We start from the raw sequence: 208,216 nt of genomic DNA on the forward strand, positions 1-208,216 counted from the left end.
CAGGATGATAATCAATCCTAATCTGGACCATATCGAGTCCTAAAGTGGGATTTAAACTCAAAGAATCTGACCCTGAGGCAAAGATACTACCACTGCATCATATGGCATCTTTTTGTCAGAGCTGATAGGTTTTAAATAAGTACAAAGGTTGGGAAAGAACAAAAGGGAAGGTCTGTGATCAAATGGAGAGCAGAAACGATTAAACACAGAAGTATGACAGCAGAATGGACTTATACTTTTGGGAGCCCCTTGCTCTGCTTTCCCGCTGGGGTCTCTTATGATGTCAGGCCCCACCAACCAGTGATGTCAAGTCTTGCTCCAAATCTTACCAAATGACTGAATTACTCAATTTGTTGAGGATATGTAAACGAGCTTTCCTGTAGTATCCAATGAGGTCAGTCAAGATGCCTTAGGCTGTGTGGTGCCTTCCTATGTAACTGCCTTCCTGACAGTACCCGCCTAGTTGCCCTGTCCTCTTCACTCTCAGCCTTGGCTTTGTCATCCCTCTGCTCTCTGAAAACCACACCAGTGCCTGCCAGACTCTCACACCTCCTGACTGCTCACCTCTCACTCAGGTGGACGGACCTCGAGCCTTGACAACCGTGTGTGCTCTTGGCTGCCACTGTTGGCATTATCTGGCCTGCCCTGGCCTCTGCTCTCCCCATTGCTGCTCTGGTTGCAGCCCAGCCTTCTCAAACTTAGCCCTAGCCTCTGGTCGAGTCACCCCGCTGTTCCTTGAACACCATGACAGCATCTGCCAAGCCCTTCCAACTGCTCACCTCTCGCTGGGGCAGCCGGACCTCGATGGCTTTGTGTGCTCCTGGTTGCTTTAAGTGGCTTTAACGGACTGCCCTGCCCTGGCCTCCATTCTTCTTTGGTTTATTGATTGCCCATCCGCCCTCCTCAGTCCTCCATGAAGATCGAGAGTCATCCCATTACTCCACTCGACAGCTGTTGGCCAGCATCTCCTCCTCGGTCCTCACTGAAGGCATCACAAGCTCAAATCCTGATGTATGGCTGGCTGCCTCACTATTGCCTCAGGCTGCTGGACTTGAATGGTGGTAACCTACCTGCCGCTTTTCTAACGGAAAGTTCAGAAACTTCAGACCAGACAATCAGGAGATCTGTCCAAACTGCTCTCCACCACCTCTCAACATCTGGGTCAGTATTTTTCTGCTCTAAGGGGATACCACCAATCAGAGCCGGATGTTGTTCTGATTGAACTTATCAGCAAATTCAGAGTTACCAGGTGCTGACTGGTGCTCCCACAGGCACCTCTCAATTTACCCTCCTCACCCCAATTGGCTGTGGCCCCACACTGCATTGTTGCATGTTCCATTGTAAGTTCTGGATGATAGTCACATCCATTCAGTCCGAAGCAGAAAATTTTCTGCTGTGACTTCTATTTCTACTCCCTTGCTTCTGGAGACCCCTCCAGATAGCTGGCCCACCAAATATGGATCCCTAATACCACAAGCCCATTGGTGACAGCAGGTGGCAAAAACTTGACTTCATATGGAACCCCTTAAAAGACTTTCAGTAGGCAGGGAGAATGCTTGCCACATAATCCCCGCTCCGCTGCGACCCCTGAACTGAGGACCCCCGGCCCAGCACAAGCTCCTGCACCCTAAGCCAATGGAGGAAGTGAATTTGGACTATTTCCAAATAACGGATTTCAGAATAATGAGAATGAGGGATAAAAATTGGTCATTTGGAATCTTTATCGGCAGTGTTACCATGGCATCTGGCGTATGACTCTTCTGACACAATTCAACACCACTTCAAAGACAGAGAAGAGCAAGTCAAAGAGGAAGAAGAGGAGTGTGGTTGTAATTGGGGATAGTGTAGTTAGGGGCATAGACACTGTCCTTTATGACAATGATAAAGAATACCAAAGAGTGTGCTGCCTTCCTGGTGCTCGGGTCCAGGATGCCTCATCTGGGCTGCAGAAGAACCTGGAGTTCTTCTGCAGGAAGGGTGAGAATCTGGTCATTGTGGTTCGTGTGGGTGCCAATGACATAGGCAAAATAGGAACTAAGGACCTGCAGAGGGAGTATGCAAAGCTGCCAAAGTATGCAAAGGGAGTATACAAAATTAAAAAGCAGAACCGACAAGGTGGTTATCTCTGGATTACTACCTGAACCGCGTGCAAATTGGCGCAGGGTAAATGTGATTAAGGAGATGAATGGGTGGCTCAGGGATTGGTGTGGGAGGAATAGGTTTGAATTTATGGGGCACTGGCACCAGTATTGGGGCAGATGGGGCCTGTTCAGATGGGATGGTCTTAGTCTGAATCGTGCCGGGACCAGAGTCCTGGCGAATCGTATAACTAGGACTATAAATAGGGCTTTAAACTAATTGGCGGGGGGGGGGGGGTGGAATTACAAAATATAATGTAAAGGAGAGGGTAAGTGTGCAGGTAAATGTTGAGGATGTCCCAATAATAAAAGGAGTAGGGGGCATGAGACAGGTTAGTAGCGTTTCTACAGATAAGGTCCAGAAAAAGGCTGGTATAAAGACACTTTACCTGAATGCACAAAGCATTTGGAACAAAGTGAATGAGCTGATGGCGCAAATCAGCACAAATGGATATGATCTAGTGGCCATTACAGAAATGTGGTTGCAGGGTGACAGGGACTGGGAGCTGAATGTCAAGGGGTATCAGGTGTTTAGGAAGGATAGACAGGAGGAAAAAGGGGGTGGGGTAGCTCTGTTAATTAAGGATAATATCAGGGCACTAGTAAGGAATGATATAGGCTCCAAAGAGCAAAACGTGGAATCGTTGTGGGTGGAGATAAGGAATAGTAAGGAGAGGAAGACACTGGTGGATGTGGTCTGTAGGCCCCCAAATAATAACTTTGAGGTGGAGCGGGCTATAAACAAGCAAATAATTGATGCGTGCAGAAGCAGAACAGCGATAATTATGGGGGACTTTAATCTGCATATTGATTGGATGACCCAAGTCGGACGCAGTGGGCTTGAGGAAGAGTTCTTGGAATGCTGTCGGGATAGTTTCCTTGAACAGTACATGACGGAATCTACGAGGGAGCGAGCTATCTTAGATCTGGTGTTGTGTAACGAGGCAGATAGAATTAGGGATCTTCTTATGAGGGATCCTCTTGGGATGAGAGTTCATAGTATGGTTGAATTTCTGATGCAGATGGAGGATGAGCAAAAGTAGGGTCCCGAACCTGTGTCCTCTGTTTGAACAGAGGGGAGTATGATAGGATGAGAGCGGAATTGGCAAATGTAGATTGGGGGCGCAGATTGGTTGGTAGGACGGCTGAGGAACAGTGGAGGATCTTTAAGGAGATCTTTTTTGGTACGCAGCAGAAATATATTCCGATGGTGAAGAAGGACTGTAGGAGAAGAGATAACCAGTCGTGGTTATCTAAGGAAATAAAGGAGAGTATTAAATTAAAAGCTGATGCTTTCAGAATGGCTAAAAATAGTGGGCGATTAGAAGATTGGGAAAGTTTTAAAAATCAACAAAGGGGTCGGTGCTGGGGCCTCAGCTATTTACCATTTATATAGATGATCTGGAGGAGGGAACTGAGTGCAGGGTGTCGAAATTTGCTGATGACACCAAGATTGGGGGAAAGGCAAATTGTGCGGAGGGTGTGGAGAGTCTGCAGAAGGATCTAGATAGGCTGGGCGAATGGGCCAGGAAATGGCAAATGGAATTTAATGTTGGCGAGTGTGAGGTGGTCCACTTTGGTAGGAAGAATGGTAGGAAGGACTATTACTTACGTGGCAAGAAACTGCAGCAGGCGACGGTGCAGAGGGACCTCGGGGTCCTTGTGCATGAGTCGCAAAAACCCAGCTTGCAGGTGCAGCAGGTGGTCAGGAAGGCGAATGGGATGCTGGCCTTCATAGCAAGGGGGATTGAATATAAAAGTAGGGAGGTCTTGCTGCAGCTGTATAGGGCATTGGTGAGGCCGCAGCTGGAGTACTGTGTGCAGTTTTGGGCGCCGCACCTGCGCAAGGATATTTTGGCCTTGGAGGGAGTGCAGAGGAGGTTTACTAGGCTGATACCGGAGTTGAGGGGGTTGAGCTATGAGGAGAGGCTGAATAAACTAGGCTTGTACTCGTTAGAGTTTAGAAGAATGAGGGGAGATCTCATTGAGACGTATAAGATGATGAATGGGATGGATAGGATAGAGGTGGAGAGACTCTTCCCGCTCAAAAAAGACAGTAGGACTAGGGGGCACAGCCTCAAGATAAGGGGGAGGCGGTTTAGAACGGAGTTGAGGAGGAACTTCTTCACTCAAAGGGTGGTGAATCTCTGGAATTCTCTGCCCGTTGAAGTGGTGGAGGCTGCCTCGCTAAATGTTTTTAAGAAGCGGGTTGATGGGTTCTTGATAAGAGAGGGGATTAAGGGTTATGGGGAGAGGGCGGGAAAGTGGAACTGAGCCACGACTGATCAGCCATGATCTTATTGAATGACGGGGCAGGCTCGAAGGGCTAGATGGCCTACTCCTGCTCCTATTTCTTATGTTCTTATGTTCTTAATGACTAAGAAGGTGATAAAGAAAGGAAAGATAGAGTATGAAGCTAAACTAGCACGGAATATAAAAAATGACAGTAAAAGTTTTTACGAATATATAAAGAAGAGGCTGGCTACAGTGAATGTTGGACCCTTGGAGGATGAGAGGGGGGATTTAGCAGTGGGCGATGAGGAAATGGCTGAGGCTTTAAATAAGTTTTTTGCCTCGGTCTTCACGGAGGAGGACACGAATAGTTTGCTGGATATTAAAGATAGAAGGATGGTAGGAGTTGAGGGCCTGAATACGATTACTGTCACTAGAGAGGTAGTGCTTGATAGACTAATGGGACTGAAGGTGGACAAGTCCCCAGGACCGGATGGAATGCATCCCGGGGTTCTGAAAAAAATGGCAGAGGTGATAGTGGATGCCTTAGTAATTATTTGTCAAAATTCGCTGGACTCCGGGGAAGTGACGGAAGATTGGAAAACGGCTAATGTTACACCGCTGTTTAAAAAAGGTAGCAGACAAAAGACAGGGAATTATAGGCCGGTTAGTTTAACGTCTGTAGTTGGAAAAATGCTAGAATCCATCATCAAAGAAGAAATAGCGAGGCACCTTGAAAAGAATGGTTTGATCAAACAGATGCAGCATGGATTCGTTAAGGGGAAGTCGTGTTTGACAAATTTATTGGATTTCTATGAGGATGTGTCTAGTGCTGTAGACAGAGGGGAACCGGTGGATGTGGTGTTTTTAGATTTCCAAAAGACGTTTGATAAGGTGCCTCACAAAAGGTTGCTACAGAAGGTTAAGGTGTACGGAGTTGGGGGTAAGGTGTTAGCGTGGATAGAGAATTGGCTGTCTAATAGGAGGCAGAGACTTGGTATCAATGAGTGCTATTCTGGTTGGCGGTTGGTGACTAGTGGAGTGCTGCAGGGATCGGTGCTGGGGCCTCAACAGTTTACTTCTTATATAGATGATCTGGAGGAGGGAGCTGAGTGTAGGGTGACAAAATTTGCTGATGACACAAAGATGAGTGGAAAAGCAAATTGCGTGGAGGGTGTGGAAAGTCTGCAGAAAGATCTAGATAGGCTCAATGAGTGGGTGAGGACCTGGCAGTATAAAGTTAGCAAGTGCGAGGTTACCCACTTTGGCAGATATAATAGTAGGAGGGATTATTATTTAAAAGGCGAAAAGCTGCAGCATGCTACGGTGCAGAGGGACCTGGGGGTCTTTGTGCACGAGTCGCAAAAGCCCAGTCTGCAGGTGCAGCAGATGATCAAGAAGGCAAATGGAATGTTGGCCTTTATAGCGAGGGGGATAGAATATAAAAGTAGGGAGGTCTTGCTGCAACTGTACAGTGTACTGGTGAGGCCGCAGCTGGAGTACTGTGTGCAGTTTTGGTTGCCACACTTGCGGAAGGATATATTGGCCTTGGAGGGAGTGCACAAGATGTTCACTACGCTGATACTGGAGATGAAGGGGTTGGCCTATGAAGAGAGACTAAATAGACTGGGTCTGTACTCATTGGAGTTTAAAAGGATGAGGGGGGATCTTATAGAGATGCACAAGATAATGAAGGGGATGGATAGGGTAGAGGTAGGGAGATTCTTCCTGCTTAGAAAGGATAGCAGGACTAGAGGACACAGCCTCAAGATAAGGGGGGGGGGTGCAGTTTAGATCAGAGTTGAGGAGGAACTTCTTCACTCAAAGGGTGGTGAATCTCTGGAATTCTCCGCCTGTTGAAGTGGTGGAGGCTACCTCGCTAAATATGTTTAAGTCAAGGGTAGATAGGTTTCTGATAGACAGGGGAATTAAGGGTTATGGGGAAAAAGCGGGAAAGTGGAACTGATCCACTTCACATCAGCCATGATCTTATTAAATGGCGGGGCAGGCTCAAAGGGCTAGATGGCCTACTCCTGCTCCTATTTCTTATGTTCTTAAGGCATCCCCTGTGCTGGCAATGCTCAAGAAATTCAAGGAACTTAAGAGATAATGAAGTTCCTTCTTGTCTTCATTTTTTTTGTTGAGTATATCCAAATCTTGTTTAATAAATTCTACTTGGTTCATAAATACTGGTTATTCATACCTTTTTAAATCAGGTGCAACTTAGGAACCTAGTGTCAGAAATGAAGAATTTGGAACATAGAAAGTTTAATTCGAAAGGTTTTACATCTTGAAACCCTAAACTCTCACAGCATCTTAGCTGCATCACATCAATGACTTGAAGGTCATGAGGAGTATCAACAGTACCATTTAAAATGACGGAAAGGAGAAGGGTTGAAATTGTCTCATACATGTCCCTCAAATTGGTCAATAGAACCGTGGGATTTTTTTTTTGAGAAATTAAAGACTGTTTTGAAAAGTCTTCAGATTTCTGTCTACATTCTTCAGCTCTTCTCAGTCAATGGTGGAGGACCTGCAGGGCACAAATGGCCACATGGAATTAAGAAAAAGCTGGTAGTAATGGAGATCTGGCTTTAAGAAGAGGAGGGTTGAGAATTTAATGTTCCTGGTTACAAGGCACTGAGGAAAGATAGGTAAGGAAGAATGAAAAGGAGGTAGGATGCCCGAATGTTCAAAGATATTTTTACAACTCTGGAAAAGGGATGATGTAATCAAAGGTTCCAATACAGAGTCTTTTTGGTTTAAATTAAGGAACAATAGATAAAATATTACACCGCAGAGTATATACTAAGGCCCAACAAATAGTGGGAAGAAGTTAGAGGTATTCAAACATGATAGGGGAAAAGGATGCATATTCTCTTTTTAGATGAGTCATGCCAAAATTAGTCAATGCTGGGAGGTTCAATATTATTGTCTTCTTCAGCAAAGAAATTAATTCACAACTTAAACAGGTTTAATAGGTGCATGTATGCATGCACTCCTCATTATAATATACTATCTTTGGAACACAAAATGTCCTCTGTTTCTATTCTCTGTTCCTGACTAAGTTTGAATCTGCTTCTGTTCATGTGATTGACTTTCCTCTGTCACAGTACAGAGAAAGTAGAGAAAAAGTAAAACTAAGAGAGGTGAAGGGAGTGTCCAAGAATGGATTAGCAGGTAACAAAAAGGCAACCAAAAAGTCTTTCATAAATATTCAATAGTAAAAAAGGAGACAAAGCAAAGGTGGGGCCGATTAGGGACCAAAAAGGAGATCTTCTTGCAGAGGCAACTGACGATATAACTGAATGAGTACTTTGTAACTGCTTTCACTATAGGTGCTGCTAGAGACACAAGAAAGAAAAGGTTAGTAGTGAAACTGGACAGGATTAAATAAAGATGTTGTATTTGAAAGATTTGCAGTAGAAAGTACCCTCAATCTAGATAAGGATGTATGTGAGATGGCGGAGGGAAATAAAGATAGAAAATGTGAAGGGTCTTGCATCAGAGATTGGAAGATTGTACAAACTACACACTCATTCAAAAACAAAAGGAGGATGAACATAAGAAACAGGAGCAGGAGTAGGCCATCTAGCCCTTCGAGCCTGCCCCGCCATTCAATAAGATCATGGCTGATCTATCGTGGCTCAGTTCCACCTTCCTGCCCTCTCCCCATAACCCTTAATCCCCTTGCCTATCAAAAACCTATCAACCCGTGTCTTAAAAATATTTAGCGAGGCAGCCTCCACCACTTCTATGGGCAGAGAATTCCAGAGATTCACCACCCTTTGAGTGAAGAAGTTCCTCCTCAACTCCATTCTAAACTGCCCCCCCTTTATCTTGAGGCTGTGCCCTCTAGTCCTACTGCCCTTTCTGAGCGGGAAGAGCCTCTCCACCTCTATCCTATCCATCCCATTCATCATCTTATATGTCTCAATGAGATCTCCCCTCATTCTTCTAAACTCTAACGAGTACAAGCCTAGTTTAGAACATAAGAACATAAGAACATAAGAAATAGGAGCAGGAGTAGGCCATCTAGCCCTTCGAGCCTGCCCCGCCATTCAATAAGATCATGGCTGATCTGTCGTGGCTCAGTTCCACTTTCCCGCCCTCTCCCCATAACCCTTAATCCCTTCTCTTATCAAAAACCCATCAACCCGCTTCTTAAAAATATTTAGCGAGGCAGCCTCCACCACTTCAACGGGCAGAGAATTCCAGAGATTCACCACCCTTTGAGTGAAGAAGTTCCTCCTCAACTCCGTTCTAAACCGCCTCCCCTTTATCTTGAGGCTGTGCCCCCTAGTCCTACTGTCTTTTTTGAGCGGGAAGAGTCTCTCCACCTCTATCCTATCCATCCCATTCATCATCTTATAAGTCTCAATGAGATCTCCCCTCATTCTTCTAAACTCTAACGAGTACAAGCCTAGTTTATTCAGCCTCTCCTCATAGCTCAATCCCCTCAACTCCGGTATCAGCCTAGTAAACCTCCTCTGCACTCCCTCCAAGGCCAAAATATCCTTGCGTAAGTGCAGCGACCAAAACTGCACACAGTACTCCAGCTGCGGCCTCACCAGTGCCCTGTACAGTTGCAGCAAGACCTCCCTACTTTTATATTCAATCCCCCTCGCTATGAAGGCCAGCATCCCATTCGCCTACCTGACCACCTGCTGCACCTGCAGGCTGGGTTTTTGCGACTCATGCACAAGGACCCCAAGGTCCCTCTGCACCGTCGCAAGCTGCAGTTTTTCGCCACGTAAGTAATAGTCCTTCCCACCATTATGAGAATAACAGTAATGGAGGACAACTAATCTTGGGTTCACAGAACTACAAAATAAATCATACTCTTGATATAAATTCTGGAGCTTACGTTGTGTATAATTTCTCACCTCACTTCATACATGACAGGAAAATACAATGTGTTTTTGGTATACCGACTGTGATGCATGTAGTATTGTGGATATACGTGCATAGGAAACACTCTCATTCCAAATTCATGATAGGACATAGAAACTCGAAGCAGGAGTAGGCCATTTGGCCCTTCAAACCTGCTCCGCCATATATTTTGATCATGGCTGATCATTGAATTCAATATCCTGATTCCCCCTCTTCCTCGATCCCTTTAACCCCAAGAGCTATATCTAATTTCTCCTTGAACAAACTTCAGACAATATTTTGGCCTCAGCTACATTCTATGGTAGTGAATACACACATTCACCACCTTTTGGGTGAAGAAATTTCTTCTCACCTCAGTTCTAAAAGGTTTACCCCTTATCGTCAAACTATAATTCCTAGTTCTGGACACCCCCACCATTGGGAACATTCTTTCTGAATCTACCCCATCTAACCCTGTTAGAATTTTATAAGTTTCAATCAGATCTCCTCTCACTCTTCTAGACTCCAGTGAATATAACCCTGACAGTCTCCCCTCATACGACAGATCTGTCATCCCAGGAATCAGCCTGGTAAACCTTCACTGTACTCCCTCTATAGCAAGGACATTCTTCCTCAGATAACTCCTTAGGGTGGCACGGTAGCACAGTGGTTAACGCTGCTGCTTCACAGCTCCAGGGACCTGAGTTTGATTCCTGGTTCGGGCCACTGTCTACGTGGAGTTTGCGCATTCTCCTCGTGTCTGCGTGGGATTCCTCCAGATGTTCCAGTTTTCTCCCACAGTCCAAAGATGTGTGGGTTAGGTTGATTGGCCATGCTAAAATTGCCCCTTAGTGTCCTGGAATGCATAGGTTAGAGGGATTAGCAGGTAAATGTGTAGGGATATGGGGGTAGGGCCTGGGTGGGATTATGGTCAGTGCAGACTCGATGGGCCGAAGGGCCTCTTTCTGCACTGTAGGGTTCTATGATTCTAAATAATGACACCAAAACTGCACACAATATTCCAGATGTGGCCTCACCAATGACCCATATAATGGCAGGAAACACCCGTATCCCCATATTCAAATCCTCTTGCTATGAAGGCCAACATACCATTCATCTTCTATGTGCTTACTTTCAGCAGCTGATGCACGAAGAATCCAAGATCTCATTGAGTATCCACCTCTCTCAATTTATACCCATTTAAGTAATAATCTGTCTTCCTCTTATTGCTACCAAAATGGATAACTTCACGTTTATTCACATTATACTGCATCTGCCATGCAGATGCCCACACACTCAGCCTGTCCAAATCATGCAGAAGCATCTCTGCATCTTCCTCACAGATCACTCTCCCACCCAACTTTGTATCATCTGCCAATTTGGAGATAATGCATACAGTTCCCTCCTCCAAATCATTAATATATGATGTTGGGGTCCTAGCACAGATCCTTGCCAAACCCCACGAGTCACTGACTGCCTATCAGAAAAAGATTCATTTTTGCCAATTCTTTGTTTCCTAACTGATAATCAGTTTTCTATCCATCTCAAGACATTACCTGCAATTCTATGTGCTTTAACTTTACATAGCAGTCTGTTATGTGAGACCTTGGCGAAAGCATTCTGAAAGTCTAAATAAACCATATCCACTGGTTCTCCTTGGTCAACTCTACTAGTTACATCCTCAAAAAAATTCTAATAGATTCATCAGGCATGATTTCCCTCTTGTAAATCTATGCTGACTTTGTCTGATTATACCATTGCCTTTCAAATGTCGAGTTAAGAAATCCTTGATTATAGACTCTAGCAACTTCCCCAGTACTGACATTAGGCTCACTGGTCTATAGTTCTCTGTTTTCTCCCTCCCTTTTTGAATAGCGGGCTTATATTAGCTACCTGTCAATCTGTAGGAACTATTCCAGAGTCCAAAGAATTTTCTAAAATAGCCACCAATGAATCTACGATTTCCAGGGCCACTTCCTTAATCGGTTCCATTCTTGGACACGTGCAACTCCATCAAGAACAGTCACCTCAGCACTCTACCACAAGCCTATGAATAACCTCACAATGCTCCACTTCTCTAGCTTCCACCTGAAATATGTTAAAGAAGCCATTCGCTATGACAAGCCCTCCATATACACAGGATCTATTCAGATGAGGAGGGATAGAACCTACAGATGCTGAAAGACAGCATCATAAGAATAGGATATGACGCTTGATGCATCGATTAACAGTTCCAACGCACCACAGCAAAAACCGCACTGACCTCCTCAAAATATAAACATGGGACATGATCAGAGTACCCTTTGTTGTCCAGTATTTCCCTGGAGTAGAGAAACTACAACATCTTTTTCGGAGCTTTCAACATGTCACTGATGAAGACGAGCAGCTTGCCAAGGCTATCTCCACACCCCGACTACTTGCCTTCAAACAACCGTGCAACCTCAAACAAACCACTGCTCACAGCAAATCTCCCTTCTTCAGGAGAATAGTGACCACGACACCACACAATCCTGCCACAGAAACCTCTGCAAAACGTGCCGGATCATCAACACAGATACCACCATCACACTTGAGAACACCTCTCCACCAGGTACATGGTACATATTCATAAGATTCAGCCAATGTTGTCTACCTCATATGCTGCAGGTGAGACCCGAGTGAGACCTTTCGACGACAATGGATGAACGGACACTGTGCAACAATCACCAGGCAGGGGTGTCCCCTTCCTGTCGGGGAACATTTCAGCAGTTAAATGCATTCCGCCTCCGATCTTCAGGTAAGCGTTCTCCAAGGCAGCCCTCAAGACACATGACAACGCAGAATCGCTGAGCAGAAACTGATAGCCAAGTTCATGAAGATGGTTTCAACCGGGATCTTGGGTTCATGTCACATTATGAGTAACCCCCACCATTTGGCCTGGACTTGCAAAATCCTGGCTTCAGACAATTTAAACTTCTTTAACCTGTGATCATCCCTCTCTCCATTCATTGTCTGCGCCTGTAAAGACTTGATTATCTGGAAAGACTCAGATTCCAAATTATCTTGCAATTGTATCTGTCTATATATGCCCAACTCTCCACTCACCTGAGGAAGATGCAGTGACCATGATTCCAAATAAGCCTGTTATACTTTAACCTGGTGTCATGAGAAAATACTGTGCCCACCCCAGTCCAAAGCTGGCATTTCCACATCATCACTTCCTTAAGTACTCTGGGGTGAAGATAATCAGGGCCTAGAGATTTAACCACCTTCAATCCCATCAATTTCCCCAAAACTACTTCTCTGCTGATGCTGATTTCCTTCAGATCCTCACTGAAACAGGTTTCTCTCAGCATTTCTGATACATTATTCATGTCTTACTTTGTGAAGACTGAAGCAAAGTACAAATTTAATCCCTCACCCATTTCTTTATTCCCCGTTATGAATTCTCCTCTTTCTGACTATAAGGGGCCTAAATTTGTTTTTGTCAATTTTTTTCTCTTTACATATCTAAAGAAACAGCCAGTTTTTATGTTCCCCACTAACTTACTTTCATACTCTATTTTTCTCTTCTTAATCAATCCTTTGGTCCTCCTTTGCTGAATTTTATACTGCTCGCAATCCTCATGCCTATTGCTTTTTCTTGCCAATTTGTATGCTTCTTTCTTGAATCTGATACTACCTCTCATTTCCCTCCTAAGCCATGGTTTGGCCCCAATTCCCTTACCATTCCTGTGCCAATCAGGAATGAACAACTTCTGGAGTTCATCTATTCATTCTTTAAATGCCTGCCATTGCCTGTCCTTCCTTTCAGTAATGTTTCCCAATCCCATCATGGCTAATTCGTCATCCATCATAGTTATCTTTATTGAGATTCAGGACCGTCATCTCATAAGAACATAAGAAATAGGAGCAGGAGTAGGCCATCTAGCCCTTCGAGCCTGCCCCGCCATTCAGTAAGATCATGGCTGGTCTATCGTGGCTCAGTTCCACCTTCCCGCCCTCTCCCCATAACCCTTAATCCCCTCGCTTATCAAAAACCCATCAACGCGCGTCTTTAAAATATTTAGCGAGGCAGCCTCCACCACTTCAACGGGCAGAGAATTCCAGAGATTCACCACCCTTTGAGTGAAGAAGTTCCTCCTCAACTCCGTTCTAAACCGCCCCCCCTTTATCTTGAGGCTGTGCCCCCTAGTCCTACTGTCCTTTCTGAGCGGGAAGAATCTCTCCACCTCTATCCTATCCATCCCATTCATCATCTTATGAGATCTCCCCTCATTCTTCTAAACTCTAACGAGTACAAGCCTAGTTTATTCAGCCTCTCCTCATAGCTCAACCCCCTCAACTCCAGAATCAACTACATCATTACACACCTTGACAAAGAATTTTATCATATTATAGTCATTTGTCCCCAAGGGTTCTCTTACAACTAGATTGCCAACTAATCCTTTCTCATTGCACAACATTCAGTCCAAGATGGCCTACTCCCTTATTGGTTCCTCAGTGTATTGCTCCAGAAAACCATCCTGTATGCACTCCAGAAATTCCTCCTCTATTGTACTGTGACTAATTTGACTTTCCCAATCTATATGCAGATTAAATTCGCTCATAATCACAGACGTTCCATTAACACATGCATCTCTGATTTCCCAACATTACCACTATAGTTTGGTGGTCTGTATATGACCCCGCCAATGTTTTTTGTCCCTTGTTGTTTCTTAACTCGATCCATTCAGATTGCACATCATCTATGCTAATATTTTTCCTCAATATCATATCAATATCTTATTTAATCAACAATGCACCTTTTCCTTTCTGTCTGTCCTTCCTAAACACTGAATGACCCTCAATGTTTAGTTCCCATTCTTGCTTACCTTGGAGCCACGTCTCCATAATGCCAACTATATCATACTCCTTTACATCTATCTGTGCAACTAATTAATCCATTTTGTTTCAAGTGCCCCAAGCATTCAGGTACAAAACATTAAGGTAGGCATTTTTAACATTTCTTTTCCCTTTTGTACTTTTTACTCAGTCCTTAACTGACCTTGCCCTTGATTTCTCTGCCTATCACTTTCTTTAGTCTCCTTACTGTCTTTTCCTCCCGGTCTTAACTCCACCACTCTGATTCAAAGAACAAAGAACAAAGAACAACCCAGCATGGGAAACAGGCCCTTCGGCCCAACGAGCCCGTGCCGCCGCATCACCCTACACCTATTCTACCCTGCATGTCTACGAATGGAACCACTAACTTAGCCAGATTCAGGGGAGATTCCTTGCAAAGGTTCCCATCCTCCTGCCATATGAGTTTAAACCCTCCCCAACCACTCTAGCAAGTCCCACTCCTCTCTACCAAGGACATCAGTCCCAATTCTGCCCATGTGTAAACCATCCAGTTTGTACAGGTCCCACCTCCCCCAGAGCTAGTCTCTATGTCTTAGGAATCTGAAACCCTCCCCCTCACACCATCTTTTCAGCCACACATTCATCCTATGTATCCTGCTGTTTTTACTCTGACTAGCACATGGAACAGGTAGTAATCCTGCCATCACTACCTTTGAGATCCTACTTTTCAGCTTGCTTGCTAGCTCTTTATATCCGCTTTTAGGATCTCATCCTTTTTTCCCCCTTTTTCCCAACATCCTGCCTTCTTTCAGAAAAAAAATTTTTCTCTATCAGTGCAACTTTTCTAATCATTAACATTTTACCTTCTCATGTTATTATTTCTATTAAAATTCTGGATCAGTTTATTGTTTGATTTGATTTATTATGATCACATGTATTAACATACAGTGAAAAACATTGTTTCTTGCATGCTACACAGACAAAATATACCGTTCGTAAAGCAGGAAACAAGAGAATGCAGAAAGTGGCGTTACAGTCATAGCTACAGTATAGAGAAAGATCTTAATACAAGGTAAGTCCATTCAAAAGTCTGATTGCATCAGGGAAGAAGCTGTCCTTGAGTTGGTCGGTACATGATCTCAGACTTTTGTATCTTTTTTCCGAAGGAAGAAGGTGGAAGAAAGAATGTCCAGGTGCGTGGGGTCCTTGATTATGCTGGCTGCTTTGCTGAGGCAGCGGGAAGTGTAGACAGAGTCAATGGATGGTAGGCTGGTTTGTGTGATGGATTGGGCTACGTTCACAACCTTTTGTAGTTCTTTGCGATTTTGGGCAAAGCAGGAGCCATACCAAGTTGCAATACAACCAGAAAGAATGTTTTCTATGGTGCATCTGGAAAAGTTTGTGAGAGTCGTAGCTGACATGCGAAATTTCCTTACTCTTCTGAGGAAGTAGAGGAGTTGGTGGGCTTTCCTAACTATAACGTTGGCATGAGAGGACCAGGACAGGTTGTTGGTGATCTGGACACCTAAAAACTTGAAGCTCTAGTCATCTTGGCAATATTAAATTGACTTTCAGTTCTCAGCTCAGTCTTCAACTGAATTCAGATTTTTTTAATAGTTTGGAGTTAGTTTAAGTTTTTGAATATAAAACTTCTGTTTGATTTTTTAAAAAATCACAAAAACTAACACTAATGCATTACCAGAGCAAAGGACAGTAATCCTTTAGTTTAGGAAACATAAAATTATTCTGTCTGTGATGATGGTTTTTATCTTTATTCTGTTCCTGGCCATCTTGGTGACATGTCACTTTGCTCCCAAATTTCAGGATTTAGATTTGCATTTCACTTCCATCTTCATTGGGATTCAATTTGGTATTTCCGTTTGTTTTCCAATTTCATATCCAATAAGACATTTTGATTCTTTCTGGGTCATGGTTTGCTGCACAGCAGTGCTCGTTGTGGTGCACATCGTTGCTTGCTCTGTTTCATTTCTGTTATAATTTGTAAGCTTTCTTTCTATATGTTAAGAAAACATACAATCAAACTTTTATAACTAATTAGATAAGCAACTTTATAGATTACATTTCTGCATTAAAGTTGCAGGTAAACTCTTGCAATAAACTCATAATTCTGAACACTGTAGAGCATTTTTGTGCCTTTCTTTTAAAAACATTCTTCACAATTTCACTTAGATGGTGAGATATTGCATCTCCATTTCATGGATTTGGTGCAGCCACCCCTGTTTGAGATGAGTTGGCATGCTTTATTTGTGATGTTCTAATATGGCAGCAGAGTGGCACAGTGATTAGCACTGCGGCCTCACAGTGCCAGGGACCTGTCCGTGCTCAGTTTGCACATTCTCCCCATGTTGGCATAGGTTTCCTCTGGGCACTCCACTTTCCTTCCACAGTCCAAAAGACGTGCTAGTTAGGTGCATTGGCCATGCTAAATTCTCCCTCAGTGTACCCAAACAGGCACTGGAGTGTGGCAACTAGAGGATTTTCACAATAACTTCATTGCAGTGTTAATGTAAGCCTACTTGTGACACTAATAAATAAACTTTAACTAGTTGTGCTTGATGCCCCGAGATTGTGTTGCTTGTTGTTGAAGTTGATTTTCCACAGTTTGTTGATCCTGCTGTTGACATTGTCTCACTTGCCAGTGATGTTGCTGATGACCTTTTCTTCCTTACCAGTTCTCATGTAAGCTAGATATGGACTCTGCTTGTTCTCATCTGCTTACCATTTTGTGTCTCAATTTTGTAATCCACAGCTTTACCATAACTTTCGCTTTGGTCCAGGTTTTTGGGATTGGATCTGGTATATGCACAGTTTGGCCTCTCAATGACTCACGCAAGGATTTGGCAAGTTCGTTGAAAAATTTGTTCTATCTGTGCATTAATGAGCTATTGTCTTCCTCCCAGTCATTTGGAGGATTTATCATGCTTGGCAACATTGTCTTGAACATTCTACAGTTCAGTAACACTATAGGCGATTTCTTGTCAGCCTTGAGAAATGTAGTTTTGAAATTGTCCAATCTACATCACCGTCAATCCAAAGCCAAAATCACTTCCATCTCGAGCTTCAGTACGCAAATGACAGTGTGTGGACACAGAAACTGAGTTCTAGGTCACACAACTCCTACTCTGAAGCATATAAAGAAGATGGGCCTTTCATGAAACATTCAGAAAACCATGGTCCTCTTCCAATCAGCTCCCACAGTACAGCCGCACAACCTCCACCCCACTCTCCAACCCAGATGAAGTCATTAGTGAGATCCTGGACCATTTCCCACTTCTGCAAGCCTCCACTAAACAAAGACAGATATATATGATGAAATTCATCATTGCCTCTGATGGCTTTTGATTGACTGAGGACCTAGGATCTCAAACCCAAGACTAACATCATGGTTTACTAAACAGCAGTGATCCCCACACTTTCCTATCCTTTGTAGACTTGGACAACTTAAAGCAGGCACCTTCAAAGTGTACCAACCACTCATCTACAGCTTCTTCCCTGCTGCCATCAAACTTTTAAATGGACCTATTTCGCATTAAGTTGATCTTTCTCTGCACCCTAGTGATGACTGCAACACTACATTCTGCTCTCTCTTTCTCTATGTACAATATGCTTTGTCTCTACTATGTGTAAGAAACAATACTTTTCATTGTATATAATGACAATAATAAATTAAATCCTCATGTTTCATTTGCTGGTATTATGTTGTGACTCACTCAAACCAGCTCTGCCAGGAGGAACATGCTGTTTGTATACCTGACACCTGACTCCCAAATTGGCCGTTTTGCTGGGAACTCGGTTGCAACAAGAAGTGTCTAGGAAGACTGTGGAAATGCTTTAGGGATGCCCTCAAAGTTTCCTGAAGGGGTCAAACATATTCTCTGACTCATGACTTGTGTCTGACCAAAATCAAAAAGGTTTATTCAGGAAGTTACTGAACAAATTTAGAGACCTCAACAGAACTTGTAGAGGCAAAGCCAAAGCCAAATGGCCTCTTTCCGCACTGTAGAACATCTACCTATGTATCTATGTTGGTGAAATGGTTTGCACATTGGACTTATCAACTACCTCAGAACTCACTGAATCCAAGGGGAATTGAGTCACTCTTAAACCCGATGGACTGCTTAAGAGGAGGAGGCTTGGAGTGACAATAGGCAAGGTTTGAGTTTTCCTCTGACTCTTGGAATTTGATGAGGGTCCTCTTATCTATCTGGGTGTGTCTTTCAATGAAATCATGTTCCCTTGGGTAATGTTCAGCAGACTCCTTAAATACTCTGGAGGTAAACTGGATTGCATTATTACTTATTACTCTATCAGTAATCCCACGCTCGGCAAACATGACACAAACTGTTGCGGCAATTATTGTAGCTCTCAAATCTTTCACCCTTCTGATGAATGGGAACTTTTGTGTAATGGTCTGTGACTACAAGATGCCATTCTTGGTTTTGAGTGAATAAATCGGCTGTCACACGATCTGGATGGTACTTCAGAACTACCACCTCCGCTTTTTGCTCTATATTTCAAAATGTCAGTAATACATTGCATGTAGACACCATTCTTTCAATGTCTTTGCTGATGCCTACCCAGTATACAGCTAATATGACTTTAACTCCTCCATTCCCATGTGGCCTCCATGTATCTTCTGGAGACGTTCTGCCCTACACTAAAAGCAATCCTGAAAGATATAAGTGCTTGTTGTTGGAACTGGGCTTTGATCCTACAGGAGGATGCTGTTTGGGAAGGATTAGCTCTGAAGTTAGAAAAATAAAGGGGTGTTTGAACTGGGTTATTTAGGGATACTCTGTTTCCACATCATGGAATCAATATGATCCACATCATACTCTGTTTTGCCATTGAGTTCACTTTAGCGTATTCCTACTCAGTGCAGAAGCAGACCATTTGGCCCATCAAGCTTGCACCAACAACAATCCCACCCAGTCCCTATCCCTATAAGCCCACATATTTACCCTGCTAATCCTCCTGACACTAAGGGGCAATTTAGCATGGCCAATCAATCTGACCTGTGCGTCTTTGGAATGTGGAAGGAAACTGGAGCACCCGGAGGAAAGCCAGGCAGACATGGGGAGAATATGCAAACTCCACGTAGTCAATGACCCAAGGTGGGAATATGAACCTGGGTCCCTGGCATTGTAAGGCAGCAATGCTAACCACTGTGCCATTGTGCCACCAGTTACTTTTGATTTAGGCTGTTTCCAGTCACCAAATCTTAGTCTTGTCTCCATAAGGATGCAGCTTTTTTCCTCATCTGTACTGCCTTTCAGAAAACTGTTGAATGCCACTTTTGCTTGAACTTCCTGAATGTCCCAATCATACTTTCAGAACATAAGAACATAAGAAATAGGAGCAGGAGTAGGCCATCTACCTCTTCGAGCCTGCCCCGCCATTCAATAAGATCATGGCTGATCTGAAGTGGATCAGTTCCACTTTCCTGCTTTCTCCCCATAACCCTTAATTCCCTTGCCTACCAAAAACCTATCTACCCGCGTCTTAAATATATTTAGCGAGGTAGCCTCCACCACTTCAACGGGCAGAGAATTCCAGAGATCCACCACCCTTTGAGTGAAGAAGTTCCTCCTCAACTCTGTTCTAAACTGCCCCCCCTCCTTATCTTGAGGCTATGCCCTCTAGTCCTGCTGTCCTTTCTGAGCGGGAAGAACCTCTCCACCGCTTCCCATTTCAGCCTCCCATTTCAGCCCAGGCTGTAACTATAATGTTCATTTTTGCAGCGGCACCCATCTTGTTTCACACAATTCACATGGTTTGGACATTAATTTGAATTTATTTTCATAATCAAGTTCAATATTTTGTTAAGAACACAGCTGATGGTAAATGGCAAGGTGTCCCAAATTCCAGAAGGGAAACTTAAATCACGTGCCCTCAACTGTATTTTTGCATTTTGGTACAATGTGAGGAACGATGTGAAAACCAGAGAAGGACGTCTCAAGTGTCTTGGTGGTGATTTAAAAAAAAACATTTATTATTACACAAAAAGAAAGTTGAGTAGGAATACGCTAAAGTGAACTCAATGGCAAAACAGAGTATGATGTGGGTCACATTGATTCCATGATGTGGAAACAGAGTATCCCTAAATAACCCAGTTCAAACACCCCTTTATTTTTCTAACTTCAGAGCTAATCCTCCCCAAACAGCATCCTGTAGGATCAAAGCCCAGTTCCAACAACAAGCACTTATATCTTTCAGGATTGCTTTTAATGTAGGGCAGAATAACTAGTTGTTCAAATAGGCTTTTCCAGACTCATCTTGCTGGGAGTTTGTTTTATTTTTCTGTTGAACATAGCTGTCACTGGCTGGCCAATATTTATTGCCCATCCCTAGTTTCCCAAGGGCCCTTTTACTTTTCTTATTTTTCTCCGTCTCTAGCCAGCTCCATTGTCTTCGTACCAAACATCCCAACTTCTTCTCAATGCCTTTTGCCAAGGTAACAGCTCCCCGTGCCTACTGTTCTTTTTCTCCACTAACTCCCCTTCTCCACTTGCCACCATCGAACACTGGCAGCCACAATCACTCCACTCCTCTGCACACCCCACATGCACCAGGTTCTGCCCAGCAAATCAACCCACCAACCGATCAAAGAAACGTGGACAGACAAAAACTGATGATCAACTATTATTCAAAAACAAAATCTGATATATGCTGGCAATTGGACATAAATTATGAGAATGCTGGGACCACCCAACAGGTCTGTGGAAAGAGGAACAAATTAGCATTTTGGGTTCATCAGCTTTTAGTCAGAATTTGAAAAAGTTCAGTTCACAACTGTGAGGTCCATTTTTCCATCATTCTTAACACTCCCCCTGTCTTTTCATGCTAACACAAGAGATTCAACACTTGCCTTTGTCCTTTCTCCATTCCAACAATCCAGCATGCTCCTTCCAAGTGAACAGAGACAGGGGAAGGGAGGAAACAATAAAAGGGAAGGTCTGTGATAGGTTGGAAGACAGGGAAGATTAAATAATGAAGGCACAAGGGGATGGTAATGGGATAGGTAAAGAAACAAAAAGAAAAATACTGTAGATGTTGGAAATCTGACCTAAAGGCAGAATATTCTGGAATTACGCAACAGTTCTGGCAATATCATTGGAGTCATACAGTGCAGAAAAGACCCTTTGGCTCGTTGGAGAAGGAAACTCTCGTCAGATTTTTACAAGTATAAGGACAGAGAGGTCAGGGTAGGTATGGGCTGAAGAATATATCATAGAATTCCTTCAGTGCAGGAGGCCATTTGGAAATTAAAATCCCTGGCAACCAGGAGCTTAGGGTCATGTCTGTGCAGTGAGTGGAACTCCACATCCACAAAACAATCATCCAATGGTTTCCCCATCATAAAGGTGAATGCATTATGTATAAATGTAAGCAAATATGGTATAATAAATTGAAACACACAACCCACTGTTTCACCTGGAAGGAGCATTTTGGGTGCTGAATGGTGGGAATGGAAGAAGGTTAAAGGCAGGTGTTCTCTTGTGCTTGCATGGGAAAGGGGATGGGGTGTTGAGAATGATGGAAAAATGGACCTTGCAGTCATGAATGGAACAGCTGCTTCAGAATGCTGAAAGACCAAGGGAGAAGAAGATTTGTTTTGCCGTGGCATCACTGAAGATTGAAGATGGTCCATTGGATATGGAGGCTGGTGGGGTGAAATACAAGAGAGACCTTGTTGTGATTCTGTAAGAGAGGGGAAGGAATGAGAGCAGAAGAGTGAAAATGTTATAAGAATACAATTCAAGGCCCTGTCAAAGCAGTTGAATGTGCAGTTGAGATAAATGAAAGCCATATTGGAAGCTCTGGTGTGGAATATGTTCAGAACAGAAATGAATTGAATATTGACGCTTGGCAGATTATCATTACTGCTTATGTGCAACTGGCATGTTTCCTACATTAGAACAGTGGCCATGTTTGAAAAGTACTTTTGAGATCATAAAAGACAAATTAATTTTTTTTTAATTTTCATTTTTCCTTTGATAATATATACAATTGATCGTCATTTTCATTTCAAACTGATATCTTTCAATTAGACTTTGTTTTTGTGGTTTAAAGAAGAAGATATCAACCAACGTGCAGTCTCCCGTTTGCTGTCGATCCTTGCCAGAATGTGGCTGGCCACCGAATTAAGCTCGACTCCTGATGCCCCCTTCTGGTCAATGACATGTCAATACCGAATGTCAAATATTCACACAAAAATAATGCAAATATCACATATTATAGCAGTTGATCAGCACCCATGTCCCACCAGGGACATATACTTGCAGAGGAGCCAGAAGGGGAAAATAAGTTTCAAATTATGTTCCAGTAATGAAGTCAGAAATTCAAATCTGACCATATTTACATTTGGAGGTGAATTTACTGTTTGTGTAGAGAATGTGAGGAATTGATTTTGGTTTGTGATCATTGGATTCAATTGAAAGCAGTATTCTCACTTAAATAAGCTGGTTAAAACATGTTTCTCTATGGTCAGCGTAGAATCAGGCCACTGTAGACAAAAACATATAGCTTAACAACTGTCCTGACCTGACACTGGAACTTTCAGTACTTACAGAATAATAGATATAGCAACACAGAAACTGGAAGCAGGAGTAGGCCATTCGGCTCTTTGAGCCTGCTCCATCATGGCTGATCATCGAATTCAATATCCTGATCAAGCTTAAACTAAACCATACATTATATAAGAATGTAGAAGTTTACACTGAACAGATGATCAAAGTAACCAAAGCAAGTTAATTTTAGCATCTGTAGTTTGAAATTGGTATTCATGACTCAAGTGACATTCAATCTCTATTTATTTATAATCTATTATTCTACTTTTTAAAAGAGTCTTAACAATTTTGTGAGTCAGCTTAGTTCACTTTGTTGCATTCTCACCTCTGAATCAGACAGTTGAGAGTTCAATCCCAATCTTGAACACATAACAAAAAGCAAAATACTACAAATGCCAAAAATCTGAAATAGAATCTTGCTTGCATAATCGATGCTTTATATATTGCAGCATTGTTAGTGGTCCTTTAACATAGATGGTAAAGAGTCCTACTCCAGAACATAGGAATAGGAGCAGGCTATTCAGCCCCTCAAACTTGTTAAATAATTTAGTGAAATCATGGCACATCTGTATATTTACAATGTTTATCCACTCTGGTTCTACAACCTTAAATATCCTTGCCTAACAAAATTCTATTAATCTCAGTTTTGACATTTTTGGTTTGCCTAGCCTCACCAGCATTTTTCAGAGAGGGTTTCAGTATCCTTAATAAAATTCCAGGTTCATCCAGTGTCTTGGCCATCATTACAGAGATGGCAGTGTAGTGGTTGGGAGGGTGGGTGAGCAGTTAGCTAGATGGCTATGGTTCAGATCAGGTTATTGCCAATGGCACAGAGTTTGATCCCCATTCAGACTCTGCCTCTTTGTTCTACCTGAAGTAAAAATAATGACATTTTGCTGTTGATTGTCAAATAATTGCCAAGGACCTGTCTTTGGGCAAAGAACTCAAGAGGTTTAGTGGTTATATTATTGAACTAATTAAAAAAGCCTGGATCAAATAATCCAAGAGGCCAAATCCCAAGGGAGGACTTGAATACAATTTTTAAAAATCTGAAATAAATAAGCTGGTTAAAGTAACCATGAAGCTGCTAGATTGTAATACATATTCAATTAGCTCACTAATGTCCTTTGGGGAATTAAACGTGTGTGACCTTTCATGCCTCACCAATGTGTGCAAAACTGGAAACTATTATATATGTTAAAACAGAGAGCAAGCCTAGGGCCATAGATTGTCATTGTTCCCAACAGATCTGTATGTAAATCTCAGATTAAGTCGGATTCATTTTCTGAATCTCAATTCGAACATTTCAAGACCTCTCAAATAAGCCTGTGTTTTGTGACTGAGACCTCATGACTTGGAAATGTAAATCCTGCACTTCTGAACAGAAAACAGACAAAGTTTTGTGAAGCTACGCCACTTTTGGATCAGTCCTATTTTCATAACTTCAGCTATTTTTGCATACAGGATGGACAATAGGGTTGGTGATTTTCCCAAAATAATTCTAAGTGTCCATTTTTTCAGCAAGTTGAGCCTCAGTTATTTATGGAACACTGGGCAATGCAGAGGCCGTCAGGATATTCACTCCAGTGGAAGTGAGAGAGCTTAATCCGCCATAGAGTCTGGCAGCAGAGTGCTCAGGGGCCATTGTGCATGCATCAAATCTCCCAGTAGACTGAAAGATTGGTTTACAATTCCACCCCCACCTCCCCCCACGGAAAAAGGCTGCCCCCTCTGGGGGCAACTGATCTGGCTCTGAGCTTTCATTTTTCCATTTCAATGTGGCCTTCCTGTAGCTTCTGAGGAGTTTGTTCTGCACGATTTTGGGTATGATGTTTCTGGATCCAGCCAGCAGAACACTATCTTCAATAGACCAATGCTGCTACACTGCTGGCTGTATTTGCTGCATTTGTTTGAGCCATTCTTGGTTCATTTGCTGAGAGAACATCTGTAACTCTTCATCTTTACTGGTCTCATCTCTAATTTGACTCAGTTTTAGTGGTATCACATTCACTGATGATGGATCTTTATACCTAACTTTCTTATGTTGTGTTTTTCATGTGGCAACAAATGAGATAGGACATCTGCTAGCACCATATCTCTTCCTGGTTTGCATTTCAGAGTGAAATTATAATTCAGAAACCTCAAGAGTAACCACTACAGGCTTGCTGATGCTCCACACAGATATTTCTTTTAGATCTGCTCCAGCAGAAAGGATGATCACTTTTCATTAAGAATTTTTTCTCATGGAAGTATTTTTGGAATTGTTTGCATCCATACACCACTGCCAGAAGCTCTCTTTCTATGTTGACAAAACTGGTCACAGCAGATGTTAGAACTTTGGATGTGAACACCATCAGCCTTCCCTCTTGTACCAGGATTGTTCCCAGACTTCTACAGAAGGATCTACTTGCAGACTCACCTATTGGAGACCAGTAACAAACTTGAAGAAATGTTGGGGTGTTTAAAAGAGGAAGTACAAAATGCAAGACGAGCAGACTGACAATATCAGGAAGTTGAAAAACAGATGGCAGACAGACTGAAAAAGAAACATAAGCTATAGAATTGTAACACAGAACTTGAGATGGATAGCCAGACCAATGACTGACTGCATTTTTGCTGCTTTATTTCATTTGATTTATTGTCACGTGTATTAATATACAGTGAAAAGTGTTATTTCTTGCACGCTATACAGATAAAACATGCTCTCCATACAGTAGGAAACGAGAAAGTGCAGAAATGTACTATTACAGTCATAGCTAGTGTGTAAAGAAAGATCAACTTAATGCAAGGTAAATCCATTTAAAAGTCTGACGGCAGCAGATAAGAAGCTGTTCTTGAGTTGGCTGGTACGAGACCTTAGACTTTTGTACCTTTTTCCTGAAGAAGGTGGAAGAGAGAATGTCCAGAGTGCATGTGGTCTTTAATTACGCTGGTTGCTTTGCCGAGGCAGTGGGAAGTGTAGACAGTGTCAATGGACGGGAGGCTGGTTTGCATGATGGGTTGGGCTACATTCACAACCTTTTGTAGTTCCTTGTGGTATTGGGCAGAGCAGCAGCCATACCAATCTGTGATACAACCAGAAAGAATGCTTTCTATGGTGCATCTGTAAAAGTTGGTGAGAGTCATAGCTGATATGTCAAATTTCCTAAGTCTTCTGACACAGTTGGCGGGCTTTCTTAACTATAGTGTCAGCATGAGGGACAGATTGTTGGTGATCTGGGCATCTAAAAACTTGAAGCTCTCAACCCTTTCTACTTCGTCCCCATTGATGTAGACAGGGGCATGTTCTCCTTTACGCTTTCTGAAGTTGATGACAATTTCCTTTGTTTTGTTGACATTGAGGGAGAGATTATTGTTGCAGCACCAGATTCTCTAGCTCATTCCCGTATTCTGCCTCATAATCGTTTGAGATCCGACCACTTTGGTGTCATCAGCAAACCTGAATTCAGCCACACAGTCATAGGTGTATAAGGAGTATAGTAGGGGGCTGAGAGCACACCCTGTGGGCACTGGTGTTGAGGATGATTGTGGAGGAGGTGTTGTTGTTTATCCTTAGTGATTGTGGGCTGTGAGTTAGGAAGTTCAGGATCCAGTCACAGAGGCTCCAAACTCCCAGGCCACGGAGTTTGGCGATGAGTTTTGTGGGAATAATAGTGTTGAAGGCTGAGCTGTAGCCAATAAATAGGAATCTGACATTGGTGTTCTTGTTATCTAGGTGTTCCAGAGTGGAGTGCAGGGCCAGGGAAATGGCATCTGCTGTGGACCTATTGCAGCAGTAGGCAAACTGTAGTAGATCCAGGTAGTCCAGGAGGCTGGAATTGATTCATGCCATGACTAACCTCTCGAAGCACTTCATAATGATGGATGTCAGAGCCACTGGCCAATAGTCATTAAGGCATGCTGCTTGGTTTTTCACAGATACCAGGATGATAGTCGTTTTCTTGAAGCAGAATGGGGACCTCATATTGTTGTAAAGAAAGATTGAAGATGTCTGTGAATACCACGCAGGATCTCAGGGCACGTCCTGGTCCCCCATCTGGGCCAGTTGCTTTCCGTGGACTGGCCTTCAAGAAAGCTGCTCTGACATCTGCAATGGTGACCCCAGATACAGATTCATCCAGGACTACCAGGGTGGAAGGCATGCTCTTGCTCAAAATGGGCATAGAATGCATTGAACTCATCAGATAGGGGGCGTTGGAGCCAGTGATTTTACATGCCTTCATCTTGTAAAATCCTTGAAGAAGTAGCATACCAGTTTCACCTTCTTTCTGATCTGAACAGTTGTAGGACTGAGCAACAATTGTGGCAAAAGCCCATCTGGCTCATTAATGCCATCCTTACCTATTCTGGCCTACATATACCTCCAGGCCCTCAACAATGTGGTTGACTCCGAACTATCCTCTGAAATGGTCCAGCAAGCCAATCAGTTCAAGAGCAATTAGAAATGGGTAATAAATGCAGATCTTGCCAGCGACACTCCATGAAGTAATTTTTAAAAATGTTTTCTGGATTTTCTCTTTGAAATCCTAGTGCATCTTATAGCCCAGCAAATACTGTAAAGCAAAATAAAAATTGCAGGTGCAAGAAATTGAAAACAAATAGAAACTGCTGGAAGGGGAGTCTGTCAGCAACTGGAAGAGAAACATTTCATAGAATCTCTACAGTGCAGGAGGCCATTCAACCCATCAAAAAAGCATTTTAGCCAGGCCTTATCACTGGAATCCCATGTATTTCATCTTTCATTCCCTCATGCTGCAATATAAATACCTCCCACTTTCTTCACCTTTTTGCTTTGGCAGAGGGTCATTTGGACTTGAAACGTCAGGTCTTCTCTCTCCTTACAGATGCTGCAAAATCTGCTGAGTTATTCCAGCATTTTCTCTTTTGGTCACTGTTTTTGTTCTTTGTTCTAAAACAGATACTATCATAGAATCCCTCCAATGCAGTGGGAGGCCATTCGGGCCATGGAGCCTGCACCAACCACAATCCTAACCAGGTCCTATTCCCCTAACCCCACATGGTTACCCTGCTAATCCCCCTGACCCTAAGGGAGAATTAAGCACGGCCAACACACCTAACCCTGCACATCTTTGGATTGTGGGAGGAAACCGGAGCACCTGGAAGAAACCCACGCAGACATGGGGAGAATGTGCAAACTCAACACTGGCAGTGACCCGACGCCGCGAATTGAACCCAGGTCCCTGGCGCCCGTGAGGCAGCAGTGCTAACCATCGTGCGCTGCCCCATCAGGTTGATGATCTTTCACTTTGAAAAATCGTCACTAAAACGTTACGAAAAAAATCATTCTTTTTCACGCGAAACGAAAACTACCATGGCATAAACTTCCTCAAAAAAATCTCACCCTGAGACCAGGAGCAGCGAGGGCAGACTTGGGATTCGCACCTCCCTCCCTCACTCACTCACTCCCTCCCTCCCTCAAATTCCAGCACGTGATCAACCTCCAACTCCCAACGGCCGGGCGTTCAAAAACAAGGAAAGAGACGTCGCGCGCACGCGCAGTTGGGCCAGTGCGAGCGCAAGGCAGCGAACAGCACGGGCAGAGCTGTTGTCGTTTCTTCTCGTTCTTCACTTCCCCCCCGCCGGCCCCGCCCCCCCTCCCCAAGCTTCCGGCAGGTAAAGCGCGTGACGTCACCGGCCGGCAGGTGAGTCCGCGCGCGCATCCCCGAGCTGGGGGAGGGGCGGCTGAGGTGAGACTGGCTGGGAATGATGGCTCTAGGTGGGCGTCCAGCACCAAGAGGGGCAAAGCAGGCCGTGCTTTTCTCCGCCCTCTACTTCTCCACCTTCTTCCTTACCCGCGTCGTCCAAGCGGTACCCGAGCCTGGCTTGTGGAGACAGACGGTGACGCCGGTGAGTGAATTATTATTTAAGTTTGCTAGTATTTTTCGCTGATGGCGGTAGCCGGCATCGAGTGCCGCCTGCTGAGTTGCTTTCGCCCCTCATCCTGGCCGGGATCCGACTTCCGACGTAACATCAGATGTGTAGAGTAACCCTTGTACCCGTTAAGCATGGTGTGGCGACTTAGCCCGGGGTCGCCTGCTGCTGTGCCGGCCAAGGAGTGGTAGCACCCACAGTAACCAAAACACATCTCGCCAATGCTATTCTGTTCGTGCGTTTCAAATGGAAGTTTAATTATTCGTGTCACGTTAACGGTGTGATGAAGTTACTGTGGAAACCCCCCAGTTGCCACGCATTGGCACCTGTTTGGCTACACTCTTCCTCAGTGCACCCAATGCACCTGACCAGCACGTCTTTCAGGCTGTGGGAGGAAACCCACTGTGTAAATGTCTGTGCATCTGTGTGTGTGTGTGTGTGTGTGTTAAAAATTGACCTCAGTAAGTGGAAAAACTACTGCCCAGATACAACATGGGGAAAATCCATCCATAATATTATCAGACATGTGAAACGTCAACTGAAAAGTCTAGATCTACCAAGCTGCTTTGTGTGCACTCATGGTTCAGTCTGTCATTCTCATTTCAAACAAGAATGCAGAATCATAAAATTGTTATGGTACACAAGGAAGCCATTCAGCCCATCATGTCTGCACAGACTCTCTGAATGATAGTTAGGACTTATTGCCATTATTCTGCACTTCACCCTGCACATTGTTTCTATTTAAATAATCACCTAATGCCCTTTTGAATGCCTCGATTGAACCTGCCTTTGCTGCATGTCCAGGCAGCGCATTCCTGACCTGAACTGTTATTGTGTGAAAAAGTTTGTTTCTCATATCACATTTTTTTGAAAATTGTTTTCAATCTGTGTCCTCTGGTTCTTGATCCTTATATCTCAAACAGTAGCGTTTGTTTGCTGCTGGATAATTTCTTGGACTGTTATTTGATTTTGAATAATTTTGAGAAATAATCATTGATTGGCTAGGCCTTTCTAGTATTCATTGAAATAGTGGTGGCTGAGGAGAGACTTTAAAATTATTTGGGCTGATGTAGAGCAAAAAGAAGGATCCCTTGGCAGCGAGATCAACGCAAAGGAACAGGGCAGAGTAGAATTTTAAAGTAATTGGTTGAAACCTGAGGGCATTAAGAATTTATTTTTACTTTGAGCATGGTACGATACAGCTGCAATGGAGTGTCTGGAACTCGCAACAAGAAAAAGTTGGAGAGGGAGAAATTTTAATCAAATTTAACCCATATTTTGGTATGCATTTGTAAGGCCAGAACCTCCAGGACAAGAGCTGGAAAATTGGATTCAGCTTGATAGGATCTTTTGGAAAAACACACATGATGAGTGAAATGACTTCCTGCACAGTAAATCTATACAGCAGTGTGGTTCACTAGCAATAGTCGAAATGCATTAATTCATGCATTTAATTACTATAATGTGTGTGATTTGTACCGAGCGATTGACCAACAAAGATGAAAATCATGTAGATTTCCTCTTTCACAGAATTATACATTGCAAACAGGGTTGTCTTGGTTTAAATAATTAGATTGGTAAGTTCATATAGAGGGGAATCTCATCATACTACACAGAAGAAGGTTATTTGTCCCTTCAAGATATTGTTGTACAGGTTTTGTCTTTGTGGTCATAAGCACATACTACAGAATCTAGTGAAACAAAATGAAGCGTGGTATAATTTTCTTTTTGATTTTAACACAATTCAATTTTTGGCAAACAAAGATCTTAGTGTCTTGATTTAGTTTTTATGCATTACGTAGACAGCTGTCTATAAGTACTCCCTTTTCAAGCTGTATTCATATATGTTCATACAGAACAACTAAACTCCTGTAAATAGGACTGAATGTCTGTACTTTTGAGGGTCAGATTGCCAGGTCTAGCAGGCTGCACATTTGATACTCCTGATGCAGGAAGAAGGAAATCAAATTTCAGCAAACTTAATCATTAATGATGTTACATATAATCTGAAAAGTTCACAAATGCTGTAGGTGACAAATTGGCTTATAAAGTTTGAAAATTTCAGCCATTCCCAATGACAAAGATTTTCATGCTTCAACACTCATCACTCTGAGTAATACAATCTAAATTCTCTTCATGAACCTCCCAAGCAATGGGTGTAGATTTTTCCTCTTTGCACCAAAAATATTCATTAATTTTAAAACCTCTGCTAAATCCTCAAACATTTTTATGCCACTCAACAGTCATCATATCTTGAGGCTGTTTTGATAACAGTTTGCCATTCTAGTAAATCTATGCACTCTCTGACCTTGATATCCTTTCTATTTTCAATTTTTTTACACTATTCATCACTACCCTGTTTAGCCCATTTGGAGCTTTGTGGAAAAGAGATCCACATTTCTGCTATCATTTGTGAGGGGGAAAGAAAATCCTGGATGGTATAGTTCCAGTTTTACGATGCATGTCCCCTTTTTTTCTTGACTTGTGCACCAGAGGGAATTATGTGGACACAGAAAAACTTTCAAATCCTTTTAACATTTGAAGCAGCTCAATCAATTGACCCTTCAATCTCCTATACGCAGGTGAATACAAGTGTAGTTTGTGCAACCTGCCCTCATAATTTACACTTGTAATCAAAGTTCCAGTATCAGTTCTGCTGTGTGCTGCACTGTCTTAAAAGCCAATCAATCTTCTCTGAGATGTGATCCCCAAAACTCCTGAAGGCTTCTGACCAAGTTTCATTATGAAGTATGACTTCCACCCCTTTCAATCGAACCACCTTGTAATAGCCAATGTTCTATCATACTTCTTTTTGTACCTATCTACTGAATTCTGTTTTGTGTATTTGAGCTCCAAAATCTCTCTGCTCTACTACAATTCCTAGTTTTTTAATTCTCCAAAGCATAAAAGACTCTAAATCATTTAAAACCGATGCCCATGTCACATCCTTCTCACTGCTCACTCCTGTTCTCACTGAACTCCAGTGGCTCGCATCACACAACACCTCCAATTTAAAATTCTCACCCTCATGTTTGTGTTTAATGGCCTTGTCCTTTCCTAATTCAAAGCTTCTCTAGTTCTACAACCCTGCCAAAATCTTTGTCTGTCTTGGGTCTCATGCACTTCTTTGCTCCACCACTGATAGCTGTATCTTAACTATATGCTTTCCATGCCCTGGAATGTCTCTGTCAATACTGTCTCCACTTTCCTTTTAAGATTATTTTTATACCATTGTTTTAACTAAGCTTCTTGTCTCATCTCCTGATGTTTATTTCCCTGACCAGGGATTCTGTTTTCATTGATTATGTCTCTAAGAAGCACTTTGGTATATTTTTCTGTTTAAAGATATTTTGTTGCTGCAAGTTGTTCTTGCAACTCTGCTGCCATTTCTGATCACTGTCTCAAGCTAATTAAACTATTTGTAACCTCTCCATCCTACTTATCCCTGAACTGAGTTTCAGATGTAAGCTGTTCTATTGCAATATTTAAAACAAGCAGTCTCCTGGATAATATTTATCTCTCAACCATCATTGCATTTACCTCTCAACTATCATTGCATAAACAGATTATCCGATCATTGTCACATAGCTGTTTTTGGGAGGTCATTGTATGCCTGTTGGCTGCGAAGTTTCCTACATTACAGCAGTGATTATGCTTCAAAAGTGTAAAGTACTTTGGGATGTCTGATGGTCATGGAAAGTATTATATAAATCCAAGTCTTTTTTTCATATACAAAGTTGGTCTAGGAATGAGACTTCACTTACATGACTTGCATGGATAGATTGGAAGAACTGTGATGGTTATCCTTGGAGAAGAGAAGTTGAGATAAGATTTGATAGAAGTGCTGAAAATCATGATGGGCCTGGACAGAATAGTTAGAGAGGAACTGTTCCCATTGGTGAAAGGCCTGAGAACCAGTTTAAAGTTTGTTTGTTTATTTGTGTCACAAGTAGAGTTACATTAACGATGCAATGAAGTTACTGTGAAAATCCCCTTGTCACCAAACTTTGGCACCTGTTTGGGTACGCTGAAGGCGAACTTAGCATGGCAATGCACCTAACCAGCACGTCTTTGAGTGTGGGAGGAAACCTGAGCACTCAGAGGAAACTGACACAGACAAGGGGGGAACATGAAGACTCCGCCCAGGCAGTGAACCAATCTGGGAATTGAACCTGGGTGCCTGGAGCTGTGAGACAGTAGTGCTAACCACTATGATGCCCAAAGAGCATTCATATATTAAAGTGAATAGCAAAAAAACAATGACAATGTAATGAAAGAACCTTTTTGCAGTGAGTGGTTAAAGGTCTGGAGTTCACAACTTGAGAATAAGGTGGAACTGGATTCAATTGTGGCTTTCAAAAGGGAATTGGCTAAACTGCTAGACAGAAAAAATTTATAGAGTTATGGGGAAAGTTAAGGAGTGGGACTAACTGATTTGCTCTTGCATAAAGCTGGCAATGACAGCAGGCCAAATGGCTGCCTCTTGTGTTGTAAGTAAAGTGTTAAGTGCATGATAAATAAAAAGTACTTCTTAAAGAAACTGGTGTGCATCTAATATAAAGGCAGATTGATCAAGTTTGGTTGATTGCATTTAAAAGGTAACTTGTATTCATCTTCCAAGGTCAGAGTTAAAAGTATAAAAATTTTATAATGAATTAGCCATCTATGGATTTCTTGGTAGAGCAGGTTGTCTATCATTATCTCAACAACAGCCTGAAGAGGATCGAAAATGGCTGCTCAGCATTCCTGAATATAGAGTTTTCAGGCAGTGTAGTGTTGCGAAGTTAGATAGAATCACTTCTGATGAAACGTTGGCTCTACTCTCTACAGATGCTGTCAGACCTGCTGAGATTTTCCTGCATTTTTCTGTTTTCATGTCGAGTAATTGTAGAGTGGGAGGTAGGAAGTTTGAATTTGGTGTTTGTAAAATTGTAAAGTGCTAGGGGTGAAAGCTTTGCGTGATCTCATGAAAAGGTGGTGCTTTTTCTGTGCTTAAAGTATTAAAATGCAGTACATAGAGAGCCCAAACTGAAACATTATCGCAAGGCCGAGCAGTAGTTTTACTAAGGCAATAAGCTTTTGAATTTAGCCAATCAATTTGTATCAGGCACTTAGATCTGCAACTGGATCCTGAACTTCTTAACCCACAAACCACAATCATTAGGATAGGTAACAACACCACCTCCATGATCATCCTCAACACTGGTGCCCCACAAGGCTGTATTCTCAGCCCCGACTTATATTCTTTATGCACCTATGATTGTATGGCCAAATTTTCCTGCAACTCGCTTTTCAAGTTTGCTGACAACACCATCGTAGTGAGTCAGATCTCAAACAACAATAAGACAGAGTACAGGAATGAGACAGAGAATCTGAACTGGTGTGACAACAGTCTCTCTCAACGTCAACAAAATGAAGGAGAACGTCATAAACTTCAGGAAGCATAGTGGAGAACATGCCCTGTCTATATCAATGGTGACAAAGTGGAAATGGTTGAGAGCTTCAAGTTTCTAGGTAACCAGATCACCAATAACCTGTCCTAGTCCCTCCATGTTGACGCTATTGTTAAGAAAGCTTACCAATGCCTCTACTTTCTCAGAAGGCTAAGGAAATCTGCCCTATCCCTCTCACCAAAATTTACAGGCGTGCCATAGAAAATATTCTTCCTGGTTGTATTACAGCTTAGTATGACACCTGCTCTGTCCAGGACTGCAAGAAACTGCAAAGGGTCATGAACGAAGCCCAGTCCATCACGCAAAACAGCCTCCTTTCCATCTTCTCTGTGTGCACCTCCCACTACCTTGGAAAAGCAGCCAGCATAATCAATGCCCCATGCACCCCGGACATACTCTCTTCCACTTTCTTCCATCAGGGAAAAAGGTACAAAGGCTGAGATTGCTTGCCAACCGATTAGAACAGCTTCTTCCCTGCTGCTATCAGACTTGTGAATGGACCTACCTCGTATTAAGTTAATCTTTCTCTACACCCTAGCTATGACTGTAACACTACATTGTGCACTCTTGCCTTTCTTTCTCTATGGTATGCTTTTTCTGTATAGCATGCAAAAAACAATACTTTTCACCATATACGAAGACACGTAACAAGAAATCAAATCAAAAAGTATGTCATGCTGTCATGGAGTTGGGCTGTCACAGTTCGAAAGTTCCTTTATTTGATTTATCTGGTTGTTTTTCACAGATGGTTGCAGATTTGGCCTTGTCAGTTGCAGCCTGCTGAGAGCTTGAGGGGAAAAATAGACTGGAAGATTTGCCTATCTCAGAGGAAGAAATCAATAGTGATGCTCAAAGTGAAAATAAACATTTTGTTGAGAGAATGCAGCAAAGCATAAGTCTGAGCTGAGATGTCCACGGTTTACAGATTTTAAAGAAAATTTGAAGGTTGCTTAGCCAAAACCAACTGAAAGAACCCCCATGAAATTTCATACCTCTGAGTAGCTGGAATGCTGGGGAGAAATCCATACAACCTATCGCATAATCTAGCGTTGCTACCAGGAAAAGTGAATGAACCTTCAATGTCTTATAAAATTAGGAGGCTCATCGAATAGTCAGATGCTTGTCGAGTCAGAGGTTTACAGCATGGAACAGACTTTCAGCCCAACTTGTCCATGCCACCCTTTTGTTAAAACCCCAAAAGTAATCCCAATTGCCCGCATTTGGTCCATATCTCTCTATACCCATCGTATCCATGTAACTATCTAAAACTTTTTAAAAGACAAAATTGTACCTGCCTCTACTACTACCTCTGGCAGCTTGTTTCACATATTCTCCACCCTCTGTGTGAAAAAATTGTTCCTTTTGTGTCTCTCCCCTCTCACCTTAAACCTGTACCCTCTAGTTTTAGACTCCCATACCTTTGGGAAAAGATATTGACTAACAAGCTGATCTGTGCCCCTCATTATTTTATAGACCTCGATAAGCTCACCTGTCAGCCTCCTACGCTCCAGAGAAAAAAGTCCCAGTAGTCAAGTCCCGGTAGCATCCAAGTAAATCTTTTCTGCACTCTTTTTAGTTTAATAATATCCTTTCTATAATAGGGTGACCAGAATTGCACACAGTATTCCAAGTGTGGCCTTACCAATGTCTTGTACAACTTCAACAAAACATTCCAACTCCTGATTTCAGTGTTCTGATGGATGAAACCAAGAATGCCAAATGCTGCCTTTTTCACTCTGTTCACCTGTGACTCCAATTTGAAGGAGCTATGAACATGTAACCCGAAATCTCATTGTTCTGTAACTCCCCCCCAGCACCCTACCATTAACTGAGTAAGTCCTGTCCTGGTTCAATCTGCCAAAATGCATCACCTTACATTTGTTTAAATTAAACTTCATCTATCATTCGTCAGCTCACTGGCCCAATTGATCAAGATCCGGTTGCAGTTGGAGATAACTTTCTGCACTGTCCACTATGCCACCAATCTTGGTGTCATCTGCAAACTTACTAACCAAGCCTCCTATATTGTCATCCAAATTATTAATATAAATGACAAGTAACAGTGGGCCCAGCACTGATCCCTGAGGCACACTGCTGATCACAGGCCTCCAGTTTGAAAAACAACCCTCTACAACCACCCTCTGGCTTCTGTCAAGAAACCAATTTTGTATCCATTTAGATACCTCACCATGGATCCCACGAGATTTAACCTTGTGCAAAGTCATTAGTCTGTGTTAGTTTCGTTACCGGCCGTTTCCGCCAGATACCCGCTAGCGTGGCAGCCACCAGACAACTCTTGGTTTCGTTGACACCGTTAGGTTTCCACCAGTCGAGTTCGGAGCGCCAGGGGCAAATTCCCCAGCCGGTAGCCCTCCCGATATATTCCCCTTTTCTCCCGATCCCGATTGTAGACTTAGACGACCACGGGCTGTCTCGTTCGATCACAGTTTATTATACAATACAATCTTGCAAGATCGGGTGGGCTGGTGCGCACACCTTACATAGATTTACAGCACATTTTATACTGTTTTTTTTTTACACATTGTGATGGCTCGTATTGTGTTATTCCCCCTTATTTGGCTGTTAACCTTGTTAACTTTAATCACTGTAGTGGCTTGCATTGTGTTATTCCCCCTTATTTGGCTGTTAACCTTGTTAACTTTAAACACTGTAATGGCTTGTATTGTGTTATTCCCCCTTATCTGGCTTTAAACACTGTAAATGGCTTGTACTGTGTCATTCCTTCAATTAACACTCTCTCAATCTCCCATTCTGCGCTTAATCTCATCACTGTCCCGTACAACTCAGTCAACTGTCTGTCATGTGCCTCCCCCTTTCTGTATGTTGCTGAACTTGTTACTGTTAGCTCTTGCAGCCTTAAAAATTACATTACTTCTCACAATCCCCCCTTTTCTTTTTACTGTCTGTAATTTTTTATTTATATTTTTTTTTAACTAGCATCCCTTTTTCCAGATCTAGTTCAGATATGCACGAGTAGGTTGTTCCAGTTTGGCTAACATACTATCCACTTGCTCGTCCCAATCTTCATCATCGGGAGACCTATCTAGGAGGGTCTCTCTTTCCTCCCTTTCCAAGTGGATTCCCACCACCCTTCCATCAGTGACATCCCGTTTCATAAGAGCCGTTTCTATCAGTCTCTGCGTTAATCCCCGAATGCAGGGAATAACGCAGCATCCTAAGGCCGCCAGGATCCCTGATACCACCACGAAGGATACTAACATTGATACTACCACCCCTTTCCATCTCCCGAACCATTCGTCCAGCCACCCGGTCCAGTCGGTGTTTGCCCCCGAATGCTCTGCCAACTCGTCGGCTAGAGTTGACAAGCCCCTCAGAGCCCGGGTGATTGATCCGTCGGGAGCGGTATTGTTGGGGATGAAAGTACAGCATTGAGTCCCGATCATAACACAGACTCCCCCTTTCTCGGCCAGAATCATATCCAGAGCTAGTCGGTTCTCCCAGGCCATTCGGGACGTAGCGTCTAACTGTTCCGTTATCCCTTTTATAGCATCCCGGGTATAGTTTATGAACCTCTGTTGGTTATAATATATGTAGTTTATCCAATCTACATTTTTGTTGATAGTGACCCACCAGAACAGAGATTCGAACCCTGCCGCTATTTGATTCCTGGCTTTATATTCATCCGGGACCCCTCTGGGTACCCCGATGGAATCCAGGTAAATCCTGTCATCAAACGAAGTGGGGATATTGCGGCGCTTCCGGGTTGTCCGGGGAGTAACCTTTGTTCCCTTTCGTTCAAAGGCTAGGGTGAATGGTATGGCTAGTTGTACTATGGCACACGTCCCAGTCCATTTCCGGGGTAAGGTGGCTCGTAGTTCTGCACCCCCGCAGTACCACCAAAGGTCGGCCCGGGGGACCTGTATCTGGGAATAATTTCCACCATCCTTAGTAGTGTCTACTTGGATGACCTGCTGACACAGAGTCAGGGTCCCAACGTTCTGATCCCACTCTTTCCCCGTCCTCTGTATGCAGGTTTGATGGACACCCGATGCCCCGGAAAAGGAGGGCGCCTGGGAATATCGGTTGTGCTGGACCGGTGGGAACGTTAAGCCCAGAGACTGACATGCGGGATCTTCCCAGGCGGTTCAGTGTTGGTACAGTTTCACCAAACACTCAATTCCACCTTCTTTTAGTTTAGGGAGTGGAACCACCTGCGGACTCGGTCTACTACCCGCACACGCATAACAGTTGTCTTTTCCAAGACTCTGGACAGTATACCGAACCCACTCCAACCATGCGTTAATTTCCCTGAACCCTGTCTCTATCTCTACGGTCTCCCTTAAATCTTTTATCTGTATCACTTTAACCTTTTCGGAGTTTCCAGGAGTCAGGGCAGTTACACGGAGTATGGACGAGTTTGTGGCTATTGCCTCCTGGAGGGTAATTCTTACACAGCACAGCCGCTCCTCCTGAACCCGTACTCCAAGTACCTGACCCTCTAGCCCAGTGTGCAGATTTTTCTTGACCACCCAGTTGGTTTGTTTTATGGTCAGATAAAGGGGGTTGCACTGATCTATTCCACAGTCTCTCGGGTAGATCGCTTTCGGCACCAATGTTATTCTTTCCCGTACCCCAAGAGCTTGATCCTCTCCCAATCCCGTCCCCAGAAATAGTAGCTCCATCGATTTTCCCTGATATTTCTTTTGTCTCGCCAGGCTGTTTTTAGGGTCATTTAGTTCCCCCGCTGTCCCACATGGTACCATCCAGCATAAATCTATCTCTAATACCTGTGTCTGGGTTGCTTTTTGTACAGTAAGACTGTATTGCTGACCAGTATTTTTCCCTTCCTCAGCGTACCACCTATCTACCGCGTCCCCTTTCCATCCCCCTCCCACCAAAGTTACAGTGTACACCAGCAAGAGTACAAGCCACATTTTTGAGTTCTCGTGCCCTGACCAAAGTGTCCGTTCAGTTGTCTTCTGCTGGATTGCTTCTGTCCGGGGTTGAGAGGATGTTCTCGTCCGGTGCCGGTACGGGCCCCTTTGCTCGGGTGTAGTGAGTCCAGCCTCGTTCTGCTGTTCGGACAGCTGTTTCAGTTGTTAGTAACACCAGGAAAGGGCCGTCCCAGACCGGGTCTAGGGTCTTCGGTTTCCAGGTCTTGATGAGAACCCAGTGTCCGGGCTTGATCGAGTGAACCGCGAAAGCCAAGGGCGGTGTCTGGGCTATGAGTCCCTGTTGGCGCAAATGAGAAAGAGCAGATACCAATGCTTCAACATATTTTTTTACAAAGACATCCCTGGTTTCAAAAATAGGCAGCTCACCTCGAGGTCCCACAAAGGGAAGACCGAACATCATCTCATATGGGGAAATCCCTAAATCTCTACGTGGTTGCGTTCGTATTCGGAGTAGGGCAAGGGGCAAGCATTTTGTCCAGGGTAAGCCGGTTTCCACTGTCAATTTTGTGAGTTGTGTTTTGAGGGTCTGGTTCATTCTCTCTACTTTCCCTGAGGAAGGGGGATGCCAAGGAGTGTGGAAGTCCCAGTCTATCCCCACCGCACGCATTACACCCTGCAGCACTGTCGAAGTAAAGTGGCTTCCCTGGTCGGAATCTACCGCTCGGGGGACCCCAAACCTCAGAACAATCTGTTCTAGTAGGATCTTGGAAACCTGACTCGCGACCGCAGTGGCGGTGGGGAAGGCTTCTACCCATCCCGTTAAGTGATCCACCATTACCAGGAGATATTTCAGTCGTCCGATCGGGGGAAGTTCAGTATAGTCAATCTGGATATACTCGAAGGGCCGGTATGCAGGGGCCCGGCCCCCTCCCCTAGTCTGTCGTAACCCCCTTTTGTTCACCTTCCGGCATATCAGGCAGTCCTGTGTGACCTGTTGGGCCACCGTATGGACCCCTGGGTGGGCATATTGCCGCAGGAAGGCATCGCACAACGCCTGGGTTCCCCAATGACTCCCCTGGTGTAGCTGGGTCAGAACTTCCCTGGTTAGGGATCGGTTCAATAACTGACGTCCATCTGGTAGCAGCCACCTCCCTTCCTCTCCCTTTTCCCCTCCGATCATCCTGAGCTCTTCCTCCTCTTTTTCTGTGAACACTGGCACTTCTTGTATCTCCGATACCTGTGGTATCCACGCCAAACAGTCGACCAGGTCCCCCTCCATCCCTGCTATTCTAGCCTGTTCATCTGCTAAGCGATTCCCCGTGGCTTCTGGGCCAACCCCTTTTTGATGCCCTCTAATGTGGACTACTGCTATCTCCCGTGGTTTTAACAGATCTTCCAAAATCTTAACAACTAGTTCCTCATGTACCAACTCCTTGCCGCGGCTGTTAATCATGCCTCGCTCTTTCCAGATCTTTCCAAAGGTATGTACCACCCCATAAGCGTATTTTGAATCTGTGTATATAGTCCCTACTGATCCTTCCAGGCTGGTCAGGGCGCGGTGGAGGGCATACAACTCGCAAGTCTGTGCCGACCACGAAGGGGGCAACCGCCCCCGTTCCTCTACCTTCCATCCCTCTTCGTTAACTATGGCATACCCGTTATGCCTCTTGCCCTCCACCATCCTAGAGGACCCATCAATGTACCACCTCTGTCCCGTGTGCAAGGGTTGATCTCGTAGATCCTCCCGCACCTTACTTTGTAATTCTACTATGTCCACACACAGATGTTCAAGGGTCCCCTCCGCCTCCCCTCCCAGGAATTCCGCTGGATTCTGACACATACTAAGTTCTAGTTTCAGGTCATCTCGATCTAGTAATATCGCTTCATATTTCAAGATCCTCGAGTCTGTTAACCAGCGGCCTGCTTTTTGGTTTAAAATTGTCCTCACCTGGTGTGGGGTAACTACCGTGAGTGGCGCCCCAAAGGTCAGCTTTCTACTCTCCTCTACCAATTTTGCCGTGGCTGCTACCGCCTGGACACATTCGGGCCACCCTCGGGATACGGGATCCAGAATCTTTGACAGGAAGGCCACCGGTTTCCTGTGTCCTCCCCATTCCTGGGTCAGTACCCCGAAGGCTGTGCCCTGTCTTGCATTTGTGAACAATAAAAAGGTCTTATCATAATCCGGTAAACTCAGGACTGGGGCAGTCACTAGTTTTTGTTTCAGGCTGGTGATCAAATCTTCCCCCTCCCTATCCCACCAGATTTTATCCGGGGCCCCTTCAACCAGGCGTAAATACAGATCCTTCGTCAGGGGGGCATAATTATCTATCCAGAGTCTGCAATATCCGAGTAGACCCAGAAATTTCCTGAGTTCTCGTTTCGTTCTAGGGAGTCCTAATCCTACAATTCCCCTGATTCTTTCAGGACTTATTTTACGCTGGCCACAGCTAATTAGATGTCCCAGATATCGAACTTCCCGTTCTGCATACTGTAACTTTTTCTGACTCACTCTTAGCCCCTGTTCCGCGAGAAAGTTAAGCAGGGCATTGGTCCCAGTTTGAACTTGCCGGTCGGAGGGTCCCGAAAGTAAAAGATCATCTACATACTGTATCAATTTTAAGTCTGGGGGTAAAACTAGGCTCTCTAAGACCTGTTCCAAAATCTGCCCGAATAGGTTCGGAGATTCCGTAAAGCCTTGTGGAAGAACCGTCCACCGGTATTGTTGTTTTCTTCCCGTGTCCGGGTCTTCCCATTCAAAGGCGAACAGGTCTCGGCTATCTGGGTCAAGGGGACATGCCCAGAAGGCGTCCTTTAAGTCCACCACACTGAACCAGCTGTGGTCTGGCGGAATCCGCCCTAGGATGGTGTAGGGGTTAGGGACTACCGGGTGACGGATTTGTACAATTTTATTTATTTCTCTTAAGTCCTGGACCATCCTGTAGTTACCATCAGGTTTCCGGACAGGCAGAATGGGGGAATTATACTGGGACATACAGGGCTCTATCAACCCATCTGAAATTAACTCCCGTACCACCCCGCTGAGTCCCCGGCGCCCCTCCCAGGAGATCGGGTACTGTCGGACTCGTACCTCCGGGCTTCCTGCCTTTAGGGTAACTTTTATGGGGGTCACCGATAGTTTTCCACGATTACCCTTGGCCGTCCACACTTTGGGGTTTATTTGTTCCATTTGCTGTTCATCTAGGTAAGCCATAGAGATCAGCAATTCTTCATTCTCTCCCACACTAATTTGAATCCCAAATTTTACTATTAAGTCTCGGCCCATCAGTCCGTAAGATAGATGGGGCAGGTGAAGGAGTTCTGCCGTGACCCTCTCGCCCTCCCATTCAATTTCTAAAGGAGTGAAAAGCCGGGCCCGGAAAACCCCCCCTTTTACCCCTGAAATGTTAAGCGAACGAGTTTGGTAATTACTCCCTTCGGGATGAATGGGAATTGCAGACCTCCCGGCGCCTGTATCTACTAAAAACGTTACCTCCTCCCTTTTCTGGCCCACCCTCAAGTTTACCAGGGGTTCTTGGTAGGCCCTTATTTCGAGTGCCCCCCGGTCTCCCTAGTCTACCGAGTACTCCATCTCATAGATCCCCTCTCGCTCCTCCCTTAAGTCTGGGCATTCCCTTTTAAAATGTCCCAATCGGCCGCAATGGTAACACCCGGCCGGTCGCAGTCGTCCGTTTCCATAGGGTCGTCCACGGCCCCGGCCGCGGTTTTCCCTCCCTCCGTTATGCCAACCCCCTCTAGACCGTCCTCTACCTTCCGTTCGTCCTTCTTCTACCATCCCTGTGGATTTGCAAACTTCCCTTACAGCGGCTACCATCATCTTGGCTTTTTGTTTCTCCCTTACCACGTCCCTCTGAACAAACACTCTCTGCGCTTCATGCAACAGATCCCCAATATCTTTCCCACTCCAGTCCTCAATTTTCTGCAGTTTCTTTTGTATGTCTGGCCAGGATTTGGTGACAAAGTGGACTTTCAACATTCCTCGTCCTATTTCCCCATCTGGATCGAGGCTGGAGTATTTCCGGACTGATTCCCTAAGTCTATCCAGGAACGCACTGGGTGACTCATCTTTACCTTGGGAAACCTCGAAAGCTTTACTTAGATTCTGTTGTTTGGGGACACAGGTCTGTATTCCCCTAATTATCAAATTCCGGAGATCGGACATATGAGTTCTCCCAATCTGGGTATTATGGTCCCAATCTGGGTCTTGGAGGGGATATTTCTCCTCGCCCTGGACCCCCTGTTGGTGTTCGCGGTCCCAAATTTCCATAGCCTTCTTCCTGATCATACTCCTCTCATCATAATTAAATAATACTCTCATCATAATTAAATAATACTCTCATCATGGCCTCCAACTCCTGCCACGAATACAAGTTAGGACCCAGGAATTGGTCAAGTTGAGCTGCCACCGCCTCGGGGTCCTCTAATAAAGGTGGCAGCTCTTTCCTGAATTGCCTGATATCCCCGGTATTTAAAGGGACTATCACATATCCCGTATCTCCCCCCCCAAAGGGGACCTCTCGAAGGGGTTTCATTTTAACCACTTCTTGGGGTTTTTTGTTCTCAACCTGCTGCCTGGCCTCTTTTTGTTCCCTAGTTTTACTTCTAGTACTCGGTCCCGAGGGCTCTGACTCCGACAGTGAGGAAGTCTTAGATGCTGATGGCCCGGGGTCTTCCCTGGAAGGGCCGGGGGTGTCTCTTTGTCCATCTGTGGTGTCTCCCTTGGGTTTGTCGCGGGACCCGTCGTAGGGTGGGGGCGAGTGGGGTCTAGGGGCCGGCGGGGGTGGCAAAACGTCCAATACTTCCCACGGACGGGACTGACCACAACGGGACTGACTACCCTGATGGGGGGACATGGCAAACACGTTTAACGGCGGAGAGGTATTCAGGGGACCGGATCCCTCCCAACAAGCTGCATATTTTATCTCTTCAGGGTTTGGCTTTGACCTTCCATTTACACACAAGTTTAACAGTTGACATACCCAATCTTCGTCCGAACCGTATTTTGGCCAGAACACGGTCGGTGGTCGGATTGGTTCCTTAGTCCAAATAAAACAACAATACTTAATCATTACTTTCCGATTGAGGCCCCGGGTTTTCTCAGAATCTTCCCAATTACTTAATTTTATTCCCAACGGACTATCCGGCGGTATGCCGTTTGACCCCTTTGCCTTACTTCTCCTTCCGTCTCTCGTCTTAGACGGTTTTCCTCCCATAATAGGTCACCTCGTCCTCTTGGGTTGCTTCCAAACCCTCAAACAGAACTGTCCTATTATGTGGTCAAACAAGGAAGAAACCACTCTCAACTTCTAACCGTAATTTTGTCCTTGGAGTGTAATTCTCTTACCTTGCCCCGTGCACGGAGTTGTCTGACCTTTATTCCTGTACGTCCCTTCGTCCGTTAAACCTAAACACAATTTGAGCTGAAAAACCCGGGGCACTGAATCAGACCCCGAGAGCAGCCAGTGGTTCTTACTTTATTTTTAGTTTAAGCCCAATTAGAAGTTTTTTTTTGTCTCGCTCGTGGTCGGGTTCTGAACTCAGTAATTCTGTGTAAATATACACGGTGACGCGTCTGGTTATTACTGAGATCAATTCCCTAGTCCAAGCGAGAGGGCCGGGTATATAAGCTATCCCGGACGAGCCCCCAAATTGTTAGTTTCGTTACCGGCCGTTTCCGCCAGATACCCGCTAGCGTGGCAGCCACCAGACAACTCTTGGTTTCGTTGACACCGTTAGGTTTCCACCAGTCGAGTTCGGAGCGCCAGGGGCAAATTCCCCAGCCGGTAGCCCTCCCGATATATTCCCCTTTTCTCCCGATCCCGATTGTAGACTTAGACGACCACGGGCTGTCTCGTTCGATCACAGTTTATTATACAATACAATCTTGCAAGATCGGGTGGGCTGGTGCGCACACCTTACATAGATTTACAGCACATTTTATACTGTTTTTTTTACACATTGTGATGGCTCGTATTGTGTTATTCCCCCTTATTTGGCTGTTAACCTTGTTAACTTTAATCACTGTAGTGGCTTGCATTGTGTTATTCCCCCTTATTTGGCTGTTAACCTTGTTAACTTTAAACACTGTAATGGCTTGTATTGTGTTATTCCCCCTTATCTGGCTTTAAACACTGTAAATGGCTTGTACTGTGTCATTCCTTCAATTAACACTCTCTCAATCTCCCATTCTGCGCTTAATCTCATCACTGTCCCGTACAACTCAGTCAACTGTCTGTCATGTGCCTCCCCCTTTCTGTATGTTGCTGAACTTGTTACTGTTAGCTCTTGCAGCCTTAAAAATTACATTACTTCTCACATCTGTTAGTCAGAGGCTTTTACCCAGAGTGGAAGAGTCAATTACTAGGGGGCACAGGTTTAAGGTGCGAGGGGCAAGATTTAAAGGAGATGTACGAGGCAAGTTTTTTATAGATGTTGCCAGGGAAGGTAATGGAAGCAGATACAATAGTGACCTTTAAGGGGCATCTGGAAGCCCCTAAATAGGATGGGAATGGAGGGATATCATCCCTGGACGGTAGGGAGTTTTGTTCAGTCGGGCAGAACGGTCGGTGGAGGCTTGGAGGTCCGAAGGGCCTGTTCCTGTGCTGTAATTTTCTTTGTTATTTGTTCTTGGGGGTGGGGGAAAGTAAAAACAGATTTGATAAGCCATAAAGTTAAGTTAGTGCTTGCTTTTTTACATTAGACTTGTATATAGAATAAATTTGTTTACAAACATGAAATTCAGTGATCTTTGGCCTTTTGGTTAATTTACTAGATATTTGGATTTCACTTTAATAGTTAATGGTTTCCACAGAGGTTAGAACAGAATGATTGTTTTGGAGCCTTAGTGCCTTTCTGGAACTAAGTGGAATAAACTCTCTGGTGCTAGTGAACATCACTTTAATTTTTAAATATAGCTGAAATAATTTTATTGTGACCATTTTTTTCTTGCTTTGCGATTTTTGACTAATGTTTGGTTTTTTTCCAGAACCAAAAGCCACTGCTGTTTACAAAAACAATGTTTAACAAAACAGATATAATACTTCAAGGTAAGTTAAGTTTATTTTATGTTTGCAGAAATGGTCAGTTTTAAAATCTATTTTGTAGTTTGTTTGTAATTTTCCAATGAAGACCTAAATTTCTCTTTGGTCATGAATAACCTAACTTGTGCGAAATAATTTAAGATTTGTGCTTTCCCTTTTTAACTGTTGTGGCTTTGTCAGCAGGAGATCAATGTAATTTGAAATAAATTGTTGCCAAGTAGTTTTGAAACTGCATTTTCCATTATGTGAGAACTTGAATTAGGATGTTGCCTGGTATGGAGGGGAGGTCCTATGAGGAGAGACTGAGGGATTTGAGGTTGTTTTCATTAGAAAGAAGGCAGCTAAGAGGGGACCTTGTTGAAACATATAAGATGATTAGGGGTTTAGATCCATTTTTGAAACATAATGCAGATTTTGTTTAGAAAATGTCAGTGACAGAGAATAAAGTGCTTGAATCCATCTGGTTTTGAATTTTTGTCTCATAAATCCTCTTCCTTCTATCTCTCCTAAATTCTGATTATTTTCATGAATTTTTTGCTCAACATGAAAGATGTCTGCACTGAGAAATGGAATGTTTCCTTATTTTTGTACCTGGTACCATGTCATGAAATTCCAATGTTTTAAAAAAGGGCCTCATAAATTTTGTCTAGTTATCAAAGAATGACTTCTAGGCTGCACCTTCCAAACTTATGGCCAATACCATCTAAAAGGACAAGGGCAGCCATTACATGGAACAGCCCTACCTGAAAGCTCCCCTCCAAGATGCTCAACATCCTGACTTGGAAATATTCCTTCATTTTCAAGGGGTCATAATTCTGGAACTGTAACCTAATGGTGCGGTGGGTATACCTACACACGTGGTCTGCAGTGGATCAAGATGGCAGCTTGCCACTTCTGTGTTAAAGACAATTGGGAATGGCAGTGAATGCTGGTCTAGCCAATGAAGTCCACATCCCAACAAGGCTTTGAGACCATTGGTAGATAGTGAGGAAGGGTGACATAGCTTACAGGGAGACTTGGACAAGTTGCAGAGCTGGGCTGAGAGGTGGCGGATGGAGTTTAATGCGGAAAAGTGTGAGGTAATTCACTTTGGCAGGAATAACAGATGTGTAGAGTATAGGGCTAACGGTAGGACTCTGAATAGTGTGGATGAACAGAGGGATCTAGGTGTATGTGTACATAGATCCCTGAAAGTTGGGAATCAAGTAGATAGGGTTGTTAGGAAGGCATATGGTGTCTTGGCGTTTATTGGTAGGGGGATTGAATTTAGGAGCCGCAGCGTCATGTTGCAACTGTACAAAACTCTGGTGCGGCCGCACTTGGAGTATTGTGTGCAGTTCTGGTCCCCACATTATAGGAAGGATGTGGAGGCTTTGGAGAGGGTGCAGAGGAGGTTTACCAGGATGTTGCCTGGTATGGAGGGGAGGTCCTATGAGGAGAGACTGAGGGATTTGAGGTTGTTTTCATTAGAAAGAAGGCAGCTAAGAGGGGACCTTATTGAAACATATAAGATGATTAGGGGTTTAGATAGGGTGGACAGTGATAGCCTCTTTCCTTGGATGGAGAAAGCTAGCACGAGGGGGCATAGCTTTAAATTAAGGGGTGGTAGTTATAGGACGGATGTCAGGGGTAGGTTCTTTACCCAGAGGGTGGTGAGGGATTGGAATGCCCTGCCTGCTGCAGTTGTAAATGCGCCTAGTTTGGGGGCATTTAAGAGATCCGTGGATAGGTAGGTTTATGGATGGAAAGGGATTGGTTTAGGTTAGGGTCATTGCTTTTTAACTGGTCGGCGCAACATCATGGGCCGAAGGGCCTGTTCTGCGCTTTAATGTTTTATGTTCTATTCCTGGAATACTGTATGCAGATTTGGACTCTGAATTGGAAATAGCATGGTGACAGTATGCCGAATTGTCCTCTGGGATGTTTGTGTTATCCCATTATAGACCCAATACACTCAGCCTATATTCTCCTGAGTTAAAAAGAATGAGCTATGATCTCATTGAAACTATTGTTGATTGTGTTTAAGGTTTTGATACTCATCATTGGCTTTACGTGGCACTAAGGGATATGGGAAGCAAGCAGCAAAATGGATTTGAAGCAGAAAGTCAGCTTTTGTATTGAATGACAGAGCAACCTTGAGGCTATATGGTGTACACCTGATCCTATTTCCCATGTTATGTTTTAGAGATAACAACAGGTTGAAATCTTCTACACCTCTATAAAGTTTCCCCACAATCTATTTTACTTCAAGGAAAACAGCCACAGCTTCTCCAATCTAAACTTGAAAGGCAAATCTCTAATTCTTGGAGCTGTTTAGTAAATCTCTGCACACTTTCAAGTAATACTTCCTCACGTAACACTTCCTAAAATACAGACTTGAACTGGATGCAGTACTGTAGTTGGGATCTGACCAGACATTTTTTTTAATAGAAGTTAAGCATCTGAATTCAATAAAAAAAATCTGGAATTAAGAATCTACTGTTCATGAAATCATTGTCGACTGTTGGAAAAACCCATCTGGTTCACTAATGTCCTTCAGGGAAAGAAATCTGCCATCCATAACTTGTCTGGCCTACATGTGACTCCAGAGCCACAACAATGTGGTTGACTCTTAAGTGCCTACCAAGGGCAACTAGGGATGGGCAATAAATGGCCCAGCCAGCAACACCCAAGTCACATGAATGAATAACTGCATAACTTTCCATGCTATTGTACTTCGTATCTCTGGAGCTCAAGATTCCATATGCTTTGCCATAACTCTGCAAATATGTCTTGCCACTTTCAAAAATTAGTGCACATGATTCACTAGGTTTCCCTGTCCTTGCACATTCTTTAGAATTGTGCTATTAGATTTATATTGCCTCTCCTTGGCCTCTCTGCCAAAATGCTTCTCTTCACGCTTCTCTACATTAAATTCCATTCACTGTTTGTGTGCCCATTGTGCTAGCCGTTCAGTGTCCTGTCACATTCGATGGGCGTCAACTTCACTCTGTCACATCTCTAAGTTTGGTATCAGCATCTTCATATCATCTTAATATATGATCTGCAACTTCCATGTATAGGGTAATTCCAAATGTTTGCTGCTGATATCCAACTTTACTTCTAGCCCATCTATCTTGACTCTTGTCAGTTCTGTGTTGTCTGACATCAGTTTTGAATAAGATTGACTTGCATCCAACTAAACATTATAACGTGGAAATCATTGCTGCCTGCCTGAAACTCTGTACCTATGCCACGGACTCCATCTCTGCTTTCTATTCAACTCTAAATTGAACTTCCAATCTCATATTGCAAGGACTGGATACTTCTATCTCAGTAGTCCAATGTTCAGTACCATTCGCAACTACTCATACTGAAGCAGTCCATGTTTAAATGCAACAAAATCTGAACAATATCCAGACTTGGGCTAACAAGCGACAAGTAACATTCGTGCCACATAAATGACAGGCAAAGACCATCATCATTAAGGAACGCCCTAACCACCACCCATTGACATTCAATGGTTTTGCCATCACTGAGACCCCACTGTCAACATCTTTGGGGTTACTATTGACCAGGAACTTAACTGGACTCGCCACAAACAGAGTGGCTACAAGAGCAGGTCAGAGGCTAGGAATACTGCAGTGAATGGCTTGCCTCCTGACTTCTCAAGGCCGGTCCACCATCTATAAGGCACAAGTCAAGAATGTAATGGAATACTTCTCACTTGCCTGGATGGGTGCAGCTTAAACAACACTAAAGAAGCTTGACATCATCCAGGACAAAGCAGCCCACTTAATTGGCACCACATCCACAAATGTCCACCACTGATGCTCAGTGGCTATCTACAAGATACATTGCAGCAATTCACCAAAGACCCTTAGACAGCACCTTCCAAACCCACGACCATTTCCATCTAGAAGGACAAGGGCAGCAGATACATGGGAATGTCACCAGTTGCAAGTTAGCCTCCAAACCACTTGCCATTCTGCCTTGGAAATAATATCACTTTTCCTTTGCAGTCGCTGGGTCAAAGTTCTGGAATTTCCCCCCCTCAGCAGCATTGTGGGTCAACCCACAGCACATGGACAGCAGCGATTCAAGAAGGCAACTCACCACCACTTTCTCAAGGGCAGCTAGGGATGGGCAATAAATGCCAGCCAGCCAGCAACACCCATGGATGAATTTTTAAAAAAGCATCACCTACATCTGCCACCTTTTTAGCTTGATTACTTCAGTGCTATTGAGATGGACCTCCCTTCTCTTTTTTTGGGGTTGCAGGGTGGCACAGTGTTAGCACTGCACCCTCACAGCACCGGGAATCTGGGTTCAATTCTGGCCTTAGGTGACTGTGTGGAGTTTGCACATTCTCCCCATGTCTGCTTGGTTTCCTCCAGGTGCTCCAGTTTTCTCCCACAGTCCAAAGATGTGCAACTTAAGTGGATTGATTGTGCTGAATTGCCCCTTAATGTCAAGGCGATTAGCAGGATAAATACAAGGGGTTATGGGGTTCGGCTTGGACGCGATTGTTGTTGGTCCAGGCTCAATGGCCGAATGGCCTCGTTCAATAAGAAGGATTGTATGATATCTGTTTTCGAACAGAACAACGCAGGAACAGGCCCTTCGGTCCACCAAGCCTGCAGCAGCACATGACACTTTTCTAAACTAAAGATCTTGTGCCTCCACACAGTCCATATCCCTCTATCCCCTGTCTATTTGTTGATTGTCAAGATGCCTTGTAAGCATTATATCTTTTTCATGCATGTCCAAACTCCTTGGGATGTTTTACCACGTTAAACATATTATTTGAATTCAATCTGGTTTTGTAATCCAGTTTGCTATACTCTAAACTAGATAAATAACAAAAAAAAACTGGATTGTATTTACCTATGTCTCTAATCTTCTAACGATGTTGGAGTAATTCTGTATTTTGAATGGAAATTGAAGGTCAGTTGTGTTCTAGTCATTTAATATAGCTGTATAATTTTACAATTGAGTTGGGTGGATATTGAAGTTATTCAAACAATCATTCAGGCAATACCAATTATCTACAAAGGCACACCTATATTCAGTTTCTGAACTAATTTGGGCACTTAATGTACGCAATTCAGCAGAAAACTAATCTTGTTCCAAGTTAAGTGGTGTTTTGATCTTGTCAGTTGACACAATTGAAAATTGTTATTTCATGAGCACTGAACTTCCTGAATCCCTTTTGTTACACTTTGTGCATGTATGTGGCGGTTTTAACAATTCGTGGTCTTGTAAAAGTTTCCTTTTATATTTTTTCTTTTGCTCCCTGTCTAGTTGATTCATTCAGATGTCCCGAAGAAGTATTGTTTACAGTTGAATGGTACCTCAGATATTACCCTTGCCACAATGAATTTAATAATATTAAAGTAAGTATCCTTAGAAAATATTTTGTGTGCAAAACTTAGAATGTAAGAAATGTTTATGCCTTTATAGACAATTTCCTGTTTACAGTGGCAATGTAAACAGTCAGTGGCATGTTGGCACAGTGGCTAACACTGCTGCCTCAGGGACCCAAATTCAATTCCCAGCTTGGGTTACTGTCTGTGAGGAGTCTGCGCATTCTCCCCAAGTCGGCATGGGTTTCCCTGGGTGCCCTGGTTTCCTCCCACAGTCCAAAAGATATGCTGGTTAGGTGCATTGGCCATGCTAAGTTCTCCCTCAGTGTACTTGAACAGGCGCTGGAGTGTGTGACTAGGGGATTTTCACAGTAACTTCATTGCAATGTTAATGTAAGCCTACTTGTGACACTAATAAATAAGCTTTCAAAAAAAACTTTCATCTTTGGTAAATATCCAAAGAACAAAATTGTACTTTTATTTCGGACATTAAACTTGAGGAATATCTGACTTTTCTGAATTGTCAACTATTGTCATTTGGATCAGGATTATAATGTAAATAAAAGCAAAATATTGCAGATACTGGAAATCTGAAAGAAAATCTGGAAATACTGGAAAAGCTCAACAGGTGTTGCACCACCTGTGGAGAGAGAAACAGAATAATGGACTGTTTCACTAGGCCCTTTCTCTGCTTGTGGGGATCCTGATGGCCCACTGAATAGGGCGGTGGGGCTAAAATGGGATTGCCACTACCTGCCTCCCCAGTGGGAATAGCATCACATGGGCTTTGGTGCTGGTCATGATCAGCGTGGAACTGGTACTTTGGACCCTGAGAGGAGTTAAGGAGGTAAGTGCAATGACCATGTGTCCTTCTGCTGCAGCCAGGTTTCAGAGGGAGGGACAGCCAAGGTTATGGGGTTCAGTGGGCTCAGGCTGGATGCAAGGAGTTGATCTTACTCATCCAGAATGGGTGTCTTATGACGGGACTGCCCCACCCCTTCCAACCCTAGGAAACCTGAAGATCACTCCTGGCATGGTGATTTCAGACATCTCACTGATCAAAATCTTCATTCCTGTCTGTCGATTGTGAAAACTTTGAGATAAAATAGCTGGTCACTTTAATCTCCGTGCCCCTGAACACGTAGCAGGCTTCCATATAATCCTTACAGTGCAGAAGGAGGCCATTCAGCCCATCAACTCTGCACTGACTCTCCGACTGAGCATCTTACCCAGGCCCTATCCTTGTCACCCTGTATATTTACCGTACTAATCCCCTACACATCCTGGGACACCAAGAGACAATTCAGCATGGCTGATCAACTTAACCAAACCTTTGGACTATGGGAGGGAACCGGAGCACTGGCAGGACCATTCAGGTACTGGAGGTACGTGCAAACGCCACACAGACTGTCGCCCAAGGCTTGAATTGAACACTGGTCCCTGATGCTATGAGGCAGCAGTGCTAACCACTGTGCCAGCAAATCTGAGCAGCACTCCATTTAATGGAAGGGATTCCTCTTTCTCTCTGAAGCTCAGGTGCGAGAAGACCATCTGTTTTAAGTCTTCTGCCTGACAGAAGCCTTTTACTTTCACTAGGGGGAAGATTCCCTTTACCATAGATGTCCACTCAGTGCCATTCTTTTAACACAGCATTTATTTCAAGATTTTGAGTCATCATAAAAAAAACTCAAAGCCTTTGAAATCCTTTCAAACTCCTTCAAACCCTTTGAAAACTTTTGTTTCCATTCAATTTCGGTCCAGTCCTGTTAATTCTCCTTCAACAACTTTGTTGACCTTTCACCTTCACTCGAATACAATATGGGATGGCACTGCTGTCTCAGCGCCAGGGACCCAGATTCAGTTCCCGGCTTGGGTTATTGTCTGCGGAGTTTGCGTGTTCTCCCCGTGTCTGCATATGTTTCCTCCAGTGCTCTGGTTTCCTCCCACAGTCCAAAAGATGTGCTGGTTAGTGCTAAATTTTCCCTCAGTGTACTTGAACAGGTGCCCAAGTGTGACAACAAGGGAATTTTCACAGTAACTTTTATTGCAGTGTTAACATAAGCCTACTTATAACACTAATAAACTTAAAACTTCTCACCAGCCTCATTCAACACCCCACCCCACCCCTGTTCCTAACTGCAATGTTTATACAAAGGAGGACCTGAGAGCACTTTGCTATAGGCAACTGCAAAACAGCTAAGTGCTTTCAATTCCTAATCTGAGTGAGTGGGCTGGCTGGTGTGCCTACCACTATGCATATTTTTACATGCTAATGATAGTGCTCCCAGATGGGATTAATCCATCAGTGGGGAAATCATCCCTTTTTCCTGCTGGCAGGAGCACTTAGAGTGCAATTGGGTGAATTGCATGGTGGCACAGTGGTTAGCATTGCTACCCCTCAGTGCCACAGACCTGGGTTTAATTCTGAACTTTGTTGACTGTCTGTGTGGGGTTTGCACTTTCTCCTCTTGTCAGCGTGGGTTTTCTCCGGGTGCTGCAGTTCCCTCCCTCAGTCCAAAGTATCAATTAGATTGATTGGCCATGCTAAATTGACCCTTAATGTCAGGGGGATTAGCAGGATAAACATGTAGGGTTACGGGAATAAGGCCTGGGTGGAATTGTTGGTGCAGGCTCAGTGGGACAAATAGCCTGTTTCTGCACTGTAGGACTGTAGTATTCAAAAGTCTGCATGACTCTTCAGCTTAACTCTGTTTCTCTCTCCACAGATGCTGCCAGAGTTGCTCAGTTTTTCCAACATTCTCTTATTATGTTAAATGTTCACTTACTGCTCTGCTTGCTACATTTTTGAAAAGTACATCTTAAGGCGTAAGATAGGTTGAAAGGATAGAGCCTTTCGTAGCTACAAGGCTAGAATCACTGAATGGATTCATTCCTTCCCACAAATCTCCATAAGATCGACACTGATTTGTTAAAGGGGTAAAGCTATTTAAGGCTTATTAATTGAGTGCATGTGCAAATGGAAAACCATTTATTCATTCAAATTGTGACCAGTTTGCAAGTCCTTTAGCCCTGTACTGAAAATGCATCGTAGAAGTGAATTTGAGTTCAGCTGCAAACACTAAATGTCAAACTCAGAGCCTGGTCTGAATCACAGGGTGGATCTAGTGAACTTCTAAGTAGAAGCTGCAAATGGCAAATAATCATAAAATCTCCCATAACTTCATTCCTGTTCCTTAAAGGAGAAGAATCTTTTAGCAAACTGTTAACAGAAATGCACCCATTTTCAGCATTTATTTGAAGATCTTTGCATTTTGCTGCTTCTGATCTCCAAACTCTTTTTGGAGCACATCAACAGTCAGAAATTTGATACCTTATTGCAAAGAGCTCAATTTATGACCAATCTAGTTGGCTTACATGTTCTTTCTTTCTTTCTTTCTTTGTTAGGATCTATATGACAGAAGATTTTCCAGCAGTGATGTTAGTAATAGTCTTGAACCTCACCCATTAAGTCAAGGACAATATATAGCACACAAGACCGAAAATATTGTTTGCAATGAAGAAATCCAGGTTTTCCCAAAATTTAATGTGAGTATGTGGAAGAGGTGTTAAATTACTATAACTAGTCAAATGAAGACATGTCCTTCAGCTTAACATTATATGTATATACCTTTTTATTTCAGATGAGCCATGATCTACCCAGATCTGTGGTGGTACAGACACCAAACACAAATGTGGTAATGAATTGATAGTATTTTTATATTAGCTGTAACTGTATTCCAATTCGGTGATGTCAAAATATGTTCAGCCTTAACATACCTAAAGGTTATAATGGCCCCTGAATTTGGTGCAGTAATAGTCATGATATGGCTATCAGCAATTAAATGCAGAAATTGAAAGATTGCTGTCAGAGATGTACTGCCCCTCTACTGTGAACGCTGCTGTGGTCTTTGCTGATAGAATGATATCAGTGCTAAATCTAATGGTTTGAACTTGGGATTCTTCTCCAATAGTACAGCTGAAAAAGTTAGGGCTCATACATTCAGAAATAAATGAGTATTTAGCAGCATATTGGCACAGAGTCAAACAGATTAGAAAATTAAATGAAAGCGAAATACTGCAGATGCTAGAACCTGAATTAGAAACAGAAAATGCTGGAAAACCTCATCAGGTCTAACAGCATCTGTGGGGAGAAGATAGAGCCAATGTTTTGGCCTCAATTACTTTCTGTGGTAGTGAATTTCACACGTTCACCACTCTGGATGAAGAATGCACCAAAGCTCATTGCCATCATACAAGTGCATGAAGAATGCACCAAAGCAATGTTTCGCCCACCATGCCAAGCCAAGTGAACAGTCAGCAAAATTGCTCCATCAGAGTTGTACATAATGGCTTTAGGTTGTTTTGCTTTTGCTCTTTTCCTCTCACCTCAATATTGCATCTTTCAGAGAGCAGGTAACGAAAGCTCAGATAAAGTTATTAGTGTTTGACCTTGCTAGGAATTTGTACAAGAAAATGTAATTTAAGAATTTTTATAAATGAACCAGATGCAGTTCTGTTTGCACTGTCACTCTCTTAAAATACCATTATGGAGAACTCTCTTGCTCCAACTATATTTTGTAGTGTCTATTCATTTTCCTAAGTGTTGAATGTCAAACATTTGTTAGTTCTTATTTGATTCTCAAACAGCAGAATTGATATCTTAATTGTGCTGTGATACTATATCTTGTGCTGCTTCTTCCTCCAATCAAGGTACAGGAAAAATTTTGGAAATATGTGCGTTTTAAGTTCAAGTATTTTGGGATGAAGATTTTAAGTCTGTATTCCTTATAGACTTCTAAGGTCTTCTCAGCATGTTCTTCATCCTCATCATTGAGGGAAAAATGAATGCAATTTTGACTTTTTTTTTGATTTTGATGTTGCTGCAGTCTTGAAAAGTAAATGTAGGTACAGGCTTCAGTCACAGTCAGTGTGGAGTTTGTACATTCTCCCATGCCTGCGTGTGTTTCCTCCCACAGTCCAGTGATGTGCAAGTTAGATGCATTGGCCATGCTAAATTGACCCTTATTGTCTGGGATGTGTAGGTTAGAGGGATTAGCAGGGTAAATATGTGGGGTCATGGGGATAGGGCCTGGGTAGGATTTTTGTTGATGCAGACTTGATGGCTCAAATGACCTCCTGCACTGTAAGGTTTCTATGATTCTATGATATATGGTAGATAATGTCTTCTGTTCAAGAACTGTAATCTGAGTAAACCCGAGCATAACGTTTGTATGTTTTTTCAAGAATGTAGAGGCAAAAAACAACTCAAATGTCAAGACCAGTGTCCAAGTGTCTGAAAGTGATAAGGTATTGCATCTGTTTTTTAACGGTGTTTTAAATTGTCACATCATGAGACTCTTCCTCTTGATTTTAATGCAATTTATTTTTCAGTTTCATTTATGATTCTATATAAATTATGTTCATTGAATATACTCAATCTGCAAGGTATTTGTTAAATGTGACCCTTATAAATATGATTGTGACTTATTAAACATTGCCAATTAGACAGCTAAAATAAATATTTTTTTCAGAACCTTCATTCATTACGGAAAAGAGACATCATAACTAAAAAGGTACAAAGTTACTTTTGGATATTGTCATTTTAAATTCAATTTTATACAAGTTTGATTCTATTAATGCTATATTTCATGAACAAATTTTACAAACTCCTTTTGAGAGTTGTGTCAAAGAAAATGAACAGGATTTTTGTTTTATCTTACCAATTTCCTTCCTTCAACTCCTAAAAATGTTAATTCCTTCTTCTTGGGGCCCTGGCGACCCTTCAGTAACCTTTCCAAATGGTGAATGTACATATTTGAAAACTTGTCAGTGAGCTTCAACTTGTTTATATGGAGATTTCCATTGAGCCTGATCTGTTATCATTCAACATATACTCATAACATTTCCACCAAAGACTATTGGAAAGCATTATGAAGCAGGGCCTGTGAATTTTTCCCACAAGTCGCCAAGGCTCACAAACCTGGCCAAAATCATTAAACTTTACAGATCAGGATTGGTCTGAACCTTCCATGCTGAGCTCCATAGGTGCTGGACATATGCAGATCGTGCATGGAAACGTTAGCAAATTAACTGAATTTTTTTTTCCCCAGTATGATGTTGTAGCACAGACCTGGAGAGATGGTCCATATCTATTTATTGTCTCAATCAAACCTCTCAGCGAAAGAAAAGAAAGCAACTGGAGTTTAACAGGTAAATTTCAATCTATACAACTTTTTTTAAAAAAATGAATGAAGTAGCTTTCATTTAAAAATGTATCTTATATTTATACGCACGTGACCATACCTATGCTAATACATTATAGGAACCAAATAGTACAATACGGAATACTCAGCTAAGCTTTAGTGCATTTTCAGCCATTGTGTCTGAATTGATTTTTGAGGAAGCTGTGTCGTTCACCCTATTCTACTGTTTTCCATTCCTGCTTAAAATTTTTCTTTCTAAAGAATGCAGGAACTTGCCAGCCAAAATTAATGTAAAGATTTGCATTTTATGGATGTGTTAGTTTTTTGTGTAGAATTAAATCTACTGGTTATTTGAATATTTCAGGTACATCAAGCCACAATTAAATATGTAACTGTAGATGTGTACAATGTAGGCCATTTTTATGATCCAAGTTATTGGATCATAATGGGTGGCACAGTGGTTAGCACCGCTGCCTCACAGTGCCAGGGAACTGGGTTTGATTTCCAGCTTGGGTCAGTGTCTCTATGGAGTTTGCATGTTCTCCCTGTGTCCGTGTGGGTTTGCTCTGAGTGCTCTGGTTTCCTCCCACAGTCCTGGTGGGATTGATTGGCTATGCTAAATTGCCCCTTAGTGTCAGGGGAATTAGTAGGTTAAATACATGTGATTACAGGGATAGGGCCTAGGTAGAATTGTTGTCGATACAGGCTCATTGGTTGAACAACTTTCTCCTTTTCTGTTGGGATTCTATGGGATCGTAAAAGGTGCTATATAAATGCAATTTTTTGTAAACTAACAAGAATTGATTTCTTGGCTGCGTTGACAAAAATTGGTAAATGATTCAATAAAAACGTTAACAGTTGAAACTAGTGCTTTAGCTTTTCAGCTCTTATTCCAAAATCAGATATTTATATACCCCATTGGCTACAAAAATCAAACCATTGGTGATATATAATTATAGGATGTGTCATCTTTTAGTCAAGGCAATAGTTACAGGCCAGGTCTGTTCTTTTTCAGGTGGGTTTATAAGAATCCAGGGCAATGTTTTTAAAATAAAAGATTATCTGGTCATTATTGCACTGCACTTTGTGGGGGCTTGCTGAAGGCAAGTCTGCTGTAGAGTATCCTACAACAGTGATTACCATTCGTAATGAGCCCTAGGATGTGCGCTGTATAAATTCAAGACTTTTCCTGTATGCAAAGCTAGCTGATGATGAAATTATTTCAATAATTTACAGCGAAGTTAAATGAACTTTCATATATGGGCAGACAGTGAAGTCAAAGTCTGCTGTAAGCTTGCAAAGAAAATTACAGCACTGGAATGGGCCCTTCAGCTCTCCAAGCCTTCACTGACCATGCTGCCTGGCTTGCTGAACTGAATGGCCTCCTGTGCTGCAGTTTCTTTAATCTAATCCAGAAATGTGATGTTTTATTTAGAAAATGATTTTAACTTAAATTTAGATGCTGATTATTTTCAAATAATCTTACTTATTTGGAATTTCATAATTAATTGAAGTATCTTTGCAGTGCTGGTGTTAATGCAAGGTTCCCATGGATTCATTTCAGCTACTGAATTTCCACTGATGGTTGTAAGTATGGAGTATCTATCCTCAGTTTATAATAATATGACAGATTTTTTGTCAGTGTGTACTTATTGGCCATGCTCAATTGGTAAATGGTAAAGAATGTTGCCATCCCTTGCTAATCCAACTGCGTTATTGATCTGCTTAGCTGTGTGATCTCAAGAATGCAAGATAGGAGCAGGAGTCGACCATAAGGCTCATTGAGTCTGCTTTGCCATTCAATACGATCATGGCTGATTAGGCTTCAACTTTTTGACCTCTTCCCTATATTCATTTTTTCCATAAGAGATCAAAAACCTTTTCATCTCGATCTTATTTAGATACTTAATGACGGAGCATTCACAACTCTCTAGGATAGAGAATTTAAAAGATTCACAGTCCTTTGAGTGAAGAAATTTTTCTCTATCTCAGGCCTAAATGATCATCTTCTCATCTTGAAATTGTGCCCATGTGTTTTAAAGTTTAAAGTTTACTTATTAGTGTCACAAGTAGGCTTACATTAACACTGCAATGAAGTTACTGAATTGTCCCTTAAGTTCTCCAGTCAGCAGAAATAGCCTCTGTACACCCTGCCAAGCTCCTTTAAGATTCTTTAATAGTTCAATGAGATTCAAATCTTATAAACTCTACAGAATATAAACCAGTTTGCTCAACTTCTCATCAGAGGACAACTGTGACATCCCAGGAACAACCTTCTGCCAATAGTGCAAGTATGTTCTTCCTTAAATGTGGAGACCAAAACTGCACATGGTATTGCTGTATTCCAGGTGTGATCTTACCAAAGCCCTGTACAATTGCAGCATACCCAAGTCTTTTTGAACTTCAACATTTGCAAACTTAACGCCTTTTAAAAATTATTTTGCTTTTCTATTCTGGTGAACAGAGTTCCTTAATTCTCTTCTTGAGTGTTGTTGGAGCTGCACTTATCCAGGCAAATAGAGATTATTCTATCACACTCCTGACTTGTGCCTTGTAGATGATGGGTTGACTTTGGGGATTCAGGAGGTGAGTTACTCCTGCTGAATTCCCCATTATCAACATCTGGGGGTTACAATTGATCTAAAATTGAACTAGACCAGCTGTGAGTAGGTAGGCTGGTTACAAGCTGAGAATTCTAGGACCCATCAGAGCTCATCAATTTTGGTTGGGGCTGTTGCTAAATTTTTCCCCTTGTTAATGCTGTATTATTTCAAATCTAATTTTTTGTACATTGGTCATTTCTCCTGATATGTTCTTCTTTTGCAGTTTTACATGGTTATGTGCATCCTATATATACTTTATGGCATCTTGTGGCTGATCTGGTCTGCATGTTACTGGAAAGATTTATTGAGGATACAGTTCTGGATAGCTGGAGTTATTTTTCTTGGGATGCTGGAGAAAGCGGTATTCTATGCAGAATATCAGAACACGAACTCTCGTGGAATATCTGGTAAATTCAGTTCCTCCTTTGATTGACGTATTAAATATCACCAAAAAATAAGCTTGTGCATTGAACACATTTTATAGTGATCAGTTGATTTGGGAATATATCACCTATTTTAGATTCTAATTTTTCATTCCAGTGTATTCCAATCTTGAGTACATCTTTTGCACCTTTGCCAGTGATCAGTTTTAAAAATATCATAAGCCTTGATGCTGTTTTGCTGTCTACCATTTGACTAAAGCGGGGGTATAGTGGCACAATGGTTATCAATGCAGCCTCACAGCGCCAGGAACCCAGGTTCAATGCCAGTGACTGTCTGTGTGGAGTTTGCACGTTTTCCCCATGTCTGCGTGGGTTTCCTCCAGGTGCTCCTGGTTTCTTCCCACACTCCAAAGATGTGTGGTTAGGTTGATTGGCCATGTTCAATTGTCCTTTAGTGTCAGGGGGAGTAGGAGGGTAATTATGTGGAGTTACAGGGATAGGATCTGGGTGGGGTGGGATTATTGTTACTGCAGGCTTAATGGGACAGATGGCCTCCTTCTGCACTGTAGATTTTATGATAACCATAGTACCTGGCTGGGGAGGGATTTGAGTAACACAATACACCGAGCTTCTTAGAGTACTTCTGGTGATGTAGATTTTAACCTTTGTTGCGATAATGTTTTTCCTCCTATTGGAACAATAAATTGTTTGTGGAGCTCTTTGTGTCTCAGTTCCAGTAGCTGTATTCCATTTCACCAGTGATGAATATGTGAGTGCAAAGTGATGAGACAGGAATAAATATGTAGCTGAGAGATCTTAATTTTACAAGGAAAAATGTGAATGTGGTTTAAATGTCTAAATTGAAATAAATGAAAGGCCCATTTCTTTGGAAACGTAAGGGAAGCTTTAAAGAATTAAATATACCAGTTCAAATCCTGTTGAAGGTTCATTAAAATATAGAAGTAAGAATGTTGGAACACTCTTAAACCATGAGCAGGATCACATATTGGAATGACTTAATCAGATTGTCACTATTCTTCATTTTCTTCCTATTTAAATTGAATGTCTCTAAATTTTGAATTCATAACATTTGAAATTAAGAAACATTTTTAAAGTTCCTGATTGAGCCAAAAATGTTGTTGATTTGCTTAATTTAAAACAGAATGGGAATTGGAAATCAAAGTCCAACCGGTGCTATAATTTGTGCATAATTATGCTGATGAAGGAAGAATCAGTTTCCTGTGGCGTATTTCTTTTGATTTGTGCGACAGTGGCTCTGTCAATTTCTTTTGTTGTCCTTGTCCTTGACTGCAAGGGTGAAAGAAGCTGGCCTCCAGTTACTGACTCGCTAATTCATCACTTTGAGCACAATAAACAATATTTTAAATGCTGACATTGAAATTGTACATGGCAAGTTCAAGAGGCACCTAATGAGTTTCTTTTCTTATCCTGTAGTGCAAGGTCTCCTAGTCTTTGCAGAGCTTATTTCTGCTGTGAAAAGAACATTGGCTCGGCTTCTTGTGATTATTGTAAGCTTGGGATATGGAATAGTTAAGTAAGTATTTACTCAAATATAAATTTCATTGAAAATGTAAATGAATTTTCAAAATATAGGAACAGGAGTAGGGCGTTCGTTAAATCATGGCTGACTTACCTTTTCTGTGTATGTGTTGCTATTCCAGCCTAACAATACAAAGTGTTTTCTCGCCCATAAGTTTCAATTGGCTAGGGGGTCACAGTCTTTTGGGGCAGGAGATTTCAGATTGCCAACCTTACCAAAAGATGGCAGGGTGTTGATTCTGGTGAGATAGAGAAACACTCCGGTTTTCTCTCCAGATCTTGCCACGCGCTCTAAACAAAAAAAAGTGAGCATGTTCTACACCGTGGTGGGGGGGCAGAGGTGCCTCAATACATTGGCAAAACCTGTCTGCATTGAGATGAGGGTGCCATGTTGAAAATATTCACTCCCTCCACCACCAAGACACAGAATGGACCAGCTCATCAAGACACCGTTGATAGCACCTTCCAAACACAAGACCTCTACCACATAGGAGGATAAAGGCAGATGCATGTAAGCACCATCTGCAAGTTCCCCCAGAGCCTCTCACCATCCTGACTTGGAACAAAAGCACCATTCCTTCATTGCCATTGGGTCAAAATCCTGGCACTTCCTTCCTAAAAGCACTAAGTGTACCTACTCCACATGGACTGCAGAGGTTCAAGCTCAGCATCACCTTCTCGAGGGCAATTAGGATTGGCCTCATCAGCAACGCCATCATCCTGTAAGCGAGTAATGCCCTAAACTGCACATTAATTTGTTGTCAAAGAACAATACAGCCCGGGAAACAGGCCCTTCGCCCCAACGAGCCCGCGCCGCCATTTTAACATTGATTCCCCTCTCCACCCATGACCCGTGTCGATGCTTATGGCATTCCACATTGAGGGAAGACTAAGTTAGGGACAATTTGTTACACCAGTCAGCCTATTAGCACATCTTTGGGGTGTGGGAGGAAACCGGAGCACCCGGAGAAAACCCACACAAGCACGGGGAGAATGTGCAATCTCCCGCAGACACTGGCCCAAATCCATGTATCTGCGCAGCAAACAGTAATAATCACTGAACTGTCGTGTTGCCCAGCATCTGGTCCAGTTTAAGTGTACACTAACGATGTGAAGTACCAGGCTATTCTCGAAACAAGCGAGAGCAGCCCTCGTACGACCCATCGCGTGTATGCCCCTTGTTGGACAGCAAGGCGGACTGAAGCACTTGTGGATTAAAAGAGAAAAACATCAGTATCGTCCACATCCTTATACACACATTCAAGGGAATCCCCAAATGAAACAAGTGAGCCAAAAAATATGTTAGAAGATCCATAGGAATCAATTGATTCCCAGGGACGTCCCAAGGCTCCTGAACCTTATTTAAAACAGTTTCATATATCCCTCCATCTCCATCCCACTCGTGTGCCTATCTAAGTAACTCTTAAACAACTCCAGTGTGCCTGCCTCCACCACCTTGCTCGGCAGAGCATTCCATACCCCGCATTGAACATAAGAAATATGAGCAGGAGTAGGCCATCTAGCCCTTCGAGCCTGCCCCGCCATTCAATAAGATCATGGCTGATCTGAAGTGGCTCAGTTCCACTTTCCCGCTTTCTCCCCAAAACCCTTAATTCCCTTGTCTGTCAAAAACCTATCTACCCGTGTCTTAAATATATTTAGCGAGGTAGCCTCCACCACTTCAATGGGCAGAGATTCACCACCCTCTGAGTGAAGAAGTTCCTCCTCAACTCCGTTCTAAACTGCAGCCCCCCCCCCCCCCCCCCCCCCCCCCGCCCCTGCCAAATCTTGAGGCTGTGCCCTCTAGTCCTGCTGTCCTTTCTGAGTGGGAAGAATCTCTCTACCTCTACCCTATCCATCCCTTTCATTATCTTATACGTCTCTATAAGATTCCCCCCTCATCCTTCTAAACTCCAACGAGTACACACCCAGTCTATTTCGTCTCTCTTCATAGCCTAACCCCCTCATCTCCGGTATCAGCCTCGTGAACCTCCTCTGCACTCCCTCCAAGGCCAAATTATCCTTGTGCAAGGGCAGCGACGAAAACTGCACACAGTACTCCAGCTGCAGCCTCACCAGTGCCCTGTACAGTTGCAGCAAGACCTCCCTGCTTTTATATTCTATCCCTCTCGCTATAAAGGCCAGCATTCCATTCGCCTTCTTGATCACCTGCTGCCCCTGCAGACTGGGTTTTTGTGACTCATGCACAAGGACCCCCAGCTCCCTCTGCACTGTAGCATGCTGCAGCTTTTCGCCTTTTAAATAGTAATCCCTCCTACTATTATTTCTGCCAAAGTGGATAACCTCACACTTGCTAACATTGTACTCCATCTGCCAGGTCCTCGCCCACTCACTCAGCCTATCCAGATCCCTCTGCAGACTTTCCACACTCTCCGCACAATTTGCTTTTCCACTCATCTTTGTGTCATCAGCAAATTTCGTCACCCTACACTCAGCCCCCTCCTCCAGATCATCTGTATAAATGGTAAATAGCTGAGGCCCCAACACCGATCCCTGCGGCACTCCACTAGTCACCAACCGCCAATCAGAATAGCACCCATTAATACCAACTCTCTGCCTCCTATTAGACAACCAATCCTCTATCCACACTAACACCTTACCCCCAACTCCATGCCCCCTAACCTTCTGAAGCAACCTTTTGTGCGGCACCTTATCAAACGCCTTTTGAAAATCAAGAAACACCACATCCATCGGTTCCCCTCTGTCTACCGCACTAGTCACATCCTCATAGAAATCCAATAAATTTGTCAAACACGACTTTCCCTTAACGAATCCGTGCTGCGTCTGCTCTATCAAACCGTTCTTTTCTAGGTGCCTCGCTATTTCTTCTTTGACGGATTCAAGCATTTTTCCAACAACAGACGTTAAACTAACCGGCCTATAATTCCCTGCCTTTTGCCTGCTACCTTTTTTAAACAGCGGTGTGACATTAGCCGTTTTCCAATTTTCCGGCACTTCCCCGGAATCCAGCGAAGTTTGGTAAATAATCACTAAGGTTTATTGGTTCTTTTTGTTTTAAGGTCTATTGGTTCTTTATGTCCCAACAAATTTATTTGAAGCTGCATATTTTGCCTCATTCTGTTCAATTTTACAAACGTTCTCTTGCTGTATGTTTTATTTCCATCCTTCTCATTTTGAATTTCTGGGGTTGCACTGCCCCCTCAACTGCTGGCTCTGAAGTTAATCTTTCAGCATACTTCTGACCTCGAGTGCCTTTGGAAAAACCACCTTGCCTTGCTACGACTTTTCCTGACCTCAAAATTCCCCCTTAAAATTTCAGTTTGATTTCTTTTTTATGCTTGTTCCTCCACACAGGTATTGTTTAATGTCCCATCCATCAAGTGCTCAAAGAAGCTTCCATCATCTGCATCCTTCCATCTATATATGATGGACAAGAAATTTAACAGTGGTATATAAATGTATTGTTTGAGACTGTGATTTAACAAATTGTCCAAGTATTCAAGAACAACTGCTACAAAATGTAATTAAACAAACTAGTCTTGTATTCCCAGGAATTTAGAAGGTTAAGGAATGATTTGATCAAAATTTTGGGAACAAGTAAGGTAGGTAGGTAAAATTTATTTCACTAGTTGCAGAGTTTACAACTGGAAGCATAACTAAAGTATTACAGCCAGACCTAGAACATAGAACATTACAGCGCAGAACAGGCCCTTTGGCCCACGATGTTGCGCCGACCAATTGAAAAAGCAATGACCCTCTAACCTAAACCAATCCCTTTCCATCCATAAACCTATCCACGGATCTCTTGAACGCCCCCAAACTAGGAGCATCTACAACTGCAAAAGTAAATGGTGTTAGAAGTTTGGAACTCCTTTCATAAATGGTAATTGATGCTCGATCAGTTGTTAATAACTTTTAGCTAACAAAAATCTATCAATCTTTGTTTGAAAATTGAGGGATGAGGGAAAAGGTGGGTATTTAGAGTTGCAGACTGGCCAGGGTCGAATTGAGTGGTGGCTGAACATGCTCAAAAAACTAAATTGCCTACTCCTGTTCCTGAATGACCAAAAGGTTAATTGTTAGAAATGAATATATTTGACACTTTTCTCATAACCGTTGTGCTATTTTTATGCAGACCTCGACTAGGCACAGTAATGCACAGAGTGATTGGCTTGGGAGCGCTCTACCTGGTTTTTGCAGCTGTCGAAGGAGTCTTGAGAATTACAGGGGTAAAGTGAACCAATTATTGCAAATTTAAAATGCAGAATGCACCTTTTTTCACTGCCTCTCACTCCTAAATCGAGAACTGTTTATGTAAATTGTGATTCAGTCTCGCATTCTTTCAAATGCCTTTTTTCTCACTTTCAATAACCCAAACCATAAAGAGTGCTTTAAAATGACATGGTACCAATCGATCATAGAGCCTACTGGACTGTACTCTTAATGGGTTACTTATTTTTATTTTAAGTGGCTCTTCTTGGTTTAATTAATGTGAGGAATTTTTCAGTCCATTTTATCCTGTTCAAAACTGCTTGATTTTTCTTAAAAATTTATACTAAACATATTCAGTGACTGCAGAGCCACAATCAAAAGGAAAAATGCAATGCTGAACTATATAACTGAATCAGTAGAGTACACACCAGAGGAAGCAAGCTGTTTAGTTATCTGGTCAGATTGCATGTTTCATACTGAATCCAGTTCTGGTCACTAAGACACAAAAAAGGCATTCAAAACCTAGATGGGATTGGGAAGGGCCAACAAGACTGATCTGACCCTGAGAGGATCAGATTGGGTGGAAAAATTGGTAGAATTTAGCTTTTAATTTTGAATGTAAGTAAAAATCGTGTAAAATTGGATAGAAAAGGTGTGAAAGTGATTGAATTATTTAAGCTCTTGGAAGCTGTCATGGGGTGAGTACGCTTTTTGAGTGGATGAGTCTGATGACCTTCTTTGTCTTGTGATATTTTCGCTTCCCCTTCCCCTCATGAAGTGATGAAAAATTTGCTATATTAGGATGACCCAAACTGTATTGCATTGCTCCATGGTGCAGCACCTGAATGTCACAATACGTTGTAGCGGAAGGGAAAGGAAAACATTTATGTTGAAGTTACTATATCTGTATAGGGTCTGCATTGTTGATGTGCTTAACTATGATTAGAATTTAATTTTTGTCTTTATTAACAGGAAATAATATCCTTTCTATTATCATCAGTTTTTGAAGTTTTGATTTTCTTTTCTATTTAGACTTGTTTTATCAAATTGAATCCGATTCTAAGAAAATCTAATCTTTACTTTCTTTAACACTGCAGGATCGAAGAAGTGTGCCAGTCTTGGTGGCTGATATAGTTTTAGCATTAATTGATTCCTGTTTTGTGTGGTTCATATCCTTCTCGAGTTTCCTGTGATCTCTGAATATTGGTCTTGAAATGAATTATTTTGATATTATGAGCAGAACTTTCAGCTTCCCTAAAGTGCATATGGAGGATGTCAGATCAATACTACTTCAACTAAATACTCAATACTTCTTCAACTAAAAGGGGATGGCTGTAATGGTCAGCTGATCCAATATTGCCAGTTGAGAGTACCTCTGCTGAAGTTGAAAGTTTTGGGCCTAAGTGTAATATTCATTTTAGAAGATGTAATTTAGTACAGCAATAGGATTATCCCCTACCTTTGTCAATTTCTGCTATGAATTTTAGGCACCCAGTAGCACTTTCACTTGATTCCTGTTGCTGTACTGGAGTCCATTGGTTGCTGTAGCAGAGTTATTCTGTTACTGGATTAGCATGCCAGAGGCCTGGACTGATCAATTGATTGGGTATGTGAAGTTCAATCTCAAAATGGCAGTTTATGAATTTGAATTCAATTAATTAAGTAAATCTTCAATTAAAAAGTTAGCATCAGAAATGATCATAAAACTATCATATTGTTGTAAAAGTGATGGATCATTAACATCATTTAAGGAAGTCCTGGCTTATCTGTGACCGCATTTCTCCCCCACCCGACCCACAGGATTCCTGACTGTCCTACTGTGGTTGGCGTGGTGGCACAGTGGTTAGCACTGCTGCCTAATAGTGCCAGGGATCCAAGTTCGATTCCCAGTTTGGATCACCGTCTGTACAGAGTTTGCATGTTCTCCCCATGCCTGTGTGGGTTTCTTCCGGGTGCTCAGGTTTCCTACCACAGTCCAGAAGACGTGCTGGTTATGTGCATTGGCCATGCTAAATTCTCCCTCAGTTACCACACTCTGATGCCCGAACAGGTATCGGAGTGAGGTAACTAGGGGACTTTCATGGTAACTTTGTTGCAATGTAATATAAGCCAATTTGTGACACTAATTAAAAACTTTCAAACCATTCCAAATATTTATCCCACAAGAATGTGACTCATTACCTTAAAGGCAATTAGGGATGGCCTCTCAGGTTATTTTTCAATTGTTAAGCTTGTCTTAATGCTGCATGCCTCTGAACCTCATTCCAGTCAAAGCCCCATTATTAACTGCAACCAAACCCTGTCAATATATGCAGTGATAGTTCATGTCAAATTTTTAAACTAACCATTTAAACACTAAATTTATGATGTATAAATGCGTTTCTCAAAACGTATTACCTTGGTGTATGAGCCAGATAGCTTGCACTTCATGACTGGAATTAAATGAAAGCAGTTCTGTCTGCTGGTATAATGAGAGTTTTTGTCCATGAGAACAATAGACTATTGTTTTCACTACCTAACTACATTATGTATCTTTGATTGTGTGCAGCTTCTCACACAGTAACTACCAGTCTGGAATATTAGTTTGAAGAAAGTCTGGGCGTTGCTGACCATCAAATTCTTTGCTCTCACAGATGGCCTTAAAGCAGTTCAGCCATGGAAGCAGTTCTATTTGTTAACTCATATTTGCAAAGAATTCCAACTAATATGAGATTTATTTTGCAACTTTTAAAACTAATTTTCTTTGAATAGAATTTTGACTGAAATGCTGAGTTTGAATATTAGAAATGTGAATTATTGTAAGATGCAATTGTAAACTGAGATAAATGCAGTATCAGCATATGTAACTTGAATAATTTCTTTTCAAGCAATTTATTGGGAGTGGTGCAGGACTTGCATATAGCAAGCGAAGCAAAGTCCATCTACAGAGTCTTTTTAAAAGAAAAATCTGTAGGAAGTGCAGCAAAGGGAACTTGTGCGTGAAAGAAACTGCAGCAACTTGTTTTAAAGTTTATTTAATTGTGTCACAAATAGGTCCACATCAACACGGCAATGAAGTTACTGTGAAAATTCCCTAGTCACTTGTTCAGGTGCACTGAGGAAGAATATAGCATGGCCAATGCAACTAACCAGCATGCCTTTCAAACTGTGGGAGGAAACCGAAATACCCAGAGTAAACCTATGCAGACACGGAGAGAACGTGCAAACTCTGCACAGACAGTGACTCAAGCCAGGAAGTGAACCAGGGTTTCTAGTGCTGTGAAGCAGCAGGGCTAACCACTGTACCACCATGTCGCCCACTTGTGGTGGTAAACAAGGCAGTGAATAAAGGATAGTTACATCTTAGATCCAGCAAAATGTGGTTATATAATGCAAAGTGTGTGTAAAGTCAGATAGTAGTGTGGTTTCCTGGCACAATTTGCCCAATCATCTCCATGCTAGCCAGAAAATGGTGTCACAATATATGGCCATGAGCTACCATCCTCTGACAAAGCAAAATCATCTATGTAACTACCTCCAGAATATTTTGTGATTTCTTTCTCTTTGTAGAAATTAGTGGAGAATTTCAAATTTTGTTCCATCTATTGTATTTGGAAATTTAGTGACCTAGTTCCTGTATGGTAGGTAGAATTTGTTTATCAGGTTTTGCTAACTTCAGTAGATTGGGAATTTGATAGTTTGCAGGAATCTGCAATATCATCTGAAGTAAGGTCAATCAGACATCACAAGAGCAACAAAATAAGTTGGGGCCAGCCTTGCAAAGTATGCACTGCTTGTTCATGGCAAACTATATTTATGCTATCTAATTCAAAATAACTTTACTTTGAGGAAAAGATTAATCCTGGACCATGTGGGTTGTACTTACAAAACCAATTGATGCAGTATTGTGCAAAATCAGTGATTTTGAGCTTGGGCAACCCTGGATAGGACCTGCTGTTTGCTCAATACATAGTGGAACTAAGTCTTAGGTGACTGCATTTACTGCAGTTTGCTTACTCTGCTGTTGCGCAATGGATTTTCTCTCCAGCGAACAAGTCTGACTAGAGTGAATCCTTTCTATCGATCTGTCTTTTTATTGGGGTGGCTTGTTATTGATTGTGGATTTCTGCTTTTGTCTTTAAACTGTTTGCTTTCTTTCTTTCTCTAACTGGAATTGTTCAACATTTTAACTTTCTAGGGAAAGAAATCTGATTTTGAGCTTTTGGCCATTATCCCATTGGCTTTGCTTGATTCTGGCTTGTGCTGGTGGATATCCTTTAATAATAATCACTGCTTCCAGTCTAATGTGTTAACCTCACATGTTTTTCACTCTAAGAATCTAAAATTCACACTCGCGTCAGACTTTCTAACTTAATTGTTATACAAAAGTCACGTTACCCTGGTCTGTATAAATTGTATCTTTTTCTCAAGGCGGGGACTAGCCTCTGTCTGATAGCCACCCAATGTTCTGAATTGAGTCCTAAAATTCTTTACTTTTTATTCATGCAATTTTTTTTGGACACTTGTGTCAATTTTGCTAAATTGGTAATGCCACTGATTAAAAGGCTAACATCTCTCTCCTTGAGTGCATGACCTGGGATAACTGTGCAGTGCTGAGAGAATGGCTTTGTGGGATGAGACATCCTTACATTAATTTGCATGTTGCTGAAACAGAGACATGCTGTTGAAGCTTTTTGTCTTGTACTCATCAGGACAGAATTGGAAGGATACCAGTTAGTGTCAGTAAAGGCATTGCTGTGGAGAATGCACTAGGGAACAGTTATCTGCCAAGCTTGTGTTTAAGTTCAAACAAGGCAGGTCAGAATCAGGAAATGGCTGATTCAATGTTTGTCTAGTTGAAAAAGGTGCAATGCACGGTCCTGCTCCTTCTGTCTGCAAAGGGCAGACTGTATGTAAGAATATATGTAGCTTCTAGCATGCCACACTGTGTGCCATGCAGTGAGCCTGACTGATAATCTTAAATTGGTTGTTGGTGTAATTCTTGGCAATCAAAATTGCTTAGTGAGTGCATTCCAACCATGGAATCACATCACATAATATTGGACACTTTAATTTTTGAAAGCAGGGACTGGTTGGATATGGTCAGTCTTTCACCTTTGTGAACAGCTGAAGGGACATTTGTTTGATGTGACCTACTAGTCATTGGGGCGTGCAGCCTACAGCCCTGGCATCACACTGGCACTGAAATCCATCTACCACCTTACCTGTTTGTGTATTAGGCAGAACATCCTCCTGGCTTGCTAGCAGCATCCTGTTAGTGAAGAATGTCATTTATGTTGTCACTACATAATAGCAGTGTGAAACAGTTAGCTGTTTCACACTACTTTTGTTACAATCCCAGCTGATGTTACTTGAAATGTCACATCCCAGAGTGAAACCTGGCTTGATAGATCCAAACATTTTTTTAGAAACTGAAGGAAAGCCATTGAACTAACTTGGAGTCTGCAGATGAATTTTCAGCACAAAGGATAAAATATTTATTGAAAATGAACTATATTGCACCAAAAAAATGTTGGAAAGATCTCAGTACAAACACAAGAAGATGTTTAAAGTTCTCACTATTCCTTTGTCCCAATAGTATATTTACAGACACGCAAACCAGTGAAGAGTTACCACTAGCTTGACATGCAAAGGTGTCTCGTTTGGGATTGACACAATTGCAAATTATTTTTCTTTTGTGAATTCCTGAGCATTTACTGTGTTTTTCACCCAACTGATATCTCTCTTCTGACATCCAAAAATTGTGCTCTAAACTCAGTCTTCCAGTCATACCTCTGGTAAAACGGTCACTTTACTGTGCTCTATAACTGACTATTGAATGAACTCCTGTCCCAATAGTCTTGAAATATTTTCTTAAAGAGCTGAAAATCCCTGTCTTCACATTCTAACAAACACTGAACTCTCTTCCCTGTATCGTCTGTGTAATTTGACTGCTACCTGTATGCAACAGTAACTTTTTTTTTCTACATTGTATTTGCTTTGCCACAATCACTAAATTTTTAATACATCTCTTTACCTTGGGGTAATAAAACATCATTAAATATACAAATATGCACAAAGTAACCCAAAAGAAGTGACATCTGGAGTCCATGGAGATTTTAGAACATAGAACATTACAGCGCGGAACAGGCCCTTCGGCCCACAATGTTGCGCCGACCAGTCTTATTTTTTAAAAAAAAACATTGACCCACTAATCTAAACCAATCCCTTTTCGTCCATAAACCTATCCACCAATCTCTTAAACGCCCCCAAACTAGGCGCATTTACAACTGCAGCAGGCAGGGCATTTCAGTCCCTCACCACCCTCTGGGTAAAGAACCTGCCCCTGACATCCGTCCTATAACTACCCCCCCTTAATTTAAAGCCATGCCCCCTCGTGCTAGCTTTCTCCATCCGAGGAAACAGGCTATCACCATCCACCCTATCTAAACCTCTAATCATCTTATATGTTTCTATAAGATCCCCTCTTAGCCGCCTTCTTTCCAGTGAAAACAACCCCAAATCCCTCAGTCTCTCCTCATAGGACCTCCCCTGCATACCAGGCAACATCCTGGTAAACCTCCTCTGCACCCTCTCCAAAGCCTCCACATCCTTCCTGTAATGTGGGGACCAGAACTGCACACAGTACTCCAAGTGCGGCCGCACCAGAGTTGTGTACAGTTGCAACATGACGCTGCGACTCCTAAATTCAATCCCCCTACCAATAAACGCCAAGACACCGTACACCTTCTTAACAACCTTATCTACTTGATTCCCAACTTTCAGGGATCTATGTACACATACACCTAGATCCCTCTGCTCCTCCACTCTATTCAAAGTCCTCCCATTAGCCCTATACTCAACACATCTGTTATTCCTACCGAAATGGATTACCTCACACTTCTCTGCATTAAACTCCATCCGCCACCTCGCGGCCCAGCTCTGCAACCTGTCCAAGTCACCCTGCAAACTTCGACACCCTTCCTCACAATCTACCACACCTCCGACTTTGGTGTCATCAGCAAACTTACTAATCCACCCAACTATACCCTCATCCAGATCATTAATAAAGATTACAAACAGCAGTGGCCCCAAAACAGATCCCTGAGGCACACCACTCGTAACCGAACTCCATGATGAATAATTACCATCAACCACCACCCTCTGTCTCCTATCCGCTAACCAATTCCTGATCCAAGTACCTAAATTACCACCAATCCCATACATCTGCATTTTCTGCAGAAGCATACCATGGTGAACCTTATCAAACGCCTTACTAAAATCCATATATACCACGTCTACTGCCTTACCCCTATCCACCTCTTTGGTCACCTTCTCAAAGAACTCAATAAGGTTAGTAAGGCACGACCTTCCCGCTACAAAACCATGCTGACTATCTCTAATCAATTCATTACTCTCCAAATAACTATAAATCCTATCCCTAATAATTCTTTCTAAAACCTTGCCCACTACAGAAGTAAGACTCACTGGTCTATAATTCCCAGGGAAGTCTCTGTTCCCCTTCTTAAACAATGGGACAACATTCGCTGTCCTCCAATCTTCCGGTACTATACCAGAGACCAACGACGACCTGAAGATCAGAGCCAGTGGCTCTGCAATCACCTCTCTTGCCTCCCATAGAATCCTAGGGTAAATCCTGTCTGGACCAGGGGACTTATCTATTTTCAACCCTTCTAGAATATCCAACACATCCTCTGTATCAACTGCAATACTTTCTATTTTACACCCCTTCACCCCAGTGACCTCCTCAGCTACATTCATATCGCCCTGCGTGGACACCGAAGAGAAATAATGGTTCAATGCCTCTCCAATCTCTTCTGGTTCCACACACAACTTCCCCCTACTGTCTGTAACTGGCCCTAATCTTGCCCTAACCAACCTTCTGTTCTTGACATACCTATAGAACGCCTTAGGATTCTCCTTAATCCTATCAGCCAAAGTCATCTCATGCCCTCTTCTAGCCCTTCTTAACTCCCTCTTCAACTCCCTCCTAGCCAATCTAAAGCTTTCTACTGCACTACCCGAGCCCTCAAGCCTCATCCGAACATAAGCCTCCTTCTTCTTCCTAACCAACAAATCAACTTTTTTTGTGCACCACGGTTCCCTAGCCCTACCAATTCCTCCTTGCCTGACAGGGACATACCTATCACAGACCCGCAGTAGCTGCTCCTTGAAAAAACTCCACATTTCAGACGTTCCTAGTCCCTGTAATCTCCTAGTCCAACCAATGCTTCCTAATTCTCTCCTAATGGCCTCATAATTACCCTTCCCCCAGCTAAAACTACTGACCCGAGGTTCTGGCACTAAGGTCCATAAACAAAACCGAAATTAAACTGAAGTCCTTTTTCACTCACTCAATGTACAAATATATGTTCACCTTTGAAAAAAAAATTATACATTGTTCCTAACATTATACAGTAACACAAGTGATATTCTCCACTAACAGAATGCTTCCACCCAGCCAAAAAGACATTCTGCATTTAAACAAATGAATATTGTGGTACATGAATTTCATTACTCATGTGATGCACAACACTTTGGCTTTTCACAACAAGCAAAGCAGTGACTATACTCAATCAGCTGGTGCTTGCATAACTGAAAATGTTTGCTGAAATCTTGCTGCCGGAATTTTACATTCCCACTCATGACGCATCCCTGCCTTGGGTTTTCAAGGAGCGAAGCATGTGTTCCCAGGAGTCCCTGTTGACAATGGCGAGACCATAAGATCTTACCATCAATGAACGACATGCTGCCTTCTGCTGCTGCAAAACACATGGAGAGGGAGAGAAATCCCATGCACAATGTCCAACGTTGGATGTGATCCTGTGATTGAACAGTGACACTAATTTAAGATTCAGTCAGGTACTCAGTGTAGCACACAATGTAGTTTCTAGCATGCCACATGTATTCACACACGTGGTCCAGTCCTTTGCAGATAGGAGAAGCATGCTCACGCATTATGCCTTTTTCACCTAAAGCTTGGAGGACAGCCATTTCCTGGTTATTCGCCATGGCAAAGCCTTGAGAAAACACAATCGCCCTGCTTGGTTTGAATTTTAAAGTTTGGCTGTTAACTTTTCCCTGGTGCTTTTTCCATGGCAATGCCTCTATCAATTTCAATTGACTTGCCAACTAATCAACACCCTCTTTCTCATGCAGTATAAATTGTTGTTTTCTTTACAATTAATATTCTTACAAATCTGCCTTGCTGTGATAGTGTTTCATCTTGTATTCATCATGTCCTTTCCTTTCGACAACACTTAGGTTTTGTGCCAGACGACAGTTTGTTACGTGTACCCGTTCAGGAGGCCCGCCAGTTTGCAGAGTAGTACTGGCCACGTTTTTTCCTAACCAACACAAGAAAGCAGATTAGCAGGCTAATTAATCTTATTAGCTGTCCATGAGACCCTGGGTATGCAAACTGACTGTTGTGTTTACCCAGATGGGAAGTCACAGCACCTTTAAAAGAAAATCATTGGGTGTGAAATGATTAAGGATATATTAATGCAGATTTATTTTTTAGTTCTAGTGGTTCGAGAAATTGAGAAATATATTGTGTAACTTCGTGGAATGCAGAATTGTTCTTGGGTAGAGCCACTGGATGGTGCAGAATAATGCTTTTGCTGTGTTACTAACCCAAAGCTGGCTCTGATTCCTTACACCAGTGATACTCAGTTCTTTTGAATGGAGATTCAGTTACTGAATTGTTAGTAGTTTGGGCCAAGTACTGCCTTGCATTATCCATTCATGACCACTGTGCATGAAGAACAAAGAGACTAAAAATTACATGAGTGGATTTCAACAATAACGTTGCCACATGATGGAATTGCTTGCCAGTTAATTAACTGATCTCTTTCATATAATGAAACCAGTTAGAAGTTGTAAAGTCATTTGTTGCATGCCTGCTGCTGAATAGTATAAGTGATTCCCGAAACTGGACACAAACAGTATCTAGCCAATTTCTAGTATTTCATGGCAGGTAGGATAGTTTCAAAAGCACTGCAGCATTAAGGATAAGTTCAATTTGTAAATTGATTCCGTACCTCAATTCCTGTATGTTGGCGTCAGCCACAAAGCCCTTTTTGTTTCCTTAGTGTCAGCACCTTCCATAACCTGCTATTCATCCGTTTTGTATTTATGGAAAAAAATCCTTGCTTTAATTTGTTGCAAGTGGTTTCATTCATTTAAAAAAAAAACGCATATTCAATCTGCACACTCGTGAAGTTAATCATTGAGCTACTTAGAGTCTCTCTGAATTTGAGCTTGGGTGGGTATCTGTGTGGTGGGTGGGTGTAGGTGTAAATTGATTGGAAAAGTCAGTTTTCTTCACCTAGTTCAGATTTGAAGACTCACTTATGAGTAGTGTTCTGCCAGTTGAATAGCCTGTGGCTATGATATGAATTCTTGATAGCTGTGTTGTCAGATTGTAAGCAAAACTGAAGTGCTTTGCTGAGTGGAGGTGTCAGCAATCCAAAGGGCTTTGGTGCTCTTCCTTGCAATTGACTGGAGCATTACTGATTCCAGAAGAAATCATTTACACAGGTGAGCAATAGTAAGAATTGCAGAAAAGTAGGCATACCAATTTATTTGGCATCCTTGTTAATTTAGTCATTGCTTCCTCTACTGAATCCTTCCTAGTTACAATGCACGGTACTTAGCCTGGGGATGCTCAAGGCTCATTTACCTGTAAATTTGGTAGAGATAATCTTATTCTATTTATTAGTCTTAGAACAAGTGCCATCAAATAATATGTTTGCTAAATAAAAGGTATGAAAAGGACAAAACAAGAAAGAATGGTGAAAGATAAAATTAAATCAAACCAGAATTTGGTGCTCAAAGGAACTAGCAAAAGAACTAGTATGGTGAGAGAAGGGAGTTCAGAACATAAATCATGTGAACCATTTTAACTAATCACATCTTAATTTGATCCCTGATCTGTCCCGAGTTAGCCAATCTTAACCTTGATGACAGAAGAGGTGCTTCAGTTGAACCACGTTAACTCCAAGCTGATAAAAGAAGCTGATGTCAGATTGTGTGTGGATAACTGATGAGGATAAGATTAGGCTTGGTTATGTTGTCTACCATTATTTAGTAGCTCAAGTGTTCTCTGTTTCTTTGTGAAGCACAGGAGGGCTGCCAGTGCCTGAGGAATTACACTTCAGTCCTTCCAGAGTGGAAGGGAAAATTGGAATGGCAGAGAAAGGTGTGATGACCTTTGATTCAGAAGCAGGACAGTAAGAAATTCTTTGTAATTTCTTTAAAAAGGTCTCTGGAATCTGTAATTCTTTTTAAGAAAGTATGGAAAGGAGTTGCATAGGGTGGCACAGTGGTTAGCACTGCTGTCTCACAGCGCCAGGGAGCCAGGTTTGATTCCTGGCGGGAGTCACTGTCAGTGCGGAGTTTGCACATTCTCCCTGTGTCTGTACAGGTTTTCTTCAGGTGCTCAGGTTTTCTCCCATAGCCCAAAGATGTATGGGCTAGGTGGATTGGCCATGCTAAATTGCCCATAAATGTCAGGGGACTAGCCAAGGTAAATTTATGGGGAATAGGACCTGGGTGCGATTGTGGTCAAAGAACGAACAAGAAAATTACGGCACATAACAGGCTCTTTGGCCCTCCAAGCCTGCACCGAGCATGCTGTCAGACTGTGCAGACTTGATGGGCTGATTGGCCTTCTGCACTGTACGGATTCTATGATAAAGGGATCAGTTGTAATTTTAGTCAAGTGGTCTAAAAATTATTCACCTGAAAGCAGTACTACCAGAAAGGATATCAAGAAAGAGGCCTTGTGGCTGGCTGACAGGTATAAGCAGAGGAGCTGGTGGATGATGGTAATCAGCACACAGGCAGAGACAGAAAGGAAAGCATAGAGAATTCTTGTGAGGGGCAGAAGCAGCCCACTGATGAGGTCAGTTTATTTTCATAAGTTGAAAAGAAATCTGGAAAGCTAAGCATCAGGAAGAGAGAGTTCATAGCAATGTGTCTCGCTGGTGATATTCATTCCCATGAAACCGGAAGGTGAAAGCTGCTGTTGGATAGGACTCGTGACCTGTCCTATGTAAAAGTACAGCATCTTGTAGAACTGTGTAGCTACTTAATGTCAGACGTTTGTCTGTGGAGTGATGTGGGTTCTTGTGATTGCAGAAGACGCATCTTTGTTATGTCAATTATTTAGGTGACATTTTACCTTTTTATTTCTATCATTTGTCTGTTAATTCATGTTTAATTTGCATTGGCTCTGATTCATGTTAAAGTAAAAGCTACAAAGAGTGGCATCTTGTCAGTAGTACCTTCATTTGCGGGGCGGTGGGGTGGTGGGGGAGAAGGGGGGGGTCATTCCTTGAATTTGATTATTCTGGTTTCTGGGCGGGGATTGTAACAGGGTGTTGGGAATGATGTTTGTGCTTCGGATTTGAATATTTTCATGAATAAGCATTTTCGTGATGCATGTGGTGATATTCTTTACAGCATTTTTTCAATTGTTGAATGCATTTTCCTTAGCATTTGTTACATATTTGTCAGCTTAGCTCAAACAATTAAAACTCTGAAATTAAGGAAAAATGCAGTGAAACTGTCACTATACAGACATTTTACCAATACATTAATTTTGGCAATAATAGGTAAGTGCTTATTTTTCAGTGCATTCTGGTTCCTCAAGTGAATTAATCTGTTGTGGCTTCCTTTGTGTGTTAATGCAACTTCCTTAATTTTCCAGCATCTGTTGGGTTTATGGTATGGACAACCAAAAAGTTCAGATTGGCACTATGTCAGTCAGTAAGTTACCAAAGCATTTCAATTTATTTAAATTATTATTTTGCTGTTTACTCTTAGACCATTCCAAAATGCTGCATGTTAGAGGGAATGTTGCAAAGCCCAATTAACACTCAATGTCATCAAAATGAATCTTAACGCTTTGCAATTGAAGATGTTAAATGTATGATCTCACTTGGGTGTTAATGATCTGGAATAGTGCTTTCTGTGTCCCCTCCACTCTGCATTAACTGTCTGTATCATAGAACATAGAACACTACAGCACAAATAGGCCCTTCGGCCCACAAGTTGCGCCGATCATATCCATACCTACCAGGCTATTGAACTATCTGTAACTCCCAATCCCATTAAATCCCATGTACTCATCCAGAAGTCTTTTAAAAGACCCCAGTGAGTTCGCCTCTATCACCACCGATGGCAGCGATTCCACTCGCTTACCACCCTCTGACTGAAAAACTTACTCCTAACATCTCCTCTGTACTTGCTCCCCAGCACCTTAAACCTGTGTCCTCTCGTAGCGACCATTTCAGCCCTGGGAAATAGCCTCCGAGAATCCACCCTATCTATACCTCTCAACATTTTATAAACCTCTATCAGGTCACCTCTCAACCTTTGTCTCTCCAGGGAGAAGAGACCTAGTTCACTCAACCTATCTTCATAAGGCATGCCTCCCAATCCAGGCAACATCCTTGCAAATCTCCTCTGCACCCTCTCAATAGCTTCCACATCCTTCCTGTAGTGAAGCGACCAGAACTGTGCACAGTACTCCAAGTGGAGTCTGACAAGGGTCTTATAAAGTTGCAGCATTACCTCCCGACTCTTAAACTCAATCCCTCGATTAACGAAGGCCAGTACACCATACGCCGCCTTGACCACATCCTCCACCCGGTTTAAGAGTCCTATGGACCTGGACCCCAAGGTCCTTCTGCTCCTCAACACTGCTAAGGCTCCTACCCTTGATATTGTACTCCTTTATCCCATTGAACCTGCCGAAATGGACCACTACACATTTATCCACGTATCGATATTTGAGATGAATTCTTTATTGCCGAGGGCTAGCTCAATAAGGCTGAGATAGATTTTTGTTTTCATCGGTAAGGGAATCCAGAGTTATGGGGATAAAGTGGGAAAGTGGACTTGAGGATTATCATATCAGATCTGTCATGATCTCATTGAATGAAGGATCAGAATCGATGGGCCAAATGGCCTACCTTGATTCCTTTATCTTACCTTATTAACTGTTTAACCTTAAAAATCAAACTCTGCTATGTCCTGCTGCCCCCTTTCTGCAAGAACATAAGAACATAACATAAGAACATAAGAAATAGGAGCAGGAGTAGGCCATCTAGCCCCTCGAGCCTGCCCCGCCATTCAGTAAGATCATGGCTGATCTGTCGTGGCTCAGTTCCACATTTCCGCCCTCTCCCCATAACCCTTAATCCCCTCTCTTATCAAAAACCCATCAACCCGCGTCTTAAAAATATTTAGCGAGGCAGCCTCCACCACTTCAATGGGCAGAGAATTCCAGAGATTCACCACCCTTTGAGTGAAGAAGTTCCTCCTCAACTCCGTTCTAAACCGCCCCCCTTTATCTTGAGGCTGTGCCCCCTAGTCCTATTATCCTTTCTGAGCGGGAAGAGTCTCTCCACCTCTATCCTATCCATCCCATTCATCATCTCATACGTCTCAATGAGATCTCCCCTCATTCTTCTAAACTCTAACGAGTACAAGCCTAGTTTATTCAGCCTCTCCTCATAGCTCAACCCCCTCAACTCTGGCATCAGCCTAGTAAACCTCCTCTGCACTCCCTCCAAGGCCAAAATATCCTTGCGTAAGTACGGCGCCCAAAACTGCACACAGTACTCCAGCTGCGGCCTCACCAATGCCAAGAAAGCAGGTGAGCAACACTCTTGAGGGCTGGCAGAAGGAAGAACAATGGGTATAACTGTATTTTGAATTCTGAGGTTGCTATGGAATATGTCCCATATTGTTAATTGAATTCATTGTAAAGACTCATGAAAATCAGACTTACTGTGGCATTTGTATAAGAATCTCCATTAAGGTAGTTTTACTACATTTGCTAACAATAATCCACAGTTGAGTTAACTTGAATGTGTTTCTGAATAAAATTTCAAATTTCTCTAAATTGATATTAAACTTGAATCACTTTTATCTGGCTTTCATAAATTATCAGGATTGGATGGAGCTATGGGTTGATGATGCTTTCTGGAGACTCCTGTTTTCTGTCATTCTCTTAGTCATAATGTTCCTCTGGAGACCATCAACAAATAATCAGAGGTACATGTTTATAATTTATGTATATTTTTTTAAAAATTCATGAGTTTCTCTCTTTTCCCCCTTAGCTTCCTTAGTTCTTTTGCCATTTTGGACCAGCACTTTTTTCTTAATCTCTTCATGTTACTGTGATAGCTGGGCATCCTGGGTGATTCTTCACGTTGGCAAGTGGTAACAAGTGCCACAGTATTTTGAGATCTACAACGACAGGACAGCACGGTGGCACACTTAGCACTGCTGCCTCACAGCATCAGGGACCCAGGTTCGATTTCTGGCTTGGGTCATTGACTGTGTGGAGTCTGCATGTTCTCCCCGTGTCTGCGTGTGTTTCCTCTGGGTTTTCTGGTTTCCTCCCATAGTCCAAAGATGTATGGGTTAGGTGGATTGGCCATGCTAAATTCTCTCTTAGAACATAGAACATAGAACATTACAGCGCAGAACAGGCCCTTCGGCCCACGATGTTGCGCCGACCAGTTACAAAAACTATGACCCACTAGCCTATACCAATCCCTTTTCGTCCATAAACCTATCCAGAGATCTCTTAAACGCCCCCAAACTAGATGCATTTACAACTTCAGCAGGCAGGGCATTCCAATCCCTCACCACCCGCTGGGTAAAGAACCTACCCCTGACATCCGTCCTGTAGCTAACCCCCCTTAATTTAAAGCCATGCCCCCTCGTGCTAGCTTTCTCCATCCGAGGAAAAAGGCTATCACTATCCACCCTACCTAAACCTCTAATCATCTTATATGTTTCAATAAGATCCCCTCTTAGCCGCCTTCTTTCCAACGAAAACAACCCTAAATCCCTCAGTCTCTCCTCATAGGACCTCCCCACCATACCAGGCAACATCCTAGTAAACCTCCTCTGCACCCTCTCCAACGCCTCCACATCCTTCTTGTAATGCGGGGACCAGAACTGCACACAGTACTCCAAGTGCGGCCGCACTAGAGTAGTGTACAGTTGCAACATTACACTGCGACTCCTAAATTCAATCCCCCTACCAATAAACGCCAAGACACCGTACGCCTTCTTAACAACCTTATCTACTTGATTCCCAACTTTCAGGGATCTATGTACACACACACCTAGATCCCTCTGTTCATCCACACTATTCAAAGTCCTCCCGTTAGCCCTATACTCGACACATCTGTTGCTCCTACCAAAGTGAATTACCTCACACTTCTCCGCATTAAATTCCATCCGCCACCTCTCGGCCCAGCTCTGCAACCTATCTAAGTCTCCCTGCAGACTATGACACCCTTCCTCACAATCTACCACACCTCCAACTTTGGTGTCATCAGCAAATTTACTAATCCACCCAACTATACCCTCATCCAGATCATTAATAAAAATTACAAACAACAGTGGCCCCAAAACAGATCCCTGAGGCACACCACTCGTAACTGTACTCCATGATGAATATTTACCATCCACCACCACCCTCTGTCTCCTATCTGATAGCCAATTCCTGATCCAACTTCCTAGATTACCCACAATCCCATACATCTGCATTTTCTGCAGAAGCCTACCATGGTGAACCTTATCGAACGCCTTACTAAAATCCATGTATACCACGTCAACTGCCTTGCCCCCATCCACCTCTTTGGTCACCTTCTCAAAAAACTCAATAAGGTTAGTAAGGCACGACCTACCCGCTACAAAACCATGCTGACTATTTCTAATCAATTCATTACACTCCAAATAACTATAAATCCTATCCCTAATAATTTTTTCTAAAACCTTGCCCACAACAGAAGTAAGACTCACCGGTCTATAATTCCCGGCAAAGTCTCTGTTCCCCTTCTTAAACAATGGGACAACATTCACTATCCTCCAATCCTCCGGGACTACACCAGAGACCAATGACGACCTGAAGATCTGAGCCAGAGGCTCTGCAATCACCTCTCTAGCCTCCCAGAGAATCCTAGGGTAGATCCCATCCGGACCAGGGGACTTATCTATTTTCAGCCCCTCAAGAATTTCCAGCACATCCCCTTTATCAACCGTAATACTGTCTATTTTACACCCCTGCAACCCAATGTCCTCCTCAGCTATATTCATGTCCCCCTGCGTGAACACCGAAGAGAAATATTGGTTCAATACTTCTCCAATCTCCTCCGGTTCCACACACAACTTCCCCACTTTCCCAACTTTCCCACACAACTCTTGGTGTACCTGAACATGTGCTGGAGTGTGGTGACTAGGGGATTTTCACAGTAACTTAATTGCAGTGTTAATGTAAGCTTACTTGCGACACTAATAAAAAAAACTTTAAACAATAATTTGGATGAAGGGACCAATTGTGTGGTAGCTAAATTTGCCAACGATTTCAAGGTAGGTAGGAAAATAAGTTGTCAATAGGGGTTAGAGTGTCAGCAAAAGGATATAGATGGACAAACATTCAGCAAGTGGACTACAAAATGGGAAAATGTGAACTTGTCCACTTTGGCAGGAAGAACAGAAAAGCAACATACTAATAAATGGAGACAGATTGCAGAAATCAGTGGTACAGAAGGATCTGGGTGTCTTGGTACATGAATCAAAAAAATTTATAATGCAGGTACAACAAATGATTAGGCATATTGCCATGTTGGCGTTAACTGTAAGGGGAATGGAATTTAAAAGTAGGTAAGTTTTATTGCAACTATACAGTGTTTTGGTGAGTTTATATCTGGTGTACTGAATAGGGTTTTGGTCTCCTTTTTTGAAAAAAAGATGGAACTGCTTTTAACATAATTATGAGAAGGTTTACTCAGCTCATTCCTAGGATGAATGGCTCGTCTTATGACAAAATATTGAACTGATTGGGCCTATACTCATTGGAGTTTAGAAGAAACATGATAGAGTAGGGAACTTGATAGAGTAGATACCAAGAGGATGTTTCCACTTGTGGTGGAGGCTAGAACCAGAGGGGACAGTTTACTAATAAGAGCTCTCCCATTTTAGATGAGGTGAGGAGAAATCTTTCATCTTGGAGGATCATTGCTCTGTGAAATTCTGTTCTTCAGATAGTCATGGAGGCTAGGTCATTGAATTTATGCAAGGCAGAGTTACAGAATTTTGATGCATCAGTCAGTCAAGGTTTATATGGAACCAGAAGATAAAGTGGAGTTCTGACCACAGCCAGATCAGCCATGATCTTATTGAATAACAGAGCAGGATCAGAGGGCTGCATGTCCTACTCCTAAATCTTATGTTCCTGTGATTTAGCTACCCTTTTTCTGATTCATTGGTGTCAGGATAAAGATGCAGAAGAAAAACATGCAAAGGCACACTTCCCAAGCTTCTAACATTCACAAAAAAGACTTTGACTACATTTTTTTGTCTGTTTTAATAGGAATGCGAGTTGATTGAACTTCCCTAGTGACTTGTTTTAATAGTGTAGTAAGGCTTCAGCACTAATTTAAGTGGGCATTCCAATAATTGAGTCTTTCAAAGAATGTCTTAGCATTTCCGTACTAAAATTCATCTGAACTATTGGTGTCATGAACTTCCAATGCACAATTCTTTGGAATTTACATTTAGTTCATGTTTCCTTCTTGGTCACCTGTTATCAAGAAATGTTTGGCAGCATCTCAGATTTCTAAGTTTCAAATTTTAAAGAATTGTTAATGTGGCTTGCCAGTTGCATGGTTAAACCAATCCTGCTGCAAGAGTGCAGTGCTTCGGTCTCTCAAATAATCTGGATGATAAAAATGTTGCTGATGCTTAGAGGAGTGGGAGGGGGTGTAGCTGACATGATTCCTGGCCTGTTGAAATAGTGCCTTTAAACCAAAATGGTACTCGTGCTGCATTTTACCTTGATTAGATAAGGTTGAATTATAATGCCATACCATGAAACGTATCTAAGCTCACACTTGGAAGTGTTACTTGGGAGATGTGTTGAAGTTGCTGGCAGCCTGAATCATCTCCTTTCATAAGAGGGAGGGGGTGGGTGGAGAGATGTGAAGTGATATTTTACTTTCTAAAAAAAAATCAGTATACGTTTTCTAATTTAGTCTTTCCCTTGGATTTTTTTTAATTAACTTCAGATATGCATTTACTCCTCTTATTGATGACCCAGATGATGAAATGAATGAACTGGTTGGAGCAAACTTTGGTACGTACATACACTTGCATCTCTAAAGTTTCAGCTTCATTTCCGTTAAATTTGCAGTGACTGTTGAATTGCAGGCACAGCAAGATCCTGCAAGTAGTGCAGTAAAAATTAGCCATTGTTCCTTAGAAGGTTGTTTAGTAGTCAGATTGACTGTGTAGAGAAACTCTTCAATTTGTGCTGATGAAGCATAAATTCTTTGAACTTGACAAATGAGTTGACCTTTTCCAGTGAGCCAACACATTGTCTTTTTTTTTCATGTGTACTGCCACAGTCCACATCACTCATTCAAACCATTTTTGTTGTTACTCTAAAGCTGATGGAATAAAGGCAAGAACATCCAAAGTTGGGATTAATGGCGCAGCAAAACCAGGCCCCAATTTGGTGAGAAGTATTTTTGTATGTTATTCATGTCCTGGAATCAATAGGTGTAAATGTTCCAATGTAAAATATTGATCTTGGATAGGTTTGAAATGGTATCAGAATGTAAAAACACTTTTTTTTTCAAATGTCAAGATGTATGTGCATTTTAGTCAGCAGTGAAGCAATGGACTCACCAGTGACTTGAAGAGGGCTCCCCACAAAGAAAGCATACAAGCTACAAGTGCTGGAACACCAGGGACCCAGTTTTGATTCCTGGCTTGGGTCGCTGTCTGTGTGGAGTTTGCATCTTCTCCCAGTGTCTCCATGGGTTTCCACCGGGTGCGGTTTTCCTCCCACAGTTAGGTGCATTGGCCATGCTAAATTCTCCAGTGTACCCGAACAAGTGTCGGAGTGTGGCAACTGGGGGATTTTCACAGTAACTTCATTACAGTGTAAGGTACGCCTGTTTGTGACACTAATAAATAAACTTTAATTAAAAAAACAGTTAGAGGGATGTCTTGTTGTACAAGAGCAAAGTTATTAGCAAGCAGCTGACCAGAGTGAAGAATTCACAAACAGCACACGAGGTTGTTGAAAGTACTTGATAACTTTCACTTTTTTCAGAGAATGAAATAAATTCTGAATGGATTGAGAGAAACTAAAAGATAAATACGATATTTTTTAAATCACCATTAAGGAAATATTTGACATCCATAATTATAAAAGTTGATTCATTGATCTGGTGAGGTTATTTATGAATTTAGGACACTGTTTTATACCTTTTGAATTGAGATGTAACTGGGTGTTTACTTTTTCAAGGGATTTTTTTGCAATGAAACTAACAGCATAGTGGAAATTTTTAATCCAGATTATTTTCTATTGCTTGCAAATCTTGTGGCAGGGAAGGTTGCCTAAACACCATGCCCTCTGGAGAATCACAGACAGCAGCTTCTAAGCTTCTGTGTTATTCTGCACATATGTGGACTCCAGGACTTGTCAGTTTCAGTGCAGTAATAATGATGAATGCCAATGATTTTTTATCATTAACACTGTGAAATCTGGGCTACTGTATTCAAATTCCTTCAAGGCCCCTCATCCCACCTAACCTCTCACTTCCTGTAGTCCTGCAACACTCAGAACTATATTTTCATTGAACTATGGCCCATTGTGCATTCCCAATTCCTTCAATGGTCCATCAGTAGCAGTTATACATTCAGCCATCCTGGCCCTCGGGTCTGGAATTCTCTCTGTAAACTTCTCCACCTCTTTTGCCCTCCTAAAATGTTTTTTTTATTCAGTTGTGGGACATGGACCTCACTAGCTGACCAGCATTTATTTGCCCATCCTTACCTGCCCTTGTTCAGAGGGCAATTGAGAGTCAAACACATTGCTGTGGGTCTGGAATCACATGCACGTCAGACCAGATGAGGATGACAGATTTCCTTCCCCAAAGAACATTAGTGAACCAGATGGGTTTTGCCAACAATTAACAATGACTTCATGGTCTTCAGCAGATCCTTAATTCTAGATTTTTCTTTTCATTGAATTCAAATTCCGCCATCTACCATGGCTGGATTTGAACCCAAGTCCCCAGAATATTAGCTGAGTTTCTGGCTTAATAATCTAGGGATAATACCACTAGGCTATCACCTCCCCATACTTTTTAAAAACCCACCTTTTTGTTCAAACATTTTATCACCAGATATGTACCCAGTGTTCTAAATAGCTCTTCATTTTCTCATACGCTCTTGTGACACCGCTTGGGACATGTTACTATGTTAATAAAACCAAATAAAGTCACACGTCACGCTGAGTTGCCGTGGTGCTAGTTCTAAAATGTGGAACTCCCTTCCTAAGCGCACTGTGGGCATGTCTGCCTACCAGATGGATTGCAGTTGTTCAAGAAGGTGACTCACCACCACCACCTCAAAGGGATGGGCAGCTGATGCTGGCCTTGCCCATGACGTCCTCATCTGACAAAAGGATGTTAACGTCATCTGAATCATGGAGTCTTGCAGCACAAGAGATCATTTGTCTTGAACTAGCTCTTGAAGACTGCCACTCCCCCACTCTTTCTCCATATTCCTACAATTGTTTTCTTCTCAAGTATATCAAGCCCTTCTTTCAAATGCAGTAGGAGACCAGATGATTTGGAAGTGAAATCTAAGATAAAGCAGTCACACATGAACTCTGGATGAGTGGGCTTAATGGACTATTCTTGATCAGGATTTTTCACACCTGGTTTTTTCCTGTATTTGTGATGCATGATTAAAATTGCCACAAGACGATTGTTCCAATCCATCTTGTATTCAGACAAATCATTCACTTTGCAAAACGCTTGTATTTTTATATTTTATGCGAATTGATATACTTTTTCAGGGCTTGGTTTGATGTATTTTTTTTTAATAGGATGAAGATTTAAAGTGGGTTGAAGAGAACATCCCTTCTATTACAGATGTGTAATTATAATTTTACTAAATCTCTACAACTATTCATTCTGTCTAATCCTTACTTTGAATATTTTAGTTTTGTTATACTTGGTCCTGCCCTGCTCTTTGTGCCTTGCTGTCCCTTCATGTCCTGTCCCATTTCCTCATCTCAGAACACAGCCTACTCTTCATTAACAAAAATCAAGCTGATTGGCCAAGTTCAAACCAAGACAGAGTTTTTCTTTACTGAGAGAGTTTATTGACTTTGTTCAGTCACAGAGCTCTCCTCACACACTGTTTCAGCTATCCCCTATATATGCTGATGGTATTAAATTAATCTTCTGTATTTTGAGAATTTTTTTAAGTTCATTTTTATGGGATGAGAGTGTCTATGGTAGGGTGTTCTGAGGACATTTCAGAATCAACCTCACTGGTGTGGATCTGGAGTCACATATAGGCCAGACCAGGTAAGGACAGCAGATTTCCTTCCCTAAACAGCATCAGTGAACCAGATAGCTTTTTCCAACAATGGTTTTATGGTCAGCATCAGATTTTTATGGAATTCAAATTTCACCATCAGCTGTGGTAGAATTTGAACCTGGGTCCCCAGCACATAGTTCTGGGTTGCAAGCCCAGTGATAATTCCACTGTGCACTGCCTCCCCTATTAACAGTCCCTTATGTTAACCACTGCTGTTCTTCAACTTTAACAAAAACAAATGTGTAGTGGTGACTAAGGTGATATGTTTGATCTATTTGTGACCACTTTTCCTGTATTTCAATTTTAAATATCCTTTATAATACCTTCCTGCGTTCATTTTTTTTTTTGTTTCTTGTGATGGAAGTTGTTTAAATGATCAAACATCTCTCCTTCTCACCTTCAGTCTGACAACTGCCTAATTTAATAATCTAACAACAGTTATGTACCTGAACAGGAGTTATTTGCATCTTTTCCTGTATTCCTGTTATACTTGGCTCCCAACCAATCTTGAACAAATGTTGGAATCTCTCAATAGTGCTTGCCAGTGAGTTGAAGTTACTGCAGAGTTCCCTTTGCACACCAGTGGTGAAGATACTATGCAGGTCCTTTACATGCTGACCCATTTAATGTGCCATGTATATATGGCTATCCAAAAAAATGAAAGGTACCGCATGCTGAGGACAAAGAATTTACAGGGATCACTATTATGCTGTTGCAATATATTCCATTTCTATTCACCTGGTATGACCATTCTCATTAGCTAATGTAATTTTCACTTGTATTTCAGTGCAATCCCTATGTTGCTGGATTCAGATGAAGTAAGTAGACAATCCTTAGACTTATTTTAATTAAAACTGGTTCACAAACCAGTTTGCTGATTTTAGAACATGCTTGTTGTTCTCTCTCTCTCTCCTTTCTCCCCATTTTACAAATAATATTGTTTAATTGCCAGTTGGTTTGTTGTTTATCTGGCTTGTACAGCTGAAATCTCAGCTGCCAGGAGATCAGTAATTATGTCAGTGCTGGGGCCTTGTGTTGCTGCAGAGGGAGGCCAGACTGTATAAAACTATGCAGTGTTTTCAAGCTGCACTTGCTTAGCAACAACTTGCTCAGTTTGGGTTCCACCAGGATCGTTTGGCTCCCTACCGCATTTCAGGTTGGTTCAAACATAAACAAAGGAGCTGAATCAAGGCAGTGTTTGACCAAGTGTGGCATCAAGGAGACCGAGCAAAATTGGAGCCAATAGGAATCAGGGAAAAACCATCCATTTAGTTGGAAGCATACTTAGCACAAAGAAAGATAGTTGTGGTTGTTGGAAGCTTATTACCTCTTTTCCAGGACATTACTGTCGAGTTCCTCAGGGTAGTGCCTTAGACCCAACCAACTTCAGTTGCTTCATCAATGGCTCTCCTATCATAAGGTCAGAAGTGAGGATGCTCACCAATAATTAGCGTTTAGCACCATTCCCATCTCCTCAGATACTGAAGCAGTATGTATCCAAATGCAGCAAGACCTGAACAATATCCAGGTTTGGACGACAATGACAAGTAGAATTATAGAATCATAGGATCCCTACAGTGCAGAAGGAGGCCATTTGGCCTATCACATCTGCAGTGGCCACAATCCCACCCAGGCCCTATCCCCATAATCCCATGCATTTACCTTAGCTAGTGCCTCTGACACTAAGGGGCAATTTTGCATGGCCAGTCCATCTAACCTGCACGTCTTTGGATTGTGGGAAGAAACGGGAGACCTGGAGGAAACTCACACAGACACGTGGAGAATGTGCAGATTCCACACAGTGATCGAAGCTGGGTCCCTGGCATTGTGAAGCATCAAAGCTAATCACTCTGCCACTGTGCCATCTGGAGGTAACCATTGATGAGAAACTCAATTGGGCGAGCATATTAATACTGTGATTATTAGAATTCAGAAGCTTGGGGATTCCGCAAGAGACAGTCACCACCTGACTTCTCAAAGTCTGTCCATCATCTACAAGGCACAAGTCAACAATGTAATAGAATATTTCTCACTTCCATGGATGACTGCAGTTCCAACAAAACTCAAAAAGCTTGGCAACATCCAGTACAAAGCAATCCATATGATTGAACAGAGAAAAGTACAGCACAGGAATAGCCCCTTCGCCCTCCAAGCCTTTCCATGCTGCCTGTCTGAACTAAAACTCCTTGCCCTTCCGGGATCATGTCCCTCTATTCCCACTCTATTCATGTATTTGTCAGGATGCCCCTTAAAAGTTACTATCATATCTGCTTCCACTACCTCCCCCAGCAGCAAGTGCCAGGCGCCCACCACCCTCTGTTGTAAAACGAAAAAGCTTGCCTCGTACATCTCCTTTAAATCTTGTTCCTCACGCCTTAAAATATGTCTCTTAGTAATTGACTCTTCCACCTAGGAGGAAATAGCTTCTGGCTATCCCATCCACAAATATTTACTCCCTCCACCACCAATGCAGTTCTACAAGATGCACTGCAGGAACTCCTCAGACAGCACCTTCCAAACACGTGAGCACTGCCATCTAGAAGGACAAGAATGCTGGACACCTGGGAACACCACCACTGGTAGTTTTCTTCCAAGCCCCCAACCACTCTAACTTAGAAGTATATTGCCATTCCGTCACTGTCACTGGGTCAAAATCCTGGAACTCCCTCCCAAACAACATTGTGGGTGTACCTACATGATATGGACTGCAGTGGTTCATGATAGCAGCTTACCACCACCACTTAGAGGACAGTTGAGGATGGGCTTCAAATTGTGGCCCAGCCAGTGATACCAGCATCCCAAGAATAAATAATAAAATACAAAGTTTGTCGTCTGTACAGAGTTGTGGGCAGGTTCCACATTTCTGAGATCCTGTTGCTATCTTGACCATACACAGAAGATCTTGTCAATAACCTAGCTGAATCCCTTGCCTAATGTTTTCATGTGGGTGAAACAGTGCTATCTGATGTGTGTTTTGCAATATGTTGTGGGGTGGCAGTATTTGCGGAGGTGGCATGCGCTAGAATAATCTGCCAGTTGCATTCAAAGAGAGCATAACAAAAATTACTAAAATAACTTCTATTTATATAGTGCCTTTTAATGTTTGGAAATGTTCCACAGTGCTTCACTGAAACATTATAAAACAAAATATGACACTGAGCAACAGGAGATACTTGATTAGGTGGGTGGCACGGTAGCACAGTGGTTAGCACTGCTGCTTCACAGCTCCAGGGTCCTGGGTTCGATTCCCGGCTCAGGTCACTGTCTGTGTGGAGTTTGCACATTCTCCTCGTGTCTGCGTGGGTTTCCTTTGGGTACTCTGGTTTCCTCCCACAGACCAAAGATGTGCAGGTTAAGTTGATTGGCCATGCTAAGAAATTGCCCCTTAATGTCTAGGGATGCGTAGGTTAGAGGGATTAGTGGGTATAATATATGGGAGTAGGGCCTGGGTGGGATTGTGTTCGGTGCCGACTCGATGGGCCGAAGGGCCTCTTTCTGCACTGTAGGGTTCTATGATTCTATGACCAAAAGCATTCAGTTTTAAGTGCCTTAAAGAAGGAAAGTGAGGCAGAGCAGTTTGAGGGAGGGGTTTCCAGAGCTTGAGGTTTATTATCTACGAAAGTGGAAATGACATTTGTTTGAAGTAAATTTAATCAAAGCGGCATTCTTTTTAATTTTGCTCTCTTCCTTTCCAAATTAGGAAATAATGACAACCAAATATGAAATGTCAAAGATGGAGTGAAGCTCTTATGCAATGCGAGCGTGTATTTTACAGTGAAATTCACTTTCCACATCCTGTGGTCCAAGGACAGTGAAGGAAGAAGTGCCGCAGTTGGCTTGTTGTTCAATGGGCTGCCGGCGATAACACTGTTCGTTTACTTCATGTACAGTTCTCACGCTCTAATTTATTTTTAAATTTACTTTTGAAGTGAAGAAAGTAGGATGTCTACGTAGCAGAAAACCAAGAAATTGCACTGCAACCAGACTTTGAGATGAATCTCCTTTAAATTATTCAATTTAATTTCTCCTTTTCCCACTCCTCTTGGAATGAAATACTCCTCTGTGGGCTGATTGCTGAGTTGGAATGTTGTCCTTGTGACAGTACCCATTAAATATTCTGTGGCACCCATCTGTAAAGCTGATTCCTTGTTTCAAGCAGTATTTACCTACATCATACTATATGAATCATTTATAAATACAGTTGTCTTTTGCTTTGAATTGTAAAATGATATGGATATAGTTGCTGCATATTACTGTTGGGACACTAGTATATATTTTCTGTAAATTAAACAAAAAACATTTTTATCGTGACTGACAGAGGAGAAATTGTGCTTAAGATCTGGATGATAAGCACTTGAAAAGTCAGGATTTACATTATTTCTTGTACTGTTTGCTTTCAAAGAAAATCATGGAAATAATCATGTTGTGAATGTTCAGGTTAATGAAATAAATCTAATGGAGTCGACAAGTAAAAAAGTACATTCAGATTGCACACACCAGTAAGGTGATACTGAATTCATCGGCCTTTTGTTAGCAGCAAAAACCTGAACAAATGGCCAGCTGATCTCTTGAGGCCTTTACTCTTTGCTCTTGCTGGAGTAACAGCAATGGCTCTTGACACAGTTTGCTGCTTTTTTTGTGGTCTAAACAAAATTTTAAATACAGTTCTAGTTTTTTTTCTCCCATGCCATAAAGTATTGCTGTGGGTGGATAAACGCAGTGCTGCTAATGTCCTTGATCCAGGTGGTGTCTTGATCAATGAGGAGGTGTAAGAAGTGATGGTGATCTTTTTATTTTCCTTTTATTCTGCTTCATTCCTTCCCCTCTCCTTAACAGGGACAGCAGCTGAGATCAAATCTTTGTCACGTGGGCAATTGCAAACCTGTCCTACCACTCTGGTTTAGCAAAGTGTAGTTCTGTCACGGTATGTTGCTGTTGATAACCTTGATAATGGATTTTATTTATTATTAATGCCCTGTGTACTGCCCCATGATTAATGCAGTCCTTGTTTTAAAATTAAAAGAATTACCAGTGTTGGGCTTTAAGGCACAATTCTGTTCCTGTATCAAACAAATTGTGGCAACAGGGGTACCATTTTAATATAATTTAGAGGCTGTATGGAAGGTATTTAAAATGGTGAATTATTGTAGATAATTCTGCAATAGATTTTTTTGTTTATATGTCAAACCATTGAATATGCAAATAACTGAATATAATCATTACAAATATTGTAAAAAGGAAAATATTGCAGATGGTAGAATTGAGATAAGAGCATCAAGTGCTTGATAATACTCAGGCGATCTGTCAGCAACTGTGGAGAGAGGAAAAAAGGGTTAACTATCAAAATTCTGATAGGTCATGACTTGAAATGTTGATTCCAACCAGCGCACCCCCCATCCCCACTCCACAACAGCAGACAGACCTGAGAGTTTTCACTATTTTCTGTTTTTATTATAAATATTGTATTTTTCAAACTAAATTTTTAAATGATTGCATTTTGGTAGTAACAAAGCTTCCACAAGACTTTTTTTGTTAAAGAAAATATGCACTTTTATTGCTTTCTCTAAAACAATGTTAACTTGTTTAAGATCGTATTGTACTTACAAATTGTCTGTTTCTATTGACTGCGGTCTAAAAGGGTTAATCGCAATTCCACAGGAATAATAAATAACCTGTAAAATCATGGTGCGTTTCTTTGTCACTCTTAAATATTAGTATAACTCTGAAGAGATTTCAAAAATGTAGAAACCTCTTTTTACTCCATTAAATATAATACAAAAGCACAATTGAGCTACTGTTTCTCTAATTGGCAAAGATGTTCAACTTGTTTTGATGTAGAGATGCCGGTGTTGAGTGGGGTAAACACAGTAAGAAGTCTCACAACACTAGGTTAAAGTCCAATCAATTTATTTGATAGTAATCCCACAAGCTTTCGGAAACAGTGTTCCTTCGTCAGGTGTGTAGAAGGTTCTGATCAGAGAAGGGCATATAAAGTCACACACAGTTTACAGAACGCTGATTAGAATACAAGTCTTTACAGCTAACCTGCTATTCAAGTCTTAAAGATGCAGACATGTGTTGCACTATCTGTAACCTCCATGACTTGCCTGGGCTTGTAAAGTTTTACTGTCCTGTCTGGAGACAATAAACATCTCTTTAACCTATGCTAATGCTATCTCCACTCACATTGTCAGCATCTTTAAGACTTGAATAGCAGGTTAGCTGTAAAGACTTGTATTCTAATCAGTATTCTGTAAACTGTGTGCGACTTTATATGCTCTTCTCTGATCAGAACCTTCCACACACACCTGACGGACGAACACCATTTCCAAAAGCTTGTGGGATTACTATCAAATAAACTGGTTGGACTTTAACCTGGTGTTGTGAGACTTCCAACTTGTTTTGGCCTTGGATGCCGTGATTTGCACCACAAGATGGCACTTGTTGCTTAATTGTATAAATTGAGAAGATTTGATTTGATTTAATATTGTCAAATGTATTGGTGTTTCTTGAGTGCTATACAGACAAAGCATACTGTTCATAGAGAAGGAAAGCAGAAAGTTCCAAATGTACTGTTACAGTCATAGCTAGGGTGTAGAGAAAGATCAACTTAATGTGAGGTAGGTCAATTCAAAAGTCTGATGGCAGCAGGGAAGAAACTGTTCTTGAGTCAGTTGGTATGTGATGTCAACCCTCTGTAGGTTCTTGTGGTCTTGGGCAGAGCAGGAGCCATGCCAAGCTGCGATGCAACCAAAAAGAATGCTTTCTATGGTGCATCTGTAAAAGTTGGTGAGAGACGTTGACATGACAAAAGACTTGTGATGAGGAATTGATGTAATCTAATAAAGGTGTATATGAATGAACGATAGAAGCACTTGCTACAGCATGGTAAGGGGGGAACCTGATTGACATGTACAAAATTGAGGGATGTAAATAGTCGAGGGAAGCACAGATTTAAGATGAAATGGGAGATTTAGAAGGGATTTGACGCAAACCTTTTACACCCAGGGGCTGGTGGGAACTTGGAATCGCTGCCTGAAACGATACTAGAGGCACGAACCCTCTCAACATTTAAAAAGCATTTAGATGAACACTTAAAATGCCATAGCATATAAGGCTATGACTGTGTGCTGGAAAATGAGATTAGAATGAATAGGTGAGGCATGGTGGTATAGTGGTTAACATTGCAACCTCACAGCACCAGGGATCCAATTTCGATTCCTGAATTGGGCCACTGTGTTCTCCCCATGTCTGTGGGTTTCCTCCCACAGTCTGAAAAACGTGCTAATTTAGGTGCATTGGCCATGCTAAATTCTCCCTCAGTGCACCCAAACAGGCACTGGAGTGTGGCGACTAGGGGATTTTACATAAGAACATAAGAAATAGGAGCAGGAGTAGGCCATCTGGCCCTTCGAGCCTGCCCCGCCATTCAATAAGATCATGGCTGATCTGTCGTGGCTCAGTTCCACTTTCCCGCCCTCTCCCCATAACCCTTAATCCCCTCTCTTATCAAAACCCCATCAACCCGCTTCTTAAAAATATTTAGCGAGGCAGCCTCCACCACTTCAACGGGCAGAGAATTCCAGAGATTCACCACCCTTTGAGTGAAGAAGTTCCTCCTCAACTCCGTTCTAAACCGCCCCCCATTACACTTTTAATGTAAGCCTACTTGTGACACTGATATCTTTTTAAAAAGATGTTTGATGGCTGGTGCAGACATGATGGACTAAAGGGCCTCTTTCTGTGTTGTAAAATATTCATGATTTTGGGATGACTGAATGCCAGGCTATTGTGCAAATGGGAGCCATAATGAAACAGATCAGAAGCATGTTTAGTACACAGTGAGCACAATATGCATGCTAAAGCTGTTTTAGGCCTTGATTAGACCACACTGTGTGCAGTACTGGTCACCATATAAAAATGATATGGACCAGAAATGTCTAGATGTGCATATCAGGAAAGGATTGACAGTAAGTCTCTTGGAGCGAAAGATTGAAGGGTGACTTGATAGAGGGGTTGTATTAATTGTTTCCTTTTGCTTTGGATTATTCTGTGCAACCTGCTTTGTTCTACATCTAACTTGCAAGTTACCCTTTTGTACATCTCAAGCAGATTAAATTCTTGCATTGGCAGGTCTCTTGTGGATGGTCTACCCCCACACCGAAAACATGCGTCAGCCCCTGGTGCTGAATGACACTTCTCTGGCTCTGCTGTGCACTCAGTCGGGCTGTTCCTTGCAGCAGCTGGTTCCCACCACAACTGGTTCATCTCATTCTGCACACCTTGCAGTTTGTACTTGCTTTGCTCAGTGCACTGTTACTCAGACCATCTCTAACTGCTTTCTCCAATGAAATCTTGGGTTCGGCCAGCAGTTCCTTTTGGGTGTTAGGGCTGTTGATCCCACAAACCAAACTGTCCCTCAACATGTATCCCAACGCAGGTCTGAACTTGCAGAGCTCAGCCAGCCATCAAAATCTTGCCACAAAGCTGGAGAACATCTCTTCTGGCTCTCTAACTGCAGTATGAAATTTGATCTTTTAATGCAATTACAGAAGGTCAGGGGTTATAGTGATCCTTAACTAAATTGACTAACCAGTGAAAATTTTCTGTATCTGGAGTTTCAGGTGACCTCAGACATCTCACCAGATTGTAACAGTGGGCTACAGACTGCAAGCACTATCAGCATCTTTTCTCAGCCTGTCAATGTAGTTCCACAACTCAATCTCGTGCTATCTTCCCAAATAATGATATCTTCAAACAGAATCTTTACCTTTTTGCACTTTGAGTGAGCGCTCCCCACTACCCACCCCCAATTCTGCACTGACTGGGTTTTCCTCGTCGCCACTGTAATAACTTAAAGCAACTCAATGTGGCAAACAACTGAAGGGTTTATTGATTGAGAGGAGGTATATACAACAAAGGATTTAACAGCACAACACACCTTAGCACTAAAAATATAATTTCTGAAGCAGCTGGTTCCTGAATGAGTTAGACGTTCTTCAGTCTTGTAGCGAGGAGATGAGGGATGTCCTTCTGTTTCTGCTCTGACTTCAACTGAAGCCTTCCAGTCCTGGGGATACTCGCCCTCCTGATTGGCCCAGATTTACACACTTGCATTTCGCTGACTTTGGCCTAGTCACATGGCCCACAAAGGATGGCCTTTAGAGAAGCCACACTATCAAAAAATGCATAGCATTGCCCCACTCCTCTGTTAAAGAAACTTTCAACATTTTGAAAGACCCTGCTTATTCCCATAAGTTTGGATATGCAGAAAAGAAAGTGTAGGATCTCACTGTAGAACAATTCTGAATGTCAACTTTCTGTTTAAGCCGAGCTCTGCTGCCATTTCTCCCTCGACCAGCAGAGGATGCTCACTAGCTGTGTTTCTGATGTTGATTATTTATTGTGAAGACTTTCCAGATAATAGCCAGTGGTGGGCACTGCTATCTGTCACATTTAGTCTTTTTTGAGTCCAATTAACCCTGAATCATAGAATCCCTGCAGTGCAGGAGGAGGCCATTCAGCTCATCAAGCCTGCATCAACAACAATCCCTCCCAGGTCCTATCCCTGTCTTTACCCTGCTACTCTCCCTAACACTAAGGGTAATTTAGCAAAGTCAATCAACCTAACCTCCACATCTTTGGACTGTGGGAGGAAACCGGAGACTGGAGGAAACCCAATCAGACATAGGGAGAATGTGCAAACTTCACACACTTATTGGCCCTAGGCCACCTGGGTCCCTGGTACTAATCACTGTACCACCTTATGTCATTATCACATTTATTATTTAACCATTCTCTTTCCTCCCTATTTTCCCGGTTTCTCTACTGGCTTAAACCATCTTTAACTGAGTCATCCAACTTCTTTCAGTTGAAATGTGAGCATTATAGACCTGCCTGGATAGTCAGTTCATAGAACAGAATAGTAAGGGCCCTTCAGCTCTGTTGTGCTGAGCTATGTCCAAACCCAAGATCAAGCTATCCCACTCCCTATCATTCTGGTGTGCTCCATGTGCCTATCCAATAACCGCTTGAAAATTCCTAAAGCGTCCAACTCCACTGTCACAGCAGACAGTGCATTCCACACCCCAACCACTCCGAGTAAAGAATCTACCTCAGACATCCCTCCTATATCTCTCACCGTGAACCTTATACTTATGCCCCCTACTAACAGCTACATCCATCCAAGGAAATAGTCTCTGCACGTCCACTCTATCTAATCCCCTCATCGTCTTATAAACCTCTATTAAATCACCTCTCCTCCTCCTTCCCCGCTCTAAAGAGAAAAGCCCCAGCTCCCTCACCCCTTCCTCATAAGACCTACCCTCCAAACCAGGCAGCACCCTGGTAAATCTCCTGCACTCTTTCCAATGCTTCCACATCCTTATAGTGAGGTGACCAGAACTGAACGCAATATTCCAAATGTGGCCTCACCAACGTCCGGTATAGTTGCAGCATAACCCTACGGCTCTTAAACTCAAACCCTCTGTTAATAAATGCTAACACACTATACGCTTCTTCATGGCTCTGTCCATTTGAGTGGCAGCCTTCAGAGATCTGTAGGTATGAACCCCATGATCTCTCTGTTCCTCCACATTCCTCAGAACCCTGCTGTTGACCCTGTAATCCGCATTCAGGTTTGTCCTACCAAAATGAATCACCTCACACTTATCAGGGTTAAACTCCATCTGCCACTTTTTTGCCCAGCTCTGCATCCTATCAATGTCTCTGCAACCTACAAGACCCCTCCACCTCACCCACTACTCCACCAATCTTGGTGTCATTAGCAAATTTACTAACCCACCCTTCAGCTCCCTCTTCCAAGTCATTGATAAAAATTACAAATAGCAGAGGACCCAGCACTGATCCCTGTGGTACACTACTGGTAACTGACCTCCGGTCTGTCAAATGTCCCATCGATTTGAGGATGACATCCACTCAGTCCCGAGTTTCAGTGATGGGTCTTTGACAGAACTAGCCATTTCTAGCCGTATGGATCTTGGGCCATATGAAACCCGATTTCTCACAAGGTAGTGGGATCTGAAGAGAAAAAATTGCTTCCTTTCCTTCTGTGCCACGTCTCTGCTTCATTAAGATATGATTTGATTTGATTTATTATTGTCACATGTATTGGGATACAGTGAAAAGTGTTGTTTCTTCTGTGCTATGCAGACAAATTATACTGTTCATAGAGTACGTAGGGGAGAAGGAAAGGCGAGGGTGCAGAATGTTGTGTTACAGTCATAGCTAGGGTATAGAAAAAGATCAACTTAATGCAACAGCGGTCCATTCAAAAGTCTGAAGCTGTTCTCGAGTCAGTTGGTAAGTGACCCCAGACTTTTGTATCTTTTTCCTGATGGAAGAAGGTGGAAGAGAGAATGTCTAGGATGCGTGGGATCCTTAATTATGCTGGTTGTTTTTGCGACGCAGCGGGAAGTGTACAAAGAACAGTGCAGCACAGGAATAAGCTCTTCAACCCTCCAAGCCTGCACTAATCATGATGCCTGCCTGAACTAAAACCATATGCACTTATGGAGTTCCGTACCCTTCCGTTCCCATGTATTCATCGAGTTGCCCCTTAAATACCACTATCATACCTGCTCCCAGCACCTCTCTGGGCAGCACATTCTAGACATTCACCACCCTAAAATGGAGTCAACGAATGGGAGGCTGGTTTGTGTGACAGACTGGGCTATGTTCACAATCCTTTGTGGTTTCTTGGGCAGAGCAGGAGCCATACCAAGTTGTGATGCATGGTGACTCAAAATGTGATGCAGTTTGATGAACAAATTGCTGTTTTGACTGGTTGCAAGTTCTTCCCAGTCATTCACCTCAATGTCAGCATGCCTTAACAATAATTTCAGTAAATCTTTGACACAGTTTCTTTTGTCCTTGTGTAGTGCATTGATCATTTATTTGATTTATTATTGTCACATGAATTAATATACAGTGAAATGTATTGTTTCTTGCGTGCTATACAGACAAAGCACACTGTTCATAAAGAAGGAAAGGAGAGAGTGCAGAATGTGGTGTTTCAGTCATAGCTAGGACGCAGAGAAAGATTAAGGTAAGGTAAGTCCATTCAAAAGTCTGACAGCAGCCAGGAAAAAGCTTAAGCTTTTAAGGTTTAAGGTTTAAGGAAGCTTTAAGGGTTGGGAAACCAGGAGCTGATGGGGAAGAAACTTTTCAGCCATCTAGATGCAGCGTCCAGTCCACCGGAATTTATTCTGCAGGGGTTTTGCCTGAATAGTTGGTTTTAGTCGAACAATATGCGTCACTCACAGGATGATTTTTTTTCTCTGTTCTGACAATGCCACCTGTAAAGCTGGAAAGAACATTGTCGATAACTCCTCTACTGTGAATCCACAGTCGCAGTGACACTGTCAGGCTATCCCTCTTTCCCCCCCATCCAAAAGTGAACTGCCATCAATGACAGAGCTGCCACAAGCAATCAAAACAGGTGAAAAATGAGCAGCACTGTGGTCCTGAAAATATTCCACCTGAGGTCTTCAAAGGTGATGGGCTTATGCTCACAACAAGACTCTCAACCCTCATCCTACATTTTTGGGAGGATAAATAAATTGTCCCCTCCACACCTCCTGCTAAGGAATGAGACTTTATAACTAACAGTCCTGTGGAAGCTATCAAGTTGAAATGAAAATCCTGACACATTTTGTCCTTACTTGCCCACTTCCTGTGGCTGAAGAACTCCTCCCAGAATGGATGAATGATTAAGGTCTGAAAATGTGGAGTCAGGGGACAAGTGGCAGAATGGATTTCTCCCTGGCTTTCAACTTAAAGGAGAGTGTGGGAGCAGCCTGGCCTACGAGTGACTTCAGAGTCACAGCAATGCCGTTGACTTTTAACTACCTTCGGGCAATTGGGGATGGACAATAAATGCTGGCCAGCCAGTGATGTCTATGTCCCATGAATTAATTTTTAAAAACCTTGGCTTGACCACAGCTGCATTGCTGGTTGCCAAATTAGACAATAATCTCTCCCTCAATGTCAACAAAATGAAGGAGGTTGTCATCGACTTCAAGAAGTGCAGTGGAGAACATGTCCCTAACTACATCAACAGGGGTGAAGTAGAAATGGTCAAAAGCTTCAAGTTTTTAGCTATCCAGATTACCAATAACCTGTCCTGGTACCTCCATGCAGACGCTATAGTTAAGGAAGCAAACCAATGCCTCTACTTTCTCAGAAAAACGAATGAAATTTGGCATGTCAGCTATGACTCTCACCAACTTTTACAGATGCACCACAGAAAGCATTCTTTCTGCTTGTATCACAGCTTGGTATGGCTCCTGCTCTGCCCAAGACCACAGGGAACTACAAAAGGTCATGAATGAGGCCCAATCCAAGAGTCAAACCAGCCTCCCATCCATTGATACTGTCTACACTTTCCACTGCCTCGGCAAAGCAGCCAGCATAATTAAGGACCCCATGCACCCCAGAGATTCTCTCTTCCACCTTCTTCTGTCGGGAGAAAGATACAAAAGTCTGAGCACACGTACCAACTGACTCAAGAACAGCTTCTTCCCTGCTGCCATTTAGACTTTTGAATGGACCTACCTCACACTAAGTTGCTCTTTCTCTACACCCTAGCTATGACTGTAACACTACATTCTGCACTCTCTCCTCTCCTTCTCTGTGAACGATATGCTTTGTCTGTACAGCGCGCAAGAAGCAATACTTTTCACATGTGACAATAATAAATCAAATCAAATCAAATCAAATATGAAAAGGATGCAGAGGCACCAAAGAGAGTGTAGAGAAGATTTATAATGATGATACCAGAAAGGCGTGGGCGTATGCTGGGATGGAATTGATAGACTGGATCTCTTAGCTCTCGCTATAAGGAGTGGGTGAAAAGTTTGATGGAGTGGATATGGAGAGAACAATTCTTATGAGGCAATGCATAACCAGAGCCTAGCAATATAAAATCATTGCCAAGAAATCCATAGGGAATTCATAACAAAATAAAATGGCTACAAAGATAGATTTGATGAGGAAAGATGGGAGGAGTTTCAAGATGAGCATTAATACCAGCATAGACTGTCTGGGCTGAATGGCCTATTTCTATACATCTGTCCTATGTAATTAATCTGGGACTTAAGTAAATTATGCTGTCTGTAGATCATCATCCCTACCACTCCCACCTTCTCAATGAATACCGCGCTAAGGTTATCAGTTCCATAAAGAATTGTGGAAGTTGAAATTCCATCGCTCTGCTTTGCTGCTGTTGTGAATGCAAATCTATTTGTGAACCTAACATCCTGGTCTTCAAATAAGACATTAAACCTGATGCCCAATCTGCTTTTTGAATGATTATTAAAAGCTCCTATACTGGAAGAGATGCAAGCCTTTCCTGTATGGAGGAACAGTATTGATTCTTCAACCAACATTTCCACAATTTGATTTTCGCATTATTCAATTCACTGATGCTTTTGGGATCTTCCTGTACTCAAAATAGATTCACTGTCCACCAGAGTAATTCACCATCCTCCGGAGTAATTCATTGTCCACCACTGTAATTCACTGTCCACTAGAGAAATTCACAGTCCATCAGAGTAATTTATTGTCCGCCAGAGTAATCCATTGACCGGCAGAATAATTCACTGTCCACCAGAGTAATTTATTGTCCGCCAGAGTGATCCACTGCCCGCCAGAGTAATTCACCTGGAGTATTGAATGTAGTTTTGGTGTCCTTGCCTGAGGAAGGATGTCCTTCCTTTAGAGGGAGTGCAGCAAAGATTTACCAGGCTGATTCCTAGAATGGCAGGTCTATCATATGAGGCGAGACTAAGTCAGGTTAGGATTATATTCATTGATATTTAGAAGAGTGAAGGGGTTCTCATAGAAACTTATAAAATTCTAACAGGATTAGTCAGGGTAGATTCAGAAAGAATGTTCCCAAAGGTGAGGGTGTCCAGAACTAGGAGTCATAGTTTGAGGATAAGGAGTAAACCTTTTAGAGCTGAGGTGAGGACAATGTATGGAATTCACTACCACAGAAAGTACTTAGAACATAGATAGAACATAGAACAGTGCAGCACAATACAAGCCCTTCGGTCCTCGATGTTGTGCTGAGCTATGTCTGAACCCAAGATCAAGCTATCTCACTCCCTATCATTCTGGTGTGCTCCATGTGCCTATCCAATAACATCTTGAAAGTTTCTAAAGTGTCCAACTCCACTATCACAGCAGGCAGTCCATTCCACACCCCAACCAGTCTCTGAGTAAAGAACCTACCTTGGATATCCCTCCTATATCTCCCACCATGAACTTTAAAGTTATGCCCCCTAGTAACAGTCACATCCACCCAACGAAATAGTCTGTACACGTCCACTCTATCTAACCCCCTCATCATCTTATAAACCTCTATTAAGTCACCTCTCATCCTCCTCAGCTCCCTCAATCTCTCCTCATAAGACCTACCCTCCAAGCCAGGCAGCATCCTGGTAAATCTCTGCACTCTCTCCAACGCTTCCACATCTTTCTTATAGTGAGGTGATCAGAACTGTACACAATATTCCAAATGTGGTCTCACCAAGGTCCTGTATAGTTGCAGCATAACCCCATGGCTCTTAAACTCAAACCCCCTGTTAATAAACACCAACACACTATAAACCTTCTTCACGCCTCTATCCATTTCAGTGGCAACCTTCAAAGATCTGTGGATATGAACCCCAATATCTCTCTGTTCCTCCACATTCCTCAGAACCCCACCATTGACCCTATAATTTACATTCAAGTTTGTCTTACCAAAATGAATCACTTTGCACTTATCAGGGTTAAACTCCATCTGCCACTTTTCTGCCCAGCTCTGTATCCTATCAATGTCTCTTTGCAGCCTACAAGAGCCCTCCACCTCATCCACTAGTCCACCAATCTTGGTGTCATCAGCAAATTTACTAACCCACCGTTCAGCCCCCTCTTCTAAGTCATTGATAAAAATCACAAATAGCAGAGGACCCAGCACTGATCCCTGTGGTACACTGCTGGTAACTGGCCTCCAGTCCAAAAATTTTCCCTCCATCACCACATTCCGCCTTCTATGAGACAGTTACTTATCCAATCAGCCAAATTTCCTTCTATCCCACAAAACATGTGGCCAAAACATTGGGTAATTTCAGGAAAGAATTAGATATAGCTCTTGGGGCAAGGGGATCAAGGGATATCGGAAGGGGGAAGGGGGGATCACGATATTGATGATCAGCCATGATCCTATTGAATGGCAGAGAAGGCTCAAAGGGCTGAATGGCCTACTTCTGCTATGTTTCTAGAACATTGTTTCAACATAAGGGGTCTTCCATTGAAGAGAGAGGTGAGGAGGATTTTCTTCTGAGGTTCATTAGTCATTGTAATTCTCTACGCAGGCAGCAATGGAGGCTGGGTCTTGAACAGAATCTAGGCTGAGTTAGACAGATGTTTGGCCTACAAAGAAATCCAGAGAATGGGGAATGGGCAGGAAAATGGAATTAAGGCAACAATCAGATTAACCATGTCATAGAGCTTAATGTTGTCTGCACACTTGGAGATATCGCATTCAATTCCTTCATCCAAATCATTAATGTATATTATGAATAGCTGGGGTCCCAGCACTGAACCCTGCAGATCTCCACTGGCTACTCTCTGCCATCCTGAACAGGACCCATTTATTCCCAATCTCTGCTTGCTGTCTGGCAACTAGTTCTCTATCCACATCAATACGTTACCCCAAATACCATGAGCTTTAATTTTGCTCACTAATCCCTTATGTGGGACCTTGTCAAAAGCCTTTTGAAAGCCCAGAAACACAACATCCACTGGTTCACCCTTGTCCACTCTACTGGTCCCATCCTCAAAACATTCAATCCACGCCGACTTGGATCAATCCTGTCACCACTTTCCAAATGTTCACATCTCTCAGAAACATCTTGAATACCTGAGGCACGGTGGCACAATGGTTAACATTGTGCCAGGGCCTCAGGTTCAATTCCAGCCCTGGGTCACTATCTGTATTGAGTCTGCATGTTCTCCCCGTGCCTGAGTGGGTTTCCTCCCACAGTCCAAAGATGAGTGGGTTTTATGGATTGGACCTTCTAAATTGCTTCTTAATGTCTAAGGATGTGTAGGTTAGGCGGACTAGCCATGGTAAATGTATGGGGTTACAGGGATAGGATGGGAGAGCTGACCTGGGTAGGATATTCAGCCAGAGAATCGGCGCAGACTCAATTGGCCAAATGACCTCCTTTTGCACTGTAGGGATTCTATAATTCAAAAACAATTTATTGGAGGCTTAGCGGCTTCATCGTGCCTAGTGACACAGGAGATAATAAAGTCATGCTTATGTTTGTTCTTATGGCTAGCTTTTCCTGGAATAGGTTACTAGCCTGTTGCCAGTTACTATACTCTGCATCAAGTTTGTCTGCCCAGAAGATTCTCCCACTTTTACTGCCTGAAGTAAGTGTGTTGGAAGGTTTTATAGGCTGATAATCAACCCTTTTGGCCACATGATGACTACACCTTCTGTGGCCATCAAACACTGGAGTAGGACAGCCATGCAGAGTTCCCTCTCAAGGGTAGAGACACTAACCAGTGGGCCACAATATCTTTCCAAACAATGTGTTACTTTGGAAAATAGATTACTCTGGTGGGCAGTGAATTACTCTGATAGGCAGTGAATTACTCTGGCGGCCACTGAATTACTCTGGCGGGCACTGAATTACTCTGGTGGACAGTGAATTACTCTGGTGGGCACTGAATTACTCTGGTGGGCAGTGAATTACTCTGGTAGACAGTGAATTACTCTGGTGGGCACTGAATTACTCAGACGGGCACTGAATTACTCTGGTGGAAAGTAAATTACTCTGGCGGACAGTGAATTACTCTGGTGGGCACTGTGACCTCACCAACACCTGTTATAATTGCAGCAAAACATCCCTATCTCTATACTCAAATCCTCTCACTGTGAAGACCAACATACCATTTGCATTTTTGACTGTTGTACCTGTGTGCTTACTTTCAGCGACTGATGCACAAGGACACCAATGTTCTCTAGTTCTAGATTCACCCATGAGGGGAAACATCATGTCAGTTGGTCAAGCTCCCTCAGAATCTTATGTGCTTCAATAAGGTCACCTCTCATTCTAAACTACAATGAATATAGGCCTAACCTGTTCAATCTTTCCTCATAAGACAACATTTCTACCCCAAGAACCAACATCTTGAATCTTTTCTGAACTGCTTTCAATGAAAGTATATATCTCCTTAAATAAGGAGATCAAAACCATACATAGTACTCTGAAGTGTGGTTTTATCAATGTCCAGTACAATTGTAACAAGACTTCCCTACATTTATATTCAATAAAGGTCAACATTCCGTTTTCCCTCCTAATTACTTGCTAAGACTGCAAGCTAACATTTTGTTTTTCACATAGAAGGAAACTAGAATCCTCTAGCCTGCAGTATTGAGCTGTCTTCTCCCATTTAAATAGTATTCTGCTTTACAGCTTTGAGTTATTATCATAGAATCCTACAGTGCAGAAGGAGGCTATTTGGCCCATCGAGTCTGCACCAATCACAATTCCACCCAGGCCCTATCCCCACAACCCCATGCATTTACCCTAGCCAGTCCCCCTGATACTCAGGGGCAATTTAGCATGGCCAATCCACCTAACCCACACACCTTTGGATAGAGAAGAATTTTCTTATGGCAGAGAAGGAGGCCATTCAGCCCATTTTCTCCACGCAGGCTGTTGGCCAAGCACTCTAGTAAATGCATAAAAACAGACACTATGCCGGAATTCTACTAACTCACCCATCACGGGGTCGGAGCAGGTGAGGGGCGGACAATGAAAATGTCTGCTGACCTCAGGCGGGAATTCCCGGTCTCGCTTGAGCGAGGCTGGAAAATCCCTCCCAATGTTTTCAGTCTTTGTAATAGGTAACAGAGAAAACCACCCCACCTCCTCTGACCTCAAGTTGAAAAGGGTTGGTAATGTTTTAACTTTTCCCTTTGACCAAAAAAAATTCTCTAAGTTTAATTTAATCTCACTGACGGATTGTGGAACCTTACTGTGTAAATATTTAGGAAGTGAATTCTATTCTTCATCAAGTACTTTGCATGTGTTAAGGTATGTTGTGTATTTTGTGACATTATTATTTTTCATAATTGCATATTAAGTTAAATCATAGAATCACTACAGTGCAGAAGGAGGCCAATCGGCCCGTCGAGTCTGCACCGACCACAATCCCTCCCAGGCCCTATTCCCTTAACCCCACATATTAACCTTGCCAGTCCCCCCTGACGCTAAGGGGCAATTTAGCATAGCCAATCAACCTAACCTGCACTGTGGGAGGAAATCGGAGCACCCTGAGGAAACCCACGCAGACACGGCGAGAAGGTACGAACTCCACACAGACAGTCAGCCGAGGTTGGAATCGAGCCTGGGTCCCTGGCTTTGTGAGACAGCAGTGCTGACCGCTGTGCCACTGTGCTACCCTATATAAAATAATATAAAAGATAGGTTGCACTTTGATAGCGTTTCACATCTAAAGTTGAAAAATAGTCTTTCTAACCTCAGTTGACTTAGAGAACCTGGTATCACTTAATAATGTTTTAATGCCTACAAATTGCGCAACTTTTATTGATTAACAGTATGCGGGGCTCAATTCTGACATTTTAGAGCAACATAACTTGGTCCGTTGTACTAATCCACAAGACCTTCCCAATGTGCTGCAATCGCACGAAGCATTGCCTTATGCAGCACATATGCAAACCACTTGTAAATCAGTCTCTACTTGAAGATTGCTTGTGTTGAGCGCGCTGAAATGTAACCCTTGTCACTGCAGGAATGCAACTTTGAAACCGCAATTTGCTGCCTTAGTTAGGGCAAACTTTTTATGTCTAAAATCCCACCATCTCCTTCAAGGGGCGGGACAATATCATCCTGGCAGGAACCTGAGAGCACAGCAGCCCTTCACCCAGATCAGACAGCCCAAGAGGGAGCAACCCAGCCTCTCACACCCAACAACGAGTTTGTGGATCCGGAGGGAGTGTGGAGAAAGGAGCCGGTGCCCCTCCATTCGACCGGAGGAGTGAGACATCCAGATGTGAATGCACCTGCCGGTGAGAGTCAGGGCTTTTCGCCTGGTGTCAGGACTGGACTGATCCCTGCAGCAATTCCCCGGGAGTGAGGGAGCAGAGGCGATTATGGTTCCTGGGATTCAGCACAGTCTTTTTCTGTACCTGCTTCTCTCCTGCATCCACCCATCCCAGGCTGCGCAGGCAAGTTGTATCTTCAGTCTCACTCGTGTACAGGGCTAGAATGAGGGGAGAGTTTGTCTTTTAAAAAGCGCGAGTAAATTGTAAAGTTAATCATTGCAAGGATTGGATTGCCCCCCTGGATTGCCACACACTTGTTCAAAGGAAAATGACATTGATGTGATAATACACAAATTTCAGGTGAGAGAATCTAAACAGTTCTACTCAATGGAGAGGGAGCTGTAAGCACTGCTCGGCTAATGTGTGCTCGATGGTTTTATATGACAGGCAGGTATTCAGCATTCCTTCCAGCTGTTAATATGTGGTGGCCACAGAGGTGCTGGTCAAAGCTAGCGGATTTAAACGCGGCTTGGATTGATATCTGTGCGACAAACCGCTTCACCGTGATATTTGCGACTTTCAGAAAGGAGCTGGCTGATGTAATCAAAACATGCTAAACGAAAAGGCAAGTGTGGTTAGTTCTTTAAGTTGGACTACAAACAAAAGATGCAGAAGAGTGAACAGCTGCAGAACAGCGCAGTTCCTATAACACGGCACACAGCTACAGAACAGCACACTGTTATAATACAGCACACTGCTATAGTATAGCATATTGCTATAGTACAACGCACTGCTATAGTATAGGACCCTGCTACAGTACAGTCCACTGCTATAGTACAGCACACTGCTATAAAGCAGCACACTGCTATAGTACAGCACACTGCCATTGTACAGCACACAGCTAAACTACAGCACACAATTAAACTACAGCACACTGCCATTGTACAGCACACTGTCATTGTACAGCACACTGCCATTATACAGCACACAGCTAAACTACAACACACAACTAAAGTAAAGCACAATGTTATTGTACAGCACAATACAATAGTACTGCACACTGCTACAGTACAGCACACTTCTATAGTACAGCACACTGCTGTAGCACAGCACACTGCCACAGTACAGCACACTGCGATAGCACAGCACAACTGCTACAGTACAGTACATTGCTATAGAACAACACACTGCTATAGTACAGCACACTGCTATAGTACAGCCTATAGCTATAGCACAGCACACAGCTATTGTACAGTACACTTCAATAGTAGAGTACATTGATATATCATAGTCATAGAGATTTTTACGGGATGGAAACAGGTCCTTCGGTCCAACTTGTCCCTGCTGCCCTTTTTTGTAAATCTCCAAGCTAGTCCCAATTGCCTGCCTTTGGCCCATATCCCTCTATACCCATCTTACCCATGTAACTGTCTAAATGCTTTTTAAAAGACAAAACTGTATCCACCTCTACTACTACCTCTGGCAGCTTGTTCTAGACACTCACCACCCTCTGTGTGAAAAAATTGCCCCTCTGGACCCTTTTGTATCTCTCCCCTCTCACTTTAAACCTATGCCCTTTAGTTTTAGAATCCCCTACCTTTGGGAAAAGATATTGACTATCTAGCTGATCTATGCCCCTTATTATTTTATAGACGTCTATAAGATCACTCCTCGGTCTTCTACACTCCAGAGAAAATAGTCCTGGTCTATGCAGCCTCTTCTTATAACTCAAACCATCAAGTCCCGGCAGCATCCTAATAAATCTCTTCTGCACTCTTTCTAGTTTAATAATATCCTTTCTGTAATAGGGTGACCAGAACTGTACATAGTATTCCAAGTGTGGCCTTACCAATGTCTAGTACAAGTTCAACAAGATGTCCCAACTCCTGTATTCAATGTTCTGACCAATGAAACTAAGCATGCTGAATGTCTCCTTCATCACTCTGTCCACCTGTGACTCCACTTTCAAGGAGCTATGAACATGTACCCCTAGATCTCTTTATTCTGTAACTCTCCCCAGTGCCCTACCATTAACTGAGTAAGCCCTACCCTGGTTCAATCTACCAATCACGTCACATTTCTTTAAATTAAACTCTATTTGCCATTCATCAGCCCACTGGCCCAATTGATCAAGATCCGTTGCAATCCTTGATAAACTTCTTCACTGTCCACTATGTCACCAATCTTGGTGTCATCTGCAAATTTACTAAGCAGTTTGGCAGGGAGGTGGGACCCTAAGCAGAAGGGGGGAGACAGAAGAAAAGGTTGAGGACAGCACAGAGGTTAAAGAGAGCACATTAAGTGGCAAAGGCAGTGTCAGTAATCCTAGTACCAGACGGGTCAGGCAAAAGCAGAGCAGGGAGCAAGGGAAGTCAGATTAAACTGCCTTTATTTCAGTGCAAGAGACCTGACGGGCAAAGCAGATCAACTCAGGGTATGATAGGTATGCAAGACTGGGACATTAAAGCAATTACTGAAATATGGCTAAGGGAGGTACGGGACTGGCAGCTCAAGGGGTTCCAGGGTACAGATGCTTTTGAAAGATAGAACAGGAGGCAAGAGAAGAGGGGGGTTGCACTTTTGATTAGGGAAAACATCACGGCAGTACTGAGAAGGGATATATCCAAAGGTTTGGCCACTGAGTCTATGTGGGTAGAACTGAGAAACAAGAAGGGGGTAATCACTTTGATAGGATTGTACTAAAGGCCCCCAAAAAGTCAAGAAATTGAGGAGCGAATATGTAAGGAGATTACAGATAGTTCCAAGAAAAATAGGGCGGTAATAGTAGGGGATTTTAACTTTCTCAACATTGACTGGGACAGCCATTGTATTAGAGGGTTGGATGGAGAGAAATTTGCTGAGTGTATTCGAGAGGAATTTCTCATTCAGTATGTGGATGGCCCAACTAGAGAGGGAGCAAAACTTGACCTTCTCTTGGGAAATAAGGAAGGGCAGGTGACAGAAGTGTTAGGGAGGGATCACTTTGGGACCAGTGATCATAATTCTATTGGTTTTAAGATAGCTATGGAGAATGATAGGTCTGTCCCAAAAGTTAAAATTCTAAATTGGGGCAAAGCCAATTTTGATGTATCAGGCAGGAACTTTCAAAAGTTAATTGGGGGAGTCTGTGGGAAGGCAAAGGGATGTCTGGTAATTGGGAGGCTTTCAAAAGTGTGTTAACCAGGATTCAGGGTAAACACATTCCTCTTAGAGTGAAGGACAAGGCTAGTAGAAGTAGGGAACCCTGGATGACTCAGGATATTGAGGCCCTGGTCAAGACGAAGAAGGAGGCGCATGACATGAATAGGCAACTGGGGTCCCTTGAAGAATATATGGGTGTAGGTCCCTTGAAGAGTATAGGGGTGTAAGAGCAGAATTAAGAGAGAAATCAGGAGGGCAAAAAGGGGACATGAGATTGTTTTGGCAGACAAGGCAAAGGAGAATCCAAAAATCTATAAATACATAAAGGTCAAAAGAGAAACTAGGGAGAGACTAGCGTCTCTTAACGATCAACAAGGTCTCTATGTGCGGATCCACAAGAGATGGGTGCGATCCTAAATGAATATTTCTCATCAGTATTTACTGTTGAGAAAAGCGTGAATGTTAGGGAGCTTGGGGAAATATATAGTGGTGTCTTGAGGAGTGTACATATTACAGAGAAGGAGGTGCTGGAAGTCTTAAAGCGCATCGAGGTAAATAAATCCCTGGGACCTGATGAAATGTATCCCAGGACATTGTGTGAGGCTAGGGAGGAAATTGTGGGTCCCCTAGCAGAGACATTTGAATCATCGACAGTCACAGGTGAGGTGCCTGAAGATTGGAGGGTGGCAAATGTTGTGCCTTTGTTTAAAAAGGCTGCAGGGAAAATCCTGGGAACTACAGGCCAGTGAGCCTCACATCTGTGGTGGGTAAGTTGTTGGAAGGTATTTTGAGAGACAGAATCTACAGGCATTTAGAGACACAAGGACTGATTAGGGACAATCAGCATGGCTTTGTGAGTGGAAAATCATGTCTTACAAATTTGACTGAGTTTTTTGAAAGGGTAACCAAGAAAGTAGATGAGGGCAGTGCAGTTAATGTTGTACATGGGCTTTAACAAGGCCTTTGATGAGGCACTGCATGGTAGGTTGTTGCATAAGGTTAAATCTCACAGGATCCAGGGTGAGGTAGCTAAATGGATACAAAATTGGCTTGATGACAGAACCAAGAGAATGGTTGTAGAGTGTTGTTTTTCAAACTGGAGACCTGTGTCCTCAGGGATTGGTGCCATAGCACAGCACACTGCTATAGCATAGCACACAGCTATAGCACAGCACACAGCTATAGCTCAGCACACAGCTATAGCACAGCACACAGCTATAGCACAGCACACAGCTATAGCTCAGCACACAGCTATAGCACAGCACACAGCTATAGCTCAGCACACAGCTATAGCACAGCACACAGCTATAGCACAGCACACAGCTATAGCACAGCACACAGCTATAGCACAGCACACAGCTATAGCACAGCACACTGCTATAGCACAGCACACTGCTATAGTACAACACACTGCTATTGTACTGCACACTGCTATGTAACAGCATCCTGGTATAGTACTGCACACTGCTATAGTACATCACATTACTATAGTACAGCACACTGCTATAGTTCAACGTACATACCAGACAGCTATGGTCCAGCCGATAGCTACAGTACTGTTTTAAAGTTTATTTATTAGTGTCACAAGTAGGCTTACATGAACACCGCAATGAAGTTACTGTGAAAATATCCCAGTCAACACACTCCAGCATCTGTTTGGGTACACTGAGGGAGAATTTAACATGGCCAGTGCACCTAACCAGCATGTCTTTCAGACTGTGGGAGGAAACCAGAGCACTCAGAGGAAACCCACACAGTCACAGGGAGAACATGCAAAGTCCACACAGACAGTGACCCAAGCATATAGCTATAATACAGTACACAGATATTGCACAGTACACTACACTGCAAGAGTACAATACAGAGGTGTGATAAGCACACAACAATAGTGCAATACACAGCTCTAGTATAGTACAGTAAACAGCTAAATACAGAGTACTGTTACAGTACAGCTCACGGTTGTAATGCTGGACTGTTTCCCCCCACAGACACTGGGAGAATGTGCAGACTCCACACAGACCATGATCCAAGCCAGGAATTGAACCCCGGTCTCTGACGCTGTGAGGAGCGGTGCTAACCATTGTGCCACTGTAGCTGTGTACTGTACTATGGCCATGTGCTATATTATAACTGAGCACTTCATAATAACTGTGCTCTGTACAACAGCTGCGCTCAGTATTACAGCTGTGTGCTGTACAGTAGCAGTATCCAGTATCAGAGCTGTGTGCTCTATTATAACTATTTGCTCAACTATAGCTGTATATTGCACTATTGCTGTGTGCTATATCACAACTTTGTACTGTGTTACAGCTATGAGCTGCACTCCCGCAGTGTAGTGCACTGTGTGATATCTGCGTACTGTACCACAGCTATGTGCTGTCATACAGATTTGCCCTATATTACAGCTTTGTGCATTCATGGGTGGCATGGTGCACAGTGGTTAGCACTGCTGCCTCACAGCACCAGGGACCCGGGTTCAATTCCTGGCTTGGGTCACTGTCTGTGTGGAGTGTGCATGTTTTCTCCATGTCTGCATGACGTTCTTCTGGGTGCTCCGATTTCCTTCCACAATCTGAAAGACATGCATTGGCCATGCTAAATTCTCCCTCCGTGTACCCAAACGGGTGCCAGAGTGTGGCGATTAGGGGATTTTCACAATAACTTCATTGCAGTGTTAAAGTAAGCTTACTTGTGACACTAATAAATAAACTTTAAACTTAATTCAGCGCACAGCCCTACTTATCTCACAATGCAAATTTTAGATCCAACCTATTGACTTGTAATTCAAGCTCACCCTAACTCCTCAGTACAAATGCACAAACCTAATGCCTTTAACCTTTTTTTTCTTAGATGCTACACAGACATCCTGGGTGGAATTTTCCCGCCCTGCCCACCAGGGGAATCATAGTGGGTGGGACATGGACAATGCAAAGTCTGTTGATCTTCGGTAGGATTTTCCAACCTTGGAGTGAGCACTGCTGGAAAATCCCACCCCCTGTGTCTAGTAACCTTAACACACTTTAATTTACTCAGGTCACATACACAATTTTATTAAGTTACAAGGAACACAAGCATAAAACTAACGAAAAATACATCTCTCATCATACCTCTCTCAAATCAAAATTAAACTTCGAGGGCAGGATTTTACAGCCTTGCTCAAGTGAGACTGGAAATCCTCACCCGAGATCAGTAGACATTTCCATTGTCCATCCCTCACCCACTCCAATTCCATGGTGGACAGGGTGGTAGAATTCTAGCACAAAGTTTTCGTTTTCTTAACCTACTTCTTATTACTTATTGTATTTATCAATGCAAAATGCTATCACAATATAGCACACATGCATCAACCCTGAAAATATACATTAGCCTTTTGGTAAGAAAGGTTCATTCCAGTCCACTTTTTTTGTGACATCCAACTCCTTCTGAATTTCAGCTCTAGATAACGCATCCATAATGACATTCTCCCTTCAAACAACATGTGTAATTTGCAAATTTAATAGCTTTAGTAATAAAGTTCACCGGAATAGTCTGGAATTTTTGTCCCAAAATTTGGCCTCAAAGGTCAAAGGATCTCTGAAGAAATTCTGAGCCAGAACCAAACTTAAAAGCTGGAATCTTACCACCGTTCACCCCAATGGGATTTTCCCAGGCCACTGCAGTGAACAGAGATTTGACCAGCCACCAAATACTCCAACTTCACTGCAGTGGGAGCGTGGTATGAATGGCAGGTAAGATTGTGCCCAAAGTCTCTTTCTTTCTACAGTTGAATATTTCTTTTGATGCACATTCACCTTCTGTGAAAAATATCCTACTGCTTCCTCAAGTCCCATTTCATCTTCCTGCAACAGAAAAGTACCAACGCCTATATCATTGGTGTCAACAGCCATTTTATATAACCAGGTGCTGCGAGAATGGGTGCATTAATCAGTACACCACTATATTCAGTGTGTTTACGTACATATAATTTAACCATGCCCTGAGGACAGCACCGTGGTTAACACTGCTACCTCACCAGGGACCTGGAGTCATATTCCAACCTTGGCTCACTGTCTGTGTGGAGTTTGCATGTTCTCCCCGTGTCTGCGTGGGTTTCCTCCAGGTCTCTAGTTTGCTCCTACACTCCAAAGATGTGCCGCTTAGGTGATTGGCCATGCTCAATTGCCCCTTAGTGTCCAAGGATGCATGGGCTAGGGGGATTAGCAGGGTAAATATATGAGGTTTTAGGGATAGGACCTGAGTGGAATGCTCCGTCAGAGAGTTGGTGCAGATCCACTGAGCTGAATGGCCTCCTTATGCACTGTAATGATTGTATGATTATCTCTTTCTTGCCCTTCGGGAGGTGACCATTTATTTGTTCACTGCCAACACTCGAGCCCTCCCTCACTTCCTTTTCCTTGTTCCTCACCTCTCATTTGCCGTCATTGATAATTCTAAAATTAGGCCCAATAGTTAACATACATTTAAATCCACCCTCACCACACCATTTACTCTCTCAGCCAGGGGATTGGTTCCATTTTGGCCCAGATGGAGCCCGTCTCTCCTCAACAGCTTTCCCCTTTGCCAAAAGTGGTCTCAATGCCCCAAAAATCTGAACCCCTCCCTTCTACGCCATCCTGTAAGCCACACATTTATCTCCTGATCTGCCTTTGCCTAAATGCTGAAGCCAGTGGCACAGGTAGAAGTTCTGAGATTACTGCCCTGGAGGTCCTACTCCCTAACTCCTGAAATAAGTCCTCCAAGCTTTCCCTCCCTATGTGGTTGGTTCCTGCATAAACTACATCCTCTGGTTGTTCTCCTTCCTTTTCCAGAATTTTGTCCAGTCCCATTATAGAAACTCAAAGCAGGAGTAGGCCATTCATCTCCACCATTCATTATGGTTATGGTTGACCATCAAATTCAATATCCTGCCTTCCTCCCATGTCCCTTGATCCCTTTAGCCCTAACAGCTGTATCTAATTTCTACTTGAAATGATTCAGTGTCTTGGCCTCAGCTACCTACTGTGGTAGGGAATTCCACACATTCACCACTCTCTGGGTGAAGAAATTTCTCCTCACCTCAGTCCTCAAAGTATGACCCCCGAGTTCTGAATCAAGCCTTTGCACCTGGGAGGCAACAGAACATCCAGGACTGTTGTAGATGTTCTTCCCAGGTCTGACCGAATACTAATCAGTATGGAGTGCACAATTGCTCAGTCCTTCAAGCACTTTGTTCGCTTCCGAAATATTGCTGGCTCAGTTTTCTTACCAAAAGGCATTACCTTACATTGATACAGACATCCAGAGTGATAAAAACTGATAGCTCTTTTGCCTTTTCCAATGATGGTACTTGGCATCATCCCTGAAGTAAGTGAATTTTCGTAATAAATACTGACTGTACAAATTTTTCGATAAAATCAGTGGTGGCCTGGTGGCACAGTGGTTGGCTCAGCTGCCTCACAGCTCCCAGGTTCAATTCTCAGCTTGGATCTGTGTGGGTTCCCTCTGGTTGCTCCAATTTCCTCCCACAGTCCAAAGATGTGTGTTAGGTTGATTGGCCACGCTAAATTGCCCCTTAGTATCAGAGGGACTAGCTAGAATAAATGGGGATGGGAGCAAAATAATAACAAGTTACTGCATTGCTGGAATCTGAAACCAAAAGAGGAAATGCTGGAAAATCTCAGCAGGCCTGGCAACATCTGTAAGGAAAAGATTTGACGTTTTGAGTCCCGATGACCCTTTGTCAAACCCTTTGTTGAGCTTTGACAAAGGGTTATCTGGACTTGAAACATCAGCTCTTTTCTCTCTTTACAGATGCTGCCAGACCTGCTGAGATTTTCCAGCATTTTCTCTTTTGGTAAATGGGGATCGGGCCTGGGTGGGATTGTGGTCAGTGCAGACTCAATGGACCGAATGGCCTCCTTCTGCATTGTAGGATTCTATGATTCTATTAATGTGGAGCAGGATATTGTGATCTGTCCAGTTTTTGGTGCCATGACTGGGCTCTATTATGTCATTTTGAATCTTAAATTCAATTAGTCTCTACTCTTGAGTGAATTTTACTGGACTAATCTATATGGGTGCGGCCCAATTGAAACTGAAACCCCCCACATTAACTTCATGCATTGCCAAAACTGTCCTTCCCAGCCTATCCCAAATTGCTTTGTGTGGCTGCAGCAGCTTTTGTAAGCGACTTCAACAGTGTTCTGGAAGGTAACTCAATATTACACTTAAATTCTTAAGTACTTCCTTATTTTCCCATTTAATCAGACGGAGGTCAATCTCACAATCTTTCTCTTCCGTCTCTCTTTATCTGCAATTACGAGCACCTCCTTCTGTTTATCTTCACTGCCAGAGTACCATTTGAGCAGATTCACATAACACATTCACTTCCTCTTTCTCCTATCTCCCATATCTACTCCATCCAGTTTAGTTCTGATTTGTTAAGGTTCACTAAACCTTGCCTTCAATTCCTCACCTGAAACTGAGAATAATATCACTGCTTTGCGCCCCCATTCCAAAACCTCTTTACTCTTTTATCTGCATTTTCCATCATTACTTGCTGAGATATCTTTAAATGTTCCCCGGGTAACACACATGCCCTACTTAACCTTTCCCTGAATTTTGTTGTGTAATCCAGGAGATTAGTTTCAGAACTAAGGATGGCACGTTGGCACAGTGGTTAGCACTGCTGCCTCGCAGTGCCTGGGACCCGGGTTCGATTCCCAACTTTGGCACTGTCTGTGCGAAGTCTGCGCATTCTGCCCGTGTCGGTGGGATGGGGAAGGGGCACTTTCTCAGAAGTCCCCTTAAAACTGGTGCTGCCCTGCCCAAAAGGACCAGGAATCTCCAGTCTTCCATTCCTCCCCGCCTCTGGTCTACCTTCCAAAGCCAAAAGTGCACCCCCCACACCGCCCCCCAACACCACCCCCCACCCCCACCCCCCACCCCCCCCCCCACCCCCCAAACACATCTAACCCCACCAGGTCATCCTCAAAACTCCCCTCCATGTGACTCCTGGTACTTACCAGAAGTGTGGTCTCAGGACTTAATCTAAGGCATCCTGGACTGCAAGAAAGAAGCTCACCACCACCTTCTCAAGGGCAACTAGGGATGGGCAATAGGTGCTGACCAGCCAGCAACGCCCACGTCCTGCAATTCAATAAATGAAAAGGTACTACAGTGTGCCGTCTGGCCACAATCAGATTAGCCAACAGTGGAGATTCTGTCTAAGATGTGGATGGAAGTCTTGCCCGCTGCCAATCGGAGCTCAATTCAGTGTGAAATGACAGTAAGCCTGGTGGAGTCGCTGTCTTCTCGCAAAATGACAGGCGCTGAGCGCTTAACATCCTGAAAATTCAGGCTCAGCCTCTCACCTGCTCTTGCAGCCACAGTATTTAAATGGCTAGTCCAGTTCACTTTCTGATCAAGGTTAAACCTTTAAAGTTTTACCTCTTAGATCTGACAATCACAGTGTCACAGTGCCTCACAGTGCCAGGGATCCCAGTTTCATTCCCGATTTCGGTCACTGTCTGCATGTTTTCCCTGTGTTTTCCCAAAACTGGTGGAAAGGCAAATTGTGCGGAGGGTGGGGAGAGTCTACAGAAGGATCTAGATAGGCTGGGCGAATGGGCCAGGAAATGGCAAATGGAATTTAATGTTGGCAAGTGCGAGGTGGTCCACTTTGGTAGGAATAATGGTAGGAAGGATTATCACTTACGTGGCGAAAAACTGCAGCAGGCGACGGTGCAGAGGGACCTCGGGGTCCTTGTGCATGAGTCGCAAAAACCCAGCCTGCAGGTGCAGCAGGTGGTCAGGAAGGCGAATGGGATGCTGGCCTTCATCGCGAGGGGGATTGAATATAAAAGTAGGGAGGTCTTGCTGCAGCTGTATAGGGCATTGGTGAGGCCGCAGCTGGAGTACTGTGTGCAGTTTTGGGCGCTGCACCTGCGCAAGGATATTTTAGCCTTGGAGGGAGTGCAGAGGAGGTTTACTAGGCTGATGCCGGAGTTGAGGGGGTTGAACTATGAGGAGAGGCTGAATAGATTAGGCTTGTACTCGTTAGAGTTTAGAAGAATGAGGGGAGATCTCATTGAGACGTATAAGATGATGAATGGGATGGATAGGATAGAGGTGGAGAGACTCTTCCCGCTCAGAAAGGATAGTAGGACTAGGGGGCATAGCCTCAAGATAAAGGGGGGGCGGTTTAGAACAGAGTTGAGGAGGAACTTCTTCACTCAAAGGGTGGTGAATCTCTGGAATTTTCTGCCCGTTGAAGTGGTGGAGGCTGCCTCGCTAAATATTTTTAAGACGCGGGTTGATGGTTTTTGATAAGCAAGGGGATTAAGGGTTATGGGGAGAGGGCGGGAATGTGGAACTGAGCCACGACAGATCAGCCATGATCTTATTGAATGGCGGGGCAGGCTCGAAGGGCTGGTTGGCCTACTCCTGCTCCTATTTCTTATGTTCTTATGTGTCTGTGTGGGTTTCCTCCAGGTGCTCCGGTTTCCTCTCACACTCCAAAGGCGTACTGGTTAGGTGCATTGGCCACGCTAAATTCTCCCTCAGTGTACCCAAACAGGCCCCGGAGTGTGGCGGCTAGGGGATTTCCACAGTAACTTCATTGCAGTAAGCTTACGTGTGACATTAATAAATCAACTCAACTGAACCTAAAAGCACACATACATGCACAGTTTTCTTTACCTAAGTATAAAAATATACACAACTGCTCTGATATAGCACACTATGATAGTACAGCACACTGTTGTAGAACCATACACTGCTGTAACACAGCACACTGCTGTTGTACCGTACACTGCTGTAACACAGCACACTGCTGTAACACAGCACACTGCTGTAGTACCGTACACTGCTGTAGTACAGCACACTGCTCTAATTGCCAAAACAACCCTTATTAAAGTCGCAAATGTCATCAATGCAAATCAGCCAGAAACGATGCCAGGAGTGTGTGTGTACATTAGGAACTGACCCATAATGACCAACTCTTCATGCTACCCATATAGCTTTGATTGCTTTGCTTGTGGCTCAGCCCAAACAACACGCTGGAATGACTAAATTTGTAGCGTGCTCTGTTTATTTGAGCACGTGTGGTACAAAATATTCCAGGCTCTCAGCTTTTTGCCTCTTGATAATAGTCAAATGAATTTGGCCAAACTTCTGAAAAGCTGATATCAGAATTAATCTCCAATTTACTCCCATTTTCATCGTCTAGGGTTGCCTGAACAGACAGAAAGTTCTCATTGCTATTCGACAAATGCAACAGTTCCTGAAAGGACAAGAAAATCGTTTTGCTGATGGAATCCGTACCATGAAAGCCAAGTTATCGGCCTTACAGGCATCTGTTACCAAACTGACAGCAGACCAACCCTCAGGTATGTTACCCTCAGTCTCAAGCGACAAGAGACACCCATTTCTTCAGACACTGCACTGTAAAGATGTACAATGTCGCTGACAATATGGTCTATTAATGAATGGAGCCCTTGTGTAAATTTAGGTAGATGTCTTGGGGTGCCGCCCAAAGGAAGGAGAGAAAAACAGACCCTGCAGAAGTTGAGTTGTGTGACTTTTGAGAAACCCTGCTCAAAATGCTCCTCAGTAAAGCAAAGGAATTAGGAGTTACATGGATCTGTGCAGTCAGCACAATGCCACAATGGTTAGCAATGCTGCCTCACAGCACCAGGGACCCATGTTCGATTCTGGCCTTGGGTGACTGTCTGTGTCGAGTCTGCACGTTCTCCTTGTGCCTGCGTGGGTTTGCTTCGGTTTCCTCTCCGAAGATGTGCCGGTTAGGTGGATTGGCCACGCTCAATTGCTCCTTAGTGTTCCAAGGTGTGCAGATTAGGTGGGGGTTCAGTGCCAGTGGCGGAACCCAGTGGGAACTTTATGAGGAAGTGGGGATGAGCGAAAGCGGATGTGGGAGCTGGGAATGCCAGCAATGGCCATTTGCAGAGGGTGTGTTGGTGATGATTGTGTGGTTGGGGGCTTGCGGGAAGGGGGCCCAGTGCCCGGGGGACGTTGCAGGGGTGCTGGCGCCGCCTGTTGGGAGAGGTCTGAGGTTCGGGAGGAAGGGAGGGGGAGTTGCCAACACTGACTGTTGGGAGGGGGAAAGGCATCCAGTGTTCATGGGGGAAGAAGAGAGCGTATGGAGGGGGTGAAGGAAATGTTGGCTCCAATCGGGGATCTGAGAGGCGGGGAATGGGGTGGGAGGTGAATGTTGGCTCAATTGCCAGGGTGAACGCCAGCTCTGATCATGGGGGGGCGCTGGGCAGGGCTGGGCAGGGGGGGTGGGATTAGCAGGGTAAAAATGTGGGGTTACAGAAATAGAAGCTGGGACTGCTGTCGGTGCAGGTTCGATGGGCCAAATGGCCTCCTCTGCACGGTAGGGAGTCTCTGATTCTATGAAAGATCTGAGTGTCCTTGTAATAAATCACAAAATGTTAGCATGAAGGTACAGCAAGTGATTCGGAAACAAATAAATGTCAGTCTTCCTTGCAAGGGGAATAGAATATACAGATAGGGAACTTTTGCTACAAATGTAAGGGCATTGGTGAGACCACAGCTAGGGGAAAATTTTGGGAAGGCAATAGAGGTCTCCACCACTGGCTGGCGAGCCTCCTGTCATCTCTTTACACAAAAAAAGGTGCTCCGCAATATTTGCCCGTCAGACACTTAGCAGGCTAATGGCAGCCTTCACCCAGGATCACAGACTCCCAGGGCTGAAGTCCTATCAGCCCAGAGCTGCTGGCTAATCCAAGACTGGCACCCCCTCTGTGCTTGGCAGCGCCACTGGGATGGCGGGGGCTGCTGCCGGTATGACACCGAGCCAAGGCCTCAGATCAAGGAGGGATGCAGGCTCAGGTGAGTGGTGGTGACAAGTGGGATGGGGGACGCACAAAAGGGGGACCAGCAGCATGGGCAAGAGGGGGGCATTTGGTGTGATTGCCCTACCCAGCCCACAGCATCACTACCATCCCCGTACCTGATGCTGGCTCCCTCAGTCAAGCTCTGAATGCTTTTCAATGAGGATACCCCCTTGAGCCTGAAAGCACACACACCAGGGTTTGCTTGGGTGCTCCCTGCATGGGTGAGTTTCCTCAGCCATTGCTTGGTTAACAGCGTGCTGACTGGAAGAGACCTTAAATCGGCATTATTTGCCTACTTCAGTGGGATTTAATTGGGTTGAAGGCAGGGAGATGGTGGGATCCCAACCTGCTTGCCTTATTAAATGCCCTCTTCACCACCCATCATGCCACGGGGCAGGGCACATGAATACTATGAACAGTTTTGGTTTCCTTACTTAAGAAGGGATGTACTTTTATTGGAGGCTGTCTAGAGAAGGTTCCTGGCATGAAGGGTTGTGTTATGAGGGAAGGTTGCACAGGTTGGGCCTTTACACATTGGAGTTTAGTAGAATGAGAGGCAATCTAATTGTAACAAGTAAGGTTGTAAGGGGCCTTGGCAGGGTTGAGAGGATGTTTCCCTACATGGGGGAATCTAGAACTAGGAGACACTGATTTAAAATAATCACTCATATTCTCAAGATTGAACAGTAGCCAGCTCCAGGTCTTTCATTAAGATCACCCACAGAAGCTGCCTCTGTATCTCCTCTTATTGAAACGATAATGTTGGTGTTTTGACAAGGCTAGAAAGGGCCAAGGGACAGTCCACAATGTACTCATACTGCAAGACCAAAAGGTGCAGATTGTCAATGAAAGAAGATGGTGAATCATCATCCAAATTCCTGTAGAGGTTCTTGCAGATTGGAAAGTAGAAATTGTCACCCCAGAATGTCAGGAGAGAGAAAATGCGTGCCTTGTGTTAATAGTCAGGAAAATGCTAGAATCTGTTATAAAGGATGTGATAAGTGGACACTTGGATAATATTATCTGATTGGGCATAGTCAACATGGCGTTATGAAGTGAAAATGATGTTTGATGAATCTGTTGGAGTTTTTGAGGATGTTAATAACAGAATTGATAAAGAGGAGGTGTGGACATAGTTTACTTAGATATTTCTGAGAAGGCTTTTGGTAAAGTCCCCTACAGGATAGACCCTTAAGAAAATCCAAGCAGAGTGTCTTACCGACTATTGGCTGGTAGCTCTGAAATCCCATCATTATGAAGTGCTTTAAAAGGTTAGTCATGGAACAAATCAATTCTGGCCTCCCGAATTACCTGGATCCACTACAGTTTGCCTATTGCCATAACAGGTCCACAGCACACGCCATTTCCCTGGCCCTGCACTCAACCCTAGAACACCTAGATAACCTAGATAATAGGAGGTCTATGTCAGAGTCTTATTTATTGGCTACAGCTCAGCCTTCAATATTATTCCCACGAAACTCATCTCCAAACTCGGTGGCCTGGGGCTCGGCACCTCCCCCAGCAACTGGATTCTGAACTTCCTAATTCACAGACCACAATCAGTAAGGATAGGGAACAATATCTCCTCCACGATCATCCTCAACACTGGTGTCCCACAGGGTGTGTTCTCAGTCCCTTACTATACTCCTTATACACCTATGACTGTGCAGCCAAATTCCCCCCCCCACTTCAATTTTCAACTACCGTAATGAGTTGGATCTCAAACAATGACAAGACAGTGTACAGGAATGAGATGGAAAATCTGGTGAACTGGTGCAGCAATAATAATCTCTCCCTCGATGTCAACAAAACGAAGGAGATTGTCATCAACTTCAGGAAGCGTAAAGGAGAAGATATGCCTGTCTACATCAATGGGGATGAAGTAGAAAGGGTCGAGAGCTTCAAGTTTTTAGGTGTCCAGATCACCAACAACCTGTCCTGGTCCCCCCATGCTGACACTATAGTTAAGAAAGCCCTCCAATGCCTCTACTTTCTCAGAAGATAAGGAAATTTGGCATGACTCTCACCAACTTTTACAGATGCACCATAGAAAGCATTCTTCCTGGTTGTATCACAGCATGGTATGGCTCCTGCTCTGCCCAACACTGTAAGGAACTAACTACAAAAGGTCACGAATGTAGCCCAACCCAATACGTAAACCACCTTCCCATCCATTGACTCTGTCTACACTTCCCGCTGCCTCGGCAAAGCAGCCAGCATAATTAAGTACCCTATAACCCCAGACATTCTCTCTTCCACCTTCTACCTTCGGGAAAAACATACAAAAGTCTGAGGTCATGTACCAACCAACTCAAGAACAGCTTCTTCCCTGCTGCTGTCAGACTTTTGAATGGACCTACCTTGCATTAAGTTGATCTGGCTATGACTGTAATGCTACCTTCTGCATTCTCTCGTTTCCTTCTCTATGAATGGTATGTTTTGTCTGTACAGCGCGCAAGAAACAATATTTTTCACTGTATGTTAATATATGTGACAATAAGTCAAATCAAATCAAAATCAAGTCATAGGAGATTGGCTAGCGAAATTCGAGCATATGGAATAGGAAGTAATATACTTTATTGTTTGTTTCATTCATCCATGGACATGGTCGTTGCTGGCTGGCCAGCATTTATTGCCCATCCCTAGTTGCCCGTGAGAAGGTGGTGATGACCTTCTTGAATCGCTGCAGTCCATGTGCTGTGGGTTGACCCATAATGCCGTTAGGAAGGGAATTCCAGGATGTTGACCCAGCGATTGAGAAGGAATGGCGATATATTTCCAGGACAGTGAGTGGCTTGGGGGAAGCTTGCAGGTGATGATGCTCCCATGCCTCTGCTGCCCTTGTCTTTCTACATGGAAGTGGTCATGGGTTTGCAAGGTGCTGTCTAAGGATTGAGGATTGGCTAACAAATGGGAAACGGAAAGTAGGGATAAACATGTCAGTCTCGCGTTGGCAGGTTGTGGCTAGTGGGGTACCACAAAGATAAGTGCTTGGGCCCCAGCGTTCACAATATATCAATGATTTGGATATGGGGATCAAATGTAATATTTCTAAATTTGCAGATGACACAAAGCTAGGTGGGAATGTGTGTGGTGAGGAAAATGCAAAACAGTTTCAAAGAGATTTGGACAGACTTAGTGAGTGGCCACGATCAAGACAGGTGGAATATAAAGTGGAAAAATATGAGGTTATCCATTCTAATAAGAGGAACGGATGTGCAGATTATTTCTTAAATGGTGAGACATTAAAAAGTGTAGATGTACAAAGGGACCTACCTGGGAGTCCTCGTTCATAAGTCACTGAAAGCTAACATACAGGTACAGCAAGTTGTTTGGAAGGCTAGTAGTATGTTAGCATTTATCATCAGAAGATTTGAGTTCAGGAGTACTGAGATCTTGCTTCAATTGTATACCACCCTGGTTAAATGTCACCTGGAGTACTGTGTGCAGTTTTGGTCCCCGTACCTTGGAGAGTGCAATAAGGTTCACCAGATTGGTTCTGGGGAAGGTGGGACTGTCTTATGAAGAGAGACATTGGGAAAACTGGGCCTGAATTCTCTAGAATTTTGAAGAATGAGAGATGATTTCATCGAAATATACAAAACACCTGAAGAACTAGATTAAAGTGTAATGTTTCCCCTGGTTGGGGCATTTAGAACCAGGGGACATCATTTCATAATAAGGAGGCAAGCAATTAGGATTGAAATAGGAGAGCGTTTTTATTAATCTTTGGATTCTCTGCCCCAGAGGCCTGTGGAAGCTCAGTCACTCAGTTTGTTTAGAGACTGCCAGGTTTTTTTTATCCCAGTGACATAAAGGGAGATGGGAATTGTGTGGGAAACAAGTATTGAAGTGAATATTTTTCTACTGATTCTATCAATTCAAGGACAGATCATGAAGTGCACTTTGTCTGTCAGCCTGGCTTTCAGCTGATTGGCTCCAGCACCAGAGTATGCCAGCCCAGTGGACGTTGGCTAGGCCAGCATTCATTGCCCTTTCCTAATTGTTCTTGCAAAGGTGGTGATGGTCCGTATTCTTGAACTGCTGTGGCACGGTGGCATAGTGGATAGCACTGCTGCCTCACAGTGCCAGGGAACCGGGTTCGATTTCGGCCTTGAGTGACTACGTTGAGTTTGCATGTCCTCCCCATGGGTTTCCTCCGGATGCTCCGGTTTCCTCCAACTGCCCAAAGATGTGCAGGTTAGGTGGATTGGCCATGCTAAATTTCCCCTTCCCAAGATGTGTAGGTTAGGGGGATTAACCATGGTAAATGTGTGGGGTTACAGGGATAGGGCGAAGAGGGATAGGCCTGGATAAGTTGCTCTTTCAGAGAGGCTGTGCAGAGTCAATGGACCAAATGGCCTCCTTCTGCACTGTAGGGATTGTATGGTTCAATGGTCCATGTGGTGTTGGTACATCCATGGTTCTGTTAGAGAGGGAGTTCCGGGATTTTGATCCAGCGACAGTGAAGGAACAGCGATATAATTCCAATTCAGGATGGTGAGTAGCTTAGAGGGGAATTCCCATTGTCCTTCTAGGTGATCATAGGTTTGTAAGGTGCTGTATAAGAAAACTCAGTGAGTTCATGCAGTGTATCAGCCACAATCATTTTGAGTGGCAGTGCAGGCTCAATGGATTGAATGGCCTAATCCGCTGATATGTTCCTATGTTCTTATTAACGGAGCTATGTAAATGCAAGTTGTTGTTAAATAGCTGTCCCAAATTCATGCTCTAGGCTCATGTGTGTATCAGACTCGGAAAGGTATTGGACCTGATCCCAAGGGAATCACACACCGCAGTGCCCGAGTCCCTTCTGACTGAATGGCAATGGGTAATCATAGCATCTCTATGGTGCAAAAGGAGGTCATTTGGCCCATCCGGTAAGGGGGCATGGGCTAAGTACAGAAACAAGGATACAGAAATAAACAGCCATTTGAATATTTTGGGCAGTAAGGTGGCATGGTGGTTAGCATTGCTGCCTCACAGCGCCAGGAACCCGGATTCAATTCCTGGCTTGGGTCACTGTCTATGTGGAGTTTGTATGTTCTCCCCATGTCTGCGTGGGTTTCTTCCAGATGCTCCGGTTTCCTCCCACAGTCTAAAGATGTGCAGGCTAGGTGGATTGGCCATGATAAATTGCCACTTAGTGTCAGGGGGACTAGCTAGGGTAAATGTGTAGGGTTATGGGGATAGGGTGTGGGTGAGATTGTGGTCAGTGCAGACTTAAAGAGCCGAATATCCTCCTTCTGCACTGTAGGATTCTATGATTTGCACATTTACCACATGTTAATGATTGTTGGTTCTGATACCTATAGAACTCTCCCTGAAAAAAGTAGTGAATTAAGCCAATCCCTTAATTTAAGCATGTATTCCTGATGTGACATACACATCCTCAGTTGAGAAATTCTTTTCTCTTTTTCTGTCTCTCTCTCACTCTGCTTCATTTTAGTGACATTGTGCCCTGTGCTGGAGGCTCCTAAGCATGGCAAGAAATTCGGATCCAGGTACAGGACGGATCATGAAGTGCACTTTGTCTGTCAGCCTGGCTATCAGCTGACTGGCTCCAGTACCAGAGTATGTCAGCCCAGTGGACGTTGGAGCGGCGAGGATGCTAATTGTACAGGTACTCTGGGTTAAAGTTGCACAGTTTCACTTTTTGTTTGTTGGGGGAACGGTTGCGTGGGGGAATGGTGGCATAGTGGCAATATCACTTGACTAATAAACCAGAGACCCAGCCTAAAACTCTGATAAAGTTAAAGTTTATTTATTAGTCACAATTAGGCTTACATGAACACTGCAATGAAGTTACTGTGAAATTCCCCTAGTGGGAACATGTGTTCAAATACCACCAGGGCAGCTGGTGGAATTTAAACTAGAATAGAATTATAGAATCCCGACAATGCAGAAGGAGGCCATTCAGCCCATTGACAACAATCCTACCCAGGCCCTATCCAGTAACCCCACTTATTGACCCCACTAATCCCCCTGACACTAAAGGGCAATGTAGCATGGCCAATCAACCAAACTCACACACCTTTGGACTGTGAGAGGAAACTGGAACACACGGACAAAACCCACTCAGAGAAGAATGTGCAAATTCCAATTACTGGAATTGAACCCATGTCTCTGGCACTGTGAGGCAGCAGTGCTAACCAGTGTGTCACTGTGCCTCCCAGATTAAATCTGGAATTATAAACTTGACTCAGTGATGGTGACTCTGACAAACTATCATTGATTGTCACAAAAACCCATGTCCTTTAGGGAAGGAAATCTGCCATTTTTACCTGGTCAGGCCTACATGTGACTCCAGACTCACAGTGATGTGGTTGACTTCTAACTACCCTTAGTTCAAGGCCCAATCAAAGATGGGCAGCAAATGTGAGCCTTGCCAGCGATGCTCACATCATATGAAAGAATGAAGAGGAAAAAAGAGGTTGACGAAAGAGACTTTACTCATTCACTTTATTAGATGATATAACATATGGAGGAGTCCGCACTCTGAGTGAGATACTATCACCAGATATCAGGTGGAACCAAACCACAACACTAACTAATTCCATTAGTATTTTACACTTTGCCCAAAATAATTTAAGGCCAAGATTGCTGCCAATGTTGTGCAAACACAGTTGTATGCTGATAGTAGGCCCCGGTTAATGGCTGCCATCTTTATCAGCAGCAATGTGTGGCAGGACACATGCACAGCCGCCATCTTAATAGGGGACAATTTGCGACATGTACCCAGTTTAATTTTCAAGAACTATGCACTATGCCTCTAAATAAAATGGCTATTAGTGTTTTGGAAAACCATAGAGTCATAGAAGTTTACAACATGGAAACGGGCCCGAAGGTCCAACTTGTCCATGCCGCCCAGTTTTTAAACACCAAGCTAATCCTAATTGCCTACATTTGGCCCATATCCCTCTATACCCATCTTTTCCATGTAACCCTCTAATTGCTTTTTTAATGGACAAAATTGTACCCACCTCTATTACTACCCCAGCAGCTCTTTTCAGACACTCACCACCCTCTGAGTGAAACAATTTCTCCTCTGGACACTTCTGTATCTCTCCTCTCTCACCTTAAACCTATGCCCTGTAGTTTTAGACTCTCCTACCTTTGGGAAAGGATGTTGACTATCTACCTTATCAATGCCCCTTATTATTTTATGGACCTCCATAAGATCACCCCTAAGCCTCCTACATGCCAGGGAAAAAAGTCCTAGTCCATCCACTCTCTCCTTATAACTCAAACCGTCAAGTCCTGGTAATATCCTAGTAAATCTTTCCTGCACTCTTTCCAGTTTAATAATATCCTTTCTATAATAGGGTGACCAGAACTGTACACAGTATGCCAAGTGTGGCCTTACCGATGTCTTGTAGAACTTACTTTAACAAGACGTCCCAACTCCTGTATTCAATGTTTTGACCGATGAAACCAAGCATGCTGAATGCCTTCTTCACCCCTCTGTCCACCTGTGACTCCACTTTCAAGGAGCTATGAACATGTACCCCTAGATCTCTTTGTTCTGTAACTCTCCCCAAAGCCTCACACTCATATTTGGTTGGGCAGTATTATTAATTCTCTTTATTTTTCCAATGGTCCCTCTCTATTTATCTCTCTCTCCATCTCACTTTGCAGCCGGAATTTTACCACACTGCCCGCCACGAGAATCGGAGCAGGTGAGGGGCGGAACATAGAAAGATCAATTGATCTCGGACGGGATTTTACAGTTTGGGAATGAGCGAGGCTGTGAAATCTTGACACCTTTCTGTCCTTGCACATCTCTCTCCCTCTGTTTGGCTCATTCATTATATTCACATCACTCTCTCCCATTCTCGCTGTTTATGCATCTGTCTGTCCTTCTCAGATGCCAGTGTCAGCGCCCAGAGGCTGGCTCTCTGCCAGCTGTGGAATATTCCTTTCCCATGATAACTCTGCTGTGTAATCATACCAACCTGGATCATGATGCCGAGGGAGATGGTAGAGGGCAAGGGTCATTGGTTAGTACCAGGACCAGCTCTCTGCCATGCTGGGAACAGTAGTATTGATGCCCACAAACCGCCAAGTTTGGCCTAACTAAAATCAATCGAAACGAGTGCTTGATTTCCATGTATGCGCGAACCAATGTGCAGATGGATATCAGTGGCCATCTTGCACGGCTATATCGTGTTGGCAAAAGGCCGGAACGTTACGGCCCTTCACGCTGGCGGGATTTTCCCATCTCGCTGCAGAGATTTAGCTGGGTGCCAAATTCTCTGATCTCAGTGCAGCAAGAGTGTGACATGGACGGCCAGTAAGATCGCCCCCACAGTGTTGATTTAAACTGAAAGCGTTAACACTTCTATTACAACAGCAACATTGCACACATGCATTAAACACTTACATGTAGGTATTGCAAGCTGTAATTCAGAGAATCATAGAATCCCCACAGTGCAAAAGGAGGTCATTTGGCCCATCGAGCCTGCACCGACCACAATCCTTCCCAGGCCCGATCCCCTAACCCCACTTATTTACCCTGCTAATCCCTGTGACACTAGGCTCAATTTAACATGGCCAATTAACCTAACCTGCACATCTTTGAAGGGCACATACTATTAGAGTGAATTGGGTTCAGGAAATGATTATTAACTGTTGATAATTTTACTTTGTGTGATCACAATTGTGGATCTTCTGATGGCCGACACGATGGCACAGTGGTTAGCACTGCTGCCTCACAGCACCAGGGACCTGGGTTCGATTCCCAGGTTGGGCCATTGTACGTGCGGAGTCTGCACGTTCTCCCTGTTTCTGCGTAGGTTTCCTCACACAGTCCAAAGACGTACTGATTAGGTGAATTGGCCATGCTAAATTCTCCCTCAGTGTACCCGAACAGGTGCCGGCGTGTGGCAATTAGAGGATTTTCATAGTAACTTCCTTGCAGTGTTAATGTAAGCCACTTGCAACAAGTAAATTAACTTTAACTTTGGTGTACTCACAGCAACCTTCACACAAAGACAGTTGCCAAGCAGACCTGCCAATGCCTGGATTTCGGGGGGGAGCGAATAATGATGTCTTTTATGGCATTTCATGTCACACAAAACCACTTTGATCAAAGTCAGCTGAACGCTCTCATTCCTAAACCTGAGAAAAAAACATTTCATTCCCCATGTGGGAACACCTGCCCAGGCGAATGATATTTGGTCTCAGATTCCAGCCGGAACGCCCTATCTGCCCCTCCAGGCAGCCTCTGCCAGGGTGACGCGACCTGTGCTCACTTGCCCCGCTAACCCAGCCATGCTGCAGCTGCCAGGCCTGATGGATTTCAGAGGTCGCGGAACGCATTTAGTTAATAGTCTCAGGCATCTCATTAAATCATTTCATGGTCTAACGGCCCAGAGATATTCCAGGCATGCTATTGATAGGCAACAGTACCTAGTTCAGAGTAAGTCTCTGTGATACTGCGCTGGCTGGTTGCTGTCACAGAGCTCTGTGATTCAGGCCACAACTCTTTTGTCTGCCTGAATGGAGGAAAATGTGAAGCTAAGGCTATTGTGATGAAAACACCCTTAAGACGGGTTAAAGGCTGTGTAACAAGATAATGCGTGGATTAAGGACGGTGGTTAGCACTACTGCCTCCCAGCTCCAGGGACCCCAGGTTTGATTCCACGTGGGGTCACTGTCTGTGTGGAGTTTGCACATTCTCCCCATGTCTGTGTGGATTTCCTCCGGGTTCTCCAGTTTCTTCCCACAGTCCAAAGATGTGCAGGTTAGGTGGACTGGCCATGCTAAATTGCCCCTTAGTGTCCAAAGATATATAGGTTAGGGGAAGTTAATGGGTAAATATGTGGGGCTACGGGGATAGGGCAGGGGAGAGGGCCTGGGTACGATACTCTGTCAGCGAGTCGGTGTAGACTCGATGGGCCGAATGAAGAATCACTGCGAGCTTGGGATGGGTGAGAATCTGGAGGAAATCTCACCATTGCAGTTTCACATTTCCTGCCCACCTTAGAACCCACTGAGGTGGAGAGTGGCCAAACTGGTACAATATTATGACATAATATTGGTGTCTGAGGTGCTATGCCATCCAGTGATTGGCCATTCTACAAAGCAGCAACATGGCTGCAAGGCCAATGTCAATCTCTGGAGAGATACCAGGTTATTTCCAAAGAGAGTCAGAGAGGGCAAGTCACAACCAGGCCCCTCGTCCACACATCTAACGGTCAATCACTCGGGTGAGGAATGGGTAACACGGGAATGCTCAAAGTAGGATATGACATTTGAACAGGTCAGAAACAGCAACCTTTACCAGAATATTAGCGACAGATTCCCTGGCCACCCGTTGCCGTTTTTCTCAGCGGCGCGAGGCAGCATGCCATTCATTGGCAGTGGGATTCTCTGGTCTCCCCATTGTCAATGGGAACCCCCATTGAAGTTACCCAATGCCTCGGGGAAACCCACATTGGGGGGCGGGGGGAACCGCTGGCAGGATCCACTGGCATGAATGGCCCGAGAATTATGGCCCTCATTTATACAACTCTTTGAACTCAGTAAACCATCCCAAGACAAGAGAAGAGTTATCCAACAAAATCTGATAGAGAGGCACGTAACTGAAGCTTGATCAAAGAAATAGGTTTCATGAAGCATCTTAAAAGAGAAAATATGTCCATGATAACCCAAAGGACCAGACAACTCTTTAACACCCAACTCTGACTGTAACACTACATTCTGCACTCTCTTCTTTCCTTCTCCCCTATGTACTCTGTGAACAGTATGTTTTGTCTGAATGGCGTGCAAGAAACAATACTTTTCACTGTATCCCAATAGATGTGACAATAATAAATCAAATCAAATCAAAGCTCTATTTTTTCCAGATAGAATTAAGACTTGGAAGGCTGTATTTCATTTTTGGTCCCAAGTTCAAAAGGGGATTGGGTAAATACTTGAAGAGGAAGAAAATGTAGAGCTATGGAGAAAGGACAGAACTGGGATGAATTGGACTGTTTGCTTTAACAGCCTGTCAGGCACAATGGGCCAAATAGCCTCCTTCTGTCCTGTATCATTCTACGGTTCGAAGGTTCACAAAAGTCACTGGAACACTCTTCCCCAGGAAGCAGTTTAACAAAAAGACTCTGTGGCTGAATCTGTATCTGTGGACCATGGTGTTTGGCTCACCCATTTCAAGCCGGTTTGATTTCTCTTACAGAAATTGACGAGTGCGCCAGCACCCCCTGCCAAAATGGAGGGATCTGCACGGATGCCATGAACCACTACACGTGCTCTTGCCCAAACAGCTGGACAGGGCGCCACTGCCAGTATCCAGTGCAGACAGGTTTGCAACATCTGGGAAAGGGTCAATGACTGTCTGGATTTGGGAATAGTGAGAACAGTATCTTGTTCCAGTGCAAGTTAGGAAACAAACAGTCCAGATTCCCTCAAGGGCATTAACATGGGATTGTGCTGCAAAGAATTTTGCAAAGGCAAACTTTTTTTAAAAATTTTTTGATCTGTTAACCTAAAAATGATTTGGAAAGTGTTTTCCGCTCTGTGTTCTGAAACTATTTTGCACATGTTGTGGTTTTACTTCTCAAAACCATGTGGAATCTGTTTCAGAAGCTTCTCTTTGAAGTACCATTATTATTGTGTAGATGCACGCACATTCCACAGAGGGAATGTGATCGTGTTTGGTGAATAATATTTTAACTTCCTTTATTAAGATACAGAAACAAAATACTGGGGAGCAGAATGGGAAGGTTGAATAGTCTTCTCAGCATCGCTTTGAGATTATCATTACACAAATTTACCATTTCTTTGGGTGGCTATGTCCAGGTGAGAATTAAAATACAATTTTAATTCTCCCCAGTGCAACAGAACTTCGACTAAGACATTCAGAGCAGAGTACAGAGTGCAGAGTTCAGAAATACACAAGCAATTATAGTTTCAAATTTGATTACAAGTAATAAGCATATATCAAATAAAAGTATAGGAGTTACCTCTATCCACTCACAGTTATTGATTAGGGTTACATCATGCATACATAAAGATATAGTGTCCAATTAACTTGTGCATGCTATACCATCAAGAAATGATAGCTATATCTCTGACCAGTGTTATTTCAATCTTCCTTTCCATTGTTCCTTGTCCTAATGGGCAATCATGAGTTGCAACTGCACAGCATTCAATTAAATGGTTCCTGACGTTTATCTGGGTTTACTTTAATCAAGACCAATGGTTTTCACATAGCTTTACCTACGTGACTGAGATTGTTAAACTTCTGTAATTATTAACCCTTTGAAGAGGGCATGGTGGGAGCTAGGAAGCAGAGTTGGCATGGAGGTGGATAAGAGTTGAGGAGCTGTGAGGATGTCGGTGTTAGAGGGCCTAATGACTTCTGAAACAACTTGGACAAATTACCAGAGGCACCATGGGAGCCTTCTAACCAGCCCACTGTAGTTGATTCCAATCTGGAATCAACTTGAGCCGGCTATCACCTCCCTGGAGTGAAAATTGGATCTAAAGGTGACCCTTTAAACTGAGGTGGTTGTGCTGAGTTGGGAATTTTTTTTACATTAGCTACCTCCCCCAGCATCGATTATCATCACCTCTCCCACGTTTTCCCCATTTGGCTTGGTGTTGATCTTTGGCTCACAATATTCCTGTGACCAACCTTACAGAATATACTACAAGGGTGAGCACTGCTGCCTCACAGCGCCAGGGACCTGGGCGCAATTCTGCCCTTGGGTCACTGTTTGTGTGGAGTTTGCACATTCTCCCCATGTCTGTATGGGTTTCCTTTGGGTGCTCCGGTTTCCTCCCACACTCCAAAGCATGTACAGATTAGGTGCATTCACCATACTAAATTGACCCTAGTGTCAGAAGGATTAAGAGACTGAATATGAGGGGTTACAGGGATAGGGCCTGGGTAGGAAACTCTGGTAGGAGCAGACTCGATGAGTCAAATGGCCTCCCGCTGCACTGTAGGGATTCTAAGATACATTAAAGGTGCTTAGGAATTTCAAGTTGTGCTTGAAATTCCAAAGTGCACAAAGATTTGATTTTAAATGTATTTCAATTATTTGCGCATCTCTCTCCCTTTGATTTGCCTGGAGGCCAGATCTCTGGGCTGGTAGCGTGTTCTCAACGCTGCCAAAAGTTGTGGGCAGAATTCCTGTTTTTCCCGTCCTCGAAACAAAATAATTAAAGTCGGAGACTAAATCAGATGGGGAAATTCTAGACCCATGTTCTCCACTGAGTGCCACCGTCCAAACAAAACAAATATCAAACCAAAATCCAGAATAAATAGGAAGCGTGGGGTGGAGGAATCATTAAGTTTAGTTTAAAGCTTTGTACTTGCATTAACTTTTTTTTTGCTGAGAATTTTTCAGCAGGGGGTGTTTACTTGCTGTTGCAGCCTTATTGTAATCATTATGATGTTAGAATCAGGGAGCCACAGGAATAACTTTTCTGATATGTCACTTCCTCTCTCCACCAAAGCTCCTACTGCTGTAGAATGGAATACATTAAATAACCAATCCTTTAGTCGGAAGCCCCGATGTGCAAAGGTGGAAAGGACCCAACACTGCAGCTGTGATGCCGGCTTCCATATGAGTGGGAGCAGTGAGAACAGTGTATGCCAAGGTATGTGTGTGATTCTGTAATGACTTCAATCAGGCCATTGACGTTGGACTATTGGAATTTGAACTCCCTGATGACACCAAGATTGGTGGCATAGTGGGCAGTCAAGAAAGAAAGAAATCTTCAATTGCAACGGGATCTTGACCAATTGGGCCAGCGGGCTGACAAATGGCAGACGGAGTTTAATTTAGACAAATGTGAGGTGATGCATTTTGGTAGCTTGAACCAGGACAGGACTTACTCACTTAATGGTAGAATGTTACAGAACAAGAGATGAAGGGATACATGTTCATAGCTCCTTGAAAGTGGAGTCACAGGTGGACAGAGTGGTGAAGAAGGCATTTGGCATGCTTGGTTTCATCAGTCAGAACATTGAATACAGGAGTTGGGACTGTCTTGTTGAAGTTGTACAAGACATTGGTAAGGCCACACTTGGAATACAGTGTGCAATTCTGGTCACCCTATTATAGAAAGGATATTATTAAACTAGAAAGAGTGCAGAAAAGATTTACTAGGATGCTACCGGGACTTGATGGATGGAGTTATAAGGAGAGGGTGGATAGACTGGGACTTTCTTCTCTAGAGCGTAGGAGGCTGGCAAGTGATCTTACAGAGGTCTATAAAATAATGAGGGCATAGACAAGGTAGATAGTCAATATCTTTTCCCAAAGATAGAGGAGTATAAACATAGAGGGCAAAGGTTTAAGGTGAGAGGGGAGAGATACAAAAGTGTCTAGAGGGGCAATTTTATCACACAGAGGGTGGTGAGTATCTGGAACAAGCTGCCAGAGGTAATAGTAGAGCTGGGTACAATTTTATCTTTCAAAAAGCAATTAGATAATTGCATGGGTACAATGGGTATAGAGGAATATGGGCAAATGCAGGCAATTGGGATTTGCTTAAGGGTTTTTGAAAAAAAGGGCAGCATGGACAAGTTGGGCCGAAGGGTCTGTTTCCATGCTGTAAACCTCTATGACTTTATGACTCTATTAAGGAACTATCTTGTGGACCTGGGGTGGAAGGTGCTGCACACAGCAGTACTGTACAAGCATAGGTTCACCGGCTCCCAAGCGTGCCCTTTTTGCAACCTTGTGAAGTCCATGGACCATTTCTATGTTACATATTATAGGCTGCACAATCTTTTCAGTTTTCTCAGAAACCTTTTGGTGATGTTTCGTTTGTACTTTAGCCCCACATTCCTGATCTACAGGCACCCGGTGTGGAGGGGGGGGTGGGGGGTGCAGGGAAAGAGGAGGACCTCCTTGTGAACCATCCCCTGGGCCTGGCAAGGCATGCCATCTACAGGTCCAGGCAGCGGGCAACAAAGGGGGTCGTCCAACCTAACTGCATGCCCCTCCACCGTGGCTGTATTTGTGGCGGGGTGCCCCTGGAGAGGGTGCATGTGGTGTCCGAGGGCACCGTTAATGGCTTCCGTAGCCACTGGGCACCACAGGGACTGGGTGTATTATTGACCCCTTTAATCACACTTGAATTTGATATTTTAAGTTCCCTTTCTGCTTTGTCTTGTTTCAGGCGGTTCCCCTCCTTTTGAGTTGTCCCTAAGTTACTTTGATTTTGTTTATTTGGTTGGACACCGAAAGATGTCCCTGATTAAGGATTCAATTGATGGGCCAATCAGGGAGTCCTTGCCTTGTACTTAACCAGGAGTGACAGTTCCTTAAGTTTATTCATTAGCCACAAGTTGTCTTATATTCACCCTGCAATGAAGTTACTGTGAAAATCCTCTAACTTGCCTCTGACACCTCTGGAGATAGACTGCTAACTGCTAGCACTCCGTGTACTGCTGTTAGAGTTTGTAAATAAAGAGATTTTGGTGAAGGGACTTCTGTCTCCGAAGTCTCATTACAGACTCACACAAATTATTAGGATGTTATCATCAATCCCATTAAACTTTCTTCTGCTGTAAGGACGGACATGGTGGCACTGCTGCCTCACAGCGCCAAGGACTGGGGTTCAATTCCCAACTTAGGTCACTGTCTGTGTGGAGTTTGCATGTTCTCGCTGTGTCTATGTGGGTTTCCTCCAGTTTCCTCCCGCAGTCCAATAATGTGCAGGTTAAGTGGATTGGCCATGGTGTAAAAAAATAGTGCCTCTTAGTGTCCCATGTTTCATCAGAGGAACTCTTCAAAATGCAGATAATGAAAATACAACAAAACTTACTCCAACCTATATATCACAAAAAGGGTTTAATAAATAAACATCATTACTCCAAACCTGGGGCCTCGCCCTGAGCCATTCCAAGCTCCCCACAATTCTACATCGTTCCTTATTTATTGTAAATCAGCTGACTATTATATCATTCTGTAATTGGTTCCATGGTTTACTGGGTCAGCTGACCCTTACATCTTGTTCCCATTGGTCACATTACATCCAAAGTTGTCACTGGTTACATTCTAACATCCCAAGATGTGTAGTTTAGATGGATTAGTTATGGTAAGTGTGTGAGGTTACAATAATAGGACAGAGGAGAGGGGTAGGATACTCTGTCAGAGAGTTGGTGCAGACTGGATAGGCTGAATGGCCTTCTTCTGCACTGTAGGGATTTTATGATACCTCTATGATTAAAATGGCTGTGCTAGAATCATCTCCAACCCTTATCGTTTACCCTTTTCCTGACAAAATACTAATTCCTACACCTGTCAGTTCCAAACTCAGCTTCTCCGTGGTCTCCTCACTAATCTTCCCATTTTCAATGTCTATCAGTCACGCCTTGCATCTACCAAACTCCGTCACGCTGTCTGTTTCAAATTCTACAGGCTCTCCCTAACCCCCAGTGAATTAACCTCATGATCCTCACCCCGCCTTTCAAATCGCTGATGGTCTTGCTCCAATCACCTCAGCAACCTCCTCCATGAACTGTTACCACGCAGATACTCTTTAAACTGACGCTGGATAAACCTTGGTTTCTTACTCTACCTGTTCCACCACTGGCATCTCCCCACCAGCAACTGTACCTGTCTTTCAATTCAGATTCATTGAAACTTCCAGAACAGGAAAAGGCCCTTTGGCCCATTGTGTCTGCACCAGTCAAAGACAAATGACCTAACTATTGGGAGATATGGGGGGATGTCCGAGGTAGATTCTTTACTCAGAGACTGGTTGGGGTGTGGAATGCACTGCCTGCTGTTATAGTGGAATCAGACACTTTAGGAACTTTCCAGCAGTTATTGGATAGGCACATGGAGCACACCAGAATGATAGGGAGTGGGATAGCTTGATCTTGGGGTTGGACATAGCTCGGCACAACATCGAGGACCGAAGGGCCTGTACTGTGCTGTACTGTTCTATGTTTCTATGTTCTATTCTAATCCATTTTCCAGCATTTGGCCATAGCCTTGTATGCCAAATGCACATCTAAATCCTTCTTAAATGTTATGAGGGTCTGTGCCTCCATCACCCTTTCAGGCAGTGAGTTCCAGAAGCCCATCACCTTTTGAGTGAAAAAGCTTTTCCTCACATCCCCTCTAAACCTCCTGCCTCTTGCCTTAAATCTATGGCCCCCTAGTGATTGATCCTTCCACCATGGGAAAGCTTTCTTCCTGTTTACTCTCTGTGCCCCTCATAATTTTATATATCTCAGCCATGTTCCCCCCTCAGCCTCCTCCGCTCCAAGGAAAAGAACTGGAGTCTGCCCAATCCTCTTCATAACTTTAACTCTCCAACCCAGGAACATCTGGTAAATCTCCTCTACACCCTTTCCAATGCTATCACATCCCTCCTGTAATGTGGATTCCAGAACTGCACACAATACTCTAGCTGTGACCTAACCAAAGTTTCATACAGTTCCAGCATAACCTCCCTTCCTGAATTCCTCCAGCATTTTGGCTCCCTCTCTTTTTGAAAACCTTTCTCTTTTTTGACAACATGTCCTGTTTTCTTCCCTCAATAATTTTTCCAGCGTTTCCCGCATCTCTCCTTGTTGGTTTTTGCTATTTTCGTAGAATCATAGAATCCTACAGTGCAGATGGAGGCCATTCAGCCTGACCACAATACCATCCAGGCCCTAGCCCCGTAGCCCCAAACATTTACTCTAACTAATCCCCTGGACACTAAGAGGCAATTTATCACGGCCAATCCATCTGATCCACACATCTTTGGGCTGTGGGAGGAAACTGGAACATCCAGAGGAAACCCACACAGACTTGGAGAGAATGTACAAACCCCACACAGACAGTGACCCAAGCCAGGAATTGAACGCAGGTCCAAGAACAAAGAACAAAATCAGCCCAGGAAACAGGCCCTTCGGCCCAACGAGCCCGCGCCGCCATCTCAACACCACCAGTCCCCCTCTCCACCCACGACCCCTGTCTAATGTTTTATGGCCATCCAGATTGAGGGAATCTGATTTAGGGACAATTTATTCCTGCCAATAAGCCTAACAGCACACCTCTGGGGTGTGGGAGGAAACTGGAGCACCCGGAGAAAACCCACGCAAGCACGGGGAGAATGCGCAAACTCCCACAGACACTGGCCCAAATCCATGTGTCTGCACAGCAAACAGTGATAGTCACTGAGCTGTCATCTTGCCCAGTATCTGGTCCAGTTTAGGCACACACTAACGACATGAAGCACAAGGCCAATCTCGAACAACCAAGAGCAGCCCCAGTACGACCCATCGCGTGTATGCCCCTCGTTGGACACGAGGTCCCTGGTGCTGTGAGGCCAGTAAGAAGTCTGACAACAACAGGTTTAAGTCCAACCGATTTTATTTGATAGTAAACTCACAAGCTTTCGGGGTTTGTCCCTTCGTCAGGTGAATGGAGAGTGCTAACCACTGTGCCACTGTGCCGCTAGCTCATTTTATTCCCAGCTCAGCTCTGAGATTTATTTCTGTAAACCAGCAAAGAAAGTAGAGTGCCTTGAAAGTGCAACATAAACCCAAAAGGAAAGGAGCTTTTGTTTTGTACTTCAATTCATTCATGAGATGTGTGCATTGATGGTGAGGCAGGTATTTATTGCCCATCCCTAATTGATTTTGAGTAGGTAGGAGTGAGCTGTATAAGCAACCGCTATCTCAGAATCCTACACCAAGCATGTCATTCGAAGGAGAATTGGAAAGCACTCTCCAATGGGTCTTCAGGATGATCATGGCTGGAGAGTAGAAAGTGGGTTTAAGTCAAGCAGAGACAAGGACATGCCATGGATCCTGCAGGGTTGATTTGTGATAAAAATTTACTAATACTTGTGATTGCAGCAAAGAATTCCTCTGTGGTATAATAGTCCTTCAAGGGGTGGTTCTTTGAAAGGGTCATGTGAGCCACTGGTCCAATTGGGAGCCAAGTTGGGGACTCACTCAGACTTGCCTGGTCTTGTCCCAGGAGTTGGAGTTTTGGGCCTGTAGAGACAAGACATTTTTCTTTGTAATGTGCATAGTTATTCTAATCATAAACCTTTGTTAGCTCACTGACCAGAATTCGAACCTTACCTCATAATAATACACCCTCATAAATACTACGTTGATGATAAGCCTGACTGCACAGGGCCGAGAGCTGCAGGTTCTATCATGGATAGAATTACGCAATTTGACAGAATATTGTCCGCCAGGCTGTCCTCTGATCCTGGTTCCTCCCACTTTTGACAGACCTCAAATAGAATCAACTGGAAGCCTCCAATAAAGCCATAATGCATTTGTTCCAGTTGAAGATTATTTACATCACAGGAGACATTGGGCTGGGTCAGTTTAGGCTTCCCCTGTGTCAGTTCTGTACACTGATATAAAATAGAATTAGCTGAAGCCCGGGACAAAAAAGTACGTCAAGGCCTGAGAGAAAGTGGAGCTGAAACTTCTGGCACCAGGGAAAGGGGATTTCAATTATGTGGAGAGATTAGAGAAACTACCTATTTAGACCAGAGAAGGTGAAAGTGAAATTAATCGAAGCATCCGAAATCATGAAGGATTATCATTCCATTCATAAGTAAGGAGAAACCGTTCCCTGCAGCAGAAGGGCTGTTTCCATGGGGCATAAATTTAGGATAATTAGCAAAGGACTCATGGTTAGCTGAGAATATCTTTTACACAGTGAGCTGAAATGCACTGCCTGGAATGGAAGCAGCAACTTTCTAAAGAGAAGAAAATAGATATTTGAATAAGAATATTTGAAATGAGACGAAATGAACAGCTCTTTCAAAGAGCTAGCACAGGTACAATGGGCTGAATGTCTCTCCCTGTGCTGTGCCATTCTATGATCGTGTGTGGCTCCATATCTTCTCAGATTGGGAACCATATGTGCTGTTGGAGGAATACTCGTGAGGGCAGGAAATTGGGAAGGATCAGCCTGCAAGTCTGCAATGTGCGCCTTCTTACCAACTGCCAATCTGACAAGATTTAATTTGTAAAGCGTGTCCTGCAGGCCCGTTCTCTGTTGTACCCTATGTTACGATGCAGCGGTTAATCCCCTTTACCTCACTTCATAATCTGTTAAAGTGTTTGGGAAGGTGTTAACTGTTCTTCATTAACATTTAGAGGTTCACTAACAGAAAGAGCTGACACTCACTTCAAGTGAATAATTAACAAAGTATTGTTTATCCAACTGGGAACTTTAACTAAACAAATAACATATCAATTGAAGTAAGGTTCAACTGAAACACTGTTCAAATAAATACAAGGGCCATTCATTACCAAAAAAAAATTAACTTAGTCGCTCTCAAAAAATATACAAACAGGTTTTGTGGCTTTGGAAAAACCTTTGGAGTCCTTTGGTCAATGTTGCAATTGGTAAACTCTTTTTGATTTGGTACTCTTCTGCAGATAATAGTTCTCTTAAGAGATATTTTAAGTTGGCAGAGAGCCGTGCTTGCCCTCTCTGTGTTGAGAGGTGGTGGCGTTTCAGTTCCACTCCCCTTGCAGTCCCATTTTTTATAACTCTAATGACCTGTACACTTTTCCCCACCAGGATTGGTCTGATGGTGTCAACAACAGCCAATTCAAATTTGATAGGTTCCTGATCACTGACTGTCTTCTTTAAATTGATAGGCTATCAACATACAAAAGCCTGTTGCTTGGTCCTCATTACAAATGTTGCAATCTGTGTACCCAGTATTTTAAATATTCAAGCACTGAACATAAAACCAGCTTTTAGAGGGACAAAATCAACTTCACAGCATCTGTATTCAGGAAATATTTTAATTCTTCCACACAGATGTAGATGAGTGTGAGGTTTTCCAACTGGGAGGACTTGCCAGACTCTGTATGCACACCTGCGTTAACATCCCTGGGTCCTATCGCTGTACCTGTCCTCCCGCATACAAACTTCTCGATGATGGCAGGAGCTGTGATGGTAAGTGTTTTCCCCCCCACTATTGTACGGAAGCTATGAGTGGAGTTTTGGTTTGGTAACCCATTCCTGAGAAATAGGTGTGGCCGGCAAGGTAAATCATTTATTGCCCAACTTTAGTTGTCCTTCAAGAGTGAACCACCTTCTTAAACTGTATGAGGTGATGGTTAGAAAGTCAGATCTGATTCAGCGATGGTGAAGAGATGGCAGTCTACTGGTATATTAACCATATCTTGACAAAAGTTATTGGCTAGAACTTTTGGAATGGTGGGGTTACCCTTCTTGCCACCCAGAAAGACGGTAGCTAACACATCCCTGCCATAAATCCAACATCCCTGTCCAAAGATGTTAGGGCTAGGTTGATTGGCCATGCTAAATTGCTCCTTGGTGTCAGGGAGATTAGCAGGGTAAATATTTGGGGTTATGGGGATAGAGCCTGGGTGGGATTATAGTCAGTGCAGGCTTGATGGGCCAAATGGCCTCCTTCTGCACTGTAGGTATTCTATGATACTGCCTGTCCCACACCCATTTAACACTCCAACAAGTGTTAATTAGCTGGAGGCGGGAGATGGCACGTCTGTCATATGAGGAGAGACTAAGTTGGTTAGGATTGTTTTCATTGGAGTTTAGAAGAGTAAGAGGGGATGTCATGGAAACTTATAAAATTCTAACATGATTGGACAGGGTAGATTCAGAAAGAATGTTCCCAATGGTGGGTCATAGTTTGAGGATAAGGGGTAAACCTTTTAAGACTGAGGTGAGGAGAGATTTCTTCACCCAGAGGGTGGTGAATGTGTGGAACTCACTGCCACAGAATGTAGCTGAGGCCAAAACATTGTCTGATTTCAAGAAGAAATCAGGTAATCAAGGGATGTGAGAACAGCTTCTTCCCTGCTGTTATCAAACTTTTGAATGGACCTACCTTATGTTTAGCACCCTCTCCTTTCCTTCTTCTCCGTGTATTGGTATACCTTGTCTGATAGCTCGCAAGAAGCAATACTTTTCACTGCATGCCAATACATGTGACAATAATAATTCAAATCAAATCAAAATATCCCATAGTCCTTCAAACCCTTATTAAGTAAAGATCTGTCCACCTCTTCCTTAAATTTACTCAATGTCCCAACATCCACCACTCTGGGGTAGTGAATTCTACAGACTCACAACCCTTTGAGAGAAGTAATTTCTCCTCATCTCTGATTTAAATCCTTATCCTAAAACCATGACCTATTGTTCTAGATTGCCCCGCAAGTGGAAACATCCTCTCCATGTCTGCTTTGTCAATCCGCCCTATCATTTTGTACACCTGAATTAGATTTCCTCTCATTCTTCCAAACTCCAGCGAGGATAGGCCTAAACTGCCCAAAAGACTGTGGAATCAATCTAGTGAATTTCCTCTGAACCACCCCCAATGCAACTACATCCTCCCTCAAGTAAGGGAACCAAAACTGTACACTGTACTCTAAGTGCAGTCTGACTAACGTTTTGTACCGTAGCAGCAACACTTCCCTACTTTATATTCTATTCCTTTAACAATAAATGCCAAGATTCCATTTGCATGTCCTCATGTTTTACACATGATCTGATTTTTCCAGATATAGATGAGTGTACAACATCACAACACAACTGCACAGGAGCGGAGACTTGTATCAACATAAGAGGCGGATTTCAGTGTGTTAATCCACAGTGCCCAGAACCTCATGCAAATGTCAGCTATGTTAAAACATCACCATTGTAAGTAAAACCAAACCTGTACATGGAATAATCCACATCAGTTTTGCCTCAAAATCCAAAGGCTCAGGCTCTAGTCTGGCAGCTAAGGCACATAATGTGTGCTGTTACCACTGTAAAATGCTCTTTTGGAGAGTCAGTGCAGTTTTGATGGGCCGAATGGCCTCCATCTGCATTGTCAGGATTCCATGGTGTTGAACAAGATGAAATACTGTGAGATCATGGAATCCCTACAGTGCAGAAGGAGGCCATTCAGCCCATCAAGGCTGCACCGACAACAATCCCACTTAGGCCCTAGCCCTGTAACTCCACGTATTTGCCCTGCCAGTCCCCCCAACACTGAAGGGCAATTTAGCATGGCCAATAACCCACACATTTTTGGGTGTGGGAGGAAGCTGGAGCATCCAGAGGAAACCCATGCAGACATGGTGAGTATGTGCAAACTCCACACAGACCCAAGCCGGGACGTGAACCCATGTCCCTGGTGCTTTGAGACAGCAGTACTAACCACTGTGCCATGGCGCCACCCAGTGGTCAATTAAATGATCAGGTGGTGCTACTGACCCTGCTTCAGAGTAATGGCCATCAAACAGATGGGTATGATTTATGGCTTGGCTGACATTAGATGAATGTTGAACAAATTTACGGGGTGTTGGATAACGGGAGGAAATCCTACTTCAGACGCCTTCCCCAATTCCTGACACACATGTCTGACCAGAGCGACAGCAATCGCTGTGGTACATTAATCCATAATCTAAACCCACCTAACTAAACTTGGGGGTGATGTTAGAGCAGCTCGCGAATAATACACTGGAAATTTAGTTATTACTAAATAACTTTACTGCATATGTATGTGTTGTCAAGCAAAAGAATGGAATGAAAACGTGTGGTACATTGAACATAAACAGGAACTAATTGACACAAACATTCACAAATTCATGGAAAGAACTCACATTATAAAGGGCCTTTCATGGTCTCTGGACGGCATGAAATCCATCGCCATTATTAAGTTATTTTGAAATCTAGGAGAAGGATTCCACAATGTACTCAGCATTTATGATGTGGATATGCCGGCGTTGGACTGGCGTAAACACAGTAAAAAGTCTGACAACACCAGGTTTTAGTCCAACCTATTTATTTGATAATATAATTTGATAAAACCTGGTGTTGTCAGACTTTTTACTGTGTTTACGCCAGTCCAACGCCGGCATACCCACATCATGACTACTATCGACACCACAAACTGCCGGATTATTATCAAATAAATAGGTTGGACTAAAACCTAGTGTTGTCAGACTTTTTACTCAGCATTTATATCAGAGATACATTAGAAACTGGATTGACATGGTCAGAGAAATAGAAGGTAATGCTGATGGTGTGAGACAAACATAGAGTGGGAGAAATCTCATATAGACCATTAAAAGAGGCTCTGGCCTAGTGATATTGTCACTAGACTATTAATCTCGAACCTCAGCTGATGTTCTGGGGACCTGGGTGCAAATCCTGCCATGGCAGATGGTGGAATTTGAATTCAATGAAAAATATCTGATGTTAAGAATCTACTGATGACTGTGAAACCATTGTTGATTGTCAGAAAAGCCCATCCTGTTCACTCATGTCCTTTAGGGAAGGAAATCTGCTGGCCTACATGTGACTCCAGCAATGTGGTTGACACTCAACTGCCCTCTGAAATGGCCTAGTAAGAAGTCTGACAGCATCAAGTTAAAGTCCAACAGGTTTATTTGAAATCACAAGCTTTTGGAACACTGCTCCTTTATTAGAACACCTAACAAAAGCTCATGATGCCAAATAAATCTGTTGAACTTTAGCCTGGTGTTGTGAGACTTCTTACTGTGCTCACCCCAGTCCAACACCAGCATCTCCACATCGTGAAATGGCCTAGGAAGCCATTCAGTTCAAGAGTGACTTGGGATGGGCAATAAATGCTGGCCAGCCAGCATTGCCCATGTCCCATGAATGAGTTTTAAAAAAATCAATCGATTGAGCAAATGATCTGTTTCTGCATATTTTTCACAAAGGTCAGTGTATCTTCTGATTTTCTTGTTTCTAGTCAATGTGAACGTCACCCTTGTCCTATGAACAGCAAATCCTGCCATCATGCCGCAAAGACCATCTCCTTCCATTACCTATCCTTGCCCTCCAAACTGAAGCCTCCGGTCACCCTGTTCCGCATGGCCACAGCTGCTGCTCCAGGAAGGCCCGGTCCAGACAACTTGCGGTTTGGCATTGCGGGAGGAAGCAACCAGGGGCAGTTTGTGCTCCAACGTTCCGACAGGCAGACGGGAGAGCTGATTCTCGTTCAGCCTCTGGAAGGACCTAGCACGGTGGAAGTGGATGTGGACATGTCGGAGTACCTGGACCGCACTTTCCAGGCCAAGCATGTGTCAAAGGTCACACTCTTCGTCTCGGCCAACAGATTTTGAGAAAATATTCAGGGACCGCAGATTCTTGGCTCGTGTGGTTCATTTGGATTGTGACTTTTATTGTGGGAAATAATGGATTGGCAGCCAGAGACAAGGATCAGAGTCCAAATGCCACAATATAAAGGTCAAAAAGTGTTAGCATGTCCAGTTTGGACTGAATCCTTTCCTGTTACTCTTTCATTGTATAATCAGTGTTCTGATCAGCTGACTTCACCGGATTATGTCATTATAGATAGCCCAAGTCTTTAATAATTTGTGTAAGTCTGCCTGATTACTATCCGTTGCTTGTTTACCATAGATCTGAATGTTTCCAGTTTGCCAGGGGCCAAATCTTTCCAAAAACGGCACTATGTTGTTCCCAGATAATTATTGTGTTTCTCTGCAGAGAAACTGGTCGATTTTCTCTCCAGATCTTATGACGCTGTGCCAAAAAACATCAAGCAGGTACGTGTCACACCCTCATATGGAAGACACCGGCAGCACCTGGCTGCATGGAAATTGGGGTGCCATTGCTAAAGGGCATCCCCATCCTAACCTGAGTAAACCTCCCTATTAACCCACCATGGAGGTGTCAGGGGCCCTCCTCCCCATCACTGCAGCCCCCCGATCATTGGCCCCTTCTGACTCCCCCAACCCAATCATCGGCTCTTTCATCCGTTCCCTTAACATCAGTCCCTTCTTCCCCCGTACCAATCATCGGCACCTACTGCCCCCACTATTCCCCTCCAATCTCATGTTCTCCCCACCCATAGTCTGAGCTGGCACCCACCTTCATCATCCCTCTACGGGCATTGCCACGATCTCAAGCTCCTCTGTCTGCTCATGACCACCACCACCACATTGAAATGAATCCGCCCAAGAGGCTTCTACTGGGCCCACCCCTTTGGCACAGTGCCAAGCTAGCAATGTCAACCGCTGCCAAGGGGCAGTGCCAGTGGGCATTGGAAGGACACTGCCATGCCCCTCCCTCTCTTTACGATGCTGGAGAGACCCCCATGGCAGGTCCACATCTGAGTGAACCTGTTGTAAATGGTGCTGACATGCCATCACGCCTGTGCCTACTGAATATCCAATGATAGGGAAGTCCTGGAGAGAGTACTCATTAATGACATACTAATGCATTAACATGAGTTCTCAGTGATCCTGCCGCATGTTCCACCCCACTCCATCAGCAAGGGGCTGGGGAGATCAGAACTCAGAAACTCACCGGCACCAATTGTGCTCTCCAGATTTTGAGTGCGTGCCACCACTCCCGCAGACGGAGAGTGCGGGCTCAAAACCACCCTCCACGTTCACCACGGATCGCGTGTTTGCCATCCACCCTATTTACCTGGAATCTCCATCAATCAATTGGAATATATTCTGAAAGGAAAGAAGGTCACCACTCAACCAAGTGCTTTATGCACAGCAACCAAACCTTGGCCTGATATTTACTCTTACAGGCGGTTCCAATAAGGCGATTTTTCTTTAACCTTGGGCTGTTTGCTACAAACAAGTTAATCTATTATTGTGTACCGTACAACACAATGCTGCCATTAATCTCCCTCAAGTACTTCCTAAAAGCAAGGTACAAGGAAAAATATAATCACGACTTCCGAACAAGATGTGTTCTTTGTTTAGATGGGAAAAGAAAAATGACCCATTGACCATCACTAAATCGCCTGCCTTTATTAGAACAGTATAACAATATAATGGTCTGATGCTATTAGTTTTCTTATTATATTTTCAAGAGCTGGTAGCTGCAAGTTATTTATGGGATCATAGCTTTGCACAGGAAGTTCTAAACAGATTTTTTAAATAGAAGTTCTTCAATCCTGTGCCAAGCATTGTTTATTCCAATTGTCTTAAATAAAAAAATTTCACACTACACTTGGTGTTGTATCACGCTGTTGCCTGAACAATAAACACTTGCAGTCCCACCCTTATCACTTTGATTGTATCTTTATTAAGCACACAAGCCAGGAATCTCCTCTCCTCATCCACCATTGTTGGAAAAGCAGCCAATGTTATGGTGGTCAATGGAATAATTTCTAGAAAATACCTGGCGATATGTGACAACCATTTCGGCCAAAGACCACAAAGGTTTTATCACACTGTGCCTGGGTCAAAACAAAACAATAAATATCAAATGGAGTGGCACAAGAGTGTCAAGCCATCCCAGATTTTCCTGCAGTGTTTTTTAAAATTCATTCATGGCATATGGTCATCGCTGGGTGGCCAGCATTTATTGTCCATCCCTAGTTGCCCTTGGGAAGGTTGTGGTGAGCTGCCTTCTTGAATCGCTGCAGTTCATGGGCTGTGGGTTGACCCACAATGCCGTTAGGGAGGGAATTCCAAGATTTTGACCCAGCGACTGTGAAGGAACGGCGATATATTTCCAAGTCAGGATGGTGAGTGGCTTGGAGGGGAACCTGCAGGTGATGACATTCCCATGTATCTGCTGGCTTTGTTCTTTGAGCTGGAAGTGGTCATGGGTTTGGAAGGTGCTGCCTATGGATCTTTGGTGAATTGTTGTGGTGCATCTTGTAGGTAGTATATACTGAGTGTTCAGGAATGAAAAGTTAATCACCAGGCTACAGAGCAATCTGTTAAATAAAACTTCTTTTTTTGTTGTTTTTTTTGAGTACTCTAATTTATTGCTTATAAAAAGTGTTGGAGATGAGAGAACTTTGACCTTCAGTCAATTCTGTTTGCTCTCCGTTTGGGAAAGCGGTACATCTACAGGCATCATAGTGGCAGTGTAGGATGGGGCAGTTGGAACCAAGAAATCACGTGATCATAGAATCCCTGCAAAAGGAGGCCATTCAGCCCATCAAGTCTGTGCTGACCCTCCAACAGAGCTTCTTACCCAGGATCACCCCACACCCTATCTCCATAGCCCCAGACATTTACCCCAGTTATCCCCTAACTTATATATCCTCGGACACTAAGGGGCAATTTAGCATGGCCAATCCACCAAACCTACATATATTTGGAGTGTGGGTAGAAACCAGAGCAACCGGAGGAAACCTCAGACAGACAGGGGGAGAATGTGCAAACTCCACACAGATAGTGACCCAAGATTGAAATCGAACCCAGGTTCCTGGCACTGTGAGGCAGCAGTGCTAACCACCCCACCTTCAGGAATATGTTCAGCCCCAAAACACCACAGAGAAATTTACAATGAGTTGGTCAACCTGGGGAACAGTGAAGTAGCTGACAGATTATTTCTTTAAAAATTTAATATTGACCAGTTTCTCAAGGTGAATCATGCGTGTGAATGAATTTCCTTGGCATTATTCCCACTCTGTTGGCGCAACTTTGATGGAACTTATGCATTGGGAGCAGACCCTGACAAGATTCAACCCCAACATTTTGGACTAAACAGTGAGAGGAAGGTGAATCCCAGCAACATTCACCGGGAACAAATCGCAATTGTACAAAATTAAACTGGTATCAGAGGTCCATTTGCTTCCACTGCATTTTTAACTAGCCATTGCTATTCAGTGGGTGCACCCTCCTCTCTGAGCCATGAGGGTGTGGGTTCAAGTATCACTCCAGAAACTTGAGCATAAGTTTGAGTGTGGCCCTATCTGTCTTCTTATGTGCAACCTTGTGATGCATAAATTATTGCTGTAATATAGTTCCCTATATTACAGCAATAATCTCATATCAAAAATATTAAATGACCTGTAAAACACTTGGGACATCCTGAGATTGTAAAAGAGCATTTTTTTCTTTTTTGACCAAGGCAATGATGTAAGATGTCGTACATCCTCCGATAATGGGGAGGCAATGGCCTAATGGTTTTATTGCTCGGCCATTAATCCAGAAACTCAGCTGATGTTCTGGGTGCCCGCGTTCGAATCCCGTCACGGCAGATGGTGGAATTTGAATTCAACAAAAAATACCTGGAATTAAGAATCTACTGATGACCATGAAACGATTGTTGATTGTCGGAAAAACCCATCTGGTTCACTAATGTCTTCCAGGGAAGGAAACCTGCCATCTTTACTTGATCTGGTCGACTTGTGATTCCAGAGCCTCAACTGCCCTTTGAAATGGCCTAGCAAGCCATTCAGTTCAAGGGCAACTGGAGATGGGCAATAAATGGTGGCCTGGCCCGGCTATCTGAAGAAGACAAGCAGTATGTCATCTCACCAACAGAAATACAAAGATGATAGCGTTTGCGTTAGAGTTGATTAAGTGAGTGAAACTTGCCCAGAGTTTTCCTCGTCCTCTCTTACCAGCAGCCCCCCAACTACGAACCATCAGCCTTCCTTTCTCCTCCTACATCTGAAACTAGTGGTGAGGTGAAGTTATGTTATCTGCAGATGGGGAGAGCTGTGATGGATGACCCACTGTATCTAATATACCCAAACCAAAGATTAATGCTTTCGGTGAAAGCTACTTAGTAGCTAGAGGCCTCATCCTTCCCTCAATTCTGGCATCTCTCACATCACTCTTAGTCATCACTCCACCAATATTGGCTGTATCTTCAGTTGACTAAGCCATTAATCCCGATATTCCCTCCCTAAACCTTCCATCTCTCTTCCTCTCAGTCTTTACGAGGTACAGCTATAGGTTGAGTGACGGTAGATTTAAAACTGAGATGAGGAGAAACTACTTCTCACAGAGGACATGAACTCGCTGCCCCATTGCGCTGGGAGTTTGAATCGTTGAATGGTTTCAAGAAGGAGATAGGTATATTTCTAATGAAAAAAAGGGATAAGGGGATACGAGGAAGAGGTGGGGAGGTGGATTTGAGACCAGGGAGAGATCAGCTATGATCTGATTGAATGGCAGAGCAGGCTCAAAGGGCTGAATTTGCCTACTTCTGCCCAAGTCCGATGTTATTATGTACTTTGAAACCTATCCAAGTTTTTGGTATTTGTCCTGATGTTTTCTTACGTGGCCCAGTGTCAAATTTGGTCTGACGCCATGGCTGAGATTTTTTGGCCGTTCTCAGAGGTGGGGTCTTCCAGTCTCACCAATGGGGAAGGGTGTGAACAATGGGAAAACCAATTGACAGCGGTGGGACTGGAAAATCCCAATACTGGCCAGTGGCAGACCAACTCCATTGCTGGAAAACCCATCACTGCGATGGGGGATGGAAAATCCCATCCATGTCTATAAAACTCTTGAAATGTTTTACTAGATTAAAAGCGCTAAATAAATGCAACAAGAATAGAAAATGCTGGAACACCTCAGCAGGTCTGACAGCATCTGTGGAAAGTGCATAGAACCAACATTTCGAGTCTAGATGACTCATCAGTCTGGATGACTCATCATTAGAGATTGTCATTTAAGTTCATCCAGACTCAAAGTGTTGGCTCTATTCTCTCTTCACAGATGCTGTCAGCCCTGCTGAGATTTTCCAGCATTTTCTGATTTTGTTTCAGATTCCAGCATCCGCAGTATTTTTATTTATTTGTAAAAATGTAAGTTGCTTTTGTTGAACATGCTACGATCTGGAATCACAGGTGAGAGATGTGCTAAGTAGAGATGTCCAAAGGTTGGGGACCATGAGAGATGCTACATCATATCCAATCAAAGATATAACTTGTTTGATTGTCACTCCATCCACAAGCATTCACTCTCTCCGCATCAATGAACAGTGGCGGCAGCTGTGCCATCTCTGCAAGATGCACAGCAGGAACTCACCAAATTTCCTTAGATGGCACCTTCTAAACTCATAACTGCTACCATCTAGAACAGTGGCTCCTGACAAGCGTGCCATGGCACATTGGTGTGCTGTGAAGATGGTGAAGAGTCTGCACATTCTCCCCGTATCTGCATGGATTTCCTCTGCATGCTCCGGTTTCCTCTCATAGTCCTGCTGGTTAGCTGCATTGGCCATGCTAAATTCTCCTTCAGTGTACCCAAACAGGCGCCGGAGTGTCGTGACTAGGGGATTTTCACAGTAACTTCATTGTAGTGTTAATGTAAGCTTACTTGTGACACTAGTAAATAAACTTTACCCCAAACACTACCCCCTCCCCCCACCCGCCCCCTGCAAAAGCATGCCATGGGAAAAGATTTAAAATGATTCAAAAATCATGTCATTAAACCAAAACTAACATCATCTTGAACTCTGGTTGGCATCTCCAAGACCTGGCGAAGCTTGGGCCTCCTGTCTGTGCATCAGCTGAGAAAGAGCCATACATGCATGGTTTAGATTTTTCATGTTGGCCCAAGCACATGTCCAACTGGTCTTGAAGCTGAAGACAAAGACCCCATCGGCCTGCACAAAGAGCAGAAACTCAAAAAAGGTGCAAAATCCTGGAAGAAGCCTGAGAGAGAGGTTTAAAAAAGTACAGAGAGAGGACTGGGAGCAGTTAAAAATGAAGTTCCCAGTAAGGGAAGGAGACAGAGAAAATAGATGTGCCTCAAAAATTATTTCACTGTGTACAGGTGTGACATAGAAAAGGTTGGAACCACTTATCTAGAAGGACAAGGGCAGCAGAAACATGGGAACACCACCAGCTGGAAGTTTCCCCCAAGACAGTCACCATCCTAACTTGGAAATATATCACAGTTCCTTCACTGTCGCTGGGCTACAATGCTGGAACACACTCCCTAACTGTGGGCATATCTACACAAGAGGGGCTGCAGCAATTCGAGGCTGCAGCTTGCCACCACCTTCCCAAGGGTAATTAGGGCAGGACAATAAATGGTGACCTAGCCAGCAACACCCACATGCCATGAACGAATAAAAACAAACTTCTTCTGATTAATGTTGCACTCCAATAGCTTAGCCCAGGCAGCCAGCTGGACACAACTGGATTAACACATCAACACCAGTGATGTTTGTAGAGACAAGAGAAGAGCAGAACAAATCCAGTCCAGGTCCTACGCCATGCTGTTGCCAGTCCAATGTATCATGTGCAAAAATAGAAGGCTTGTCATTCCACCTCCGTCAGGAACAGTTACTTAATGTGCAATCAATCATAGTAACTTGAATCAAATAAATTCCTATTACATAATCTTCAGTTGCTGACAGTCATGTTGCCAATGCTACCCAATAGCAACTTGCAGTTAGTTGTATAGCACTTGTGAGGCACAGTAGTTAGCACTGCTACCTCACAGCGCCAGGGACCCAGGTTTGATTCCCAGTTTGGGCCACTGTCCGTGCGGAGTCTGCATCTTCTCCCTATGTCTGTGTGGGTTTCCTCCGGCTGCTCCGATTTCCTTCCACTGTCTGAAAGACGTGCTGGTTATAGAAACCCTACAGTGCAGAAAGAGGCCCTTCGGCCCATCGAGTCTGTACTGACACAATCCCACCCATATCCCTACATATTGTACCCACTAATCCCCCTAACCTATGCATCCCAGGACACTAAGGGGCAATTTCTTAGCATGGCCAATCAACCTAACCTGCACATCTTTGGATTGTCCCTGGAGCTGTGAAGAAGCAGTGCTAACCACTGTGCTACCGTGACGCCCTGGTTAGGTGCATTGGCCATGCTAAATTCTCCCTCAGTGTATCCGAACAGGCGCCAGAGTGTGGTGACTAGGGGATTTTCGCAGTAACATCGTTGCATGCAAATGTAAATCCACTTGTGACACTAATAAATAAACTTAGAAAAAAAACTTTAAAAAGGTGGTGGTGTACTTCCTTCTTCAGCTGCTGCAGTCCATACTTTGGAGGTACTCACACAGCTATTTTGGGAAGGACATCTGCTGTCCCCGCCTGGTCTGGCCTACATGTCACCCCAGGCCCACAGCAATGTGGGTGACCCTTGATTGCTCTCTGAAATGGCCTCACAAACCACTCTGTTCAAGGTCAACCAAGGATGGGTAACAAATGCCAGCAATGCTCACAAATGATGAATGAACAAATAAAACAAAAAAACACGTTTGACTGTTGACTTTTTTCAGAGTTAGCAATGTCTGGAAATTGTTGATATCTTAAATATAAATCGGAAATGTTTTTTATAAATCATTTTAAAAGCCATTTTCTCATTCTTTGGAATCTAAATAAGTGACGAACCTCAAAGCAAAATCTTTTTTATCAAAGAATATTATAAAGGAGCCCAGATTCTTTGGAACCCCTTCAATCTCCACTGAGATGCTATATGTTATGACTTACAGATATTATTAATATAATTCCTGCATTAGTCAGCTCCACTCCAGCTGCATTAAAAATGAAATAACACTGGCGGGAGTCCAAGAGCAAACTGTTCGCAGAGTGCTGAACTACATACTTAGACATGGAAAGGTTGTTTATACGACTGTACTTTGGGTATGCTTCACTTGCATGGCTACATTCAGAGAATATGCTTACGGGCCCTTTTTTTCGGCGGTTATTAAGCTATGAAAGGCCACTTTGAGCCTGCTGTCAGATGTCAAATCATAGGGGTGAAATTTGACATCTATTGAAGGTATCGGAAAAGAAAGCAGAATGTGTCATATAATGGACGGCTGATTCACTGCATGTTCTGAGAAGCACTAATTTACCCTCACATCCTTCACAAAACAGCTCATTATCTCTGCGCTGGTGACAGCTCTTCATAGAACCATATGCCGCTGTGCCAATTCCCTGACCTTTGTTTTGTCACGTATTTCCCTTTCTTGATTTGATTTATTATTGTCACATATATTAGTATACAGTGAAAAGATAAGCATTGGCACAGTGGTTAGCACTGCTGCCTCACAGCACCAGGTTTGATTCCCGGCTTTGGTCACTGTCTATGCTGAATCTGCATGTTCTCCCTGTGTTGGTGTGGGTTTCCTCCAGATGCCCCGGTTTCCTCCCATAGTCCAAAGATATGTGGGTTAGGTGCATTGGCCATGCTAAATTCTCCCTCAGTGTACCTGAACAGCCGCCGGAGTGTGGCGACTAGGGGAATTTAACAGTAACTTCATTGCAGTGTTAATCTAAGCATACTTGTGACAAATAAATAAACTTTTTACTTTAAGTGTAAAAGGACAGGGTGCAGAATGTAGTATTACATTCGTAACTAGAGTGTAGAGAAAGATCAATTTAATATAAGATAAAACTGCTCTGACTCAGGGTCATCCAAACTCGAAACGTTAGCTCTATTCTCTCCCCACAGGTGCTGTCGCACCTGCTGAGATTTTCAAGTATTTTCTGTTTTTGTTGTTAATATAAGATAGGTCATTCAAAGTCTGATGGCAGCAGGGAAGAAGCTGATCTTGAGCCAGTTGGTATGTGACCTCAGACTTTTATATATTTTTCTGATGGAAGAAGGTGGAAGAGAGTACTTCCAGGTCTTAATTATGCTGGCTGCTTTCCATAGGCTGCGGGAAGTGTAGATGGAGTCAATGGATGGGAGGCTGGTTTGAGTGATGGGCTGGGCTTTGTTCATGACCTTTTGTAGCTCCTTGCGGTCTTGGACAGAGCAGGACATATAAAAGCTGTAATACAACCAGAAAGAATACTTTCTATTGTGTTTCTGTAAAAGTTGGTGAGAGTTGTAACTGACAAATTTCCCTAGTCTTCTGAGAAAGAAGAGGCATTAGTGGGCTTTCTTAACTAGAGCGTCCGCATGGAGAGCCCAAGACAGGTTGAACCTTGAAGCTCTCACCATTTTTACTTTCAAATAATTATCTAGTTCCCTTTATTGATGGGTGGTTTTGAACCATGAAACCCCCACCCCTTTCCCCCGCAAACCAACCCCACCAACCCATCATTGGTGTCAAAGCTACCTTTGACATGGTTTGCTATGATGTCCACAGGGGATGGTAAGTGGATTGCTCAGAAGGCCGTGTAGGATACAAGCTCCCCTGTTAGGAGAGTGCAGGCTTGACCAATAGTGAAGGAGCAGCAGAAGGTTTAAAATCAGCTGGATCCACTCAGGCCGGCAGTCAAAGGACCCTGGGGCTGACCTGAGCTCACTCTATGGCCGCTGGAGGCACCTTATGCACATTGTAGATAAAGGGTGATGGTGACGGAAGACAAGCCTCGGCTTTCGTAGCATTTATTCATTCACAGCTTGTTGGCTTTGTTGGCAAGGCCAGCAGTTTTTGTCCATCCCTAAATGCCCTTAGGAAGGCATGCTGGCGAGCCACTTCCACAGTCCATGTGGTGTAGATACAACCACAGTATGGAGGGATGCAATGGGAATGACAATATGGTTCCAAGTCAGGATGGAGTGTGACTTGGTCACTTGTGGTTCTTCCATGCGTCCACCGCCCTTGTTCTTCAAGGTGGTAGAGATCGCAGTTTGAGAGGTTCTGCTGAAGAAGCCTTGGTGATTTGTTGCTGTGCACCTTGTAGGTGCTATATGCTTTGCATTGGTAATGGTAGTGGATGGAGTGCCATTCAGGTGGTTGCCCTGCCCTGGATGATGTTGAGCTGCACTTACCCAGATAACTGGAGTGTATTCCAATACACTCCTGACATCTGCCTTGTAGATGGTCGAGTCAGGTGAGTCACTTGACTTCAAATATCCAGCCTCTGATTTACTTTAGTAGCCACAGTATTTATGTGGCACGTTTAATCACGTTTCTAGTCAGTTGTGGCCCTCAAGATGTTGATGGTGGAGGATTCAGCAATGGCGATGCCATTGACTGTCAAAGTTGATAAAGAAAGGTAGGATAGACTATGAAGCTAAACTAGCACTAAATATAAAAAAGGACAGTAAGAGTTTTTACAAATATATAAAGAGGAGGAGGCTGGCTAGAGTGAATGTTGGACCCTTAGAGGATGAGAGGGGGGTTTAGTGGTGGGAGATGAGGAAATGGCTGAGGCCTTAAATAAGTTTTTTGCCTCGGTCTTCACGGAGGAGGATGCGAATAGTTTGCCGGATATTAAAGATAGAAGGATGGTAGGAGTTGAGGGCCTGAATGTGATTACTGTCACTAGAGAGGTAGTGCTTGATCGACTAGCGGGACTGATGGTGGACAAGTCCCCAGAATCGGATGGAATGCATCCCAGGGTTCTGAAGGAAATGGCAGAGGTGATAGTAGACGCCTTAGTGATTATTTACCAAACTTCGTTGGATTCTGGGGAAGTGCCGGAAGATTGGAAAATGGCTAATGTTACGCCGCTGTTTAAAAAAGGTAGCAGGCAAAAGGCAGGGAATTATAGGCCGGTTAGTTTAACGTCTGTTGTTGGAAAATTGCTTGAATCCGTCATCAAAGAAGAAATAGCGAGGCACCCAGAGAAGAATTGTTTGATAGAGCAGACACAGCACGGATTCGTTAAGGGGAAGTCGTGTTTGACAACTTTATTGGAATTCTATGAGGATGTGACTAGTGCGGTAGACAGAGGGGAACCAGTGGATGTGGTGTTTCTCAATTTTCAAAAGGTGTTTGATAAGGTGCTGCACAAAAGGTTGCTTCAGAATGTTAGGGGGCATGGAGTTGGGGGCAAGGTGTTAATGTGGATAGAGGATTGGTTGTCTAATAGGAGGCAGAGAGTTGGTATCAATGGGTGCTATTTGGATTGGCGGTTGATAACCAGTGGAGTGCCGCAGGGATCGGAGCTGGGGCCTCAGCTAAATACCGTTTATGATCTGGAGGAGGGGGCTGAGTGTAGGGTGTCGAAATTTGCTGATGACACAAAGGTGAGTGGAAAAGCAAATTGTGCGGAGAGTGTGGAAAGTCTGCAGAGGGATCTAGATAGGCTGAGCGAGTGGGCGAGGACCTGACAGATGGAGTACAATGTTAGCAAACGTGAGGTTATCCACTTTGGCAGGAATAATAGTAGGAGGGATTACTATTTAAAGGGCGAAAAGCTGCAGCATGCTACGGTGCAGAGGGACCTGGGGGTCCTTGTGCATGAGTCGCAAAAACCCAGTCTGCAGGTGCAGCAGGTGATCAAGAAGGCAAATGGGATGCTGGCCTTTATAGCGAGGGGGATAGAATATAAAAGCAGGGAGGTCTTGCTGCGACTGTACAGGGCACTGGTGAGGCCGCAGCTGGAGTACTGTGTGCAGTTTTGGTCGCCACACTTGCGCAAGGATATTTTGGCCTTGGAGGGACTGCAGAGGAGGTTCACTAGGCTGATACCGGAGATGAGGGGGTTGGACTATGAAGAGAGACTAAATAGGCTGGGTCTGTACTCGTTGGAGTTTAGAAGGATGAGGGGGGATCTTATAGAGACGTATAAGATAATGATGGGGATGGATAGGGTAGAGGTAGAGAGATTCTTCCCGCTCAGAAAGGACAACAGGTCTAGGGGGCACAGCCTCAAGATAAGAGGGGGGGTGTCAGTCTAGAACGGAGTTGAGGAGGAACTTCTTCACTCAAAGGGTGGTGATTCTCTGGAATTCTCTGCCCGTTGAAGTGGTGGCGGCTACCTCGCTAAATATATTTAAGTCACGGGTAGATAGGTTTTTGATAGACAAGGGAATTAAGGGTTATGGGGAGAAAATGGGAAAGTGGAACTGATCCACTTCAGATCAGCCATGATCTTATTGAATGGCAGGGCAGGCTCGAGGGGCGAGATGGCCTACTCCTGCACCTACTTCTTATGTTCTTTAAGTTCTTATGAAGGTGGTCAGACTCTATCTTGTTGGAGACAGTCATTGCCGATATTCCAGTGACGCGAATGTTACTTGCCAATTATCATTCCGAACCTAAACATTACCTGGATCTTGCTGCATGCTAGTTGGCATAGACTACTTCACCCGCTTGGGGAAGGCTATGGCCTAGTGGTATTATCATGAGACAATGAATCCTGAAAGTTAGGCAATGTTCTGGGACCCCTGGTTCAAACCCTACCATGGCAGACATTGGAATTTGAATTCATTGGAAATATCTGAAATTAAAAGTGGTGGAGGCTACCTCGCTAAATATATTTAAGTCATGGGTAGGTAGGTTTTTGATAGACAAGGGAATTTAGGGTTATGGGGAGAAAGCGGGAAATTGGAACTGAGCCACTTCAGATCAGCCATGATCTTATTGAATGGCGGGGCAGGCTCGAAGGGTTAGAAGGCCTAATCCTGCTCCTATTTCTTATGTTCTTATGTCTGGATGACCTTTCGTCAGAGACACGAAACATTGGCTCTATTCTCTCTCTCTCTTACAGATGCTGTCAGACCTGCTGAGATTTTCCAGCATTTTCTGTTTTTGTTTCAGATTCCAACATCCGCAGTATTTTGCTTTTAACTGAAGTTGCTTTGTGTTTGTGGCTGTAGGCTATCACCTGTGGCTTGGGGTCAATTGTTGTCTCATTGTGCTCTTGTGGAGCACCTTGGTATGTTTTTAAGGTGCTATATAAATGCAAAGCTATTTGTTGTTGTTGTTCCTGTCATGCTTCTGAAATGAACAGATACATCCATGCTTTCTCAGAGATAAAACACTAAGTAGCTAATTGTTTCAAAGAGCTAGCAGATATGTAATAGACTTCCTTCTACCCTGCAAAATTATGTAAAGTTTATTTATTAGTGTCAAGTAGGCTTACATTAACATTGCAATGAAATTACTGTGAAAATCCTTGAGTCACCACACTCTGACATCTGTTTGGGTACACTGAGGGAGAATTTAGCATGGCCAATGCAACTAACCAGCACGTCTTTCTGGCTGTGGAGAAACTGGAGCACCCGGAGGAAACCCATGCAGACACAGGGAGACCATGCAAACTCCACACAGACAGTGACCTAAGAAGGGAATTGAACTCGGGTCCCTGGCGCTGTGAGGTAGCAGTGTTAACTACTGTGCCACTGCATTTTAAGTATTCAACAATACTGCGAAATACGATAAAAATCTATTTAAAAGATACAGCGAGCTCAATGCCAAATTACTCCGATTCTTAACTACAAGTGGCAAAGCGGCAGAAACCAAAAACTATTGCATTAATTTTAGTCTCTCTGTCACGTAAAATAACCCCCTTCCTTTCCATTAATGAATGCAATGTCTGCCAACTCACACATACCTCTAGAACTTCAATTTGGAAACACCGTGTCACCACAGGTTATAAGACAGCACGCATTAAAGGTTTCTGTTCGTGGGCACAGTGACTCTTTTGTCAAGTCATCCAACTTCAAGTGAAACATGTTGGAAGGTAAATCTATGCAACTTCCTTGAAAACCCTGGCATTGAATTGTGGAATCATACAGCAGAGCAGGAAGTCATTCAGTTCATTGGACAGTACCTGCACCAATTCTCTGATAAAAGGACCCAATTAGCCACAACATCCTTCCATTTCTCTGTAACCCTGCATATATTTAATTTTTCTGTAATTCTCAGACATGCATTTTAAACTACATTCAATTTTTTTAAACGAAGAATTATCTGTACATTAAATAACCAGTGACCACTTTATTTTGTACCTGTCAAATTTCACCAAACCAGAAATAAACTTTAGCATATTTCTGTCTCTTCTGTTTCAGATCAATATATTGAGTGTGTTTAAGACAGAGATAGATAGGTTCTTGATTTATAAAGGGATCAGGAGTTAATGGGGAAAAGGCAGAAGAATGGGGGTGAGGAAAATATCAGCCACGGTTGAATGGCGGAGCAGCCTTGATGGGCCGAGTGGCCTAATTCTGCTTCTATGTCCTATCATTTTAATAAACTGAATGCACACTGAGCCCTTACCTTTTATTCCAGTGGGTAACCTTATTGTCAGCTACTTCCACACTCACATTTGACAGTGGCATTATGGTTAAGCACTTTCCCAGAAATGTTTTCTTCATTTTTGACGTTTTATTAATTTATTTTTAAGACTTCATTTTGTTTTCCCTCTTTGGGTTACTAAAATCACCTTAAATATTGGAGTTTGGGGCAGTACATGAGAGAAGATTTGACCTAGTCTAAGGTGTAAATTTACCACTTAAAACATGTTAGCTGAGGACACCAAGTTGGCTGTGCACCTTGTCACATTTTTTAAAGTTTAGTTATTAATGTCACAAGTAGGCTTACATTAACACTGCAACAAAGTTACTTTAAAACCCCCCAGTTGCCACGCTCCAGTACACTGAGGGAGAATTTAGCGCAGCCAATGCATCTAACCAGCATGTCTTTGGACTGTGGGAAGAAACTGGAGCACCTGGAGGAAATCCATGCTGACACAGGGAGAATGTGCAAACTTCACATAGACAGTGACCCAAGCTGGAAACTGAACCCAGGTCCCTTGTACTGAGATGACAGCAGTGCTGACCACTGTGTCACCGTGCCGCATGTGGGGAATCTTGGATGCTGGCAGTGTTCTGGATGGCCATGGATGCAGGAGGTACTCCCATCTGCAGAGCTGGGTTTAGGAACTTGAGCAGTTGCTGGAGACACTGCAGTGCACCTATAGGGCTGAGAGTTATGTGGACAGCACATTCAGAGAGGTAGTCACACCACAGATCAAGGGACAAGAGGAAAGAAGGGAATGGGTGACCTCCAGGCAGGTACGCAATGCAGGAGCCCTTGAGGGTCCTGCTCACTAACTGATGCTCCATTTTAGAAGCTGATCAAAGGGTGGCATGGTAGCACGGTGATTAGCACTGCTGTTTCACAACGCCAGGGACCCAGGTTCGATTCCTGGCTTGGGTCACTGTCTGTGCGGAGTTTGCATGTTCTCTCCGTGTCTGGGTGGGTTTCCTCTGGGTGCTCCGGTTTCCTCCCACATTCTGAAAGATGTGCTGGTTCGGTGAATTGACCCAAACAGGCACCGGACTGTGACGACTAGGGGAATTTCACAGTAATTTCATTGCAGTGTTAATGTAAGCCTTACTTGTAACTAATAAATAAAGTTTAAACTTTGCTGAGGATGCTGATACCTCAGAGGAGTACAGTCAGAGCCAAGCTTCTGAAAGGAAGAGCAATAGTGATAGGGGATTTGTTAGTCGGGGGGCAGACAGGCGTGTCTGCAGCCGAAGATGTGACTCCAAGGTTGCTTCCCCAGCACCAGGAGCAGGGGTGCCACTGAATGGCTGCAGGGCATTCTGAACAGGAAGGCTGATGAGATAGAGGTCATGGTACGTGTTGACACAACGATATAGATAAACTGAAGAATGAGACCTTGCATCAAGAATTCAGGGAGCTAGGCAGCAGATTAAAAAGCAGGACCTCTGAAGTTGTCATCTCTGGTGCCACATGCTAGCGAGTATAGAAATAGGGAAATAGGGCAGATGAATATGTAACTCTAGAGTTGGTGAAGAAGGAAGGATTTTAGATTCCTGGATCACTGAAACTGCCTCTGGGGAAGTGGGACATGTACAAGTGGGACGGTCAACATCTGAATCATATTGGGACCAATATCCTTCCAGATGGGTTTGCAAGTGCTGTTGGGAGGAGTTTAAAATGATTTGGCAGGGCATTAGCAAAATATAGGCACATCATGCTGCAGTAAAGTTTAAAGTTTATTTATTAGTGTCACAATTTTGATTTTACTTGATTTATTATTGTCACATGCGTTAGCAGACAGTGAAAAGTATTGTTTCTTGCGTGCTATACAGACAAAGCATACGATTTATAGAGAAGGATACGGGAGACTGCAGAATGTAGTGCTGCAGTCATAGCTAGGGTGTAGAGAAATATCAACTTAATGCAAGGCAGATCCATTCAAAAGTCTGATGGCAGCAGAGAAGAAGCTGTTCTTGAGTCGTTTGGTGTGTGATCTCAGACTCTTGTACTGTTTTCCTGATTGAGCTTACATTAACACTGCAATGAAGTTACTGTGGAAATCCCCAAGTCGCCACACTCTGGCGCCTGTCCGGATGCACTGAGGGAGAATTTAGCATGGCCAATGCACTTAACCAGCACTAGGACCGTGCGAGGAAACCAGAGCACCCGGAGGAAACCCAAGCAAACTTACCAAGGCTCCTTTGACAGCAATACTCCACGACCTCCCCCACCTTGAAGAACCTGTAAGTTCCCCTCCAAGCCACTCACCATCCTGACTTGGAAATATATCGCCGTTGCTTCACAGTCGCTGGGTCAAAATCCTGGAATTCCCTCCCTAATGGCATTGTCAATCAACCTACAGAACATGAACTGCGGAGATTCAAGAAGGCAGCTCACCACCACCTTCACAAGGGCAACTAGGGATGGGCAATAAATACAGGCCAACCAGCGATGCCCATGGCCCACAATGAATAAAAAACAGAAAGGATATACTTGCGTTGGAGGCGGTGGACAGAATGTTCACTAAATTGGTTCCTGGCATGAGAGGCTTGTCCCACAATGAGAAGCTGAGTAAATTACACTTGGATCAGCAATGATTGTAGTGAATGGCAGAGCAGGCTCGATGGACCATATGGTCTACTCCTGCTGCTATTCTTTATGTTCTTTTGTTTCTATCCGCCCACCCCATTCTAATCTTTTCTTTCCTCTCCTGCAGGTACTGATTCCTGAGAGGTGTGATTATAAAAGCACTGGTCCTTTGGCGACATAGTCAAAATTACACAGGATGAGAGGCAATCTCACTGAAACTTACAAAATTCTGACGGCTCACAATAAATGCTGAAGGATTGTTTCCGCTGGTTGGGGAATCTAAAACATAGGGGCAGGATAAGGGACCAATCACATAGGACTGAAGAGAGGATAAATTACTTGCATGAGGAATCACTGATTGACTTCCCTGCAGGACTTGTTGAACACGAGCGCCGTGGGGATTGTTAATTAACCAACCAGGTGAAGCTCATGTAGCGAGCCCTGTATAAAGTGGGTCCATTATTCCGTTGTCCTTGTTGGGATCTGTTTGTGCTCACCACAGGCTTGTGGCTTGTGCCTTGTGCCTTGTGCTTTACTTTCTTTTGTGCGATAAAGCACTGTTCCTTTACAGTTGACCCCTGGAGTTATTATAGTTGGGACAGATAGGGAGTTGGGGCAGGAAACAATTGACAGTCAAGGAGTGTTTAAGTTAGTAAGTGTAAGTTAATTAGTTCACCAAAAAAAAAGTTAATTAGTTAAGCACATCACTGGGTGCATGGCATAGTGGTACTGTTACAGAATTAATAATCCAAGAAGCCCAGGCTAATGCCCTGGATTAGTAAATTCATTTCCCACCATGACAACTGGTGGAATTAAAGTTTGTTAGGGGCTATCACTTCATTTTACTATCTTGTTAATTTGACCTTTTTTTTGATTTGCTTTAAAAAAAAGTTATAAAGGGAAAACAGGACAATGTGGGGAGTTTTATGTCAGGAGGAATAACGTTCTGTGATAGTTTATTTATTAGTGTCACAAGTTGGCTTACATTAGCACTGCAATGAAGTTACTGTGAAAATCCCTTAGTCTCCACACTCCGGCACTTGTTCAGATGCACTGAGGGAGAATTTAGCAATTCACCTAATCAGCACATCTTTCGATATGTGGGAGAAAACCGGAGCACCCGGAGGAAATCCACGCAAATACGGGGAGAACATGCATTCTCCGCACAAACACTGACCCAAGCCGGGAATTGAACCCAGGTGCCTGGTGCTGTGAGGCAGCAGTGCTAATCACTGTGACGCCGTGTTGACTTGGGCTGGGCCTAGGTGGGATGCTCTTTCGGAGACGGTGTTGGGGGGAGTGCGATGGGGTGCATTGATGCAGACTCGATGGGCTGAGTGGCCTCCTTCTGTTCTGTTGAGATTCTATGGTCAGTAAATAGCAAACTATTGACAAGGCCACACCAAACTTCCTAACAAGACATCCTTCTTATTTAGCATGTGAGTTTTGCTGGATTTACAGGAGGTATCCCTCTGAGCAGAGGGAATGTGCAAGCGCGAGATTCCGTGGAAGAGTTTTGCTGGAAAAACAGAGTGAATGAAACTGTGAGCTCTGGTCAGGTGTGAGCCACCTGTGAATCAGCTCAATATGTGATAAATGATCCCCCTATTCAGCACTCATATGGTTTGCAAACAAACAAGGGAGTCATTTAAAAGCCTTGAATAATTGTCATTGGAGCTCTGACAACTTCAGTATACACTTTCCCCTTGCTGACTTTCCCATGATCTCAATGACTGAACCATATGTTGGACACCAAACTGATCCACTGGCCCCTTGTAGCAGCTCAAACTTATATGAAGCTTTGCAATTCTTTTGTTGATTTTCTCCGTATTCCCACTTCTTTGCGGGAAAAGCAATGTAGAGAGTAGCAGAATGTTCGTAAAATCCCTACAGTACAGAAGGAGTCCGTTCAGCCCATCGAGTCTGTTTTGACCACACCCCACCCCGATCCTATTCCCAAAACCCCACACATTTACTCTGCTAACCCTCCTGACATTAGAGTCAATTTAGCATGGCCAGTGTACCTAACCTGCACATCTTTGGACTGTGGGAGGAAACTGGAGCACCCGAGGAAATCCACACAGACACGGGGAGAATGTGCAAACTCCACACAGAGTGACCCAAGCTGGGAATTGAACCTGGGTCCCTGGCGCTCTGAGGCTAACTACTGCACCACTGTGCCATACAAATGCCTCTGCAGACACGTAAAGCACAAAAATCTAGGCTGACACTTTAGGGCAGTACCGAGGGAGTGCCGTACTGTTGGAGGTGCTGCTTTTCAGGTGACACATTAAAGCAAGGTGCCCCTTTTGCTCTCTCAGATGCATGTAAAAGTCCCATGGAACCATGATAAAAATAAGTGTAGTCCTCAAGTTAAAGTGCTAAACTGGGGGGAAGCTAATTACAACAATATTAGGCAGGAACGGAAGAATGTAGATTGGGGGCAGATGTTTGAGGGCAAATCAACATCTGGCATGTGGGAGGCTTTCAAGTGTAAGTTGATAGGAATTCAGGGCCAGCACATTCCTGTAAGGATGAAGGATAAGTATGGCAAGTCTCGGGAATCTTGGATAATGACAGATATTGTGAGAATAGTCAAAGAGAAAAAGGAAGCATTTGTCAAAGCTAGGAGACTGGGAACACACAAAGCAAGTGTGGAATACAAGGAAAGTAGAAAGAAACTTAAGCAAGGAGTAAGGAGGGCTAAAAGGGGTTATGAAAAAGCATTGGCCAGCAGGATTAAGGAAAATCCCAAGACTTTTTACACATACATAAAGAGCAAGAGAGAAGGTTGGCCCACTTAAGGACAAGGGAGGGAATCTATGCATAGAGCCAGAGGAAATGGTCGAGGTATTAAATGGGTACTTTGCATCAGTATTCACCAAAGAGAAAGACTTGATGGATGATGAGTCTGGGAAAGAATGTGTAGATAGTTTGAGTCATGTTGAGATCAAAATGGAGGAGGTATTGGGGTTCTTGAGAAGCATGAAGGCAGACAAGTCCCCGGGGCCTGATGAGATATATCCCAGAATACTGAGAGAGACAAGGGAGGAAATTGCTGGGGCCTTGAGAGAAATCTTTGTATCCTCATTGGCTACAAGGGAGGTAATCACAGTAAGAAGTCTCACAACACCAAGTTAAAGTCCAACCAGTTTATCTGATAGTAAACCGGAGGTCCCAGAGGATTGGAGAATCGTCAATGTTGTTTCTTTGTTTAAGAAAGGTAACAAGAATAATCCAGATAATTACAGGCCGATGAGCCTTACATCAGCGGTAGGGAAATTTTTGGAGTGGGTTCTTTGAAACAGGATTTATTCCCACTTGGAAATAAGTGAACGTATTAGTGAGAGGCAACATGGTTTTGTGAGGGTGAGGTCATGTCTCATGAAATAGATCAAGTTTTCCAAGGAAGTGACAAAGATGATTGATGAGGGTAGGGTAATTGTCTACATGGACTTCAGTAAGGCCTTTGACAACGTTCCTCATGGCAGACTGATACAGAAGGTGAAGTTGCATGGGATCAGAAGTGAGCTGGCAATGTGGCTCAGTCAAAGAAAACAAAGCATAGCAGTGGAAGGGTGCATCTCTGAATGGAAGACTGAGACAAATGGCATTCCTCAGGGATCAGTGCTGGAACCTTTACTGTTGGTAATATATATAAATGATTTGGAGGACAATGTAACTCATATTAGTAAATTTGCATACAACACAAAGATTGGTGGATTTGTGGATAGCAATGAGGACCATCAGAGGATACAACAGGATATAGATCGTAGAACATAGAATATAGAACATAGAACAGTACAGCACAGTACTTTCGGTCCTCGATGTTGTGCCGAGTTTTGTCCAAAACCAAGATCAAGCTATCCCACTCCCTATCATTCTGGTGTGCTCCATGTGCCTATCCAATAACCGCTTGAAATTTCCTAAAATGTCCGACTCCACTATCACAGAAGGCAGTGTATTCATAAGAACATAAGAACATAAGAAATAGGAGCAGGAGTAGGCCATCTAGCCCTTCGAGCCTGCCCCGCCATTCAATAAGATCATGGCTGATCTGTCGTGGCTCAGTTCCACTTTCCCGCCCTCTCCCCATAACCCTTAATCCCTTCTCGTATCAAAAACCCATCAACCCGCTTCTTAAAAATATTTAGCGAGGCAGCCTCCACCACTTCAACGGGCAGAGAATTCCAGAGATTTACCACCCTTTGAGTGAAGAAGTTCCTCCTCAACTCCGTTCTAAACCGCCTCCCCTTTATCTTGAGGCTGTGCCCCCTAGTCCTACTGTCTTTTTTGAGCGGGAAGAGTCTCTCCACCTCTATCCTATCCATCCCATTCATCATCTTATACGTCTCAATGAGATCTCCCCTCATTCTTCTAAACTCTAACGAGTACAAGCCTAGTTTATTCAGCCTCTCCTCATAGCTCAATCCCCTCAACTCCGGTATCAGCCTAGTAAACCTCCTCTGCACTCCCTCCAGGGCCAAAATATCCTTGCGCAGGCGGCGCCCAAAACTGCACACAGTACTCCAGCTGCGGCCTCACCAATGCCCTATACAGCTGCAGCAAGACCTCCCTACTTTTATATTCAATCCCCCTCGCTATGAAGGCCAGCATCCCATTCGCCTTCCTGACCACCTGCTGCACCTGCAAGCTGGGTTTTTGCGACTCATGCACAAGGACCCCGAGGTCCCTCTGCACCGTCGCCTGCTGCAGTTTTTCGCCACGTAAGTAATAGTCCTTCCTACCATTCTTCCTACCAAAGTGGACCACCTCACACTTGCCAACATTAAATTCCATTTGCCATTTCCTGGCCCATTCGCCCAGCCTATCTAGATCCTTCTGCAGACTCTCCACACCCTCCGCACAATTTGCCGTTCCCCCAATCTTGGTGTCATCAGCAAATTTCGACACCCTGCACTCGGTTCCCTCCTCCAGATCATCTATATAAATGGTAAATAGCTGAGGCCCCAGCACCGACCCCTGGGGCACCCCACTAGTCACCATCCGCCAATCCGAATAGCACCCATTGACCCCCACTCTCTGCCTCCTATTTGACAACCAATCCTCTATCCACGCTAACACCCTACCCCCAACTCCATGTCCCCTGACCTTCTGCAATAACCTCTTGTGAGGTACCTTGTCAAACGCCTTCTGAAAATCCAGAAAGACCACATCCACCGGCTCTCCTCTATCCACTGCCCTAGACACATCCTCATAGAACTCCAGTAAATTTGTCAGACACGACTTCCCTTTAATGAAACCGTGTTGCGTCCGCCCTATCAAGCAATTCCCTTCAAGATGCCTCGCAATTTCCTGCTTAATGATGGATTCTAACATTTTACCTACCACAGACGTTAAACTAACCGGCCTATAATTCCCCGCCTTTTGCCTGGCACCCTTCTTAAACAACGGCGTAACATTAGCCGTTTTCCAATCTTCCGGCACTTCCCCGGAATCCAGCGACGTCTGGAAAATAACCACCAAGGCATCCACTATCACCTCCGCCATTTCTTTCAGAACCCTCGGATGCATTCCATCCGGTCCTGGGGACTTGTCCACAATCAGCCCCTCCAGTCTGTCGAGCACCACCTCTCTAGTAACAGTAATGTCATTAAGACCCTCCATTCCTACCACCTTTCCATCGCTAACACCCGGCAAATTATTCACGTCCTCCTCCGTGAAGACAGAAACAAAAAAGTTATTCAAGACCTTCGCCATATCCCCATCCCCTACCACTAGCTCCCCTTTCTCATCCTCTAAAGGACCAACGTTCACCCTAGCCAGCCTCTTCCTTTTTATATATTTATAAAAACTCTTGCTATCCTTTTTTATATTAAGTGCTAGCCCAGCCTCATAGCTTCTCCTACCCTCCTTTATCAACTTCTTTGTCAATCTTTGTTGACATTTAAACCTTTCCCAATCCTCTTCTCGCCCACTGCTCTTAGCTACTCTAAATTCCTCCGCTTTTAATTTAACACTTTCCTTCACCTCCTTCGTTATCCACGGCTTATTACCTCTCTTCCTACTGTCCTTTTTAACCATCGGAATAAATTTCTGCTGAGCACCAAGAAAGATCTCCTTAAAGATCCTCCACTGCTCCTCAGCAGACCTACCTTCCAACACATTCCCCCAGTCCACATTCGCCAATTCTTCTCTCATCCTACCATACTCCCCTCTATTCAAACAAAGGACGCGTGTCCGGGAACCCACTTTCTCCTCCTCCATCTGCACCAGAAACTCCACCATACAATGATCCCACACAATGATTCCACACCCCAACCACTCTCTGAGTAAAGAATCTACCTTGGACATCCGTCTAATGTCTCCCATCATGAACCTTATAGTTATGCCCCCTACTAACAGCTATCAGTTGGAGACTTGGGCAGAGAGATGGCAGATGGAGTTTAATCTGGACAAATGTGAGGTAATGCATTTTGGAAGGTCTAATACAGATAGGAAATATACAGTAAATGACAGAACCCTTAAGAGTATTGATAGAGAGAGGGATCTAGGTGCACAGGTACACAGGTCACTGAAAGTGGCAACACAGGTGGAGAAGGTAGTCAAGAAGGCATATGGCATGCTTGCCTTCATTGGCCAGGGTATTGAGTCTAAAAATTGGCAAGTCATGTTGCAGCTTTATAGAACCTTAGTTAGGCCACACTTGTAATACAGTATTCAATTCTGGTCGTCACGTAGAAGGATGTGGAGACTTTGGAGAGGGTACAGAAAAGATTTATCAGGATGGTGCCTCGTATGGAGGGCATTAGCTATGAGGAGAGGTTGGAGAAACTTGGTTTATTCTCACTGGAGTGACGGAGGTTGAGGGGCGACCTGATAGAAGTCCACAAGATTATGAGGGTCATGGACGGACTGGATAATCAGAAGCTTTTTCCCAGGGTGGAAGTGTCAATTACTAGGGGGCATAGGTTTAAGGTGTGAGGGACAAGGTTTAAAGGAGATGTAGAGGCAAGTTTTTTACACAGAGGGTGATGGGTGCCTGGAACTCGCTGCCAGGGAAAGTAGTGAAAGCAGATACGGTAGTGAATTTTAAGGGGTGAATGGACAAATACATGGATAGGATGGGAATAGAGGGATATGGTTCCCAGAACGGCAGTGGGTTTTAGTAAGTCGGGCAGCATGGTCGGTGCAGTCTTGGAGGACCAAAGGGTCTGTTCCTGCGCTGTAATTTTCTTTGTTCTTTGTCCTGTGTTTAGGAATGCAAGAGAGTTATCACTGTTGTTCTGGGTAATATTAATCCCTCGATGAACATCAGAAAATCAGATATCTCGTCATTATCACATGCTGCTTGTGGGAGCTGACTGGCCGCAAATTAGCAGTTTTGTTTCACATTTTAACAGTGGCTACACTTCAAAAGTAAGTTTAAGTTTATTTATTAGTGTCACAAGTAAAGCTTACATTAACACGGCAATGAAGTTAATGTGAAAATCCCCCAGTCACCACACTCTGGCATCTGTTCGGGTACACTGATGGAGAATTCAGCACAGTCAATATACCTAACTGGCACATCTTTCAGACTGTGGGAGGAAACTGGAGCCCTCGGAGGAAACCCACACCGACACAGGGAGAACATGCAGACTCCACACAAACAGTCACCCGAGGTCAGAATTAAACCCGGACCCCTGGCACTGTGAGGCAGCAGTGCTAACCACCGTGCCACCCAACCACATTGCTATGGGTTTGGTGTCATATATAGGCCAGACTGGGCTAAGGACATTGATGAAGCAGATATCTTTTTTTTACGACAATCGGCAATGATTTCATGGTTATCATATGACTTCTTATTCCAGGTTTTTATTGAATTCAGATTTTGCCATCTGCCTTGGTAGGATTCAAATCTGTGTTCCCAGAACATTGTCCTGGGTCTCAGGATTACTAGTCCAGTGAAATTTCATTGTGCCTATGCATCCCCTCTTCTGAAATGAATCCCTCTGTTTCTCTCTCAACAGTTGCTGTTTATTTCCAGCACTTTTTGTCATTATTTCAGATTTCCAGATCTAAATCCTGAAACATGAGTTCACATAACACTACCAGTTGAAGAATTTAAATTCAGCTAATTAAATAAATCAGGAATAAAAAGTTAATCTCAGTAATGGTGACCATTAAAGTACTGAACAGTTGAAAAAAACCTGCTCTGGTTCACTAATGTCCTTTAGGGAAGGAAATCTGCTGTCCTTAAGTGAACTGGACTACATTGCCACAACGATGTCGCTGATTCTTAATATTTCTCTGACAAGGCTTGCTAAGCCACTTGGTTGTTTCAAACCATTATTATAAACAGCCTAATCACAGAACCTTTCAGCCAACTTCCTGGATTCCTCTACCACCACCACTGGATGTACTATATTTTACCAGCAGAACAAACCAGTGGCATAGTGATGAGCACCACTGCTTCACAGTGCCAGAGACTTGGGTTTGATTCCTGGCTTGGGTCATTGTTTGTGTGGAGTTTGCACATTCTCTGCGCGAGTTTCCTCCGGGCGTTTCGGTTTCCTCCCGCACTCCGGAAGACATGCTGGTTAGGTACATTGGCTATGCTAAATTCCCCCTCAGTGTATCCGAACAGGTGCCAGGGGATTTTTACAGGAAATTCATTGCAGTGTTAATATAAGCCTACTTGTGACACTAATAAACAAATAAATAAATCCACTAGCGCTGAGAGCATACAGTCAGGAGGGATCGGCCCTGGGAGTTCTCAACATTAACTCTGATCCCCACAAGATTTCATGGCATCAGGTCAAAGACAGGGAAGGAAAACTCCTGCTGATCACCATCTACACTGTCCCAAATAGTGAACACTACATGGAAGAAACACTGAGGTTGGAGAGGTACCAGCTAAGTTTATTTTTATTCATTCGTGAGACATGGGTGTTGCTGCCTGGCCAGCATTTACTTTCCATCCCTTGTTGTCCTTGGAGGGCAGTTGAGAGTCAACCACATTGCTGTGGCTCTGGAATCACATACAGGCCAGAGCAGGTAAGGATGGCAGATTTCCTTCCCTAAAGGAAACTAGTGAACCAGATGGGTTTTTCCAACAACTGACAATGATTTCATGGTTATCAATAGATTCTTAATTTCAGATTCTTTTTATTAAATTCGAATACAATGATCTTCCATGGCAGGATTCGAACCCGCATCCCCAGAACATTAGCTGAGTTTCTGGATTAATAATCTAGCAACAATACCACTAGGCCATCGCCTCCCCTTGCAAGAGGCAGAAGAGACTCCAACTCATCTCACTCAGCGTTCTTGATTCTCTGACTTACAAGGTATGGACTCTTTAATCAAGTCAGAGAGTTTATTAGGTATCACAAAGCTAATACTTAACAATAGCAATAGATGTACAGCAAGACTCGACTCCAACAGTTCTTGCTTCTGAGCTTTCTGCGGCACAGTCTTTTCTTCTTTTCCTGCTGTGTTCTGTTAACTGCAGTTCTTCCTCTAGATATATGCCAACAATATTTGGTAGATCCTTTCTTTTATCCCCGCTGAGACACCCTGACTGTTCAACATTAGCCCATAGTTTGTTCTGGCCAATATGATAGGAGGTAATTGATAGTCCATGCACCCTCTGTGCCCCAACATGTTGGCTCTTACAGGTGTTTCCTGTTTTTCCAAAAGTTCCAAGATTCACATTTCTGTGAATAGCTCAGCTTCTGCGATTCTGCAGTTTTGCATTTAACTTATCCTTTATTTTCTGCAAACAAATCCTCTGAGTTCCAATCTTACATGAAGGATTTAACAGAGTATAGCCTTGAGGAACAATTTCACAAGCATGAACTCAAACAGACGTCAATATATTAGTGCATACAATATATAATTAGTTCTATTCGTTTAACTATTCTATCTTTTACAAACGTAAGTATTTCATTGTAGTTCCTGCTTGAAATGTATGAGTCATTGCATGGGCCCCTTCGATAACTTGCCCTTTCTCAAGGTGAGCGATGTGTAATTTTATATGCACATATGCCAACGTTGACAAATTGACAGATCTCAGTGAAGCTAAACATCATGCTCTTCAGTCCAACCTTGAAAAGAATGATCAATTACAGATTGATTATTACAGACAAGCTGTAAGAATCTATTAAACCAAGAGGGGGACTTCAACATCCATCACCAAGAATGCTTCACTAGCCCCATTGCTTATTTAGCTGCTGGAATCCTGAGGCATATATCTGACTGCCTGTAGCAGGTGATGAGAAAACCAAGACGAAGGGAAGAAGCATATTTACCGTAAGACCATTAGATAAAGGATTAGAATTAGGCGATTTGGCCATTAAATTTGTTCCATCATTTAATCATGGCTGATAAGTTTCTCAATCCCACTTTCCCACCTTTTCCCTGTGACCTCTAACCCCCTTATCAAACAGGAACCTATCTATCTCTGTCTTTAAAACACTCAATGATCTGACCTCCGCAGCCTTCTATCGCAATGAATTCCACAGATTCACCATCCTTTAACTGAAGACATTCCTCCTCATCTCGGTTCTAAAGGATCGTCCCTTTACTCTGGGGCTGTGCCCACAAATCCTGATCTCTCCTACTAGTGGAAACATCTTCCCCACATCCACTCTACCCAGGCCTCACAATATCCTGTAAGTTTCAATAAGATCCAGTGAGTACAGGCTCAGAGTCTGCAAACGCTCCTCATATGCCAAGCTTTTCAATCCTGGGACATTCTTGTGAACCTCCTCGGGACCCTCTCCAGGTGCCAGCACATCCTTCCTTAGATACGGGGCCCAAAATTGCTCACAATACTTTGACCTTGCTCTCATCAATCCAGTAGTCGCAGATGTGTCTATCCATGATGAATGGTGGTGGGAGTGTGTGTGTGTGTGTGTGTGTGTGCACTGAGCCCCAGGTCATTATGGATTTCCCCTCTGAAGTATATGAGAAAATGGGCCTGTCTCTAAACAAGCGGAAAATGAAGATCCTCTTCCAACCAGCTCCCACAGCACAACACCTCCCTCACGTTATTAAGATCAACAGTGAGAAAATATGGACAACTGTCCCCAGGCATTGCTGTAGGAGTTCCTCAGGATAGTATCCTAGCTCCAACCATCTTCAACTTATTTTTATTCATTCAAGGGTGTGGGCGTCGCTGGCTAGGCCAGGATTTATTGCCTATCCCTAAATGCCCTTGAGAAGGTGGTGGTGTGCTGCCTTCTTGAATCGCTGCATTCAGGTGGAGTCCACAGTGCTGTTAGGGAGAGAGTTTGACCCAGCAACAGTGAAGGAACAGCAATGCATTTCCAAGTCAGAATGGTGAGTGGTGGTAAAGAGTACTTCTAGGCAGTGGTGTTCCCATGTACCTGCTGCTCTTGTCCTATTAGATGATAGTGGTCATTAGTTTAGAAGGTCTGCCTTAGGAGCCTTGGTGAGTTGCTGAAGTGCATCTCACACTGTTGCTTTGTCAATGACCTTCCCTCCATCATCAGGTTAGCAGTGGGGATGTTCACTGATGATTGCACAATGTTCAGCACCATTCACAATTCCTCAGATACTGAAGCAGTCTGTGCCCAATAACAGTAAGACCTGGACAACATTTAGGCTTGGACCGATAAGTAACATTTGCACCATAACACCTCCAATCAGGGGAATCTTACCATCTCCCCTTCAGATGGTTGCCACTCACCAGAAATTAAACTTGTCAAGCCATATAAATACTGTGGACCTTTTTTTTAATGTAGGCTGGGTGGCTTGCTGGGCCATTTCAGACAGCATTTAAGAGTCAGCCACAAAGCTGTGGGTCACAGGTAGGCCAAACCAGGTAAGGATGGAAGATTTCCTTCTCTAAAGGGCAGAGGAAATTTTATGACAATGGTTTCAAGGTCATCGTCAGACAATTAATTCCCAACTTTATTCAAATTTCACTATTTGTTGTGGTGCGATTTGAACTTGGGTCCCCTGAAGATTATCCTGGTCTCTAGACTACTAACCCCGTGATAATATCACAATGCCACCACGAGCCCACGATGCATGAGTAGGTCAGAGGCAGGCATTACCATTGACTAGAAAATGAACCGGACTAGCCATGTAAATACTGCGCCTATCAGAGCAGGTCAGAGGCTAGGAATCTGGCAGCGAGTAACTCACTTCCTGACTCTCCAAAGCCTGTCCACCACCTATAAGGCACAAGTCAGGAGTGTGATGGAAAACTCCCCTCTTGCCTGGATGGGTGCAGCTCCAACAACACTCAAGAAGCTTGACACCATCTAGGACAAAGCAGCCCACTTGATTGGCACTCCATTAACCATTTTTACATTCACTCCCTTCTTCACTGACACACTGTGACAGCAGTGTGCATCAGATGGAGGAGGAGAAAGTGGGTTCCCAGACACGCGTCCTTTGTTTGAACAGAGGGGAGTACGGTAGGATGAGAGAAGAATTGGCGAATGTGGACTGGGGGAGCGCGTTGGAAGGTAGGTCTGCTGAGGAGCAGTGGAGGATCTTTAAGGAGATCTTTCTTGGTGCTCTGCGGAAATTTATTCCGATGGTCAAAAAGGACCGTAGGAGGAGAGGTAATAAGCCGTGGATAACGAAGGAGGTGAAGGAAAGTGTTAAATTAAAAGCGGAGGCGTTTAGAGTAGCTAAGAGTAGTGGGCGAGAAGAGGATTGGGAGAGGTTTAAATGTCAACAAAGATTGACAAAGAAGTTGATAAAGGAGGGTTGGAGAAACTATGAAGCTGGGCTAGCGCTTAATATAAAAAAGGATAGCAAGAATTTTTATAAATACATAAAAAGGAAGAGGCTGGCTAGGGTGAACGTTGGTCTCTTAGAGGATGAGAAGGGGGACTTAGTGGTAGGGGATGGGGATATGGCGGAGGTCTTGAATAACTTTTTTGTTTCGGTCTTCACGGAGGAGGACGTGAATAATTTGCCGGATGTTAGAGATGGAAAGGTGGTAGGACTGGAGGGTCTCGATGACATTACTGTTACTAGAGAGGTGGTGCTCGACAGACTGGAGGGGCTGATTGTGGACAAGTCCCCAGGACCGGATGGAATGCATCCGAGGGTCCTGAAAGAAATGGCGGAGGTGATAGTGGATGCCTTGGTGGTTATTTTCCAGACGTCGCTGGATTCCGGGGAAGTGCCGGAAGATTGGAAAACGGCTAATGTTACGCCGTTGTTTAAGAAGGGTGCCAGGCAAAAGGCGGGGAATTATAGGCCTGTTAGTTTAACGTCTGTTGTAGGTAAAATGTTAGAATCCGTCATCAAGGAGGAAATAGCGAGGCATCTTGAGGGGAACTGCTTGATAGAGCAGACGCAGCACGGTTTCGTTAAAGGGAAGTCGTGTCTGACAAATTTACTGGAGTTCTATGAGGATGTGTCTAGGGCGGTGGATAGAGGAGAGCCGGTGGATGTGGTCTTTCTGGATTTTCAGAAGGCGTTTGACAAGGTACCTCACAAGAGGTTATTACAGAAGGTCAGGGGGCATGGAGTTGGGGGTAGGGTGTTAGCGTGGATAGAGGACTAGTTGTCAAATAGGAGGCAGAGAGTGGGGGTCAATGGGTGCTATTCGGATTGGCGGATGGTGACTAGTGGAGTGCCCCAGGGGTCGGTGCTGGGGCCTCAGCTATTTACCATTTATATAGATGATCTGGAGGAGGGAACCGAGTGCAGGGTGTCGAAATTTGCTGATGACACCAAAATTGGTGGAAAGGCAAATTGTGCGGAGGGTGTGGAGAGTCTACAGAAGGATCTAGATAGGCTGGGCGAATGGGCCAGGAAATGGCAAATGGAATTTAATGTTGGCAAGTGCGAGGTGGTCCACTTTGGTAGGAATAATGGTAGGAAGGATTATTACTTACGTGGAGAAAAATTGCAGCAGGCGACGGTGCAGAGGGACCTCGGGATCCTTGTGCATGAGTCGCAAAAACCCAGCTTGCAGGTGCAGCAGGTGGCCAGGAAGGCGAATGGGATGCTGGCCTTCATCGCGAGGGGGATTGAATATAAAAGTAGGGAGGTCTTGCTGCGGCTGTATAGGGTGTTGGTGAGGCCGCAGCTGGAGTACTGTGTGCAGTTTTGGGCGCCGTACTTACGCAAGGATATTTTAGCCTTGGAGGGAGTGCAGAGGAGGTTTACTAGGCTGATACCGGAGTTGAGGGGGTTGAGCTATGAGGAGAGGCTGAATAGATTAGGCTTGTACTCGTTAGAGTTTAGAAGAATGAGGGGGGATCTCATTGAGATGTATAAGATGATGAATGGGATGGATAGGATAGAGGTGGAGAGACTCTTCCCGCTCAGAAAGGATAATAGGACTAGGGAGCACAGCCTCAAGATAAAGGGGGGGCGGTTTAGAACAGAGTTGAGGAGGAACTTCTTCACTCAAAGGGTGGTGAATCTCTGGAATTCTCTGCCCGTTGAAGTGGTGGAGGCTGCCTCACTAAATATTTTTAAGACGCGGGTTGATGGGTTTTTGATGAGAGAGGGGATTAAGGGTTATGGGGAGAGGGCGGGAATGTGGAACTGAGCCACGACAGATCAGCCATGATCTTATTGAATGGCGGGGCAGGCTCGAAGGGTTAGTTGGCCTACTCCTGCTCCTATTTCTTATGTTCTTATCTCAAAGATGTGCTACACCAAGGTTCCTTCAACAGCACCTTTCAAACGTGCAACCTCTACCATCTAGAAGGACAAGGGCAGCAGATGCATGGGGACACCACCACCTTCAAGTTTCCCTCCAAGCCACACACCATCCTGATTTGGAAATATATCGCCGTCCCTTCGCAGTCACTGGGTCAAAATCCTGGAACTTCCTTCCAAACAACACTGTGATTGTACCTACACCATTTATTTATTTATGTCACAGTAGGCTAACATTAACATTGCAATGAAGTTACTGCGAAAATCCCTTAGTCACCACACTCTGGTACCTGTTTGGATACACTGAGGGAGAATTTAGCATGGCCAATGGACCTAACCAGCACGTCTTTTAGACTGTGGGAGGAAACTAGGGTACCCAGAGGAAACCCACACAGACTTGGGGAGAACATGCAGACTCCTCACAGACAGTGACCCAAGGAATAGAACCCAGGCCCGCGGCGCTGTGAGGCAGCAGTGCTAACCACTGTGCCACCGTGCCGCCCACGTGGACTGCAGGAATTCAAGAAGATGACTCACCATTCTCACGGGCAATTAGGGATTGGCAATAAATGCTGGCCCTGTCAGCAACCCCCAAATCCTGTGAAGGAATACATTTTTAAGAATGTTTTAAAATATTTTTTCCATATCTGGGAGCCTCTTCTCAATGAAGGCAGACAAAGATAATAAATTTTATGATTGCCTCAAACATGTCAGCTCAGCCTGCAGCTGACTGAGGGAAAGAGTATCTGAGGGCCAGGATCTCAGACAAGAGGCAAAGGGTATGTTTACCAGGCAGCAGTGATCCCCTAAACGCTTCAGACTTGGACAACCCACAACAGGTACCTCAAAACACTGGAGAAATATCAGCACTTGTCACTTTCAAGATCCTCTAAATCTGGTGGCAAGAAAGGTGGTCCAACATTGCGTCCTCTCACAAGCCAATGTGCCCAGCAGTGAGACACCAGTCACTCAAAACCCTCTCCACTGGGCTGGACATGCAGTTCTTTTGCTTGACTCCAGACTTCCTACTCCAGTTGGAACTCAGCCACAGCATGAAACTCCCAAGTGAAGAGTGGAAACGCTTCCTTGAGGCATCCCTGAAGAGGTCAAATATCCCTGTTGACCGATGGGAGTCCCTGGGTTGTGACTACAAAATGGAGAAGGTTCATCCTGGAAGGCGCTGAACAGGCAGGATCAGGCTACTGAGTTGAATGATCAGGCCGAGATCATACCAAATAGTGGTGCAGGCTTGAAGGGCTGAATGGCCTATTTCTGCTCCTATTTTCTATGTTTCTATGGAGTGAGCAAACAAACCTCCAAAAATAATATCCATCCAACCATTCAAGCAGCATCTGCCCTGCATGTGGCAAGTATGAAGATCGTACATTGGACTTATCAGCCAGCTCAGAATGCTTCAAACCATAGTGGAAACAAGTCTTCCTTAATGTAAAGGGTCTGCCTAAGAAGAAGGAGTAGGTAAGAGTGATCGTCTCATAGGCTTTGTGGAGATGAAGTCCTACCTTCACACTGAGGACCCTCTGTATCATGTTGATGTGGCGTAATCACGATACTAAGTGATCAGAATAGATCAAGCAACACAAAATATTTTGACATATTGGCACAGTGGTTAGCAGTGCTGCCTCACCATGCCAGGGACCTGGTATCGATGTGCCTGCGTGGGTTTCCTCCAGATGCTCCAGTTTCCTCCCACTGTCTGAAAGACGTGCTGGTTAGATGCATTGGCCACGCTAAATTCTCCCTCAGTGTACCCAAACAGGCACCAGAGTGTGGCAACTAGGGGATTTTCACAGTAACTTAATTGCAGCGTTAATGTAAGCCTACTTGTGACACTAATAAATAAACTTTTAGCAAAAATAGGAATGCTCCCATATACAGCTGAACTGCCCCGGCGTGGAGTAGGAGTTTAATGAGAGGAATAAATTAGCTGCAGGTTACAACCAGCTGAAGGGTGCCATTTCTATTCGCTGAACTTAATTAAATGAAACTACGTTCTCTTTATTATTTTTTATTCTGAGGTCACTTTTGTTTGCAAAGTATGACTCAGAATATAATGTGATTTATGAAGAACAATTAGAGGGGGGAAATGATGGGATATTTGGGGAATGTAGAGACGGTAACAAACTGCACTAATCTTGAAAATAAGGCTCTGGCATTGCTCCCTTAAGGGGTTTTAACATGGTTACATGGTTCAAACACAAAAAGGTACTGTTACAGCTGCTGCAACATGAAGCATCACCATTCACTGGCAACCACCCGTGAACATGTTTTGCGTGTAAACGCAGATCAGATTTATGCCAGTGGAGATTTCAATTCAACAATTACGTCATAACCCTGGTGCAAGGATCACCTTAGGTTCAAGTTGTCAGGAAAAACAGAAAGCAGTTCTAATATTTTCCATTTTAAAAATGTATATGAAAAGCTATAAATGGTTACGTCAATTCTGATAAATGGTTAACCTGTCTCACCTTAGAAAGGATTACATTTTGCAGGATATGTGTTGTTGCATGGTTGCAGCATTTTAAAAGATCTCAAAATTTAAGCAATTCTTCCTTTGAGCGTGATTGATTTCAAAAATTGAAATGATTTACAGAATGTCAAAGTCAAAGTTTACTTATTAGTTGTAAGTAGACTTACATTAACACCGCAATGAAGTTATTGTGAAAATCCCCTATTTGCCACACTCTGCCGCCTGTTTGGGTACACTAAAGGAGGATTTAGCATGGCCAATGCACCTAACCAGCATGTCTTTCAGACTGTGGGAGGAATCTGGAGCACCAGAGGAAACCCAGCAGATGCTGGGAGAACATGCAAACTCCGCACAGACAGTGACCCAAGGTGGGAATCGAACCCGAGTCCTTGGCACAGTGAGGCAGCTGTGCTAACCACTGCACCGCCCTTTTTTCAGTGTGAATAGGAACCAGGGCATGTTTGATGGCTGAATTTTGTTTATTCATTCGTGGGTTATAGGCATTGCCAGCAAGAGCAGCAATTTATTGCTCATCCCGAATTGCCCATGAGAAGGTGGTCGGGAGTCACTTCTTGAGCTGCCTAGGTCCATGTGTTGAACGTTGTTAGGGAGTTGCAGGAATTTGACCCAGCGACAGAGAAGGAACAGTGATATATTTCCAAGTCAGGATAGTGTGTGACTTGGAGGGGAACTTCCGAGAGGTGGTGTTCTCATGTGTCTGCTGCCCCTGTCCTTCTGGATGGTAGAGATCATGTGTTTGGAAGATGCTGTTGAAGGAGCCTTGGCAAGTTGCTGCAGTGAATCTTGTAGATGATATACACATTGCTGCTACAATGCATTGGTGGTGGAGGGAGTGAGTTATGGTGCATAAGCCACTTTGCCTTTGGTGTCACTGAACCTGCAAACATCCAGGAAATTTGTATATATTCCATCCCACTTCTGACTTGCACCTTGTGGATGGTGGAAAGGCTTTGAGAATTAGGGGGTGAGTTACTCACAGAATTCAAAGCCTTAGACCTGCCCTTGTAGCCACAGTATTCATGTGTCTGGCCCAGTTAAGGTTCTGGTTAAGGATAGCCCCAGAAAGTTGATATTGTGGATTCAGTGATGGGAATCACATTGAGTGCTGGTGGGAGGTGATTTCTCTCTTGTTGGAGGCTGTCACTGCCTGAGATTTGTGCGGCATGAACATTACTTGACACTTATCAGCCCAAGCCTGAATGCTGTCTAGGTCTTGCTGCCTGCAGATACCAACTACTTCAAAATCTGAGGGTCAATTCCAAGCACCGCAGTCATTGATGAACATCCCCACCACTAACCTTAAGATGGAGAAAACGTCAATGATGAAGTGGAAGAAGATGTCTTGGCCTGGGACACTGCTCTGAAGAACTACTGCAGTGATGTCCCAGGGATGAGATGATTGACCTCCAATAATCTTCCTTTCTGCTCAGTACGACTCTACCCAATGGAGAGCTTTCCCCTTGATTCCCATTGATTTCAATTTTATTCAGACTCCTTCATGCGACACTTGGTGAAATGCTGCCTTGATGTCAAGAGTAGTCACTCTCACCCCAATCCAATTCCATATTTTTATTGAATTAAAATGTTACCATCTGCTGTGGGAGGATTTGAACCTGGGTTCACCTGATCTTGCTCTGGGTCTCTGGATTATTAGTCCAGTGACAACACCACTGTGCCATTGTCACCTCAAGAGTGATGAAATGCAGTTCTACTTTCGATGATAGCCCCTAAGTTTAATTTTTTTTTATTATTGCTGCAAGTAGGCTTACATTAACACTGCAATGAAGTTACTGTGAAAATCCCCTAGTCACCACACTCCGGCGCCTGTTCAGTTACACTGAGGGAGAATTTAGCTTGTCCAATGCAGCTAGCCAGCATGTCTGCTTTTTGAGACTGTGGGAGGAAACCGGAGCACCCGGAGGAAATCCAAGCAGATACAGGGAGAACATGCAAACTCCACACAGGCAGTGTCGCAAGCCAGAAATCGAATCCGGGTCCCTAGTGCTGTGGAGCAGCAGTGCTAACCACTGTGCCACCATGCCGCTGTAACATCTCATGGATAATCAATAAAAAGTGCTAAGAAATGCAAATTCTTTCTTTCTATAGGAGGAGCAAGAAGCTCACTAGATGTTCTGGTTGACGATCCTTCTTCAATTGAAAGCACCAGCCAAGAAACAATTAACTGATGATTTATCTGGTTTGTCTGATGTTGTTGGCATAGAATGGGTGCTGTATTTGTCTACATAAAGCCAGACACTGCACTTACAAAAGTAATTTATTGCTTTCAGAACTTCAAGATGAATCATGTACAATGTAAATGAAAGTGCTCTGATTATTTTATCATTCCCTCTGCATTTTACACAACTTCAATTTATGGAAGATTATAACAGGAGCTTCTGAAAATAAATCATCGTTCCAGAATAGTTGCTTTTACCCATGCCCATAAAAAAATTCAGGCTAACCACAGCTTTGGTTCCGGGGCTGCAGATAAATTGCCCACATTCATACATTCTAAACAGAACAGCCGCCAAACTAAATACTGTTTAGAAACCCTTTAATGAACATGCAGACATAACACATTCCAGTTACTCATATAACTGCTGTGTGGGAATGACTGTAACTTCACTGTTTATGTTACTACAAATCGTACAATGTCCATGTATTTCTGAAATATTATGGCCCTCTATGCTTGAAATATATATGAATTGGTGCCCAAATAGGGTGATGGTGGCATAATGATATTGTCATTGGTCTAGTAAACCAGTGAACCAGATGAATGCTTTGGGAACACGGGTTCAAATTCGACTAAGGCAGTGGGTGGAATTTAAATTCTGTTAATTGATGGAAAAGTGACTTGAAAGCTAGTGTGAGTGATAATAATCATTGTGTATGATAGTCATCATAAAAAGACTTCTGGTTCACATATGTCCTTTAGGGAAGGAAATCATCCATCCTTACTTGCTTTGGTCTACTTGAGATTCCAGACCCATAGTGATTGACTTGCCTCAAAAATGGGCAACAGATGTTGGCCTTACCAATGATGCCTACATCCCATAAAGAAAAAGTTTATGCATTTGCACATTCTTCTAAGAGTTGTTGTTGGCGTGCCGCTGCTTGGGCCTATTCACCCTATTGATCCATTTTGTTATGACTTGGATACACCATCCCACCAATCTTCCCCAGGTCACACATCACACCATTTGAGGGCATTCCCATACTCCTGTCTTTTCTTTCTAGAGATTTACCCAAAATATGTTTTCTGGCTGTTGATTTCTCCAGTTGTTTCTCCAGTAATTGTAGTTGCTTGATAGAGAATATAAGCCAAATGGATCTAATGATGGTCCAGTTGAGATCTATTAGTTTATGGAGTGGTCTGCTTCTGAAATCATGCCATTGTTATGAACTATTCCAATGCTTTCCAGGCCAGCCTCCGATTTACTACCCTCCATGATCTTCATAAACTTGAGATCACCAAAACTCCCCTGTCTATACCTAAATTGCACAATGTTTGTGTGTTTCTGAAATATTACAGCTAGCTATGCTTAAAATATATATGAATTGATATCCAAATAGGGTGATGGTGGCATAGTGGTAATGACATTGGTCTGGTGAACCAGAGAACCAGGCTAATGCACTGGGAACATAGTTTCAAATCCCACTAAGGCAGAGGGTGGAATATCTTGCATTAAGTTCTATTCATGCGTGACCTCTGTGTTCCCTGACTACAAAAAGTTGTGAATGTAGCCCAATCCATCATACAAACCAGCCTCCCATCCATTGACTCTATCAGCATTTCCCGCTGCCTCGGAAAAGCAGCCAGCACAATTAAGCATGACCTCACACACTCCAGACATGCTCTCTTTCACCTTCTTCCTTAGGCGTAAGATACAAAAGTCTGAGGTCACGTACCAACCGACTCAAGAGCAGCTTCTTCCCTGCTGCCATCAGACTTTTGAACAGATCTATCTCGCATTAAGCTGATCTTTCTCTACACCCTAGCTATGACTGTAACACTACATTCTATACTCTCTCATTTCCTTCTCTATGAATGGTATGCTTTGTCTGTATAGCATGCAAGAAACAATAATTTTCACTTTGTACTAATACATGTGAACATAAGAACATAAGAAATAGGAGCAGGAGTAGGCCAACTAGCCCTTCGAGCCTGCCCCGCCATTCAATAAGATCATGGCTGATCTGTTGTGGCTCAGTTCCACATTCCCGCCTTCTCCCCATAACCCTTAATCCCCTCTCTCATCAAAAACCCATCAACCCGCGTCTTAAAAATATTTAGCGAGGCAGCCTCCACCACTTCAACGGGCAGAGAATTCCAGAGATTCACCACCCTTTGCGTGAAGAAGTTCCTCCTCAACTCTGTTCTAAACCGCCCCCCCTTTATCTTGAGGCTATGACCCCTAGTCCTACTATCCTTTCTGAGCGGGAAGAGTCTCTCCACCTCTATCCTATCCATCCCATTCATCATCTTATACGTCTCAATGAGATCTCCCCTCATTCTTCTAAACTCTAACGAGTACAAGCCTAATCTATTCAGCCTCTCCTCATAGCTCAACCCCCTCAACTCCGGCATCAGCCTAGTAAACCTCCTCTGCACTCCCTCCAAGGCTAAAATATCCTTGCGTAAGTACGGCGCCCAAACCTGCACACAGTACTCCAGCTGCGGCCTCACCAACACCCTATACAGCCGCAGCAAGACCTCCCTACTTTTATATTCAATCCCCCTCGCGATGAAGGCCAGCATCCCATTCACCTTCCTGACCACCTGCTGCACCTGCAAGCTGGGTTTTTGCGACTCATGAACAAGGACCCCGAGGTCCCTCTGCACCGTCGCCTGCTGCAGTTTTTCTCCACGTAAGTAATAATCCTTCCTACCATTATTCCTACCAAAGTGGACCACCTCGCACTCGCCAACATTAAATTCCATTTGCCATTTCCTGGCCCATTCGCCCAGCCTATCTAGATCCTTCTGTAGACTCTCCCCAACCTCCGCACAATTTGCCTTTCCACCAATTTTGGTGTCATCAGCAAATTTCGACACCCTACACTCGGTTCCCTCCTCCAGAGACAATGATAAATCAAATGAAATCTATAATGACACTCGGTCCGGCAATGATACAATTTTAAAATTCTTATCCATGTGTTCTAACCTCACCATGACCTCATCCCTCTCTATCTCTGTCACCTCCTCTAATTTTGGCCTCTCATGTATCCCCGATTTTGATCGCTGTAACATTGTAATTGCTTAGGACCTAAGCTCTGCAATTCCCTCCCTAAACCTCTTTCCATCTCCATTAAGAAATGAAAAGAGAAAATGCTGGAAATACTTTGAAGATTGGGCCACAGCCATGAAAAAAGAAATAGAGTTAACGTTTCCTGTGGCTTTAGTCAGAACTGAAAAATGTTAGAAAATGTATTACATTAGAATCATAGAATGGGTTACAGCAGAGAAGGAGGCCATGCTCTGTGCATTGTGTCCACTGTGTCTATGTTGGCTCTCTACATATGGAACTTTCCACTCTCCTGTCTTTTTCCTGTAGCTCAGATAATCATCCAATTTCCTCTAGAAAGCAATGATTGATTCTGGCTCCAACATACTCTCAGGCAGTGAATTCAGATCCTAACCACTCTGCGTAAAAACAAAATGTTTATCCTCATGTCACCTTTGGTCTGTTCCCATTCATCTTTAGTCAGTGTTTTCTGCTTCTTGACCCTTCCACCAATGGCAGCATTTTCTCCTTCTCTATTTTATCCAGCCCCTTCACGATTTTGAACACCTTTTTAAAATCTCCTCACAACTTTCCCTTTTCAAAGAAGTACAGCCCAAACTTCAGTAATTTATCCACATAATTAAAATTCACTGGAACAATTAAAATCATAGAATCTTACTGTGCAGAAGCAGACCATTTGGCCTATTGAGTCTGTGCCGACACTCTGATGGAAGATCCCACCCAGACCCCATTCTTGTAACCCCACATATTTACCCCATTAATTCCCCCACCTAATATCTTGGGACACAAAGGGGCAATTTAGCTTGGTCAATCAATCTAACTGCACATCTTTATCATTTTGTATCTTTTTTGGACTCTCTCATTCACCTTCACATCCTTCCTAAAGGCTAGTGTCCAGAATTGAACACAATGCCACAGTTGAGACTAAACCAGCCTTTTATAAAGGTTCTCTATAACTTGCTTGCTTTTGTTCAATACACCTCTATTTATAAAGCCCAGAATCCTATCAGACTAATTGACTGCTTTTTCAGACTGATCTTCCACCTTCAGTGATGGCAAATGGAATGGCAAATGGAATTTAATGTTGGCAAGTGTGAGGTGGTCCACTTTGGTAGGAAGAATGGTAGGAAGGACTATTACTTACAGGGCGAAAAACTGCAGCAGGCGACGGTGCAGAGGGACCTCGGGGTCCTTGTGCATGAGTCACAAAAACCCAGCTTGCAGGTGCAGCAGGTGGTCAGGAAGGCGAATGGGATGCTGGCCTTCATCGCGAGGGGGATTGAATATAAAAGTAGGGAGGTCTTGCTGCAGCTGTATAGGGCATTGGTGAGGCCGCAGCTGGAGTACTGTGTGCAGTTTTGGGCGCCGCACCTGCACAAAGATATTTTGGCCTTGGAGGGAGTGCAGAGGAGGTTTACTAGGCTGATACCGGAGTTGAGGGGGTTGAGCTATGAGGAGAGGCTGAATAAACTGGGCTTGTACTCGTTAGAGTTTAGAAGAATGAGGGGAGATCTCATTGAGACGTATAAGATGATGAATGGGATGGATAGGATAGAGGTGGAGAGACTCTTCCCGCTCCAAAAAGACAGTAGGACTAGGGGACACAGCCTCAAGATAAAAGGGGGGCGGTTTAGAACGGAGTTGAGGAGGAACTTCTTCACTCAAAGGGTGGTGAATCTCTGGAATTCTCTGCCCGTTGAAGTGGTGGAGGCTACCTCGCTAAATATTTTTAAGACGCGGGTTGATGGGTTTTTGATAAGAGAGGGGATTAAGGGTTATGGGGAGAGGGCGGGAAAGTGGAACTGAGCAGCGACAGATCAGCCATGATCTTATTGAATGGCGGGGCAGGCTCGAAGGGCTAGATGGCCTACTCCTGCTCCTATTTCTTATGTTCTTATGTTCTTATGTGATTTGTGCATAGACCCACCACAACATGGTCGCACAATGGCTAGCACTGTTGCCTCACAGCGCCAGGGACCTGGGTTCAATTTCAGCCTTGGGTAACTGCCTGTGTGGAGTTTGTATGTTCTCTCTGCGTTTGCGTGGGTTTCCTCTGGGTGCTCTTGTTTCCTCCCACAGTCCAAGGATGTATAGGTTAGGTGGATTGACCATGCTAAATTGACTCTTAGTGTCAGGGGCATTAACAGAGTAAATATGTGGATAGGGCCTGGATGGGACAGTTGTCAGTGCAGGCTTGAATGGCCTCCTTCTGTACTGTAATAACTCAATGAAGTCCCTCTATGAATTCTCGAGTCTCTGAGTTTAATTTAGATAAATGCGAGGTGATGTATTTTGGTAGGCAGAACTTACCCAGTTAATGATAGGGCACAGGGAAGAATTACAGAACAAGGAGGTCTAGGAGTACAGGTTCATAGCTCCTTGAAAGTGGAGTCACAGGTGGACAGAGTGGTGAAGAAAGCAATCAGCATTCTTGCTTTCATTGGTCAGAACATTGAATACAGGAGTTGAGACGTCTTGTTGAAGTTGTACAAGACATTGGTAAGGCCACTCTTGGAATACAGTGTATAGTTCTGGTTACCCTATTATAGAAAGGATATTATAGAAAGGGGAGTCTAAAATTAGAGAGCATAGGTTTAAGGTGACAGGATAGAGATACAAAAGGGTCCAGAGGCGCAATTGTTTCACACAGGGGATGGTGAGTGTCTGGAGCAAACTACCAGAGGCAGTAGTTGAGGTGGTTACAATTTTGTATTTTAAAAAGCATTTAGACAGTTACATGGGTAAGATGGGTATAGAGGGATATGGGCCAAATGTGGGCAATTGGGACTAGCTTAGTGGTTAAAAACAAAGGGGCGGCATGGACAAATTAGGCTAAAGGGCTTGTTTCCATGCTGTAAACCTCTATGATTTCATGACTCTTTAGAACTGTTTTTTTATTTTATGTCATCTCTTTCCTCATTCATCGTTTTGAAATGAATCACTTCACAATTCTCTGCATTAAATTTTATTTCTCATGTGTCTGCCCATTCCACCTGCCCATCTAAGGCCACCCTTCTCACAGTAATATTCCTTAACTGAGTGACATCGGCAAATTTTGAAATTGTGCCCAGCACGTCAAAGCCTTGGAAAGGAATATAGATTAAGAAAAGCAGTACTCCTAATATCGAACCCCACTTTATATCTTCTTCCAGTCCAAAAAAGCACCGTTGGCCACTACTTTGTGTCTTCTATCACTCAGCAAACACCACAGCAGAAGTCCTTGCTTTTCCCCAGGTTATGGCGAAAAACTGCGGCATGCGACGGTGCAGAGGGACCTCGGGGTCCTTGTGCATGAGTCGCAAAACCCCAGCCTGCAGGTGCAGCAGGTGGTCAGGAAGGCTAATGGGATGCTGGCCTTCATAGCGAGGGGGATTGAATATAAAAGTAGGGAGGTCTTGCTGCAGCTGTATAGGGCACTGGTGAAGCCGCAGCTGGAGTACTGTGTGCAGTTTTGGTCGCCGCACTTACACAAGGATATTTTGGCCTTGGAGGGAGTGCAGAGGAGGTTTACTAGGCTGATACCGGAGTTGAGGGGGTTGAGCTATGAGGACAGGCTGAATAAACTAGGCTTGTACTTGTTAGAGTTTAGAAGAATGAGGGGAGATCTCATTGAGACGTATAAGATGATGAATGGGATGGATAGGATAGAGGTGGAGAGACTCCTCCCGCTCAGAAAGGACAGTAGGACACGGGGGCACAGCCTCAAGATAAAGGGGGGGCGGTTTAGAACGGAGTTGAGGAGGAACTTCTTCACTCAAAGGGTGGTGAATCTCTGGAATTCTCTGCCCGTTGAAGTGGTGGAGGCTGCCTCGCTAAATATTTTTAAGACACGGGTTGATGGGTTTTTGATAAGCAAGGGGATTAAGGGTTATGGGGAGAAGGCGGGAATGTGGAACTGAGCCACGACAGATCAGCCATGATCTTATTGAATGGCGGGGCAGGCTCGAAGGGATAGATGGCCTACTCCTGCTCCTATTTCTTATGTTCTTATGTCCATGCTGTCATCACTTTACCCTCAGAACCTGCCCATGAATCTGACGTATTCTGTGTGGTCTATTACTTCCCTACATCTTTTGATTGAGATCTGCTGGCATGAGATCAGCTGTCTCTACTTCTCTGTTCATTCACTCTGAACTCACCCTATTTTTCTCTGAGCTTATAGGTGGCGAGGGGATGGCATAATGGTAATGTCACTAGACATATAATCCAGAAGCCTAGGTTAATGTTTTAGGAACATGTGTTCAAATCCCATTGTGGCAGCTGAAGGAATTTGATTTTAGAATCATAGAATCCCTATTCTGCAGAAGGAGGCCATTTGGCCCATTGAACCTGTACCAACAGCAATTCCACTCAAGTTCTACCCACGTAACCCCACATATTTACCTTGTGAATCCCCCGACACTAAGGAGCAATTTAACATGGCCAATCTACCTAACCTAATCTTTGGGTTACTATGTCCCTCATTATTTTTTAGACCTCTATAAGGTCACCCTTAAACCTCCTACACCCCAGGGAAAAAAGTCCCAGTCTATCCAGCCCCTCCTTATAACTCAAACCATCAAGTCCCGGTAGCATCCTAGTAAATATTTTCTGCACTCTTTCTAGTTTAATAATATCCTTTCTATAATCATGACCAGAACTGTATGCAGTATTCCAAGTGTGGCCTTATCAATATCTTGTAGAACTTCAATGAGACATCCCAATCCCTGTATTCAATGTTCTGACCAATAAAACCATGCATGCCTTCACCACCCTGTCCACCTGTGACTCCGCTTTCAAGGAGCTATAAACCTGAATCCCTAGATCTCTTTGTTTTGTAACTCTCCCCAGTGCCCTAGCATTAATTGAATAAATCCTGCCCTGGTACAATCTACCAAAATGCATCACCCTCGCATTTATCTAAATTAAGCTCCACCTGCCATTCATCAGCCCACTGGCCCGACTAATCAAGCTCCCATTGCAATCCCAGATAACCTTCTTCACTGTCCATATGCCACCAATCTTGGTGTCATTTGCAAATTTACTAACTACGCCTATTAAATTCTCACCCAAATCATTAGTGTGTGTAATATTTTGCTAACTGGATGTTTAACTCAGTAGAAATGTTTTAGTAGTAATACACCATTGTAAAGGCACTGGTTTTAGTATGGTGCCGCCTGATTGTCCCTTTAAAAATAGTTCTCATTCTCTGGTTTCTTATTAAAGAAGATTTGAGTATAGGGATAGGGATGTTTTGCTGCAATTGTATAAGGCATTGGTGAGGCCACACCTGGAATATTTTGTGCCATTTTGGAGCCGTTATCTGAGGAAGGAAGTCCTTGCCATAGAGGGAGTACAGCAAAGGTTTACCAGACTGATTCCTGGGATGGCAGGTCTATCATACGAGGAGAGAATAGGTTGGTTAGGATTATATTCATTGGAGTTTAGAAGCGTGAGAGGGGATCTCACAGAAACTTATAAAATTCTAACAGGGTTAGACACAGTAGATTCAGAAAGTGTGTTGCCAATGGTGGGGGAGTCTAGAACTCAGAGTCGTAGTTTGAGTATAAGGGGATAGAACTGATGTGGTAAGAAATTTCTTCACCCAGAGGGTGATGAATGCGTGCAACTCACTACCACAGAATGTAATTGAGGCCAAAACATTGTAAGATTTCAAGAAGCAATTAGGTATAGCTATTGGTGCTAAAGGGATCAAGGATATGGGAGGAAGAGGGGGATCAGGATACTGAATTTGATAATCAGCCATGATCAAGATGAATGGCAGAGCAGGCTCGAAGGGCCGAATGGCCTACTCCTGCTTCTAGTTTATATGTTAAGACAGGAAGAAAGAATTAACTTGCGGGTATATAGCCTTTTTCCTGACCTCAGGATGCTCCAAAGCACTTTACAGCTAATGAGGATTTTTATGCATGGATTAGCTAGCAAGTCTTTGTCTAGAAATATCACTGCCACAAGACAACATGGAATGGAATGTGTTTAAATGAATGCAACAGTCAGATCAAAGTGCAAAGTGTGATATGGATAATCCCATTGGGCAACTATGATTAACCCAGAATGTTAACTCTTATGGAGTTTATTTTTGAAGTGGTAGCATGTATTGTCTCCCTGGATTTATAACAGCTCATTATAAAGCAACGCATAAATAAAAGTCTGAAATACTAGAAGAAACCAGTGCTAATTTGTTTATGCACCTATTGGTTTCATTTAAATTGCTTCATCTTAATACCAACAAAAGCTTCCATTGTGTTATAGGTATAGATGCAGCTCAGTTAGTATCACTCACACTTCAGTGTATCAGAAGGTTGTGATTTCAAACCCAGTTCCAATTCAGGCTGACACTTGAAGTGCAATAATAGTGTTGCATTGATGGAGATGTTGCCTTTAAGATGAGACATTAAACCAAAGCTCTGTCTGTCCTCTGAGATAAATGCAAAGGTTCCCAGGGTATGAATTGTAAAAATATTGGGGTATTTCTCCCCACTGCCCTGGTCAGTTTTTAATCCCTCAGCCAGAATCAAGAGGGGAAATAATCATCTATATCATTGATGTCAATGGAATCTTGCTGCGTATAAATTGGCTTGCCACACTTCCTATGTTATAAAGGGTCTGCGCTTCATTAGCTGTAATGTGCTCTGGGATATCATGAGTAACATTGGAAAAATTAAATTCTTCCTTTATTTATTCATTGAGACTGTAATGTTGTAGAAAAAAATTTTCATGTTGCTTAATGTTCTCTTAATATAATGTTACGTCTAAATATTTAATAATGGTCTCAAGTTTGTTATACATGTAATGCAAACAAAACAAGTAGGGTGTATCTAGGACTTGGTATTTTAATGATATTTACGTTTTATAGGTTTCATGTTCAGGCAAATGTCAACAATCATATATCAAGGTGCTTGTAAGATGGCACAGGCAATGTAAGCAATGTAAGATGGGGGCTACTGCACAGTGGTTATCACTGCTGTTCACTGCATTGGGGCCTGGGTTCAATTCCTGCCTTGGGTCACTTTGTGTGGAGCCTGCATGTTCTCCCTGTGTCTGTGTAGGTTTCCTCCAGGTATTCTGGTTTCCTCCCATGTCCTGAAAGAGGTGCTGGTTAGGTGCTTTGACCCAGACAGACTCCGGACTGTGGCAACTAGGGGAATTTCACAGTAACTTCATTGCAATGTTAACGTAAGCCTTACTTGTGATGGATAAATAAACTTTACTTTTCTTTGCTTCAAAGTACGGTGATACATTTTCAGCATGACTTGAAGCCTCAGCAGCAATGGAAGATGGCACAGGCAATGTAAGCAATATAAGATGGGGACAGAATGATGGCACAGTGGTTAGTACAGCTGCCTCACAGTGATAGGGACTCGGGTTTGATTCCTGGCTTGGGTCACTGTCTGTGCAGAATTTGCACATTCTTCCTATGTCTGCACAGGTTTCTTCTGGGTGCTCTGGTTTCGTCCCATAGTCTGAAAGACGTGCTGATTAGGTGCATTGGCCCAAACAGATGTTGGAGCATGGCATCTGGGGGAATTTCACAGTAACTTCATTGCAGTGTTAATGTAAGCCTTACTTGTGTCTAATAAATAAATTTTAGATAAGGTCCCAGTTGCTCCTTTGAAAAGCAGTTGTGCAATTTTGACTTTTTCAAATAACGAGGATAAGTATTATGTCATTTGCATGAAAAATCTGATTTTATGCTTACTTTCTTTAATGGACAGCCATGTAATCTAGGGGTTGACAGACTCTCTTCATCTCAGTTCCTCATGCAATCTATCGACTGAAAACATTCACATTTTCCACTTTAGTCATAGGCTGGTGCAGGATGGCTCTCTGCAGGATATTCTGCAGCAACCGATCAAGGCTCCTCCGACAACACTTCCCACTCCCACTGGGCAGCATGGTGGCACACTGATTAGCTCCGCTTGCCTCACAGCGTCAGAGATTCAGGTTCAATTCTCAGCTCGGGTCACTGTCTGCATAGAGTTTGCATATTCTCGTGTCTGCATGGGTTTCCGCTGGGTGCTCCGGTTTCATCCTACAGTCCAAAGATGTGTGGGTTAGGTTGATTGGCTGTGCTAAATTGCCATTTAGTGTCAGGGGACCACAGGGTAAATATGTGGGGCTATGGGAATAGGGCTGGGTGGGATTATGGTCGGTGCAGACTTGATGGGCTGAAAGGTCTCCTTCTGCACTGTAGGGATTCTATGAAACTCTACTGGCTTGAAGGAGAAGGACACAACATTACTAATGGGTCAAAGCCTTGGACATTGGACCAACAGGATTGTAGATATATCTGCACAACATAGATTGCAGTGATCCAGCAAAAGGTTCACCACCATCTTCTCAAGTACAACTAGAGATGGCCTAGCCAATGTTGCCAATAGTCTAAAGAAGAGTTAAAAATTTGCCTGATTCTCCTCAAGGAGGAATCTGAGTAGTCCAATCTATCTCCATTTACAAATTCCTGGCCACATTGGATATCTGTGGTGGTGTGGGTTGCATTCTTTATGTCTGATCTTTCCATCCTCTCTTTTGGCCAAGCACATTGCCGCTCTAATTATTTCTTTATTTGCTTTTTAAATTCAGGGCCAGAAAAAATAACAACCTCTCAACTGGAGTCAAGTCCAAAGATTCACTAAGTATCTGTCTTTCCTATAAAGTCAATTACATCTTCTACCAAAGAAGAAGAAAGATTTTTCTTTAAATGGTACCTTTTATGATCTCAAATTATATCGAAGTGCTTTGCAGTGAAGGGAGTACTTTTGGAATGTAGTCATTGCTGCACAACGGGAAACACGGAAGCCAATTTGTCACAGGGGGACTGCCTGTGTGGAGTTTGCACATGCTCCCCGTGTCCGCATGGATTTCCTCCAGATGCTCCAGTTTCCTCCCACAGTCTGAAAGGCATGTTGGTTAGGTGCATTAGCTATGCTAAATTCTCCCTCAGTGTACCCAAACAGGTGCCAGAGTGTAGCTACTAGGGGATTTCACAGTAGCTTCATTGCAGTGTTAATGTAAGCCTAAATGTAACACAAATAAAAAAACTAAACTTTATTGCCAGAAACACACATACATAGTCTTTTCATCTTGCCCTTCAAGTTTGGGTCAATTCTATAGAATGTTTGGGGGAAGATGGCCAGGTTAAATGGATTGGCTATGCTACATTGCCCCTTGATGTCCCAAGCTGCGTAGGTTAGATATATTGGCTATAGTAAATGTATGGGGTTACAGGGATAGGGTGGGGGAAGAGAGCCTGGGTAAGATACTATGTCAGAGAATCAGTGCAGACTCATTGAGATGAATGGCCTCTTCTGCACTGTAGATATTCTATGAAGGAAAACACTGATGTCGGAAGACATGTAATATTGGCTTTTCCCACAAGAAACTCGTCTTGGAATACCCTCTCAGACCTTTCTCACAAAATCTTTTGCATACCATTAAAATAGTTGTCATTCCTAGCATGTTTATCTGTGAATGGTGTATTAATTCCTTAACCCTGGAATCACGCACCTATTCAGTACTACACAGTAAGGTTTTATGTTCTTAGCTCAAAGCTTAGAAAGCAAGCTCACTTTAGGCACTTATTGTACTCTCTGACTCAGAATCCAATTAATTTGTGCAGTTACTGCAAACGTTGAAATTCCAGACATGGAAACAAAATCCTTCTTCACAAGAAACTATTGTGATGCGTCGTTTTTTTTTCACCCATGCAGCAATGCTAACAAGGTGCCCACAAGTTGGATATTACATTTGAAAGATTTGCTGGTGCAATTCCAGGGATGAATGCCCTTGTTTGTATCAGACCCTAACTACAGAGCTGTGTGTGGAAATAAGATGTTCTATTTTGTGGTTGTGGGTTATTGGGGGGATGGGGGAGGTGGTGGTGGCACTAAACTACTCTTTCCACAAGAAATACTTATAACCGTGCTTGTACCTCAGACAGAAGAAAAATGTGCAAAAGCCCTTTGCAGTTACCCTGACAAAAATAGTAGCTGCAATCAATATTTGCAGAAGTGGTTACATGGAGGAATTAAGGTGAATAACAGAGACATCTTTAAAGGAGATAAATATTTATTTATTTTATTAGTGTCACAGTTAGGCTTACATTAACACTGCAATGAAGTTATTGTGAAAATCCCCTAGTTGCCACACTTTGGCGCATGTGCAGATACACTGTGGGAGAATTTAGTACGGCCAATGCACCTAACCAGCACATCTTTTGGACTGTGGGAGGAAACCAGAACACCCAGAGGAAACCCACACAGACATGGGGAGAACATGCAAACTCTGCACAGACAGGGACTCAAGCCAGGAATCGAACCCAGATCCCTGGCACTGTGAAGCTAAATTCTGTAACACTATGCCAAATATGAGGCAGAAAGATAAAGTTAGACAGATAGGATTAGATGAAATAAGATAGAAGGTTTGTAAAGAACATTAACACAAATTGGGTTAATGTTGGGTTGAATAGCCTGCTTCTGTGTGAGAAATTCTACACAATTATCTATGCAATAACTTACTTACGACCCATTCACGGTTGGTGGTAAGATTAGCATTTGTTGCCCATTCTCAATTGTCCAGAAGTTGTTGGAAAGCCACATTTTTGAATGATTGCAACCCTGTACTCCGATAAGTATGCCCACCTGTACACTTTTGGAGCATTGAACCCAGGTCCCTGGAGCTGTAAATCTATTTATATTTGTTCTACTCAGTCTCAAAAACCATGTCCTATGTCTGGAAGACATTTGCAAATCAAATTCAACCCTCATTTTGAGGCTCAGGCCTCAATTCTGAGTCTCAGCTAGTGCTTCTTTGACAAAGTATATTTGTGGACCAGGCTTATTTATGCAGAATTGACAGTGGGTGCTGATGAAAAGCTGGGTGATGAGAATATCAGACTGAGAAAGCTCCCCTTGTGTTGACCTTGCAGGCTCCATTAGAAAAACTATCCGCACAAGGCCAGGCAGGGGCCTGTGGCTGAGAACAAACAGTCATTCTTCAGTGTGTAAGGAATCCATTTGAATGGCACAGCAATTTGGACACTAAAATATTTTGCATCAGAGCTGAAATATTTTGTTCAGACTGTAGTTCAACATGTTCACATGGGACTCTTTTCTAAATGACAGTGTGCCTTATTTTTGTTCCACAATGGCACCAATGTAAAGATAACGTCAGTTTATTCGGCTGTGCCTTTTCTGCAGTACCTTTTGTCACTTGATTTGATTTAATATTGTGACATATATTGGTATACAGTGAAAAGTATTTTTTCTTGCACGCTATACAGGCAAAGCATACAGTTCACAGAGAAGGAGAGAGTGCAGAATGTAGTGTTACAGTCATAGCTAGGGTGTAGAGAAAGATCAATTTAATGTGACATTCAAAAGTCTGATGGTAGCAGGGGCAAAGCTGTTCTTGTGTCAGTTGGTACGTGTGCTCAGACTTTTGTATCTTTTTCCTGATGAGAGTATTTCCATGTGTTTGGGGCTCTTGATTATGTTGGCTGCTTTACTGAGGCAGCGGAAAGTATAGACAGTGCAAATGGATGGGAGACTGGTTTGCACGATGGACTGGGCTTCGTTCATGACCTTTTATAGCTTATTACATCTTGGACAGAGCAGGAGCTGTACCAAGCTGTGATACAACCAGAAAGATTGCTTTCTGTGGTGCATCTGTATAAGTTGGTGAGATGCCAAATTTCCTTAATCTTCTGACAAAGTAAAGGCATTGGTGGACTTTCTTAACTATAATGTCAGCATGGGGGACCAGGACATGTTGTTATTGATCTGGATACCTAAAAATCTGAAGCTCTCGGCCATTTCTACTCCGTCCCAATTGACGAAGACAGGAGCAAGTTCTCCGTGCTTCCTGAAGTCGATGGCTATCTCCTTCATTTTGTTGACATTGAAGAAGAGATTATTGTCGTCGCACCAGATTGTCTATCTCTTTCTTGTACATTGAGATCTGACCCAGTACCGCGATGTCATCAGCAAACTTAAAAAATCGAGTTGGGTGGGGAGGGGGTAGAATTTGGCCAGTCATAATTGTACAAGGAGTATAGTATGGGGGCACAGCCTTGTGGGGCACTGGTGTTGAGGATGATTGTGGACATGGTGTTGTTGCCTATCCTTACTGATTGTGGTCTGGGGGTTAGGAAGTTCAGGATCCAGTCACAGAGGGAGGAGCCGAGCCCCAGGTCATGGAGTTTGGAGATGAGTTTCATAAGACTAATGGCGTCGAAGGATGTGCTGTTGATGATAAATAAGAGTTCGACATAGGTGCCTTTGTTATCTAAGTATTCTAAGGTTGAGTGCAGCACCAGGGAGATGGTGTCTGCTATGGCTCTGTTGCGGCAGTAGGTGAACTGTAGTGGATCCAGGCAATTTAGGAGGTCAGAATTTATTTGTGCCATGACTACCATTTTGAAGTACTTCATAATGATGGATGTCACAGCCATCAGATGATAGTCATTAAGACACGCTGCTTGGCTTTTCTTTGGCACTGGGATGATGGTCGTCTTCTTGAAGCTGATAGAGACCTCAGATTATTGCAAAGAGAGGCTTCCCCAACTTGTTCTTCATTGACTATCAGTCTGCCATGTTCAAACATATTACTTTTATCAATTTTTCTAGATCTTTACTTCTGGATTGGAAGGTAGCAAATGGAACCCCACTATCCACAAAAGGAAGGAGGGGGGAAAACAGGGAAGAAGAAGCCAGTTAGCTTGACATCAGGAGCAGGGAAACAGCTGGACTCCACTGTTAGCAATGTGATAGGAGGGCACTTAGAAAATCACAATATAATTGGGCAAAGTCAACACAAACTTTAAATTTATTTCTTAAGTATATTTATTTATTAGTGTCACAAGTAAGCTTACGTTAACACTGCAATGTGAAAATCCCCTAGCTGCCACACTCTGGCATCTGTTTGAGTACACTGAGGGAGAATTTAGCATGGCGAACGCACCTAACCAACATTCCTTTCAGACTATGGGAGGAAACCAGAACACCCAGAGAGAACCTGCAATGACATGAAGAGAACCTGCAGACTCCGCACAGATAGTGACCCAAGCTGAGAATCGAACTGGGGTCCTTGCCACTGCGAGGCAGCAGTGCTAACCACTGTGCCACCATGCCACCCATATAGGAATAGTGTTTGGAAAATCTAGTAGAGCTTTTGAGGCTGTAACTAACAAGGAGAAAACGGCAGATATAGTGCATTTGGATTTGCAAAAAGCATTTGATAAAGTGCTATACAAACAGTAACTACACAAAACTAGAGTTGATGGAAGTCGGGGAAATCTTTTTATGAATTGTTTACCAGTCAGAACAGAGTAGGAATAAATGGATTAGTTTCAAGTTGGCAGGCCATGAATAATGGGATAGTGCAAAGATCAATGCTTCGGCCTCAATTATTTACACATTATATCAATTATACTAGAGTACAAAAACTGCAACTATCAAACAGAGGTGTACTGAGAGGGAGGAAGACAAACGAGCACCATAAAAATGCATCAGAGAATGGGAAGCAGCAGACCATTATGAGCCCAAATCGCCTCAGCTCTGTTGGTATAAATGCAAAGTAGATTATTCCAAATATGTTTAACTCTTCTTAAAATATAGAAGCTATTACTATCCAGCCCGTTCCCACTTTGCGGCATGGTGGCAACATGGTTAGCACTGCTGCCTCACAGCGCCAGGGACCTGGATTCAATTCCCAGATTGGGTCACTGCCTGTGTACAGTCTGTATGTTCTCATGTGTCTGCGTGGGTTTCCTCAGGATGCTCCGGTTTCCTCCCATAATCAGAATTACGTGCTGGTTAGGTACGGTGAGGGAGAATTTAGCATGGTCAACGTATCCGAACAGGTGCCAGAGTGTGGTGACTAGGGAATTTTCATAGCAACTTCACTGCAGTTTTAATGTAAGCCTACTTGTGACACTAATAAATAAGCGTTAAAACTTTACAACATCAAAAAGCAGAATTATGCTTTTGCTCCAATGACTGGCCAAAGACTGTAGCCAGTCCTGTAGCAAGTTTCACAGTCAGCATTTGCCAAATCCATCACGGTATTTTTGTTTGCAAAGGGAAATGACATCAGCTGCTGAAGATGTCTTATTGCCCTGAGTTTTGAAAAGTGAGCCAGAAAATTGCACGCTACATATGTTTTTTTCCCAAACTTGTTTTTCAAGGTTTCTAGTTTAAACAAAGACATTCACATACTTCCAAGGTTTGGTAAACCAACTTTCATTAGGATCACAAACCCCTAACTATGCAGTAAGGTTTCTGAAAGATCTGTTGCACATGTGAAAACAGTGCTGTAAAATTTGAAAAAACAATTACAAGAAAACAACCATCAAGAATATAGGTACCAAAATTGTGCCATGGATGTTGCTGGGAAGGGACATTTGCAATTCATAAGGGAGACAAATGATTCAATGGGGCAATCATATAATGATATCATGTACCAGATTAGCAAACCAAATGGATGTTCGCTTTGGTTTTATTATCTTCTCTGACAGGCTGGAACCTTCTTTCTTGCCTAGAGAGAAATACTTCACAGTCACTATTCTGTGGGATGAGGGTTTACAGGTGAAGTCTCTGAAATCAGAAAATCTAGGACAATAAGCTGAAATTATATCTATACTTCTATGCTATTTGCTCTGGGGGTACTATTTTCCACCTTCCAAGTCAACATAATGCACAACTGGCTTCCAATGGTAATTCTGAATCACTTTGCTTTTTGAAGTAGGCTAATCTGATAATATCAGAAGTGCGCAGTACTCACCCATCCACCAAGTACATTAACAAAATGTAAAAAGACAGAGATCTTATAATTTTTCCACAGAATTGTCTGGAGTAACAATGCTTTACAAAAGGTGGTTGGTCCTGAGATGTGCCTTATGCTACAAGTTGACCTGTCTCTGCTATGTCTGTGTAATAATTATACGCTTTAAAGTGGATACAGAGTTGCAAAAGCCAAACTGTGCACACTCCTTCATACAAGCTGCCTTTCCTAGTGTTCCTCTCAAACTCACAGGCCTAGATTTCCATTATGGGTCAGGAAAATTCCCAGGTCAGCCCACCCACCTTTGGCAAAGTGCTTGCAAATGTGAGATCTTTATTGATGCTAAGCTATGCCCAATAACCCACTATAAAGCCAACAAATCCTATAGCGAAAATAGGATGTGTTTAAAAAGCACTTTAAAAAAGACAGTGTCATTCATTCATCACTTTCTACTGTTGTAAAAGTTATTTCACTACAGTCCTGGATTGACCATTTGAAGTTTCAAAAGCTGAAACTGCAAATGCTTCACGTATCTTAACCTCGTGCAAGTAAACATTGTGAAACTGCCAGCAGAGATTAAAGAGCGAGAGTTATCAGTGTCTTCTTTGGGGCTCAGGTGTTTCATAAGAATACTGAATGTCTGGTCTCTGAGTCAAGCCTCGTGTATTTTTGGCTAAGAGCGCAGTCATCTATTACTCTGGTGAAACTCCTGAGCCCCAGGAAAGACACTGATTGACAGCTCTGGCTCTCTAATTGCTTGATAGCTCTGTGAAATCAACTGCAGAGAGCCAGTGTTTACTTACACATGTTTCAGAGGTTTCCAGGGCTTGCAGTTTCCATTATTGATACTTAAAAGGGTTTGGATGATTGGCATTTTTATTGGGCTACAGTGAAATCACAAACAGTAATGCACGAATGACTTATTTAAAAAACATATCCTATAATTACTAAAGGTTCATTGGTTCTATAAAGTGTACAGAGGGTCAATGGGCCAGGGAGTGCCATGGCTTGACCGGACGCAGTGTGGTCAGAGAGGAGCAGTAAGGATATACTCATCTCCACAATAGAGCCAGCCAGGTTGGGAGTGCAAAAGTCTGGGATTTTGATCTGAACCAGCCTGCATCCTTTAAAGGCACACCTGAAAACTGGACATCCCAGGAATGGAGCTGGAAATCTTGGAATTGGGACCATCCTGCCATTTTTATACAGCTCCCAGTCATTCTAACCTGCTGGAAATCCAGCTTTTAATGTCTCCATCAACATCTGATGCTCTATAAGCATTTTAAAAGATAGGCAGGTGTAAACCTGATCCTCCAGGTTCTTCAGTAGAGGGGTTGCATAATCTAACCTCCAGCCAAAAATGCCCCCTCTACTACTTCTAACCCACTCTATATTTGGATAATTAAAGTCCCCATTATATTCTATAGATCTTGCCCCTCACCATAATTACTTTGCAAATTTGTTTATCTACATTGCTTCCACTCGTGGCTGGCTTACATACTATACTGATCAAAATTATTGCCCCTTTTCATTCCTTCCTCCTAGCCAGAGATTTAATCCTTGATACCTCTTGAATATCCTCTCTCCAATTGAATAATGCCATTATTAACCAATACTGCTTCCACTCAACCTCCTCCTTTTTCCTTTCCTGACTCTCTTAAACACCTGTACCCAGGAATATTTAACACCTAGTCCTGCCCTTCTCTGAGCCTGTAGTTTACCAGTCTTACTAAACACACTCTGTGCATTCACATACATGCACATTAATCCTAAATTGGTTTTTTTCAAAACCCAGATTCTAACTGCATCTATCAAATTCTTCACTCATTCTATTTACCTTGATGTTACTTGCTGACAGATCCCTGCATCAATTAATACTTCTCTACTTCCCATCACCATCTTTTTTTCCACTCTGAATTTCATCTTAGGTTTCCACCCCTTACCAACCCTCCAACAATCACAAGCAAACCTCCCCCCTTGAAGGCAGTAGTACCAGTCAAGGTGTAACCAATCCTTCTTGTACATGTCCAACCTGCCTCAGAACTGGTTCCAATGCCTCAGAAATCTAAAGTTCTCCCTCCTACTCCATCCATTTCTCCAGCCACGTGTTGAACTGCTCAATCTTCTTATTCCTATGCTCATTAGCACATGGTAATCCTGAGTTTACTGCTCGAGGTCCTGCTTTTTAATTCCCTTAACTCCCTGAAATCCACTTTCAGGTCTTCATCCCTTTTCCTATCTCTGACATTAGTTCCAGTGGAGATCACATCCTGTTCATCCTCCCCCAAAAGAATATCCTGCAGCCTCATTGTGACACCTTTGATCTTGGCTTTGATTTGTCACATGTATTGGTGCACAGTGAAAAGTATTTTCTTGTACACTATACAGATAAAGCATACCATTCATAGAGAAGAAAAGGAGAGAATGCAGAATGTAGTATTACAGTCATAGCTAGGGTGTAGAGAAAGATCAACTTAGTGCCAGGTAGGTCCATTCAAAAGACCGATGGCAGCAGGAAAGAAGCTGTTCGCGAGTTCATTGGTACACGACCTCAAACTTTTATATCTTTTTCCCAAAGGAAGATGGTGGAAGAGAGAATGTGCAGGGTGCGTAGGGTCCTTAACTATGCTGGCTGCTTTGCCAAGGCAGTAGGAAGTGTAGACAGAGTCGATGGATAGGAGACTGGTTTCTGTGATGGATTGGGCTATATTCATTATCCCTTATAGTTTCTTGCGGTCTTGGGCAGAATAGGAGCCATAGAAAGCTGTGATACAACCAGAAAGAATGCTTTTTATGGTGCATCTGTAGAAGTTAGAGGGAGTCATAGCTGACATGCCAAATTTCCTTAGTTTTGTTTCATAGTACTATTTGCTAGAAAATCATGTAGGGTACAATAGGTACTCAAAATAATATAGGGATTCTAAACAAGATTTTAAATTGATGCCTCAACTGATTTGTCAGTTGAAGATAAAAGACCCAATTATATTTTTTTTAAAGATTAGGCAAATTTAGACAACTTATATCCATCAATCAGCAGCACCAAAAGAAGATTAGCCAGTTTGCTTTTGTCAGTGTCATTCCAGAAAAAGAATGCAAAACATGAGAAATATATTGTTATTAAGATAACATTCAGCCACGTATGTGAGACTAGGATTCAAGGGCAGTCTCAGAATAAAGGGATGATCCTTTGGGACCGAGATGAGGAGGAATTTCTTCAAGCGGTAGGTGGTGAATCTATGGAATCCATTGCCATAGAAGGCTGTGGAGGTCAGGTCAATGAGTGCCTTTAAGAGAGAGATAGATAGGTTCTTGATTGGTAAGGGGATCAAAGGTTACGGGGAAAAGGTGGGAGAATGCAATTAAGAAACTTATTAGCCACAACTGACTGGTGGACTCAATGGGCTGAATGGCCTGATTCTGCTCCTATACCTTACGATTTTGTGTGTTCAATTGTAAAATCCAAGGTTGTATTTTTGAATTTCTTCTGCCTCAAGCAGATGGCACTGAGGATACCAGCAGATGTGCCACAAAATGCTTAAAGATTTGATTTATTACTGTCACATGTATTGATATACAGTGAAAAGTCTTGTTTCTTGCAAGCTATACAGACAAAGCATACAGGACAAAGGCAAGGAGACAGCGCTGAATGTTGCAGTCATAACTAGGGCGTAAAGATCAACGTAATGCGAGGTAGGTCCATTCAAAAAGTCTGATGGCAGCAGGGAAGCTGTTCTTGAATCAGTTAGTACATATCCTCAGACTTTTGCATCCTTTTCCCAATGGATGAAGGCAGAAGGGAATATGTGGGGTCCTTGATTATGCTGGCTGCTTTTCTGAGGCAGTGGGAAGTGTAGACTGAGTCAATTGATGGTAGGCTGGTTTGAGTGATGGACTGGGCTTCAATCATGACCCTTTGCAGTTTCTTGCAGTTTTGGACAGAATAGGAAGCTACACCAAGCTGTGATACAAACGGAAAGAATGCTTTCTATGGTGCATCTGTAAAAGTTGGTAACAGTTGTAGCAGACATGCCAAATTTCCTTAGTCTCCTAAGAAAGCCAAGGCATTGGTGGGCTTTCTTAATTATAGTGTCCGCATGGAGGGACCAATTGTTGATGATCTGGACATCTAAAAACTTGAAGCTCCAACCCTTTTTACTTTGTCCCCATTGATGTAGACAGGGATATGTCCTGCACTATGCTTCCTGAAGTCGATGACAATCTCCTTCATTTTGTTGACACTGAGGGAGAGATAGTCATCACACCAGTTCACCAGATTTTTTATTTCTTTCCTGTACTCTGTCTTGTCATTGTTTGAGATCCGACCCACTACAGTGGTGTCATCAGCAAACTTGAACATCAAGTTGGAGGGGAGTAAATAAGGGACTAAGAACACAGCCTTGCAGGGCACTGATGTTAAGGATGATTGTGGAGGACATGCTGTTGCCTATCCTTACTGATTGCGGTCTGTAGGTTAGGGAGTCTAGGATCCAGGCACAGAGGGAAGAGTGAGCCGAGCCCCAGGCCATGGAGTTTGAAGATGCGATTTCTTGAAATAATGGTGTTGAAGGCTGAGCTGTAGTCAATAAATAGGAGTCTGACATAGGTGTCTTTGTTATTGAGGTGTTCCAGGGTTGAATGTAGGGCCAGGGAGAGAGATTTAGGTTAATGATGCAAGATTGACCAGGGTTACAAAATTGCATAGCCCAATCAAAAGCTCGTAACATATGTACAACGACATGGGGCAAGTAATAAGCTTCTTTTGTCTACGTCAATTCTGGCTCAGTCAATAGCATCCTCATTTCAGTCAGAAGGTTGTGGGTTCAAGTACCACCTCAGGACGTTTGAAAACAGAAACCAAAGCTAACATCCCAGTGCAGCAGTGAGAGAGCACAACACTGCCAGAGGTGCTGCCTTTCAGATGAGCTGATAGGCAGAGGACTCATCTGCCTTCTAATATTGAGCAAAAAGATCTGATGGCATTATTTCAGATAACAGCAGGGGTTATCCTTGATGCTCGCGTTTATATCTCAATCAACAATATAAAAGTAGATTACCTATTCATTACCAAAGTGCTATTTGTATGAGCTTGATGTATAAACTGATTGACATAAATATGACTACACTTCAAAATTGGCAGTTAATTGGCTGTGAAGTGCCTTGAGAACGCCAATGGTTGTGAAAGGCACTAAATACAAGTCTTTCTTTTCTTTCCAAACTCGATTACTGAAATCAACACCTGTAATAGCAAGCCCAAAACACAAACTTGTGTGGCTGATTTCATTTTGTTGTCTGCATAAACCTGAAGAATTAGTGTTCCATTACAGTTAAGTAACAGGAACATTTCTATGAAGTTGAAGAGTTGCTTGATGTCTCTGCCAATTTGTTCAGCCAAATCAAAACATTCCATTGTAGAAGTTTCACCCTGGATAAGAAAACAATGTCTAATCTGCTTTACAACATGATAAACATTTCTCTACTGCAGCAGTGTTACTCTCTAACTGGCGGTGTATTTATTAGTGGTTTTGTACCTCATATTTGTAAAAAAAAAGTCAAGACAATGACACTGTGTATGATTTGGATAAATACAGGCAACAATGTGATGGAATACTTTCTGCTTGCCTGGATGAGCACAACTCCAACATTCAAGAAGCTCGGCAGCATCCAGGACAATGCAGCACACTTGACTGGCACCCCTTTTATAAACATTCACTCCCTCCATCACTGACGAACAATGCAAGTCGTGTGTACCATTTACAAGACGTACTGCAGAAATTCACTGAGGTTCCTTAGACAGCACCTTCCAAACCCATGACTGCTACCATCCTCCACTGGAAATATAATTGCTATCCAATCAATGTTGTTGGGCCAATATCCTGAAACATCCTCCCTAATAGCACTGTTGGTGTACCTACATCTTAGGAACTACAGCAGTTCAAAAGGCAGCTCGCCGCCATCTTCTCGTGGGCAACTAGGGATTGGCCATAAATGCTGGCCTACCAGCAACACCCACATCACATAAATAATAATAAAAAAAGTCAAGCTTGTATATTAACCGGAGAGGTGGAGCTCATTCGATTCTTAAAAGGTGAGAAAAGATTTGGATCAAGAGACCAGACTGGTGTGATAACTGAGAAGTTA

General features: G+C 43.4%; 2 protein-coding genes across 4 annotated transcripts; both read left to right on the plus strand.

Moving 5' to 3' along the window:
• Positions 1 to 28,288: 28,288 nt before the first annotated feature.
• tmem87b (transmembrane protein 87B) lies at positions 28,289 to 94,348 on the plus strand. Of its 2 annotated transcripts, none has more exons than XM_080192944.1 (21): positions 28,289 to 28,525; positions 45,886 to 45,946; positions 51,224 to 51,315; positions 54,691 to 54,831; positions 54,927 to 54,980; positions 56,530 to 56,592; positions 56,817 to 56,858; positions 57,396 to 57,495; positions 59,014 to 59,075; positions 60,315 to 60,498; positions 61,930 to 62,029; positions 66,152 to 66,245; positions 70,406 to 70,477; positions 78,740 to 78,848; positions 78,944 to 79,002; positions 81,194 to 81,297; positions 85,329 to 85,396; positions 85,710 to 85,777; positions 88,166 to 88,215; positions 89,453 to 89,483; positions 92,366 to 94,348. In XM_080192944.1, exons 1-21 carry the CDS (start codon positions 28,382 to 28,384, stop codon positions 92,405 to 92,407), a joined length of 1,740 nt encoding a protein of 579 aa, XP_080049070.1. In that variant the 5' UTR covers positions 28,289 to 28,381; the 3' UTR covers positions 92,408 to 94,348. The 2 variants fall into 2 exon arrangements, with proteins under 2 accessions (XP_080049070.1, XP_080049069.1); XM_080192943.1 differs by lacking the exon at positions 70,406 to 70,477 and adding an exon at positions 67,326 to 67,396 and having other exon boundaries at positions 28,291 to 28,525; positions 78,739 to 78,848.
• Positions 94,349 to 108,431: 14,083 nt separating this feature from the next.
• On the plus strand, positions 108,432 to 149,746 carry fbln7 (fibulin 7). 2 transcript variants are annotated; one of them, XM_080192946.1, is made up of 8 exons: positions 108,432 to 108,940; positions 121,107 to 121,266; positions 128,207 to 128,380; positions 133,940 to 134,065; positions 136,228 to 136,371; positions 143,529 to 143,666; positions 145,259 to 145,397; positions 147,466 to 149,746. In XM_080192946.1, exons 1-8 carry the CDS (start codon positions 108,866 to 108,868, stop codon positions 147,836 to 147,838), a joined length of 1,329 nt encoding a protein of 442 aa, XP_080049072.1. In that variant the 5' UTR covers positions 108,432 to 108,865; the 3' UTR covers positions 147,839 to 149,746. The 2 variants fall into 2 exon arrangements, with proteins under 2 accessions (XP_080049072.1, XP_080049073.1); XM_080192947.1 differs by lacking the exon at positions 133,940 to 134,065.
• Positions 149,747 to 208,216: the final 58,470 nt, after the last annotated feature.

The sequence above is a fragment of the Carcharhinus amblyrhynchos genome, chromosome 7 (genome assembly GCF_965287045.1).
Source record: "Carcharhinus amblyrhynchos chromosome 7, sCarAmb.v2.hapA, whole genome shotgun sequence".
NCBI classification, from domain to species: domain Eukaryota; kingdom Metazoa; phylum Chordata; class Chondrichthyes; order Carcharhiniformes; family Carcharhinidae; genus Carcharhinus; species Carcharhinus amblyrhynchos.

Excerpts from the sequence above, each read along its gene's own strand:
- fbln7 (XM_080192946.1), top strand. The coding sequence starts at position 108,866 with ATGGTTCCTGGGATTCAGCACAGTCTTTTTCTGTACCTGCTTCTCTCC. Across the intron at positions 128,381-133,939 it reads CGAGGATGCTAATTGTACAG|AAATTGACGAGTGCGCCAGC; the intron begins GTACTCTGGGTT and ends TTTCTCTTACAG. Across the intron at positions 145,398-147,465 it reads TATGTTAAAACATCACCATT|TCAATGTGAACGTCACCCTT; the intron begins GTAAGTAAAACC and ends TCTTGTTTCTAG.
- tmem87b (XM_080192944.1), top strand. The coding sequence starts at position 28,382 with ATGATGGCTCTAGGTGGGCGTCCAGCACCAAGAGGGGCAAAGCAGGCC. Across the intron at positions 59,076-60,314 it reads CTGAATTTCCACTGATGGTT|TTTTACATGGTTATGTGCAT; the intron begins GTAAGTATGGAG and ends CTTCTTTTGCAG. Across the intron at positions 79,003-81,193 it reads GATTGGCACTATGTCAGTCA|GATTGGATGGAGCTATGGGT; the intron begins GTAAGTTACCAA and ends ATAAATTATCAG.